Source organism: Lampris incognitus, chromosome 17, assembly GCF_029633865.1.
Source record: "Lampris incognitus isolate fLamInc1 chromosome 17, fLamInc1.hap2, whole genome shotgun sequence".
Lineage (NCBI taxonomy): Eukaryota > Metazoa > Chordata > Actinopteri > Lampriformes > Lampridae > Lampris > Lampris incognitus.
Genome location: NC_079227.1, coordinates 37,829,951 through 38,118,308, shown reverse-complemented (window position 1 = coordinate 38,118,308; position 288,358 = coordinate 37,829,951). Strand labels below are relative to the sequence as shown.

At 46.1% G+C, this 288,358-nt stretch overlaps 6 protein-coding genes across 7 annotated transcripts; 4 read left to right on the top strand and 2 right to left on the bottom strand.

Annotated features, from left to right (window-relative positions):
• The first annotated feature begins 20,321 nt into the window (after positions 1-20,321).
• Positions 20,322-67,767, top strand: rhobtb1 (Rho related BTB domain containing 1). The gene is made up of 13 exons (XM_056297406.1): positions 20,322-20,510; positions 31,844-31,947; positions 40,810-40,995; positions 42,546-42,732; positions 44,079-44,303; positions 46,718-46,861; positions 50,486-50,682; positions 51,168-51,376; positions 53,436-53,554; positions 57,139-57,289; positions 61,261-61,349; positions 64,054-64,159; positions 67,598-67,767. Exons 1-13 carry the CDS (start codon positions 20,331-20,333, stop codon positions 67,765-67,767), a joined length of 2,067 nt encoding a protein of 688 aa, XP_056153381.1. The 5' UTR covers positions 20,322-20,330.
• Positions 67,768-79,784: 12,017 nt separating this feature from the next.
• nrap (nebulin-related anchoring protein) lies at positions 79,785-140,753 on the bottom strand. Of its 2 annotated transcripts, none has more exons than XM_056297434.1 (43): positions 140,688-140,753; positions 139,744-139,838; positions 139,030-139,117; positions 136,350-136,454; positions 134,481-134,588; positions 133,109-133,216; positions 132,135-132,239; positions 131,750-131,857; positions 129,371-129,478; positions 129,162-129,269; positions 128,584-128,700; positions 127,793-127,897; positions 126,518-126,625; positions 125,317-125,430; positions 125,066-125,164; positions 121,334-121,438; positions 121,087-121,194; positions 118,043-118,150; positions 117,245-117,442; positions 117,045-117,149; positions 116,825-116,923; positions 116,638-116,742; positions 116,033-116,140; positions 115,527-115,684; positions 113,873-114,026; positions 111,907-112,011; positions 106,419-106,517; positions 105,519-105,623; positions 104,676-104,783; positions 103,543-103,656; positions 103,223-103,420; positions 93,310-93,414; positions 90,365-90,463; positions 89,900-90,004; positions 89,670-89,777; positions 88,324-88,635; positions 87,506-87,610; positions 86,029-86,127; positions 85,801-85,905; positions 85,579-85,686; positions 82,716-83,027; positions 81,026-81,181; positions 79,785-80,102 (listed from the first exon to the last, which is right to left on the bottom strand). In XM_056297434.1, the coding sequence occupies exons 1-43, from the start codon at positions 140,751-140,753 to the stop codon at positions 79,785-79,787; spliced, it is 5,451 nt and encodes a 1,816-aa protein (XP_056153409.1). The 2 variants fall into 2 exon arrangements, with proteins under 2 accessions (XP_056153409.1, XP_056153410.1); XM_056297435.1 differs by having other exon boundaries at positions 79,785-80,039.
• A 2,439-nt stretch (positions 140,754-143,192) lies between these two features.
• Positions 143,193-167,604, top strand: casp7 (caspase 7, apoptosis-related cysteine peptidase). The gene is made up of 7 exons (XM_056297771.1): positions 143,193-143,485; positions 143,690-143,842; positions 154,245-154,396; positions 154,561-154,689; positions 161,099-161,274; positions 163,007-163,145; positions 163,480-167,604. The coding sequence occupies exons 2-7, from the start codon at positions 143,727-143,729 to the stop codon at positions 163,704-163,706; spliced, it is 939 nt and encodes a 312-aa protein (XP_056153746.1). The 5' UTR covers positions 143,193-143,485; positions 143,690-143,726; the 3' UTR covers positions 163,707-167,604.
• Positions 167,605-182,694: 15,090 nt separating this feature from the next.
• On the top strand, positions 182,695-208,696 carry LOC130127207 (pleckstrin homology domain-containing family S member 1-like). The gene is made up of 11 exons (XM_056296777.1): positions 182,695-182,719; positions 185,215-185,312; positions 185,799-185,917; positions 186,370-186,504; positions 188,303-188,378; positions 193,194-193,262; positions 193,870-193,940; positions 201,061-201,189; positions 203,914-204,009; positions 208,356-208,491; positions 208,613-208,696. The coding sequence occupies exons 1-11, from the start codon at positions 182,695-182,697 to the stop codon at positions 208,694-208,696; spliced, it is 1,038 nt and encodes a 345-aa protein (XP_056152752.1).
• A 5,583-nt stretch (positions 208,697-214,279) lies between these two features.
• Positions 214,280-238,200, bottom strand: dclre1a (DNA cross-link repair 1A (PSO2 homolog, S. cerevisiae)). The gene is made up of 9 exons (XM_056297515.1): positions 237,642-238,200; positions 235,646-237,043; positions 234,562-234,695; positions 227,541-227,659; positions 226,293-226,436; positions 225,363-225,508; positions 221,056-221,210; positions 218,759-218,900; positions 214,280-215,441 (listed from the first exon to the last, which is right to left on the bottom strand). The coding sequence occupies exons 1-9, from the start codon at positions 238,066-238,068 to the stop codon at positions 215,269-215,271; spliced, it is 2,838 nt and encodes a 945-aa protein (XP_056153490.1). The 5' UTR covers positions 238,069-238,200; the 3' UTR covers positions 214,280-215,268.
• A 336-nt stretch (positions 238,201-238,536) lies between these two features.
• Positions 238,537-276,753, top strand: nhlrc2 (NHL repeat containing 2). The gene is made up of 12 exons (XM_056297267.1): positions 238,537-238,699; positions 239,316-239,468; positions 249,086-249,135; positions 249,287-249,692; positions 251,639-251,760; positions 254,341-254,470; positions 258,645-258,738; positions 259,678-259,909; positions 263,492-263,614; positions 264,331-264,540; positions 267,226-267,442; positions 274,277-276,753. Exons 1-12 carry the CDS (start codon positions 238,537-238,539, stop codon positions 274,537-274,539), a joined length of 2,163 nt encoding a protein of 720 aa, XP_056153242.1. The 3' UTR covers positions 274,540-276,753.
• Positions 276,754-288,358: the final 11,605 nt, after the last annotated feature.

Below are 288,358 nucleotides of genomic sequence, written 5' to 3'. Positions count from 1 at the left end.
CAAGACGAGTCCATGGGATAAACAGAGAGCAGGTAACCAGGAAGTGAGATCATTTGAATAGCAGCGCTGGAACACACCCGGAAAAGACAAAAGGTATATAAATGCACACACAAAGGGGACTGATGACAAATATGGAACAGCTAGTGAGGTGCGGGTGGAGAGAGGGCAGCTGGGTAGTGGATTAACCAGATGTGGATCTGGAATACCTTGCAGGCTTCCTGACACATAGGGGAGAGTGGGGTAAGTTGAGTCAATTTTTACGTATGTTGCCCCCGAGGTAAGGAAAAATGAAATTATGAGAATGCATCTATGACTAAGCTGCCTGAAAAAAATGACTTCTCAAGTCCTGTGGCTCAACTTGCCCCAGGTTAGGGGTAAGCAGAACCTAGTCAGTGGGTAAGTTGACCCATCTGGGGGTAAACTAGCACGGAATGAAATGTGTTCTTAGACATTTTCCTGAAAATGTCCTTCATTGTGGAAAGGTTCTCGGGCAGAAAGTACCGGAAGGGTTTCACGCTGATCTCTCTATGATACTCAGTGGTACAACTGAAAGCCAGGATTAAGGCTAATACTGAACCCTAATCACACTGAGGCCAGAGTCGTTATAAAACAATACTCGTGCCATTGGAAAAAAAAGGCCCTGGAATTAATGCGGCAGGTGCTGAAGTCTGCAACAATCTGTGTATGACTCTACTACAGGTCACGACAACACACACACACACACACACACACATACACACACACACTGAACGATTCAGAAATTACATGAACGGATGCACTTACCCAATACACACAAACACATGCAAACGACTTACATGTGGTGTGCACATACATTTAGCAGTACTTAACACCCCAAGATTGTACAGAAACGTGGTCATGCATGCCTGCACACACTCAAACACACACACACACACACACACACACACACACACACACACAGATACATGTGTCGATGTGCATACAATCAAATCAATCAATCAATCAAATCTTACCTTATTAAGACACATTGGTCCATATTAAAAAACAACAAAAATACGACACAGGACAACAGCACAAAAATACAGCTAAAAACAGCAACTCACAAGTCCACAATGATGAAAACCTATACGGACATTTGTTCCAGTGTTTCCAGAAACAAGAGGAGCACCTTGTGCCACTTTGTGTGGGCTCAGTTAAGAGCGTTATAATTACATTCTTTGAATCAATTAATCCACCCATCCACCCATCCATCCATTATCCAAACTGCTTATCCTGCTCTCAGGGTCGCAGGGATGCAGGAGCCTATCCCAGCAGTCACTGGGCGGCAGGCGGCGAGATACCTTGGACAGACCGCCAGGCCATCACAGGGCCCACACACACACACACACACACACACACACATATACGTAGGGACAATTTAGTACAGCTGATTCACCTGACCTACGTGTCTTTGGACTGTGGGAAGAAACCGGAGCCCCCGGAGGAAACCCACGAGAACATGCAAACTCCACACAGAGGACGACCTGGGACGACCCCCAAGGTTGGACAACCCTGGGGTTCGAACCCGGGACCTTCTAGCTGTGAAGCATCCACGCTAACCACCGTGCCGCCCTGAATCAATTAATCAACAGGTCACATTTGTACATAAAATTCCTCAACGCAGCATGAAAAGTGGGAACACTACTAGTCACAAACCCGTGACCTGCACTTGTCCATCTTGGAAGCTTGAGCAAGATTCTGAATGCTTCACTATATGCTACCTGCAGCTTTTTCCACTTTTGCTCGGCTATAGTTGCACCACAAGTGGGCAGTACAGAGTGGAGTACGGTAGGCCCTAAAAAGAGCAGTTTTAACATCACCTGTACACATGTGACATTTACGTGCCAGCATACTGGCTTGTGCATACGGTCTGCAACACTGGCGCTGCACATCATCGTCATCATCGTCATCATTCCTGATCATGTGACCCGGATATCTCATTTTGTTCACCACATTTAGTGCTTGGTCTGCCAAGACGAATGAGGGAATACGTTGCTTCTGATCCTCCTTGGTTTTAGCACTCATGACAACGCTCATTTTAGAGTTAAATGTGATGTCATGCTGCACACCATAACTTGAGCAGACTCTGAGCGGCTGCTGTAAGCCAGCACTGTAAGCACACAGGAGGACTAAGTCATCAGCGCACATCAGATGGTTAATAAGACTACCCCCACCATACAGCCAGTCTTACGCTCTTTTAACCTTTTGGGGAGATCCCCCATATACACATTGACGAGAACAGGCGACAGCATTCCACCTTGTCGGTCCCCATTGGTCGCCGGGAAGGGTGCAGATATACTCTTACCCCACCTGACTTGCATGGTTTGATATGAATACCAAAAGTGCAAGATCCTGATCAAATAAGAGGGGACCCCTCGCTCTTGTAGTTTAACAAATAATCTACCATGATTAACTCGGGCAAAAACTTTTGACACATCCAGAAAACACGCAAATGGGAAGTAGTAAGCAATGACTCATATACAACATGTGTTTATGTACGCCGTACAGCCAGATAGAAAAACAAGCACACGAGAACACAAAATCAGCAGTAGTCAGCAAAACCTGACACTAGATGTTGAGCGTGGCCACTGTGTGAGTGAAGTTGTATTTGCTGCCTTACAGAGAGTTTCGTTTATTGTTTCATTTGAGGTCAGAGTGGCGAAACGCTGAAGGTTTTTTCAAATGTATTTGTAACGTACACAACACGAGGGCATTAACGTTACTCGACGTAAAAGCCGTACGATTTAGAAACATAATGGGCCCATCAGAGCTGGCCCAAGGCGCTACGTAATCCATTCCATCAGCCACACACGTTTGACTTGGTGATCTACAAAACCTGCCTCTGTTTGCTTCTCCTCACATCCACATGATGACTTTCATATTCCCTCTCACCCTGAATTGGATTTGGGTATTGATCATGAATTGATGGGCTGATGCTGAAAACTGGGAAATAGAGGACATTCTCAGCGCTCACTAGCCGCCATGTGCAGCGTTCTTCTTAGACCTCTGATGCCTCGACTGTCACCAGGCTCGGTAGCTCGGGCCGTTAATCTGATATGAAGGTCCTTCTGCCCTCTCACATGTTGAAGATTAAACAGATGCTTTTTACGTAATATCTACGTGCACTAGACGTCACGTGGCGTTAAGAGTTATCTTTGTGCTGCCACCAGTTTGTAGGAAACCTTCACTTTTCAGCCAAATATTGCCCGTGTTACATGGCCTGGCCCCTTTTTCACCAGCACTTCACCCAAAACTTGAATATGAGCTCTTTAAAACCATTCTATGTTTTTATGGCCCTTCTGCAAAAAACACTGAGTAGGTAGATAGACCTATACAATAGGGAAAAGGAGGAATTTGTTCATATCCTCCCTTCAGATAGCCACAAAACCAGAGTCAAATTCCATGTGTTTGCAAACCTACATGTCAAATAAACATGATTCTGATTGTGATGTACTGCATCATTACAAAGCTGGGCTGCAGCAGGCACATCCAGGTTATCAATAATAATAATAATAATAATAATTTTAAAAAACCTGGGAGGACAAAGCAATGCACGGGAAGTACCCAAAAAGAATGAGAGATGCAGATGTGGACCAACAAAAGACACACCAGTGGCTGAGGAGCACCAGACTGAAAGCAGAGACGGAGGGCCTGATAATCGCTACACAAGACCAGAGCCTGGCAACCAGATCCTGTCCTCATCCCATCATCAAAGATGGAACAGACCCAAATGCAGAATCTGTGGAATGTACGAAGAAACTATGGACCACACTGTCTCAGGCTGCTCGGACCCGGCAAAGACCGAGTACATGTACAGGCACAACAAGGCAGCAGCATACCTGCACTGGAAGATCTGCAGGAGTTACAAGATCAAGACGACTGAGAAGTGGTACGAACATCAGCCGAAAACGGTCACTGAGAACAATGACGTCACCATCCTCTGGGACAAGGGTGGGCAATCTTATCCAGAAAGTGCCGGTGTGGGTGCAGGTTTTTGTTCCAACCAAGCAGTTACACACCTGATCCCATGAATCAACCAGAAGAGTCTTTGCTGAGGAACTTGACTAGGAGACACAGGTGTGTAACTGCTTGGTTGGAACAAAACCTGCATCCACACCGGCACTTTCTGGATAAGATTGCCCACCCCTGCTCTGGGACACGCCCATCCACACTGACAGAGCGATAAAAGCCAACAAGCCCGACATCGTTATCAAGGACAGGAAGCAAAAGAGGTGCCTGCTCATCGACATGGCAATACCATCCGAAAAACCCACCTCAGTGAAGGTCCCAGAGAAGCTGACCAAGTACAAAGACCTGGAGACTGAAGTCAGCAGGATGTGGGGTATGAAGACCGGAACAACACCAGTGGTCATCGGAGCTCTAGGACTCATGAAGAAGGGAATGGGAAAGTTCACCAACCGTATCCCAGGCAACATCAACATCCATGCTATCCAGAAGACCACCCTACTCGGAACAGCCCACATATTACCACGAGTACTGTCAATCAAGTGACATCTGCCCTGTAGTACCTCAGGTCCATAGTTTGGACCCGGCTCTACAGGATGTAAAACAGGAAATAATAATAATAATGATAATAATGGAGTAGAATACTGTCTGTGTCTATTCTATGCCATTCTGTTCTGTTCTGTTGACTGAAGAAATAACTAGCAGTAGATAAATTGTAAGAATGTAAGATAGTAAGTACATTTTTTTGTGCTTACAAATAAATTCGCTCACTGGGATGTGAGCGAACATGTACACACACACACACACACATCAGCGTAAACACAACCTTGCCCACATTGTCACGGAGCCTGACTCTCCCTCACCCCCCTCCCTCTCTCCTCCCCCCTCCCTCCCCACCTCGTTTTCCTGAATGAAACTGTATGCCGCGCTATAAATAGAACGGGACCGCTGACGTCACAATGGTCGCCGCAGCGCATCCACGTCGTCCGAAGCGCGGCGTGCTTGCAGATGATCTCTCTCTCTCTCTCTCTCTCTCTCCCTCTCTCTCTCTCTCTCTCTCTCTCTCTCTCTCTCTCTCTCTCTCTCTCTCTACCTAAAGAGCACTCTGCCTCGGATGGGTAAGGGCAGTCTCATTGCCCAAGCAGCCAAACTCTACGTCGGACAGCAATCATACATTTTAGAGAAGGGTCAGAGACGGATTAATTTCCCACAACCAGGACTCCGTAATACCCGATTACCAAATGTTCCTCGGCTCTTGCCCAGCCGGTGTGTTTCTGTACAGTAGTCTGCAATAACGAGCTCCCGTCTGCCGACCAGCTTTGCATCTACCGTCACACTCACTCACTCTGAAGTGTTGGCTGCAGTTCTGTTCCTGTGGCTCAGGTGGAGCTCCCTCTCCTCGGCCCCGGAGGAACGGTAGGAGCGTTTTCGCTTTCCTTCTTGATTCTTTCGCACCCGGAACAAAGGGAACCAAAAGGACGGGGTGGTGTCCAGCACGCAATGGGTTTCATTCATGCTCTCGTCTTACTGTTTGTTTTTGTTTTGTTTTGTCCCCCCCCCCCCCCTCACCCCCCATAAAAGTCACTGACAGTAGTCATTCAGCGTGTGTAGACTGTGACTTCGGAGCAGGTTGACTAGGAAATGTATGCATTTTAAAAATGAACAGTTTATCTGACGGATTATGAATTATTATAACGGCTATTTGATACGTGCAATTTGCAAAGGGATGCTGTTAAACAGCAGCGGGATGCAGTGCGCTGCTGTTTTGTTCCAGGGAACCTATAGATCCAGTGTGGGGTTAAAGGGAAAAGTTTGGACCGAGAGATTATCTTTACATCGCTCCACCGTGACGTCGATGACGGGTCATGGGTAGTCACGTGATTAAAACAACAGCTGGAAACGGCGTCCTGTTAAGAAATATTGCGTAACCGCGACTGGCCGCATGGTTACGAGTGACCCGCCGTCCGTCGTGCGCGTGCTTTGAACTACAAGGGCACCTGACGTCACAGAAGCGCACTCGCATAAATGATTCCGCCTTTGGTGAGACACAAATACAACGTGTTGTTATTATTATAAAGAGAATAAAGGCCGCGTGGCTGGTGATGTTAACGATGCAACGTGAAAAGCGGGGTTGTGTTGCCAGGTCTGTTCGGGATTTTTAAAGACACACCAGTATACCGTGCGACCAAATTCCCCTAAAATTGTATGTGGAATCTTAAGATAAAATGTTATCTGTTCATTTATTTCCATCGTTTTAATTGCCAACCCTGATACAGTCCACAAATAAACTGAGGGGGCTGCCTCGTCGGGATGGGTTGGTATAGGGAGAGTGCTGATAGACACCAGTCCACGTGTCAGTCCCAGGTGGGATCCTCGTCGTCATTACCATGTGTGCGTCTATACTACTAAGCACTGTGTCCCGTTCAGGTGTTGTTGAGCAAGGCACTGAACCATTGGGCTATTGTTGCTCCGCGTAAATAATTCGGTTCACTGACACATTAACGCACAGCGCGAAATCTCATCGGTCCGAGTTCACATCCTTATCATGACCTTCATTCTGTCACGTCACGTCACGTCTCTCTCTCTCTCTCTCTCTCTCTCTCTCTCTCTCTCTCTCTCTCTCTCTCTCTCTCTCTCTCTCTCTCTCGCTCGTTCGCTCTCTCTCTCTCTCTCTCTCTATGTCTGTCTGTCTGTCTGTCTCTCTCTCTCTCTCTCTCTGCCTCTCTCTATCTGTCTCTGTCTCTCTCTATCTGTCTCTGTCTCTCTCTGTCTGTCTCTGGCTCTCTCGCTCCAATGCCCTATCAAAATAAATGAATAGTGAAATGTTTGTTAGATGCCTGGCACATGTCTTTTTTTTTAATAAGTGGAATACTACAGTGGTGCTTGAAAGTTTGTGAGCCCTTTAGAATTGTCTATATTTCTGCATAAATATGATCTAAAACATCATCAGATTTTCACACAAGTCCTAAAAGTAGATAAAGAGAACCCAACTAAACAAATGAGACAAAAATATTACACTTGGCCATTTATTAATTGAGGAAAATTATCCAATATTATATATCTGAACAATGGGAACAATGAATTCTGAATTATACCAACGAATTCTTAAGAGAAATGTCAGGACATCTGTCCGTGAACTAAGTCTCAAGAGAACGTGAGTCATGCAGCTAGACAACGACCCCCAAGCACTCAAGTCGTTCTACCAGAGAATGTGGTCATTTGTCATGTCGTGGATAAGCAGTGATGCAGTGGAAAGGGATCAAATGTCAATAAAGCAAATATTTAAAGTAACATTTTGCAAAGTGGCAGGGGACGGAAAAACGGAGGGCTTAATTTGGCTGATGTTATTCTGATTTCGAGAGTTGTAGCTCTTATATTTAAAATTATGACAAGATACGACTACAGTTGTGGAGGAAATGGGGATTTTCTGGGACTTGGCAGCTGTCATTAGAAGTCTTATCATTTGAATTAGTAAAAACGCCATGAGCCAGCAGGACCCTCTCTATCAAGAGTGGCTGTATTGTGAATTTACTTTCCATATTGAGAAAATAATTTAGTAAAGGGTTTTATTAAAATTACATGATGTATATTTATCACTGAATTTCATTTTTCTGCAAGCCAAATCTATATGAGTACAACTTCAGTTTTCTTAACACAGTTGTGCTTAAAAGTTTGTGAACCCCTTAGAATTTTCTATATGTCTGCATAGATATGAACTAAAACATCATCAGATTTTCACACAAGTCCTAAAAGTAGATAAAAAGAACCCAATTAAACAAATGAGACAAAAATATTATACTTGGTCATTTATTTATTGAGGAAAATGATCCAATATTACATATCTGTGAGTGGCAAAAGCATGTGAACCTTTGCTTTCAGTATCTGGTATGACCCCCCCCCCCCCCCCCCCCCGTGCAGAAATAACTGCAACTAAACGTTTCTGGTAACTGCTGATCAGTCCTGCACATCGCCTTTGCATGAATTTTAGCCCATTCCTCCGTGCAGAACAGCTTCAACTCTGGGATGTTGGTGGGTTTCCTCACATAAACTGTTCGCTTCAGGTCCTTCCACAACATTTCAATTGGATTAAGGTCAGGACTTTGACTTGGCCATTCCAAAACCTGGCATGCGTGAAGGAGCATCCTTGGGCCAGGTGTGCTCTGAGGCCATTTTTCAGTGACTGGTGAAAGCGTTCAACGCTGCCGTTGGCCTGGGGATGATAATACACAGTGCGTATGTGACGGATGCCCTTGCTTTCAAGGTAAGCAGTGAACTGTGCAGAGACCAGTGAGGACCGTTGTCAGTGGTGATGGTCTTTGGGAGGCCTCAGCAAGAGAAGAGAGAGTCCAGGAAGTCGATGATGACCTGAGAGGTCACAGAGCCAGTAGTGGTGAGCTCAGGCCATTTTGAGTGTAGGTCGTAGGCAACCACCAAAAAGCGTTGGTGGTGGGGAACCCCATGGATCTCTCCGCAGATGTCCAGCTGCAGGTGTTCCCAGGGCTGAGAGGGCTAGTCAAGAGGTTGCAGGGGTGGAGGAACCTGGTGGTCAGTCTTGCCACTCACGAGGCAGGCAGGGCCTCAATGTCTCTGTCTATCCCTGGTCACCACACCATGTCTCGGCAGCGCTGTTTTAGCTTCACAATGTCCAGGTGGCCCTCATGCGCCATGGTCAACACACACGCACGCAGAGCACCTGGGACCACTGTGCAAAGCCTGCATGTCACACAGAGGTCATTCCAGCAGGAGAGCTCCTGTTTGACTCGAGAGAACGCAGCCAGCTCCTCTGAGACCTTGTGAGGCCAGCCATTCTGGATGTAGGTGCAGAGCTGAGAGAGGACAGGGTCCTCTTTGGAGGCTTCCTTCAGCTCCTGCAGAGAGACAGTGGCCTGGAGGGGTGTGTGTAGCATTTGAATAATGTCCTGTTCCACACAGCCAGTGCCCGTGTGTAGGGCTGGGACAGAGACAGAGCAAGAGAGCAGGTCAGCCACAAAATTGTCTCTGCCTGGGGTGAACTACAGGTTAAAGTTGTACTGGCGGAGGTGGTCAGACCAGCGGTGTAGCCTCAGGGGTCTGTGGCCTGTTCCAGATGTGGACAGCAGCACACTGTCAGTGCCTGGTGATCCGTCCTTAGGGTGAAGGAGCGGCCATAGATGTACAGGTGCCACCTTTCACGGGCCCAGATGCAGGCTAATGCCTCACGCTCACCCACAGAGTACCGCTCGCTGCTTGGTCTAGTTAAGGGCACGGGAGGTGAAAGCAACGGGCTTCTCCACACCATTCTGGGTCTGCAACAGCACAGCCCCTATTGCTGTGGCCGACGTGTCACAGGTCATGAGGGTGGGGCTGGGGATGTCAAAGTGAACCAACACTGGTGGTGAAGTCAGTTGCATTTTGCATTCACGCACAGTGTCACTGCATGCCTGAGACCACACCCAAGGCTCGTCCCCACGCAGCAGCTGGCGCAGGGGGGCTGTGGTGGCAGAGTACTGAGGGAGGAACTTCAGGTAGTATCCTGTCATACCCATGAAGGAGGCGACCTGGGCGGCTGAGCTGGGCTCGGGTATGGCCTGAATGGCATCCACTTTAGACTGCAGTGGGGCTATGCCACTTTCTGACAGCCGGAACCCCACAAATTCAATAGTCGGCACAGTGAGGACACATTTTTTAGCACCGAGAGTCAGCTTGTGCTTGGCTAGGGCTGCAAAAACCCTGTTGAGTCGCTCATCGTTGATTTCAGTGGTGGTCCTGTGTACGACTATATCGTCCAGATATGGCCACGCCTGGTATGCCAGCCAGCACAGAGACCATGACTTTCTGGAAGAAGCTAGGGGCAGAGCTGAGGCCAAAAGGCATCCGGGTGTAGCGAAACACTCCTGGTCTGTGAGGTTTCTGCTGCCAGGGCGGAGAGGCACCTGTAAGTATTCCTGTCTGAGGTTGAGCTTGAAGAACACCGTAGAGCCACAGAACTGAGCTGTGAGCTCTTCCAAGGTGGGTAGTGGACACTTGTTAGGGATCACCGCCTTATTCACTGCACATAGATCTTAGCCACCACGAGGTTTGAGACCAAGGGTGAAGCCTCCACTGGCTCAATGATGCCAGCTTCCAGCAGTTGTTGCAGCTCGGCCGAGACCCCATCATGGAGAGCCAGCAGGATGCAGCGTAGTGGCTGGATGATGGGTTTCAAAGAAGGATCGAGGAGAGGTTGATGGGCGACGCCAGAGAGGCAGCCCAGACCCTCAAACAGTGATGGCCATTTTGCTGCCATGGCGTGGCGACAGTCAGGATTACGCCCCCCCCCCCCCCGCTCGTGTCAAAGAGGGAGAACCCCAGAGCAGAGAACAGGTCCAGGCCCATCAGGTTGTCCCCACGAAAGTCAGCGTGAAAGGCAACACTGGGCACAAGCTTGGTTCCATAGCAGACAGTCACTCGGAGAAAGCCGACCAGATTGATTCTGGAGTCACCATAGCCGCAGAGGGCAACTGAGGGTGCGGACAGCGATAGTGAACTGAAAAATTGTCTGTCAGTATCAACATTCAGAAGAGACACGCTGGCACCGGTGTCCAACAGCAGAGGAATGCACACATCATTGAGGTTGACTGTGCATGATTTGAATGGCACTGGCCCAGAGGTCACATTGTGAATAATGGTGGATGCAGACTGGGAGGCGTGGCTCTCTGACCCAGCTGGGGAGGAGGGACAGATGTTAGCAAAACGATTTTGTTTACCGCAGCTACGGCATGTCTGGCCACGGGCTGGACAGTTCTGGGCCCTTGAGGCGTGAGACCGAGATCCACAGTTACCGCAGGGCTCTTGTGGGCGGGACCGAGAACGCTGTCGTTGCCCAGTTGCATGACAATCGAGGAGTCGCTCCGTCTGGGACGCGTCTCGGGGGGAAGCATCGAATACAGAGAGCAATCTGAGGAGGCAACTTGACAGGGGGTGGCCACTTGCTATGTAGTTAGCATAGCTGCACACTCAGCTGTACTCTCCACTTGCAATGCAATGGTAATTGCTCTAGACAGCAATAGATCATCGGGTTCAAGTCAAAGTGTCTCGCGCACCTTCGCGCTGCTGGTGTGTTCAATCAGCTGGTCGCGAACCATCTCGTCCTGAAGCGCGCCAAACTTGCACGAGCTAGCCAGCCCTCGCACAATAGCTACATACTGCTGCACAGACTCACTAGGCAGTTGGTGTCGCTGGCGGAATAAAAATCGCCGAAGGAGGGCAGTTTGTGGAGCAGCGAAATGGGTGTTCAGAAGCTCAACAGCTGCGTCATAGTCAGTGATGGTCCCTAGCACACGCTGACCCTCAGCTCCCAAGCAGTGCTGTGACAGAGGCGTCTTCCGAGCCGCGCTCACTTCGCTCAGCCCCGAGGCTACGAGGTAAGTTTCGAAGGACTGTAACCAGCGAGTCCAGGGTATTGGAGGCTCGCCAGGCAATGCCAGAAAGGGGGCAGGTGGTGGAAGAGAAATATCAGCCATCTTCGTTGCCAATATTATGTTTGAAGGATCACACCATGACACAGTATCAGCATCAACGCAACGCTCGTTTACCCTCCATTTCAAATCCCCATACAGCAGACTCAACCAATCAATTCAAGAACAACCATAAAGGCATCACATAACGATGCAGCACAATAGAACAGTGCTAACCCAAACGCAGCACTGATGGCCCAGTGTGCAGACATAACATATACCTTTTGTAGTGTATGGAGATACACATGAAAGCAAACGTTTTTATCTGCAGTAATATGTATTTTATGTTTGACCTCTGACCCTCGATGTCTATTGGTTGTGTATGTTGTATAAATGTACGCGCGCCGCTCTGGTGCGCGCCCTTGGAAGAAGACAGAGCAAGAGGGTCACTCATGTGTTGTCGTGCCTGCTTAACGCAGTCGTTTTGTAATGTTACTACGGTCCAGCAAATAAAAGAGGAAGACCAAGATACACCTTGATCGTTGTATAATTCAGTTATCCTGTAGATACACGACAAGTTTTGGCGACGAGGATGGGATTTTCCCCTTTATTTTTATGGGCAACGGGTTGCTCCCCTCTTGACCGGTAATTTTTGAACGATGCTAGCAGCTTAGCAGCTAACATACGTGATGGCACTGTATAGTACAGACAGGGTCCGAAATTAACTTTCTGGCTTGCCGGCCAAGGGGACTGGTAGATGAAAAAAATCTACCGGCCAAGCATATTTTTTACCGGCCAAAATAATTAGTTTTCAGTACATATCAATGAGAGAATAAGGCATTGTGTTGAATAAGAGCTTTTAAAAATGTGCAGATTTGAAGCAGAAATATTTTTATGTAAAATCAGTCAATGGTTAAATGATAAAATGTTACAAGTATGAGTTCATGTTTTATTTGCAGTATTATTGCAACTACTCGAGTGCTCCACATGCCCGTCCCTAGTCCCAGACTACTTCTCACTCTACAGCAGCCACTCTCTTTGCACCGTCCATGAAGTCTGGCCTCCTGATCCTGACAGAGTCTTGGTGCCACAGATTAACAGCACTAGTTGGGTCACACTCAGTGGTGGATCTAGAGCTTTTTTCCTGGGGTGGCAAAGGGGTGGCAAGACTCCCCAGGTCCCCAGTGGGCAACTGCATCGACACAAGGCCGATGCTTAGACCGCTAACACCACCGCGGACACCCCCATCAGTTTTAACCTGTTTCATGGTGTTGAAGCTAGCGCAAGCTAGGTGTCACATGCTAGCGCTAGCTGGCTAACGTTAGCTACAGCTAGCACGTTGTTTACGCTGCATAAGGATATTTTGAGATGACAACTAAATTCACTTACTCGCACAGCCATTCAAAGTCGGAGAGATTATCCTGCTGGTCTGCTCGGACATGGCTATTAGCGCCTTTATGGAGGATGCTGCGAGGACAGGCTCCGACTGAGCCCGAGAGGCCTTCATACAGGTGATGTGACCTCTGGAGGTCTCATGGTCCCTGATGGTTTCTACCTTCATTATCTTGTTACTGATGACTAATGAACTGCTGCGGGTTTTGGCCTCCTGGCGACAGACGGAGCAACTCCTCATCACGGCCTGTGCGTTATCCTCCAGCCAGCCTCTCGCACCTCCTTTATCGCCATACCTCCACTTTTCACTAAACTTTCTTTGTTCCGGTTTGGTGGTGATGGTGGCTTCTTCCTCCTCTCCGGGGCATGGTTGTCTTTTTGATGGTGGTTTTCCGCCTTCTAAATGTCGCCACGTAACTGGTGTTGCTAGCTAACGCTAGCTAAAAGAATAGAGTAGGCCAGTACCGAGTCTGACGGTGCTGCTGTCGTAGTTCCTCTCGAGTGTGTGCGTCATGTTACCCGCCAGCAGCGCCTAGCAACACTCTAATGCACTCTGATTGGTTAATTTCTGTTATTGTTGTTGCTATGTTATTGTTCTAATCCACTTTGGTTGGTTAATTTCTGTTATTGCTGTCGCTGTGTTATTGTTCGAATGCACTTTGATTGGTTAGTTTCTGTTATTGCTGTTGCTATGTTATTGTTCTAATGCACTTTGGTTGGTTAATTTCTGTTATTGTTGTTGCTGTGTTATTGTTCTAATGCACTTTGGTTGGTTAATTTCTGTTATTGTTGTTGCTATGTTATTGTTCTAATGCACTTTGGTTGGTTAATTTCTGTTATTGCTGTTGCTATGTTATTGTTCTAATGCACTTTGGTTGGTTAATTTCTGTTATTGTTGTTGCTATGTTATTGTTCTAATGCACTTTGGTTGGTTAATTTCTGTTATTGCTGTTGCTATGTTATTGCTGTTGCTAAGGAGCGAGAGAGAATGGGGGGGGGGGATTAAGTGGTTGGATTTCACTGTTTTTGTTACTCGCCGTTTGGCGGGTAGGCTTCTGAGATTTACTCGCCAATCAGCAAATCTACTCGCCTTTGGCGGGTGGCGAGTGTTAATGTCGGACCCTGAGTACAGATATAGGACTGCAGTTCGACCAAACGGCAGAAACCTTCGACCATTATGAAGAAAGGCTTACGCAATTCTTGTCTGTTAACGAAATTGAGCAAGACAGGAGAAGAGCCGTATTTTTGTCCGTGGTTGGACCGAAGAACTTAGCCTTGCTAAAGGACTTGATATCACCGCAACAGTTCCGTGAAGTTGCCTTTTGCAACCTTGCAGAGTCTGTCCTTTTAGTCTTGCGGTTAGCGATGCCTCCTGCGGTGCGGGGTACACAGGTTCGCTTCCCGGTCGCGGCGGTTCCTGTGGTTGCGTTGTCCCCCGAATTCGCTACAATATACCTTTTGTAGTGTATGGAGATACACACGAAAGCAAACGTTTTTATCTGCAGTAATATGTATTTTATATTTGACCTCTGACCCTCGAGTCTATTGGTTGTGTATGTTGTATAAATGTAAGCGCGCCCACTCTGGTTGCGCGCCCTTGGAAGAAGACAGAGCACGAGGGTGACTCGTTTGTTTCCGGGCCCGCTTAACGCAGCGGTTTTGTATGGTCTAGCACAGTGTTTCTCAACCGGGGGTCCGCGGACCCCTAGTGGTCCGTGGTGTAATTGCGAGGGGTCCGTGAAAATAAAATATCTTTAAAAAAAAGATCCTATGACATTTATAGAAATAGGATTATTTTACTCAAATGTGACTGAGACCTTTATCTACCTAAACTATAAAGGGTAACAGGACTTTTTTTCTCTAATTACATCTGTTTCACAAGTGTAATTTATTGTATTTTAATAAGAGATGTTAAAAGTTACTGCATAAAAATGCTGTTGTTACATATATCTGAAAGTTACTGCATACATATTCTGTTTTGTTACATATATCTGAAAGTTACTGCATAAGAATTCTGTTTTGTTACATATATCTGAAAGTTACTGAATACATATTCTGTGTTGTTACATATATCTGAAAGTTACTGCATAATAATTCTGTTTTGTTACATATATCTAAGTTACAACTGAAAGCTCTTATTTTTGCCCCAAAGAGTGAATAAATGCTATAATGCAATTTAAAATGCAGTTTCTACTGTTTCTATCAAATTGCAACCCCCCTCCCCCAAGATCAGGTGGAGGGGTCCTCAGGGTAGATCAAAAATACGCAGGGGGTCCAGGACCCCAAAAAGGTTGAGAACCACTGGACTAGCAGATAACAGAGGAAGACCAAGATACACCTTGATCGCTGTATAATTCAGTTATCCTGCAGATACACGACACCGTCCAAGGCAAGCGTATTGGCATCAACTTACTCTTTTCTTCTGACGACTGCGTCAGCATTTTCCTTCACTTGCCTCTCGACAGCTTGGATGTGCTCACCCTGGGTATCAAATTGCGAGTGAGAGTCAGAAGGGCATCGAAGAGGACACTGTTGGAGACTCGTTCCTCGTCACTGCCGCTCACACGTCACTTCCGCTCACTGCGGTGACGTGTCAGCGGCGCTCCCAGCTTTTCAAGGCAGCGGCGGTGAATCCCGCTCTGTCCACCGTGGCTCACGGGTTTGTAAATTCCCTCTCGAACAAAGTGTGCTTACCCGTTTTTATAGGATAAACATGTCACAATGACGAAACCCGAGCTTGAAACATATGTACTGAATTAAGTAAATGTATTTTGCTAGCTCCTGCCAGTGCTAGTCAATGAGCGGGAAGACTAACTCTAGCTAGCAGAGACGCTGTGAGGGGTCACACTCACATACATTCTAGAGTAGTGTTTCTCAACCGGGGGTCCGCGGACCCCTAGTGGTCCGTGGTGTAATTGCAAGGGGTCCGTGAAAATAAAATATCTTTTAAAAAAAAGATCCTATGACATTTATAGAAATAGGATTATTTTACTAGAGGTTCTAGAGGTTATAACGTTAATACGGAACGGCTTACTTTAACCTTACTGAGTGTTTTATATAGCCTTTACATCCATTTCAGAGTACTGTGTTTTATATAGCCTTTACATCCATTTCAAAGTACTGTGTTTTATATAGCCTTTACATCCATTTCAGAGTACTGTGTTTTATATAGCCTTTACATCCATTTCAGAGTACTGTGTTTTATATAGCCTTTACATCCATTTCAGAGTACTGTGTTTTATATAGCCTTTACATCCATTTCAGAGTACTGTGTTTTATATAGCCCTTGCATTCATTTCAGAGTACTGTGTTTTATATAGCCCTTACATTCATTGTAGAGTACTGTGTTTTATATAGCCCTTACATTCATTTCAGAGTACTGTGTTTTATATAGCCCTTACATTCATTTCAGAGTACTGTGTTTTATATAGCCCTTACATTCATTGTAGAGTACTGTGTTTTATATAGCCCTTACATTCATTTCAGAGTACTGTGTTTTATATAGCCCTTACATTCATTTCAGAGTACTGTGTTTTATATAGCCCTTACATTCATTGTAGAGTACTGTGTTTTATATAGCCCTTACATTCATTTCAGAGTACTGTGTTTTATATGGCCTTTACATCCATTTCAGAGTACTGTGTTTTATATAGCCTTCACATCCATTTCAGAGCACGGTGTTTTATATAGCCTTTACATCCATTTCAGAGTACTGTGTTTTATATAGCCCTTGCATTCATTTCAGAGTACTGTGTTTTATATAGCCCTTACATTCATTGTAGAGTACTGTGTTTTATATAGCCCTTACATTCATTTCAGAGTACTGTGTTTTATATAGCCCTTACATTCATTTCAGAGTACTGTGTTTTATATAGCCCTTACATTCATTGTAGAGTACTGTGTTTTATATAGCCCTTACATTCATTTCAGAGTACTGTGTTTTATATAGCCCTTACATTCATTTCAGAGTACTGTGTTTTATATAGCCCTTACATTCATTGTAGAGTACTGTGTTTTATATAGCCCTTACATTCATTTCAGAGTACTGTGTTTTATATGGCCTTTACATCCATTTCAGAGTACTGTGTTTTATATAGCCTTCACATCCATTTCAGAGCACGGTGTTTTATATAGCCTTTACATCCATTTCAGAGTACTGTGTTTTATATAGCCCTTGCATTCATTTCAGAGTACTGTGTTTTATATAGCCCTTACATTCATTGTAGAGTACTGTGTTTTATATAGCCCTTACATTCATTTCAGAGTACTGTGTTTTATATAGCCCTTACATTCATTTCAGAGTACTGTGTTTTATATAGCCCTTACATTCATTGTAGAGTACTGTGTTTTATATAGCCCTTACATTCATTTCAGAGTACTGTGTTTTATATAGCCCTTACATTCATTTCAGAGTACTGTGTTTTATATAGCCTTTACATCCATTTCAGAGTACTGTGTTTTATATAGCCTTCACATCCATTTCAGAGCACGGTGTTTTACATAGCCTTTACATCCATTTCAGAGTACTGTGTTTTATATAGCCTTTACATCCATTTTAGAGTACTGTGTTCTATATAACCTTTACATCCATTTTAGAGTACTGTGTTCTATATAACCTTTACATCCATTTCAGAGTACTGTGTTTTATATAGCCTTTACATCCATTTTAGAGTACTGTGTTCTATATAATCTTTACATCCATTTCAGAGTACTGTGTTTTATATAGCCTTTACATTCATTTCAGAGTACTGTGTTTTATATAGCCTTTACATTCATTTCAGAGTACTGTGTTTTATATAGCCTTTACATCCATTTCAGAGTACTGTGTTTTATATAGCCTTTACATTCATTGTAGAGTACTGTGTTTTATATAGCCTTTACATCCATTTCAGAGTACTGTGTTTTATATAGCCTTCACATCCATTTCAGAGTACTGTGTTTTATATAGCCTTTACATCCATTTCAGAGTACTGTGTTTTATATAACCTTTACATCCATTTCAGAGTACTGTGTTTTATATAGCCTTTACATCCATTTCAGAGTACTGTGTTTTATATAGCCTTTACATCCATTTCAGAGTACTGTGTTTTATATAGCCTTCACATCCATTTCAGAGTACTGTGTTTTATATAGCCTTTACATCCATTTCAGAGTACTTAGTTTTGGTAGTTTGGTAACGTCATAATGTGTTAACCAACCACCATGATTTGTCTCAATGATGTACAGATGTCTAGGCTTTATGTTTTTGTCTCAGATAGCTTAAAAATGGTTAATTTCGCTACCGAACATAAAAATGATAATCTTCCGGGGGAGGCCTTATCATATGCCCATGAAACGTGGTTTTCTTTGCTGAAAACTGTTGTGAAATGGCAGTTTGAAACCGTTTTTTGCCCACGGACCCCCCCCTACAGGGTTTGGACCCCCCAATATAAAACGCTCTCCTACGCCTTTGTTTGGGGGTATTGTTTAGATACTACTGCAGGTAGATCATGTTTTGTAATTAGAATGCAATCCAATCCCAAGTATGAATCCAGTTATGAGTTTCATTTAAGGGGATCTCATCGTTTTGCAGAGGGCCGCAAAGACGAGCTCCAGACTGAAGAGCAGCAGCAGCAGCCGAGTCAGAAGGAGGCTGGAAACTGGTAACAACAATTTGGTGTGACTTTGTGTGTTTGTGTCAAGAGAGTCAAAGAGTGAAGCAGTTTTGATTAGCTAAAATGCTAATGCTACTCATGCCTGTACATTGGAATGAATTTGGTCTATTGAAAATGTCGGTATAAACAGGTCAATGTCACGGTGTACCTTTTAAAGTTACACTGGAATAACAGATGTTCTCATTTTAGCTTATTTTATCATGCCATACACCATTTTGACAATTTGTTAAAAAAGTTTTAAAAAATAAATAAATATTCAAATCGCATTATTTTGACCTCCTGAAAAATATATATAAAAATATAACGCTTGTGGTGATTTAATTGTAATGTGTATCACAAGGTACATGAAAATCCCTGCCAGAGTAGGAGTAAACAACAGTTTTTGGGGTATACATTTCAATTTTTCAATGATTACGACATGTACTTTGAATGTACATAACCAGACTGCATAAAAAAAGCATTATCCAAAAAAATCCATTATCCAAACCGTTTATCCTGCTCCTCAGGGTCACAAGGATGCTGGAGCCTACCTATCCCAGCAGTCATTGGGTGGCAGGCGGGGAGACACCCTGGACAGGCCGCCAGGCCGTCACAGGGCCGCTTCTTCCTTCTCCTCATTCTTCTTCTTTCTTAGACCTAAGAAGGCAAAATAGAGCTTGTTTATCAAAAAACATTTCTGGGGGAGGATCCCCCTGGACTCCCCTACAGAAGTCCCGGATAAGCCCCAAATGTCCTCAAATCCTGGAAACATGCCTGCTAGTCACGGGCCTTCCGAAGTTAGTCGTGCAGCAACTACAGTTCATATAAAATGCAGCAAGCACGGCACGTGTTCTCACCGAAACTAAAAAGTATGAACGCATCACATCTGTTCTTAGAGCTCTGCATTGGCTTCCCGTCCAAACTAGAGTCAATTTCAAAATTCTGTTGCTTGTAGTATACAAAGCTCTGAAGAGGAGGTTTATGGATGTGGTGAGAGAAGACATGCAGGTGGCTGGTGTGAAAGGACGATGCAGTAGGAAGAGATGGAAACGGCTGATCTGCTGTGGCGACCCCTAACGGGAGCAGCCGAAAGTAGTAGTAGTAGTAGTAGTAGTAGTAGTAGTAGTAGTAGTAGTAGAAGTATACAAAGCCTTGCACCTCAGTATATAAAAGACATGCTAATTAGATACAAACCAGCAAGAACGCTCAGAGATCTGATGGCAGTGGTCTTTTAATCCTCCCTAGTACTAACTCTAAAGCAGGGCAAGCTGGCTTTGTATTTATGCCCCAAGTAGATGGAACGCCCTGCCTGAGGACCAGAGAGAGGCCCCCACACTCGACAGTTTTAAAAGCAGGTTAAAAACCTTGCTTTTCACAACAGCCTATGGCTAAGTGCCATAAGAGTGTGTGTTTTGTATATTTTGATGTTTGTATATTCTGCTCCGATTCCTGTATTACTGCACCAACACCTGTTGATATGAATATTTATTTTCCATATTTACACTTCTATGATTGTGTTTCGATTGTAGTCACACTTTCATGTAAAGCACATTGTGTTGCCTGTGTTATGAAATGTGCTATATAAGTAAAGTTTGACTTGACTTGACTACCCTATATGTCTTTTGTGTTTTCTTCTTCATTTTGTGAAAGTACTTAGTTCCATATCTGGCTCGTTTGAAATCTTGGTATGGTTTTTAGTAGTGATTATATTGCTCAAAACATTTTTGGATTGTCATAAATAAGAAAAAAAACAAACATTGGGAGACATTGCATTTTCGTAGTGGGTTCGTTTCATATCTCTAGCAGCAGTCATCTTTTTGCTATGGCGAAACACACCATTGTATTAAAATAGAGAACGTTGCTTTACTCTTTCCAATGTCCTAAATAGGCACATCTGGACTGTGGCATGGACTACGAGCGGCCTAACGTGGAGACCATTAAGTGTGTAGTGGTTGGGGACAACGCTGTGGGGAAGACCAGACTGATCTGTGCCAGGGCTTGCAACACTACCCTCACCCAGTACCAACTTCTGGCTACACATGTACCCACCGTCTGGGCCATAGACCAGTACCGAGTCTGTCAGGAGGTAAGAATGGAACACAGACATATGAACAGACGGAAGAGGAGTACAGGGGAGTGGAGGATAGATGGAAGAGGAGTACAGGGGAGTGGAGAATAGGAGAATAGATGGAAGAGGAGTACAGGGGAGTGGAGAATAGATGGAAGAGGAGTACAGGGGAGTGGAGAATACACAGAAGAGGAGTACAGGGGAGTGGAGAATACACAGAAGAGGAGTACAGGGGAGTGGAGAATACACAGAAGAGGAGTACAGGGGAGTGGAGAATACACAGAAGAGGAGTACAGGGGAGTGGAGAATAGGAGAATCGATGGAAGAGGAGTACAGGGGAGTGGAGAATAGACGGAAGAGGAGTACAGGAGAGTGGAGAATAGGAGAATCGATGGAAGAGGAGTACAGGGGAGTGGAGAATAGACGGAAGAGGAGTACAGGGGAGTGGAGAATAGACGGAAGAGGAGTACAGGGGAGTGGAGAATAGACGGAAGAGGAGTACTGGGGGTTGGAGAATAGACAGAAGAGGAGTACAGGGGAGTGGGGAATAGGAGAATTAGTCCATGGGCCAGAGCCCAAAATTTCCTATTTCGGTACACTCAAGGTGGCAAAACTTACTTATAATTTTTGAAAGGATCCATGTCTGTAGATGATATTTTGGTATGATAACCATTCCTGAGTGGCAGCTGTATCACAGTTATCAGCTCATGAAGTTAACCACCCGCGAAACTAAATTGCATTTTAGACGCTGGTGCATATCCTGGTTTAGCCTGATGGTCAGGACATTTTTCAATGTTCTATAATATTGTCTTTGGTATCATTTTAAAGGGGACCTTCTTAGCTTTCATTCAAGCCCTGTTGTGGATATTTCTCACAAATATAGAGGTCACTTGAGCTCTTCAACCCGTCAATAACACACATCTTTCTGCAATTATCGCCTAAACTATATACTTTCTTTTAGCCCTGTGGCATCTAGGAATATCAGGGACACAAAACACAAAAACTGGAATACTCACAGGACTGTAAAGATTCAGGAAATGTATAATATACCCATACTATTTCATTGTGTGAGGTGATTGTGAACCTTAAATTACAAGGGCATTATTACTAAGAAACTAACTAGACCAAAGCCAGTTAGTCCATGGGTCAGACCAGATATCGATATCACCCAAGGTGACACAACTTCACTGGTGCCATTTTATTTGGTACACTAACAGAAGTAAAATAATACATGATAACCTTTCCAAATGAGCAGCTATTTCATTTTTCTTTCAGGAAACCTGTTTCTGTGCCTCTCACGATTGTGTATTTGCCCAGATTTTTACAAATATAGCATTTCAACACCCCTGGTACTGATTAGCCTAGCTTAAACTCTGGGACAGTTCTTAGTTGGCCAACAACCAAGGATAACCAGTACTGTGTACTTCCATTCATTGTGCTAAGCTAGGCTAACGTGCAGCCAGATAGCTTTCTACTAAACACATATAGAGGAAACTGGTATCTATCTTCTTGTCTCACTCTGGAGAAGATTGTAAGCTAATTTCCCATAATGTTAGCATGTTCTTTTAATGTATATGTTAATATGATTAGTTAAAGTGGCTACGAGGAACTTTCATCTTGTGTTGATTTTAGCGGCCTCATGTGGACAAAATACAGCTGTTGCATAGCAACTAGGTAATGTATCTATTTGTGGCTATGTAAGATAAATAATGGTAATATGACGCTGGTGAAGCAAAGTAAACTTTGTTTTAGTAGTGTTCATACACCTAAGTTACATGTATTTGTTTGTATGTGGCAGGTGAAAACTGACTGAATATGGCCACTGGTGAACAAGCAAGTTTTTACCCAATACCAAAGCGCCCACGGGTGGAGTGCATTATCCACTGTTCTGATGATACAGATAAGCTGGTTTCACTACAAAGTGTCGACTCATGGAGAACTCTGCTCAGGGCAGCTCAGATACGAAATCATGCACCAGTTTTGAAACTGGCAAAATACATTCCTGAGGGACAGATTCCAGCAATCTACTACCACAGAAAGTGTCGCAGTATCTTCACTATGAAGCAAATTCTTGATGGCCTCCTTGCAAAAGAAAAGAAAAGTTGTGTCTCTGCTGAAGAGAAACAATCTAAGAGAGTAGCTCGACATGCTCCAAGTACATCTAGGACTTATGATGCAGAGTGCATATTTTGTCAGAAAAACAGCAAATATTCCAAGAGACAGAATACGAGAGAAGTACTGGTGCAGTGTCGAGAACTGCGAGCTGATGCAAAGATCAGGAGTGCAGCCACAAAGAAAAGGGACAGCAGAATCCTTGCCATTGTGAGTAGAGACCTTGTAGCAGCTGAAGGGCACTACCACAGGTCATGCTATAGACTTTACACCAAAGAAGAGGTTTCCAAAGGAGAGGTTGCCAGCAATGAAGATGATGATGCTGCAGCCCAGTATGAAGCTGCTGTGAATAAGGCATACAATGAGCTGTTCCTCTTCATCAGGATGGAGCTTTTTGGCAATCCTCAAGTGATGACAATGACTGATCTCTCTTCTAGACTGGTAGCTTCAATGAACTCCCAAGGCATTGCCCAAGTCAAGGAATCAACCAAGAAGCACATAAGGCGAAACCTGGAGAGTGAGTTTGCTGGAGCCTTGCAGATATTCCCTGATGAGAAAGGAAAATTCCTCCTCTATCCCGATAACTTATCCATGAGGGAACTTGCCAAAGAAAATCAGTCTCTCAAAAGGGAGCTGCAGACCCTGAAAAGTGTCAGTGAACAAGATGTTATAGCCAAAGCAGCCATCAAATTGAGAGCAGACATTAAAAGTCAAGATGTTCCTCAAACCTGGCCACCTGAAGTCAAACCAGAAGCAGAATGTCCTACCATTCCAGAGTCGCTCATTATCTTCCTGTACTCTCTATTCACAGGCTCAAATGATCCTGATCATGCATCCCAGAGAGTGCAGTGCCTTCTGCAGTCATTTGGCCATGACATAGTATATGCAGTGACATGTGGAAATACCAAGCCTTCCAAGCACATTGTTCTGCCATTCAGTGTCAAATCGTTGACACGAAATGTAGAGTTGATAAACATCCTCAACCGACTTGGTCACAGTGTGTCCTATTCACAGATGGAAGAGATCAACACTGCCCTGTGTCTCCAGAAACTCTCATCATCAGGGAGTGGCATTGCCCTTCCAGCTAACATCCATCCTGCATATTCACAACTTTAGCCTGGGACAATATCGACCGTCTTGAAGAAACTGTCAGTGGTGAGGGAACATCTCACAGAGTCAATGGGATTGCTGTGCAAGCAAAGCCAGTCAACCCACTTCCTGTCCAACCCATGCCCACTGTTCCCAAAACAAAGAAGAGAAGCATTGATGGACCCCCACCAATGTTACCAACTTACAATGCTGGACAACGGGTAGGGCCACCACAAAGCAAAAAGTCAGATGCCGATACTGCAGCCAATACTAAGCTTGCCAGAGAGAAAAACCTTCTTTGGGTCCTAGCACGCATGTCACAACAAGAAGAACAGTCAGTCAGCAGCTGGACAGGCTTCAACATCGTGACTCGAGGAGAGATGACGGTCATCCCCGACAATATAGGCTATCTGCCTACCATCAATGCTCCAGCGACACAAATGTCTACTGTCAACGAGGTGCTTAACCAGTCACTGAGCATCATGCAGTGCTTAGGCCTGAGGAAGATTGTCTGTGTCTTTGACCAAGCCCTGTATGCGAAGGCTGTCGAGATCACATGGAAACACCATGACAAGTTCCATGATATCATCGTTAGGCTTGGGGTATTCCACACCATCTGCACACTGCTGGCAATAATAGGAAAGCGTTTCCAAGATGCTGGACTCAAAGACCTCTGCATTGAGTCTGGCATGATTGCAGAAGGCTCAATTGCTGGTGTTATGGATGGCCGCAAGTACAACAGGGCAGTGCGACTACACAAGCTCCTGTATGAGGCTCTCATGCGACTGACCTTGAATGGTTTCCTGTCCTGGTTGGAAGAAACTCACAGGAATGACATGGTTCACCTGAATGAGACACTGAAGACCATTGACAGCCTTGGGAAAGAAGTCTTACAACATGCTTTGAAGGAGGTCCTCGAGAACAGCTCTTGTACACGCATCATGGATCTATTTGAAGTCTACCGTGAGTTCCTTAGAGGTGGAAACGGCAGCCTCTCGAACTTCTGGATGTCCTATTTGGACATGGTTGAAATCTTGTTGGGGCTCATCCGAGCATCCAGAGAGCATTCGAGCAATGATCCCATGGTGCTTTGCTTATGACAGGATGAATTATGCACGCTACCTCCCCTACTACTACGCCCAGATGTCTGAGCTGCCCATCACACACCCAGATGTGTACACAGAATTCATGGAAGGAGGCTTCTCAGTCCAACTGGGCTCCACCAATCCCTTTGGCCGAATCCCTGTTGACCAAGCTATAGAAGAAACGGTGAACAAAGACACCCAAACAGCTGGAGGGACAAAGGGATTCAGCTTGAAGCCAGGAGCTGTGACCAAATATTATCTCACAGCTGAGTATAGAAGCATGTACCTCAGACAGCTGAGAGACCTGACAGGTCAAGGCAGGTGCAAATGGTCTCATCCAGATCTACAGAGTCCAAGGATCAAGAGAGATGAAGCAGATGTCCAGTCTCTCATGGACCTTATGGAGAATAACTTGCTCAATCCTATGTCCCCTGATGAGATTGATTTGGTTAGCCTCTCCACTGGCAACAGGGCTCCACCTGATGTGACCATAGATCTCTTGAGAGCTCTTGAGAAAGGAGAAGAGGCCTACCAAGCATTCCAGCAAACAAGGTTAGATGCAGACCCACCACCTGTGAAATTCCACGACAAGATGACCAAGCAAAGTCTGAAAACATTCTCCAATGTCAGCACAAAACAAGCTCATGGAAAGAAAGCACAGGATGTGGTTCTGAAGGCAGATAGAAACCTTTTCAGTCACATGATCCTGGTGGCTGAAAGCAGGAAGGTGAATCTGAAGGATGTCCTTGCCTACCCATTGGGCCCACTACCATGGGCACTGGCAAATGCTGATGGGTCCTTACGAAAAACAAACAAGGCTGCACTTGCCAGAGAGCTTGAAAAGAATGTATCTCCTGCAGAAGACATCCCAATCCCATCTACTTCCGTCATTGATGGGATGAGCCTGGTCCAAAAAATGAATGGCAACAACACAACCTTTGCACAGGTGGCAGAGTCAGCCTTGACCCAGGTCCTCCATGAGGGAGCACAGAGTGGGAGGATTGATGTTGTTTTTGATGTCTATCACCAGACTTTGATCAAAGATGCTGAACGACTGAACCGGGGTGGAGACATCACTCTCCAGTACAAGAATCTTGCAGGGGGACACCACGTCCAGCAGTGGAGAAAATTTCTGTGCAGTTCCTCCAACAAGACCAGTCTCATCAAGTTTCTGGTGGAAGAGTGGAAACTCCCACGATACAGAGCTATGCTGCATGCCAAGGTGTTGTACATGACCTGTGAGGAAACCTGCTACAAGTTGACAGAAGATGGGTGTGAGGAAGCAGCAGAACTGCACTCCACACATAAAGAAGCTGACACCCGTCTGCTCCTGCATGCATTGCATGCAGCAAATGCGGGCTCAAAGTCAGTTATCATCACAGCTGAGGACACTGATGTCATGGTGCTTTGTCTTGGCTTCCAGAAGGACATCACCTGTCCCATCTACCAGAAGTGTGGGACTCAGAACCGCACACGGTTTGTCGACATCACCAAACTGGCAAGTTCACTTGGAGACAGCATCTGTGACAGCCTAATTGGCTTACATGCCTTCACAGGCTGCGACACTGTCAGTGCATTCGCTGGTCGAGGGAAGCTGAATGCCCTGAAGATAGTGAGAAAGCACACTTCCTGCCAAGAGACTTTTAGTCAACTGGGACAGACATGGAATGTGAGTGATGAGCTGTTCCAGAAAATTGAGCAGTTCACCTGTCGGATGTATGTTGCTAATAGCAGCACTGCTGAGGTGAACAAACTGCGTTACCAGCTCTTCTGCACCAAAAGGGGAGAGGTTGAGTCCAGCCAGCTGCCACCATGTAGAGACTGTCTCTTTATGCATGTTCAACGAGCCAACTATCAGGCAGCAATATGGAAGTGCTGTCTGCAGGCTAACCCTGTGGTGCCAAGCCCTACTGAGTATGGATGGACAGACGATGAAGGCAAGCTGGCCATTTACTGGATGCGCTCCCCACCTGCACCAGATGTGGTCTTGGAAATGCTAACATGCAAGTGTGTGCATTCATGCAAAATGCCAAGCTGCATGTGCCTGTCAAATGGACTTCCATGCACAGACATGTGCAGGTTACAGACATGCAGTAACCAAAAACAGCAGGATGGTCCAGAACTAGACTTTGAACTTGGGGAGTCAGATGATGAGAGAAACGAGCAGTTTGATGAATGACAGTGTGATGATTCTGATGGAATTACTGTGGTAGTAGTCTATTGATGCACAGGATGTTGATTCTGGACTTGGTTACCCAGAGCTTGATAACAATAATGTAACCATATTCACATATACCCATTACCCTACCCATTACCATTACATATACCCACTAATGATATGGGATTACATGTATCATTGACTAAGTATATGTAAATGTCAATGTTGTTTAAAATATTAAAATAGTTCATTACCTCACTATGGTATTCCTTTTTATCATGTATTTTGATTGTGTATTTAAACAAATGTATAGAGACCAGTTTGTGACCTAACTGGCTTTGGTCTAGTTCTCATTTAAGGCTCACAATCACCTCACACAATGAAATAGTATGGGTATATTATACATTTCCTGAATCTTTACAGTCCTGTGAGTATTCCAGTTTTTGTGTTTTGTGTCCCTGATATTCCTAGATGCCACAGGGCTAAAAGAAAGTATATAGTTTAGGCGAAAATTGCAGAAAGATGTGTGTTATTGACGGGTTGAAGAGCTCAAGTGACCTCTATATTTGTGAGAAATATCCACAACAGGGCTTGAATGAAAGCTAAGAAGGTCCCCTTTAAAATTATACCAAAGACAATATTATAGAACATTGAAAAATGTCCTGACCATGAGGCTAAACCAGGATATGCACCAGCGTCTAAAATGCAATTTAGTTTAGCGGGTGGTTAACTTCATGAGCTGATAACTGTGATACAGCTGCCACTCAGGAATGGTTATCATACCAAAATATCATCTACAGACATGGATCCTTTCAAAAATTATAAGTAAGTTTTGCCACCTTGAGTGTACCGAAATATCGTCTGGCCCATGGACTAAATAGATGGAAGAGGAGTACAGGGCAGTGGAGAATAGATGGAAGAGGAGTACTGGGGGTTGGAGAATAGACAGAAGAGGAGTACAGGGGAGTGGAGAATAGGAGAATAGATGGAAGAGGAGTACAGGGGAGTGGAGAATAGACAGAAGAGGAGTACAGGGGAGTGGAGAATACACGGAAGGGGAGTACAGGGGAGTGGGGAATAGAGTGTAACGATCACAGATGACTAGACTCACTAGCCGGTTGGCTAACGGGTCGGACCCTTTAGTCGACTGGTTAATGTAGTCGCCCGTGGTGCCGCAGCCAGGATGCGAACCCGGGTCTCCCGCACTACAGGCAACTACGTTAACCAGTCGACTAAAGGCTCTGACCTGTTAGCCAACCGGCTAGTGAGTCTAGTCATCTGTGATCGTTACAGGAGTTTACAACATAGAACTCCAGGGTGGACCTTCATAAATATGCTTGCTACTAGCCACACACAGCCAAAATCTGGACCATAAACACAAGAGTTGTGCATATGTTCTGTGGTATAAACAGAGGTTGGGCCTAGTCATTGTTTCCCAAGTCACAAGGTAGTCTCAAGTCTTGGCACTTAAGTCCCAAGTCAAGTCCCAAGTCCTAAACTTTGACGGCTCTATCTGGCGGGTCATAGCGCAGATGAAGGCGCCGACACTAGTTACCAGCACAAGTCCATCTAAGGTGTGGCCAATGCTTTTTTGCTAGTTCTGGAACATGCTGCGCCGACGGTAACCGGGCACAATGGAGGCGCAGTTGTAAAAGGGTTGGATTAGAAGGAACACATTATCAGTAGGGGTGGTGGGGGCTGTCTTTGGCCACAGCCATTCAAAGCAGCTCCTTTCGTTCCCTTTAAAAGCAGCGCGCTCTCTGTCATGACGAGCTACCAGTTTCGTAATGGACGGCAGAAATCCAACCCAGCTGAGGCAGAAGAGCTTCTCCCTAGGAGGGAACTGATGTCCTTGTTCAGGAGGTGCAGAATCGCCAAGTGTGCATACAACAGACATTAACACCAGTTCCACTGTGATATGAGACAACACCCAAACATGATTATGTGACAGGCCCACCGTGTAACATGTCTTCGTCCTCACCAGCATCGTTCTCTCTCTCTCCTGCAGGAGACCTTAAACAGTTGTGGTCACGGATCAGTTAGCCGAGGCAATCAGCTTGTTCCTTCAGATTGAATGAGGTGAACGGAAATATGAAGATTGCCGTCACCATGTCGCTTTCCATGCGTAATGACGCACGTTGACTCTTTTACGTTGGTAGGGTCCGTACGTTTACTTGACCGAAAAAGTAGATTTGTTTTGTTAATCCCGACTAAAACTGAACTCTTTAACGTAAACGTGTTAGTCCGATTGAAATCGTACTAAACTGAATGTCTGGAAGTCGGACTAACGCACCTAGATAACGCGGTTGGGGATGGATTTACTCTGGCATGTACACGCTTCACTTGGCCCCGAACTGGCCTGGGTGCTCTGCGCATCCTCCACAGTTCCCACGGTGGTCTTTCACTCAATAGCAACCAGCTGAAAGGGGGCATATCGCCACCTACCGTACCGGGATCGGAGATACTTCCGTCAATAAATCGATTCTCCCCCGGTTCTTGTATACTGGGACAACGACAGCAGTCCAGTTATGCGGCCTAATCCAGCTATAACCGTAGCGCCACCTAACTGCGCACGTAAACGCAGTCAATGATGCACGTGCAGATATTTTGGTGATTAAAAAGGTTTAGGACAGTAGTCATTAGTTACATTTTTCATGAAATAGGCCGGCATAACAAACACCAAAAGTGGTGTGCATGATTTTGGATAAGTCTACGATTAGTGCAGCTTCACCTAAAGCCCGGAAACTCCTGCACGACGCCTGTGTCTGCGCTAAGACATGATCGGACCAGGCGGGGATGCAGGCCTGATATTTGGTTTCATTTGATACCAAACCAGCACTGCACTGCCTGGTTTTGACTGGCACACCCTGTGCTGCGCCCCCACGCCCACTTCGGTGCATGTCACGGTGAGGCCGGAAATTAGAAAACGCGCCCGGGCGAGAGAAAAACCACCTCGCGCCCGAAGAAATCATCAGTCCGTCTGTGTTAGTGCTGCCGCCAGCTTTGCGCTGTCCAGAAACTAGAACCCTCTACTCCCATTTACTGGCATTTACTACATTTTAAAAGAGTACCAGTTGATACACTAAATTTACGCATGTCATGAATGCTTTTTAAAATTCGTATTCAAAGATGCTGTGTAATAAAGAGCATTTCAAAGCTTTTTATCTTTGGGCTTGGGGAAGGAAACACGTCTCAGGTGTAAAGGCTCAAGTACAAATGACGTCACGAGTCACTGGTGTTAAAAGTCGAGGTTGTGTTACGAGTCTTCCAGTTTTGTCACATCAAATCAAAAGCCATAAAATGTGACTTGAGTCTGACTCGAGTCCAAGTCACGTGACTTGAGTCCACACCGCTGAGTGGCTGAGTGACAAATCCGAGTCCGAGTAGAATTCAGTAGAAAGGACATGAACGTGTGGGTGAATAGAAAGTGTCCAGTTTCTTGGAAAGAAAGGAGTACACGGAGGGATGGACGCAGTAAAAAGCTGGCAGTTTAACAGAGCAGTCTGGTCAGACTGACATGAAGTGCTCCGCTATCTTGCTGTTCAGGTGATCCGGCTTGATTTCATTTCAAAACCTTTTTAATCATCTCACTGTTGTACCGTCTTACTAACAACTACAATGACTCTGCTGTGTATGTTGTGTTTGTGTAAGTATGTATGGACTGGTTTGAGTATGTTGAGAGTACATGTGATGTAGGGCTGTGTACTGGCGAGAATCTGACGATACAATACATATCACGATACAGGGTTACGATTCGATATATCGCGATATATTGTGATACTGTAAGCAAGGTGATACATTGTGATACTGTAAGAAAGGTGATATATTGTGATACTGTAAGAAAGGTGATACATTGTGATACTGCAAGAAAGGTGATACATTGTGATACTGTAAGAAAGGTGATATATTGTGATACTGTAAGAAAGGCGATACATTGTGATACTGTAAGCAAGGTGATATATTGTGATACTGTAAGAAAGCTGATATATTGTGATACTGTAAGAAAGGTGATATATTGTGATACTGTAAGCAAGGTGATATATTGTGATACTGTAAGAAAGGTGATAGATTGTGATACTGTAAGCAAGGTGATATATTGTGATACTGTAAGAAAGGTGATACATTGTGATACTGTAAGCAAGGTGATATATTGTGATACTGTAAGAAAGGTGATACATTGTGATACTGTTAGAAAGGTGATATATTGTGATACTGTAAGAAAGGTGATACATTGTGATACTGTAAGAAAGGTGATATATTGTGATACTGTAAGAAAGGTGATACATTGTGATACTGTAAGAAAGGTGATATATTGTGATACTGTAAGAAATGTGATATGCTGTGATACTGTAAGCAAGGTGATATATTGTGATACTGCAAGAAAGGTGATATATTGTGATACTGTAAGCAAGGTGATATATTGTGATTTCATAGGCCTGTTGTTCTTTGTGCTTATGCTACTTCCTGTCTCAGTTTACGTTGTTGGGATGGAGTGGAAGAGTCAAATGGCTGAAGACAGATTACAAAACTGTTATCTAGCGGTTGTGGGGTTACACACAACACAACATGTTTGTCACCAACCTTTACATGTAAACAATTAAAAACCCATATAGTGTTTTTTTTAAAAACCGATACAGTATCACAAAAGATAATATCGTGATAGTCCAGTGTATCGATATTTTCTTATACCCCTATGTGATGGCCTGGTGGCCTGTCCAGGGTGTCTCCCTGCCTGCCGCCCAGTGACTGCTGGGATAGGCTCCAGCATCCCCGCGACCCTGAGAGCAGGATAAGCGGTTTGGATAATGGATGGATGAATGGATGGATGCAGAGTACATGTGCTGTCCTGCGTTTGTATTTATGTGTGCATCTGTGCTTACTTGTATTTGTGTTTTTGTGCACCGTAGGTACTAGAACGTTCAAGGGATGTGGTCGATGATGTCAGCGTTTCTCTGCGCCTATGGGACACATTCGGAGACCACCATAAAGACAGACGCTTTGCCTATGGCAGGTAGGCTACATGCCGTTTTGTCTGCGTGGCCGTGTTGTAGCAGTGATAATTTAATCAAACTAACCACACAACAGGGGTGTCCGGGTGGCATGGCGGTCTAGTCCATTGCCTACCAACATGGGGATCGCCGATTCGATTTCCCGGGCAGCCCTACAGACACAATTGACCGTGTCTGTGGGTGGGAGGCCGGATGTGGGTATGTGTCCTGGTCACTGCACTAGCACCTCCTCTCGTCGGTCGGAGTGCCTGTTCAGGGGGGGGGGGGGACTGGGGAGAATAGAGTGATCCTCCCACGTGCTAAATCCCCCTGGTGAAACTCCTCACTGTCAGGTGAAAAGAAGCGGCTGGTGACCCCACCTGTATCGGAGGAGGCATGTGGTAGTCTGCAGCCCTCCCTGGATCGCCGGAGGGGGTGCAGCAACGACCAGGGGAGCTTGGAAAGTAGGGTAATTGGTCAAGTACAATTGGGGGGAAAATGGGGGAAAAAGACACAAAAAAAGAAACATGCGACATCAAACATGTACATCTTCAAAAAGAGAAAAGGTTTTTAGCTTTTAAACTTGAATGAGCGTTTGCATATTCATGTGTTGAGCATTTAAGTTTTGAAAACAGTCTCTTTGAAGCATTTTGTTGCGTCGTTTTTTTTCTCCTATATTTTTGATTACAGGTATTGAATAATTCTGCTCTCCCACTAGACATCAGCCTCTTTCTTTGCCAGCAGCCCACTGAAACTAAAGTGAAGTTGTTAGACGCTGGCACGAACCGATGTGATGGACTGTACTATACGTATCAGCACAGGTTACTTGTCTTTTGACGGTAATCCAAAGAGAATTCCCACTCAGGCCGCAGTACATCTTTTCCTCCAGTATCAGCATTATATTATGCAGCTCCCAGACCCTCTAATGCATTTTGGCAGAGGCTTGTTCAACCAAAGAAAATCATGTTTTTTCTTTTTTCTGTCTGAAAATGCAACAGCCAGTATTAAGAGGCTTCATAACGATATCCAATGTGTTATTGATGACTAATTTTGAGTCCAGCTCATAGCCTTTGGGGACTGATGTCCCCCCCCACTGAGGTATAGACTTGAGTAATTATGACTTGACTGCCTGGCCTCTCTTGAAGCAGCACCAGGTAACTTTTTTGCTTTAAGATGTCATCATTAAATTCATTTTTGTTGCATTGTGTAATGGCCATGGGAGAATGACATGATCAGTTCAGATCAGTTCCATAGAAGCCTTGTTTTCTCCATGCATTTTGGCTGCTATCACTTATGGAACCTCCTGGGAATATAGGCATTTCCTTACGGTGCACATGTACGTACAGTGATTTTACTTTGACTCGTCCGTGAACATAGGTCCTCTTCTTCAACAATGGTCTTTTGAGCTTCAGCTTGCATGTGTTTTGTTGCTTTACTACGGAGAAAAAAAACCCCAAAGTCTCTCAGTTGTCTGCGAGAGTGATATACAAGACATTGCTGAAATCCAAAAAGTAACCTAGTGCCAAAAAATGTTTGGGTATGAACGCTCCCTACACTCAAATAGTTTATTTGAGGTGCTCTTTGGATGGATATATGTAGACATAAAAATTATAAGACTCCAAGGCACTCTATTTTAAAAAAAATTAAATGTCTTTAATGTTATGGTGCCCTGTGATGGCCTGGCAGCCTGTCCTGGGTGTCTCTCTGCCCACCGCCCAGTGACTGCTGGGATAAGCTCCAGCATCCCCGTGACACTAAGAACAGGATAAGTGGTTCGGCTAATGGATGGATGGATGGATGAATATCATGGCATGGTCATATAAGACCTATGAAAACAAACTCCGATGCATTTCGGCATCAAGCCTTCGTCAGGGAGTATAACCTGTTGCCATTTTAAAGCATAGATAGGTTTGGCCCCCATTCTTTAACTTTGACATTTTGACCATTCATGAGTGGGAGTGTAAGTTAAGTTCATGGGGCCAAGGCATTCTAGTCTTTCCTAAATTTAGATTTAGACTTCACTATTAGGGAACCTATTTCTACACTTTGCAAAGCCACCCACCCCACGCCATCCTCATTTTTACGTGGATGAGTTTATACCTGGCCTGCATTGCATCCTACTTCAATGCTCATCCCCATCAATGCTCATGTGGGCAATGATGGAGAAACCTGGAGGGGCGTGATTGGGAGGAACGGCCTCCCCGATCGGAAACCAAGCGGTGCCTTGTTATTGGACTTCTGTGCGAGTCATGGATTGGCCATAACAAACACCATGTTCGAACATAAGGTAGTTCATAAGTGTACTTGGTACCAGAACACCTTAGGCTGAAGATCGATGATAGACTTTGTGGTTGTATCATCAGATCTGCGGCCGTATGTTTTGGACACTTGGGTGAAGAGAGGAGCAGAGCTGTCAACTGATCACCACCTGGTGGTGAGTTGGATCAGATGGTGGGGAAGGCCGCCAGACAGACCTGGCAAACCCAAACGTATAGTGAGGGTGAACTGGGAACGTCTGGCGGAGGCCCCTGTCCGTGAGGTCTTCAACTCCCACCTCCGGAAGAAGTTATTGTGTGTCCCGGGGGAGGCTGGGGACATGGAGTCTGAGTTGGCCATGCTCAAAGCATCTATTGCAGATGCGGCAGGTAGGAGCTGTGATCATAAGGTCATCGGTGCCTGTTGAGGTGGCAACCTAAGAACCCACTGGTGGATACAGGCGGTAAGGGAAGCTGTCAGGCTGAAGAAGGAGGCCTTTTCGGCTTGGTGGGCCCAGGGATCCCCTGAAGCAGCAGACAGGTACCTGGAGACCAGAAGGGCTGCAGCTCCGGTGGTCGTGGAAGCAAAAACTCGGGTGTAGGAGGAGTTCAGTGAGGCTATGGAAGATGACTTTTAGTTGGCCTCAAGGAAGTTCTGGCAAACCATCCGGTTACTCAGGGAGGGGAAGCAGGGCTTGACTCAGGCGGTGTTCAGCCGGGGAGGGGAACTGCTGACCCAGACTGGGGATGTTGTTGGGTGGTGGAAAGAACACTTTGAGGAGCTCCAGAACCTGGCTAACACGTCCTGAGTGGAGGAGGTAGTCTGAAGACTTGGGGGAAGCCCCACCCATATCCCTGGCAGATGTCTCTGAGGTAGTTAAGAAGCTCGTTGTTGGCAAGGCACGGGGTGTGGATGATATTTCCCCTGAGATGCTGAAGGCTGTGGACATATGTTGGGCTATCGTGGCTGGCATGCCTCTTCAGCATCGCGTGGAGGTCGGGGGCAGTACCTGTGGAGTGGCAGACTGGGGTGGTGGTTCCAATTTTAAAAAAGGGAACCGGAGGATGTGCTCCAATTATCGGGGCATCACACTACTCGTTCTTCCAGGGAAAATCTACTTTCTATGGTGCTGGAAAGCAGGCTCCGATCGATTGTCGAACTTCGGATCCAGGAGGAACAATGTGGATTCCGTCCTGGCCGTGGAACAATGGACCAACTCTTTACCCTTGCGGAAGTGCTGAGGGAGGCATGGGAGTTTGACCAGCCAGTCTACATGTTTTGTGGACTTGGAGAAGGCTTACAACCGTGTACCCCAGGGCACTCTGTGGGGGGTACTGTGGGAGTATGGGGTACCAGGGCAGTTGCTACAAGCCATCCGGTCCTTGTATAACCAAAGTGAGAGCTGTGTCCACATTCTCGGCACAAAGTCAAACACGTTTTCAGTGGATGTCAGACTCCTCCAAGGTTGTCCCTTGTCTCCGATTCTGTTTGTGATATTCATGGACAGAATCTCAAGGCGCAGCCAAGGTGAGGAGTTTGTCTGTTTTGGGAACCTCAGAATTGCATCTCTGCTCTTCGCAGATGATGTGGTTTTGTTGGCTTCATCACAACGCAACCTCCAGTGCGCACTGGAGCAGTTTGCAGCTTAGTGTGAAATGGCCGGGATGAAAGTCAGCACCTCCAAGTCTGAGGCCATGGTTCTCTACCGGAAAATGGTGGATTGCTCCCTCCGGGTTGGGGATGAGGTGTTGCCTCAAGTGAAGGAGTTCGAGTATCTCGGGGTCTTGTTCACGAGTGAGGGTAGGATGGAGCAAGAGATTGACAGGCTGATTGGTGCAGCATCAGAAGTAATGCGGACGTTGTACCAGATCGTTGTGGTTAAGAGGGAGCTGAGCCGGAAGGCAAAGCTCACAATTTACCAGTCAATCTTCGTTCCAACCCTCACCTATGGTCATGAGCTTTGGGTAGTGACCGAAAAGGTGAGATGGCGCATACAAGTAGCTGAAATGAGTTTCCTCTGTAGGGTGTATGGGCTCAGCCTTTGAGATAGGGTGAGGAGCTCAGACATCCGGAGGGAGCTCGGAGTAGAGCCGCTACTCCTTCGCACCAAAAGGAGCCAGTTGAGTTGGTTCCGACATCTGATTAGGATGCCTCCTGGGCGCCTTCCTTTGGAGGTTTACCGGGCATGTCCAACTGGGAGGAGACCCTGGGGTAGATCCAAAACTCGCTGGAGGGACTACATGTCCAGTCTGGCCTGGGACCGCCGTGGGATCCCCCATGAGGAGTTGGAGGGCGTTGCTGGGGAGAGGGGCATCTGAAATGCCCTACTTAGCTTGCTGCCACCGCGACCCGACCCTGGATAAGCAGCTGATGATGGTGATGATATTATACCCATCTTCTGTATTACTAATTGTTGTTATAATGGACACTGGAATTTAGATCGATAGATAGGTAGACAGACAGACAGACAGACAGACACAGACAGACAGACAGATAGACAGATGGATAAATATTAGTCCTTTTGGAAATTCATGGTGTGCCATACAGCAATCATCAGACAGACAACTACAATACCAATGACACCGACGAAAGCACCAACAGCAAACAACAGAACACCTCAGTATTATCACATATACGTACCTATGCAAAACATATCACCAAGGTGTTTTACATATCATAAGTCAGAGAAGACCTCTTCAGTGACCTCTTCAGGTCACTTAGTTGAATGATGAAACGTATCTGTCAATAAACGTTGTATCCAGATGAACTGATTCAACCTTCTTTGATTTTCTTACCTGGATTACTGAGCATGCATAAAGACACATATTATAAGGTGCAGCATCCTCACACACAGGTTGAGTTGATGTTTTGGTTCACGGTTTGTTAAGCAATGCAATACTGGTAGGCACAAATGATCAGCAAGCTCAGTTGGTTATGAGGGATGACATTCTGTACTGTCTGCCTTGTCATATATATGTATGACTTATCTACGTATGTTGCTAGTATATTTGTAATTAGTAATAGTTATGTCTAGTGGCATATTGGTTTGGTATTTATTATTTGGCAGCATAACCCCTAATTCCTAACCCCCGCCCCCCCCATACCCCCCCTGCAATCCACATCCCACCTGTCAAACTACCCAGATCAGAATTCATGTACAATCCAATCCCTTACAGTAATAACTAACAATGATCTACTACTACTACTACTTTTACCTGCTCCTGTTAGGGGTCGCCACAGCAGATCATCCATTTCCATCTCTTCCTGTCCTCTGCATCTTCCTCTGTCACACCAGCCGCCTGCATGTCCTCCCTCATCACATCCATAAACCTCCTCTTTGGGCTTTCTCTTTTCCTCTTCTCTGGCAGCTCCATCTTCAGCATCCTTCCCCCAATATACCCAGCATCTCTCCTCCACGCATGTCCAAACCATCTCAATCTTGCCTGTCTTGTTTTGTCTCCAAACTGTCCAACCTGAGCGGCCCCTCTAATATAATTGTTCCTAATCCTGTCCTTCTTCGTCACACCCAATGAAAATGTTAGCCACTTCATCTCTGCCAGCCCCAGCTCCACCTCCTGTCTTTTCATCGGTGCCACCGTCTCCAAACCATACAACATAGCTGGTCTCAGAACCACCTTGTAAACTGTTAACTCTTGCTGGTACCCTTCTGTCACAAATCACTCCTGACACTCTTCTCCACCCACTCCACCCTGCCTGAACTCTCTTCCTCATATCTCTTCTGCACTCCCCGTTACTTTGAACAGTTGACCCCAAGTATTTAAACTCATCCACCTTCACCACCTCTATTCCTTGCATCCTCACCATTTCGCTGTCCTCCATCTCATTCACGCATATGTATGTATATCCTGCACCACTCCTACATACTTCTCTGCAACTCCCGACTTCCTCATACAGTACCATACCTCCTCTCTCAGCACCCTGTCATATGGTTTATTTAAATCCAAAAAGACACAATGTAACTCATTCTGACCTTCTCTATACTTCTCCATCAACATTCTCAAAGCAAACATTGCATATGTAGTGCCCTTTTGTGGCATGAACCATACTGCTGCTTGCTTGCTAATTGTCACCTCTCCTCTTAACCTAGCTTCTATTACTCTTTCTCATATCTTGATTGTATGGCTGATCACCTTTATACCTCTGTAGTTGCTACAGTTCTGCACATCCCCCTTGTTCTTGAAGAATCGGTACCAGTATGCTTCTTCTCCGCTCCTCAGGCATCCTCTCACTTTCCAAGTTTGTGTTAAACAATCTAGTTAAAAACTCCACTGCCGTCTCTCAGTTGGGGCAGTTGGTACTCCATGCCTCCTAAGGATGGCATGGAGCACCAACTGTCTTTCCACTCTTCATCCTCTTCATAGCGGCCCTCACGTCCTCCTTGCTAATCCACCGCACTTCATGATTCACTATCCCCACATCATCCAACCTTCTCTCTCTCATTTTCTTCATTCATCAGCCCCTCAAAGTACTCCTTCCACCTTCTCATCACACTCTCCTCCCTTGTCAGCACATTTCCATCTCTATCCTTGATCGCCCTAACCTGCTGCACATCCTTCTCACCTCGGCCGCTCTGTCTTGCGAATCGGTACAAGTCCTTTTCTCCTTCCTTAGTGTCTAACCTGTCATACAACTCACCATACGCCTTTTCCTTTGCCTTTTCCATCTCTCGCTTCGCTTTACACTGCATCTCCTTGTACTCCTGTTTACTTTCTTCATCTCTGTGACTATCCCACTTCTTTGCCAGCCTCATTCTCTGTATACTTTGCGGTACTTCCTTATTCCACCACCAAGTCGTCTTCTCTTTCTTCCTCTGTCCAGATGACACAACAAGTACCTTCCTAGCTGTCTCCATCACTATTTCTGCAGTGGTTGTCCAGCCATCCGGCAACTCTTCACTACCACCCAGTGCCTGTCTTAACTCCTGCCTGAACTCCACACAACAGTCTTCCTTCTTCAACTTCCACTATGTGATCCTTGGCTCTGCCTTCACTCTCCTCCTCTTCTTTGTCTCCAAAGTCATCCTACAGACCAACATCTGATACTGCCTAGCTACGTTCTCCCCTGTCACCACCTTGCAGTCTCCAACCCCTTTCAGATCTCGCCTCCTACATAAGATATAGTCCACCTGTGTGCACTTTCCTCCACTCTTGTACGTCGCCCTGTGTTCCTCCCTCTTCTTGAAATATGTATTCACCACAGCCATTTCCATCCTTTTCACAAAATCCACCTCCATCTGTCCTTCCACATTCCTCTCCTTGACACCATACCTACCCATCACCTCCTCATCACCTCCGTTCCCTTCACCAACATGTCCATTGAAGTCCGCTCCAATCACCACTCTCTCCTTGGGTACACTCTCCATCACGTCATCCAACTCACTCCAGAATTCTTCTTTCTCTTCTATCTCACACCAAACTTGGGGGTCATATGCGCTGATAACATTCATCAATACACCTTCACTGTCCAGCTTCATACTCATCACGCTGTCCGACACTTTCTTCACCTCCAGCACACTCTTGACATATTCTTCCTTGAGAATTACCCCTAACCTAGGGTGTCTGGGTAGCGTAGCGGTCTATTCCATTGCCTACCAACATGGAGATCACCGGTTCGAGACGCAGTGTTACCTCTGCCTTGATCGGGTATCCCTACAGACACAATTGGTCATATCTGCGGAAGGGAAGCCGAATGTGGGCATGTGTGCTGGTCGCTGCACTAGTGCCTCCTCTGGTTTCGGGGGGAGGGGGAACTGGGGGGAATAGCATGATCTTCCCATGCGATACTTCCCCCAGGCAAACCTCCTCACTATCAGGTGAAAAGAAGCAGCTGGTGACTCCACATGTCGGAGGAGGCATGTGGTGGTCTGCAGCCCTCCGCAGATTAGCAGGGGGTTGGAGCAGCGACCGGAACAGGTCAGAAGAGTGGGGAAATTGGCCAAGTACAATTGGGGAGAAAAAAGGGGAAAAAAATCTCCAAAAAAAGAATTACACCAACCCCACTTCTCCTCCCATTTGCATGGTGGTAGAAGAGTTTGACCCCTCCTTTGATGCTCCTGGCTTACTCCCCTTCCACACGGTCTCTTGCACACACAGTATATACTAACTTTCTTCTCTCCATCATATCGGCCAGCTCTATCCCTTTGCCAGTCATAGTGCCAACATTCAAAGTTCCAGCTCTCACCTCCACACTCTTACGCTTCCTCCTGTCCCGATGCCTCCGCATACGCCTTCCCCCTCTCCTTCTCCTTCGCCCAACAGTAGCATAGTTTCCACCGGCACCCTGCTGGCTAACAGTACCGGTGGCGGTCATTGGTGACCCGGGCCTCAACTGATCCGGTATGGAAGTCTGATTTGTGATCTACGTGTTATCCTTACTATCAATAACTAACAATGATAATACTGATAATAACAATGAGAAAATGGAAGAGAGAAAAACAATGGTGGCACCGTGTTTTTATGAATTGCATATTTCTAACCCTACAGAAAGTCTGGTTGCATAATCACTCGCTGTTGTACATGTTTATAGACAAAAGTACTTTTTTCCTCTCGGTCTCACCACCCCCTCCCCTTCCATCCCTATGTCACCCCTCCCTCCCTCCTCACCTCCAGGTCAGACGTGGTGGTTTTATGTTTCTCAATTGCAAACCCCAACTCTTTGTACCATGTCAAGACCATGTGGTATCTCGAGATAAAGCATTTCTGCCCACGCACTCCCGTCATCCTGGTGGGCTGCCAGCTGGATCTGAGATATGCTGACCTGGAGGCTGTTAACAGAGCTAGAAGGCCTCTGGCAAGGTAGGTTCCACATACAGGTAACCACAAAAATATCCAACTCAAAAACATTAGAGATGAAATCAAAGAAGGTTGAATCAGTTCACCTGGTGTTACATCTGTCCCTCCTTCCACAGCCTCCACCTCAAAGGCTGCTTCACCTGAGCCACTCCCCGAGTGTCAGTCGCTCTGTGTTTGTGTTTGTGTGTGTGAGTGGATACAGGTGAGCAGAGCCTCACCACCTGCAAACCATTCCTTCATCAAACCAACCTGCTATAAAAGACCAGCACTGCCACTTCCACCCTGCCAGATCATAGCCTCTGATCTGTTAGTGTACTGCGTCTAGCCCCTTGCTCACTAAGTCTGTTTTTGTCAGTATTTTTGAATCCGCTGTTTGACTAACATCCTCCTTTTCACTGCAGTCATACAGGGGGCAGTACTATAGGCAGAGGCATGGGTGTGCTATAGGTTCCACAGTCTCACCTGTAGTGGCCAACTTGTATATGGAGGAGGTGGAAAAGAGGGCTCTGATGTCCTATCCAGGGACACCACCTATCCATTGGTTCAGATTTGTAGATGACACCTGGGTTAAAATTAAATCTCAGGATGTACCACATTTCACCGGTCACATAAACTCTGTGGACAACCACATCAAGTTCAACAGGGAGGATGTGAAAAATGACAGGTTAGCCTTCTTACACTGTGAAATTGCAGTTTGTGATGGGGGACATCTGATTGTTGATGTTTACCGTTAACCAACACATACTGTCAGTTGTCATTATCATTAAGATCAGTACTTAAGGTTTGACTCTCATCATCCACTGGAGCACAAACTAGGAGTCATCAGGACGCTGGACCACTGAGCTGACAACGTCCCTACTGACACACTGATAGGGAGGAACGCTGGTTTGAATGGGGAGTCAAAGAGGCCATCTATGTGAAGAGGGAACGACCATCCCTGAACCGGGGGGGGGGGGGGGGCTAAGAGTACATCTGTCACCATCTTACAATTTTGTGATTGCAAACATTCCCCAATCCTCTGTGAATAGTACACATGGCCATTGTAACTCTAGCTAATGGTCACACCATAGTTGATAATGAAACTGATCGTTGGTTTGAGTCGTCATGCCACTGTATTGTTTATAAGGGTGGGATAGCTGCAGTCAGCTGAGACTGAAGAGGTCACTTAGATGATGATGAAACGTTTCTGGCAATAAGCGTTGTGTCCAGATGAACTGATTCAACCTTCTTTGATTTTCTTACCTGGATTATTGAGCATGCATCAAGACAGTAGTGATGAAAGAACTGAACACACGGTAGGAAATTAAGCCTGCACTAGCAAAAACAAAAAAAAACAAACATCAGAAGTACCATCATTGGAGAAGCACCATCATTGGGACAACACATGATTTACATATCTCCTGTTTACCTACATTTGTCTAAGTCAATATCATTTTTTCTGCATTATCAATATCATAAACAGAAATCGCTGTTACGATAGGAACAAAAAAAACAAATGAAATATTAAATTTCTTTTACGTTTGATGTCTTTCTATCCCAATATCTTTGAATAGGCCTATAAAACCAGGAGACATCCTGCCACCAGAAAGTGGAAGAGAGGTTGCTAAGGAGCTGGGCATCCCTTACTACGAGACCAGTGTCTTCGACCAGTTTGGCGTTAAAGACATCTTTGACAATGCTATCCGTGCTGCGCTCATCTCACGACGACACCTGCAGTTTTGGAAGTCCCATCTCCGCAAGGTGCCCTAAAAACAGATTTTGCTACTTTTAATAATAATAATAATAATCATCATTGCATTTATATAGCGCCTTTCTAGACACCCAAAGCACTTCACAGTGAAGAGGATAACTCACCTCAACCACCACCAATGTGTAGCACCACCTGGGTGATGCACAGCAGCCATTTTGCACCAGAACACTCACCACACATCAGCTTGAGGGGGAGGACTCATGATTAGGTGGCCAGATGTAGAGAGTCGGGTTGGGGATTTTGCCTGGACACCAGGGAACCCCCTACTCTTTGTGATAAGTGCCATGGGATCTGTAATGACCACAGTGAGTCAGGACCTCAGTTTAATGTCTCATCCAAACGACGGCCTCTCCTGCAGCACAGTGTCCCCGTCACTGCCCTGGGGCATTGGGATTTGATAGAAAATGCAACTTGATTGATTATTAGGACCAGAGGGAAGACTGCCCCCTACTGGCTCACCAACACCAACACCACTTCCGACAGCAACTCAGTTTTCCCAGGAGGTTTCCCATCCAAGTACTAGCCAGGCCCACACCTAGCTTAGCTTCTGTCCTGTGGCAGAGCCATGGTACATGTTGGTATGGCTGCTAACTTCTCCCTCTTTCTTTAAGACTTGGGCCTTGCAACATTTGTCTTTGGAGAACTCAGAGTTCTGAGAACTTTACAACTGATGAGACTTTTTACGTTGTCTATCACATTTCATTTTCTTTTCTTTTAAAGCCCCCACTCCAGTTCAATGTGTCATTGATATGGCATATTCCTCACAAGAGACAAAAACTATGAACATTTTTTTGCCCCCTTATGCCTCTATTTGTGCATATTTGTCACACTGAATGTTTTCAGATATTCATGCAAAATGTAATATAAGACATGGAGAACCTGGGTAACCACACCGGGCCATGAGAAAGATCACTAGTAGTGTCATACATGCGCCGCTGGCAGACCTAACAACTGCTTGTGTAAGGATAAATAGCCTCGCTAACCCTTGGCTAACGGGTCAGACCCTTTAGTGGACTGGTTAACATTGTCGCCCGTAGTGCGGGCGACCCAGGTTCGCGTCTCAGCTGCGGCGGATTCCCGGCTGCTCCCTGAATTCGCTACATTTGCAGTTTCTTAATGCAGCTTGAAAACTGATCTAAATCCATCTCAAACAAATGTATAAAAGAACAGTCCTCAAAAACGAACAGTCAGTTTAAGCGCTGGGCAAAGTTAAAGGCAGTTTTTACAACCTTATGCATGTTCACATTGGACAGGCAGAGGGATCCAGACTCTCATCTAGGAAGGAAATGTATGTCACGCTCTAGAGGTGTGTTATGAGGTTCTCTTGTTGTTTCAGGTTCAGAAACCCCTCCTCCAGGCGCCGTTCCTTCCTCCCAAAGTGCCCCCGCCTCTCATCAAGATCCCCGAGGTCGTCCCCAGAGACCGTTCTAAGGGAGCCCGCCTGCTGTTGGAGAGCCCGCTCTGTGCCGATGTTCTGTTCATCCTCCAAGACCACATCCATGTCTTTGCACACAAGATATACCTTTCAACGTCATCGTCAAAGTTTTATGACCTCTTTCAGGTGTGTGTATATTTGTGATCTGTCTTCTTATTGCCTTGCAAGACCCAAACGTCCCCACGGATAGAGGACATGGCTGCAAGGTAGAGCTCCCTTCACAAGAATTTATATTTGCGGTGTGTATGTTTAAAGATTTATCTGGTCAAACTGGATGAAGACTTTTGGGCTCAGGCTTTGTTCACATGAGTAGTCCCATCCATCCATTCATTATCCAAACCACTTATCCTGCTCTCAGGGTCACAGGAGCCTATCCCAGCAGTCACTGGGGAGACACCCTGGACAGGCCGCCAGGTCATCTCTCTCTCACACACACACACAGGGACAAGTTAGTATGGCTGATTCACCTGACCTACATGTCTTTGGACTGTGGGAGAAAACCCAAACAGACACGGGGAGAACAAGCAAACGCCACACAGAATGACCCCCAAGGTTGGACTACCCCCGGGGCTCGAACCCAGGACCTTCTTGCTGTGGGGCGACCGCACTAACCACTGCGCCACCATGCCACCCCTAGTCCTAACCAACTGGTTAAAAAGTTGTTGAATTTTGCATTTGGTCTGCTAAGAATTAACATTGTCTCTTTTGCAAATGAACCAAAGTCAAAAGGACTATGAGGCAGTGTGTCTTTACGATGGCTTGGATAAATTTACCTTCTTCTTCTTCTTTCGGCTTGTTCCCTGTTTCCCAGGGGTCACCACAGCAGATTTGATAGTTTCTATCGGTACCTGTTAGGGCACAGCACCAATGGTGGTCATTGTTAACCCGCGCCTTGACCGACCCGGTATGGTCTTGTCATCCACATAATGACTTGGCATAATGCTACGTCGGATGTCCTTCCTGACACAACCACTGACCCTATGGACAGGGGCACAGGTAAAGCGCTGGATGCCATCCCAGTATTCATGGACTTGTGCCCATGCCTGTCACCAAGAAGAAGAAGATACGTTTACCTGATGCATGTTAGGGAGGAGAACCACAGTCCTGCCCATGATGTGTTTGTTTCACATCAGGATGATGTCTCCTCCTTCCCCTAGCAGACCTTAGGTTCCAATGAGGGATTAATAAGTCCAGCTGCGGTCTGTGTATTCTCATGTGCTCTTGGTGGTGAGACACCAGAGAAAAATAAAGATGATGAGGGTAGGCACAGCCACCATTTCATAAGGCCTATGTGAATCAGATACCCCAAGGATAAAATCTACACCTACACATCTAGAATCCTATGGTCAGCTTTTTAAAAAAAATCACGCAGTCAGTTTCGCATCCTGTCCTGAGTTTGGTGCTGATGGTGGTCACGCCACAAGTGGCTGCGCCTCAATTCAGCTAGAAGAAGACAGAGCCCCACCTTTTCAGGCTGCGTCGGTGCAGCTATTCGATGCGCATCAGAGTTCAAATGGCATCACACCAGCTCAAATGAACCAGACTAAATGCAGCCACTCCCCCATACACATCAATGGGGTGGAAGTGGAGCGTGTCTCCAGCTTTCCATTCCTTGGCGTTCACATCAGCGAGGACCTCTCCCAGACATCAAACACCCAGGCCTTTGTGAAAAAGGCCCAACAATGCCTGCATTTCCTGAGGAGGCTGAGGAGCGCCCGTCTATCCCCCAGAATTCTCACCAACTTCAACCACTGCACCATAGAGAGCATCCTGACCATCTGCATCTCAGTGTGGTACAGCAGCTGCACCTCAGTAGACCAGAAAGCTCTGCAGCGGGTCATCAAGGCGGCCCAGCATATCACCGGTACCCAGCTACCAGCCAGAAAAGACATTTATCACAAACGCTGCCTTCGAATGAGTCCCAGCATCAGAAGCGATCCCACCCACCCCAACCATGGACTGTTCTCCCCCCTGCGCTCTGGGAGGCGCTACAGGAGCCTCAGAGCCCACACTACCAGGCTCAAAATCAGCTTCTTTCCCCAAGCTGTTGCCCACCTGAACCTGGCTACCCACTGAATGTCTGTAAAGATGTTTATGCTCCAGCTCTTTTTTAACTTATTTTTAGCTTTTGGTCTTCATGTGTGTATACCTTATGCGCAAACCTACCAGATTTTGTCTGAACTGCGCCGAACATGTTAGGTGTGAACACAACCTTACACATTCTGCTTTTTTCTTCTCTTCTCGTCCTAGTTAAGTTTGAACAGCAAAGTGTGATAATGAAGGGGAACCAATCTTTTTGCCTAAACCTTGGCCTACACATGATAATCTGTCACTCTCAATGTTTGCCAATGAGCAGCAGTGTCTGAATACAATACAACTGCTACAGTCAAGAAAATCCATGAAAAGCAGATGGTGGACTTAATAGTCCTGTTATCCACCATCAGCATTTGGTTAGCGGCTGGATTTGATTTCCCCGTGTACGTCCACCCTTTATCAGCCAGTGCTTTTAGCAGCCCTCCATTCTTTCTCTGCTGTTTCAGATGGATTTCTCAGATGAGTCTCAGTGTTTGGTGGTGACGGAGCGACATGGTAGGGATCACCTGATGAGGACCCTCAGTCTCGATACAGAGGAGGAGGTGGCAGTGATACCTGACTTGTCTCCATGTTCACTGAGAGCATCCAAGGTAAGATATTGTATTTAAGGTGGGAAAAGTGGCAGTGGTGTCCACAGACCACAGTGAATCTAAAATCAGGAATCGGGAACAATGTATTGACATTTCTTTCATGTACTTGTGTACACAAAAGAAACGAAATTCCGTTTCCCCCCAGCCCGCAGCAGTGCAACACCAAAGACAAAAACACATCCCAAATTTCCCCAAAAACGACACCACCAAAAACATACAGAAACAGATAGAATAAAGCCAAACAATAAATAAAAAAACACACACAAAGAGTTAACGACACAGTCCACTCAGAACAACACACTCCAAAAATTCCACTGTCCAGAGAACGAACGCCAGCCAGGATGACTGTCGGAACTGCCAGTCTGCATGGGCTAGCGCTTAGCTTAGCCTGCCCTGCTTCCGCGTCCTGTCAGACCACCTTTGGTGTTCCACCTCGGGTGCAGCTCCGGAGTACCATGGTCTCTGGGCCCACCGGACACAGCAGACCAGGCTCCCCCAGCCGATCCAACACCAGCTCTCCCAGCCAGACACCTTCAACATACCTCCTTGCACGCCACACGATGACACCAAGGCACAGTCAATGCTAGGCGAAGCCCCCCAGACCGCCCTCGTCGGGACTGCCGGTCTGCATGGGCTAGCAGCTAGCTTAGCCTGCCCTGCTTCCGCGTCCTGTCAGACCGCCTTTGGTGTTCCACCTCGGGTGCAGCTCCGGAGTACCATGGTCTCTGGGCCCACCGGACACAGCAGACCAGGCTCCCCCAGCCGATCCAACACCAGCTCTCCCAGCCAGACACCTTCAACATACCTCCTTGCCCGCCACACGATGACACCAAAGCACAGTCAATGCTAGGCGAAGCCCCCCAGACCGCCCTCGTCGGAACTGCCGGTCTGCATGGGCTAGCAGTTGGCTTAACCTGCCCACTCCCACGTCCTGTCAGACCACCCTTTGTGTTACCTCTTCGGGCGCAGCTCGGGTCAGGGCCGTGGTCCGTGGACCCACAGGACGCAGCTGACTAAGCTCTCCGGGGCTAATCCAGCACCAGCTCTCCCAGCCATCAAACGAAGACGAAACAAACTTAGACGTGGACAAAGACACTGCATGGACGGTGCTGGATGAGGCCACCGCAAACATAAGTTTGTGCTGCCATCTTCCCACACCGGTACTGGGTGAGGCCGCTGCAAACGGGAATTCGTGTCGCCGTCTTTCCACGTTCCACATCCACATGGGAATACAACATTCCCATTCGTTTTCATTTCTTTACTGTGAACAGAAGCGAGGGAACTCAACTTGAAAAATGGCAGAGCAGATGCCATTTCAAGAGACTCTCCATTCACATTAACGTTTAAACACATTTTCTGCCTCGTCTAACTGAAGTTTGTCCTAGTTTTTTTCTCTATATATTGACAATAAGTCTTACTCTTATTTTTGCCTTGTTTGGTTTTATTTCTTTGTAAAGCACTTTGTAACAGTGTTTTAGAAAAGTTTTACATAAATAGTTATTATTATGTTTATGGATGTTACATGTTTATGTATCTGTATGTGTATCTTTATGTTGTGGTATGGCTATCTGTATGTTTTTGTGGGTGTATTGGCTGTGAAAACAAATTTCCTGCAGGAAAATAAAGAATATATGTGTTGATATCTATCCCTCTCACCTAGCAACTCGCCTGGTGATGTGTTGTTTTTTATAACCTACATACCTTCCCAATAACGGCTATAGTTGTGTGAACATTCCAGCTATAGTTGGTTGATAGTTGACTTGCTGATTTGATTGACCATGTGTTTATGTTACCACGTGTCAGCGCACTAGCCACAGTTCTGCTAGCTTTCTCTTTAACCACTCTTCTCTCCCAATATAATAGCCCGACTCATTAAACTATGAAATCCAACACATTTTTGGTAATATACATATATATATATATATATATATATATATATATATATATATATATATATGTGTGTGTGTGTGTGTGTGTGTGTGTGTGTGTGTGTGTGTATGTATGTGTGTATATATATATACACACACGCCTAATGGTGTGTGTGTAACCAGAAACCACCTACCTTGGGCCATTTTATGGGGCCCCACATGTAAAAGGGTCTATTTTAGGGTTAGGACTTGGTTTTAGGGTTATGGTTAGGGTTAGGTTAGGGTTAGGTTAAGTGTAGGGTAAGGGTTAGGGTTAGGTATGTAGTTTGCATGGTTAAGCTTAGGGTTGAGGGCTAGGAAATTAATGTAGTCAGTTAATGAGGGGGCCCCACAAGTATAGATTTGCAAGTGTGTGTGTGTGTGTGCACACGTGCTTCATAACTAGTAACTAGCGTGCACTAGGGCCTATCATTTTAGCATGCACTGGGACCTGTTGTAACTACCTTATGTCACTGGGTGATCTATCTGGTCTCCCCCCACCCCTTCCCCCCCCCCAATTGTATCCGGCCAATTACCCCACTCTTCCGAGCCGTCCCGGTCGCTGCTCCATGCCCTCTGCCAATCCAGGGAGGCCTGCAGACTACAACATGCCTCCTCTGATACATGTGGAGTCACCAGCCGCTTCTTTTCACCTGACAGTGAGGAGTTTCACCAGGGGGACGTAGTGCGTGGGAGGATCACGCTATTCCCCCCAGTTCAGGCGCCTCTACTGGCCAGAGGAGGCGCTAGTGCAGCGACCGGGACACATACCCACATCCGGCTTACCACCCGCAGACACGGCCAATTGTGTCTGTAGTGACGCCCAACCAAGCCGGAGGTAACACGGGGATTTGAACCGGCATTCCCCGTGTTGGTAGGCAACAGAATAGACCACCATGCTATCCGGATGCCCGTCTACCTAGTCTTTTAAAACGTTAACCCACTTTGTTGCAAGTTATTTTGACAGAGAACTTGACATTCTCCACTGAGAAAGCCTGTTCTGCATTGCCTACATCTATAAGTATGCATTTTGTGAGAGTTTCTTCCCAGCCGTCCCTCTGGGCTGGAGCCAGCAACAGAATATAACAAAAAACTGTCCATGGGGAAACTCATTGCAACACAGTAACTCTGTTTCCATAGCCTCTGCCTCTTTGTGGTGGATTTCTTCTGCATTGTATACTGCCTCTAACAACTAAGGCTGAATGTTAGACTTGACCAAAACATTAAAAAACATAAAGTCCCCCATAATGTCCTTTGTGTTGACACTCTGGGAGGTAATTTTTGCGTTACATAATGCTTCAGGTATGATAGTCATGTAACATTACTGATGTAAACAAAGAAGTTGCCCTGTCCACTCCCTGGGGGTGGAGATTGGAAAACAAACATCTAAGCAAATCAGACTTGTAGTTCTTCCGTCATTGCTGATGTCAGTGGGTGATGGAAGTAGTTTGCTTTTAGCGGGCTATGGTGATACAGACAACATTGACAAGTATTGTGTACATTATAGAAATGACAACCCCTACCATTAGTTTATGGAAACGAGGTTGAAAAGTGATGAGGTAGAGGTAAAAAGGGTTAAGAGTCAGCAAGACTTTCTTCGCTGAACTTGCTTTGCCTTTGGTTCAAGTGATAATAATGAGTAATATTTCATTTGTTATTTTGCTTGCATCAGCCCTTATATTCAATCTCTCCCCCCCTCACCCCCTCTCTCTCTCAGAGTGACGGTACCCTGCGGATGATGAGTTTCAGCGGAAAACACCGTCGCACCAAGCTATCACTGGCCTCATGGAGTAAAGCCTTTTACAGCATCCATAAAGAAAGTGTGCCAAATCCTGTCACCGGCATCCCAGCACCCATGACTGTGGTCAAGATGGACTATTCCATCCAGCTGGGCCCTTTCAGTGCTGTGCTCAGGTCTGCTGCTAAGTGAACTTAGTTGACTGATTTCTTTGATTGGTTTTGTAAAATGGGTTATCAATTGATGCCTTTTTACTGAAGAGTCAGATAAAAAAAAATGTGATTACCGAACAGGTCTGCTTACACTGGCCAAAATTCACAAAGTATATTTGGGCGTTTCGATGCATGTATAACCAACAAAAGATTTTGGTAGCAATGGCATGATATGTCAGTGAAAAGCGAGAAGGTCTCAAGACTAACTGGTCCTTGGATGTTGAGAAGGATGAATCTCATTTTTCGTCAGGTCCGTATCTTTTTATCCTGCAATTTATAGAGTGCTGTCTTCCTCAGCTTTGAGAGGGCTGCATTTGGTATTTTATGTTCTGCTCCAGTAGCCAAGTATCACCAAACTCTTACATGCGCCATAATTTCAGTTCTTCCTAGAAGACAGAGAAGAGTCAAGTAAATGCCTAAGATGTGTTTACTCTATTTTTTATCTTTAGGTTTCTGTACACAGGAGAGCTGGATGAGAAGGAGAAAGATCTAATGAAGATTGCTCAGATTGCTGAGATCCTGGAGGTGTTTGACCTGAGGATGATGGTGGAGAACATTATGAACAAAGAGGGCTTCATGAATCAGGAAATCACTAAGGCCTTCCACGTCCGCAAGGCCAATCGCATCAAGGAGTGTTTAGCCAAAAATACATTCACAGGTAACTTGTTAGGTTCTGGAACTTTTTTCTTTATATTTTCTTTATTAGAAAGGTAAATAAGAGCCACAAGGCATGTAAACTAAAGCATTTTGTCTCTAAATAGTCAACTGCATAAAGACGTTTCTGCTTAAAAACACTGTCACATATTTTATGTAGTTTTATCAAGTCATATTATTTGAAAATCGTGCCCCGTTCAAGTGTTTTAAGGTAAATATTGTACAGAATTCTTATTTATCAATTCAAATATGTATTACCAAATGCAAATTTAAAGTTCAAACATTACAACTGACACAAATCATTTGCTGTAAAAGATGTAGCCTACACAAAGAAATATGGTTCTGATCATTGAAATAATGTTTTTCTCACTATAGCAATGGATCGGAATAAATCATTGAAATAGAATGTCAAACATTTTACACATGACTACCATGTTAAAGACTTGGACTGCTGTCCTGGTTTATTAATCCTGAGAAAGTCTTACCAGAGAGAAACTGTTTTAATCAGCAACTACAGAAGCATTCATAGTTTGGATATTCATGGATAAGCTTTACCAACTTTTTACCCTTGCGGAAGTGCTGAGGGGGGCATGGTGTTTTGTGGACTTGGAAAGGGCTTACGACCGTGTACCCCGGGGCACTCTGTGGGGGGTACTGCGGGAGTATGGGGTACTGGGGCAGTTGCTACAAGCCATCCGATCCATGTATAACCAAAGTGAGAGCTGTGTCCGCATTCTCGGCACAAAGTCAAACACGTTTTCGGTGGGTATCGGACTCTGCCAAGGTTGTCCCTTGTCTCCGATTCTGTTTGTGATATTCATGGACAGGATCTCAAGGCACAGCCAAGGTGAGGAGTGTGTTCATTTTGGGAACCTCAGAATTGCATCTCTGCTCTTCGCAGATGATGTGGTTTTGTTGGCTTCATCAGAACATGACCTCCAGTGTGCACTGGAGTGGTTTGCAGCTGAATGTGAAATGGCCAGCATGAGAATCAGCACCTCCGATTCTGAGGCCATGGTTCTCTACCGGAAAATGGTGGATTGCTCCCTCTGGGTTGGGGATGAGTTGTTGCCTCGAGTGAAGGAGTTCAAGTACCTCGGGGTCTTGTTTACGAGTGAGGGTAGGTTGGAGTGGGAGATTGACGGGCAGATTGGTGCAGCATCAGCTGTAATGTGGACGTTGTACCGGACCATTGAGGTGAAGAGGGAGCTGAGCCAGAAGGCAACGCTCTCAATTTACTAGTCAATCTTTGTTCCAACCCTCACCTATGGTCATGAGCTTTGGGTAGTGACCGAAAGGGTGAGATCACGGATACAAGTGGCTGAAATGAGTTTCCTCCGTAGGGTGTCTGGGCTCAGCCTTAGAGATAGGGTGAGGAGCTCGGACATCTGGAGGGAGCTCAGAGTAGAGCCGCTGCTCCTTCACATCGAAAGGAGCCAGTTGAGGTGGTTCGGGCATCTGATTAGGATGCCTCCTGGGTGCCTTCCTTTGGAAGTTTACCGGGCACAGCCAACTGGGAGGAGACCTCGGGGTAGACCCAGAACGCGCTGGAGGGACTACATGTCCAATCTGGCTGGGGAATGCCTTGGGATCCCCCAGGAAGAGCTGGAGGGTGTTGCTGGGGAGAGGGACGTCTGGAATGCCCTGCTTAGCTTGCTGCCACCGCGACCCGACCCCGGAGAAGCGGCTGAAGATGAATGAATTACTGGATAAGCTTTTATCTCAAATACACTAATGGGTATTACAAAAGAAATTTGTTTCAATGTTAATCTTCTTGACTATAGCTTTAAGCAAGCTATCAACAAATATCCATTCTGCCAATGTCACACTGACAGAGAATGTGAACACCCTACTGAACCGTTAAATACATTCAGAGGGATTAAGTAGCACAATGCCAAAAGATGTGAAAACTTGAAAGTTTGATCCATTCTGATTCTGATTTAGATGTCCAGACATCTGATTCCCAAAAACAATCAGTTCATCTACCCCAAAACACAAATGGCAAGCCCTCTTCACTTCCTGCTTTATCTAGCACTTTATTGTTTTGTGACACTCCCTTTCAGACGTGACATTTCGAATGGATGACGGCACCATCAATGCTCACAAGCCTTTGCTGATCTCCAGCTGTGATTGGATGGCTGCTTTGTTTGGAGGATCCTTCATGGAGAGTGCCAACAATGAGGTATGAATGTTCTCTTTCCATCCATCCATCCATCCATTATTCAAGCTGCGTATCCTACTTAGGGTTGCAGGATGCTGGAGCCTATCCCAGCAATCATTGGGCAGCAGGCGGGGAGACACCCTGGACAGGCTGCCAGTCTATCACAGGGCATGCTTTCTTTCATATTCCCAAATTTTTCTGTCCAGTGATTGGAAAATAATCCTTTATTTATCACTGTTTTACTTTTGTGTTCAGTAGCACTCTGACAATACTACTGACTACTATGACTATGACTACTGACTACTATGATTTAGACTTCTAGATCCCATTTTCTAATCACTCTTTTCTTGAAATATGTTGAATAATTTAAGTAGTGATGACACACGGCACACTCATTACATGTTTTACTGAATTACTACATTTTGAAAAATATCATGCTAGCAGGCCTTGGTGCTGATCCATTCTGGAACATCCATTCTGATGATCTGGCCTACAAAAAGAAAAACTAAATTCTTTTTCACCTTTAAAAAGATATGTGATAGGACTTCCAGGAGCAGCCTGCAATGGAGTCGACCGAAGTCCCATAGCGCCTGACTGTTTTTCTTAAATATCAACACATAATAGCATTTTAATCGTGATTCCATGACCTACGTCAAAACCATAATCAGCATTGAATGAGAAGGCACAACATAAAGCCGTATTCCATACGAGAGTGAACATTAAAAAGCAAAAGAGTGCAGAAAAATCTCAATGGCAAGAAGTCACAAGATGGTGGAGGAGACACTGCTCACTCTACAAATACTAAGATGTGAACTAGAGCTGTCTCGCCAAGCCTCCCTGGAAGATATGAAAGCTGAAGTTGCCACCCTCCATCAAGATTTGAGCAGAGACATAGAAGCTCTTCAGACAGGGAAAATATCTGACACAAAAAAGCTACACCATGCTTTAGAGAACAAGACCATGAAGAAGTGATTTTGGAACGAATTACCACGGCACATAGCCTCAGGTGAATGCCATAGCATCCCAGACAGCAAAATGAAACTGGGGCAGATCCGGGCCGGGTGTATCACAGCAACTGACGCGGAGCCGCAAAATGGATCCACCCCAGTGTCTTTTTGCCCCCAGTGTCTTTTTGATTTTAGGAGGCCACTCTCTGGCCAGAGGCGGGGGGTGGTCTATGGGCGGATGGGATTCCTATGCGGATCTGCTGGGCTGTGGGTGGATCTGGCCCAGTGTCAGGTGCTATGAGCGATTTGCCTCGCTCTTGGCCTGGAGAATTATTCTTCTGCAGTGGAAGTCAAATAAACCCCCTTCATTCGAACAGTGAGTTAAGGAAGTGCTTTCCATGCTACCATTGGAAAAACTCAGGTATAATTAAATTAGATCTCAGGAAACATTTACCAGGCCTTGGTCCCCTTTTATAGAATTTGTTGAGAGTCTGTCTTTTGCTTAACAACAGTGTTTTTTATCAATATTACTGTAGGGTTGGGAACTGGTCAGTTGGATCTGATGATGCACAAAATGTCCCTGTGTTTGTTTTATTGCGTACTATCAAACATGCTTTGTATTCTATGTCTGCTTTTTTTCTCTAGTATTATTTTTCTTTCTTTTTGTCTGTCTGTCTGTTTTTGTCTTCTATGTTTGGAGGGCCTTGGATAAATGGGGATTGTGAATGTTCTATTGACTATAATTCCGTCCATTATCCAAACCGCTTGTCCTGCTCTCAGGGTTGCGGAGATCCTATCCCAGCAGTCACTGGGTGGCAGGCGGGGAGACACCCTGGACAGGCTGCCAGGCCATCACAGTATTGTATCGTATTGTATTGACTATCATTCAAAAACTATAAATAAAGTAAAAAAAAAACTTGGTCTCCTCCTCTCCCCATGTGCTACCATGGCTCATTTGTCCAGTTCTGATGATGGCCTGCCTGAACTTCCTGTAATTGGTCAGAAAGTCTGAACCATCCAAAAAATGTTTCCACACTAGAAACAAACCGAACCATGGTTCAGTTTGATCCAGACTGAGACTGACTCTCTTCATCGGACCAAGGTTTGGCTGTTTGATCCAGACTGTGGTCCGGCAGCAGTTTCAAATCTGTAATTTTGGTTTGTATCAAACTGAAAAGTCCGAAAGTCCAGACCAAATGAGGTAGGTGTGAAAGCACCCTTAGGTTTCCAGTGGTAATATCAAACATTTTCGATATTATCGGGGTGCCCATGGCTGCCTGCGAATTGATCAGGAGGCTAAAGGTGAAATCTTAAATACCTCACACGTCACCATCATCTGGGAAAGTAGTGGGTTTGGAACAGCTTTAGATCAGGACCGCTCCACCCCCGATTCTCAAATTGGGCAAATAAGGCCTAAAATCAGACCGGTTATCCTGTGGTGTGTACCCCAGTCTGTGTGCATTTTCATACAGCTGTGTTTGTGTTTGTTGGGGTGCAGCGTGCATGTGGGCTCATGTGCACAGATTGGGGCAGGATAACAATGCAGCCGTAAATAACAAGAGAATCAAGGATTCGGTGAAAAGGTTATGTCCAACCAGCTGGGTTCCCATTTTCTGCCACAGTTACATACTGAGTAGCACTGTTTCCTCACAGCGAGGTGGTCTGGGGTTCAATCACTGCCGTGTTCTCCGTACATCCGCTCCGGGTTTCTTCTTTACTTCACATGTTGGTACTGGTTTTCTCCCGTAGTCCCGAGGCATGCAAGAAGATTCTGAATTGGATTTCATTAACAAACGTATAGAGGCTGAAAGAGCACTGTGTTATCAAAGATTAGAACTGAAAGGGACAGGCGTCCAGGTAGCATAGCGAATCCCCGTGTTACCTCCGGCTTGGTCGGGCGTCCCTACAGACACAATTGGCCATGTCTATGGGTGGGAAGCTGGATGTGGGTACGTGTCCTGGTCGCTGCACTAGCACCTCCTCTGGTCAGTTGGGGTGCCTGTTCAGAGGGGAGGGGGAACTGGGGGGAATAGCGTGATCCTCCTACGTGTTATGTCCCTCTGGTGAAACTCCTCACTGTCAGGTGAAAAGAAGCGGCTGGTGACTCCACATGTATCTGATTCACCTGACCTACATGTCTTTGGGCTGTGGGAGGAAACCGGAGCCCCCGGAGGACACGGGGAGAACATGCAAACTCCACACAGAGGACGACCTGGGACGACCCCCAAGGTTTGGACTACCCCGGGGCTTGTATGAGTGTGTGTGTGTGCGTGTCGGCCCTGTGATGGACTGGCGGCCTGTCCAGGGTGGCTCCCTGCCTGCTGCCCAATGACTGCTGGGATAGGCTCCAGCATCCCTATGACCCTGAGAGCAGGATAAGTGGTTCAGATAATGGATGGATGGATGTGGTAGTCTGCAGCACTCCCCAGATCGAAAGAGGGGGTGGAGCAGCGACCGGAGCGGCTCGGAAGAGTGGGGTGATTGGCCAAGTACAATTGGGGGGGGGAGATTCCAAAAAAAAAAGAATTGAAAGGGATTTGATCCTGTCCCACATGGACACTTACTTCTGTGTACATGTTTCAAGTGGGACATCACAGTCAGCACTGTTAAAGTGATCGCTGCGTTGAGCTTTGTGTTTGTCTTTGTGTGTCTCTTCAGGTGGCGTTTCCCAACACCAGCCATGTGTGCCTGCAGGCCGTATTAGAGTACCTGTACACCAACACACTTGCCCCAACACATGACCTCGACCCCATGGAGCTCAGCGCCCTTGCCAACAGACTGTGCCTTCCTCGACTTATAGCACTCACAGGTAGGAGGAATGAATGGGAGAGAGAGAGCGAGAAAGAGAGAGAAGGAAGAGTTACATGTGGAACTGACTGCTGAGAGAACTGAGAGAAATTATTTTCATGTGTAGAAGAGAGAGCAAAGACACTGAATGTGTGTAGTGTTACGGACTAGTCAGGTCTAGGGGTCAAGGGTTAAGCCTGCAATACCAGTCCTAACCTGGAGTGTGTGGAAAAGGTGAAAAATGAGGGGGGGAAACAGAAAGAAGGACTGGTTTCCAAGACTAGAGAAATAGCTGGGAGGTGGGCTAGCTTACCGAGTTAGCAGGCTAGCTGTTAGCAGGTCCTGCCGACAAGGCCTCGGCTGTGTGGGTCTCAGCTCCCGTAAGCAGGGGACTCCGTCTTGGGAGGTTAGTTCAGTTTAGGTTGATGGTGTTGAGATGGAAAGGTGTGAACCTGTAGAGTCCTGGACAGCGTGTTCAAAATGGCATATCCTGAGGCGTAATTATACAAATTGCCGCCATTAGCTAACTCCAGGGGCTGCACGTGGGCACCTCACAGTGACGTCCTCTTATAAACATTATTTAACCACACCTCCAATAATTTGTCAATGAAAACTAGTCCAAGTATGCAAGAAAAGAAAGAAGGGAAAGAGGTAAATATAACCCCCATCTCTTCTAACAGGAGATGTGACTTTGTTTACACACTGTTGTGTCTGTGTAGACACATGTACATGGGTACAAGCACAGACATTCAACACTAACTAGATGTTTCAGAGAGCAGGCGAATACTTCAGCATCTGGTTTGCTGTGAAGCAGACTGTCATCGTTGCTTGAATGACTGGTTTTCTGTGGGACGAGGTAACGTCTGGTTAAAACACATCTTATTTCTTGCTGTCTACGTTGGGCTTAGTTGGTTCCCTCCCTGATCAATAAGTGCAATTATTTCTAAACGATATTCAAACTATTGTGAATTTCAGCTCAAAGCATGACGTGAGACTTAAGAGCATGCACAGTTGAAGGGTCCCCTTCGAAAGCCAACCAGCCCACCCTGGCAGTCGCACATGAAAAGCTATCAGGGTTGCTCGGTGTGCACGGGACAGAAACACTACTAGCTGCTGCATGCAGAAGAGGTAACACTGTGTATTTAGTTGGTTAGCATAGCAGAAGCAAGTCAGTTGCAGCTGTTTTTGACCGCTTGCTGCAGCCATAGCCTCGTGTCAGCTACCAGAGCAGCCAAACGTGCTGTTAACAGCACCACTGTGATTGACAGTACACCAATGGTGAGTCTTCAGTTGGTTGCATGAAGCATTGCCTCCTCCCCCAGTCGCTAACCAGATGTGCAGAATGAATTGGTGGGGTTTAACAGAGCATGAAACCTCTTCCTGTAGTATCTAGTCTGTTTGGTACAGGTATGGAGAGGTGCATGGTGTTTGTTCAGTCAACAGTATCGCAGTCATAGGCAGGCAGTGCCGCGGTCCCTGGGCCCACAGGATGCAGCAGACCAAGCTCTCCCAGACGTCAAACGAAGACACAAACTTTGGATGCGGACATGGACAAAGACACTGCATGAACGGTACTGGGTGACGCCGCTGCAAACGTGAATTTGCGCCGCCATCTTCTCACACCGGAAGCGGAATATGACCTATAATAATGTGACCTATAATAATATAACCTATAATAATGATATCGGGCCCTGTGATGGCCTGGCAGCCTGTCCAGAGTGTCTCCCCACCTGCCGCCCAATGACTGCTGGGATAGACTCCAGCATCCGCACAACCCTGAGAGCAGGATAAGCGGATAATGGATGAATGGGTGGATGACACTGCTGCAGGAAAGCTACTTCTCTCTCTCTTGCTCACACATGCACACACAGACTCAGAAAAAGAGAAGGGAAAGTGGATGTGAGAAAGGGACTCAGTGCACTAGATGGAGAGATTTACACACAGGGACAATGGAAAAGAGACATGGGGAGATTTTTTTTTTTTTTAAACTTGTGCTGTCGGCAGGCTTGGCATCGAGCATAGGCAGCTTGCATGCTGCTGTGTCCTAGACAGGTTAATGTGGAGCGAAGATTCTCCGCCTGCGAAGGCAATCTTAATGATCAAGAACTGCTGAAAATAACTACGTTTGTTGGCTGATCTGTGGGATGTGAAGAGCACAGGGTTTTTGTTATACAATCGTAGTCGCCACTGATCCCCCTGTACCACATGTTTGATCAGCTAAACAGCCAATCGGCATCGCTTCTCAGAGAGGGGGACACTCACCCCAAGTAAAACAAGATGAGGTTAAAGCGTAGAACCTGGCTGGACCGCGACAGTGTTTATTAAACGCTGTATTTGTGTAACCATGTTTAGAAAGCAGCTGTTCTCACATCAGTTCCATGAACAGCTGATGAAACAATGGCATAAAAAACTTTTTCCACCGATTCAGTTTGAAAGAGCCAATAGGCATGAATACCGGGATGGCATCCAGCGCTTTACCTGTGCCCCTGCCCATAGGGTTAGTGGTTTACCTGTACCCCCGTCCATAGGGCTAGTGGTTTACCTGTACCCCCATCCATAGGGTGAGTGGTTTACCTGTACCCCCGTCCATAGGGCTAGTGGTTTACCTGTACCCCCCTCCATAGGGCTAGTGGTTTACCTGTACCCCCGTCCATAGGGCTAGTGGTTTACCTGTATCCCTGTCCATAGGGCTAGTGGTTTATCTGTATCCCTGTCCATAGGGCTAGTGGTTTACCTGTACCCCCGTCCATAGGGCTAGTGGTTTACCTGTATCCCTGTCCATAGGGCTAGTGGTTTATCTGTACCCCCGTCCATAGGGTCAGTGGCTTACCTGTACCCCCGTCCATAGGGTCAGTGGTTTACCTGGACCCCCGTCCATAGGATTAGTGGTTTACATGTGTCCTCGTCCATACGGTTACTGGTTTACCTGGATCCCCGTCAATAGGGTTAGTGGTTTACCTGGATCCCCATCAATAGGATTGGTGGTTTACCTGGACCCCTGTCCATAAGGTTAGTGGTTTACCTGTACCCCCATCCATAGTGGTTTACTTGTACCCCCGTCCATAGTGTTAGGGGTTTACCTTTACTCCCGTCCATAGTGTTAGTGGTTTACCTGTGCCCCGGTCCATAGTGTTAGTGGTTTACCTGTGCCCCCATCCATAGGGTTAGTGGTTTACCTGTGTCCCCATCCATAGGGTTAGTGGTTTACCTGTGTCCCCATTCATAGGGTTAGTGGTTTACCTGTGCCCCTGTCCGTAGGGTTAGTGGTTGTGTCAGGAAGGGCATCCGATGTAACGTTTTGCCAAATCAGTGTGTGGATTGACAAGACCATACCGGATCAGTTGAGGCTCCATACTGAATCAGTCAAGGCCCGGGTTAACAACAGCTGCCATTGGCGCTGTGCCCTCACAGGGTACCGATGGAAACTGTAAAATCCACTGTGGGACCCCTGACAACAAGCCGAAAGAAGAAGAGGACTATGTGCAGTATATTCTAGAATGAAGACATACATTCATTACATCACTAAACACCCTTAACGTTCATGAGTTCCCCATGGGGCTTAATAAAGTATGTCAAAACCAACTAAAATTACTGTGGAACTGTAGAACAGGATGTGGAGCTGGTCCCAGGCACATGTCAAAAGTGTGCGTGTGTGTGTGTGTGTGTGTGTGTGTGTGTGTGTGTGTGTGTGTGTGTGTGTGTGTGTGTGTGTGTGTGTGTGTGTGTGGCGTCTTAGGATACAAACTTCTTGATGATTATGGTATGAGAGATACCTGTGTCATTTGTTTCTCTTGTTGGTCTCCCCCACTCTTTTTCCTTCTCTCTCTCTTTTTGCATCCGTCTGCCCTCCTCCTGTCACTCACACACCCCCACCATATGTCTCTTACTCTATACCTCTGTCTCCTCACTCCCACTGCCATCCTGCCCCCCTCCCCCTTTTCTATCCCTCGTACCGGTCTCGGTCTGCCTCTGTCTCTGCTGCTCTCCCTGCAGAGCAGTATGCTGTCAACGAACTGGTCAGAGCCTCTAAAGAGGGCCAGGACATCGATGGAGAAGTGCTGAACTATCTAGAGCTGTCTCAGGTGAGGTTGAATCAACTATCTAGAGCTGTCTCGGGTGAGGTTGAATTAACTATCTAGAGCTGTCTCAGGTGAGGTTGAATTAACTATCTAGAGCTGTCTCAGGTGAGGTTGAATCAACTATCTAGAGCTGTCTCAGGTGAGGTTGAATCAACTATCTAGAGCTGTCTCGGGTGAGGTTGAATTAACTATCTAGAGCTGTCTCGGGTGAGGTTGAATTAACTATCTAGAGCTGTCTCAGGTGAGGTTGAATCAACTATCTAGAGCTGTCTCAGGTGAGGTTGAATCAACTATCTAGAGCTGTCTCAGGTGAGGTTGAATCAACTATCTAGAGCTGTCTCAGGTGAGGTTGAATCAACTATCTGGAGCTGTCTCAGGTGAGGTTGAATTAACTATCTAGAGCCGTCTCAGGTGAGGTTGAATCAACTATCTAGAGCTGTCTCGGGTGAGGTTGAATCAACTATCTAGAGCTGTCTCGGGTGAGGTTGAATCAACTATCTAGAGCTGTCTCGGGTGAGGTTGAATTAACTATCTAGAGCTGTCTCAGGTGAGGTTGAATCAACTATCTAGAGCTGTCTCAGGTGAGGTTGAATTAACTATCTAGAGCCGTCTCAGGTGAGGTTGAATCAACTATCTAGAGCTGTCTCGGGTGAGGTTGAATCAGCTATCTAGAGCTGTCTCGGGTGAGGTTGAATCAACTATCTAGAGCTGTCTCGGGTGAGGTTGAATTAACTATCTAGAGCTGTCTCGGGTGAGGTTGAATCAGCTATCTAGAGCTGTCTCGGGTGAGGTTGAATCAACTATCTAGAGCTGTCTCAGGTGAGGTTGAATCAACTATCTGGAGCTGTCTCAGGTGAGGTTGAATTAACTATCTAGAGCCGTCTCAGGTGAGGTTGAATCAACTATCTAGAGCTGTCTCGGGTGAGGTTGAATCAACTATCTAGAGCTGTCTCGGGTGAGGTTGAATCAACTATCTAGAGCTGTCTCGGGTGAGGTTGAATCAGCTATCTAGAGCTGTCTCGGGTGAGGTTGAATCAGCTATCTAGAGCGGTCTCGGGTGAGGTTGAATCAGCTATCTAGAGCTGTCTCGGGTGAGGTTGAATCAACTATCTAGAGCTGTCTCGGGTGAGGTTGAATTAACTATCTAGAGCTGTCTCGGGTGAGGTTGAATTAACTATCTAGAGCTGTCTTGGGTGAGGTTGAATGCCCGGGCAATTGGCTCTGTGCATATCTGTAGTCCACTGACTTCCGGTATCTACTTCTACCATGGATAAATGTCAAAACATGCACAGAACTGTCCACAAACTTTCACCTGCACCTACCAGCAAACGGGTGAAAAGTTTCAAGTTGTACATATCAATATGAAAAGAAGCGGCTGGTGACTCCACATGTATGGGAGGAGGAATGTGGTAGTCTGCAGCCCTCCCCGGATCGGCAGAGGGGGTGGAGCAGCGACCGGGACGGCTCAGAAGAGTGGGGTGATTGGCCGGATACAATTGGGGAGAAAAAGAGGGAACCCCCCCCCCAAAAAAAACCAACTACCACTTAGACTTTTGAATGTAGACTGTTAAAGCCCTGTGTACTTTGAAACGTATGAATTTTAAAAAAAGGAAGCAGAACATGGTAAAACATGGTGAAACATGGTAAAATATGGTAAATACGGTTTAAACATGGTAAATATGGTTTGAACATGGTAAAATATGGTAAAATATGGTAAATATTGTTTAAACATGGTAAAATATGGTAAAATATGGTAAATACGGTGTAAACATGGTAAATATGGTTTAAACATGGTAAAACATGGTAAAATTGGTAAAATATGCTAAAATATGGTGAATAGTGTTTAAACATGGTAAAATATGGTAAAAAAAGGTAAACACGGTTTAAACATGGTAAATATGGTTTAAACATGGTAAAATATGGCAAAATATGGTAAATATTGTTTAAACATGGTAAAATATGGTAAATATGGTAAATACGGTTTAAACATGGTAAATATGGTTTAAACATGGTAAAATATGGTAAAATTGGTAAAATATGGTAAAATATGGTAAATATGGTTTAAACATGGTAAAATATGGTAAATATTGTTTAAACATGGTAAAATATGGTAAAATATGGTAAATATGGTTTAAACATGGTAAAATATGGTAAATATTGTTTAAACATGGTAAAATATGGTAAAATATGGTAAATATGGTTTAAACATGGTAAAATATGGTAAATATTGTTTAAACATGGTAAAATATGGTAAAATATGGTAAATATGGTTTAAACATGGTAAAATATGGTAAATATTGTTTAAACATGGTAAAATATGGTAAAATATGGTAAATATGGTTTAAACATGGTAAAATATGGTAAAATTGGTAAAATATGGTAAATATGGGTTAAACATGGTAAAATATGGTAAATATGGTTTAAACATGGTAAAATATGGTAAAATATGGTAAATATGGTTTAAACATGGTAAAATATAGTAAATATGGTTTAAAACATGGTAAAATATGGTGAGACATGGGAAAATGACGTTGGCTTCAAAAAAGCAGCAGTTTGTCCAACTCCAGGTAAAACTCTGGACAGATCGTGTTATGGATAATGTTAGCTACCAGGAGTCTCGAGGCGTGTTTCTTGTCGAGTCCAGTGGTGCTCTCGTCCGGTTAACATTTTTGACGTCATTTTATTTGTCTGTCCCTCTCCTGTCCAGTTCCACAATGCCAGCCAGCTGGCGGCTTGGTGCTTACATCACATCTGCACGCATTACAACAGTGTGTGCGCTAACTACCGCAAAGAGATCAAGTCCAAATCGCCAGGTAAACTACACACCCACCTCTGCTCCAGCGAGAGCCTGATTATTTGCTACCAGAACTAGCGAATGCTTTTCTTCAAACCCAAATGAGCTTTATCACAGAAGACTGAATCCAGTTCACCTGGACACCACGTTTACTGACAGAAACGTTCAATCATCATCTAAATGACCTCTTCAGTCTCATCTGACTGCAGGTGACCCCACCCTTATAAACAATACATTGACTGCAGGTACCCCCACCCTTATAAACAATACAGTGACTGCAGGTACCCCCACCCTTATAAACAATGCAGTGACTGCAGGTGCCCCCACCCTTATAAACAATACAGTGACTGCAGGTACCCCACCCTTATAAACAATGCAGTGACTGCAGGTACCCCACCCTTCTAAACAATACAGTGACTGCAGGTGTCCCCACCCTTCTAAACAATACAGTGGCATAACGACCCAAACCAACGACCGGTTTCATATGCAATTAGGTGACCTATACTAGAGTTACAATGGTCATGTGTACTATTCACAGAGGACTGGGAATGTCTGCAACCACAGCATTGTAAGATGGTGACAGATGTACTCTTAGCCCCCCCCCCCCCCCAGTTCAGGGATGGTTGTTCCCTCTTCACATAGATGGCCTCTTTGACTCCCCCGTTCAAACCAGCGTTCCTCCCTATAAAGGATGTGCACATCCTCATCCTTGAAAGGTGGCCACTGGCCTGTAGATGGGGACTGTGGAGTCCTGGGCTGACGTGTTAGCTCTCCTGTGTTGCACCATCCTCTTGGCCAGCGTCTGGTGTCCCGGATGTACAAGTAACGGCAATCCTCCCGGCACTTAACAGTTGTTACGGATATGTTTTGTGGTCTTTCTTCCCCCTTTGTTTTATCTATTGTGCAGAGCTGATTGTAAACATGCGATGCCGCAGCTATGCTTATTATTATGTGTTGTATGCTGTGTGACGCCTGGGAGATTAAAAAAAAAAAGAAAGGAAAGAAACTACCGGCTCGCGGCTGCAGTGACGGTAAGCATAGCTGCCAGTTTATTCACCTCTGTTTTCATATCAGCTCTGTATTTGGGTTTTCTCTCTTCATTTCACGTTGTGCTACCGCAGTGGCAGGCTCCGGTTGTGTGCTTGTCGCAGCTGTACCATAACACAGTGTACACCAGTGTTTCTCAACCGGGGGTCCGCGGACCCCCTAGTGGTCCGTGGTGTAATTGCAAGGGGTCCGTGAAAATAAAATATCTTTAAAAAAAAGATCCTATGACATTTATAGAAACAGGATTATTTTACTCAAATGTGACGGAGACCTTTATCTACCTAAACTATAAAGGGTAACAGGACTTTTTTCTCTAATTACATCTGTTTCACAAGTGTCATTTATTGTATTTTAATAAGAGATCTCGCTCCCGTTTGCATTGTTAAAAGTTACTACATAAAAATGCTGTTGTTACATATATCTGAAAGTTACTGAATACATATTCTGTTTCGTTACATATATCTGAAAGTTACTGAATACATATTCTGTGTTGTTACATATATCTGAAAGTTACTGAATACATATTCTGTTTTGTTACATATATCTGAAAGTTACTGAATACATATTCTGTTTTGTTACATATATCTGAAAGTTACTGAATACATATTCTGTTTTGTTACATATATCTGAAAGTTACTGAATACATATTCTGTTTTGTTACATATATCTGAAAGTTACTGAATACATTTTCTGTTTTGTTACATATATCTGAAAGTTACTGAATACATATTCTGTTTTGCTACATATATCTGAAAGTTACTGCATAAAAATTCTGTTTTGTTAACTATATCTAAGTTACAACTGAAAGCTCTTATTTTTGCCCCAAAGAGTGAATAAATGCTATAATGCAATTTAAAATGCAGTTCCTACTGTTTCTATCAAATTGCAACCCCCCTCCCCCAAGATCAGGTGGAGGGGTCCTCAGGGTAGATCAAAAATACGCAGGGGGTCCAGGACCCCAAAAAGGTTGAGAACCACTGACCTAGTCCGCTTCATCAGCTGTAATAACCGGTTAAGTTTTCCTGCAAGACGCACAGGTTTTACAGAAAGAGAAGGCGCCCGGATCCCTTTTCATTTCTCAGAGGTCGATGCAATTATAACTTTAACTCCTTCGGCATCATCAGACTACCGGAGCATTGTGGATCTTTTCAGCCGACGGGCTGTGAAGAAAAAGAGACTTTTTGTTCCCATGGAGCTGTGCTCCGACGCCGGATCCAACACAGGACACCGCTGATCGCCGTGGACGAGCGATCTCAAATAAGACTGGTAATTGTGCATGGTGCATCCCCCTCCATAATGATGCCCCTCACCTCATCCACAAAGTCCAGTGTTATGTGATTGCAACTATTCCCCAATCCTCTGTGAATAGTACACATGGCCATGGTAACTAGTTACACAGCACCACCCGAAACGAGTAAAACACAAGTTAATACAAAGATAGCATATAATGATTCCCTATCTCCATATTCAAATTTGAGGCTGCACCCTAGATGGCGACACTATTTGGTGCTCTATAGTGTCCCTTGGCAAGATTCTCTGTTGTTCGGTGGCACAGCGTAGCTGAGATGGCCGCAGAAGAATCCTGTTGCTTTTTGCCAGAACTGCTGCCGAGTTGAGAGAGTTGCCGGAACCGCTGCCGAGTTGACTGAGCGGAGCCGCCATGGTTTATTTACCCTTTCCGGGTACTGACGGCTGGGTAGACTGTGCCAGGGGATTTGAATTCAGACTTACCTTCTCCTAGCCTCTGCCTAAAGAGGCATCAACCCATAAGGCAACAGGTGGATTTGAAATCAGAGTTCCCTTCTCCTATCCCAATGTGCTGGCTGGACTGGACACCATGGGAAGTACCATACAGGCATCCAGGAGGACCAGATCTATCAGCAGGGATGTCAAAGGGCCCTTGCTGAGGTAAGGTGCTACCCCTCTACAGCCTGCGGTTGCAGTTTAACGTCTTACCCAGGACGTAAACTCACTAACTCGTAACTCTAGTTAATGGTCGCAGTAATTTGCATATGAAACCGGTTGTTGGTTTGGGTCATTATGCCACTGTATTGTTCATAAGGGTGGGGACATCTGCAGTCAGTTGAGACTGAAGAGGTCACTTAGATGATGATGAAACATATCTGTCAATAAACATTGTGTCCAGATGAACTGATTCAACCTTGTGGGATTTCCTTACCTGAATTACTGAGCATGCGTCAAGACGAATGAGCATTATGTGATTCTTCATAGAAAAGCGCATTGCATGCCCTGTTTTATGTGCTTCATGAAATGTGCTTCCACTCAAGTCAAGGCTGGTATTATGAAAGCAGTGTTTTCAGAGCCAGAATTCAGAACTGGTAGTGCTATCAAATGCTGGTATTACTTTCAAAAACTTTACAAGCCCCTCAAACCTCTTTCCGTATCTTAGAGAACCAGGATTATTTCGAGAAGCATCGCTGGCCCCCAGTGTGGTATCTGAAAGAGGAGGACCACTACCAACGGGCCAAGAAGGAGCGGGAGAAAGAGGACGTAGTCATGAACAAGCATCAGTCACGCCGCCGATGGTGCTTCTGGAGCTCCTCCCCAACTGTAGCTTAAGACACAGGAGGATTTGGAGGTTCAGCGTGAAAAGTCAAAAGATCATGTTCAGAGGCTCAAACCGGGCACACATATTAATTATTAGTATATATCTACAGAGTTCCTCTTTCTCCCATGTCTCACGCCTCTCCTTTAATCTCGCCTCTGCACACTACTTCACCCACCTGAATTCCCCCCATTCAGAGTCCATAGATTATCAGGGCAAAGCAATCAAGTTGACTTCATGCATTGTTCCCAGTAGTGGGATAAGAATTATACATAGTCCATACAAACAGGCTATTAGCCCATTACATAATAGATGATTCATTTAAATTCAGCAAGCAGTATTCTGCCCTTTTCTCCTCTCTCACCCCCCCCCCGTCTCCTCCCACTTAATATTAATCAGTACTTACACTCTCTTAATATGACATTACTATCAAAACTACCTGGGTTTCATATCTTATCAAGAAACAAGGTTTTTGTAATATAATGATAATAATAATAATAATCATTACATTTATATGGCGCTTTTCTAGACACCCAAAGCCCTGTTTCCTCCACCTGTCACGTCCCATCACCGCTGGCCAATTTCCTCTTCCTCCTCATGGTTTAAAGCACAATCAGTATGTCTAAAACACACAAACAAGAGCCATTGCTGTTCTTTGAATTCTTCACCTCATCAGTTTTAAGTAGCTTCTTTGACAGCTAAACAGAAGCCTGCTGCAGATTGTATTTAGTCGCTGATTGTCATATTGTTTGGTCATTGCTAAGGTGTGCTCGGCAAGCTAAACCTAGGTCTGTCTCATTTCTAAGGTCTCTGTTAAGTCTTTTAAGGGATATGACAAGGAGGCAGTTGTGCATTTTGAGTGCTGGTATTGCATTTTTAGACTGTATTTCTGGCCAAGGTTTGGCTCACTGCACCCAAAACTTATAAGCAACTAACTTTACTTTCTCTCATCAGATTGATTTTAAATATGTAGCTGCTCCCTTTCATTTCTGCGAAGTATCTTAGCTGTTCTTAGGACTACACTCTTCTGGACAGAGGCCTCATATTTGTTCCTGGAATCTGCTGGAGCCACTCACCTAGTTTGGGGGTCACAGCTCCTAGAGCTCCTATTACCACTGGGACTACTGTGGATTTCACCTTCCACATCTGATCTAGTTCTTCCCTCAGCCCTTGGTATTTCTCTAGCTTTCATGCTCTTTTGTCCTGATGTCGCCATCCCTCGGGATTGCTACATCGATCACTACTGCTGTCTTCTGTTCCTTGCTGACCACCACAACGTCTGGTTGGTTAGCCAGCACCTGCTTGTCAGTTTGGAACTTGAAGTCCCACAGGAACTTAGCTCTGCCATTCTCAACCACCTTTGGCGGTGTCTCCCATTTGGACTTGGGGACGTCAAGTCTGTATTCAGTACAGACATTCCTGTACATTATCTCAGCCACTTGGTTATGCCATTCAGTCTACGCTTTCCCAGCTAGCATTTTGCACCCTGCTACTAAGTGCTGGACTGTCTCAGGGGCATCTTTGCACAGCCTGCATCTTGGGTCTTGTCTGGTGTGGTAGACCCCTGCCTCAGTCGGTCTGGCCCTGAGTGTCTGTTCTTGTGCTGCTATGATCAGAGCCTCTGTGCTGTCCTTCAATCCAGCCTCTTCTAGCCACTGGATTTCTCGCCATCAGCTACGTTTTCTATTTGTCAATGGTACAGCCCATGGAGGGGCTTGATCTCTCATGATACCATCTCCTCTTCTTCCTCTGCACTCTGTCTTCTGCTGCCTGAGGTACTCAGCAGTTCATCCTGGGGTGCTGTGTTTCTGATGTACTCATGTTCCTTGTTTCATCCTGGATAGTGGCCCTGACACTCACTAACCCCCGGCCCTCATCTTCTCGCTTATCACTCACTTACTCACCATTCTCCTTGTGTCGGAGCACACTGATGTAGCTGTCTGGGCCAATCCAGCACTGTGTATTTATGATTAGAAGGGCTTAGCACCAATAAGGATTAGTTCTTCAGGGTTTAACTTAGCATGGACCTAACCGACATTAACAACCTCTACAAATAACATCCAGTGGTAGCAACCCTGGAGGTCACCGCACAAACCTGGGCAAAACAAAGATGGTGGGGGGGAAACAAGATCTCAGATATAGACGCACTAAATTTATCTTCCCCTGGGCACTTAACGCACAAGATGGAAAAATCCACTAAGCTCAAAAAACAAAACAAAAAAAGCTCTTGACGGGGCGTCCGGGTAGCATAGCGGTCTATTCCGTTGCTTATCAACACGGGGATCGCTGGTTCGAATCCCCGTGTTATCTCCGGCTTAGTCGGACGTCCCTACAGACACAACTGATTGTGTCTGCGGGTGGGCAGCCGGATCTGGGTATGTGTCCTGGTATCCTGCACTAGCACCTCCTCTGGTCAGTGGGGGCACCTGTTCAGGGCGGGGGGGACTTGGGGGAATAGGGTGATCCTCCCACGTGCTACGTCCCCCCTGGTGAAACTCCTCACTGTCAGGTGAAAAGAAGCGGCTGGTGACTCCACATGTATGGGAGGAGGCATGTGGTAGTCTGTAGCCCTCCCCGGATCAGCAGAGGGGGTGGAGCAGCGACCGGGACGACCCGGAAGAGTGGGGTAATTGGCCAAGTACAATTGGGGAGAAAAAAAGGGGGGGGGGAGCTGTTGACATTTTCCAGTACACATACTGTGTTCGATATCTAGCGTGCAGTATTTGACACCTTGTGCAAATACTCATCAAGCTCTTCTTTTGCCCCGGTGTGTACCGTCGACTCTTAATCACTGCTTAGTGTATTATAACGTTTGATGAGTGTAATAATCTCTTGTACTGTGTTTAGTTACATGCTGCAGATTGTAACAACTTTATCCATCACTGATGACTGTCATGGACAAAAAGGAAACGGTACCCAGATTGTAATGCAGTATTCTGTATATAATGAGTTGCTCTTTTCAACTTTTGGATGAAGGACATTACACTGTTTTGTGGGTATCTGTGTGCTGTGGCGCACATACCGATTCAGTCCCTTAGTGTTGCTTTAAATGAGGGCAGCTCAGGCGGCTTCACACCTGTAGTGGACCAGCTTAGTGCTACACAATCAAACTGTAGTGGTTTGTAGCTGAGGTTGGAGAAATACCCTAACATATCACCAAATATGTATCATGTCCCACACGTACATCTGTCAAATTTGAGACAAAAGGGGGCGTCCGGGTAGCGTAGTGGTCTATTCCGTTGCCTGCCAATATGGGGGTCGCCAGTTGGAATCCCTGTGTTACCGCCGGCTTGGTCGGGCGTCCCTACAGAGACAGTTGGCCATGTCTGCGGGTGGGAAGCCGGATGTGAAGAGTAGGGTAATTGACCAAGTACAATTGGGAGGAGGAGGAGGGGGGGGGGAGAAAATCACAACCTTCCCCAAAAGGATGTAATAATGACCAGAATCCCCCTGTGATGAAATGGTTAGGGACTATTTGGCCAGTTGGTTTTGCATTTCATATTCTCGTTTTGAAACGACTGGCTTGGAAGTGAGTTCATCCCAACCAACCGTTGGGATTGTTGTGAACCATGGAAGTCACGTCAGTTTTGTGTGTACAGCCCGGTATCACACATTACATGTTTGTCTCCGTGACGTCATGGAGGCCGAAGCCTGTTACATCATCTGACCTGCCGAGAGTCGTGGTGCTCATCCAGGACGTCTCGGTAATCTGTTTCACCACACACACACACACACACACACACACACACACACACACACACACACACACTGACATCCACAAACTGACCTCCATGGTACTTTCCACATGGTTGTGGTGTTTGGTAGTTTGGGTGTTTCTCCAGGCTGTCCAGGGAGCGGTGGCCGGTGTTTCTCCAGGCTGTCCTGGGAGCGGTGGCCGGTGTTTCTCCAGGCTGTCCAGGGAGCGGTGGCCGGTGTTTCTCCAGGCTGTCCTGGGAGCGGTGGCTGGTGTTTCTCCAGGCTGTCCTGGGATCAGTGGCCGGTGTTTCTCCAGGCTGTCCTGGGAGCAGTGGCCGGTGTTTCTCCAGGCTGTCCTGGGATCAGTGGCCGGTGTTTCTCCAGCTGTCCTGGGAGCGGTGGCCGGTGTTTCTCCAGGCTGTCCTGGGAGCGGTGGCCGGTGTTTCTCCAGGCTGTCCTGGGAGCGGTGGCTGGTGTTTCTCCAGGCTGTCCTGGGAGCGGTGGCCGGTGTTTCTCCAGGCTGTCCTGGGAGCGGTGGCCGGTGTTTCTCCAGGCTGTCCTGGGAGCGGTGGCCGGTGTTTCTCCAGGCTGTCCTGGGAGCGGTGGCTGGTGTTTCTCCAGGCTGTCCTGGGAGCGGTGGCCGGTGTTTCTCCAGGCTGTCCTGGGAGCGGTGGCCGGTGTTTCTCCAGGCTGTCCTGGGAGCGGTGGCCGGTGTTTCTCTAGGCTGTCCTGGGAATGGTGGCCGGTGTTTCTCCAGGCTGTCCTGGGAGCAGTGGCCGGTGTTTCTCCAGGCTATCCTGGGATCAGTGGCCGGTGTTTCTCCAGGCTGTCCTGGGATCAGTGGCCGGTGTTTCTCCAGGCTGTCCTGGGATCGGTGGCCGGTGTTTCCCCAGGCTGTCCTGGGAGCGGTGGCCGGTGTTTCTCCAGGCTGTCCTGGGAGCGGTGGCCGGTGTTTCTCCAGGCTGTCCTGGGAGCGGTGTCCGGTGTTTCTCCAGGCTGTCCTGGGAGTGGTGGCTGTGCATCTGCAGACATGTTCTCAGCTGCTGCTCTGAAGACCAAGTGGCTGGTCTCCATTTGGTTCTTGCTGTTTAAAATGCCTTTGATCTTGCTGGTCATTATCCTAATCGATGTTATTTATGTATGTATCTATGTATTTATCAACTTGTTTTTTAAAAAATAAAAATGGAGAAGCTACTGTTGAATAAATTATCGATATTGCTTAGGAAGGTGCTGCTTGTGTTCTTTGTGGGGAGCATGATTAGCACGGCGTTAACGCAGAAGCACAATCTGGACATTTCAGTGTCATCATAAGAACTCCACAAGCACATGTCATAAAAAGTCCGAAACAGAAATCAGTTTGGTCACAAAACGATGAGATCGATATTTGGATTTTGGAAACCCAACGGCTGTTCTGGCCAAAGCGGAAAAATCACAATCAGAACACATTTTATTTGTCGTTTCATTTCATCGAGACACCATTCCCCCAGCCCGCAGCAGTGCAACACAAAGAAACACACATCCAAAAAACTACAAGAACACATCCAAACTAACATACATCTAAACTACACAAAAACCACTGTCCAGGAGAACGAAGGCCAGCCAGGAGGACCGCATGGGCTAGCAGCTAGCTTAGCCTGCCCCGCTTCCTCGTCCTGTCAGACCGCCCTCGGTGTTTCCTCCTCGGGCACAGCTCCAGGCAGGGCCGCGGTCCCTGGGCCCACAGGACGCGGCAGACCAGAAGACGAACTTAGAAGCAGGCGTGGACAAAGACCCTGCATGGACGGTGCTGGGCGAGGCCGCTGCAAACGTGAATTTGCGCCGCCTTCTTCAGAAAAAAATCAAAGAATACAACCATCTTTCATGGGGATGTCGTATGACGTGAGTCTCTAAAAGGTGTCAGGACTCTTAACAGGAAGTTGTAGAACCTTTGTTGACATTTCGAGAAGCCCTCATCTCCACGTGCTACTGCCTTCAACCCTACGGACGTATTTCACTTACACATGCCCCTTAGAATTTACAGGACGCCGCCAACAAGTTATTTCTGCTGCCGCCGCCGTCCCTGCAAGAGTCAAGGTACTGCTATTTCTAGTTATCTTTATTAAACCTGTGCAGATGTTTACAAAGAGAATACTGTCTCACTGATGTTATCCTGAGGCACAGAGATGTGACGTGGAAACACTAAGAATAGTATTACTGTGACTCCAGCGGGAGTCATGTGCACTGCAGGGACAACACGCCCAAAACGAACAAATAACAATAATAATGCCATGTGCCTATACGACAGGCAAGGGAGTCGCGATTAATACCGTGCTTTATTCAGCCATCTGCTTCCAGGTCAGAGTAGAACAATCCCAGAATGCCCCAGTACAGAACCGCGCTAGAACATATTGTTGCGTGCCCCTCCTCTTACGTACACAGCATGCTGGGCACAGTAGTTCTCATCACAAATAACAAACAACAATAATAACAATAATAATAGTAATATAGCGAATCGGGGGACGACGCAACCACAGGAACTGCCGCGGCCGGGAAGCGAACCCGTATCGCCCGCACCGCAGGGGACATCGCTAACCGCTCGACTAAAGGATCAGACCCGGGAACCAGCGGCCAGCGTGTCTTCTTATCCATGCACGTTACAATAATATACTGAATAAATCCAGTCCCAAACTAATGTACAAGATTTTGTTTTACGAATCAAGCTCTCCTGTCTAATTCCACCCGTCAGGACAGTGCGTGTGTGTGTGTGTGTGTGAGAGAGAGAGAGAGAGAGAGAGAGAGAGAGAGAGAGAGAGAGAGAGAGAGAGAGAGAGAGAGAGAGAGAGAGAGAGAGAGAGAGACATAGAGAGAGAGGGGGGGGCAGAGGGAGCGATACACAAAGAACAAGAAGCAGAGACGGTAAGAGAGAGAGGTCAAACTAAATCCCGTTGCATAAGCTGACTAGTAGAGCATTAGCTGGCAGCACCGTTGTGCACGTGTGTGTGTGTGTGTGTGTGTGTGTGTGTGTGTGTGTGTGTGTGTGTGTGTGTGTGTGTGTGCACGTAGCCCTCACGACGTTGTGTGGTGTGTAGTCCAAAGTAATTTACTGCCCTCCAGCTGCACAAGAGCACATTACATTCAACATGTTTGCTTTTGCATGTTGGACGCTGGGTAGAAGAAGTAATACTACTACTGATAATAACAATCACTAGCAGACATTATATGGCACATACATTTAATATATCAGAATCACAAACACTTTATTCGTCGTTTCATTTCATGCACTTGTGCACATGAAACATCGTTTCCCCCAGCCCACAGCAGTGCAACACAAAGACAAAAACACATCCAAAAACTACAAGAACTACTGTTTCCTCTTCGGGCGCGGCTGCAGGTAGGGCCATGGTCACTGGGCCCACAGGACGCAGCAGACCAGGCTCTCCCAGCCGATCCAATAGCAGCTCTCCTAGCCAGACACTTTCGACACACCTCCCCACACTCCACACGGCGACACTAAAAACACAGGCAAGGCTAGATGAGGCCTCTGCCAGACCGCCCTCGGTCTTATCGGAACTGCCGGTCTGCATGGGCTAGCAGTTAGCTTAGCTTGCCCTGCTTCCGCATCCCGTCAGACCGCCCTCGGTGTTACCTCTTCGGGCACAGCTCCAGGCAGGGCCGTCCCTGGGCCCACAGGACGCAGCAGACCGAGCTCTCCCAGCCGATCCAGCGCCAGCTCTCCCAGCCATCTTTGCAAGAATTTGCTGCAGACTCTCCATTGCTTCCACTTGAGTCACGGGGAAGTCACATTGCAGGAATGGCTATTGCCTTCAGGGTATGATGCCATACTGGAAGCACCACACCTTAAACCTTCCAAGCAGCTGGTTGTTGCCAATTAAGTTGAGTCAGAGATTTAGTTGAGCCACGGTGTCTTTGAGGTTGCCACTCTCCTTCAGGGTGGTGTCATAATTCTTTCCAAGGCATTGGATCCTTTGTTATTGAATTGTTGGAATCTCAGCCCCTTGAATAATGAAGATGTTTTTTGTCAACTTTCCTTTCAGGATACTTGGGCTCCTAGATTCTCCTGGGGTGAATTGCATCCGAGACCATGTAGCCATCTTCTCCAGCGAGCTTAGGATCCACCATGTTCCTCAGATCGATGGAGTCCATCCATCCATCATTATCTGAACCGCTTATCCTGCTCTCAGGGTCGCAGGGATGCTGGAGCCTATCCCAGCAGCCATTGGGCAGCAGATGGGGAGACACCCTGGACAGGCCGCCAGGCCATCGATGAAATGCTCTGCGGGTTGGATGTCTTATTCCATCATCCACTTTTGGCCCTCTACATTGTATTCCTCCTGCCTTTAGTAGTAGGTTCGTGGCAGCCACAAACAGGACCACCGATATTGTGCATCCTGCCATGATGCCCTTCTCAAGCCTCATCAATTTTGTGGTGAAATGCCCACGGTTGGACCTCATTTTCAGCGAATCCATGTGTCATAGCACAAGCTTGACTACTTGAATGAAAGAACTTCACTACCAAGTACTTTTGATGGTACTTGGTAGTGCTCCAATGCATTTTGGATCAGCTGGTGAGGTACGCTTGGGTAGGCTTTGGCAAGATCTAACCATACGACAGAGTGTGTTGTTGTTGCTCTTTGCTTCCTTGATGACCTGGCTTATTACCGATGTATGCTCCTGATATCCTGAGTACCTCGGGACTCCTCTTTTCTGGACACTTGTGTCAAAGTACTAATTAGTTAGTAGATAAGATGTTAAGTGTTTTAGCAATGATGGACCAGAATAATTTCCCTTCAACATCTAGCAGGGAGCCCTCTCAAAACTGGTCAAGTCCTAATGAATTCAGCCAGGGTTCCTGCTTTTTCTCCCAGTGTCCACAAAACCTTCGATAGCCTCCTCAGTAGCCGTGGGTGGGTTTTGCAGATCTTTTAAGTGGTACCTGATGGTCCTGGAGCAGATCTTGCTCAACCTTTCTCCACTACTGCCCTTACTTCATCAATCGTGAAGTCTGCCATGTTGAAAGGAGTGCGTGGCTTGAGTGTTGGCGGCTGGAAAGGACAGTCTCCCAGTGGAATGTCTCTGCTGGTGTCACCATGTACTGCTGCTACACTATTCTCCACTTCTTCCTTCTTCTTGGGAAAGCCTAAAAGCGGGAGACCTAAGCTCTAACATATTTCTCCCGCTTTTAGGCTTTCCGAGGAGGTCTGCTGTTAACCAGGAGTTGGTAAAAAAGGCTTTCCTGTTGACGCTTCTCTCCCTGCTTTTGTTGGATTGTCTCTGTTTTGCAAAGCCGGAGTAGGTTTTTTTGCAGCTCTGAGCTTAGTTGGTTGATGGCTTTCCCCCCAGCATCTGCTTTCCACCACCTTTTCTTGAGCATCCTTAGTTCCTTACACAATTCTATGATCTGGCGCTGCCTCCTACTGGGACCTGCTGGTGGCTTGAAAGTTTTGCCTCCCTTCACACCAAAAGCATCTTGGCATGCCTGTGCCTGATACACAACTTGTACCATAGTCCTTATCATCTCTTCTTAGGGTGTTGTCCAGGAGGATGCTCAGCTCTTCAACCAATTATAAGGTATTTGATTACTTTCTTTCTATAAATCTATTTCTAGTTTTTCCCCTTGTCCCACCCGATTAACCCAGTGGCATATGGCAGGAACTCTTGTGGAATAACGCCCCTGGCTCACGTTTCCACAGGAAGGAGATAGGCGTAACACCAGCTTCCTTCAAACTCGTGTTGGCTGCTCTCGCTAGTTTACACGCTGAAGCCTCCTCGCATGGATTGCATTACCTTCAGGCCGTGAAGGAGGCATAGGGAGAATGCTTTCGGTTGCTTGGCTGCAGGCGCCCGGATGGGCCAGAGGGGTCGCTGGAGAACGACGAGTCCCCGAACATTACACCGATCTACACCCACTATCCCTCGGGTAAGGGTGGCCTAATGCAGGCCTTACCCCGTGGACGCTCTGGCCGTGACCGGTTACGGCGAGTCTGGGATCGAACCTCCCAGCCACATGACGAGCGGACTGCAAGAACGGCGGTTTAGTCCGCTCGGCCATCAGAGCGGCCTTTGATTACTTTCTTGATGAACTGCTCTTAGTTTCAGAAATGTTGAAAAGTCAATGTTTATTTTCTTCTTCTCTTCCCCAATTCAATTAATTGTGCAGACATTCCCATTCAGTTTAATTCTTAATATCATTCTTCACCCAGATTATCTTTAAAATTCTGAGTCTTATTCCCATCCGTTTCCAACAGGGAAGTCAGGCAGTCAGCTGTTGAATGCTGAGGTTCTTCTGATCTGCCAAGAGCCCAATTCTTGCAAGGTGTGTATGAACCAGCCCCCCCATAAAAGGACATGCTTGTAACTCGGGTTACAACACTGCAAATGTATACCAGCTGAGTCCAGCTCAAGTTGGTTGCGGTTGATGAGAGCCTGCAGTTGGAACCCTTCTGCAGGTGAAGGCTAATTTGGTCTTTGCTGCCCCACTCAGGTGGGGCTTACAGGCTAAGGGGTGAAATGCTTGTGGCCCTGAGAGACCTGCTGAAGACGCAGAAGGGTTCACCTCAATGCGAATAATGTGAACGCCCTGACCACCCTGTCACGAAGGAATACCATCAAGAGGAGTAACTTGCAACATCCTGCGTAGCTCATGCAGTTTCTGCTTGTAGCCAAGCATCTCTTTATTTCACATGCTCCTGCCGCAGAGCCAGTAAATATTAAACACACATCATAATTTTATTTCATTGTGGGCGAAATGTACCAGTGAACACTAGAAACAGTTTTCTAGACTTTGTTTCACTGTCAGCAAAGAAGACCATGAGCGTGTGTTTGTAAGTGGGTTTATCGGTCTTGTTTTTACTGTATGTCCCTCTCTGGAAAATATAGTAATCCAAATGACCTTCTCCCTCCAGCGTGATTCATGTGGTCCTTTAGTATGCGAGCAGAATGGAACCTACTACATTACTGGTGTGGTGAGCTGGGGTGATGGCTGTGGCAGGAAGTACAAGCCTGGTGTCTACGGCGATATCCTCAAAGTTACTAGCTGGATCAACTGAAAGATTTCCCGCTTTGTGTGGGTACAGAATGTGAGAGTGCACATGTGCGCTTGCATGCACCTTTATGTGGGTGTCCGTGGGTGTCTGTGTGGACACAGTGTCAAAATGGTTCTTGTAGAGCTCAAAGGTTCCATTGAACTGAATCTTTCAGCTTTTTTTTCCCTCAAGGACAGCAAGAGATGGAAATGGATGATCCGCTGTGGTGACCCCTAACGGGAGCAGCTGAAAGAAGAAGTAGTAGTAGTGGCAAACAACAACTAGGTTCATTTGGGGGCTGTATCAGTCTGAGTCCACATTCTTAATTAGTTTGAAAATACAACATAGTTTGGTTTGCTTCGACAAAAATGTTTAATTATTTTAGTGCCAAAATGAAGCGTTTACCCCAGTCCAGCTTTGAGTTTAAAGATGCACTATAACACAATGACAAAACTGAACCTGCCAGACATACATTACGGGTTAAAGGTCATCTCTGTGTAGATCTCGGTCTAGTAGTTCTGAGTCTAGCTCAAGAACCAATCAAAACAATCAAAGAACCAATCAAGGTCTGCCAATGGCAGACCTCTTGAGCTGGTCTTGATGGTCTTGAGCAATGCTCGGTTACAATGCATAGTTACAAATTCTCTGTCCATGCCTTATTCACTTGAACCAGCAACACTGGTTCCTTTGTGAAAGACCTAAAACAAATGAATGAGTCCACTTCATAGTCGTCGCTCGTCCAACTCTCATCTTTTCCATCAATGCAACTCTTGGAACAACAAAGTTCAGACTTTCTGTTAGCTCCCTACGTACGATAACACATCTGTCATGTGACTTCAGTTCTCCTCCTGGCCAATAAAATACATTCACAAGTCATGAAAAACATTCCAAAAACACATTAAAACCAATCTAAAACAAGTCATTTTTCATCTAAACTGCTTCAACGGAAGATCAAAGATTTCCGTTTGACAAAAGCACTAAACTTCTTGGACATGAAATTCATGGATAAACCGTTTGACAAACTTTAACGAATCTTCCCCCAATCTCACTTGCCCAGTTCCTTTCATTTTTAGCTCAATCTACATTATGACTGTGGCACCTGGATTATTTTGCAAAAATGATCCAAATAAAATCCTATAAATGGGGCTTTGGACTTCTGTTTGCTGTACCTGATAAGGGTGAGGCATCACATGTGATTATCGAAGTAGATACCCCAATGCCACTTGTAAAGTAAACCACTCGGAAAAAGATTACTACACCACCTGAACGCGTGACACTGAGAATCTTTCTATACACAATCAAGATGTCTCTATCTATGCTTCTTCTATCGCCGCAGCTTTGTTTGACAAGGACGATTGGACTGTGTTCTCAAGGGCAGCGGATGAGGACGAGGTGGTGGTCGTGGACTGTTTAGTGGATGCGGTCCTCTTCTCCATGGACTTAAATGAACTTGTCATACTGGTGGACTTCTTCTGGACGGTCTGGATGGTCTTCTTCCTCTTGACATGTAGGACTTCCATGGCATCCATGTTGACACCTTCTTGAATCTCCTCGCTGTTCTCCACATGCTCTGAGGACTGCTGCTGCTGCTGCTCCATCTGCTGCTGCTCCATCTGCTGCTGGTACTGAAGCTGAAGGTAGGGAAGTGGAGATTTACTTAATGGAGATGGTTTTGAAAAAAAAAATCCGAAACGTTTCAGTCAGACATTCAGAAATATTTCTTGTTCACGTTTATGTCATTGAGAAATAAAAAAAACAGGTTTCCTGTTGGCATTTGTAGGGGATTCTGGAACTAGATTGTTCTGAACAAAGAGGAGGCTTTAATAGTGATCATCCATCCATCTGTTATCCAAACCGCTTATCCAGTCAGAGCCGCAGGGATGGTGGAGCCTATCCCAGCAGTCATTGTGCGGCAGGCGGGGGGACACCCTGGACAGGTTGCAAGTCCATCACAGGGCCGACACACACACACACACACACACACACACACCTAGGGGCAATTTAGTACGGCCGATTCACCTGACCTACATGTCTTTGGACTGTGGGAGGAAACTGGAGCCCCCGGAGGAAACCCACGCAGACACCGGGAGAACATGCAAACTCCACACAGAGGACGACCCGGAATGACCCCCAAGGTTGGACTACCCCGGGGCTCGAACCCAGGACCTTCTTGCTGTCAGGCAACCGCACTAACTACTGCGCCACCGAGCTATCCACTGGTAAATATACACAAGTAAATTTATGACGCTCCTGATCAGAAATTAATGAACATAGGATTAACCTTCAGGCCTTCTTCATCAACCCAACTTGAAAAGAATAGTGATCAACTATCCTAGATCTGCTGTTTAAGATTCAACAAAAAGTGGTGTGCTGAACTATGGCACTACACCGTCTCTTCTGTGTAGAAGTGGTCAGGACTATTCACTCCAAGCTCTCCGGGGGAAATGCTGGAACAGCAAAGCTCATACATGACGGCTGTGAACCATGACGAGTTCATTTAAATGATATACATCAATACATTCAATCAGCCCCTCCACCCTGCGTATCATCTCACCATCACCATCTGTTGGTACTGTGCGATAGCCTCATCAGTGCTGACCCCTTCAGCCAGCCCCAGTTCTGCAGCCCGTCGGGCTAGTTCGGCCTTGTGGGAGCCAGGTGGGGTCCAGCCCACTCCCCTGATCCAGTTCAGGTCTGACTTATACTTCACCTGCAATCACATTTACAACAGCAGTCATTTAGAGCAGCAATGCGTCGGTCCGGCAAAAGAAAAGCATTGTAATTTTACTTTTTTTGTTTCAGTGGGGAATGAATAATATTAGCAGTAGCATGGGCATATTAAAACTGAAACGCTAAAAAAGCTCAAAGAAATGATTTTGCTCTGATGTTTCCACCTTTCAGCCACATTTAAAACTCTCCCAAAGAATTAAATACAGAATATGTTGATTAATTTGATACATCATTTTTCTTGTCAACACATTTAAAGTGGCAGCCTCAAAGATGTCCACTGTCTGTTATATTACCATCTTTCACTATGTTTTAATGCTTCTTTTTGGTTGGTCCACCAGAGCAGTCCTACCTCATCGCGTCAGCTCCTATCATGGTTCACATACGCAGTTTGAAGGGTTTTTTTGCAGGAAGTGTCGTACCCACACTGTTTTTCAAATTCAAATGCTTTCAGAAGCAATGGCTTTCATGCAATGAGAGTCTACTACTACTACTACTACTACTACTAAAACTACTACTACTACTACTAGTTTCGGCTGCTCCCGTTAGGGGGCGCCACAGCAGATCATCCATTTCCATCTCTTCCTGTCCTCTGCATCTTCCTCTGTCACACCAGCCACCTGCATGTCCTCCCTCATCACATCCATAAACCTCCTCTTTGGCCTTCCTCTTCTCCTCTTCCCTGGCAGCTCCATATTCAGCATCCTTCTCCCAGTATACCCAGCATCTCTCCTCCACACATGTCCAAACCATCTCAATCTTGCCTCTCTTGCTTTGTCTCCAAACCGTCCAACCTGAGCGGCCCCTCTAATATAATCGTTCCTAATCCTGTCCTTCTTCGTTACTCCCAGTGAAAATCTTAGCATCTTCAACTCTGCCACCTCCAGCTCCTCCTCCTGTCTTTTCGTCAGTGCCGCTGTCTCCAAACCATATAACATAGCTGGTCTCACAACCATCTTGTAAACCTTCCCTTTAACTCTTGCTGATACCCTTCTGTCACACATCACTCCTGACACACTTCTCCACCCACTCCACCCTGCCTGCACTCTCTTCTTCACCTCTCTTCTGCACTCCCCGTTACTTTGGACAGTTGACCCCAAGTATTTAAACTCATCCACCTTCATCACCACTACTCCTTGCATCCTGACCATTCCACTGTCCTCCCTCTCATTCACGCATAGGTATCCCGTCTTGCTCCTACTGACTTTCATTCCTCTTCTCTCCAGTGCATACCTCCACCTCTCCAGGCTCTCCTCCACCTGCGCCCTACTCTCGCTGCAGATCACAATGTCATCCACAAACATTTCATGCAGTGACAGGGAGCTGGATAATTATGATTATATCGTAGTCAGTGATAGGTAGTAATGAAACAGACATTCATTTATACAAAAAAGTTTGAGATTATTACTTTAACTTAAGATTCGATTCAAGTTTTTGTGGTGACATGTGTTGAAAACCTTCACGTTGGTGAATTAGGTACCAACACACACACACACACACACACACGTATCCCTTACATCACTCTGCAGCTTGTAGGCCTGTTTGGCATGCTTGACATCAAGCTGCTCGGGATCACAGGTGTAGTTGTGCAGCTTCTGACGGTAGGCCAGGTCGCTAGCTTGGGTCTGGTGCTTCTTGGCCAGCAGGAACTCAGGCTGGTCGGCATGAATCTTGTAGTTTGAGCGTTCCTCCTTGGACTGGCGTTTGTATTCCAAGTTGCTTTGGAGCTTGCTGGCGGCCAGCGAGTGCATCATCTTGGGGTCATCCTGTACGCACAGCAGGCCTACCTGCTGGCCCTTCTCCTTTAGATGTGACTCCTTGTAGCGGAACTGATGGAGGGAAAAAGACACAACCATATTTGAGTGAATGGAGAGTTTTTTTATCTCCCTTTTCCTTCCCAGTTGTACTTGGCTAATTACCCCACTCTTCCGAGCCATCCCGGTTGCTGCTCCACCCCCTGTACCGATCCGGGGAGGGCTGCAGACTACCACATGCCTCCTCCGATACATGTGGAGTCGCCAGCTGCTTCTTTTCACCTGACAGTGAGGAGTTTCACCAGGGGGATGTAGCATGTGGGAGGATCACCCTAGTTCCCCCTCCCCCCCAAACAGACGCCCCGACCAATCAGAGGAGGTGCTAGTGCAGCGACCAGGACACATACCCACATCTGGCTTCCCACCCACAGACATGGCCAATTGTGTCTGTAGGGATGCCCAATCAAGCTGGAGGTAACACGGGGATTCGAACCGGCGATCCCTGTGTTGGTAGGCAACGGAATAGACCACTACGCCACCTGGTCGCTGAGTCAATGTAGATTTTACAGTGTTGTTCACAAGACTGCTCTGGATCGTATTGGTATTCTCACCAGGGGACTGTTGACGTGAACATTAACTACCTCAACACCCAAGAAATGTTGTGTCACCTGGAAAAAAGATGATTCTGTGACTTCCTGTTTATACTATGGTAAAAATGACCTACAGGATTTTGAGTTAACGCCAAATTCCCCAAGGGCAATTGCAGTTAATCGCTGTGTTCAAATCAGATGTTTCATACAACTGTTGTCGGGTTTACCATCTCGATTTAAAAGGTAACCAGAAGTGGGAAGATGGCGGCGCGGACTCACGTTTGCAGCGGCCTCACCCAGTACCGACTATGCAGCGTCTTGTCCACGTCTAAGTTTGTGTCATCATGTGAAGTTTTTATTTGGATCGTCCATTTTTTTCATTTGACGGCTGGGAGAGCTTGGTCTGCTGCATCCGGTGGGCCCAGGGACCACGGCCCTGCCTGGAGCTGTGCCCGAAGAGGAAGCACTGAGGGCGGTCTGACAGGGCGTGGAAGCGGGGCAGGCTAAGCTAACTGCTAGCCCATGCAGACCGGCAGCTCCGACAGTCATCCTGGCTGGCCTTCGTTCTCTGGACAGTGGAGGTTTTGGACAGTGTTGCACTGAGTGGACTGTGTTGTTAGTCGTTTTGGGAAAGTTTGGATGTGTGTTTTCATCTTTTGTGTTGCACTGCTGTGGGCTGGGGGAACAACATTCTGCTTCTTTTGTGTACGCAAGTATACGTGGTAGAAATGACAATAACTTGTTCATGATTCCTGAAGTGCAGAACTTCCTACAACAACACAGTGTGACTGTTCTGCTGTTTTCTTAGAAACTGCCCTTCGGCAGCATTAGCATTTGAAAAGATACGTTACACTTTTACGACGTCATCTGGATATCTAATAAGACTCAGCGATTTACGTGGACGAAGATGAACCGCTGACCTTGCCTGGGTGCATTAACGCCATCCATGGTGGGCTTCAGCGTTACACATGTACATGTCGTTCACAGCTGGAAGTTGCATAAAACTTCCCCACAATGCCGCGTTGTTGACAGGGTGAGACAAAAACCTTTTCTGCTTCCATCGTTAAAATCCCGAAGACATTAAATCACTTTTCCACTGTCTCTCTACTAAGCTATCTGTGAACATGCTCCGTCTCTCAAAGAAAGACTCTTCATGAGTGTACATGAAAGTATGCCAACAGATCCTGAGCTGTGCTTCTGAGATGTCGCACCAGCACGACCGGGATGTCGCTCCTACCCGAAACCACCGTGGGAGGTCGGAGGACCGCCGCGGTGTTTAAACTCTATATTGTGTCACGATAAATACCCAGTTGATATATTAATGCATTACATATGTTAGTGTGTCTGTTATGAAACTAACTGACACAAAAAATTAACATTTTAACAACTTTAATACTATTTTTAAACAATTTAAAATGGCCGCTGTCCAACTCCTGTAAATGCTGCAGCGCCTCGGTGGTAGTCATGGTGCGTCTGTAACCAGACATGTTGGGACATAATCACACATCAAGTTTAGACTATTTCTCTCCACTGGAGGGCGCTAGTGTGTTTCTAGGACAGAGCAACGAACTTCACGAAGGAAATGACGCCACCGACACACGTCATAAATACTGACATGACGCACACGATGACGCGCAAATTATGAGCGGTCTTTTTGACCGCTCGTGGTCGTTTTAGGTAGATCTTATCATAACTTTTTCTGTGCAATTGATCTAAAACTAATTTTAATGCAAATATATACTATTTTAGGAGCATTTGGGGAGCGGCAGGTCTGTAACTTTTTCCTCCCACAAAGTTATTAAACTTAGTAAATCCAGAACTGACAAAATGACCGCCTTGGTCGTTGTACCTTTGAACTTTGTGAGAACACATAGCTGACACCGCATCGTATTCCAAATCCAAAGCCAAACGAACAGATAGGATTTATCCAGTATAGATCCATCTCAAAATGCTTCTGAGATGGATTGAAGGGACTTTTCAGTCTGACTGAACCTCAAAATGTGCCGCTCGGTGTTGGGTTGAGCACACTGACTCACATCACTGGCAATCTCTCTGGAGGCCTTGGCTGTCTGGAAGGGAATGGCGTCCAGCTTCAGATCATAACCGGCTGTCTTCACCTGGTCTCCAGACGCTCTGTAGACTTTCTAGATGGGCAGGGAGAGAGAGAGTTAGAGGACAGGGGAAGAAATCCTTCATGGGACTGGCATTTTGGAGCTGGATTTAATGTTCAGAATGAAGAGACTAGAGGAGTGTCTCACATCACTGATCTGCTGGGCGTTGATCTTGGCTCTGATGAAGTCTGGGTCGTCGGCATGTAAGGTGTAATTGTGCATGTCTTCGTTTTTTCCAGATTTGTACAACCTCTAAAGCAAAGAGGCATCGGAAGTGGCGTCAGTGTTGCCCTCAGCAGCACACGAGATTTACACAATCAAGATGTTACAATTAAACTATAAGCTGAGACCCAAAACATCTTGTTTTTTGCCCACCTCGCTGCACTGCTGATAGCTGTTTCTGGCATGGAGGATGTCTGGAGAGTCAGCCACAGAGGTGAACTTCAGACTGTCAGGCTGCTGACGGTACTTCTTCTGCATGGACCGAGACCAGAAGAACATGAGCCAAGCACACGTCACACAGGCCGACAGTAGATAAAACATTTATGGGCTGTCTTTCAGCCTTTTTTTGTTGGATCCCCCCCCCCCTTTTTTTCTCCCCAATTGTATCCGGCCAATTACCCCACTCTTCTGAGCTGTCCCGGTCTCTGCTCCACCCCCTCTGCTGATCCGGGGAGGGCTGCAGACTACCACATGCCTCCTCCCATACATGTGGAGTCACCAGCCGCTTCTTTTCACCTGACAGTGAGGAGTTTCACCAGGGGGATGTAGCGTGTGGGAGGATCACGCCATTCCCCCCAGTTCCCCATCACCCCCGAACAGGCGCCCCGACCGACCAGAGGAGGCGCTAGTGCGGCGACCAGGACACATACCCACATCCGGCTTCCCACCCACAGACACGGCCAGTTGTGTCTGTAGGGACGCCCGACCAAACCGGAGGTAACACGGGGATTCGAACCAGCGATCCCCGTGTTGGTAGGCAACAGAGTAGATCCACGCCTCCCGGACACCCCTGTCTTTGAGCCTTTTAAAGGAACAATCCAACACAGACTCAAAGAAAAGTCATTCAAGTAAGACAAATGTCTGTGAACATGCTACAACTACTGCACTTGTAGATTCAGCTGCACTGTCACGTTAAATCTTCATGTTTAGACTTAAATTTAGACTTAAATATGCATCTTCAGAAGTCAAAACTTACATTTGTAAAATGTTGGAGATAGATACTAGCAGAGACAGGACTTGTGCTTTGACCTCACTGACTGTTTCTTTGCAGTAACACAATTCTTTAATGGTTTCTAAGGGACCAATATACTGGGCAAAGTAAATCTGACTTGGCAGCCATGTAACACACACACACACACACACACACACACAAAGGATGAAGGACCAGGTAAATGTCTTCAACTTTGCTTTCTTTCTTCTGAACTAGATCGAGTTGTGTCACAAACTAGCCATGTAGCATGCCCATGTCCATGTGCAGATGTATGTGTAGCATTAGCATGTCCATGTGCAGATGTATGTGCAGCATGTAGTATGTCCATGTGCAGATGTATGTGTAGCATGTAGCATGCCCATGTCCATGTGCAGATGTATGTGTAGCATGTAGCATGTCCATGTGCAGATGCATGTGTAGCATTAGCATGTCCATGTGCAGATGTATGTGTAGCATGTCCATGTGCAGATGTATGTGTAGCATGTAGCATGCCCATGTCCAGATGTATGTGTAGCATGTAGCATGTCCATGTGCAGATGTATGTGTAGCATGTAGCATGTCCATGTGCAGCTGTATGTGGCTCATCTGCAGACTGTTTGTGCTGTGCCACTTGTTAGAACGTCTGTTTTGTGTACTCACGTTGCTGATGAGTGCCCCAGCCTTCATGGCAGACTCTAGTTGAGGTGCCCCCACACCGTCCCAGGCTACACCCTTCATGAAAGTCAAGTCTGACTTGTAGAGTTTCTAGACACAAGACAGGGTTTCCATCAGCAGACCGCATCAGAGAATGAGGAGCGCCAGGGACAGTGTTTCGAGGATGGCAACCTTCCCTACTCTTCTCTGGGGCTGAAGTGCTCCAGTATGGACTCGGGTCAGCATTTTGAAGGTTTTGATCTTGTCTCAAACTTCACAGTATAATGACTCGGACTATATTTGGTCTTGGTCTGCAGACTTGATAGTTTTTCAGCTTTTTATTTTTGAAATGAATATCAAACTGCCACTGAGATCAGTGACGTGCACTCTTATCTAACTTGTTTCCTTTTTATCTTTAATTTATGTTTCTACAACACTGCAAACTGTGATCTGAAATAAAGATTACTGTAGCGAAACTTTGACTTTTACTATGATGGTAGACTTCTACAGTTAAAGTCCTGGTGTTTAATTGGACTTGCACTGTTCTGATGTCAGTCTTTACACAGGTTTTGGTCCCACTTGGTCTTGAGTTGGACTCGCCACCTTAAAAACTTGGTCTCAATACAATAGTCTGTCTCAACACGCTTTGGTCTAAGACTCATCTCAGACGCTCCTGCCCTCAAGACTCGCTAGTCTTAGCAACTCTTCTCTCCTGCTGGTCTTCAAACTGTTGTCCTCTCTTCTTTTCACCACCTCCCACCCTTCCTCCTTTCCTCCTACACTTTCATCATTCTAGCATCGCCTGCCCCAGAGCCCCATCTCACCTCACTCTGAAGGTCGTACGCCTTCTTGGCCCACTTGACCTTCATGTCGTCAGGAAGCACGGTGTACTCGTGCAGCCTTGTCTTGTAGTCCTGATCACTGGCCAGGGCCTGGGCGTTCTTCGCTGCCACCAGATGCACCATGTCGGGGGTGAGGTGGTACTGACTGCTGGACATCAGCGCGTCCTTGCGGTACTCCTGGTCGCTGGCCAGTCGCCCAGCCTGAAGGCAGTGTCGTAGATGAGGGTCATCAAGGATGCTCTTGGCACCGATGTGCTTCCCTTTCTCCAGCAGGTGGTTGTGTTTGTACTGGTGCTGTAGGAAGGATGAAGTACCACTTGTTGTAGTTTATTTCAGTAATTAAAACATACTCAGGCAAGTGTCTCCATGTAATGCATTCCAAGCAATGAGCGACTAGCACCCCTACAATGTTTGACAGCTGTCAGATTAAAAGAAGAGAATTCAATTCGTCTGTGTCATGGTCAGATCGGGTCATCAAAGATGCTAATGTACATGCCGAGTCACGTCAAAAGCTTGAAACAAATGGACTGATTTATGTATGTACGTATGTATGTCTGTATGAATGAATGATTTTTGCCCCTTTTTCTCCTCAATTGTACCTGGCCAATTACCCCACTCTTCCGAGCCGTCCCGGTCGCTGCTCCAACCCCTCTACTGATCCGAGGAGGGCTGCAGACTACCACGTCTCCTCCGATACGTGCGTAGTCACCAGCCGCTTCTTTTCACCCGACAGTGAGGAGTTTCACCAGGGGGACGTAGCGTGTGGGAGGATCACGCTATTACCCCCAGTTCCCCCGAACAGGCGCCCCGACCGACCAGAGGAGGCGCTAGTGCAGCGACCACGACACATACCCACATCTGGCTTCCCACCCGCAGACATGGCCAACACTCGACCAAGCCGCAGGTAATACGGGGATTCGAACCACCAATCCCCATGTTGGTAGGCAGCGGAATAGACCGCCGCGCTACCCGGACCCCACAAATGAATGTATTTACCAAAAATATGTTTGTAGGAAAATGAAAGACAGTAAACAGGGCGCAGCATCAATTTAAAAAACAGTGCCTCTTATGTACCTGTCAAATTTCACTTTTCTGGGCGTCCGGGTGGCATGGCAGGTTTTTATCAACACCGCTGAGGGTTTCCGAAAGAAAACGCGCTCTATATATATATATATCATCCTATCATCCAAGCAGTCATTTAATATATATATATATATATATATATATATATATATATATATATATATATCAATCATCCTATCATCCAAGCAGTCATTTTATAACAAGCCCTTTTCATGAGGACAAGCATAGCCAAGCATCTTCCTTACGTCACTGGCGATGCCTGTAGAGCTCTTGGCGGCCTGGAAGGGGATGTCCTGCATGGTCAGTTTGTAGCCCTGGGCCCTCAAGGTGTTCCATGACTCTTTGTACCTGATCTGGAACGAAGTAACATCAGGATTTGTTGGTTGAATAACTAGACACAAACCGGACGCTGGATTATTATGGAAGAGCTAAATCTAATAAGTTTACATCATATATACTGCTGACATGTACAAACCTCGCTAAAGTTGGCTGCATTAATCTTTGCTTGGGTAATCTCTGGTCTCTCTGCTGTAATAGTGTAGTTGTGTCTGTCATTCATTCCTTTCTCCTTGTACAGACGCTGGACAACAAAACAACAACAGCCACATTACTTATGTCTTTTAAAAACAGCAGAACAAAATTAAGTGCTTGTGTCAGGAATGTTAAATTATGCCATCCCCAAAGAGACTTTCATTTAGTCAATAAAATAATTATTGGTCCATGCAATGTTCTGTATCCTGCATAATAGTGTAACAAAAAAGTGTGCTTAAATACTCCTATGCTTAAAGCATGCAAGGTTTTGCTGCAACCAAGAAAATCAAAAGCCCAACCCTGGAGTTAGAGGGGTTTGTAGAGAATAAAAGTGGAGTGGCAATATTTGAACTTGAACAAAGGTTAAAAAGCTAGCACTTGATGGATGATCAAGTGTATTTTGTCTCACCTCATTTGTTATCTGTCCACTGAGTTTGGCATGGACAATATCCGGAGAGTCTGCCACAGAGGTGTACTTCAAGTCATATGGCTGCTGGCGGTACTTTTTCTGTCATGATGGAAGAAAGACCTTGGTTAGTAACTCTGAAATCTAAGTAGACGTTGGTACAAATCAAGTTAATCTTCATCATTTCTAATGCAGAAATTCTGCCAAACAGTCTCAACATGTGGAGAAGATTACTGCACCTTCAAAACCCTTAAAAAAATGTCAATATTACAAAAAGCAAGGCGTATTATAAAGCAACCATTCAGAATGTAATTCTTTGTTCCCTTGATCCAGTCATTTCTAAGGTCCTGGATTTCTGCAAGAATGTCCAAAAGGAGATTAAACAGGTTTTGGGTATAAATGTTATCTATCTAGATCCAGCACTTTTTATACTGGATAAATCAAGATCCAGCACTTTTTAATACTGGACTAATCAAGATCCAGCACTTTTTATACTGGACAAATCCAGATCCAGCACTTTTTATACTGGATAAACCAAGATCCAGCACTTTTTATACTGGATAAACCAAGATCCAGCACTTTTAATACTGGACAAATCAAGATCCAGCATTTTTTATACTGGACAAATCAAGATCCAGCACTTTTTATACTGGACAAATCAAGATCCAGCACTTTTTATACTGGACAAATCAAGATCCAGCACTTTTCATACTGGACAAATCCAGATCCAGCACTTTTTATACTGGATAAACCAAGATCCAGCACTTTTTATACTGGATAAACCAAGATCCAGCACTTTTTATACTGGATAAACCAAGATCCCGCACTTTTTATACTGGACAAATCAAGATCCAGCACTTTTTATACTGGATAAACCAAGATCCAGCACTTTTTATACTGGATAAATCTATACTTAGCACAAAAAGTAAGGAAATGTGTGTTTGGTAGATGATGTCTTTGTTGTAACAATGCTTCTTGGCAATAAATCTTATACCGTTGGAAAGCCTGTTTATCTCCCTTTTAAATGGGGCCACATTTGTAAGGAACATGCATTTGTGGGATGAGCAGCAGAGCTGAGTATGTGGGTTGCGCCCATAAAAAATTTGCCAAATCTTCTCTGTCAATGCCAAACAGCTTATTTTGCTGCTGCTATTGACTCTTGTTTTGAGCTTCTGGTACCCCAGGTGCTGACAATCAGCTGCCTGATATAAGATTTATTGCCAAGAAGCATTGTTACAACAAAGACATAATCTACCAAACACACATTTCCTTACTTTTTGTGCTAAGTTTAGATCCAGCCCTTTTCATACTGGATAAATCAAGAGGCAGCACTTTTTATACTGTATAAATCTAGACGCAGCACTTTTCATAATGGACAAATCTAGATCCAGCACTTTTTAAACTGGACAAATTTTGATCTAGCACTTTTCATACCGGATAAATCTAGATCCAGCACTTTTAAATACTGGATAAATCTAGATCCAGCACTTTTTAAACTGGACAAATCTCGATCTAGCACTTTTCATACCGGATAAATCTAGATCCAGCACTTTTAAATACTGGATAAATCTAGATCCAGCACTTTTTATACTGGGTAAATCAAGATCCAGCATTTTTTATACTGGGTATACTTCCTGATAATATGACAGATAGTGTCTTAAATTCTTTATTGAGATTTCTGCTTTTAATAGCAAAAAAAAAAAAAAGAAAAAAGATAACAGTTTCCTGGTTGAAGCCGCAGCCCCCCAGCATAACACAATGGAGAGACAGGGTAAGAAATGTCTTCATCATGGAGAAAACCACAGCAAGACTACAGCTGAGGACAGACAGGTTTGCTGAAAGATGGTCACCATTAATACAGGCAGTGCCAGAACTTTAGTCACCTCTTTTTTTTCTTTTTTTTCCATTGTATTTATTTTATTTATATTTTTAGTCCTATTGCACTTGTTTCTTTTTTCTTGTTTCTTGTTTTTTTTTCAGGTGTAAGCATGTGCTGTAGATGTGTATGTACTATGTAAATCATTGTTAAAATGAGTGTAATGGTACACACACCTCCTTCAAGTTGTAAATTCTTTGTACTGTGTTGAATAAATGTGTTGAATAAAAAAAAATCAGTTAAGAAAATGTAATTCCTGTAACATACCTAAAAAGATGAAAAAGGTGACTTTGCCACAACCCCTGCTTATTTCCCTGGACCAGGGAAACCCCATTCATTTTTTATCCACAAAGACAAAGACAGAGGAACCCCTGGCAGGCTAATTTCAGGGGTAATGTCCAAAAAAATCATTCCTGAGCTACTCTGTTGTGTTTTATCTGGCTGTGGGGGAAAGCTGTGTATGTATTTACAGCTGAATATACCCCATGTGTTGTCCTCACATTGTCCACTGTCCACACATACTGCCCTTGTCTTAAGCGTCATTTATGACCCGCCTTCATTAAAACTCTAAATTAAAGCAACTTAATTTAATTTTAAACCTCAAATCTATTGTGCAGGAAGAAACAAGCTGCCATTCATCACAAACTGTGTGACTATCTGGGTTTTCCCTCTTCACCGTGCAGAAAGACTGCATTTAATCAGTGGACACCTCTAGCTTTTATAGGGTCACATGACCCTGAGACAATCTTAGTACCCCAGTGGTGGACAGCTTTCATGGAAATATGAACAGAAACAACGTCTCACTTTTTCTAATGTTGGGGTCAGTGTAGGAAAAGTCACCACATTTCATGTTGAAACAAGATCCTGCTCTGCTGTTAAACACCGTCATGGGTCGTTTTGACCCGTAGACAACAGAAGGTAGACGTATAAAACTATGTAGCATATAGGACTCCTACCGTCCCTTTAAGGAACAAACTGGAGAGAGCTGTGTTGTGAAGACAAATGAGAATGAGGGAGATAAGACGAAGGACAGATGCTTTGATCCTAGCAATGAGTTTAAAATCTGTCTCACATCACTGATGAGGTCTGTGGCCTTCTTGGACCCTTCAATCTGCAGTGCCCCAGTAGCGATCCATGCTGCACCCCGCAGGTAGTTGAGGTCAGAACGGTACACTTTCTGCAGAGAAAACATAAATACACAAAGTTTGAGGTTTACTATAGGTATCCCTGTCAGCACAATACTAAACTAACTAAAGTTTAAAAGTGCAAACTCTCTGGTTTGCTCCAAAAACCCACCCCTAGGGAAGACTGAGTTACATCTTTACATTGCTGTTAAATTCCTCTTAGCATCTTGTATCAAATTACAAAAAGGTGCTCAGCATGTTCAGAGGCTTTACTACTTAGCTATTTTCATTCCTATTCAATTTTTGACAGCTGATAACTGTCTCAGAGGTTGTTGAACTTTATTTTCTTTACAGACATCCAGTAAATCCTTAGTTCTGAGGAATCATTTTAAATTTAGTTCGCCGAAACTCGTTTCTTTCAACATTAAGGGAATCTGTGACAATGCCAAAAGAAAACCTGTGTTTATTTATAGTAGAAGTAATGCACACATCATTTTATTTTAAGAGACTCATTCATTTGACAGTGATGTTAAATTCTGGAAGGCTCAATGGGGGGGGGGGGGTGTCAGATCAGTCATGCCTCTCACCACTCAGCAGGGACCGCCATTTTACTTGGTAGATCTGAAGGAGATTTAATTGAAACTATCACTTCAGAGGACGGTAGGTGGGTTATTATTGTTCTCAACATGGACAACTTCCTCCTTAGTGTTTGCAGTGTATGTAGACACAATATTCCTGCTCGGGCAAGACAAATGTTCACACAATTCTCCTCGAAGCTGCAAAATATTCAAGCCAAACACAAAGTTGCTCATCTCATCATTGGAGGGGATTATGATGACACACCGGATGACCTCATAGACCGCATTCCGGTCCGAACAGGATCACAGTGGGGATTTAAGGCTTCCGTTTTTACTTGTGATCTGTTCTTAATGGTAGATGCATGCAGACTCTTACATCCGGATGGTAAACGGTATAGCTGGAGTAATGATGATAGATCTCTGGGTTCCAGGATTGATTTCACCCCGCTGTATGCAATATGTTAGAGACTCTTCCTACAGCCGTGCTGCTCTCTCTAATTACACACTATTAAAAGATGATTTATTCGGCAAAGCAGTTAAAGCTATTGCTGGAGACATAGTATTTAAGAATGAAAGATGGGAGTTTTTAAATTTAAGGTAAGACAATAATAATTAAACAAACTAAAGATGTAAAAATAGACAGTAAAGAGAATCTGATATTGGGGAATTGAGTAATCTGCTCAAGAGACTGTCCTGGGGGCGTCCGGGTGGCGTGGCGGTCCATTCTGTTGCCTACCAACATGGGGATCGGCGGTTCAAATCCCCGTGTTGCCTCCGGCTTGGTCGGGTGTCCCTACAGACACAATTTGCCGTGTCTGCAGGTGGGAAAACTAAAGCAGCCCAGTAGGCCTACATCACAGTCATGACTAAAGAAGCCCAGTAGGTCTACAGCACGGTCATGACTAAAGCAGCCCAGCAGGGCTACAGCACGGTCATGACTAAAGCAGCCCAGCAGGTCTACATCACGGTCATGACTAAAGCAGCCCAGCAGGTCTACAGCATGGTCATGACTAAAGCAGCCCAGTAGGTCTACAGCATGGTCATGACTAAAGGAGCCCAGTAGTACTACATCATGGTCATGACTAAAGCAGCCCAGTAGACCTACAGCATGGTCATGACTAAAGCAGCCCAGCAGGCCTACATCACGGTCATGACTAAAGCAGCCCAGCAGGCCTACATCACGGTCATGACTAAAGCAGCCCAGTAGGTCTACATCACGGTCATGACTAAAGCAGCCCAGCAGGCCTACATCACGGTCATGACTAAAGCAGCCCAGTAGGTCTACATCACGGTCATGACTAAAGCAGCCCAGTAGGTCTACATCACGGTCATGACTAAAGCAGCCCAGTAGGTCTACAGCACGGTCATGACTAAAGCAGCCCAGTAGGCCTACAGCATGGTCATGACTAAAGCAGCCCAGTAGGTCTACATCACGGTCATGACTAAAGCAGCCCAGCAGGCCTACATCACGGTCATGACTAAAGCAGCCCAGCAGGTCTACATCACGGTCATGACTAAAGCAGCCCAGCAGGCCTACAGCACGGTCATGACTAAAGCAGCCCAGCAGGCCTACATCACGGTCATGACTAAAGCAGCCCAGTAGGTCTACATCACGGTCATGACTAAAGCAGCCCAGTAGGTCTACATCACGGTCATGACTAAAGCAGCCCAGTAGGTCTACAGCACAGTCATGACTAAAGCAGCCCAGTAGGCCTACAGCATGGTCATGACTAAAGCAGCCCAGTAGGTCTACATCACGGTCATGACTAAAGCAGCCCAGCAGGCCTACATCACGGTCATGACTAAAGCAGCCCAGCAGGTCTACAGCACGGTCATGACTAAAGCAGCCCAGTAGACCTACAGCACGGTCATGACTAAAGCAGCCCAGTAGGTCTACAGCATGGTCATGACTAAAGGAGCCCAGTAGTACTACATCATGGTCATGACTAAAGCAGCCCAGTAGGTCTACATCATGGTCATGACTAAAGGAGCCCAGTAGTACTACATCATGGTCATGACTAAAGCAGCCCAGCAGGTCTACATCACGGTCATGACTAAAGCAGCCCAGTAGGTCTACAGCATGGTCATGACTAAAGGAGCCCAGTAGTACTACATCATGGTCATGACTAAAGCAGCCCAGCAGGCCTACATCACGGTCATGACTAAAGCAGCCCAGCAGGCCTACATCACGGTCATGACTAAAGCAGCCCAGCAGGCCTACATCACGGTCATGACTAAAGCAGCCCAGTAGGTCTACATCACGGTCATGACTAAAGCAGCCCAGCAGGCCTACAGCATGGTCATGACTAAAGCAGCCCAGTAGGTCTACATCACGGTCATGACTAAAGCAGCCCAGTAGGTCTACATCACGGTCATGACTAAAGCAGCCCAGTAGGTCTACAGCACGGTCATGACTAAAGCAGCCCAGTAGGCCTACAGCATGGTCATGACTAAAGCAGCCCAGTAGGTCTACATCACGGTCATGACTAAAGCAGCCCAGCAGGCCTACATCACGGTCATGACTAAAGCAGCCCAGCAGGTCTACATCACGGTCATGACTAAAGCAGCCCAGCAGGCCTACAGCACGGTCATGACTAAAGCAGCCCAGCAGGCCTACATCACGGTCATGACTAAAGCAGCCCAGTAGGTCTACATCACGGTCATGACTAAAGCAGCCCAGTAGGTCTACATCACGGTCATGACTAAAGCAGCCCAGTAGGTCTACAGCACAGTCATGACTAAAGCAGCCCAGTAGGCCTACAGCATGGTCATGACTAAAGCAGCCCAGTAGGTCTACATCACGGTCATGACTAAAGCAGCCCAGCAGGCCTACATCACGGTCATGACTAAAGCAGCCCAGCAGGTCTACAGCACGGTCATGACTAAAGCAGCCCAGTAGATCTACAGCACGGTCATGACTAAAGCAGCCCAGTAGGTCTACAGCATGGTCATGACTAAAGGAGCCCAGTAGTACTACATCATGGTCATGACTAAAGCAGCCCAGTAGGTCTACATCATGGTCATGACTAAAGGAGCCCAGTAGTACTACATCATGGTCATGACTAAAGCAGCCCAGCAGGTCTACATCACGGTCATGACTAAAGCAGCCCAGTAGGTCTACAGCATGGTCATGACTAAAGGAGCCCAGTAGTACTACATCATGGTCATGACTAAAGCAGCCCAGTAGGTCTACATCATGGTCATGACTAAAGGAGCCCAGTAGTACTACATCATGGTCATGACTAAAGGAGCCCAGTAGTACTACATCATGGTCATGACTAAAGCAGCCCAGTAGACCTACAGCATGGTCATGACTAAAGCAGCCCAGCAGGCCTACATCACGGTCATGACTAAAGCAGCCCAGCAGGCCTACATCACGGTCATGACTAAAGCAGCCCAGTAGGTCTACATCACGGTCATGACTAAAGCAGCCCAGCAGGCCTACATCACGGTCATGACTAAAGCAGCCCAGTAGGTCTACATCACGGTCATGACTAAAGCAGCCCAGTAGGTCTACATCACGGTCATGACTAAAGCAGCCCAGTAGGTCTACAGCACAGTCATGACTAAAGCAGCCCAGTAGGCCTACAGCATGGTCATGACTAAAGCAGCCCAGTAGGTCTACATCACGGTCATGACTAAAGCAGCCCAGCAGGCCTACATCACGGTCATGACTAAAGCAGCCCAGCAGGTCTACAGCACGGTCATGACTAAAGCAGCCCAGTAGACCTACAGCACGGTCATGACTAAAGCAGCCCAGCAGGTCTACAGCACAGTCATGACTAAAGCAGCCCAGTAGACCTACAGCACGGTCATGACTAAAGCAGCCCAGTAGACCTACAGCACGGTCATGACTAAAGCAGCCCAGTAGGCCTACAGCACGGTCATGACTAAAGCAGCCCAGCAGGTCTACAGCATGGTCATGACTAAAGCAGCCCAGTAGGCCTACATCACGGTCATGACTAAAGCAGCCCAGCAGGTCTACAGCACGGTCATGACTAAAGCAGCCGAGTAGACCTACATCACGGTCATGACTAAAGCAGCCCAGCAGAACTACATCACGGTCATGACTAAAGCAGCCCAGTAGGCCTACAGCACGGTCATGACTAAAGCAGCCAAGTAGGCCTACATCATGGTCATGACTAAAGCAGCCAAGTAGGCCCACATCATGGTCATGACTAAAGCAGCCCAGCAGACTTACATCATGGTCATGACTAAAGCAGCCCAGTAGGCCTACAGCACGGTCATGACTAAAGCAGCCCAGCAGAACTACATCACGGTCATGACTAAAGCAGCCCAGTAGTACTACATCATGGTCATGACTAAAGCAGCCCAGCAGGCCTACATCACGGTCATGACTAAAGCAGCCCAGCAGGCCTACATCACGGTCATGACTAAAGCAGCCCAGCAGGCCTACATCACGGTCATGACTAAAGCAGCCCAGTAGGTCTACATCACGGTCATGACTAAAGCAGCCCAGCAGGCCTACATCACGGTCATGACTAAAGCAGCCCAGTAGGTCTACATCACGGTCATGACTAAAGCAGCCCAGTAGGTCTACATCACGGTCATGACTAAAGCAGCCCAGTAGGTCTACAGCACGGTCATGACTAAAGCAGCCCAGTAGGCCTACAGCATGGTCATGACTAAAGCAGCCCAGTAGGTCTACATCACGGTCATGACTAAAGCAGCCCAGCAGGCCTACATCACGGTCATGACTAAAGCAGCCCAGCAGGTCTACATCACGGTCATGACTAAAGCAGCCCAGCAGGCCTACAGCACGGTCATGACTAAAGCAGCCCAGCAGGCCTACATCACGGTCATGACTAAAGCAGCCCAGTAGGTCTACATCACGGTCATGACTAAAGCAGCCCAGTAGGTCTACATCACGGTCATGACTAAAGCAGCCCAGTAGGTCTACAGCACAGTCATGACTAAAGCAGCCCAGTAGGCCTACAGCATGGTCATGACTAAAGCAGCCCAGTAGGTCTACATCACGGTCATGACTAAAGCAGCCCAGCAGGCCTACATCACGGTCATGACTAAAGCAGCCCAGCAGGTCTACAGCACGGTCATGACTAAAGCAGCCCAGTAGACCTACAGCACGGTCATGACTAAAGCAGCCCAGTAGGTCTACAGCATGGTCATGACTAAAGGAGCCCAGTAGTACTACATCATGGTCATGACTAAAGCAGCCCAGTAGGTCTACATCATGGTCATGACTAAAGGAGCCCAGTAGTACTACATCATGGTCATGACTAAAGCAGCCCAGCAGGTCTACATCACGGTCATGACTAAAGCAGCCCAGTAGGTCTACAGCATGGTCATGACTAAAGGAGCCCAGTAGTACTACATCATGGTCATGACTAAAGCAGCCCAGTAGGTCTACATCATGGTCATGACTAAAGGAGCCCAGTAGTACTACATCATGGTCATGACTAAAGGAGCCCAGTAGTACTACATCATGGTCATGACTAAAGCAGCCCAGTAGACCTACAGCATGGTCATGACTAAAGCAGCCCAGCAGGCCTACATCACGGTCATGACTAAAGCAGCCCAGCAGGCCTACATCACGGTCATGACTAAAGCAGCCCAGTAGACCTACAGCATGGTCATGACTAAAGCAGCCCAGCAGGCCTACATCACGGTCATGACTAAAGCAGCCCAGCAGGCCTACATCACGGTCATGACTAAAGCAGCCCAGTAGGTCTACATCACGGTCATGACTAAAGCAGCCCAGTAGGTCTACAGCACAGTCATGACTAAAGCAGCCCAGTAGGCCTACAGCATGGTCATGACTAAAGCAGCCCAGTAGGTCTACATCACGGTCATGACTAAAGCAGCCCAGCAGGCCTACATCACGGTCATGACTAAAGCAGCCCAGCAGGTCTACAGCACGGTCATGACTAAAGCAGCCCAGTAGACCTACAGCACGGTCATGACTAAAGCAGCCCAGCAGGTCTACAGCACAGTCATGACTAAAGCAGCCCAGTAGACCTACAGCACGGTCATGACTAAAGCAGCCCAGCAGGCCTACAGCACGGTCATGACTAAAGCAGCCCAGTAGGCCTACAGCACGGTCATGACTAAAGCAGCCCAGCAGGTCTACAGCATGGTCATGACTAAAGCAGCCCAGTAGGCCTACATCACGGTCATGACTAAAGCAGCCCAGCAGGTCTACAGCACGGTCATGACTAAAGCAGCCGAGTAGACCTACATCACGGTCATGACTAAAGCAGCCCAGCAGAACTACATCACGGTCATGACTAAAGCAGCCCAGTAGGCCTACAGCACGGTCATGACTAAAGCAGCCAAGTAGGCCTACATCATGGTCATGACTAAAGCAGCCAAGTAGGCCTACATCATGGTCATGACTAAAGCAGCCCAGCAGACTTACATCATGGTCATGACTAAAGCAGCCCAGTAGGCCTACAGCACGGTCATGACTAAAGCAGCCCAGCAGAACTACATCACGGTCATGACTAAAGCAGCCCAGTAGGCCTACATCATGGTCATGACTAAAGCAGCCCAGCAGAACTACATCACGGTCATGACTAAAGCAGCCCAGTAGGCCTACAGCACGGTCATGACTAAAGCAGCCAAGTAGGCCTACAGCACGGTCATGACTAAAGCAGCCCAGCAGAACTACATCATGGTCATGACTAAAGCAGCCCAGCAGACTTACATCATGGTCATGACTAAAGCAGCCAAGTAGGCCTACATCATGGTCATGACTAAAGCAGGCGCCATAAGGGTGATTTTGTGACAGTCGTCACCTTGGTAGTGTTCACTTAACGTGGGCACTCAAGGGAATAAATATAAATTGGTGCTGACGCGCCCCGCCTACGTGACGCGCCGAGTCGGTTCCTGGTCAACGGTTTGCGTTGCGTGCGCATAATTAAAGCGTCCTCTTTTCGGCCTGTCATATCAGCACTTCAAAACGCTGCCAGTATTTCATTTTAAAGCTTTTATCAGCCGACACCAATGACATGCTGATACTGCCGCAAAGCCCTTGTGTGTAGATAGTTTCACCAGGGCTGGGGGGGGGGGGTGTTTCCGACAATGAAAATGTAATAAAAACATTCCCTCGTGCAGCTTTAACAACAGAGTTAGAGGGGCGGTTTCATGTAGAGGTGAGGGGCGGTTTCATGTAGAGGTGAGGGGCGGTTTCATGTAGAGGTGAGGGGCGGTTTCATGTAGAGGTGAGGGGCGGTTTCATGTAGAGGTGAGGGGCGGTTTCATGTAGAGGTGAGGGGCGGTTTCATGTAGAGGTGAGGGGCGGTTTCATGTAGAGGTGAGGGGCGGTTTCATGTAGAGGTGAGGGAAGGTTTCATGTAGAGGTGAGGGGAGGTTTCATGTAGAGGTGAGGGGCGGTTTCATGTTGAGGTAAGGGCAGTTTCATGTTGAGGTAAGGGCGGTTTCATGTAGAGGTGAGGGGCGGTTTCATGTAGAGGTGAGGGGCGGTTTCATGTAGAGGTGAGGGGCGGTTTCATGTTGAGGTAAGGGCAGTTTCATGTTGAGGTAAGGGCGGTTTCATGTTGAGGTAAGGGCAGTTTCATGTAGAGGTGAGGGGCGGTTTCATGTAGAGGTGAGGGGCGGTTTCATGTAGAGGTGAGGGGCGGTTTCATGTAGAGGTGAGGGGCGGTTTAATGTAGAGGTGAGGGGCGGTTTCATGTAGAGGTGAGGGGCGGTTTCATGTAGAGGTGAGGGGCGGTTTCATGTAGAGAGGTAAGGGCAGTTTCATGTAGAGGTGAGGGGCGGTTTAATGTAGAGGTAAGGGGCGGTTTCATGTAGAGGTGAGGGGCGGTTTCATGTAGAGAGGTAAGGGCAGTTTCATGTAGAGGTGAGGGGCGGTTTCATGTAGAGGTGAGGGGCGGTTTCATGTAGAGGTGAGGGGCGGTTTCATGTAGAGGTGAGGGGTGGTTTCATGTAGAGGTGAGGGGCGGTTTAATGTAGAGGTAAGGGGCGGTTTCATGTAGAGGTGAGGGGGGGTTTCATGTAGAGGTGGGGGCTGTTTCATGTAGAGGTGAGGGGCGGTTTAATGTAGAGGTGAGGGGCGGTTTAATGTAGAGGTAAGGGGCGGTTTCATGTAGAGGTGAGGGGGGGTTTCATGTAGAGGTGAGGGGCTGTTTCATGTAGAGGTGAGGGGCAGTTTCATGTAGAGAGGTAAGGGCAGTTTCATGTAGAGGTTAGGGGCGGTTTCATGTAGAGGTGAGGGGCGGTTTCATGTAGAGGTGAGGGGCGGTTTCATGTAGAGGTGAGGGGTGGTTTCATGTAGAGGTGAGGGGTGGTTTCATGTAGAGGTGAGGGGCGGTTTCATGTAGAGGTGAGGGGTGGTTTCATGTAGAGGTGAGGGGTGGTTTAATGTAGAGGTAAGGGGCGGTTTCATGTAGAGGTGAGGGGCGGTTTCATGTAGAGAGGTAAGGGCAGTTTCATGTAGAGGTGAGGGGCAGTTTCATGTAGAGGTGAGGGGCGGTTTCATGTAGAGGTGAGGGAAGGTTTCATGTAGAGGTGAGGGGCGGTTTCATGTAGAGGTGAGGGGTGGTTTCATGTAGAGGTGAGGGGCGGTTTCATGTAGAGGTGAGGGGCGGTTTCATGTAGAGAGGTAAGGGCAGTTTCATGTAGAGGTGAGGGGCGGTTTCATGTAGAGGTGAGGGGCGGTTTCATGTAGAGGTGAGGGGCGGTTTCATGTAGAGGTGAGGGGCGGTTTCATGTAGAGAGGTAAGGGCAGTTTCATGTAGAGGTGAGGGGCGGTTTCATGTAGAGGTGAGGGGCGGTTTCATGTAGAGGTGAGGGGCGGTTTCATGTAGAGGTGAGGGGTGGTTTCATGTAGAGGTGAGGGGCGGTTTCATGTAGAGGTGAGGGGCGGTTTCATGTAGAGGTGAGGGGCGGTTTCATGTAGAGGTGAGGGAAGGTTTCATGTAGAGGTGAGGGGAGGTTTCATGTAGAGGTGAGGGGCGGTTTCATGTTGAGGTAAGGGCAGTTTCATGTTGAGGTAAGGGCGGTTTCATGTAGAGGTGAGGGGCGGTTTCATGTAGAGGTGAGGGGCGGTTTCATGTAGAGGTGAGGGGCGGTTTCATGTTGAGGTAAGGGCAGTTTCATGTTGAGGTAAGGGCAGTTTCATGTAGAGGTGAGGGGCGGTTTCATGTAGAGGTGAGGGGCGGTTTCATGTAGAGGCGAGCCCCCCCCCAGCTTCAACAGAGTATGTTCTGCAACCCTCCATAACACGTGATGTTAGCCAACACAACACACCATGGCTACAGCACTGTGTCGTGCCTCTCACCTCACTCTGCAGGGCGTACGCCCGCTTGGCAGCCTGCACTTTGAGGTCATCGGGCAGGGCGGTGTAGTCATGCAGGGTGAGCCTGTAGTCCTGATCGCTGACCAGCGCCTGAGCCTTCCGGGCGTGGGCCACCTCCAGCATATCCATGGGCAGATGAAACCGGGACAGCTCGTTTGCCGACTTCTGCTTATACTTGATCTGAAGAGCAATACGGGAAAGGGATACGGGGACAAAAATTGAATATATGTGAACATACTGCTACAGTGAAGTATTCCTACAAGTATTCTGATCCTCGCACCATGAGCTGGAGACGTACTCACATCACTCTGTAATTTACTAGCACGGACTGAGTGAGCGATGTTCAAGTCGTCCTGCAGTCCTTTGAGTGTGATCATCTTCCCCTTGGTCTTCTCAAACTCCTCCTTGTATTTTTGCTGCAGTGTGAAACCATGCATTAGCAGGACATTCCCTGAAGACAGCCGTCAGTGACTGCAGAAATATTGTGAGTTGTGCCTTAAAAGTATGTCTGTCTGTCTGTTGCCTGGCTCTGTGAGGCCTCACTGTAGTGTAGACGGTACAGCCAGTGAGCACATATACTGCAGGCCCAACCTTATTTACATCAACCACTGCATTGGTGGGTATAATCCAGGGAGACAGCATGTGCTGGATTTCCCCAGAACTTCTATTGGACTGCATTCATCTGAGCTACTAGATTAAGGTACGGTTGTTGGATGAATTACATGCTGTGTATGGGTTTGTTGGCTGCACCAGAAAATGTCCATCTCTATAGACTATGAAGCATCTGAATCCATAGCGCACTCAAAATAATGAGTATGCATCCCCACACTTTGTTGTGTGAAACATTGTTGTTAAGTATACCAGAAAAATGTGTTATTATCATTATTATTATTATCATCCACACAGAGGACGACCCGGGATGACCCACCAAGGTTGGACTACCCCGGGGCTCGAATCCAGAACCTTCTTGCTGTGAGGCGACCTCGTTAACTACTGCGCCACTGTGCTGCCCCACTGTCGTCACTGCACATTCATTATGTGTCATAATGTTGTTGTTAAATGCTGCATGAGCTAATTATTATTATTACTATTATTATTATCATCATCCATGTGGACTGCCACATTCTCTTCTTAACAGCCCATTCAGTGGACTAGGTATCAGAAATAGTATGACCAAAGATCATGATCCATGTAGTCGTGACCACATGGTACATCTCAGAATACTGACATAAAAATGCTGGTGTCATTCTTCTGACCCACAACCAAGCCTTTGAATGGGACCGTCAAGTTAAGTTAGAATGAATAACGCTGTGTTCATATTAGTTTTTCATGCTTCACACACCATCGTCAGTTGAAAAGAAAACAACTGTAGAGTAACATCAGTAGAGTCATTGCTAATACTAATACTAATATTAATACTAGAATAGAGACTCACATCGCTGAGGATGTCTGCTGATGCTTTGGCCGACTGGAAAGGGATGGCATCCAGACTCAGTATGTAACCGCCATCACGAAGCTTAGTCCATGACTCCTTGTACCGGCTCTACAAATACACAGGACATCGTATAAACTCAGACACGCTAGCTCCCTGGTGTATCACACACAAAGAGGAGTGACTTCAACCAAAGACGGGACCAAGTCATTGTATTCCAAGTCACAAGGAAGTCTCAAGTCTTGGCATTCAAGTCCCAAATCAAGGCTAACAAGTCCTTGGTAATGTTCTGAGTCCTAAACTTTGAGTTTCAAGGTCCAAACAAGTCATTATGTGCTCATAATCAAACGTAATGCCACTTTAACAGAACAACAGTTAACATAGTAAATGTACGCACATCATGAATGCTTTTAAAATGTGCTTTAGTTATGTGGTGATTCAAAGTGGATCTGTAATGACGGAGGTGAAGAGTTTTAAGAGACTCTATACCTTTGGGCTTGGAGAAGGAATCAAGTCTTTCAAGCCAAAAGGCTCATGTCCAGGTGAAGTCATGAGTCACTGGTGTTACCAAGCTGCAAGTCTTTTTCAGTTCTGTCCAGTCGAGTCTAACGTCAACAAATTTGTGACTCGTCTCTGACTGAGTCCAAATCACGAAGCTCGAGTCCACACCTCTGCTTGAAACCCGATACACTCAACAAGTGTAAGTGAAACATGAATGTGAAGTGATTGATGGAATGACCAGAGAGACTGGATGGTTGGGTGGAAATATGCCGCATGGATCATTCACTGATGACTTGGTGCCCTTTTGTGAGCAAATGTCTGCTTGTGTTAAAGATGTTCTCCCACCTCGCTGAGGTTCATGGCATTCAGCTTGGCCTGTACGTGTTCGGGCAGGTCTCCGCTGAGTGTGTAGTTGTGCTTCATGCTCTCTCCCTTTTCCCTGTACAGCCGCTGGTAAGAAGGAAACACACCGGTTCATCCACTTTGCCTCAGACAACAAGAAACCAGGTCTTACAAACTAACTAGGTTCCTCGAGTAAGTATATAGTCCACATCACTTTATCACGAGTCCTCTCAGTCTTTTAGTCAGGAACACTACTTGTCATTTCATTTCATGTACTATTCATGTTACTGTTCTAAAGCGGTAATAAGTCTAAGACGGCAGGGCTGTGGGTTGACAAGTATTTGTTCTTCATTCATGTTGTGACCAGCCACATGAAGATGGTCACTATAGACAATCCTTCATTAACATGGCTGGCGTGCATGGATTCAGATGTGCACAGCTGTGCAGGGATAATAAAGAAACAGCGTTGTTCTCATGTTTTGTGTCTCTCCTCACTGAATTATCAAAAAGAGGACACCTTGGATGTCAGTAAATCATTATCAAAAAGAGGACACCTTGGATGTCAGTAAATCATTATCAAAAAGAGGACACCTTGGATGTCAGTAAATTAAAGTCTTGTGCTACGCTAGCATTTTGCATCCCTTCCCTGTTTACGCCCCACTCCTGAGATTATGTATTTTGTTCCACCCTTTATTGTCACGTGATGACAGTTATACAAAACTTTTATAAAAGCCGCTTTATAATCTGTATTTTTTCCTCTGGTTTTATTCTTTTTTCACCCGGGTTATAAAATAATGTATGATATATATATTCATATCACATTAACTGTAAAGACATATTTCAACATACTGTTTGTCTCTGGTACCAACAGCAGCTAAACCTCAGGACGTGAGCTGAACTTACGTCGACGGCCAGCTTGTTGCTGAGCTTGGCCTGGACCATCTCTGGAGTGTCCTCGACGCTGGTGAACTTCAGACCGCTCACGTCCTGACGGTAATTCCTCTGCAACAACACCACGGACGAGTTCAGACGAGAGAGAGAGGGAGCTGCTGTGAAACGAGGTGATACAGTCTGGTGCACTTGCACCACATGTGCAGGAAAAGGCACAACCAAACCACGGAGCACGACCCACCCAGGAAAAAGGCAGCAAGATGCCAGGATTCAACAGCGGCAAATACACAAAAAATAAGCGACGTACCGTGTCCAACAGTGCTAATATTACAGGTACTATGATAAACTTTGAACTAGTACCATAATAAAAACAAATATGAATAATAAAAGAAAATAATAAATGGATGAAAATAATAAAAGAAATAAATAATAAAATAAAATAAAGCAAGCAAAAAAAAAGATAGACAAACAGGTGGACAGGTAGTCACATGGGTATATGCATATGTAATGCTACAAAAATACACGTTTGAAATATGAAATAATGTTCTTACAACAACAACAACAAAAATCATGGTTAGACGCTTAGACGTTCAGACATGTTTCTCATCCCGTGCTTCTGAGGAGCTGCTGCCGGGGTCCTGTGTTCAGCCCGCGTTAGGCTGGAGGAGAGAAACTCTAGACCGTGTCCGTTTCATCCTCTTTTTTTAGGGCTGTCTCCTTTAATCGAGGTCTAATAATGGCAACCCTGACACGGCTGCTTGTTAGAACGTCACTTCAGATAAGAGGCTGCACATGAAGCGGTTATGAACAGCATCTGGCCAGCTCCACAGCCATGGACGGATGTGCCCCAGCCTAAATATCATCCGTTTACCACATCAGCCTAAACATGAAACCCACGGACAGGTAAGCGAATAACATTATCTTGTTACCATGGCACCTGTCGTTTTTTTTTTCTCTTTCATTATGATAAAAACATGCATCTTTCTTTTTTCCCCATATGTACACAAACATATGCATAATCATTAGAACAGGAAGAAAACACAAGATACAAGACATTCAACTAAAGCTCAAAACACAGGTAGACAAGACAGGCACAACAGTGAGGTAACCTGTAGGCTGTCACACGGCCTACAGGCTCCCCACCAAATCAAAGGCCCCTGTCAAGGGGTGGGATATATCGGGCAGCAGGTGAACAGTCAGTTCTTGAAGTTGATGTGTTGGAAGCAGGAAAAATAGGCAAGTGTAAGGATCTGAGCGACTTTGACAAGGGCCAAGCTGTGACGTCTACAAGACTGGGTCAGAGCACCTCCAGAACAGCAAGTCTTGTGGGGTGTTCCTGGTATGCAGTGGTCAGTTCCTACCAAAAGGAGTCCAAGGAAGGACAACCAGTGAACTGGTGATAGGGTCATGAGCGCCCAAGGCTCATCGATGTGTGTGGGGAGTGAAGGCTAGCCCGTCTGGTCTGATCCCACAGAAGAGCTACTGTAGCTCAAACTGCTGAATAAGTTCATGCTGGCTATGAGAGCCAGGTGTCAGAACATACAGTACATCACAACTTGCTGTGTATGGGGCTGCATAGCAGCAGACCAGTCAGAGTGCCCATGATGACCCCTGTTGACCACCAAAAGCTACAATGGGCACATGAGCGTCAGAACTGGACCATGGAGCAATGGAAGAAAGTGGCCTGGTCTGATGAATTATGTTTTCTTTTACATCATGTGGACGGCCAAGTGCGTATGTGTCGTTTACCTGGGGAAGAGATGGCACCAGGATGCACCATGGGAACAAGGCAAGCCGGTGGAGGCAGTGTGATGCTCTGGGCAGTGTTCTTTCTGCTGGGAAACTCTGGGTCCTGGCATTCACGGATGTTACTTTGACATGTACCACCTACCTAAACACTGTTGCAGACCAGGTACACCCCTTCATTACAACAGTATTCCCTGATGGCAGTGGCCTCTTGCAGCAGGATAATGCTCCCTGCCATGCTGCACACATAGTTCAGGGATAGTTTGAGGCACATGACAAAGAGTTCAAGGTGTTGCCTTGGCGTCCAAATTCCCCAGATCTCAACCTGATCGAGCATCTGAGGGATGTGCTGGAAAAACAAGTCTGATCCATGGAGGCCCCACCTCACAACTTACAGGACTTAAGGGATCTGCTGCTAACATCTTGGTACCAGATACCAGAGGACACCTTCAGGGGTCTTCTGGAGTCCATGCCTCAACAGGTCAGAGCTGTTTTGGCAGCACGAGGGGGACATACACAATATTAGGCAGGTGGTTTTAATGTTTTGGCTGATTGGTGTGTAACAAAAACCTACACAGAAACATTTTGTTATGTGTGGTACAAACGAGAGTTTCATTTTAAAATAACCAAAGAAACGACAAGATCAGCGCATTCGGATTAAGTTGGCAAGAAAATCAAATAGAAAGAAAGAAAAATACGCCCCAGAACAACTGCTGAAGAATTATTTAAGGGCTTGACAGGAGGAGCTGGAGTGTCTGGGAATGTGGTTCCAGATTCTAGAAAGCACGTAATAAGCAAAAAATATTTTCAGCTTTGCTCTTTCCGTTTGCTTTTAACTGAACTGACATGATCGTTGTACCAGAAAGCTTTTAGGAAGCTGAGCAGTAGGAGTTAAGAAAGAGGTTACAGAACCTTTCACCTTTCACAAGCCTCAAAATACAAGCCGCTCAAGTCCACCCTGCCTGTGTGCACCGACAGCACCGCTCTAAAGCAATGTGATGTAAGAGGGCCACAAGAGAGCCTTGAATATGATGAGGCCCAATTCCAGCAGGAGGAAAAGTCTGAAATGCAATAGAGTGTACTGCTCACTCCAGTTCAGTTGGTGCAATCAGTCTGGCGGCTACTAGTCTCTTGTTACCATAGTGTCTGTTCCTAACCCAGTTTCAAGAGAACAGTGACGGTAAACGGCTCTTAAAATACATTCGGCCTTCAGCCAGGAACCCAAATATGCAACAGCCTCATCTAGTGACACAGAGGCCTCATCTAGTGATACGGAGGCCTCATCTAGTGACACAGAGGCCTCATCTAGTGACACAGAGGCCTCATCTAGTGATACAGAGGCCTCATCTAGTGACACAGAGGCCTCATCTAGTGATACAGAGGCCTCATCTAGTGACACAGAGGCCTCATCTAGTGACACAGAGGCCTCATCTAGTGATACAGAGGCCTCATCTAGTGACACAGAGGCCTCATCTAGTGATACAGAGGCCTCATCTAGTGATACAGAGGCCTCGTCTAGTGACACAGAGGCCTCGTCTAGTGATAAAGAGCAGAGGCCTCATCTAGTGATACAGAGGCCTCATCTAGTGATACAGAGGCCTCATCTAGTGACACAGAGGCCTCATCTAGTGATACAGAGGCCTCATCTAGTGACACAGAGGTCTCATCTAGTGATACGGAGGCCTCATCTAGTGATACAGAGGCCTCATCTAGTGACACAGAGGTCTCATCTAGTGATACAGAGGCCTCATCTAGTGACACAGAGCAGAGGCCTCATCTAGTGATACAGAGCAGAGGCCTCATCTAGTGACACAGAGCAGAGGCCAAATCTAGTGATACAGAGGCCTCATCTAGTGACACAGAAGTCTCATCTAGTGATACGGAGGCCTCATCTAGTGATACAGAGGCCTCATCTAGTGACACAGAGCAGAGGCCAAATCTAGTGATACGGAGCAGAGGCCTCATCTAGTGACACAGAGGCCTCATCTAGTGACACAGAGGCCTTGTCTAGTGACACAGAGGCCTCATCTAGTGACACAGAGGCCTCATCTAGTGACACAGAGGCCTCATCTAGTGACACAGAGGCCTCGTCTAGTGACACAGAGGCCTCATCTAGTGACACAGAGGCCTTGTCTAGTGACACAGAGGCCTCATCTAGTGATACAGAGGCCTCATCTAGTGATACAGAGGCCTCATCTAGTGACACAGAGCAGAGGCCAAATCTAGTGATACGGAGCAGAGGCCTCATCTAGTGACACAGAGGCCTCATCTAGTGACACAGAGGCCTCATCTAGTGACACAGAGGCCCTGTCTAGTGACACAGAGGCCTCATCTAGTGACACAGAGGCCTCATCTAGTGACACAGAGGCCTCATCTAGTGATACAGAGACCTTGTCTAGTGACACAGAGGCCTCATCTAGTGATACAGAGGCCTCGTCTAGTGACACAGAGGCCTCATCTAGTGACACAGAGGCCTCATCTAGTGACACAGAGGCCTTGTCTAGTGACACAGAGGCCTCATCTAGTGATACAGAGGCCTTGTCTAGTGACACAGAGGCCTCGTCTAGTGACACAGAGGCCTCATCTAGTGACACAGAGGCCTCGTCTAGTGATACAGAGGCCTCATCTAGTGATACAGAGGCCTCGTCTAGTGACACAGAGGCCTCATCTAGTGATACAGAGGCCTCGTCTAGTGACACAGAGGCCTCATCTAGTGATACAGAGGCCTCATCTAGTGATACAGAGGCCTCATCTAGTCATACAGAGGCCTCATCTAGTGACACAGAGGCCTCATCTAGTGATACAGAGGCCTCATCTAGTGATACAGAGGCCTCATCTAGTGACACAGAGGCCTCATCTAGTGATACAGAGGCCTCATCTAGTGACACAAAGGCCTCATCTAGTGATACAGAGGCCTCATCTAGTGATACAGAGGCCTCATCTAGTGATACAGAGGCCTCATCTAGTGACACAAAGGCCTCATCTAGTGATACAGAGGCCTCATCTAGTGACACAGAGGCCTCATCTAGTGACACAGCGGCCTCATCTAGTGACACAAAGGCCTCATCTAGTGATACAGAGGCCTCATCTAGTGATACAGAGGCCTCATCTATTGATACAGAGGCCTCATCTAGTGACACAAAGGCCTCATCTAGTGATACAGAGGCCTCATCTAGTGACACAGAGGCCTCATCTAGTGACACAGCGGCCTCATCTAGTGACACAAAGGCCTCATCTAGTGATACAGAGGCCTCATCTAGTGACACAGAGCAGAGGCCTCATCTAGTGACACAGAGGCCTCATCTAGTGACACAAAGGCCTCATCTAGTGATACAGAGGCCTCATCTAGTGACACAGAGGCCTCATCTAGTGACAGAGCTGCATAACCTGTGCTCACACCGTCTCATGCTCCTGTTCTAGCTAGCCTGCAAAGTCCTCGAGTCAGTACCCATACTTCCTGTCAGTAATCGTGCAGTGCATTTTAACTGGATTGGGTTGAATGTTAATGCTATCATAATTACTAATTAGTCGTCATATCTGAAAAAACATATCCTCAAAAACTGGGAAAAAATGTAAAAAGATTGTGGCAAAAAGTGCACATCACAATTAATATCAGTGGCATGAGATGTTCCAGATGTTTCATTCCTCAGATTGTGTAAATACAGTTAGTGCCAGCGATGTATTGCAGAGTAAGAGTTTAATGATAATAATAATAATAATAATAATAATAATAATAATAATGGATTACGTATACCTCACTGGCAAGGTCTCGAGCCTTCTTTGCTTGCTGGACATCCAGAGAACGTGACGCCTCCCATCCCACACCCTTCATCCAGTTCAGATCTGACTTGTACTGTTTCTACACACACACACACACACACACACACACACACACACACACACACACACACACACACACACACACACACACACACACACACACACAGAGATATAGACACATTTAAGTTTAAAATGTCAATAAATAAATAAAGTTTGATGAAACTCTACAAGTGGTTTTGTCGCAACATGTAGTAGAAATCATGATGTCAAACAGGAATGGAGGCGTAACTGTGAAATCTACCAAACAACTCAGTCAGTGAGTTACAATGTTCCTCCTTTTTGCCATACACAATGCTATGTCATATATATATATTACTATACTACTACTATAAAATATCTACTACTACTACTTTCGGTATATCTCAGTGCTGTTTCCAGCTTCTGGCTTCCACCTTCATGAGAATCGGCTTCATGAGATCGATAACTGCTGTTTATTCTTTTCTTTGGGGGGGGGGGGTTTACCCCTTTTTCTCCCCAATTGTATCCGGCCAATTACCCCACTCTTCCGAGCCATCCCGGTCACTGCTCCACCCCCTCTGTCGATCCGGGGACGGTTGCAGACTACCACGTCTCTTCCCATACATGTGGAGTCACCAGCCCTCCCTGGATCGGCAGAGGGGGTGGAGCAGAGACCGGGATGGCTCGGAAGAGTGGGGTAATTGGCCACATACAATTGGGGAGAAAAGGGGGGGGGGGTAAAAAAGGAAAAAAAGTTTAGACATATGTGTTAGTTTGGATATACTGCATGTTCTTGTAGTTTGGATATTGTGTGTTTGTGTGTTTGTGTTGCACTGCTGTGTGCTGGGGGAAACGATGTGTCGTTTCATTTCATGTGCGCAAGTGCATGAAATGAAACGACAAATGAAGTGTTTGTGATGCTGATTCTTTCAGCTAGGATTGCGTTAGATGTGACGGGCCCTCCAGATAGCCTTAGCCCCGGGCCCGACAGCAGGCCTGCTATGGTTAGCACTAGCTCAGCCTCGTCGCCACATGCGGCGGAGTTTGTCTCTGTTTGCCGGCGTGGGAAGGCTCGCAAGAGCAAGCCACCGGTCATGTGGCCTGGTCTGCAGTCAACTCTCCCGACTGCAAACCGGTTTTCGCCCCTCACCAGCCCTGTTGGTAGTCCTCCAGGCCAGAGTGCCTCTCCCGCTCTTGTCGACAGAGTAAAGCAACACAGGCTAGTGGATTCAGAACTGAGGGAGTCCACCCCGACAGCCTGGGTAGCCGAATGCTAGTGGCCAACCTGCAGCACGCCGTGCCGTCTTTTCCACGTGACTGTTTACATCCCATACTTCCCTCCCGGAACCTCCATTTCTGCCTACGGCGGCACCCCACAGTACTGTTCTGCCCGCTAGCTCCCCCCACTGGCCTCATCTGTCACTAACCCTCTCAACCGGGATTTTTCCCCACACAAACTATTTATTAGGCAACTGGCCTCTGATCCACATGACATATTACGACGTGACCGGCATGTCGACCACAGTGTGTTTAGTCCACGTGTTAAATCAGCTGTTTATACGCGCATGACCTGTCATAGGTTTGCCTTCTACAATATCCGATGTATCGCCAACAAAGCCCCTCTGGTCACCGACTTCACCACAGAGCACAACTGGACTATTTATGTGTCACAGAAACTGGGCAGTCACGGAGTGACTTTCTACAGCTAAATTCAGCAACTCCACCAGGATTTGTTTACATATGCAAACCTCGGTCTTCGGGCAGAGGAGGCGGCCTCCACCTGGATTATTGAACATGCATTAAAAAAAAAAAACGTATTCAGAAAAACTCTGAAGCAAATGCTCTAAATAGAATGATTTTTTTTGACACAGTGGTTTGATCCCTTGTGTGGAAATGCAGCTCAAACCGTGAGGCAGGCGTACATCACTCTGCAGTCCATAGGCCTTCTTGGCCCAAGCGGTATTCATGTCTGTGGGCAGAGACGTGTATTCATGGAGGACGGTCCTGTAGTTCGTGTCAGTCGCCAGGTCCTGGGCTTTCTTGGCATGGCTGATGTTCAGCATATCCAGAGAAACACTGCGAACCGGATTCACGTCATGAAATGAAAAACCTCACTTCTGATCAAGTTGCAGTAACATTTATGCAGCACAGAAGACCTACAAACTGCTCCGTGGGAAGCTCTTTAATGAGTTATGTGGTTCAAGTTCCAAAACAAAAGAAATACTAGATTTCAAGTGTCAGCCAGTTTTAAAATACTGAATGGTCTTACTTAAAAAGTAATAATACATACAATAGTTCTGAATATCATTTTAGCTTTTCACTTAAAACTTAAGTGAATGCTAAGTAAATATCTAAAACTTGCTTCCAAAGTAGGCATAGTAATACACACGTTGTCACTTCAAAACAAGCTTTGGTAACACTTTAGTATGGGGAACGTAGTCACCATTAATTAGGTGCTTATTAGCATGCAAATTAGCAACATATTGGCCCTTAATTGGTCATTATTACGTACTCATTAATGCCGTATTCTGCATGGCCTTATTATACAACCAGTAAGCCATTAACTATGAGTTTTCCCTCTATAACCTCAGAAGTATTGCTTATTAGTAGTACCATCTCAATATGCTTTGCTTAGTATGGCCTTTATAAGGTGGTAGTACCACAAGAAGAGGTATTCTCCCTTACTAACACTTCATGAATATGGTCTGTTCTTACATAACAACACACAAAACTACAAGTGTTCATAGTGTTACATTACTCTAAATTAAATTTTTGTTACTTAGAATATGTTCCCCATACTAAAGTGACATCTTGATCATTACTAATTCACTAGTAATTAAGTTTTTTTATGTTCCCCATACTAAAGTGTTACCCAAGCTTTAAATACTAAAAAAGGGATAAAATATAAACTGAATGGTCTCCCTAACCATTAGGCCCCCTGATGGCTTTTTTTTGGAGGGTTCCCCCCCCCCCTCCTTTTTCTCCCCAATTGTACTTGGCCAATTACCCCACTCTTCCGAGCCGTCCCGGTCTCTGCTCCACCCCCTCTGCTGATCCGGGGAGGGCTGCAGACTACCACATGCCTCCTCCCATACATGTGGAGTCGCCAGCCGCTTCTTTTCACCTGACAGTGAGGAGTTTCACCAGGGGGACGTGGCGTGTGGGAGGATCACGCTATTCCCCCCCCAGTTCCCCCTCCCCCTCAAACAGGCACCCCAACCGACCAGAGGAGGCGCTAGTGCAGCAACCAGGACAAACACCCATATCCGGCTTCCCACCCGCAGACACGGCCAATTGTGTCTGTAGGGACGCCAGACCAAGCTGGTGGTAACACAGGGATTCGAACCAAGATCCCCATGTTGGCAGGCAACGTAATAGACCGCTACGCCACCCTGATGCCCCCCGACAGCTTTTTAGCATTCGTGTGATCAACATACTTTAGTTCGGGGTAAAATGTCTTGACAACTGGTGTGAAAAAGTGGCTGATAGAAAGCTGGAGAGAACTTGGGACAGTAGTGCTGCCCTTAAAAAAAAGACTACAAGCCAAAAGGAAACAATACATTTCAAGGGCCACACCTGTATTTGCTCTTGGTGTCCTCATAGTCCTTCTTGTAGCGGCGGTCGCTCTGCAGTTTGGTGGCCAGAGCAGAATGGGCCATCTGAGAGTCATCAGTAACCGACTTAATGCCGGCGGCCTTGCCCTTGGTTTTCTCGTACTGCTCCTTGTACTTGACCTAAGCGGGGACGAGATGCCGCGTGAAGGGACACATCCCATTTGCTAACATTTAGGGGGAATTTGCTCTATACTGTGTGAAATTATAAAGTTAACCTTCGCAAAGTGTAGATAGTCAAAGACAAATGTAAAGCGTATGTACCTCAGAAAGTGCTGTACCACAGTAGATTTACTGAGTTTGCTCGTTATGCTAGCCTTGAAGTTCCATATATTCTTTTATGGTCATTATAGTTATGGAGAACTCATGCAGGTGGCTGGTGTGACAGAAGAAGGTGGAGATGGAAACAGATGAGCCGCTGTGGCGCCCCCTAACGGGAGCAGCCGACAGTGGTAGTCGTAGATAACTCACATTGCTGGCCAGATCCCTCTTGGCCTTGGCGGTGAGTATGGAGAGGGAGTCTAGTCGCAGCTCAAAGCCCTTGTCCTTCTGCTTCTCCCAGCTGCTCTTGTACGCTTTCTGGAAAGGGAGACATTCTCACAGCATTACATTCAGGTACCAAGCCAGAATAAACACCAGTAGCCTACTCTATTCTGGGAGGAAGCCCCTGGTGAGAAAATATCATGAATACTGCGTCAGTGGCTTCCCTGGTAATAAAGGGATACTATGCAATCAAGGCTAGCATCCCCACTTTAATACGCTTCATTGTAAGTACTTAGTTTGGGGTCTTGTGCCATTCAGAACACCTGACTGCAAGAAGTTAGCAGTAAATGTTGAAGCCCGTTTAAGCTCATTTAGCTCATTTCACAAACGAGTCAACAAAATCAAAATCTGTTTGTCAAGCATAAACGTAAGTACGCTTATACAAAGTAGAGCACTTGTCTGAGAAGTCCCGTAAGTCCGAGGCACGAGTTAACACAGCGCTGGCTAGCATGGGAAAAAGCGTCGTCATTTTAAAAACTGCCACATTTTAAGGATGTAATAAAAATGTGATCAAGTAATCCTGGGAAGTGTACCTCGCTGAGGAGGTCCGCGTTGGCCTTTGCCTGTTTGAAAAGAGGCTCGTCCTTTGTCATGGTGTACTGGTGCATCATCTGCTCCGTTTCTGCTTTGTAAGCCATCTGAAAGGCAGGAGACAGACAGACAACGTGATGTCCGAGGTCTTCGCCTGTCTAATGTGGGGGATGAAAGAGAAGGCCTTACGCTGCTCTGCAGCTCCTGGCTTTTCTTGGCGTGTTTGATAGCGAGGTCATCAGCCACTTGGGTAAACTTGATGCCGTCTACCTTCTGACGGTACTTCATCTGAGAGCCAGAGACACAAGTACACGCTTAAGTGCGACACTACAGTGCACCGTAAGAATAAATTCCGTGTCCGTAGCGTACACACATGTACACATGTACACAAACACACACATTTACTGACATCACTAAGTAGCTCTCCAGCTTTCTTGGCCTGGGTTATGTTCAGACTCCCATCAGCCTCCCAGCCAACTCCCTTCATCCAGTTCAAGTCCGAACGATACTTGTTCTAATGGGTAGAGAACCGACACAGTATCAGGAAAAGTACAAATTCCTTCCTTCCGTCCGTCATCCCTTCCTTCTCCTCATTTCCTGTCCACTCACCTCACTTTGTAGGGCATAGGCCTTTTTGGCCTGCTGGACATTAATATCATCGGGCATGACGGTGTAATCGTGGAGCGTCTTGCGGTAGTCCACATCACTAGCCAGGGCCTGAGCTTTCTTGGCGTGACTCAGAGTGACCATGTCCAAAGGCAGGCTGTACTGGTCCTGGGTCTCCTTTGAGCCCTTCTTGTACTCAATCTGAAATAAGTAGGGGGTTCAAATGTGAGTTTAGGGCAAACATTTTCTGAACTTAGTTGGAGAACCAAAATGTGTGTGTGTGTACCTATATTTTTACCCAAATACATGTACACATATGAATACAGAGGGCACTGATTTATGCTTGGCCCACTGTTCATGCAGTGTGACTGCTGTGTTTCATCCAGTAGCACAGGGGTCCCCAATAGGCGGCCCGCGGGCCACGTCCGGCCCGTGGCGGATGGATTTATGGTCCGTGAGAATTTTTGGAGAAATGCCAGAAGGAAGAATTTTTTTGTATTTCCCTACCAAAAACATTTTTTTTTCTTAGTAAAAGTAAGACTAGTAATATATAGAAAAATAGATGAAAAATCTCTGTTTAAATTATAATACCTGCAACGTATCGACACCAAAACAAACTAACGAACAACATGCTGCTGGAGGTTGAGTGGCCCGTGGTTTTAAAAGTGGCCCTAAAAGTGGCCCGCCATGAAAAGTAATTGGGGACCCCTGCAGTAGCATCACAAAACAAGAACACACCACTCATGTACAATATGAATTACAGTAAGTGACGTCATAAGTGAAAAATGAATTTGTCCTCACATTGCTGGACATCTTGGCCACCTGAAGAGAGTGCAGGGTCTTGGAGTCACTCATGTTGACCCCCACCGCCTTTTCCTTGTTCTTCATGAAGGACTCTTTGTATTTGATCTGAAACACACAAATTTCATCAGCCAACAGCAGCTGTCTTGTCGACCCAGCCACTGGGGACGCACAAACCAGTGCATTGTCAGTGCCGGTCCCAAGCCCAGATAGATGGAGGAGGGTTGCGTCAGGAAGGGCATCCGGCGCAAAACCTTTGCCGAATCAAATATGCGAATCCTAAATCGGATCGGTCCGGATCGGTCGAGGCCCGGGTTACCAACGACCGACACCGGTAATCTTGGCGAGGAGGTTGCCGGTAGAAACTACGCTACTGTTGGGCGAAGGAGAAGGAGAGGTGGAAGGCGTGTCCAGCGGCAGCGGGAGAGGAGGAAGGTAGGTATACAGTGTGTGCAAGAGACCAGCTGGAAGGGGAGTAAGGCCAGGAGCAACGCAGGCGGATTCAAACTATTCTACCATGGTGGGGGTGGGGGGGGGGTCATGGATACGTTTTTTGCTTCTCTCTCTAGCCCCCGCCCCCCTGCACACTTGTAATTGGACCAAAATAGTGCTACCAGCCAGGTAACGGGCCAAGGCGCTGGACATTTGTGGACATGCACATCATTACTGGTCCACGTGCCCCACCATGTGACCATTACGAACTGCACGACGCATTATTTTTAACCCCATATACTGCTGGGTTTTTAACTGACCAGTACGTACAAGCAGGTTTTGAAACACAATGGAAACAACGACTTAGTTTCTCTCGCTGTAATTACATACACCTCAAGTTCAAAACACACAATATGTATCTTCTTTATTTTTATAAATGTATTTCTAGTTTTCCCCTTATCCCACCCGATTAACCCAATGGCCTATGGCCGGAACTCTTGTGGAATAACTCCCCTGGCTCACGTTTCCACAGGAAGGAGATAGTCGTAACACCAGCTTCCTTCAAACTCATGTCGGCTGCTTTCTCTAGTTTACACGCTGAAGCCTCCTCGCATGGATTGCATCACCTTCAGGCCGCGAAGGAGACGTAGGGCGAATGCTTCCGGTTGCTTGGCTGCAGGCGCCCGGATGGGCCAGAGGGGTCGCTGGAGAACGATGAGTCCCCGAACACTACACCGATCTACACCCACTATCCCTCGGTAAGGGTGGCCTAATGAATGCCTTACTCTGAGGACGCTCTGGCTGTGACGGGTTACGGCGAGTCTGGGATACGAACCTCCCAGCCACGTGACGAGCGGACTGCAAGAACGGCGGTTTAGTCCGCTCGGCCACCAGAGCGTCATGTTTATGTGCTTTATACAAATGAAATCATATTTTCAGGGGTGCTACATATATAAAGCTTGAAATCGAAGGTGTGATGATGAATGTTGTCAGCACATATCCCCCACAAGTTGGGCGTGAGGTGGAAGAGAGAAGTGTTCTTTTCTTTGGGGGGGGGATTTTTTTCTCTCCTTCTCTCCCCAATTGTATCCTACCAATTACCCCACTCTTCTGAGCCGTCTACCATATGCCTCCTCCAATACATGTGGAGTCACCAGTCGCTTCTTTTCACCTGACATTTAGCAGTTTCACCAGGGGGATGCAGCACGTGGGAGGATCACACTATCCCCCCCCCCCCCCCGAACAGGCGCCCCGACTGACCAGAAGAGGTGCCAGTGCAGCGACCACAACACATACCCACATCCGGCTTCCCACCCGCAGACATGGCCAACTGTGTCTGTAAGGACACCCGACCAAGCTGGAGGTAACACCTGGATTTGAACCGACGAGCCCCTTGTTGGTAGGCAACAGAATAGACCGCTACGCTACCTGGACACCCAGAGGAAGAATTCTGGAGTGAGTTGGATGACGTGGTGGAGAAGGTACCCAAGGAGGAGAGAGTGGTGATTGGGGTGGACTTCAGTGGGCAGGTTGGTAAAGGGAACAGTGGTGATGGGGAGGTGATGGGTAGGTATGGTGTCAAGGAGAGGAATTCGGTAGGACAGATGGAGGTGGATTTTGTGAAAAGGATGGAAGTGGCTGTGGTGAACACATATTTCAAGAAGAGGGAGGAACACAGGGTGACATAATAGAATGGAGGAAAGTGCACACAGGTGGACTATATCTTGTGCAGGAGCCATGATCTGAAAGGGGTTGGAGACTGCAAGGTGGTGACAGGGGAGAATGTAGCTAGGCAGCATCGGATGGTGGTCTGTAGGATGACTTTGGAGACCGAGAAGAGGAAGAGAGTGAAGGCAGAGCCAAGGATCAAATGGTGGAAGTTGAAGAAGGAAGACTGTTATGTGGAGTTCAGGGAGGAGTTAAGACAGCTACTGGGTGGTAGTGAAGAGTTGCCGGGTGGCTGGGCAACCACTGCAGAAATAGTGAGGGAGACAGCTAGGAAGGTACTTGGTGTGTCATCTGAACAGAGGGAGGAAGACAAGGAGACTTGGTGCTGGAATGAGGAAGTACAGGGAGTACATGTGTGGAAGAGAGATGCTGGGTATATTGGAAGGAGGATGTTGAAAATAAAGCTCTCAGGCAAGAGGAGAAGAGGAAGGGCAAAGAGGAGGTTTATGGATGTGGTGAGGGAGGACATGCAGGTGGCTGGTGTGACAGAGGAAGATGCAGAGGACAGGAAGAGATGGAAACGGATGATCTGCTGTGGCGCCCCCTAACGAGAGTGTTAAAGTGTGTTGTTTCCTTCTACTAATGAGACGTTACAACTCGTTTCAACCCCACTGGGCTATAAACTTTAATAATAACTTCGGCACATAAGGTTATGCATCATGCTCGGTCCGTTATTCCAGGTGCAACAACATAAACGACCCCTGTGTAAACAAGGAACTAAACAATGGTTCCTAACAATAGTTCCTATTGTTACAGGGAGCAGCGAAAGAGGAAGATTATCAGTTGTCTGTCCCTAACAGGTTTTGTCTTTGCACAGATTGTTGGCTCTCTCACACTTCATCTCTCTCCACTGGGGCACAGAAGGTTGGCTTGTGGTTACTTACATCACTGGCTAGGTCCCGGGATGCTTTAGCCGCTTTGACTGTCAGGGTGTCTACGCCTATATCGCAGGCCTTGGATTTGGTCTTCTCCCACTCCTCCTTGTATTTGATCTGAAATAACAACAAAGTATTACCATTTGCAACAACAACAGCAACAAAATGACAGTGTGTGATCACAAACGTGTTGACAAAAACCAGCAAATACAAGTGTGTGATGACCATTTGTTATTCTGGCCATGTGATAACTCACGTCACTGCACAGAGCGGCATTGGCCTTCGCTTTTTGAATCTGGGGCATGTCCTGGGACAGGGTGTACTGATGCTTTGTCTTCTCGTAGTCTGCTTTGTAGTTGAGCTGAAGGACACACAAACAACGAACGCTTACACTACATTTCAGTGCTCATTACTAAGAGCAAAACAACTCACAGTGCTGTGCAAGATGGCGGCGCGCTGGACGCTCCATGTTCAGTGTTGCGTTTTCTTTGTTATCGTAGCGCATTCGGGGGGCAACCACAGGAACTGCCGCGGCCGGGACGCGAACCCGTATCACCCGCACCGCGGGAGACATCGCTAACCGCTTGACTAAATGGTCCGATGTCGCCCGCGGTGCGAGAGGTACGGGTTCGCGTCCCGGCTGCGGCAGTTCCTGTGGTTGCCCCCCCCCCCCGAATTCGCTACATTATTTATACGTTAGTTTTAAGTGTATTTACAAGTGTAGGTCATGCTCTCTTCTACAGCCGTCAGGAAGTGTTAAACCTCAGAACGGATTACTCACTTCCCTCCACCATCACGGACAATTTCCCCCTGGAAACGCTGCCCCCTGTCGGCAACATAAACAGAAGAGGGGGAAACGAGGCGGGCTACATGCTAAGCTAAGTAGCACTCTCTTCAAAGTTTCCCTCCCCAGCATCTTCATGGCTAATGTCCGGTCGTTAGCTAACAAGATGGAAGAGATAAGACTCAGGCTGTCCTCTCAGAAAAGGCTGCAGAGCTGCTGTCTGCTGATGTTTACGGAGACTTGGCTCAACAGCAACATAGCGACTCAGCAGTCGAGCTAGCGGGCCGCACAGCCTTCCGTGCCGACAGGACAGCGGACTCCGGCAAGATCCGCGGAGGAGGTTTGAGTATTTATGTCAGTAACTCTTGGTGCAACAATATAAAGATGGTTGAAAGGCATTGCTCTGCTGATCTCGAGCTGCTTATGATTCAGTGTAGGCCTTTTTACCTGCCCAGGGAGCTAACGGCCATTACCATTGCCGCTGTATACATCCCCCCACATGCTAATGCTAAGGTAGCACTTAAGCAGCTACAATGTGCCATCAGCAGACAACAGACCGAACACCCGGACAATGCCTTTATCATAGGTGGTGACTTTAATCAGGCTAACCTCAGGGCTGTATTGCCCAAATTCCATCAGCATGTCTCCTGCCCCACTAGGGGACAAAACACCCTGGACCATCTCTATACAAACATCAAGGACTCATGCAAAGCTACTCCCTGCCCTCATCTGGGGCACTCTGACCACCTCTGCCTGTTCCTGGTCCCAGCCTACAAACCCCTAATAAAACGGATCAAGCCAGCAGTAAAGACAATCACTGTCCGGCCAGAAGGAGCAGTCTCTGAACTCCAGGACTGTTTTGACAACACAGACCGGAGTATTTTTGCACATTCAGCTACCTATGGCTCCTGTATAGACATTAATGAACAGACATCTGCCATACTAGCCTACATTAACTTTTGCACTGAGAGTGTCACAACAAAAGAATCAGTCCGCACCTTTCCAAACCAGAAACCCTGGATGACCAGTGAGGTCCGGCAGCTGCTGAAAGTCCGGGATGCAGCATTCAAGTCAGGTAACTGTGAGGCCTACAGCGCAGCCAGATGAAACCTCAAAAAGGGCATCAGAACAGCCAAACATAAATATTCTCTACGAATACAGGACCACTTTCACAATAACTCTGATCCCCGGCGAATGTGACAAGGCATTCGGTCTATCACAGACTACAAAAGCTCCAATAGCGGTCCCACTGTCCATGATGCCTCCCTGCCAGACAAGCTAAATCATTTCTATGCCCGCTTCGACAAGGACAACACTGACCCGGCCACAAAAATCCCCAGCCACCCAGAAAACCAGGTGCTCACTCTATTAGTCGCAGAGGTCAGAGAATCACTGCGCAGAGTGAACACACGGAAGGCTGCCGGACCAGACGGCATACCGGGTTGGGTCTACCGGGAATGTGCCGACCAGCTGGCTGAGGTCTTCACACCTGTATTTAACCTCTCACTGTCCCAATCCATAGTCCCAGCATGCTTTAAGACCACCTCTATCATTCCTGTCCCAAAGAAACCAACATCCACATGTCTGAATGACTACCGACCCATAGCACTCACCCCTATTGCCATGAAGTGCTTTGAAAGACTGGTTCTGGCTCACATCAAAAACATTATCCCCCCACATTCGACCCACATTAGTTCGCCTACCGTCCCAAAAGTTCTACTGAGGATGCCATTGCCACTGCCCTGCACGTTGCTCTGACCCACCTTGAACTTAACAACACATACATCCGGATGCTGTTTATAGATTACAGCTCTGGCTTCAACACTATCATCCCCGCCAAACTAACCACCAAACCACCAAAACTCCTCTCCCTTGGCCTCAGCCCTTCCCTCTGTAACTGGATCCTGGACTTCCTGACCAACAGACCTCAGTCTGTTAGGTTAGGTGACCACACCTCCTCCACCCTGACCCTCAGCACAGGTGCCCCTCAAGGCTGTGTTCTGAGCCCCCTCCTTTTCTCCCTCTTCACCCATGACTGCCTGCCAACTCACCCTTCAAATGTTATAGTTAAGTTTGCAGATGACACCACGGTCATTGGCCGTATCACCAACAATGACGAGACGGCCTACAGGGACGAGATTCAGCACCTCACATCATGGTGTACTACCAGCAATATTGTCCTCAATATGCAGAAGACGAAGGAGCTGATTGTGGACTTCAGGAGGTCTAGAAGCTGCAGCCACTCCCCCATACACATGAATGGGGTGGAAGTGGAGCGTGTTTCCAGCTTTAAATTCCTTGGAGTCCACATCAGCGAGGACCTCTCCTGGACATTAAACACCCAGGCCCTTGTGAAAAAGGCCCAACAATGCCTGCATTTCCTGAGTAGGCTGAGGAGCGCCTGTCTATCCCCCAAAATTCTCACCAACTTCTACCACTGCACCATAGAGAGCATCCTGACCAGCTGCATCTCATGTGGTATGGCAGCTGCACCTCAGTAGACCAGAAAGCTCTGCAGCAGGTCGTCAAGGTGGGCCAGCATATCACCGGCACCCAGCTCCCAGCCATAAAAGATATCACAAACGCTGCCTTCGAAGGGGTCTGAGCATCAGCAGAGATCCCACCCACCCCAACCATGGACTGTTCTCCCCCCTGCGCTCTGGGAGGCACTACAGGGGCCTCAGAGCCCGCACTACCAGGCTCAAACACAGCTTCTTTCCACAAGCTGTTGCCCACCTGAACCTGGCTACCCACTGAATGTCTGTAGATATTTTTAAATATTTTGTACTCCAGCTCTTTTTTAACTTATTTTAGCTTTTGGTCTTCATGTGTGTATACCTTATACTGTGTTTACTGTGTTTGTCTGTGTCTGTCTTGCACTGTTTGGTGAAGCCACAGCCTTCATTTCATTTTTAACATGTGCCTGCACATTGTTTTTACTGACAATAAACTGAATTGAATTGAATTGAATTGAATTGAATTGAATTGAATTGAATTGAATTGAATTGAATTGCATATGAGGTGTGTGTTCCTAGTTGTGCTCTGAACCCAGGTGTTCATGTTGGGATCACCCTAGCTAACAACTGACTCATCTGTGTGCACAAGGGGTAAGACATACTTACACCTGTGTGCACAAGGGGTAAGACAGACTTATATTGCTGACAACTGACTCACTTGTGTGCACAAAGGGTAAGACCGACTTACATTGCTGACAAGCTGGGCGTTCTTTCTGGCCTGGACGATCTCAGGTGTGTCTGTCACTGTGCTGTATTTGACCTGTTCAATGTGTTGTCTGTAGTTCTTCTGCATGAAGAGGAAGATTGATGGATGTTAACGAATCATTTTGCCAAATAATAATGACTCCCCTTCTGTGCCTCATTATATCCTCATCTGTAAAGTTTCCACAGACTAAAAGTTGTAATGAAAACATGCTACCACTTTGAGCTAAGACTCACGTCCTTCAGCGGGTCCAGTTTCCTCTGGCTTTGGTAGCCTGGGGTGATGGTGGCGGGGTAGTTGTATTCCCCTTGCTCCATCTTCTCCTGGTCGTAGCCCTGTTTGTAAGCGATCTGGAACACACGACAAGACTACGTCTGCCACACAACTGACAAGTTGCAATTCCCCCCCCACCCCTTTTCTCCCCAGTTGTACTTGGCCAATCACCCCACTCTTCCGAGCCGTCCCGGTCTCTGCTCCACCCCCTCTGCCCATCCGGGGAGGGCTGCAAACTATCACATGCCTCCTTCCATACATGTGGAGTCACCAGCTGCTTCTTTTCACCTGACAGTGAGGAGTTTCACCAGGAGGACGTAGCGCGTGGGAGGATCACACTATTTCCCCCAGTTCCCCCTCCCCCCTGAACAGGTGCCCCGACTGACCAGAGGAGGCGCTAGTGCAGCAACCAGGACACATACCCAAATCCGGCTTCCCACTCGCAGACACGGTGTCTGTAGGGACGCCCGACCAAGTCAGAGGTAACACGGGGATTCGAACAGGTGATCCCCATGTTGGTAGGCAACGGAATACCGCCATGTCACCCGGACGCCCACGTGTCTCGTTTTCATGAAAAATGCTAACATTCATCCATCCATCCATTATTCGACCCACTTATGCTGCTCTCAGGGTCACGGGGATGCTGCAGCCTATCCCAGCAGTCATTGGGCGGCAGGCGGGGAGACACCCTGGACAGGCCGCCAGGCCATTACACAGGGCCAACACATATACACACACACACATTCACACCTAGGGACAATTTAGTATGGCTGATTCACCTGACCCACATGTCTTTGGACTGTGGGAGGAAACCGGAGCCCCCGGAGGAAACCCAAACAGACACGGGGAGAACATGCAAACTCCACACAGAGGACGACCCGAGACGACCCCCAAGGTTGGACTACCCCGGGGCTCGAACCCAGGACCTTCTTGCTGTGAGGTGACCATGCTAACCACAGCGCTACTGTACTGCCCATGCTAACACAGGTTACAGAAAATCAAATATAGGTTTAATTTTGGAAAATGTTGCTCACGCGTGTCAGCTCAAGAAACAGGAAATACAACATGCCCAAGTGTCTTTAGAAAGGAAGACTCAGTCCCAGTACAGTCTGTAACCTTCACTCTCTAAACAGTGCTTATAAGACATGTGTGGATTAGGCTCACATTGCTGGCCAGCTTCCTGACTTGCATGGCATGCATGGTCTTCTTGTCCATCCCCGAGTCATCGTAGTGGCCCTTCATGTGGTTGGTGTACTTCTCCTTGTATTTATTCTGTTCAATATACAGCATGCAGAATTAGTTGTAACCAGTCGAAACATTTAGATAGGAAATGTTTTCATATTCATTCATATTTGCATACTGAAGTTTTCATGCAGTGCCTCGATGTCAGTAGTGAGACATGTCAGTAGTGAGATATGTCAGTAGTGAGACATGTCAGTAGTGAGATATGTCAGTAGTGAGATATGTCAGTAGTGAGACATGTCAGTAGTGAGATATGTCAGTAGTGAGATATGTCAGTAGTGAGACATGTCAGTAGTGAGATATGTCAGTAGTGAGATATGTCAGTAGTGAGACATGTCAGTAGTGAGATATGTCAGTAGTGAGATATGTCAGTAGTGAGACATGTCAGTAGTGAGATATGTCAGTAGTGAGATATGTCAGTAGTGAGACATGTCAGTAGTGAGATATGTCAGTAGTGAGATATGTCAGTAGTGAGACATGTCAGTAGTGAGATATGTCAGTAGTGAGATATGTCAGTAGTGAGATATGTCAGTAGTGAGACATGTCAGTAGTGAGATATGTCAGTAGTGAGATATTCATTTGGGAGATTTGAAAGAGTCCCTACCCCTATTTTAGTTCTGACAATGGTGTATCTTTTTCTCTTTTTTTTGTATTTTCCCCTCTTTTTGTACCTGGCCAATGACCCCACTCCTCCGAGCCGTCTCAGTCGCTGCTCCACCCCCTCTGCTGGTCCGGGAAGGGCTGCAGAGTACCACATGTCTCCTCCCATACATGTGGAGTCGCCAGCCGCTTCTTTTCACCTGACAGTGAGGAGTTTCACCAGGGGGACGTAGCTCGTGGGAGGATCACGCTATTCCCCTCCTCCCTGAACAGATGCCCCGACCGACCAGAGGAGGCGCTAGTGCAGCGACCAGGACACATACCCACATCTGGCTTCCCACCCACAGACACGGCCAATTGTGTCTGTAGGGACGCCCGACCAAGCCGGAGGTCACCACTACGCTACCCGGATGCCCTGACAATGACATATCTTTATGTCTGGCCTCATCTATAAGCTCACGACCTTTGTTATTATCTGTTCTTTTGTTATCAACCCCTACGTATGCTCTATGTCGTGACATATTTCTGACAGCATTATGCTGTTATTGAATATTGTCATTTTTATTGAATATTGTCATTGTGCAGTGGGGCGCTTACATCGCTGGTGAACTTGGCAACCTTCACAGCATTCTTAAACTGTGGCGTCTCACAGAAATTGATGCTGTGACCTTTTGTATTCTCCAAGTCTTTCTTATACTCCACCTGTTAGAGGTCAGGACAAAGAAAAGCATAAAACACATATTTTGGGACTCATCTTTCCGTGTTTCTTTCTTCTAAAACTGACGTGCTGTCATAAGTAGTCTGTGCGGTGACAGAATATTGGCGTTGCTGGATGTCCCATGAGCAAACCGCCAGAGGCATGCCTGAAATGCTGGGAATGCAGGTCAGGCAGCTGCATGTTTGGCAGGTGATGAGACGGCCTGCTCGATATTCCAGACCTGTGTGATAGTAGTAATGTGCGTAGTAAATAACACACACACACACCAACAGTGTAGATTTTCGATAATCTCGTCACTTCAAAAAAAAAATTGAAAAAAAGTTGCTTGTGTTTTTTTGTTTTTGTTTTGTTTGTACTGTATTGTTGGTGTTTCGGAAGAAAAAATATTAAGGACAAAAAAAATCTCGTCCCATACTTCTGACAAACTTCCAACACAAATGAAAGCACATCAACCATATTAATTCTTAATAAATTACACCAGAGAATTCAGAAATAAACACTTGACTATAAAACCCCCATGACACTTTAGTCAGGTCATCATTGCACCAGTATAATACGATACAATACAATACAGATCAGTGAAGGTGTAGAAGAAATCAAAGTTAAGGCGAACCAAAGCTCTTGTGTTAATGCACCCTTATCTCAAGCTTACTCCATCTGACCACTTTACCTCACTGACAATCTTGTTAATTTTGCAGGCGTTCTTCAGTGCTAGGTTGTCCTCTGATGTCAGGCTGTGGAAATGCGACGTCCCCTTCATCTTGTTCAAGTCCTTCTTGTATTTCAGCTGGACAAGGACAGATGAGGAAAGGGGGGCGCTTAGATGGATGATTCATTGGCCGCAGAAGCAGCACAGAATCCCTGCGTGTGGCCCCCTAGATATATTGCCAAATGTATATACATCATGCACAAGTCTAATTTAGTCAGAGTAGGGAGTTTGGGGGGTGACAACATGGAATTGCAGTTCATCATTGTCTCCCTGGCCTCCTATTCTACCCTTCGATGACAGGGATCTGCATGATGGACGAGGCTGATGGATTTTACACCCTTGAGTCCACAATGCTTGTAATGTTTCTGACAAAAGCGTCTGTGACGAATATACACTGATGCACAGCTAAACTACTATATCCGCTTGCACGGGCTTACCTAAGCGAATGCAGAAAGAGCGGGGTCACAGTATGAAACTTCATGTTTCACAGATTCACCTAGAAATAGGAGGACATCGCCCAGATGCAGTCCTATACTCACAGTACTGGCATGCTCCTGAGCCTTCTTAGCCAGCTGGTAGCCAGGGGTGATCATGGCAGGGAAACTCCCTTTCCCTCTCTGCTGCTCGTACTGCTCGGTGTAGGCAATCTGCGAACGGGACGACACTTACTGCGGAGTTCGTCTCTAGAGGGATGCTTACAGTGAACACCCAGTGGCTTTCCTGCAAATGCAAACGCGAATTTCCTCACCTGGCTGAAGTTCTCTGCATTTTCTTTGGCATGTGCTGCCTCCGCGGCTCCAGCCTCAGCACTGACTTTACCCTTCATCTCCTGTTCATATGTCTGGCGATACTTCACCTGATTGGGCAATGACATGGTCAACAACCAATTTACAAATGTTTTGTGGCAGAGGTGTGTGTGTGTGTGTGTGTGTGTGTGTAAGTAAGTAAGTAAGTAGTTTATTTAGTATAGAAGCTTTCACAGTACAAGGTCACAAAGTGCTCGAAAAGAGTAAGATTGCCAAAAATAAAAACCATAACACAGTAAAAAAGAAGCAAACAATAAAACATAAGCAACAAAAGACCTTACAAACAAAAAAAACTACAAACACTAGACAGCATGAGGCAAAGTTGAATAAATGGGTCTTCGGCTGCTTTTTAAGGCATCAACAGAGGCCGCAGATTGTACATCTAAAGGTAAAGTATTCCACAGGATCAGAGCCACAACTTCAAATGCACGATAACCTTTTGTTTTCAAACAAGTGCGAGGGACAACCAATAAGCCCTGGTTAGAAGACCTGAGTAACCTACTGCTGGTGGAGCAGGTCGCAGATGTACGCAGGTGCCTGATCATACAGGGCTCTCTATGTGAAAACAAGAACCTTAAAATTAATCCTAAACTTGATGGGAAGCCAATGTAAAGAAGATAAAATGGGTGTAATGTGAGTCGTCCTGCTAGACCTGGTCAATAGCCTTGCAGCAGCATTCTGGACCATCTGTTGATGGTCCAGAACACTGGACCATCCCTGGACTATCCTCTCCCTGGACCCCAGGGAGGACTTGGTGAGGCAGGTGAAGCGGGAATTGCAGTAGTCTAGCTGGGACGATAGCATGAATAGTAATTTCTAGCCCAGGTTGTGACACAACAAACCTGAGTTTAGCAATGTTTCTTAAATGGGAAAAAAAAACATATCAACAATTTAATGTTGATCGAAGTACATAGCATGATCAAAAATAATGTCAAGATTTCTAAGATTAGTTTGTACAGCTGAAGGAAGAGACCCATTACACTGAGCAACTTTTGAAACTACACTATCTGAAGCAATGATAAGGACCTCAGTCCTATCTGCGTTTAGCTGTAAAAAAGTTGTTGGCCATCCAGTCCTTAATGGCAATCTGACAATTGTACAAAACAGACAGTTTGTCAGTCTTATCAGGCTTAAAAGAGACATACAGCTGAATATCATCAGCAGTGATATGAGATACCTTTAAATTTTCTAATAATGTGACCAAAGGGAATCATATACAAAGCAAATAATATAGGACCCAAAACCGAACCCTGAGGCACACCACAGGAAAGAGTTACAATTTCAGACATGTAGGGACCAAGTGACTCAGAAAATCTCCTATCCGAGAGACAGGAGAGCCAGTCCAGGGCGCTCCCAGAGACACCCACTCACTGCCTAAGCCTTTCAGTCAGGATGCTGTGATCTAAAGTATCAACGGTTGTGCTAAGATCTAGCACCACCAAAACAATGCATTCGGCCACATCAGAAGACATCAATATGTCATTGGAGAGATTTTAGTGGAACGCTTCTGACAGAAGCCAGATTGGACGTTATCTAAAATGCTGTGTGCAGTCAAGACAGCAGTGAACTGTTTGGCAACAACTATCTCTAACACTTTTGAGCTAAAAGGCAGCTTAGATATAGACATATATAGTTTTTGGATCAAGGTTAGTTTTTTCAAAAAAGGCTGAACAGCTGCATGTTTGAAATAAACTGGGACACAACCAGATAGCAAGGAGCTATTTATAATAGAGACCAGGCATGGATCAATAGGCCCAAGTACATTCTTAAGCAGGGAAGTTGGTAAAATACAGGGCTTGAGGAAAGATTCATACTGCCTACCACATCAATGAGGACTTGCAGAGAAACAGGAGAGAAACAGTGTCTGTGAATGTTCTCATTCATCCAGGTCATGGTTATCCAAAGGAGTTGAATCAAGTGCGACTGGACTTGGTATATATCCGTGAAGACGTTTCGCCTCTCATCCAAGAGGCTTCCTCAGTTCGTGCCTTTCTGGCTAGACCAAACTAGTCTGACTGGCTGGTGATGAGACTCAGCATTTATCCTCTAGGAGTCGTTATCAGAGCTCTTTGTGATCCGATGTTTACCAACGCCTGTCGCTAACAGAGCCATAGATATGAGTGGGGAGAAACAATCCAAAGTTGATGATGGCCGAGTTGGGTAAGTAGAAAAGGGAGTAGAAGAGGGGATGATAATAGCTCTAACATCTCTAATCTTGTGTGTGTGTGTGTGTGTGTGTGTGTGTGTGTGTGTGTGTGTGTGTGTGTGTGTGTGTGTGTGTGTGTGTGTGTGTGTGTGTATGTGTGTGTTTCACTACTCACATCACTAGCCAGCTCAGTGGCCTTCTTGGTCACCTTGTACCCAGGAGTGAGGTGTGCAGGGAAACTGCCCTTGCCTCTCTGCTGCTCATACTCTTCAGTGTAGGCATACTAGAGGAGTGATACGATCTAATGTTAAACCACAAAAATCAACTTTTACTTCGTTTTAACTTTTCCATGAATGACAAATAAATCTGTAAAAGGGCAAATCAAACGAGTGTCAGTATGCACTCTCGCTTGCCAAGGCGGAGTTACCCTGGAACATATCGTGGAACCAGCAGCATTCCCTCTAACAGTGCATTTCTGGAGGTAAGTGTTGGAGTGGTGTGTTGTGTTATTTGTTGTTCTGCTGGTACAATCTGACATCTTCCCATAAGGAAAAACATACATTGCTCGTGAGTTGTCCTTGACTCTTGGCCAGAAGCACTTCGGGTGGGTCTGCAAACGTAGTGTACTTTGACACTCTCTCCTCGTGTCCCTTTTTATAATTCAGCTGCAAAGAAAAGGACCACACTCGGTGTTATCATCTTCTCATGGGTCATCCGGCAACAGTGACATGCAGAAATACCTGGTGACAGCTATTACTTGCCGTATATGCTTCAAAATTATGCCAGCCCAAACTAACAGCATTAAAGCCTCGTCGACACCATATGCTGCACAAATGTCATGTGTGAATCACATGAACCTGTTAACCTGGCCAATTACCCCACTCTTCCGAGCCGTCCCGGTCTCTGCTCCACCCCCTCTGCCGATCCGGGGAGGGCTGCAGACTACCACATGCCTCCTCCCATACATGTGGAGTCACCAGCCGCTTCTTTTCACCTGACAGTGAGGAGTTTCACCAGGAGGACGTTGGGAGGATCACGCTATTCCCCCTCCCCACCCAAACAGGCGCCCCGACCGACCAGAGGAGGTGCTAGTGCAGCGGCCAGGACACTTCCCACCCACAGACATGGCCATTTGTGTTTGTAGGGATGCCCGACCAAGCCGGGCGATGACACATTTTCAGTTCAAGCATTTTAAAAGAATGCAAAATCTTGAGTATGATTTTCCCTATTCTTGGGAATCTTTTAAAATACCAATATTCCCATTTCCTTAGCACTACCAATGTATGCAAGAAGATTCCAGCCTTTATGTCTGTGGTTATAACTCAGATTCTGCCAACGCTCAAACCTGTGTGCTGCAAATGAACGGTCAGAATACTACCAGAGCTTCCAGAGCTTTGCGGCATATGCCCGGCATATGTAGACACGCTCATCATCACTATCACATGAACATTACACACACACACACATACACACACACAGACACACACACACACACACACACATATACCGCTCCAGGTTGACAGAGTCCACTTACATTACTGGCTAAGGTGTTGGCATTCTTAGCCACTAGATATCCAGGTGTGATCATAGCAGGAAAACTGCCTTTTCCTTTAGACTGCTCATATTCTTCCGTGTACTTCACCTGTCAAGGAAGCAGAAAGCAGCTTTGTACATCATATAGCAGCCCCGTCACCCTCTGTAGCAGTATTAGTCCCACTCTCTGCTATGTGTAAAATGGTACCTTTCCAAAACAAGACGACCACCACTGGAGACACCAGGCATTCATGATATTAACTTTTGGAACTAGGAATAGAAGGGCACTTGAGTCCTTGGCTGACAACTCATGCTACACTAAAGTCTTTACGGTATCACGACTAAAATGTAAAAACTAAGAGCTTGGCTGGGGAGGTGGCACTGGTAAGAACTTGATGTTGTTGTAAAAAGCTCTTTCAACAGAACTCTCAGGTACATACCTACAATAGCAGACATGCTGAAAATGTTAGTCTCCCTACCCTTCTTCTACTCTTCTTTTACCCTTCTACTCTTCTTCTACCCTTCTTCTACTTTTTATCTACTCTTCTTCTACCCTTCTTCTACTCTTCTACTCTTCTTCTACTCTTCTTTTACCTTTCTATTCTTCTTCTACCCTTCTTCTACCCTTCTTCTACTGTTCTTCTCTTCTTCTACTCTTCTTTTACCCTTCTACTCTTCTTCTACTCTTCTTTTACCCTTCTACTCTTCTTCTACCCTTCTTCTACCCTTCTTCTACTCTTCTACTTTTCTTCTACTTTTCTTTTACCCTTCTACTCTTCTTCTACCCTTCTTCTACTCTTCTACTCTTCTTCTACTCTTCTTCTACTCTTCTATTACCCTTCTACTCTTCTACTCTTCTTTTACCCTTCTACTCTTCTTCTACTCTTCTTCTACTCTTCTTCTACCCTTCTTCTACTCTGTCAGCTTGCAATCAGGTCCAGAAAATCTCACATCTGAACCCACATCCCTACTTAACCTAAAACTGTTTTTAGTAATAAAAGTAACTTGAGTGCACATACACACACACACACACACATTCATGTTGGCTATTGTCCTATATTTCACTTTAGTTTGCTTCTCTCTCCCCTTTTTACATTTGTATTTTAATTCAGTCTTCGACGTTGTCTTCTTCTTCATGATTATTTTCCCCCTCCTTTTTATTGTTGCGTGTTTGAGTTTGTCTTCATTTTCTGTGTTGTCTGGTTAGCTGGTGCGTCGCCTCTTCTCCTGGGAAGGGCTTCTTATAAGCCCAACAGAGTTTTTATCCTCTCCTCAACAATTCATTTGTTTCACTGTTATTTCACACGTCCCCTGCTTTGTTATTTTGTGCAAATAAAGTAAATAAAGATATGTAAATGAGATGAGGTACTCACATCACTGATGGTGTTCTGGGCTTGGGACACCCTCACTATCTCCTGGTTGGTCACCATGCCGGAGTACCAGGTCTGCTGCGCTGCATACTCAGACTGAGACTGGTAGGCCTGCAGGAGACCAAGTGCCAGTTACCACAGGAACCAGCATCCTCTGCTCCAGTCTTCCTGGTCACGTTGCCTTCAGAGGCTCCGTGAAATCACATGACACTGACAGAACCACTACTCTCAATTTAACCTCACACTAGACCCAACATGACGCCGCCCTTTACACTCTATATTGTGTCAAGATAAACAGCCAGCTGAGATATTCATGCATCACATATGTTGGTGTGTCTGTTAGGAAACTAGCTGACACCAAAATCAACATTTTAACAACTATAATACTATTTTCAAACAATTTAAACTTCCGAGAGACATGGTCGAACTTGAATAGCGAAACTGAAAAAGTGAAAATATTTCCTGAAAAACAAAACGGAAAACACATATTGCTAATCTAACAAACGTAACAAGGCCTATAAAACCTGACATGTAGAAAGAAAAAAAGAACTGAAAATAAATATTGAAACAGCCCCAAACGACGACCGGAATTTAAAAACTATTAGAACGACCATGGGCGGTCAAAATGACCGTCGGTTTTTAAACTCTATATTCTGTCAGGATAAATTCCCAGTTGAGGTATTAATGCATTACACATGTTAGTGTGTTTGTTATGAAACTAGCTGACACCAAAATTAACATTTTAACAACTTTAATACTATTTTTCAAACAATTCAAAATGGCCGCTGTCCAACGCCTGTAAATCCTGCAGCGCCTCGGTGGTAGTCACGGTGCGTCTGTAACCAGACATGTTGGGACATAATCACACACCAAGTGTAGACTATTTCTCTCCACTGGAGGGCGCTAGTGTGGTTCTAGGCCAGAGCAACGAACTTCGCGAAGGAAATGACGCCACCGACACACGTCATAAATACTGACATGACGCACACGATGACGCGCAAATTACGCGCCGTCATTTTGACCGCTCGTGGTCGTTTTAGGTAGATCTTATCATCACTTTTTTTCGTGCAATTGATCTAAAACTCATTTTAATGCAAATATATACTACTTTAGGGTCATTTGGGGAGCGGCAGGTCTGTATCTTTTCTCTCTCTCACAAAGTTATTAAACTTTGAAAATCCAAAACGGTCAAAATGACCGCCTTGGTCGTTGTACCTTTGAACTTTGTGAGAACACATAGCACACATCCAAATCCAAACGAACAGATAGGAGGTGAGGTTTGTTGTGTAGCTACAAGTCCATTCTCCAACATTTGTACATATATGAGACCTATAATGAGACCATGCTCCTCTACCCTGACTGTCCTCCTTGACCATTAACATCAAATATATTCTAACACCACTCACGTCTAAGTACTGGCCACCTGGTGTCATATCTGGGGTTGCCAACTCCTTGCAATGGAAATAAGGAACAGGGGACAGGGATGGGGGTTGGATGGATGGGGCAGCGCGGGCATAACAAATATAATGTGCCTTACACTATACACACACACACACACACACACACACACATATAGATATATAATAAGGAACGATTCCTTATTTTAAAGAACGGTTGGCAACCCTACTCATATCTGTGGTTTCACCAAGCTCCAATTTTGCTTCATACAGGGAGGTGCTTTTTTTTTTTTTTTTTTTTACAACCCCCTCATGTCAGGGGTAATGAGGAAATACAGGATAGAGAGGTGGCATGGTATATGACTGAAAGGCCTTCCACCCAGAATATGGCAGCCTGTGTTTTTGTCCTTTTCTGGGGAGAGCAAACAGATGGACAGGGCCAGTTTCGCTGCCTACGAAGAGGGCTGAGGCTCACCTGGCTGGCCATCTCACGGGACAGACGAGCCTTCTCCAGCTCCATGGATCGCATGTCATAGTGGAAGGTGGACATAAAGCGCTCACCATCTTCACGATACTTCAGCTACGGGTGCACATAGACGACAAGCATTAAGCCAAGGCCAGAGCGAGTTCTGCATGATCCTCTACATAGTAAGCACATGCAAATACAAATGTGCACACACACACACACACACACACACACACACACACACACACATGTCCATGACTGTAGAAAAGAAATGCTCAATGCATCATGACACCAACAAGAAATTTGTGCGAAGGAAAGAAAAGGAAAAACAAGCTCCAGGTGTTTCACTGGCTTGACATGCACTATGTCAAAGCTGTGACTAGTACACAGAGAACAATTAGTGTTAAGTCCTGAATATTTCACTAAACTCTTACATTTTCAGCTTCGAACAAGACAATCAGAGCTCGTGTGTGTATGCTGGATGACACTAGTGAGCTGGTATTAATAACTATGTGTAGCCAAGTTAATAACTATGTGTGGCCAAATTAATAACTGTGTATGGCCAAATTAATAACTGTGTGGCCAAATTAATAACTATGTGTGGCCAAATTAATAACTATGTGTAGCCAAATTAATAACTATGTGTAGCCAAATTAATAACTATGTGTGGCCAAATTAATAACTATGTGTAGCCAAATTAATAACTATGTGTGGCCAAATTAATAACTATGTGTGGCCAAATTAATAACTATGTGTAGCCAAATTAATAACTATGTGTGGCCAAATTAATAACTATGTGTAGCCAAATTAATAACTATGTGTGGCCAAATTAATAACTATGTGTGGCCAAATTAATAACTATGTGTAGCCAAATTAATAACTATGTGTGGCCAAATTAATAACCATGTGTAGCCAAATTAATAACTGTGTGTAGCCAAATTAATAATTATGTGTAGCCAAATGAATAACTATGTGTGGCCAAATTAATAACTATGTGTAGCCAAATTAATAACTATGTGTGGCCAAATTAATAACTGTGTGTAGCCAAATTAATAACTATGTGTAGCCAAATTAATAACTATGTGTGGCCAAATTAATAACTATGTGTAGCCAAATTAATAACTATGTGTGGCCAAATTAATAACCATGTGTAGCCAAATTAATAACTGTGTGTAGCCAAATTAATAATTATGTGTAGCCAAATTAATAACTATGTGTGGCCAAATTAATAACTATGTGTAGCCAAATTAATAACTATGTGTGGCCAAATTAATAACTATGTGTGGCCAAATTAATAACTATGTGTGGCCAAATTAATAACTGTGTAGCCAAATTAATAACTATGTGTGGCCAAATTAATAACTATGTGTGGCCAAATTAATAACTGTGTGTAGCCAAATTAATAACTATGTGTAGCCAAATTAATAACTATGTGTGGCCAAATTAATAACTATGTGTGGCCAAAGGCAAATCAGATGCCGCGACAGACAGGGCCAGAATTTAGTGCTAATTTCACAATATAAATATTTATATTTATATTTATTCTGGAATGATGCTGAGGCTGAAAAAAAACAATTTCTGAACAACCATTAAAACACCGGTAGGTATAGGAAGAGCTAAAAGGGAATCTTGTGACGAATAATTTGTCGGAGCACTGGAGCTTGACATTTTGAAAGGAAGTAGTTGGGTATCAGGAACAGGTGGATAGATAACGTGGATGGAACAAAGTCCCAAAATCTGACGTTTGACCTGATCCCAACTGGTGACTAACTCTAAAGCTGTCTGGCTGCTTTTCAGTATGCTAGCAGTAGCCAATGTGCCTGCTACCAGTCCATTGCCAACATGAGCAAAAAGCATTGCATGGCCTCGGCATTACATACACACACCAACACGGACACGCCGGTGGACGGACAGGAACAGCTGGCGAGGCAGAGGAGAGGAAGGGAGGTGAAGCTGTTTTTCTAGGGGCATAATTTTAGTACCCTAAAGCGTGGACAAGCACGGGGGGGGGGTCGAGGCTGTGTCACAAGCACAGAAATAACCCCTGATCTACTCTCCATTCCAAACCTCTGTGGTCACCATGTATCCAGAAGGTCCAGACAACCTTCTGTCGCTCCTCCGCTCCCTCATAAAGAGCGATATCGAGGCCCCTCGGCCTTTACAAGCAGCCTGGCCGTCACAGATATGGCTGTGAAACCCTGGCAAGCTGCTGATTTCTTACCGTGCATGCATGCATGTAGGTCAATTGACCTTATCATCTCCACTCCCGTCAGGGTAACCTGCGTTGGTTTCGTTTTGACCGATCCTTTAAAAGCTAACTACACCAAAGGAAATGAAAGCACCATCTGCCTGACTTTAAAGACTAACCCGTGTACTGGTATTTCACTTTAAAGTATTTGTAGGTTTAACAGGTGCGGCATCTCAACTATACACGCGTATTTCCTCAACCACCTCCATAAAACATCACAATCTCCATCGGCTAGCCTGAATTACAACAACTAATACAGGAATCATACTATGTAATGAATGCCATATCCACACAGCATGGTTGGAAGCCATGATGCCAGCCACGGCTGGGCCGGTGACCTCGACGTGTGGCAACCAGAGACCTCCGCTTGACTTGGCCGACACATTTTTGTCTGCTGTTGTCAGTGTTGTGTTTTCACATGTGACATTGCCGTCGACATACCTCGCTGCTCGCCTTGCTTTGCTTCTTTGCGTTGATGTTGATGGGCGTCTCGTAGACACTTGTGAAGGTGTTGTTCCTCGGATTGTGTCTGGAGGGTGGAGTTGTAGAAATACAATCGTTAACACTTTAGTATGGGGAACGTAGTCACCATTAATTAGGTGCTTATGAGCATGCAAATTAGCAACATATTGGCTCTTAATTGGTCATTATTACATACTCATTAATGCCTTATTCTGCATGGCCTTATTATACAACCAGTAAGCCATTAGCTATGAGTTTTCCCTCTATAACCTCAGAAGTATTGCTTATTAGTAGTACCATCTCAATATGCTTTGCTTAGTATGGCCTTTATAAGGTGGTAGTACCACAAGAAGAGTTATTCTCCCTTACTAACACTTAATGAATATGGTCTGTTCTTACATAACACACAAAACTACAAGTGTTCATAGTGTTAAATTACTCTAAATTAAGTTTTTGTTACTTAGAATATGTTCCCCATACTAAAGTGACATCTTGATCATTACTAATTCACTAGTAATTAAGTTTTTTTATGTTCCCCATACTAAAGTGTTACCATATAATCATTTTGGATGAGGTTGCTTCGAAAGGTGAGCTGAGAAAAAACATCCCAAGCAAACGATAAACAGGTTATGTAGAAACCAGGAGGCCCGATCGTCTGCTGGTGAGGTCTGAGAAGGGGAGGGTGGTACTCACACGGAGCAGTAGGGTCTCTTCTTGTGGCTGACAAAGTTGTTGGCGGTCAGGACCATCTTACAGACGTCACAGTGAAAACATGCTTTGTGCCAGTTCTGATAGGGGGGGGGGGGGATGAGAAAAGTACAGCGCTCATCATCGTCTCACAGTCATAACTGAATTCAGATGACTAACTGAGGAAATGTGACTCTGGTAGCTGCTGATGTGATGCATTATGTGGATGGGCTGACAGAGGGAATGGGCTTTATACATGCGGCTTTCAATGAGAAAAGTCAAGGTAATGGCAGCGTTGATAGTCTGTCATTGGCATGAGTGCACAAATGTGTTCTTACATCTGTAGAATTGGTGATTCACTGTATCGAACGCCAAACTTTACCGCGGTTTAGCCTCTAAAATAACACGTTTTATACCGTGGTGGTCCTATACTGCATCTGAGAAACAATTCCTTTCACATGTGTGTTGGTCAAATTAGACAGATACACCCTAATGAGATACTGATGAACTTGACTTACTTGTATTTTCTGCCTGTCTCTCATATTTCATAACCACGATCTACTGGGTATGACCATTCTGTTTGATTATATCATTATTAGATTGCTAAATATTGTCAAAGTTAAGTTTGTGGGCTTTTTTTTAGTTTCATTGGTTTTTTTCCCCCCATTTAAATTACTTTTCTTATGCAAATCATAACGAATCTAAACTGCCTGGTGCCCACGTTGTTTAAACCTGCCCCATTTTGTTGTATATTTCAAGATACAACACAAGCTGATCGCGGACATAAACCATTATATAAAATCATGAACATTAGAAGCGACATTCCAAAATGTCTGTTTATTTTAAGAACTTCATGCAACTTCTGTGTTGCTTTTAATAGTATTTTGGACCAGAGGTTGGGAAACTAGACTCCCCGCTGACGGATCAACACAAAGTTCCTGCTGTCTTACCTGGTCGATACAGTTGATTTTCTCGGCCGGGTAGACCACAAACCCACACCTGGCACAGGACTGCATGTCGAAGGCTTGTGAAAAGTCAAAGGAAGGAAGCCTGGGCCGAGGAACGATGATAAAGTTGGCCAAAAAGCACAGGGTCAAGCCGGGCAGGGCAGGCGGTGGACTCCCAGAGGGCTGTGTAGGTGTCTGTGTAGTGGTGTTAAAGTTAGCTCTGCACTAGAACTGTCTCTTACTTGATACCACGTCTCAGGGACCAGCCCGTTTCACATACCAAACTGCATGACTGGCTGAGTCCTGCTGAAAATAGTGGTGTGCATGAGGATGTTGGGGGATCATACGTTTGACACACAGGGAAAGAAACTGACATAAGAGAGAGAGATGGGGGGGGCTGTTGGTTTACATGTCACTGCATATGTGTAATGATGCTGAGATTGGAAGCTGCTTGTGCTTTTAGGCGCTTTGGTGATTGTGGCCTTGGGCTAGTAGACATAAGGAATGAGCAGAGACGTTGCTAAGCAAGAACAATGCAATGAAAATTCCTGTTCCTGACAAACGTCGTAGACTTCTCATCAGCCGTCAGTACCGTACAGCCTCACCTGCTAGTGCAGAAGCTTGTGGAACGTTTTGGGTTGGGATGGATTTTGGACTTCCTCACCAACAGATTTCAGAGAGCGAGAGTTGAATGGACGCTTTCCTGGCTCGACTTCCACATCAACCAGCTCCCCTCGGAGCCGTGTCCTCTCTCCTCTCCTATACATCCTGTACAGTAATGACTGCCGCGGTGAGTTCAAAAATCATCACATTGTGAAATTTGCAGATGACACGGTGATAGTGAGTCTGCTGAAGGAGAATGAAATGTCCCATGGTCCTGTCATAGACTATTTCTCCGAATAGTGTCAGGGAGCCATTTTGGAATTAAATGTGAGTAAGACCAAAGACATGTGTATTGACTTTAGACGTAATCCCTCCAACCCGGTCAACACTAAGATTAATGGTCCATCCATCCATCCATCGTCCAAACTGCTTATCCTGCTGTCAGGGTCGCGGGGATGCTTGAGCCTATCCCAGCAGTTATTGGGCGGCAGGCGGGGAGACACTTTGGACAGGCTGCCAGGCCATCACAGGACAGATTAATGGTCATGAGGTTGAAATTGTTGAGTCATACAAGTACGTGGGCACTATACTTGATAACAAGCTAAACTTTGATTATGATATCAATGCAAAAAAAGCCAACGGTGCCTTTTTTTTGTCTGCGGAAGTTGGCTACGTTCGGTGTTGAAAGGTCTCTGTGGACTTTGCTCTACAGATCTTTTATTGAGCCGGTTATTACTTTTTCGTTTATTAGTTGGTATGCCTCTCTCAATCTTGAACAGAAAAATGCACAAACAAAGGTGATAAAGGACTGCGGCAGCATCACAGGTACCCAACAGAAGAGTCTGTCTGATTTATGTAACAAGCGGATGTTAAGGAAAGCAGAACCCATCCTGTCTGACAGCACCCACCCCCTGCACCTAGAGGTTCAGACCTAGAGGTTCAGACCCAGAGGTTCAGAACTAGAGGTTCAGACCTAGAGGTTCAGAACTAGAGGTTCAGACCCAGAGGTTCAGACCTAGAGGTTCAGAACTAGAGGTTCAGACCTAGAGGTTCAGACCCAGAGGTTCAGAACTAGAGGTTCAGAACTAGAGGTTCAGACCCAGAGGTTCAGACCCAGAGGTTCAGAACTAGAGGTTCAGACCTAGAGGTTCAGACCCAGAGGTTCAGACCCAGAGGTTCAGACCTAGAGGTTCAGAACTAGAAGTTCAGACCCAGAGGTTCAAACCCAGAGGTTCAGAACTAGAGGTTCAGACCTAGAGGTTCAGACCCAGAGGTTCAGAACTAGAGGTTCAGACCTAGAGGTTCAGACCCAGAGGTTCAAACCTAGAGGTTCACAACTAGAGGTTCAGACCTAGAGGTTCAGACCCAGAGGTTCAGACCCAGAGGTTCAGACCTTGCCTTGTGGTTCCCGCTTCAAACACCCAGTAGTCAAAACTAATAGATACAAACACTCCTTCAGTCCCTCAGCCAACAGTAAGAGGTAGCACCAGCTCCACCTGGGTCAACACTGTGCACTGCTGCATTGCTTTTTGTTGGCTCTGTTCTCCTCACTACATGTTGTATTTGCCTCATGTGTTCCGTGGAGCGTTTGTGCGTCGAAATGTTGCGGCTGCTGCACAGCAGTTGCCCCTCTGGGGGACAAATAAAACCTGCTTGCCTTGACTTAAACCGTGCTATAAACCGTCCCCCTGCACTGACGCACTCGTTTTGTCTGGCGCTGTCGTCCGTTGCACCGCACGGCTCGCCGGCCAGCAACATGAGCGTGTCCCGCGCTTGCCGGCAGTAAACGTCAATCATTATTCCACAGCGTTTCGTTACCGCGACCGGAAAGCTCTGACGTCACACGGCCGACCTCGACGTCGAATCGGGCTGTTTGTGTCACGTGGTCTTTCGTGCGGACGCGCGCCGGGCAAGGGAACGCGACCAAGTGAGAGCGGCGTGCCGACTTCCGCTTTCTCCCCCGAGCTGCGAGCGCCGCACTCAGCCCTCCTGCCCCTCCAGAGGGGAAGAGAAGATCCGCGACTCCCAGTAAAGCCGCAGCGCAGCGAGCGAGCGTGTACCGAGTGTACGTTAGCGGCGTTGTCGCTCTGCTTCAGACGTGCGTGCGGGCGTTTCTGATTCGCTGCTAACTAGCTAGCTAGCACTGGAGCCGGCTCAGAGGGGGGACGCCTGACCAGGCAGCGAAAAGCTCGCTCAAGGTGAATATGCCCACACATATCTCCTCATTCAGGGCGCACCGGCGACGCGGTGTTTGCGCGTAAAAGCGTCGACAAAGTCGGTTACGTCAGTTAACTTGCCCGTGGAGACTGGCGACGTAACCAAGGCGACGCTGGGGGGGGACGGCGGAGTGACGCTGATGCATAACAGGAATACGTGCGTGTCGTTGTCTTTTCACGATACAGTTCGCTTGGAGAGCGTGATCCCCCGTGCGCGCTCGACATGGCAGAGGAAGCTGCCGAGACTCCTCAGCTCGGGAGGCGAGACGAGGAGCAGCACCTCGTCGACACCCCGGACGCCAAGCCGGACCGCACCGGCAGACTCCTTCTGTTCGGCAGGTGAGTTCTCGTCTCTTTCTCTCCCGTGCTTAGCGAACGTCCCCCCCCCCCCGGCGGCACTTGCGGCAAGTGCCCCCCCGGTGAAAGGTTCGCCCCCCCCCCCCGTGTGATCCCACTTTGCTCAATACATATGTGGATGAACTTTATAATGTAAATAATCGTATCAATAACACGATTCAACACATTATGAAATAGTTTAACAATACCCATCTCCTCGCAGGCATTATCTATAGGGGAGGGGGGGGAGTGAAAACCTACGCCCTCTAGTGGTTGTATTCCTACCAGAGAATATCAGAGAAGGTTGAATCAGTTCATCTGGCTACGTTTATTCTGCCAGAGAATAATCTCCATTCATTCTCTAATGACCAGTTTTCAAATGGTGATTACAAATCCCTACCCTGACCATGTTTACTGGAATTGCAGGCCTTTTTGGGGGCCGCAATGACTTATTAGAGAAACATCAGAAGTTGTTGGGGAAAGAGTTAACCGTGTGTAACTGCAGTACGATAGTACAGATCATTAAGGGATGACTCAAACCTACTCTGGCGTGAGAAACTCTTATAGGCAAGGCAAGTTCATCTGTATAGCGCCTTGTCATCGCAGAGGTCGCTCAAAGTGCTTTATAGGCAAAAGATAAGAAAAAAAACATTATAAAAGCATAAAATAAGATAGATAAAAGTACAGACACGTTTTAAACTGAGTTAGTAAAAGGAATAAAAGTGCTATAAAAATGATTCATTAAAAGTAACAACATCGGAGCAGAATATATGAAAATGGCAAAATATACAACAACTGATTTTTGGGAGGCTGGCGAATAGTCCACTGCAGTAGTCTAGTCTACTTATTATAAATGTATGGATTAATTTCTCACGGTCTGATTTTGATAGCAAGCCCCTTAGTTTTGAAATGTTTTTAAGATGGAAGAAGGCTGATCTTGTGAGATGATTGGTGTGGCTCTTAAAATATAGTTCACCGTCTATGATTACACCCAGATTTCTAGCTTTGCTTTTGCACTCCAGAGACGGAGAGCTGAGATGAGCTGCGATTCTCTGTGAGTCTTTGCACCAAAAAGAAGTATTTCCGTCTTGTCTTTGTTCAGTTGTAAAAAGTTCTCCAACACCCATCACCCATAGATTAATATCGTCAATACACGGAGTTGGTGAACGTATGGGATCTAGGTCATTGGGAGATACTGCCCTGATGGGTACCAACCAAATCTGGTCCGATATATTATACCTTTTCCCCTCCTAGCCATCATGTTACAGATTTCAACGCCCCCCTAACAATGCTAGAAGTTTTTCACTATGACAGTAAAGATTAATCGGGCTCTCTTCGAGGCAAGCTTCACTCACTCAGTCAGCAACAGCAAAGATTTGCGAAGACTGTGATTTTAAACACTTACTTCTGAACCGTGATGTCCTTTGACTATTTGCCAACTTTGAGCCTTCGTCTGCAGGGGGGTTGGTGTTAGCAACTCTCTCATTGCTAGCTTTAATGGGCCCGGTCAGTTATTCTAAATCTATAGTAAATCTATTTTGTGGCAACAATAAATAGATTGCGCTTGTTTCTCTCAACTTTGCTATAGCGGGAACCTGCAAAATCAATAAAAGTTGACGTTTTTTGATGGGGTATTGTCCAGAGACTTCTCCGGCGCGCACGTCTCCAAAATCAACATTTAACTCATGAGTGCAACATAAAGAATTTGCGTCTCAATGCTATTTTTTTTCTCTCGCTGTGAGGTAGGGTCTTGCTAGTGAGACTAATGCTGAGTTCATGCTGCACAATTCGAGGCCTGATTTTCCACTCCCCGACAAGTTTTTGAGCTCCCCGACAAGGCGAATCACCTTTGGCTCAGCGTTTGCCAATCGGCGCTCGATCGCTATGTGTGAACTGTTCAAAGACATGCACCGTGAGGCTCGCCGATGCATCACAGATGCATCCAGATATCTGGCAGGTAAAATGTCCGGACCTGTCAGGGAGTCCAAATCCTGTAGCGTGAGACGTGTTGTGACTGGCAATGAGGGCGGCGACGAGCTACAGCCAATGATCAGAATGAAAGCCAGGGAGAAGCTAAGGATAATGAGTTAATCTGTTTTATTTACATTATCAGTATTTGATTTACTTTTTTATATAGTTGGGTTGTTGTTGTTTTTTTTTTACATTTTTTCCATTGTAGTGAAATTGCTACACTTTTGCTTTTTTTGATTGTGTCACACAAGTTGATACTTAATTTACTAATGTTGACTGTTACATTGCCATTAAATGTTTGCAACAAAGTTTACAAAAAGTAGCCTCTCTGAACATGCAGTTGAAACCGTTACATCACAAAGTAAATGCACGTTGCATATACTGTATCTTGAAGATATACAAGGCATTCTCTACTACAGGTGTTGAATTTAGTTCTGGTGATTCACCTGACCTACATGTCTTTGGACTGTGGGAGGAAACCGGAGCCCCCGGAGGAAACCCACGCAGACACGGGGAGAACATGCAAACTCCACACAGAGGATGACTCCCAAGGTTGGACTACCCCGGGGCTCGAACCCAGGACCTTCTTGCTGTGAGACGACCGCACTAACCACTGTGCCACCATGCCACCACCCTGAGATATTTTTCAGTGAAATTCCCCTATGGAGATTTCGAGCCATACCTTGCGAGGTAGGAATGCTACCACCAGAGGGTGATGCTATCACATACCCTCTCTGTACCCACTTAATCCCATTCAGTGTCAAGGGGGCCATGGAGTCTCTCCCAGCATGCATTGGGTAGAAGGCTGTGAGACACCTTAGACAGGTCACCCAGTCAATCACAGGGCTCCCACACACACTCACTCACATATATTTCACACCTGTTTGGAACTTCGAGACTATCAACCTCACATGCACGTCTTTGGCTTTTGGGAGGAAGCCCACACAAATACAGGAAGAACACGCTAACTCCACACTGATTGGCTGTGTGGACATCAAACCCACACTAAACCAGCGTACTGCAATACTCAGCTCATTATAATAAAATGTTTATGTCACATGGTCATTTTCCCCAAATCAGTGTGATGTGTAATTTTATTTTTATTTCATAATACCAAAACACATTTCCTAATAGGGGCAGCATGGTGGCACAGTGGGTAGCGCGGTCGCCTCACAGCAAGGTCCTGGGTTCGAGCCCCGGGGTAGTCCAACCTTGGGGGGGTCGTCCTCTGTGTGGAGCCTGCATGTTCTCCCCGTGTCTGCGTGGGTTTCCTCCGGGGGCTCCGGTTTCCTCCCACAGTCCAAAGACACGTAGGTCAGGTGAATCAGCCGTACCAAATTGTCCCTAGGTATGAATCTGTGTGTGTGTGTGTGTGTGTGTGTGGGCCCTGTGTGATGGTCTAGCGGCCTGTGCAGGGTGTCTCCCCGCCTGCCGCTCAATGACTGCTGGGGTAGGTTCCAGCATCCCCGCCATCTTGAAAGCAGGATAAGCGGTTCGGTTAATGGATGGATGGGTTTCCTAAGAGCCGTTTTCCTTTTTTATTTAATGGCAGCACTTTTCATTGCACATTGACTCCTTGATATCTTATGACACTTTGACTTCATGGTGTGGTCCGTTGCCACAGTACCACTGGGACTGGCTGAACCTTGTCCTTGATTAACCGGTTCTCTGCTTGTAACCAGTGGTGCTTTCCCTAGCACAAGATTTTACCTGCCAGGAAGCTTGTATAGCGGGGAAATCCGCCGGGGACCAACTCCAGTTCGTCTTGCCACGCCTTGCTCAGGGGCAAAGACAGGCGTATCAACCCTAACACGCATGTCGTTTTGATGGTGGGGGAAACCGGAGCACCCGGAGGAAACCCACCGCAGACACGGGGAGAACATGCACACTCCACACAGAGGACGACCTGAGATGACCCCCCCAAGGTTAGACAACCCCGGGGCTCGAACCCAGGACCTTCTTGCTAGCCACTGGGCCAGCGTGCTGCCCTTATCAGCTGAGCAATGTTACGCTTACTAACTTTCAGACGGTATCGGGGGGTTCGTGGCCACATGTTGCATAGTCCTGCTGCAGGTATGGGAAAGATGTGCCTGCTCCTCATCTTCACAGCTCCTTCCTGCTTAGACGCTTAAGCCAAACCTTTGACATATCGCAAGCACGTATGTGCAGGTCTTGCCCAGACCTGAGGCGGAAATGAAATCACATATTTTTGCCGTGAGCCAGCTGAGCTAGTGTTGGCCAAAGGTTAGGTATTGTCATGAGGGCTTGAGCCTGTGCCAGACAGCATCTCCCTGACGTCACCTTGGAAACGTCACAGGCTATCTCATGATCGGCATTCGGTGTGCTTTTGCTTTCGTCTGAATGTTTGGGTAACCAGTGGTCATGGAACTGACCCCATCTTAACCCATGTTAACCGACAGATGACCACACACCACAAAGCGCTGTTGAGTTATAAAAGTGTCATTAAGAAAAGAGTCGTTAAGAATGAAGTGTTGCCGTGAAATGAAAAGGTAAATGGGGGGGGGGTGGGGGGGGACCAGCTTTTCAGAAATGTGTTGCTTACACTACCATCATGAAGTGAAAGTAGTGTTTTGAAAAAAGGCATGATTTAATAAAATCATCATTCATTGGCTCGTTTAAGTAAATTCCTGCAGGTATTTATATAGTAATGTATATCATGAAGGCATATTTATTTACTTTTGACAAAATGGGATTCTGCTCAAGTCCCCCCCCCCCCCCCCCCCCCCCCGTTTTCTCCCCAATTGTATCCAGCCAATTACCCCGCTCTTCCAAGCCGTCCTGGTCGCTGCACCACCCCCTCTGCCGATCCGGGGAGGGCTGCAGACTACCACATGCCTCCTCCCATACATGTGGAGTCGCCAGCCGCTTCTTTTCACCTGACAGTGAGGAGTTTCACCAGGGGGCGGTAGTGCGTGGGAGGATCATGCTATTTCCCCGCTATCCCCCCCCCCCCCCGAGCAGACACCCCGACCGATCAGGACACATACCCACATCCAGCTTCCCACCCACAGACACGTCCAATTGTGTCTGTAGGGGCACCTGACCAAGCTGGAGGTAACACAGGGATTTGAACTGGCGATCCCCATGTTGGTAGCCAACAGAATAGACCACTACACTACCCGGACACCCTCTCTTGTGATTTTTAAATCGTCTCTCTGTTGGGGGTTATTGCAACTTTTTGGTGGAAATGGAAATGGATGATCGGCTGTAGCGACCCCTAACGGGAGCAGCTAGAAGTAGTAGTAGTAGTAGAATGTATTCCAGGTTACATATGCTCAGAGCAGTTTCCTCCCAATACCCCAAAGTTGAAATATTTTGAAAATATGAGGATGACCTTTTTGGTCTTATCCATTTTTTGTTTTCACATTTTCTCTAGTAATAGTGGTGATATTTTTGCAGCGGTGGTGCACCACTGGTCGTGCACATGCACTCCCATCAATTAATAAATATATAGGCCAAATAAAGCAACAGATAAAGAGAATGGGATTTTAAACGGTAACTAAACCCTAGACCCATTTCAGTAAGTTCGCTCACATCTCCAGGTTAAAAACTATGAAGATGAAATACACGGCAGGATGGTTTTTGCACTCCGCTGTCGGCACAGCACGCTAAACGCGGCTGGACCGCCATCGACGGTACCATTTACAGTTACAATTTTGTTATTTACTGCAGCTATGTTTATCCTGCTATGCCGACATCACAGAGTACCAAGACCAGCCTGCCTTGTTTTTAACCTTTACTTGGTTTTAACCTGTACCAAACTCACTCAAATGATCTAGGGTTTAATTACTCTGTAAAAAGGCAATAAAAAAAAGTTTTATTCCAAATTAATCATGAACCGCAAACACATTTGACTAGCTGATGTTCAACATATTACTTTTGCTAATTGCATTGATTTCGGTGATGAAGAGCTATCAACAGAGAGTAGTTGATTGATTGAGACCTTTTTTTACTGTTCATCGGGGAATGTTGTTTTTGTCAGACCACGGTCACACGTAGTGGTGCGGCCGATGAGGCTGAAAGTGCCTTTCTGAATGACTGACTGACACCCCACAGCTGAAACTTGCAGCAGGCCAGAATTACATCAATCTAGAAGTCGACATCAGAAGTTGACAATATGTTTGTGAGTACTTTACCTTTTGACAACACACTTCCTTGCTAATATAGTCTTGTTGTAACTTAGGGATTTGCTGAAAAAAATAACAGTTTTGGTGCGTAGATTGCTGAATTTAATCACTGTAAGTTTCATATCCTGGTTGTCAAGATGACAATAGACCAATGGCCAATAGTGAACAGTTTATTTATAAACAAAGAACTGTTCTACTACTACTACTACTACTACTACTACTAGTACTACTAGTTCTACTACTTTTGCCGTACTTTTTTTCCTGTTAGGGGTCGCCACAGCAGATCATCCGTTTCCATCTCTTCCTGTCCTCTGCATCGTCCTCTGTCACACCAGCCACCTGCATGTCCTCCCTCACCACATCCATAAACCTCCTCTTTGGCCTTCTTCTTCTCCTCTTCCCTGGCAGCTCCATATTCAGCATCCTTCTCCCAATATACCCAGCATCTCTCCTCCACACATGTCCAAACCATCTCAATCTTGCCTCTCTTGCTTTGTCTCCAAACCGTCCAACCTGAGCTGTCCCTCTAATATAATCGCTCCTAATCCTGTCCTTCTTCATCACTCCCAGTGAATATCTTATCATCTTCAACTCTGCCACCTCCACCTCCACCTCCTGTCTTTTCATCAGTGCCACTGTCTCCACACCATATAACGTAGCTGGTCTCACAGCCATCTTGTAAACCTTCCCTTTAACTCTTGCTGGTACCCTTCTGTCACACATTACTCCTGACACTCTTCTCCACAAACTCCACCCTGCCTGCACCCTCTTCTTCACCTCTCTTCCACACTCCCCATTACTTTGGACAGTTGACTCCAAGTATTTAAACTCATACGCCTTCGTCACCTCTACTCCTTGCATCCTGACCATTCCACTGTCCTCTCTCTCATTCACGCATAGGTATTCCGTCTTGCTCCTACTGACTTTCATTCCTCTTCTCTCCAGTGCATACCTCCACCTCTCCAGGCTCTCCTCAACCTTCTCCCTACTCTCGCTACAGATCACAATGTCATCCGCAAACCTCATAGTCCACGGAGACTCCTGCCTGATCTCGTCCGTCAACCTGTCCATCACCACTGCAAACAAGAAAGGGCTCAGAGCCGATCCTTGATGTAATCCCACCTCCACCTTGAACCCATCTGTCATTCCAACCGCACACCTCCCCACTGTCACACTGCCCTCATACATATCCTGCACCACCCCTACATACTTCTCTGCACCTCTCGACTTCCTCATACAAAAGTTGAGTCGACAGTTCTCATTCAGATTTTACTGAACAGTTTTAAAATTTATATGTACCATTAACGATATTTATCTTGCAGTGCAAGTCCAGGTGTGCACTCTGGAAGTTTCTAGATGCGGCATGCAGTGTAGCTCAACTAGGCTTGTCTAGTTCTTCTTGTTATTATGCATTATAATTAATTGCAGGACACTATTTTTTGTTATGTTGAGATGTAATTTATTTAAAATGTCTGCAACAGGAAAGGCATAAGATTTGAACAGACTTACATTGAGCTAATTTCAGACAGAAAATCCCTCGAGATGACCTTCCTCACCCACACGTTTTCTCCCACGGCAACAGAGAGGCATCAAATCGTGGCACGTTGTGGAAGAAACATCTTGTCTACCACCTGTAGACAAGATATTTGTCTACAGATGGTAGAGAAGATATTTCTTCTTCTAAGTCCGTCTGTAAAGTCTGTTTTATTATTAATTTCACTAATTATGGAATTAATAATAAAAAAAACTGAGAAAGATCCCTTGGGCTCTACCAAAATGTCTTTGTTGAACAAACTCATATCAACTTGCATGTACTCATATTTGTGAGTTTATAAGATTAAAAATTGTGAAACTCTTTAAAAAAAATATATATATATATATATATAAGTTTTAACTGGGATATATTACTGTTGGGTACAAGCAACGATGCATGGGAACTGTGTTGTGAAAGATAATAGTTCCTGTCCTGGTCACAAGATGGCACTGCGTGTCTTTGAAGGATTATATTTATACCAAACATTGATGCTCAAACCCGCACTCTGTGGTCTTGCCTAGCCTTTCCCCCTCAAAATGTGAGATTAAGAGTGAGTGGACGGTTCACAAGCAAAAGGCAACGCTTTTAATTTTTAAGACTCTACCACTGAGTAAACATGACTCAGATTAGTGTATGGCTCAGTGCTGCAACACACTACCAAGAAATAAGCCTCCTCTAAACAAGTCTAATCTGCTTCCTGAACGAGCTAAAAGATCTAGGCGCTGATCCACACATTGGTTTAGAATTTGTTCTATGGACTCAAGATAGGTTGTACCCACAACCACAGACACCTGCCCAAGTGAGAATATAGCCATTCTACTGTGTTCTATTCTGTTCTACCCTTTAAAGTAGAAGAGGAGCCTGATCGGATGGTAATACCGGGAACTGTTAATACTTGCAGTGGGTTCTTCTCCAGGTGAAGGGACCTTACGTTAAGTGATATTGTAACGGGGCACCCCTCGTCATCCTCGGCCAATCCTCGGAGGACTGGTTAATGGGAGAGTATAATGAAAATTGCGTTACTTCTGCAGAAAAATTGGAAGTATGTGGCTGCATCTTAAAACGGGTTGTGTTAAAGCTTCGTCCTGAACCGAGTAATAAATAGCTAAGAAGGTGTCGGCCATTTGCAACTTTTTCAAGAGCCGGTTGGCGATTGGCTCAAAATTAAATGCAATCTCAGTGTACAGTATTCTTTCTCAATGTAAATCATCCTAATGGTTGAGGCTCCTGTCCTCACGCATGGTGCGGGTATCGATATGGGTGGATTCTGTGCCTGTCAGCAGAGGAGCAATATGTTGCCCTGTCTGACCTCAGCAGGGAGCGGAGTGCAGGGGCCATGTTTGAATAGGTCTTTAGAAAGCTCTGGTGTAGTGGCGTGGATGCTGACTCAGGGGCCTCACAGTGCGCCGCCCCTGTCCTCTGTGCACGCTCGGCCCAGTCTAGTCTCCATCCAGTACAGAGAGCATGTCAGGATCCTAGCACACAGCCAAAAAATAAGCCGCCAGGAGTCTGGAGAACGTTAACTCTTTCAGGGAAAGAAAAAACGAACGAGACGAGCAACGCATTTCAGATGCAGAGTGGCGTAGCGCTTAATGACGAACCCAGGTAAGAGAGATGCCAGCGCCTCGTGGTCCTCCTCACCCCCCTCCCACCCGCTTCTCTTCAGCCATGCCCAACCCACAGTATCACAGAGTTTGGGCTTTTTGCCCACCCTCACTCAATTGTTTGGTACGGTAGTACAATTAAGAGGGGTGGCGGATGGGGGGCGTCGAAAAGTTCTGGATCACATGTTTATTAGAAAACGGCTAGGTTGAATCTGTCTGAGCATTTGTGTGTCGGTTGGTATGGCATCCTCATTGTTTCAGCCCTTGAGCAACCTGATGACTAGGCTCTTCTGGAACAAGCATGGATATTGTGAGTTCCCAATAGGCCACTCTGGCTTAGTTATCTGGATGGATCGTTTAAAGAATGGAAATATGACAGGTCTGTGAGAATTGCCACTGATGTGAAAGATTCCCTCTGTTGCTGAATATACTTTTATTTGCTTATGATTTCGATATCTGCGTTTACCAAACATGTTATAGCTTCACCTTCGACCTGACAGTGGATTACTGCAACCTATTTGGCCATGACATTAATGCCTCATTTGAAAATGTATGTACTCCTTGTTTTCTACGTAAGTGATTCAAGGCATTTTCATGTTTATGTGCATTTTCTGTGACTTCTCTTGTGAGTGTTGACGTTGCCTGAAGTTAAGTCATTTGTATCCGGAAGTTCAAGGCGCACGCGGCATTATGGAGTCTTGTACTTTTGATAGAGAAGGATTTTACCTAATTTTGCCTGCCAGTCTACAAAAAACAATTGGGCTTCTTAAACTCGCCTATAGAGGGTGACGGATTTGCTTTAAAAATGTATATTAATCGCCTTAAATCGTACGTTTTTATGCAGCTCTTGTGCGTTGTCTATGAAGTATCAAGTCTGATATAACAGTTTCTTCTCGTGCCTTATGTTGATCCATTTGAAGTGTCTGTAAACAGAGGTTTAATGTGCCATTACTTCCTTAATGTTGCCCGGCTTTCATTTGTTTACAAAAATGCTTCTTTAACAATGAACTTTTTACTTTCATGAAAAAGTTGACTTGCATTAGGTGGTCTACAGGATCAGCGTCCTCCTGTGGAAATTTGTTTTGGAAGCATTTTTGTCCTTAAAATGTGGTGTTGTTTTTTGTGCAATCTCCTTTTGACATTCCCAGCAAGAAGAATAAGGATGGCCAAACGCGGGAGCAGGACTACTCTTCTGAAAGCCATTACAGAATTGTTTCACCAACATTCCAGTATAAGATGAGCCACCGGCGAGTGGGCAAGTGCATCATCATCAACAACAAAAACTTTGATGAAAAGACAGGTACAGCAGCTGTGTTGTAAACGCAAGGCCTTTTACACGCCACCGTTAGATTCTGATCTTCTGTACATCTCAACTTCACCTCCACAGCTCGGCTAGACCTGCTGTGTGTCCTGTTCTTAGTTTTAGGAAGAGTCCTGCTTACTTTGGACAAATGGTCTTTACAGGGATGAATGTACGCAACGGCACCGATAGAGACGCAGGCGAGTTGTTCAAGTGCTTCAAGAGCCTGGGCTTCGACGTCTGCATCTATAATGACCAGACATGTGAGAAAATGGAGCGTCTTCTGAAGGAGGGTGAGTCGACGGGGTTCTCCCGTTTCCCCTTCTTTGTGCATTACCAGTTATACACACTCACTGCACTACTGTACCTCGGGGACAGGGACTTGAAGGTTGTGTTGTGATTTGACGCCAACAGCTATCCCGATGATTGCTGTCCTCACAATCACGGAAAACCTGGAAACATCATTTAAAAATGATGCTTTCCAGGACTGGGAAAGTAATGCAAAATGCAGTAACTCCACCGTGTTTTGAAATGCCATGAGAATATGTTCATTATACTTTCTAAAGTCATATAGAAAAGTCTTGGCTGGTGGCAGATCATTACCGTTGAACAACCAAGACGGTAATTATGGCTGTTTTGGATTTTCAAAGTGTAATACCGTTGTGGGGAAAAAAGATACAGACCTGCCGCTCGCTGAATTCTCCTAGAATTGCTTATATTTATATTAAAATTAGTTTTAGACCAAAGTTCTGATAAGATCTACCTAAAACGACCATGAGCGGTCAACATGACCGTCTCATAATTTGCGCGTCATCGTGTGTGTCATGTCAGTATTTATGACGTGGGTTGGTTGCGTCATTTCCTTCGTGAAGTTTGTTGCTCTGTCCTAGAAACACACTAGTGTTCTCCAGTGCAGAGAAATAGTCTAAACTTGATTTGTGATGATGCCCAACATGTCTGGTTACAGACGCACCATGACTACCACCGAGGCGCTGCAGTATTTACAGGCGTTGGACAGCGGCCATTTTAAATTGTTTGAAAAATAGTATTAAAGTTGTTAAAATATTAATTTTGGTGTCAGTTAGTTTCTTAACAGACATACTAACATATGTAATGTGTTAACATCTCAACTGGGTATTTATCTTGACAGAATATAGAGTTTAAAAACCGTGGCTGTCATTTTGACCGCCCATGGTTGTTCTAGTAGTTTTTAAGTTCGGGTCGTTGTTTGGGACTGTTTCAACATTTATTTTTAGTTCTTTTTTTACATTTCACCTTTTATAGGCCTTGTTACGTTTGTTAGATTAGCAATACGTGGTTTCTGTTTTGTTTTTCAGGTAATATTTCCACTTTTTCAATTTTGCTATTCAAGTTCTCTCTGAAGTTTAAATTGTTAAAAAATAGTATTATAGTTGTTAAAATGTTAATTTTGGTGTCAGTTAGTTTCATAACAGACATACTAACATATGTAATGCATTAATATCTCAGTTGGGTATTTATCTTGACACAATATAGAGTTTAAAAACCGGAGGTCATTTTGGCCGCTTATGGTGGTTTTAGGTAGGGGTGAAGTCCCGGTCGTTCTAGTGTTAATAGCATATGTGTGGGTGTAAGTCCCAACGTTTTCCCAGAGCAAAACAAAACCCTGTCCAAAAGCATTAGATACTTAAGAAAAAAATAAACATTTCAACTTCAATTTTGATGAATATTGTCGATAAAAATTGTCATTTTTTTGAATAGTTGTGACATCTAAGCATCAAACACATGCAGCAAATCTAAAAATTGTGGGAAAAAAAGATTTAAATACACGATGCAGTGTGGAACTGGCCAGAACAACTAATGATGTTTACTCAGGAGGATGCTGTTTTCATGGCAGTGGTCGGTTACTCTGAAACACAGTCAACATCATTCAGCATGAGGAATTAACTTAAGATGACCGTTGTGCTTCTAATAACAAAGTTTAAAAAAAAAGGCTGGTTAATGCAAACCAATTTAATTGCATTTTTGATTTGGAGGCAGGGTGCATCTTACTATTTCTGAACTTTATAAATTATTTGTTTTTTGTTAAGTTGCCTCAAAAGCAATCTGAAAACTGTCTTTTAGAATATATATGTAGGTCTTGATAATTTACATGTCTAGGTGGCGAGAACAACCAATTTTCACTCCTGGGCAACCAAACCTTGGCCAAAACCACTAAACTGGCTGTCGCCTTCCAGAAATGGGAATTATTATGGCCTCGCTCAGTTATGATTTTCTGTCTGGCACACATGATACATATGTCACATTCCCTCTTAACTTATGTCAACTTATGTCTGTTGTGTAAAGTAACCCAGGATGTGGAACGTGAGCCCCTCCTTTTCATGTTACAAAAACACAACGCTACATCATCCATCCATCCATTACCCGAGCCGCTTATCCTGATCAGGGTCGCGAGGATGCTGGAGCCTATCCCAGCAGTCATTGGGCGGCAGGCAGGGAGACGCCCTGGACGCCGCCAGTCCATCACAGCGCCAACACATTCACACCTAGGAACAATTTAGTACGGCCGATTCACCTGACTTACATGTCTTTGGACTGTGGGACGAAACCGGAGCACCCGGAGGAAACCCACGCAGACATGGGGAGAACATGCAAACTCCACACAGAGGACAATCTGGGACAACCCCCAAGGTTGGACAACCCTGGGGCTTGAACCCAGAACCTTCTTGCTGTGAGGCGACGGCACTAACCACTGCGCCACTGTGCTGCCCATGCTTGCTAAATTAGTCAAAAAGGTTAGTTGACAAGGTGACTGAATTTTTGCAGGAATTGGCATTGGTGGTTACTTGGCGCTACCGAGAGTTAGCTGACTAACTAGTTCTGTAGGATAGCAAGTCCAACTGCTATCCAGCTGTATGTATGGGAGTAATGGTTGGATTGCATGCTCAAGAGATTGTTCCAAGGGTCTAATTTGCATTGTGTTCAAATCAAGTCGTTTATTTGTTTAGCTCAAAATCACAAATTTAGGAGTCCGCGGTGGTGTAGCGGTCTAAGCATCGGCTTTGTGTCGATGCAGTTGCCCACTGGGGACCGGGGTTCGCGCCCCGGTCTCGTCAGATCCGACTATGGCCGGACTCGATGAAGCAGCGATAATTGGCGACGCTGTCTTCGGGAGGGGGGCGGAGTCGGCTTGTGTTCGTCACGTGAATGTGTCTCTGTGTGTGTCGGAAAAAGCAGTGGTTCGGCCTGGAGTCGCCTTGTCCCGGAAGTGGGGAGGCGACTCCTTCCAGACTGCTGGCCGGAGAGACGCAGTTGGCGCACGCATGCAGTACGAGGGTGGGTGTTTGAATTAAAATAGGGATCGATTGGCCACTAAATTGGGAGAAAAAAGGGAAAAATCAGAAATACATTTTTAAAAAAAATCACAAATTTAGTCCCAAAGGGCTTTTACGACGACCCCTATCCTTAGAGCCTCGACTTGGATGAGGAAAAGTTCTGCGAGAAAAAAACCTCATCAGTGGAAAAAAAAAGCGTGAGAAACTTCAGGAAGCGCGACGGAGGATGGCTCCCTCTTCCAGGATGGACAGACATACAACGGGTGTCATGAATGCACAGAGTAGTCAAGAGTTACAGGATTATGTTCTTATGCCTCAACAGTAGTAACGCTGTTACAATGGCAATCACAGAAGAAACTTGGACAGACAAATTTTGAAAGTTTGTTGCCCGGAATTTAAAAATATAAAATGAAACAAAAGATATTTATTTTTCTAGTAATTTTGCTACTGTTTATTTGTGTGCACCGAACAATTATGGAATGGATTAGGAAGTAAATCGGAAGGTCCTATGCACCAAAATATGATTTTACTTGGCAATCAAAAAAAAAATTATAAAACAAGATTTGTATGTTTAACTATTCCTTTGTAATTTAATATGCTTTAATAATTTGAAAATTATATTTTAATAATTATTTAAGGCTTAACTCTTTAATAACCATTAATAATAATAATAATAATAATAATAATAATGATAATCATTCAGGGTATAATTTTATTTACAAACAGGTTCTTGTTCAAGGAGTAGTACGGAATCGTATTTTGGTTAGAATAAAAAAAAAGAATCTGGCTTTATGATATAAATAACGATATGAAACAATGTAGCAATACAGATAAGTCATTTAATTGAAATAATTTAAAAACAATCAACTCATTACTATAAAATGTTTCATCTTATCTTTAAATCTTCCTATATTTAATTTCATAATATCAGGTTTTATTTCAAAATTGCTTTTTCACACTTGTTTTTTCATTTGTAAACAGTGTATTTTGTAGCGCCTCGTTTTTTTTTTTTATCCATTTCCTTTTTTATTTCATAGCAACACTTCATTTCATAATGGCAGTGTTATTTCATAGTGTGGTCATCTGTCAGTCTACACAATCAGGATTTAAGCTATTGATTGACTAATCCTTTACTATCGATTACTTTGCTTAAAAACAGACTTTTTCTAGAGCCATATTTACATGCCTGCAAACTTCTGTGGCAAAGTCCTGCTTATCTTCAGGCAGCAACGGGTGTTTCTGGGCCACCTTTTATCTGCCCCAGGTCTGGGCAAGGCATCTCCGTAACAGCTGGGAGTGTTCTGTTCGACAACCACCTCTCACCGTTTCTCCTTACCGAAAAGTGAGGGTTCACTCCCAAAATGAAAATTCTGTCATTGTCTACTCACCCTTATGCCCCTAGAAACCCAGGTTAGTCTTCTGTTTCCAGCGCCGAAGGAGTTAGTCAACAAAATACCAGAGCAGCTTTCATCTGAATGGTCACAACGGATGGTGGCCACTTAATTTCAGCTCCGAATGTGGCAGAAGAAACCCCAGAAACATTCTGTTTCATGCAAGAACGTCTATGTTTGAACGTCTCCGTACTTGAACGTGTCCTCAAGAGATTTGTTTTGAAAGCAAGAAAGGGAAGATTTGCAGTAAATAATGGCATAAATGTCGGTCTTCTCGACTCACAGATCTGTAATATGGCTTCAGAAGACTTGAATCGAGCTGCATGAGCCATTTGGAATACTTTGTCATTTTTGCCATTTTTGGAACATAAATGAACTTGCCACCATCCACAGCAGTTGCTTGGAGGAAAGCATCTCTGGTATTTTGTTGGATAACTGCTTCGTTGTTGTATGGGAACAGAACACTAATCTGGTTTCTACCGGCATGAGTGTGGGTAGATAATGACAGGAATTTTATTTTGGGGGTGAAGTTTTTCTTCAAATGTGATGCCTTAACTTAACCTTCGACCAACCAAAAGCACTCGTGGACTCAAGTTCAAATCACGCTTCTTACAGATTTCGGAGTGACAAGCTGGTGTTCCAGTTGTGTTTCACGCCGAGTCAAAGGCATGTTGTCCAAACATTTTGCAGTCTTTTTGACTGTTCAGAAATAGACTTCTGGCCTTCAGCCGTTACATCAAGTGACACACTTGTTTGCAGGATTCAGTCTGAAAGATTGCAGGCCATCTCTAGGATAGGTGTTGGGCATGCTGTTGCTTTGACCTTAATGTCCTGATCCCATCCTTCTCTTGACTGATAGATGAGCCCACTATGACATAAAATATGACATAAAAAATAAAGGCATCTTTATGAAATAAACACAAAAAAGCAAATGAAAAAAGGGAAGAGGTAGAAAAGAGCTATTCCCACACCGGAAGATGGTGGCGCAAATTCACGTTTGCAGTGGCCTCACCTAGTACTGATGTGAGAAGGTGGCGGTGTGAATTCACATTTGCGGCAGCCTCACCCAGTACCGATGTGAGAAGATGGCGGCGTGAATTCACGTTTGCGGCAGCCTCACCCAGTACCGTCCATGCAGTGTCTTTGTCCATGTCTGCATCTAAGTTTGTCTTCATTTGACGGCTGGGAAAGCTTGGTCTGCTGCATCCTGTGGGCCCAGGGACCACATCCCTGTCTGGAACTTTGCCTGAAGAGGAAACACAGAGGGCGGTCTGAAAGGATGCAGAAGCAAGGTGCTAAGCTAACTGTTAACCCATGCAGACAAGCAGTTCCGATAACACTGAAGGTGGTCTGGCGGCGGCCTTGCCTAACGTTGACTGTGTTTTTGGCATCGTCTTGTGGAGTGTGGGGAGGTGTGTCGAAGGTGTCTGGCTGGGAGAGCTGGCATTGGATCGGCTAGGGGAGCCTGGTCTGATGCTGACTGGAGCTGTGCCCGAGGAGGAAACACCGAGGGTGGTCTGACAGGACATGGAAGTGGGGCAGGCTAAGCTATATGCTAGACCATGCAGACCGGCAGTTCTGACAATCAACTTTGCGTCCCCTCTCTTGGACAGGGATTTTTTATTTTTTTTGGTGATATGTTGGATATATATGTTTTTGTAGTTTGGATATGTGTGTTCTTGTAGTTTGGATGTGTTTTGTCATTGTGTTGCACTACTGTGGGCTGGGGGAAATGATATTTTGTTTCATTTCATGTGCGCAGATGCATGGAATGAAATGACAAATAAATGTTCCTGACCCTGATTCCTGACAGTGGAACAAAGAGGAGCCTATAACTCCTGCTTTAATTATCACACATTTAACCAGGGGTCACTGCATCATTTGTAGAGGACGACATCTCTCTGTCATTTTAACACTTGTTTGGTTATTACGTAGAGTGACCGAGTGTGTGTGTGTGTGTGTCTGTGTGTGTGTGTGTGTGTGTGTTTATGGGTTAGCCTCGGAGGAAGACCACAGTGACAGCTCGTGTTTTGCCTGTATCCTGCTGAGCCACGGTGAGGAGGGCATGATCTACGGCACAGATGGAGCCATGCCCATCAAGACCATGACCTCCCTCTTCAGGGGTGACATGTGCAAGAGCTTGGTTGGCAAGCCCAAACTCTTCTTTATCCAGGTAAACACGTGTGGGACTTTGTTTTCTGAAAGACTGGTAGTTCAAAATGGATGGCACGATTCAGTTCAGTTTATTGTCATTAAAAACAATGTGCAGGCACATGTTAAAAATGAAATGAGGGCTGTGGCTTCACCAAACAGGGCAAGACAGACACAGACAAACACAGCAAACACAATATAAGATATACACACATGGAGACCAAAAGCTAAGATAAGTTAAAAAAGAGCACAAGTACAAAATGTTTAAAAATATCCACATACATTCAGTGGGTAGGCCAGGTTCAGGTGGACAACAGCTTGTGGAAAGAAGCTGTTTTTGAGCCTGGCTCAAGGCTCTGAGGCTCCTGTAGCGCCTCCCAGAGTGCAGGGGGGAGAACAGTCCATGGTTGGGGTGGGTGGGATCTCTGCTGAGGCTGAGACTCCTTTGAAGACAGTGTTTGTGATAAATGGCTGGGAGCTGGGTACCGGCGATATGCTGGGCCACCTTGACGACCCACTGCAGAGCTTTCTGGTCTTCTGAGGTGCAGGTGCACAATAGGAACAAAGTTATCATTTTAGAATTATTTAGCAGGTTCTGGGATGACTCACGGTTTCACTTTTTCAACCAAAGGGTTGCCTTGAAAACTAGGTTGCTGAATAAAAGCTTCAGCCCCCAAGGAGCAAAATAGATTTTGATCTGCTGTTACTGTCAAGAAAATAATTTCAATTTTAAAACACTTAGGAGTTTCACAAGGTTATATAATAATAACATTGAATATCCACATTACAACTTTTGCAATATTGATAAGTCACTCATTTTTATTTCAGTATCAACACAATTTCAGTTGTCCATCCCTGCATGTAACCCTTCTGTTGTCTTACGGGTCAAAATGAGCCATAACAGTGTTTAACAGCAGAGAGAAGACTCTAAATGGGTTTTTTTTTCAACCTGACATTTGATGGCTTTTCCTAGAGTGACCCCAACATTAGAAACAGTTAAACATGGATTTTGTTCATATTTCCATGAAAGCTGTACACCACTAGGGTACTAAGATGGTCTCAAGGTCATGTTTGACCCTAGGCCGCAGTGTTTCTCAACCCAGTCCTCAAGGAACCCCTATCCTGCAGATTTTCATTGTAACCCTGCATAGGTAGCCCTGCTTGTACTTACTCGACCAATCATCTCGCAGCACTTAATTATGCAAGGTGTGCAACGTCTGACAAAATTCATTGCTGATTGGTTGAATAACTACAAACAGGTACCTATTCAGGGTTGCAAAGAAAATATGCAGGATAGGGGGTCTTTGAGGACAGGGTTGAGAAACACTGCCCTAGAGCATGTGTGGATCATGTGTGACCCTAAGACATATGTGGGTCATGTGTGACCCTAAGACATGTTTGGGTCATGTGTGACCCTAAGACGTGTGGGTCATGTGACCATATAAAAACGAGTAGTGTCCACTGATTAAATGCAGTCTTTCTGCTGTGAAGAGGGAAAACCCAGCTAGTCACACAGTTTGTGATGAATGACAGGTTGTTTCCTCATGCAAAATAGATTTGGGGTTTAAAATTAAATTAAGTTTCTTTAATTTAGAGGTTTAATGAAGGTGGGTCATAAATGACCCTTGAGACAAGGGCAGTATACACAATGTGTGGACAACACAAGGGGTATAATACAGTTTTAATTGCCTCACCAGGTTATCATTGAGAAAGCTAAAGAACTCAATGAAATGTCATTTCATTTACTCCACCAGGCTTGTCGGGGTTCAGAGTTTGATGATGGTATACAGACAGATTCAGGACCGCCGAATGACACCCTTGAGACGGATGCTAATCCGAGACACAAGATTCCCGTAGAGGCAGATTTCCTTTTTGCCTATTCAACTGTGCCAGGTAACCTGGAAATCCCTGCGTTGATTTTTTCCACAGCTCTGAAGCGCATGGAGCAAAACAACACTGTTCTGATCTGGTCTTTATCACGTTATCACATGCCTGCAGAGTTCCTGGAACCATACACCCTCTGCTCCATGCATAGCACTTCATGAATGCATACCAGTCACTGAGCCAGGACTCACTCCAGGAAGTTTTACAAAGAGGAAGTTAAAACACTTGTAACTTGTAAAAACGTTCTGGGTGTTTTGTTTTTTTCCCCATTGTAGTCACATGGAATACACTATATATGCCTGTGATTTGTCAGTTTGTACCTTTTATGTGTGTGCTCTTCCAGGGTACTACTCATGGAGGAATCCCGGCCGCGGCTCCTGGTTCGTCCAGGCACTCTGCAACGTCCTCAACGAGTTTGGAAAGCAGCTGGAGATCATGCAGATCCTCACAAGAGTCAACTACATGGTGGCCACAAGCTTTGAGTCTTGGTCCGAAGACCCCCGCTTCAGCGAGAAGAAGCAGATCCCCTGCGTGGTCTCCATGCTGACGAAAGAACTGTATTTCAACTGACCATTGATCTGACTGACTGCGACGCTGACTGACTGACTGCACAACTGACTGACTAGACCGACCATTTCAGGTTCCGACTTAAGTAGTCAAAACATTCAGGGATGATCCAGGCCTAGCGCGACACTGCACCTTTTGGGCATGTATGCCATTTTGCACGTCTAACTGGGCCCAAAACAAGCTCTCCGCAAGGAAAAAATATTTACAGTGGCACTCCACGTTCATGTGTTGATGGTGATACTTGCCTCTTCTTCAGTTATTCCTCAGAACAATGACGTCACATTTGATCTGATCTTTGTCGACAGGCAATGTGAAATATCCATGTTATTCTACCAACCCGGAAAACTTGCTGCCTTTTTTTTGTGGGTTTGGGGAATCATATCTGAATACGTCTGTTTCTATTTTCCAGCACTGACAGTACATCTTAATAGAAATTGTAACGAGTAGACTCATTTCTTAAGGGCTAAGCCAGGCTCTTAGTGCATCCGTGGCATGGCTAACCACAGTGATGCTCATTTTGTTCTCTGAGAGAAATTCCTCCGGAAACAAATTCAGATTATCTAGTAAAAGAACATTTGTCTACAATGTACTTCACCTTAGCTATTATGTGACTAATATTCAGTCACTTTTATACTGTAAAACAAAAATGGAAGCCAGGTGGCAGCACACTGCTAACGTTGTAAGAGCACTGAGAATGACTGCTGTCCCTAGAAGTCACTAAATTGATTTGTGCGACTTAATTTTGCAAATAGCCATTCGTAATGGCTTTTTTTTTTTTTTTAGATTCACTAGTCATATAAAGCACTTTCCCTAGGAAGACTAGATGGAGAATGACCATAAGCCCTGTTGAATGCATTATAGGAAATAAATAAAAGCAGCAAAATCAATGTTTAAACATTGTTTAACTGTCATTGGTCAATAAACAGCAGCAACAACAACAAAAAATAACCAAAATATACTGAAGTGAAATCAACATCAGAGATGCTTTGCTTCAAGCAGAAACTGCAGGAGCTACTTAAGATGTTGTAAGTTCCTCCTCTTGATGGTGTTCCTTGGTGGCAGGGTGGTCAGAGCATTCGCATTGCGGTGAACACTTCTGCATCTTCAGCAAGTATCTCAGGGTCACAGGCATTTCGCCCCTTAGCCTGTACGCCTCGCCTGAGTGGGGCAGCAAAGACCAAATTAGCCTTCACCTGCAGAAGGGTTCCAACTGCGGGCTCTCATCAACCACAACCATTTTGAGCTGGTCTCAGCTGCCATGGCTATCTCCCCAGTGGCTTGCCTCGGTTGTCTGGGTTCCAAACCCATCTTCTGTAGGAAGCAGCGCACTGATGTTGCTGGGAAACCACAGCTGCCGACTTCGATGGGAAACAAGGTTGTATACCATCCTTTGATGAGTGCCTCATCGATCAAATCCTGGTACTTGGCTTTCTTCTGTTGCTGAGAGATTGCTAGTCTGTCCTCCCAGGGCACTGCGAGTTCGGCTACTAAGATAGTTTTTGTGCTCCTGGATAGAAGAACCATGTCTGTTTGGAGTGAGGTTTACTGCCACCTCTTCCGGAAAGACAAGTCTCTTCTTCGGGTCCACTTGCATCTCCCAGTCGGAAGCCTGGTGCAAAGTGGAGTTCAAGTATCTCGGGTCTTGTTCACGAGTGAGGGTAGGATGGAGCGGGAGATTGACAGGCAGATAACAGGAGTAGAACCGCTTCTCCTTCGCGTCAAAAGGAGCCAGTTGAGGTGGTTCGGGCATCTGATTAGGATGCCTTCCTTTGGAGGTTTTCCGGGCATGTCCAACTGGGAGGAGGGGTAGACCCAGAACTCGCTGGAGGGACTGCATGTCCAATGTGGCCTGGGAACACCTTGGGATCCCCCAGAAGGAGCTGGAGGGTGTTGCTGGGGAGAGGGACGTCTGGAGTGCCCTACTTAGCTTGCTGCCACCACGACCCAACCTCGGAGAAGCGGCTGAAGATGAATGAATGAATGAATTATCTTACATGTCACTATGCTCAGACCCTAGGTTTAACATGTCATTTCTCCTAGCTGGTAATGTTTTAGTAGCAGCAACCCACCAGTGGGTTATATGTATTGTGATAGAACTTTATTAATGGCTAGGAAGCAATGATCACTTGCTGTGTAACAAATAGTGAAACGAGACTTTGGTCATCAGCATAGAGAATATTCCACCCATATAAAGAGAGTCTTGAAATTTGCCAGTTCTCTCAAAGTTTTTACATTAATCGTGTGCACTGAAGATTTCAAGGCTGGTACTGGAAACTTGCTTGTCATTCAAGCTTTAACAAGTGAACTTGTTTGGTGTATTTTCATTTCATAAAAGTAATGGACTTGTCCTCTTGTTAATGGTTGGGGTCCAACATATCAGTCATGCTATTTCCCTTACCAAACATTAGATTTAGGCATTTCCTTAAACGTGCACCAAAGAACTTTACCAAAGATAGTGAACATGGCATGCCTAAACAGAAATGTGGGGAATGTCATTTGATGGGTAAACTGGATTGTGGCTCGAGCACAAAAACAGCCACACTGTTTTACTGTATATCAGCGTGGTGAACTTAGTCGCAACATCACTACCGCAAAAGTTACCAGCAATCTCTTCACATTACGTAACGCTGTTCTGAAAAGAAAAAAAGTTTTGCCTTGATAATCAGAATGAGTTTTTTTTTTAAGATGAGATTTCCAAAAAAAAAAAAAAGTGAAAAAAAAATCAACCAAACATTTTTAGGAAATTATTTTTATATTTGATTTGTTCCTGTTTTGGCACAGTGTGGACATTGACTAACAAATTTGTTTTAAGAATATATTGCCGGTCAGGGGTGCAGCCGGTGATTCTGGGGCTCCCTGACCAAATGTGATGCTGGGCCCCCCCCAACTGTGAGACATAAAACCCTGTACTCTTTTCCACGATTCTTATCTTAGGGCCCTTCTGGCTTTGGGTCCCATGAGAGCACTCCTCCCCTGACCTACGTACTTCCTGGAGTCACTATTACCGGATTTCCAAGTAACCCCAAACTTTTTTTTCCTTCTTTTTTTATTGAACAAACTGTTTATCGTCGCTGTGCTATTTGAGCAGAGAAAAATCCTAAAAGCTTGGTATTCAGATGGTAGACGTTTGTTGCGTGTAACGCCAAAAGCACAGTTTGTTTCTGCAGACACACCTTGTATTCGTCGCAAAGTCAGAACTTTTCTGTCCGTCAATAACAGAGGCAGCTATGACTGGTGGTGATGAGTCTAAACCATTCACAATCCACATGTCCGACATGCACGCTCCCCAATGTTGCCGCAGAGTTTCCACATTGACCCACGCAAACGGCACGTGTCAGTCATTTTGGGGGCCAACGTTCGGTGAAAAGCTTGAAGTTCTTTTTTTTGATATTTTTTTTTTCAGTCTTTGTATTTTTTGCATCAGTCATATTTTTTTTTTAAAACCTTTTATCACTATTGCACAATATTTCTACATGCCAGGAAAAAGCTTCCAGTAGTCCGGCTTAAGGAAGAGACTTTACCCATTTTACACACACTTGTACCTGTCCAACACAGACACGCACACTCTTGAATCCTCTCGACACATGGATCAGTGATCGGTGATGTGGTGCCCAACCTGTGCTGAATGAAAGGAGTTTTTTGCTCCACTTGTTTTGGAATGGAATTTAACGGTGGGGGTGGGGGGGGTTCTTCTTAGGGGTACATTTTAAAATGCTTTACGGTGTTAAATGCTATTGTCCTTACAATTATATTTGAAAAGATTTGGATAAATGAATGGGTGCAATAAATATAAATTGTAACTTTGCCCCATTTTTTTTTTTCAATCTGGGGCAACAATGTTTAAAAAAAAAATACTTCAAATCAGAGGAATGCTCATGTAATTTATTATTTTATTGTATTAAACATCACAAATATATGATGTAACGAGTGGTGTGGTTGTTTTTTGTCGCCTTATCTTTCTGGGTGTGAGGAGACGTGCATTGATCACTTGCAGACATGGTGCGTCACAAGAGTCCCAACTACTCTGCATGCATCTGAAGGTTCAACCAACTCAGACACACCCAAGCTGTAAAATCTTCAAAGCACCGCTGCCATGTGAAGACATCCCAGCAAGCGGCAGATGCGCATGCCTGGAAGCAGAGCGCATTCCCAGCCCCGTCTCCCGCCTCAGGATGGAGACGGAATAGTATGCCGACTATTAGCTTTATTCCATTCACATTTGCTGGTGTCATAAGGAAAATCCTCCACTGGGTGCATTTAAGTTCCACCTGACTTCACAAAAACAAAACAATTAAGAGTGGCCGTTTCTGTTTTTAAGATTTTATGAACTATGACTGATACATACATACCTATGGTCATGAGCTTTGGGTAGTGACCGAAAGGGTGAGACGGCGGATACAAAGCGGCTGAAATGAGTTTCCTCCGTAGGGTGTCTGGGCTCAGCCTTAGAGATAGGGTGAGGAGCTCGGACATCCGGAGGGAGCTCGGAGTAGAGCCGCTGCTCCTTCGCATCGAAAGGAGCCAGTTGAGGTGGTTCGGGCACCTGATCAGGATGCCTCCTGGGCGCCTTCCTTTGGAGGTTTTCCGGGGACGTCCAACTGGGAGGAGACCCCGGGGTAGACCCAGAACTCGCTGGAGGGACTACATGTCCAATCTGGCCTGGGAATGCCTTGGGATCCCCCAGGAGAAGCTGGAGGGACTACATGTCCAATCTGGCCTGGGAACGCCTTGGGATCCCCCAGGAGAAGCTGGAGGGACTACATGTCCAATCTGGCCTGGGAACGCCTTGGGATCCCCCAGGAGAAGCTGGAGGGACTACATGTCCAATCTGGCCTGGGAACGCCTTGGGATCCCCCAGGAGGAGCTGGAGGGCGTTGCTGGGGAGAGGGACGTCTGGAGTGCCCTAGTTAGCTTGCTGCCACCGCGACCCCACCCCGGAGAAGCAGCTGATGATGAGATGACTGACATACAGTTGAAAGAAGACAAAACACTTGTCTACGTACATGAACATACGTGTTATCCGTTTCAGCATGCTGTGAAGGGATAAAATGCATAGTTACACATCTATGTCACTTAAGGATGAAACGGCGACATACATCAAAATGGCAGTATATCCTCTGGAAATTATTCAAAAGTCTTTAAAATGTGAGACTTCATATGTAAAACTAATGATTTCAGCCTCACAGCCTTTCACAGTACCTGAATGTATGTTTGTTATGTGTCTCCATCCTGACTTCCAATGTCGGCCAGTTCCATGGCCAGTTGCTTTCTGAGCTCATAGCAGCTCGTAGTGCTCCATCCTCTTCCCCACCATCCGCTCCACGGCCTCCTACTCCACGTCCAGCCGGGTCGGCGTGATTCAGACGTCCTCATCCAGAAGCCGCTTCACGTCCTCATACTTCTTCCTGATCTTCTGTTAGTGCCTGCGTATGTTGCTGAAGTCGGAGAGCTGAGGGATCTTCAATATTAAGACCCATTTAATGTGACATTTCATCTTATTAACTCACTGTTATTTCCACTTGTTTGGCTTCCAGTTTCCCCATCCTGTAAGAAGAAGTGCTTACTTGAGTTTGGCCTTTCAAGCCCCGTTTGATCAAATGGTCAGTGGCTTCACCTTTCTGTTCAGGGTAGAAAGATTAAATTCAACCTTTTTTTTAAGCAATATATTTATTGAATTTTGTTTGCAAATTACATCCAAACAAGTAATAGCACAGTACAGCAAACATTTTCACCCTACCCCCCCCCCCATAACCCCGTCCCTATAACAAGTAATACAATTCAGAAGATAATAAAGATAAAAATTGAATTAATAAAAATAATAAAATAAAGTAATAATAATTTCTTTCACAGACTGATTAGAGGGTGTGGTTTTTTTCAGTTGCTTTTACGCATATAAACAATCAGATAGAGTTGTTCTACTCCCCCAGAGCTTGTTCTTGCTGAAGCAAGTTACCAACATTAGTATTACGTCTTAAGAAGTACAGAAACAATCCCCAGATTTGATCAAAAACACTTTGTTTACGTCTAACAATATACATTATCTTTTCCATTGACATGTTTGAAGCCATTTCTTTAACCCACATACCAATTCTTGGTCCATCAACACGTTTCCAATTAAGAGCAATTACACGTTTTGCTTGTAATATACACATATCTATAAATCTGAACTCATTGCTATGTAAATGTGGGGTGGTAGGATACAAACCAAGAATAAAAAGCTTTGGACTCAATGGTAATTTCTTCGACAAAATTTGATCAATCATATCAACAACATCTTGCCAGAAGGTTTTCACTTCCACACATTCCCATATACAGTGAAACAGCGTCCCCCTTGCCTCACTACACTTAATACAGGTATCAGGAATATTGTCATTAAACTTGTGCAATTTAACAGGAGTTATATATGTGTGCATCAGCCATTTATACTGTAGAAGCTTTAGCTTGCTGCTAACTGTCTGTCTCTGAGCCTCTTTACATGCCTCACTCCATTCTGATTAAATTCAACTTACTGCTGAGGGCTAGGAGCACCAGCTTGTATAGCCCTCCTATCCTCAAATGCCAAGGCACTGTATTTAGGGAGGAATGCGACAGGGTACCCACGGTATATCTTCATGCCCCCGACCCTCAGTTTCCACTGTCCTGGTGCTCGGTGAGTAAGGTGTCTTGTTCCATTTGTGGAGTAGAAACTGTAAATGTCCACTCTAGAGACAAGTGGAATGGGAATGTGGAGAAGAGTCGCAGCCTGTCGCGTGGGACTGCAGGGCAGACAAACAGTCTGTGAGACTGAGAGCTGCACCATGAGCTACAAAGCAAGGTTATTTAAACACTGACCTCGCCTTTAATTCTACCCCTGACATGCTTATTTGTATGCAGATTTCTTGCATACATTGGCGCTATGTTGAGCAATGCACTGATGTGTTTTGTGTGCACGGATGGTGCACAGGTTTTCTTTTTTTTTTTATCGTTGTGTGTCAAATAGTTGGAGTGCTTTAAAAATCTCTGGCATCTTCAGGCACACTGAATACAGCATTTAAGGCATAGGTGCCTATACTTTTATCAAATGCTGTCCACGACTCTGGCCGACCTTTCACACATGACTTGCAAATGGCCAGTGCACATGTATACATGTATAAATGTAAAAGGTGTGGCATGTGCCCAAGGCTGGATTGGTACCCCCAGGGGCCCCTGAGCACTGAAGCTCATACCTCCACCCTACACACACGCGCGCGTGCGTGCGCACACCATGCCCCAGCCATTAAACACCACCTTAGTTACTTTGAGCTTCCAATCAAGCTGGCTTTTCAATCCACCAGACTATAATCACACAACTATTAGTAAAAGGCTGAATAACCAGTCCAGCTGAGCAGGTATGCCTAGACAGCTCAATCATCCCAAGGCAGTGTATGACTATGGCAATATTTGTGTTAGTTGAAAATCCCCCTAGGAGTCAGCAGACAGCACACCGGTTATTACTGGTGACTAGGCTTACAACAATGCCATCCTAAGGTACTCACACAGCACAGCTGAATGCAGGTTTCAAAACAAGGCTCACTAGGTGAGCTAGGTAACTTCCCACAAAACTGCAAAAACCAACATATAATGAACACGACAAACTGACACCAATAAAATATTGCATCACACCACAGTGATGCAACACACATCATGCAAACAGCCTATCAAAAAAACTCATCCACAAAACATACAGCAACACACAATCACAGCACATAACACTGCTCAATGCACAGACAACATCATCAGATGGTTCTTACCTTTAGACGTTCTTCTTTCTTTACCATTTCTTTGCAAACTCTGTGATCGAGTTCTCAAAATCCTGCCACAGCAGATGAGCTTGAAGTGGCGTTACTTTCCACTGTTTCTTCTCCCGTTTTTTCACCGGTTTCCCTGTCTTGTTGTGCCCCTAGCAGAGTCAAGTGTGTCGCTGCTGGAGCTAAAGACTTCCGGGCTAACGTTTTCGGTGCTAGCTAGCAGAGTCAGTGTGTCGCTGCTGGAGCTAAAGACTTCTGGGCTGACGTTTTCGGTGCTAGCTAGCAGAGTCAGTGTGTCGCTGCTGGAGCTAAAGATTTCTGGGCTAACATTTCCGGTGCTAGCTAGCAGAGTCAAGTGTGTCGCTGCTGGAGCTAAAGACTTCCGGGCTAACGTTTTCGGTGCTAGCTAGCAGAGTCAGCGTGTCGCTGCTGGAGCTAAAGACTTCCGGGCTAACGTTTTCGGTGCTAGCTAGCAGAGTCAGTGTGTCGCTGCTGGAGCTAAAGATTTCTGGGCTAACATTTCCGGTGCTAGCTAGCAGAGTCAAGTGTGTCGCTGCTGGAGCTAAAGACTTCCGGGCTAACGTTTTCGGTGCTAGCTAGCAGAGTCAGTGTGTCGCTGCTGGAGCTAAAGACTTCTGGGCTGACGTTTTCGGTGCTAGCTAGCAGAGTCAGTGTGTCGCTGCTGGAGCTAAAGATTTCTGGGCTAACATTTCCGGTGCTAGCTAGCAGAGTCAAGTGTGTCGCTGCTGGAGCTAAAGACTTCCGGGCTAACGTTTTCGGTGCTAGCTAGCAGAGTCAGCGTGTCGCTGCTGGAGCTAAAGACTTCCGGGCTAACGTTTTCGGTGCTAGCTAGCAGAGTCAGTGTGTCGCTGCTGGAGCTAAAGATTTCTGGGCTAACATTTCCGGTGCTAGCTAGCAGAGTCAAGTGTGTCGCTGCTGGAGCTAAAGACTTCCGGGCTAACGTTTTCGGTGCTAGCTAGCAGAGTCAGTGTGTCGCTGCTGGCGCTAAAGACTTCCGGGCTAACGTTTTCGGTGCTAGCTAGCAGAGTCAGTGTGTCGCTGCTGGAGCTAAGGACTTCCGGGCTAACGTTTCCGGTGCTAGCTAGCAGAGTCAGTGTGTCGCTGCTGGAGCTAAAGACTTCCGGGCTAACTTTTTCGGTGCTAGCTAGCAGAGTCAGTGTGTCGTTGCTGGAGCTAAAGACTTCCGGGCTAACATTTTCGGTGCTAGTGTAACCGGTTATTTTCTTGTCCGGTGCGGGATTCGATACGAGGTGTACTGCACCACAAGGCGACATCACTAACCGCTCGGCTAAAGGGTCAGACCCGTTTGCTAGGGACTAACGTGTCTTATTAGTAGTTTACACTAGCTAGCAGAGTCAGTGTGTCGCTGCTGGAGCTAAAGACTTCCGGGTTAACGTTTCCGGTGCTAGCTAGCAGAGTCAGTGTGTCGCTGCTGGAGCTAAAGACTTCCGGGCTAACGTTCCCGGTGCTAGCTAGCAGAGTCAGTGTGTCGCTGCTGGAGCTAAAGACTTCCGAGCTAACGTTATCGGTGCTAGCTAGCAGAGTCAAGTGTGTCGCTGCTGGAGCTAAAGACTTCCGGGCTAACGTTTTCTGTGCTAGCTAGCAGAATCAAGTGTGTCGCTGCTGGAGCTAAAGACTTCCGGGCTAACGTTTTCGGTGCTAGCTAGCTGAGTCAGTGTGTCGCTGCTGGCGTTAAAGACTTCCGAGCTAACGTTTTCGGTGCTAGCTAGCTGAGTCAGTGTGTCGCTGCTGGCGCTAAAGACTTCCGGGCTAACGTTTTCGGTGCTAGCTAGCAGAGTCAGTGTGTCGCTGCTGGAGCTAAAGAGTTCCGGGCTAACGTTTTCGGTGCTAGCTAGCAGAGTTAGTGTGTCGCTGCTGGAGCTAAAGACTTCCGGGCTAACGTTTTCGGTGCTAGGTAGCAGAGTCAGTGTGTCGCTGCTGGAGCTAAAGACTTCCGGGCTAACGTTTTCGGTGCTAGCTAGCAGAGTCAGTGTGTCGCTGCTGTAGCTAAAGACTTCCAGGCTAACGTTTTCGGTGCTAGCTAACAGAGTCAGTCTGTCGCTGTTGGAGCTAAAGACGTCCGGGCTGACGTTTTCGGTGCTAGCTAGCAGAGTCAGTGTGTCGCTGCTGGAGCTAAAGACTTCCGGGCTAACGTTTTCGGTGCTAGCTAACAGAGTCAGTTTGTCGCTGTTGGAGCTAAAGACTTCCGGGCTAACGTTTTCGGTGCTAGCTAGCAGAGTCAGTGTGTCGCTGCTGGAGCTAAAGACGTCCGGGCTAACGTTTTCGGTGCTAGCTAGCTGAGTCAAGTATGTCGCTGCTGGAGCTGAAGACTTCCGGGCTAACGTTTTCGGTGCTAGCTAGCAGAGTCAGTGTGTCGCTGCTGGAGCTAAAGACTTCCGGGCTAACATTTTCGGTGCTAGTGTAACCGGTTATTTTCTTGTCCGGTGCGGGATTCGATACGAGGTGTACTGCACCACAAGGCGACATCACTAACCGCTCGGCTAAAGGGTCAGACCCGTTTGCTAGGGACTAACGTGTCTTATTAGTAGTTTACACTAGCTAGCAGAGTCAGTGTGTCGCTGCTGGAGCTAAAGACTTCCGGGTTAACGTTTCCGGTGCTAGCTAGCAGAGTCAGTGTGTCACTGCTGGAGCTAAAGACTTCCGGGCTAACGTTCCCGGTGCTAGCTAGCAGAGTCAGTGTGTCGCTGCTGGAGCTAAAGACTTCCGGGCTAACGTTATCGGTGCTAGCTAGCAGAGTCAAGTGTGTCGCTGCTGGTGCTAAAGACTTCCGGGCTAACGTTTTCTGTGCTAGCTAGCAGAATCAAGTGTGTCGCTGCTGGAGCTAAAGACTTCCGGGCTAACGTTTTCGGTGCTAGCTAGCTGAGTCAGTGTGTCGCTGCTGGCGTTAAAGACTTCCGAGCTAACGTTTTCGGTGCTAGCTAGCTGAGTCAGTGTGTCGCTGCTGGCGCTAAAGACTTCCGGGCTAACGTTTTCGGTGCTAGCTAGCAGAGTCAGTGTGTCGCTGCTGGAGCTAAAGAGTTCCGGGCTAACGTTTTCGGTGCTAGCTAGCAGAGTTAGTGTGTCGCTGCTGGAGCTAAAGACTTCCGGGCTAACGTTTTCGGTGCTAGGTAGCAGAGTCAGTGTGTCGCTGCTGGAGCTAAAGACTTCCGGGCTAACGTTTTCGGTGCTAGCTAGCAGAGTCAGTGTGTCGCTGCTGTAGCTAAAGACTTCCAGGCTAACGTTTTCGGTGCTAGCTAACAGAGTCAGTCTGTCGCTGTTGGAGCTAAAGACGTCCGGGCTGACGTTTTCGGTGCTAGCTAGCAGAGTCAGTGTGTCGCTGCTGGAGCTAAAGACTTCCGGGCTAACGTTTTCGGTGCTAGCTAACAGAGTCAGTTTGTCGCTGTTGGAGCTAAAGACTTCCGGGCTAACGTTTTCGGTGCTAGCTAGCAGAGTCAGTGTGTCGCTGCTGGAGCTAAAGACGTCCGGGCTAACGTTTTCGGTGCTAGCTAGCTGAGTCAAGTGTGTCGCTGCTGGAGCTGAAGACTTCCGGGCTAACGTTTTCGGTGCTAGCTAGCAGAGTCAGTGTGTCGCTGCTGGAGCTAAAGACGTCCGGGCTAACGTTTTCGGTGCTAGCTAGCTGAGTCAAGTGTGTCGCTGCTGGAGCTGAAGACTTCCGGGCTAACGTTTTCGGTGCTAGCTAGCAGAGTCAGTGTGTCGCTGCTGGAGCTAAAGACTTCCGGGCTAACGTTTTCGGTGCTAGCTAGCTGAGTCAAGTGTGTCGCTGCTGGAGCTAAAGACTTCCGGGCTAACGTTTTCGTTGCTAGCTAGCAGAGTCAGTGTGTCGCTGCTGGAGCTAAAGACTTCCGGGCTAACGTTTTCGTTGCTAGCTAGCAGAGTCAGTGTGTCGCTGCTGGAGCTAAAGACTTCCGGGCTAACGTTATCGGTGCTGGCTAGCAGAGTCAGTGTGTCGCTGCTGGAGCTAAAGACTTCCGGGCTAACGTTTTCGGTGCTAGCTAGCAGAGTCAGTGTGTCGCTGCTGGAGCTAAAGACTTCCGGGCTAAAGTTTTCGGTGCTAGCTAGCTGAGTCAAGTGTGTCGCTGCTGGAGCTAAATACTTCCGGGCTAACGTTTTCGGTGCTAGCTAGCTGAGTCAGTGTGTCGCTGCTGGAGCTGAAGACTTCCGGGCTAACGTTTTCGGTGCTAGCTAGCAGAGTCAGTGTGTCGCTGCTGGAGCTAAAGACTTCCGGGCTAACGTTTTCGTTGCTAGCTAGCAGAGTCAGTGTGTCGCTGCTGGAGCTAAAGACTTCCGGTTAACGTTTTCGGCGCTAGCTAGCAGAGTCAGTGTGTCGCCGCTGGAGCTAAAGACTTCCGGGCTAACGTTTTCGGTGCTAGCTAGCAGAGTCAGTGTGTCGCTGCTGGAGCTAAAGACTTCCGGGCTAACGTTATCTGTGCTAGCTAGCAGAGTCAGTGTGTCGCAGCTGGAGCTAAAGACTTCCGGGCTATCGTTTTCGGTGCTAGCTAGCAGAGTCAGTGTGTCGCTGCTGGAGCTAAAGACTTCCGGGCTAACGTTTTCGGTGCTAGCTAGCAGAGTCAGTGTGTCGCTGCTGGAGCTAAAGACTTCCGGGCTAACGTTTTCGGTGCTAGCTAGCTGAGTCAAGTGTGTCGCTGCTGGAGCTAAAGACTTCCGGGCTAACGTTTTCGGTGCTAGCTAGCTGAGTCAGTGTGTCGCTGCTGGAGCTGAAGACTTCCGGGCTAACGTTTTCGGTGCTAGCTAGCAGAGTCAGTGTGTCGCTGCTGGAGCTAAAGACGTCCGGGCTAAAGTTTTCGGTGCTAGCTAGCAGAGTCAGTGTGTCGCTGCTGGAGCTAAAGACTTCCGGTTAACGTTTTCGGTGCTAGCTAGCAGAGTCAGTGTGTTGCTGCTGGAGCTAAAGACTTCCGGGCTAAAGTTTTCGGTGCTAGCTAGCAGAGTCAGTGTGTCGCTGCTGGAGCTAAAGACGTCCGGGCTAAAGTTTTCAGTGCTAGCTAGCAGAGTCAGTGTGTCGCTGCTGGAGCTAAAGACTTCCGGTTAACGTTTTCGGCGCTAGCTAGCAGAGTCAGTGTGTTGCTGCTGGAGCTAAAGACTTCCGGGCTAACGTTTCCTTCTTTTTTCTTTTAGCAGCCCCGCCGGGCGTTCGGTTGACGCCGTCCATTTTCTGCTGCTTGGCAATTTCCCCCGCCCACTTCTCGCTGATCCAACCTAACTGATAGCGGGTCAGGTAAAAATGTATTCCACTGTTTTTAACGTTGACTTGGCTTAAGAAAAACTGATCTTGAGTCTGTGCAGTGTAACCCGCCCGCTCTCTATGCCAAACCCATCTTGACCGTTAGCCAGTCTATACAGTGTCTTGCCGCTTGCTCACCGGTCACCACTCGCCCAGCCAGCTCGCCAATATGATAACCAGTCACGACACCTAATTTTCTTGGAAACGACTTTTATTTCATTCTGATTGGACAATTATCAGGAGAATGGGTCAAGCTTTGTGTCACGTATCTGTGCTTTTTGTCCCTCCCATTGCGGAGGGCCCTTTTACACTTGGGGGCCCCTGGGCCGAGGTTGCCCGTATGGTAGATCCGGCATAGCCTGTTCCAGTAACAGCTGCTACCTTAACTCGTCTCTGTTAAATGACTAACGTCCCCAAAGCCAAGTTGATTTAGAGGACCTGTAAAAGGCAGGTGGACGAGGAGCCAGGGACCCAACAGGCCAACCAACAATTCTGCTGGGGTGATTTTCTCCCGATAATGAAGTCAAATGGGACATGTAGTTTTCGTGGTAAATGACTGCCGTGGGTGGGGGGAAGACAGTCTATGCGTCTGACTCCGCTTTCAAATCAACCCTTTGTTATTCTAAAAGCTGCACCTGTTCCTAACCTCCACAAACGCTTCTGTAGCTTCTCCCCTTGCTAACCCTCTCCACATACTCATCCCTGCCCCGGGGCCGCACGGTGGCCCAGTGGTTAGCGCTGTTCCTCACAGCAAGAAGGCCCCGGGTTCAAACCCCAGGCCATCCCAGGTCTTTCTGTGTGGAGTTTGCATGTTCTCCCTGTGTCTGCATGGCTTTCCTCCCACCATCAAGAATACATGCATGTTAGGGTTAATGCTCTTGTCTGTGCCCCTGAGCAAGGCAGTGGAAAGAAGAACTGAAGTTGGTCCCCGGGTGCTGCAGCTGCCCACTGCTCCTATACAATAGGATGGGTTACATGCAGAGAACACGTTCATTGTAACCAAGCAACTGTGCAATGACAACACTAAAGTGGCTTTCTTTCTTTCTTCTCTCTTGCTACTGCGAAGACATGGTCATACACATTAAATGGCTCCTCCGCTGTCCTTAGTGATGCTGCAGTTGGCTGTCATCCCCCGTCTCAACATCTCAACACCTCCATCCCCCCTGAGTTTCCTAAAGATGAAACAATACTGCCACTTTGGTCATAACAGGAGTCCCCACCCTATCCTCTCCTAGTCAGCTGAAACCCATTTGCATGTCACATTACCTACTCCCCACCAAGCCGTATACGTTTTCCTCCACTGGAACAAAACCCACCCCTGCTATTTTCCTCAGCTTATAATGTATACTATTTTTCAGCATTTCACCCTTATCATGACACATGTATAGGAAAGGACTAGCACATGCACTCCTTTCGATTGGCCGCCTCAAGTTTTGAAGATCATTGCTTAACAATATTCAGCATTGCCGTTGCAAAAACGAAAACCAAAGTTATGAGGGGTGGAACTTCAGGTGTCCATACCAGTAACACATTGTATAAACAATAACAGCAATTGAAGCCAGGAACCAGAAAATCGGCATTGCAATAGAGGTCTCCTTTGATGTGTGCAGATGAAAAGCCTTTAGCTTCCTGATGTGGCTTCACTTCATCCCAGGGGACGAGCTGAGCAGGGTCTCTTCACAAGTACTGCCCAGGTAAGCTGACCTGCCAACAAGACCCACTGTCACATTATTGTTACATTATCGTTACATTATTGTTACATTATCGTTACATTATTTTTACGATATTTTTACAATATTGTTGTACTGCTGTTGCATTGTTTTTACATTATTGTTACATTATCGTTACATTATTGTTACATTATCGTTACATTATTGTTACATTGTTTTTACAACATTGTTGTACTGCTGTTGCGTTGTTTTTACATTATTGTTACATTATCGTTACATCATTGTTACACTATTGTTACATTATCGTTACATTATTGTTACATTATTTTTACAATATTGCTGTACTGCTGTTGCGTTGTTTTTACATTATTGTTACATTATTGTTACATTATCGTTACAGTATTGTTGTACTGCTGTTGCGTTGTTTTTACATTATTGTTAAATTATTGCATCGATGTGAGTATTCATTTTGAATGTCTGCTTTAGCTTTACGTTCCGTCGTGCTGTGGAACACGGTTTGATTTTCATTCATTGGACAAGCCATGCCGACTTGTATCTGGCCATAAAAGACAGTAGTCGACGTTCTTGTTCCAAAAACTGGTCCGTCTTGTGATGACATAAAGTGAAGGCAGGTAATTTGGGACGCTTTTCGGTAGATCACCAAGAAACCCACTCGGAATACTGAAAACTATCTTAAATGTTACTTTTAGAACCTGTTATGGATCTCTGCTACATTTCTACGAAGAAAATATGTTGCCAAATAAGATACTTTAGAAACTTTGGACCTCCACATACGTCAAGAACCCCTACCTCACTCCCAACGACATGTTCAGGTAAAATGGGACAGTCACTGATGCTTACAAAAAGGACACCAAGCAATTCAGCTTAATTGAAGAACAATTGTATTTCATGATTATTTTTTTTAATGGTTAAATCCATTTATCGGTTAGATCATTAACGTAAGCTAAATATTCATTAAAAAAGATTAAAAATCCTAGGCTAATTAGTACTGTAAGGGATTTACAGGCCTAATTAGCCTACAATTTTCCATCAGCCAATTATGAACTAACTTAAACTGAATAATATATTGTTCTAAATCTATACCTCCCTGAACACGCTCGGCAAACGTAGCCCGCTTCACCCAGGGTCCTGGTGTCTTCAGCACAGCTGGAGCCACGCCCCCATTCTGCCCAGCATTATCCACTCCTCTGTGGCCTGGGGCTCGCTTTCCTCTCCGTAAGATAAGACTTGTTTAGGAATTGCAGGGATGCCTATTTGTTTGTTTGGTTTCCAGTGTGTGTGTGTGTGTGTACATGTTTGGCTATCCTTGTGTGGACCAAATGTCCACACAAGGATAGCTAAACCTGACAGCACCCACCTTGTTCGGACATTTCAGAGGTCTGTACAAGGAAAGGGGTCTACTATAGGGTCAGGGCTTGGTTTTAGGAGTACGGTTAGAATTAGGGTTAGGGTTAGGGTTAGGGTTAGCCATGTAGTTTGCGTGGTTAAGGTTAGGGTTAAGGGCTAGGAAATGAATGTAGTCAATGAGGAGTCCACACAAGGATAGTGAGACACGACTGTGTGTGTGTGTGTGCGTAACAATGATGGCTAATTCTGGACTATTTGTGCTAACATGGACCCACTGCATCAGCCTTACTATTTTTTAAGTGACATAAATACTATAAATGTCTGTAGCATGATGGCGTGGCACACAATAGCATAGTAACACCCGGTAGCCTAGAAACATGCCGGTTTCACGTCAGAGAAATGTCAAATTTTTGTTTTTTTTGTCGTTTCAGGAACAAGGAACACTTTATTTGCCATTTCAAAAACGTTTCCTCCTCCATTCAGATAAGATGGGACAGTCAGTTAAAACCCTTTTCCTTGAAAAGTAAGGTGTGATCATAAAACTAAGTTGTGTTGTTGCTGTTGTTGATGATGAAATGCAGCGTTCTGCAACCACGTTCGGCGCTGTAGCCTTATTGTTTAAGCTGCAGTAGTGTTATTTCCAAAAAGCCAAAGTCAACATGCCGCAGGGCCTTACCTTGCAATTTCTGGGACCAGTGTTTTTTTTAGTTTTTTTTTTTTATCTTGGCTCCGCCCATCCGAGTTATCTCAGACCAATCAAAACGATTGTTTCATGTAAAGAACGTCGTGGCAACAATGCAATAACACGTTTGTGATTGGCTGCTAACAATTAAAGTGCCCACAATGTAAAACCTTACTCGTCCCATTTAACCTGACACCCCAAATTACCTGACCTGACCCTAAAGTGGAGGGTAAACTCCAGCTAGCTTGTTCTCAAGTGAGTTAGAGTGCCGAGATGTGTGTACTCGTTCATCGAAGCAAGACTATTTTATCAATTCAGACATAATACCGTACAGTCGTTGTTGGTCCCATTTTGAAGCTTGGAGCTCACAGGGGCCCTGACCGTGGTGCACCACATGCAGCAGCTTACAGGATTATTACAGTGTGAATAGAACGGGAAGTTAGGCCCTTTTTCCCCAATAAGTCATGGCATCTATTTTTAACCTTATGCTGCGCTTCTGAGATGTTATTTTACTTTATGCACGCTCAACACTCCAGGTAAGGAAGCCACAGAAAGTTGAATCAGTTCATCTGGGCACAATGTTTATTGACAGATACGTTTCATCATCATCTAAGCAACCTCGCCAGCCTCACCTGACTGCAGGTACCCCCACCCTTATAAACAATACAGTGACTGCAGGTGTCCCCACCCTTATAAACACTACAGTGACTCTACTGACTCTAACTCTAGTTAATGGCCACGCCATATTTGCATATGAAACTGGTCATTGGTTTGGGTGGTTATGCCACTGTACTGTTTATAAGGGTGGGGTACCTGCAGTCACTGTATTGTTTATAAGGGTGGGGTACCTGCAGTCACTGTATTGTTTATAAGGGTGGGGGTACCTGCAGTCACTGTATGGTTTATAAGGGTGGGGGTACCTGCAGTCACTGTATTGTTTATAAGGGTGGGGGTACCTGCAGTCACTGTATGGTTTATAAGGGTGGAGGTACCTGCAGTCACTGTATTGTTTATAAGGGTGGGGACACCTGCAGTCACTGTATTGTTTATAAGGGTGGGGACACCTGCAGTCACTGAATGGTTTATAAGGGTGGGTACACCTGCAGTCACTGTATTCTTTATAAGGGTGGGGGTACCTGCAGTCACTGTATTGTTTATAAGGGTGGGGGTACCTGCAGCCACTGTATTATTTATAAGGGTGGGGGTACCTGCAGTCACTGTATTGTTTATAAGGGTGGGGTACCTGCAGTCACTGTATTGTTTATAAGGGTGGGGTACCTGCAGGCTCTGTATGGTTTATAAGGGTGGGGTACCTGCAATCACTGTATTGTTTATAAGGGTGGGGACACCTGCAGTCACTGAATGGTTTATAAGGGTGGGGTACCTGCAGTCACTGTATTGTTTATAAGGGTGGGGTACCTGCAGTCACTGTATTGTTTATAAGGGTGGGGGTACCTGCAGCCACTGTATTATTTATAAGGGTGGGGGTACCTGCAGTCACTGTATTGTTTATAAGGGTGGGGTACCTGCAGTCACTGTATTGTTTATAAGGGTGGGGTACCTGCAGGCTCTGTATGGTTTATAAGGGTGGGGTACCTGCAATCACTGTATTGTTTATAAGGGTGGGGATACCTGCAGTCACTGTATTGTTTATAAGGGTGGGGGTACCTGCAGTCAGGTGAGACTGGCGAGGTCACTTAGAGGATGATGAAACGTGTCTCTCAGTAAACGTCGTGTCCACATGAAGTGATTCCAGCTCATGTGAACAACATGTTGTGTTTCCTTGGGGGGGGGAAACTGGCAGGTGAGAACCCAAACGCAGGACTCACAGACAGCAGAGTACGACTGAGGTAATGGGCTGACTTACCGAGGCTATGGCAGTCAGTCTTCTTCTTTCAGCTCGTTCCCTGTTTCTCAGGGGGGTCGCCACAGTGGATGTTATAGTTTCCATCAGCACCCTGTGAGAGAGCAGCACCAATGACAGCTTGGCCTTGACCCATCCAGTATGGTCTTATCAATCTGCATACTGGTTTGGCAAAATGTTACGTCCCGATCACCTTCCTGACACAACCACCACCCCTGTGGACTATGGGAGACAATGACTGCCGAAAGTGACTGACTGAACTAAACAGGGGGACACATTGACACGATATCGATTCTCCCATAACCTAATTTTACTTAAAGGAGTGCACTTTGTTTGTTTTTGTTTTGCAGGGGTGTCACAATGCAGAAGATCCAGAAACTCCCAGGTAAGCATACCAACTGTTAATGTGGCAATGGAATGATGAGGAATTCGGAGTCGTCGCTGAGTCACACGTGTGCGTCTCCGTTTTCAGCATTTTTTGTTTGTTAGTTGTCTGACCACATTGTGCTTTCTAAAGCTATTTCCTCTCTCCTCCATATCTCATTGATGCTGCCTTCATGGAGATCCTGCACTTGTTTCCTTACGTGCAGTGGTTAGCGCTGTCGCCTCACAGCGAGAAGGTCCTGGGTTCGAATCCCGGGGTCGTCCAACCTTGGGGGTCATCCCAGGTCGTCCTCTGTGTGGAGTTTGCATGTTCTCCCCGTGTCTGCGGTGGGGTTTCTCCGGGTGCTCCGGTTTCCCCCACCATCAAAAAGACATGCGTGTTAGGGTTAGTGCTCCTGTGTGTGCCCCTGAGCAAGGCATGGCAAAATGTAATGCCGGGCGCTGCACGGCGGCTGCCCACTGCTGCTAGCTACACAGCTAGGATGGGTTAACTGCAGAGAGGAATTTCCCTACGGGGATCGTTAAAGTATATCCAATCATATTATAGGTGCCATCACCAGTGTAAAAGTGGCATTGCCAAACGTTCTCACCAAACATAAAGGACTCATACAAGCGACCTGTTTCTGTACTGTGTAGTTATTGTATGTTTAGATGTGACATATTTGAACAGTGTAATTATAGATCATCTCAATGCAGATTATTTTACTATGGTTGGTGAACCCAAAACCCTATGTGGTGGTCAAGACGCACGAACCCTAATTAACACAATTACATCTAAATAGGGGGAATACAGGTAAAGTGGGACACTTTCTAATAATTTACATTGTGCATCTTTTTGAGTTGTTATCCAAATGGCTTAAACGTCAGAGCTACGGACGCTTGTAATGAACGAAGGGTTGATTTTTAGCAATGGAGGTAAAGATAACGGTGATGACACGTTACTGGTTGTCCCACTTGACCTGTATTCGCCATACTGTTTACATCATGAGTTGAGTTCCGGCAGCAGCTGACAGCTACACGGCTGAGTCAGGTAACTTGTCTGGACCACTTAACGTTAGAACCCGAGCAGCACATGCAACAACGCTTCAGTGAGAAGCACGACAACTGTTGCACAATACTGATAATGACACCAAATATGCTTGTTTTTATGTACACATCCCACCTAGCACCAGAAGGACCGGGATTTCCGTCCTACCTAAAACGACCATTGGCGGTCAAGATGACCGCCGGTTTTTAAACTCTATATTCTGTCAGGATAAATACCCAATTGAGATACTCATGCATTGCATATGTTAGTATGTCTGTTAGGAAACGACTGACACCAAAATTTTACATTTTAACAACTTTAATACTATTTTTAAACAATTTAAACTTCAGAGAGACATGGTCGAACTTGAAAAGCAAAATTGAAAAAGTGACAATATTTCGTGAAAAACAAAACGGAAAACACATATTGTTAATCTAACAACCCTAACAAGGCCTATAAAACGTGACATGTTAAAAAAAAAGAACTGAAAATTAGCATTGAAACAGTCCCAAAAAGACCCGAACTTAAAAACTATTAGAACGACCACGGGCGGTCAAAATGACCGCCACGGTTTTTAAACTCTATATTCTGTCAAGATAAATACCCAGTTGAGATATTAATGCATTACATATGTCAGTATGTCTGTTAAGAAACTAGCTGACACCAACATTAATATTTTAACAACTTTAATACTATTTTTCAAACAATTTAAAATGGCCGCTGTCCAACGCCTGTAAACCCTGCAGCGCCTCGGTGGTAGTCACGGTGCGTCTGTAACCAGACATGTTGGACATCGTCACACATCAAGTGTAGACTATTTCTCTCCACTGGAGGGCGCTAGTGTGTTTCTAGGACAGAGCAACGAGCTTAAAGAAGGAAATGACGCGACCAACCCACGTCATAAATACTGACATGACGCACACGATGACGCGCAAATTACGAGCGGCCATTTTTTGTTTTATTTTTATAGTGTAACGTGCATGGATAAGTAGACACGTCGGTCCTTGACTAACGGGTCGGACCCTTTAGCCGAGCGGTTAGTGACGTCGCCTTGTGGTGCAGTACATCTCATATCGAATCCCGCACCGGGCAAGAACATAACCGGTTACATTGGTGGCAGCGGTGGGATCCGGGAGTGTGCAGATCCTCAGAAGTCTCTTCGGAGCGCGGGAAGAACAAAGCGCGAGGGCGCGCTTCCGGGAGAGGGTGACGACTGTAAATTACTAATAAGACACGTTAGCCCCTAGCTAACGGGTCTGACCCTTTAGCCGAGCGGTTAGTGATGTCGTCTTGTGGTGCAGTACACCTCGTATCGAATCCCGCACCGGGCAAGAAAATAACCGGTTACAGTAGTATTGCCAGGCAATACTCGTTTGAGAACTAGCTAGTATTACGATGCTACTGACGGCGGCCATGCCCCAACAAGATCCCACAGAAAGAAAAGGCCCTTCTTTCCTTTCTTTCACCAGTGGGTACTGCCGTCTTCTATAAGTCAGTGGAGGCTGTGAAGGAGGTGAGAGCTGGATACCTGTACAAGTCTCCGCCACCTAAAGTGCTGTCCACAGAGGTGGGTATCAAAACAAGCCACAGCAGCATATACCCCAAGATAGGACTACAGACATATGCCATTACTGCTTGTTTTTCTTAATTTCCTCACTCATCTGCTCATTCGCTTACTAAAGTAAACACTACCCTCCCACGGTTGCTGTTCAAAAATTCGTGAGAAGTTATTGATTCTGTATTTCTATTTTGGGGGTTCCTCCAGTCGCAGTGTTTCTCAACCCTGTCCTCAAGGACCCCCTATCCTGCATATTTTCTTTGCAACCCTGAATAGGTACCAGTTTGTAGTTATTCAGCCAATCAGCAATGAATTTTGTCAGATGTTGCACACCTTGCATAATTAAGTGCTGCGAGATGATTGGTCGAGTAAGTACAAGCAGGGCTACCTGTGCAGGGTTACAGTGAAAATCTGCAGGATAGGGGGTCCTTGAGGACTGGGTTGAGAAACACTGCGTCCAGTGGCTTTCAACTCAACATTTCTCTCTTTCTGCAGAAATCGTGGAAGAGGCGTTTTTTTGTTCTGTTCAAAGTAAACGAGCAGGACCACCAGCTCAAGTACTTCAAGAGTGCAGAGGAGCGGGACAAGGCCATCGGCGAGATAGATTTAACACGGTGAGTTCTCACCTGCCAAGGCGGTTTATTGATGAAACCTCTAACTCAGTTTCGACCCATCTTTTGGCACAGTAAATGTCTTAAGACAGAATTTCATATGGTGTTCAATTAGATCTTTGCATGTTTGTGCTTTGAGTGTTTGAAATGTCCTAATCAGCCCAGACAACTGATATGTTTACCAAGGTGACTTTTCTTCTTTTGAATTATTATTTTTATCTATTTCATCATTACACTGGGCTGTATTTAATGCAATATGAACTGGGACATACTTTGTCTCTGTTGATCAATAGCTGTCAAACTCATTTTCTTGTTTCCATTTTGAGTATATCGGATATGCAACCTGAACCGCAGAAGTGTCACACTTTACAGCCGGGATTCTGAGCGAAAACGATTGTGACTCCGGTCCTTTTCCTCACTTTGTCTTTGGTGTTTATCTTCTTTTCCCCTATCAGGATCTCACTGTTGTCTATAAGCCCCCAACACCACCCAAAGTGGGGATGGGTCAGCAAGAACGTCAAGTGTTCACCGTCCTGCGTGCTCTATGTCAAGGCTGGCGAGCGAGAATACTTCCTTGTGGGAGAGGACAGGTCAGCTGGGGTTTTATGTGTTTGATATAGCATTGCACACAGGCTTACAATGGCACGCATGGCTATCATATTTGTTTTCTACACGCTGTTATGCTTTCGACATGCTCTGTTTTTCTTTTCACATGCTGTTACGTTGCAAAACTGTGAATAGCCCTGCTATACTACACAGGAGCCAGAAATATACTGGAACCACTTATGTCAGCTAAGAAAGACTATATTGAATCAAATAACTCTCACCCCCCTCCTGAGCGACACTTTTGAAAATAACAGGACTAGGAATTAGCCCCGCCTTTTCACAGATATTAGATCTTGTGAAAATTAATGGTAAAATGCGCACACACACACTTGCTTGCTGGTTGTCCATGGTGCCCGATGATGACCATCTTCTTCTATCTGTGGGTCCTTTGAGGACTCAGATAGCAGAAGATACCTGCGCAGCAGAGATGGGTTTTAAAGTGGCATGGGGGGTGCGCTTCTCCCAACGCCACATGACCTGATTGTAGAGGAGATGGTTCCGATGGCAAGGGGGGTCCCTAGACGACCGGCACCTCCACACAACTGCGGGGGGCTGCCGGAAATTCAGTTTTTCGGAAACCGCCTCGAAGCGTGCCGCCACAGCTTGCTTTTCTGTTGGGGTGAGCTCCCTTAGCCTTATGTCTTCCCAGACTCACCCACAAGGCAGCGGGGCAGTGGTTGATAGGTGCCAGGGCGTGTCCACCAGGGTGGGCCTGCACACCATATCTCTGGGGCCCACTGCTGCTCCGAGATCCCCTGCCCAGTTAGCCTGGGACCGCAAGACCCCAGTTACCACGTGTGGCCACGGGGAGGCCTGGCAAGAGTCTTGGTGAAGGAGAGGCTGTGTACTGGCAAGGGAAGGCTTACACGCTAGCATGCTGCCCTATTCGCCACAAAGGCTAGCCAGCGGCAGCAAGCTAAGGGCAGGAAGGACACAAGCGGGTTGGAAGAACACATGCATCTTCCCTCCAACTACACACTGCTGCACTAGACGCATCACAACACCCTGTGTGTATGTACACACACATACACACTGTGGGACAGCACAGAGTGCTTGCATTTGGTAGGAGGTCAAGATGGGACTGGGGCTTGGTTTGATGTGACCACCGTTGGTGTCATTTTTTTGGTAGTCTTTTCCCCCCCTTTTTCTCTCCAGTTGTACTTGACCAATTACCCCACTCTTCCGAGCCGTCCTGGTTGCTGCTCCGCCCCCTCTGCTGATCCACATGCCTCCTGTGATACATGTGGAGTCGCCAGCCGCTTCTTTTCACCTGACAGTGAGGAGTTTCTCCAGGGGGACGTAGCGCGTGGGAGGATCACGCTATTCCTCCCAGTCCCCCTTCCCCCTTGAACAGCCGCGCCCAACCGACCAGAGGAGGCGCTAGTGCAGCGACCAGGACACATACCCACATCTGGCTTCCCACCCGCAGACTCAGCCAATTGTGTCTGTAGGGACGTCCGAACAAGCCGGAGGTAACACGGGGATTTGAACCGGTGATCCCCGTGTTGGTAGGCAACGGAAAAGACCATGACACTACCCGGAGATTTTTTGGTAGTCTAACAATCATTACTTCCCTATTCAGCATCAAGCTGGTAGTGGACTTCTGCATAAATTGTGTTCCCCCCCCCCATTTTTAAAATTGTTGTTGAATGTCCCTATTTCCACCATTTTTGTATAATGGCGTTTTTCATTTAAATTTGAACTGCAGCGATGAAAAGATTACGGAGTCTATGAATGATGTTTGAAGCGTTTTGACTTATTTTCCCTCATCCATGCTTTCAGCCAGGAAGTAGATGACTGGTTCTTGGACCTATTTGATGCCCTGAAAAAACATCCTCATGGAATCCCAAGTGATGAGGTGGGTTTAATTCATGTAAAAGAATTTGGCACGCAGACAAACTGGTAACACGGCAAGAGATGTCGCAACATTGAGATGCTTATTCTATTTCAAAAACATAGGTGTTCATTTTGATATCCATTTATGATTCAAAATATTTTGTGTACTAGGGAAGTAAAAACCCATCCAGCATTGCATGCCAAGAATCAGAGATCAGTCATTTAGATTTATAAAATCTCTCTTGCATGCACTCTTTCTCTCCTGAGTTGTTGTATAAGGAAAAGCCTCAGGAGCAGTCATTGAACTTCCTTTCCAGCAACCCTGCTTTTCTATTATTACTACACTACGCTAACCTTTGTAACGGCACACTCTGAACTAAGCTAAAGTACTACTGTAAGTTGCACAACATTTTGAAGGTAGGGATAATTTGATTTCCCCCTACGTATTCCTATGTCAGCATGGCTACTCAAATTAGTAATATCTGATTATTCACAAACAGAGTTGGGAAGGTTTTAAGAATGTTGAAGGAGAAGTATAGAGAATTCCAGAGAAGTTACATTGTGTCTTCGTGGATTTAGAGAAAGCACATGACAGGGTGCCGAGAGAGGAGGTGTGGTATTGTTGTATGGAATCAAATTTCCAACAAACATCTGGAACAATAAACGTTAACATAATCTCACCACTGATTATTCATTCACTTACATTCCTGAAAAGGAAATGGTCCCCCCCCCCACCTTTTTCTCCCCAATTGTATCTGGCCAATTACCCAACTCTTCCAAGCCATCCTGGTCACTGCGCCACCTCCTCTGCTGATCCGGGGAGGGCAGCAGACTACCACATCCCTCCTCCGATACATGTGGAGTCACCAGCCGATTCTTTTCACCTGACAGTGAGGAGTTTCACCAGTTTTTGTGTGACTTTTATTTCCAAATAATTTAATCCTGCAGGGGCCCAGCGAAATGGCTTAACAAAATCAGGCTCAGTGTGTCCACAGCTCACCAAGGGCATTATTTCAGATTTTTTCGAAATTAACTTTGTTCCCAGATATCAGTCCAAAGTCTTTAACACATTCTATCAGAGCTGGTACTGAATTAGTTGGGTCTGTTAAGGTCAAGAGGACATCATCCGCGTATAATATAATTGTATATTGTTTTGTCCCCGTTATTGTTCCTTTAATATTTTGATTTTGTTGAATAGCTATTGCTCACGGCTCTATAGCCAGGGCAAACAGGAGTGGGGACATTGGGTTTCCTTGGGCCGTGCCTCTTGTTAGTTTAAAGGGTGCTTACACAAGACCATTTGTCAAGACAGAGACTGTAAGTGTCTTATACAAAAGTCTAACCCAACCTAAAAAATTGTATTGGAAGCCAAATCTCTTCAAACATAAATTCCCACTCAATCCGATCAAATGCTTTTTCAGCGTCCATAGATACAATGGCTCAAGGGATTTGACAATGATCGAGATAACGAATAATGTTAAAGAGACGTCTTGTATTGTAATAGGACATTCGACCGTTTATAAATCCAGTCTGATCTGCGTCCACAATGAAAGTAATCATACGTTCTATCCTATGAGCCAATAGTTTGGATAATATTTCATGTTCACTTCAAGCGGAAGTTCATGCATTTTTATAAACCTTCTTATTACAAACTGCTGAGTCAAGGTCTCGATAACCTCCCCCACCCAAACACAATTCAAAAGCTTGCTGGTGTAAGTTTTTCTGGAGTCTAATGCAAGTTAGGCTATATAAGCATGTTCACCGAAACTGTCTCCCTCTGTTGGCACCAGGAAAGCCCAGTAAATCACAGTGGTAAATGGCAGCATGGGCAAATTGTCAAAAAGGGGCCGTCAGAGGGTCTGTAAATTGATATTTGCATTTTATAGTAAGTCTTACAGATTAGAATAATCTAAAGGTAAACATGGCACTGACTTGTGTGTATATGCCAGGGGTGGGCAATCTTGCCCAGGAAGGCCAGTGTGGGTGAAGGTTTTTGTTCCAACCAAGCAGTTACACACCTGATCCCACTAAGCAACCAGTAGAGTCTTTGCTGAGGAACTTGATTAGGAGACCCAGGCGTGTAATTACTGGTTGGAACAAAAACCTTCACCCAAACTGGCCCTTTCTGGATAAGATTGCCCACCCCTGATATATGCTAACCACCGGCAGCACAGTAGTCCAGTGGTTATCACTGTTGCCTCACAGCAAGAAGCTCCTGGGTTCAAACCCCAGGACATCCCAGGTCCTTTCTGTTTGGCATAAATTGCATGTTCTCCCCGTGTCTGTGTTGGTTTCCTGCCGGTGCTCCGGTTTCCTCCCACCATAAAAACTACTACTACTACTACTTTCGGCTGCTCCCATTAGGGGTCGCCACAGCAGATCATTCGTTTTAATTTCTTTCCTCCCACCATAAAAAAAACATGCATGTTAGGGTTAATACTCCTGTCTGTGCCCCCAAGCAAGGCAATGGAAAGAAGAACTGGAGTTGGTCCCCGGGTGCTGCAGCGGCCCACTGCTGCTATACAATAGGATGGGTTACATGCAGAGAACAAATTTAATTGTAACCATACAGTTTCATTGTAACCTACAATGACAAAATAAAGTGGCTTTCTTCTTTCTTCTAAAGGAAATTGACAAATATAGAGGTCAAAACTCCTAAGTTCTTATGTGTTTTATTGACGCTTCCAAATTTTTTGATTGTGTTAATCATAGAAAATTGTTTGTTAAATTGAGTCAAAGAGGGGTTCCCAAATACATTGTGAGAATTCTGGCTTACTGGTATGCCCACCAGACTATGCAGGTAAAATGGGGCAATAGTGTCTCAGCCCCATTTGGGGCCAGCAATGGTGTCAGACAAGGGGGACTTTTGTCCCCAGTTCTCTTTCATCTATATATTGATGATCTAGCAATAGAAAGCCTGTAACACTGGTAATGCTCTAGTAAACCATATTATGAACGCAAATGATCTGGTGGTCCTTAGTCCATGTAGCACTGGCTCCTGGTAGGGTCACCCAAGGTGGCTAGGTCAAGGGGGAGGTTCCAGGCGAAGCGCGATCCAACAAAGACCTCAACGGCATAACTGATGAAGATGTCTCCAGGTCACAACGGCAGTGAAGGCGGATGAAGGCTGCAACAGAGGGTGGTCCCCAATCGTCTTGGTTCTCCATGCCATTGGACTCTGGCTACCCCCTGCCAAGGACCGTGTGGTGGCTGCAGGCACATCACCTACTCCATGTAAAATGCTGTCACGCGCAGGTGTCCTCCCATTATGCAGCTCCAGGATCAGCCTCTGTGCCCACCTGAGGACCCAGAGGAACCCAAAGGGAGGACGGTCATACTCGATCGACCCTGAGTGACCGCTGATAATGATGAAGTAATTGCTGATAAACTACAATGGGTTATGCTTAACTACTTTTATCTTGTATATGGACATGCTCAAACTGATACACACTTTGAAAGGAATCAAGCCAGAATTCATAGAAAAGAAACCTTCAGTAATTAACAAACAGCAGCTAAACAAGTGAATGTGACTGAAGCAGATTTGTTTTGCACTGGAAAATATGTGAGTTAAGAGTTGTTGCCTTCTCACTATCCTATTAATTCATCACAAAATTGTGTAAGAGCTCTTTGTTTCATGCATACTGACATCGGAGAATAATTCATCATAACATGGCATGCTGATGTGAATATGTGCAACAAACATCTTCCCATTCCACTTCTGGTGTGGGAAGATGGCCGCACGAATTCGCGTTTGCAGCGGCCTCACCCAGTACTGTCCATGCAGTGTCTTTGTCGATGTCTGTGTCTAAGTTTTGTCTTCGTTTGATGGCTGGGAGAGCTGGCGCTGGATCGGCTGGGAGAGCTTGGTCTGCTCCCTACAGAGGAAACTCATTTCGGTTGCTTGGTGATGTTGAGTTGACGTTTTGATTTTAATTTCACCTTTGAATAATGTCATCCAAAAGAAAGTTGTTTCAGCTACTTTAAAATCTCAACAATTGCCAAATTGAGAAACAGAATAGAAGAAAAGCATTGTTATATTGTTTAGCATACTTACTTATTTAGCACCATGAGCACCAATTCTTAGACCTTGAATCTGAGCAAAGATGCAGTTCAATATATGATGAACTATTAGGGCAAAAACATACCAAACCAACTAGCGGCGATGAAGACCGACTGTTGTGTCGCCTCACGTCGCGTGCCATCTGGGCCAAAAAGTAGCACTTGAACCCACTGCAAAAACTACAGCTGATGGCCCTGATTCGCTAGCTTAGGTGAGGCCGTACACTGGTACTGGGTGAGGCCATTGCGAATGTGCATTCGCGCCACCATCTTCCCGCACTGGAAGCGTAAGGATAGGGTAAGGGTAGTGTAAGGATCGAGAGAGGGTGAGGAGCTCAGACATCCGGAGGGAGCTCGGAGTAGAGCCGCTGCTCCTTCACGTCGAAAGGAGCCAGTTGAGGTGGTTCGGGCATCTGATTAGGATGCCTCCTGAGCGCCTTCCTTTGGCAGTTTACTGGGCACGGCCAACTTGCTGGAGGGACTACATGTCCAATTTGGCCTCGGAATGTCTTGGGATCCCCCAGGAGGAGCCGGAGGGCGTTGCTGGGGAGAGGGACGTCTGGAGTGCCCTACTTAGCTTGCTGCCACTGCGACCCGACCCCGGAGAAGCGGCTGATGATGAATGACTGAATTAATGAACCTCAACTCTCAATGACCATCAAGCTAAATCAGTTATGACTGTTTACAGCTCTATGTAATGTGTCAGGGACAGTAAATCAGCTTACTTTGAATTTTGTGAATGTAATGTTAGTCTTACATGCCCTGTTTTCTTTTTCAGGCACGGGACGTGAGAATACGATCCAGGTCTGACCCCGCTAATATGCGGTCAAAGTCTGAGATGGAAAAGGTACAAATTCTCACATTGTTGCAAATTTCTTGTTAGCAGGTGGTTTTTCTTTAACCTTGTCTTTCATTGTCCACACCTTTTGTTCGCATAAACAAAACAGTTAAAATGAGGATGTTTTTATTGCTACTGGCACATTTCTGCAGCTTTGTCTGTCACTGATATCTCTGCTTTTACAATTCTTATCTTGCCTTCTGACCGGTAAGCAGGCTGCGGTTTGCCAAAGGAGACCCTTATCAGAGCCCTTAAATCCAATCTATGACTACCCAAAGTCTTATCTAATGAGTCTGCAGGTAAACAACTTTGTTTATTTAAACGTATATTTGGGAAGGGAGGATGTGCATTAACATTTGAAATAAACTTAAATGTACCCGAGTTAGCCAAGAGGCTAGTTTCCATTGGCAGTCCCTTTGCCTGATGTTCTTAGGCATCCTAGGATGCCTAACAGTGACACACCAATGTGTAAAAGTCGTGATTTAACCTGAGGGCATTTCAATAAAAAAAAAATCAAAAGATTTGCCCTCTAACAACCAATGGACTTGGATCATGAGAAAGTGAATGTTTGTTTAATCACTGTAAATTGTGATTATTATTCATATTCTACATGCAGAGAGCTGGAGCTCATAATGAACCGAGATATGATGATGACGACTACAATACCTACATGACCATGGGGAAAGTGTGAGTGCAAATTCTCTTGTATTTTTTCGGGGGGGGGGGTTCCGCCCCTTTTCTCCCAATTGTACTTGGCCAATTACCCCACTCTTCCGAGCCATCTCGTTTGCTGCTCCACCCACCCTGCTCCTCCGATACATGTGGAGTGGCCAGCCACTTCTTTTCACCTGACTGAGGAGTTTCACCAGGGGAACGTAGCATGTGGGATGATGACGCTATTCCCCCAAGCCCCCCCCCCCCCCGAACAGACGGCCCAACCGACCAGAGGAGGCGCTAGTGCAGCGACTAGGACACATACCCACATCCGGCTTCCCACCCGCAGACACGGCCAATTGTGTCTGTAGAGACGCCCGACCAAGCCGGAGGTAACGCGGGGATTCGAAGTGGCGATCCTTGTGTTGGTAGGCAACAAAAATAGACCGCCATGCCACCCGGACGCCCCATTCTTATGTATTCTATATAGATACGACTTATTTCACATAACATTGATTACTAAAAAAAAAAGGGGGGGGAAATCCTAACAGTTTTTATTAGAAGTCTTTAGTTTTGAAAAGAAGCCGTTTTTTGAAATTGTGACATTTACACTAAATTCCGGAACAACTTTGCAGTGTCTTTGATAGTTTTGCCTGGGAGTCTATGTGCCTTTTTGTACGTTAGTACTTATTATAATTGAACCAGATGCTAAAGAATGAATCACAACACTCCAGTATTGTATATGCTTGTATTTTATATGGAGTCTCACATAAACAGATCATAAAATTGATCACTGCAATGACAACAGTGAATCAGGTTTGAAAATCTCAGTATTTTGGGGGGAAAAAAAAGTTTTGTTAATTGGCCATTTTGTCCAATACTTTTAGAAGCAGTTCATTTTGCTGATTTTTTTTTTTCCAGAGAAAGGGTGGTTGAAGACTCTGAGGGCGACAGCCTCATGAAATCGGTCACTCAAGTCTTTAACAAACTGAAGACACAGATATCCCCACAACCCTGTTTTGATGAGGAGAACACAACTGAAAACAGGTAGACTTCAGATGACGGGTCCTTTCATCATTTATTCAATTGAAAAGGCACTGGTCACTAAAAATCAAACTAGTACTTATTTTTAAGCACTAGTTATTGTAAAGTCACTAGTGTAAGGGTCTCTATTTGGGGTTGGACTGATGGCAGAAAACAGCAGATGGAAACCAGGCTTTAAACAATGATTCAGTTTTTACTTATCTCATCATCAGCCGCTTCTCCATGGTCGGGTTGCGTTGGCAGCAAGCTAAGTAGGGCACTCCAGATGTCCCTCTCCCCAGCAACACCCTCCAGCACCTCCTGGGGGATCCCAAGGCATTCCCAGGCCTGATTGGACATGTAGTCCCTACAGCGAGTTTTGGTTCTACCCCGGGGTCTCTCCCCAGTTGGACATGCCTGCAAAATCTCCAAAGGAAGGTGCCCAGGAGGTATCCAATAAGATGCCCGAAACCACCTCAACAGGCTCCTTTCGACACGAGGGAGCAGCGGCTCTACCCCGAACTCCCTGGGAAGGGGAATGAAATGCGCAGTTTTGGAAAAACGGTCCACAACCATCAGAATAGCGGTGAAACTGTCTGATGGCGGGAGGCCCGACACGAAGTCTATGGTGAGGTGGGACCAGGGACGTTTGGGAATGGGCAGAGGGTGAAGTATGCCAGATGGTGATTGATGGGGAATTTTGCTCTTGATGCAGTCTGCGCAAGCAGTGACGAAGGACCGTGTGTCCGCCTCCACTGTGGGCCACCATAGTCTCCTCCACAGAAACTCCAGCGTTCTGGTGGCCTTGGGGTTGCTTGTGAGTTCTGATGCATGGGCCCATTGTAGACGCCGGGAACCCATGGTCTTCGGCTCATAGAGGCGATTGAGGGGGGGTCCTCCTCTGGGATTGGGCTCACAATGTAAAGCTGTTCTTACTGCCCCCTCAATACCCAATGTCACTGGAGCTGCGATGAGAGAACTGAGAATTATGGCCTCAGGTGCGTGTTCTACATCGGTAACTGCCGGCAGAGTACATCTGGCTTAAAATTCTTGGCTCCAGGATGGTAGGAGATGGTGAAATCAGAGCATGTAAGGAAGCGCCTATCTGGTCAGGTGGGGGTTGAGGCGCTTGGCTGTCCTGATGTAGGCCAGACTAAAGGGGTGGACAGCTCCCCCAGCCAGTATAATATAGTATAAAGGGGTGGACTGCTCCCTCCAGCCAGTGCCTCCTCTCATCAAGGGCAAACTTTATGGCCAGCAGTTCCCTGTTCCCCACATCGATATTCTGTTTGGCTGGGGATACACATCAGGAAAAGAATGCGCAGAAATGCTACCAGGTGCTGCGGAACAGTTGACCAACACAGACAGAGACCAGAATTGGGTAAAAAGATATTTATTTGTAAGGCGTGGGGAAGAAGGGGGGCCAGGCTAAGGAAAGCTCAGGCTGCTAGCTGAGCCATGAACTGAGGCAGAGCAGTTTGGGACTGAGATAGCAGATCTAATGTGGGATCTGAAGTTCCTAAGCAAATCAGGGCTCCAGAGCAGAGAAGCAGGCTCACCAGACAAGTGGCAGTGGCTGAGCAAAGCAGGGCTCCAGAGCAAACAAGCAGGCTGACCAGCCAAATGGCAGGATATGGGCTGGAGACAGAGTAAACGGGACTGTAAGGGAAAACTGAGAACAGGATAAGCACTAGGGAAATAGGTAATAATAGCTAAAGGCTGAATAGCAAAAATTGGTTTCTTTCAAGAAGGCTCGAAGTGTAAGATACTGAAAGGTAGCAGAGTCTACAATCTGGCGAAGACTGGGTGGAAAGCCAGAGCAGATATGCTGCTTCACTGATGAAGACATGGATGGCAAGTGTATTGGCTGGGCTGGTGAAAGTAGGTCAAGGGAGAGTGAAAGTAGGTAAGAAGAGAGAGAGAGAGAAGGACTTGCTGCAGGCTAGGTGGACATGGAGGGCGTGACAGACGATGTATCAGGGGCATATTTAACAGTAACCTCATTGTACGGACTCCACCGGGGCATCTGCAGGTGCGGATGCCAACTGGGGTTCTGGCAGGGCATCGACAGGTGCTGCCGACAGCTGGGGTCTGGCAGAGCATCGGCAATTCCGGTCGATGGACCGGAAACAGGCTGGACATTGACAAGGGCCCCCAGTGGCACAGGATCAGGCTGGGCGTTGACAAGTGCGGCCAACGGATCAGGAACAGGTTGGGTGTTGGCAGGGACAGTCGACGGCTCGGGAACAGGAACAGGCTGGGCGTCGGCAGAGATATGGCTGACAACTTGGAACCTGGTCAGGCGTGGGCAAGGGTGGCCAACGGCTCAGGAAGAGGCTAGAGAAGAAGGGGGGCAGGCTAGGGAAAGCTCAAGCTGGCAGTTGAGCCACAAATTGAGGCTGGGGCAGGGCAGTTCCGGGCCGAGATCACAGGTCCAACATGTGATTTGAAGTGACTGAGCAAAACAGGGCTCCAGAGCAGAGGAGAAGGCTGACCAGCCGAATGGCAGGAGACAGGCCGGAGACAGAGCAAACAGGACTGCAGGGGAAAACCGAGAACAGGATATAAGCACTGGGGAAATAGGTAATAATAGCTAAAGGCTGAATAGCAAAAATTGGTTTCTTTCAAGAAGGCTCAAAGCGTAGGAAACTAAAAGGTAGCAGAGTCTAGAATCTAGCAAAGACTGGGTGGTAATCTGGAGGAGATGGACGGCAGGTGTGTTGGCTGGGCCAGTGACAGTAAGTCAACCAGTAAAAGTAGGTCAAGGAGAGTGAAAGTAGGTCAGGAAAGAGAGAGCGAGAGAGACTGGCTGCAGACTAGGTTGACGTGGAGGACGTGACAAACGATGTGCCGGGAGCAGATGTAACAAGTGGCGTGTCTTTTGGTGGGGGAAAATGCGTTGGTACAGCAACGCCCCGATGGCACGGTTGGAGGCATCCACCTTGACTACAAAGGGTATAGAGGGATAACGATGACTTAGGACCAGTGCGGAGGTGAAGTTTTAATTTATTGAAGATGCCCTCCGCCTCCGGTGGCCAGGAGAACGGAGACACCCGCTCTCAGGTGTGAGCAGTCAGGGGAGCAGCTCGAGCCCTAAAGTTCCTTATAAAGCGCCTATATAAATTGGTGAAGCCTAAAAACCATTCCACCTGTTTAGCCGAGGTGGGTTGAGGCCAGACACTGCTTGCGCTGTCGCTGGATCCATCTCAAATCCACATGATAAACTCCTGGAAGGAGATGGCGTCCACATCGATTTGTAATTCTTCCGCCTTCAAAAATAGTCGAGTCAATTTTATTTGTATAGCCAAATATCACAGATTACCAGTTTGTCTCAAGGGGCTTTACAGCAACACAACATCCTGTCCTTACACCCTCGCATCGGATAAGGAACAACTCCCTAAAAAAATAGGTGGTGGTCAAGGAGGCTTTAGAGAACCTGGTGGATGTGTTGTTCGTGCTCGATCGACTTGTGTTTAGAAAATAAATACTAGTATGTAGAGTTCGGTGACTACTGCCTTTCAGTGGAAAAAACTGATGACACCGCTTGCCATACTTTAGCTTTTTATTTTTACTTCTGTCATCAGCCTGTTGTAGTCTTTTTTCTTTTCGTTTTTCAAAAGACTCCTCCGTCTGTGAAGCTTGCATCTAACACAGTAGGGTACTGTTTGTTGTGTGTTTGATGCGGGTGCCCTGTGCTTTGTGTATTGTGTTTTGCCACTGCCCTAAATACCGAAATGATCACTCACCTGATGCATTTGATGGCAACCGCATGACTCCAGTACATGGACAGGCAACAATGACGGCGTTGTTTATGCTGGAAAGGTCGATACTGGGACCAGTGAAGGCGTCTAGGGTGTGTCCTGCAAGCCGACACCTTCTAACTGGGGTACATGTTTACCTACCTGACATCTACACAATGCAGTTGTGTTGTGTAGATGTCAGATAAATGGTAACAATGGCTTCACAAATTCAATGTTTCTCCCGAGACTAAAACATTAAAGATATTTCTTCCCCCTCCCCCCCCCCCTTTTTCTGCCCAATTGTACTTGGCCAATTACCCCACTCTTCCGAGCCGTCCCGGTCTCTGCTCCACCCCCCTCTGCCGATCCGGGGAGGGCTGCAGACTACCACATGCCTCCTCCCATACATGTGGAGTCGCCAGCCGCTTCTTTTCACCTGACAGTGAGGAGTTTCACCAGGGGGACGTAGCGCGTGGGAGGATCACGCTATTCCCACCAGTCCCCCCCCCCCGAACAGGTGCCCCAACCAACCAGAGGAGGCGCTAGTGCAGCGACCAGGACACATACCCACATCCGGCTTCCCACCCACAGACACAGCCAGTTATTTCTGTAGGGACGCCCGACCAAGCTGGAGGTAACACGGGGATTCGAACCGGCGATCCCTGTGTTGGTAGGCAACGGAGTAGACTGCTATGCTACCCGGACGCTCTGACAATACTGGATTTTGATTCTGAATCAACTTCAGTTCCGATGTAAGTAAAGTTGAGCTTCCTGAAGTCATTTAATGTGCCCTAAAGCCATCCATCCATTATCCAAACCGCTTATCCTGCTGTCAGGGTTGCGGGGATGCTGGAGCCTGTCCCAGCAGTCGATGGTCGGCAGGCGGGGAGACACCCTGAACAGGTGGCCAGACACACACACACACACACACATACACACATTCACACCTAGGGACAATTTAGTGCAGCCGATTCACCTGACCTACATGTGTTTGGACTGTGGGAGGAAACCCACGCAGACACGGGGAGAACACGCAAACTCCACACAGAGGACGACCCGGGACGACCCCCAAGGTTGGACTACCCCGGGGCTCGAACCCAGGACCTTCTTGCTGTGAGGCGACCGTGCTAACCACTGCGCCACCGCGCCACAAACAACACGTGTTCCTAAGCCATACCCCTGCAGCTGAGGACAGAAGCCCATGCTGGCTCCTTGTGTGTTAGCGTGAGTGTTGTGCCTCGCTCCTCTTCCCCTTAGACGGTTTTGGGAATGTCAGATTTTCTGGTGAGGTTATTAAAGGAGGGATGGGAAGTGTATTTTTTCTTGGAGAAACGCGTTATCTAAGTGAGAGGCGGCCAAAGCACACGAGGACAAAATGCTGTTGGTGAACACGTCTTGCTGTCTTTAAAACGTGTAGACATTTTTAAAAAAGAAAGAAGGGTTCGTCCCGAGGCCGATTGGGCCGTGGTCCGTTGCGCTGCTTGACCTGGCACTTTGGCAGGGGGCCAGTTTGTGTGCCCAGAGAAAAAACAACCAACGTTTTACAGGGCATGTGTCCTGGTGGCTGCACTGGTGCCTCCTCGGGTCGGTCGGGGTGCCTGTTCAGGGGGGGGGGGGGATAGCGTGATCCTCCCACATGCTACGTCCCCCTGGTGAAACTCCTCACTGTCAGGTGAAAAGAAGCGGCTGGTGACTCCACATGTATGGGAGGAGGCATGTGGTAGTCTGTAGCCCTCCCCGGATCAGCAGGGTGGAGCTGTGACCGGGATGGTTTGGAAGAGTGGGGTAATTGACTGGAGAAAAAGGGGGGAGAAATTAAAAAAAAAATTTAAAAATAGTTTTTTAATTGTAAAACTCAATTTTTCCCTGCTGAGACTGCATATTTTTAGCATGGTTGTTAGCCGGGGTGGCACGTATTAACTCTACTCTAGCTCCTGAGGTTGCACGTCAGTGCTTGACGTTCGACCCACATGAACCTACCCCAAGTTCAACACCCTCATTTCCCACTTGGTGATAAATACCACATTATAAATGGGATCACATGATACCTGCTTGGGGAATGGTGTGTGTGCGTGTCTAGGGGTTGTATTGAGGCTTCCACCGATAGTTAAGACTGAATGACGTAACCTTCCACGGGTAAAGGCTGTCAGTTACATCCAAGCAAAAGTTGGGGAACATTACTTCCTGTGAAGAGTGGGAAGCCTGATTTTACAATGTCAGTGTTAAGCATCCAGTCAAGATACGATGTAAACGATATGTTACGTTAACTACTCAAGTAAAAAAAGGCCATTTACAAACTTAACACGATGATCCCGCGTCATTGTTCACAACAAAGTCACACAACAGTGGTGTGTTACATCTATGAGACTGTGTGTGCTTGTATTGTACAGAGTGGAGCTGGTGGGGCGGGCGTGTCCGGAGCCCCTGACAGGCTGCAGGAGTGAGAATGGAGCTGACTCCCCTGTAGAGGAGCTGAAACCACAGACCCTTCCCAAGCCGAGAAAGAGAAGCTCCCTCAGGTGGTGAGAGTTTCTTCTTTTTTAGAAGTTTTATCAAACAACAACAACAACAACAACTCAGTTTTGTATAGCGCCTTTCAAGGAACCCAAGGGCGCTTTACACTGGATAAGAAAAAAAAAAGATTAAAACAAAGACTACAGACCATAGGCCTTAGTAGATAGGCAGGTTCTCAGTAGTCTTGTAGAATTGTCCAGAGAAGCAGCGTTGTGGATCTCTGCTAGAATAGAGTTCCAGAGGGCGGGGCTGCCACACTAAAGGCTGTATACCCACAAGTCTGCAGGCTGGTGTGGGGGATGGAAAGCAGGCCCGTGTCTGTGAACCGAAGATTCCGGGATGGAATATCGGGGTTGAGGAGGTCTGATGGGTACTGGGGGGTAAGGGCATGGAGGGATTTAGAGGTGAGGAGGAGGATTTTATAAGAAATGTGGGATTTGACCGGGAGCCAGTGAAGGTGGACAAGGGTGGGAGTGATGTGTTGCCAGGGCTTGGTGAGGGTGAGCACCCTGGCAGCTGAATTCTGCACATACTGAAGCCTGTCTAGGGCTCTCTAAGCAGGCTCTCTTGTTTAGATTTTAAGAACCCCTTTCGTTTAAAACAAACTGAATGTCACTGAAATCTGCTTTAAAGTCGACATTAGATTTGAAGTAACTAAGTTACAGTTACAAGTAGGTGCATCTACTACTACTACTACTACTATCAGCTGCTGCCGTTAGGGGGCGCCACAGCGGATCATCAGTTTCCATGTCTTCCTGTCCTCTGCATCTTCCTCTGTCACACCAGCCACCTGCATGTCCTCCCTCACCACATCCATAAACCTCCTCTTTAGCCTTCCTCTTCTCCTCTTCCCTGGCAGCTCCATATTCAGCATCCTCCTCCCAGTATACCCAGCATCTCTCCTCCACACATGTCCAAACCATCTCAATCTTGTCTCTCTTGCTTTGTCTCCAAACCGTCCAACCTGAGCTGTCCCTCTAATATGCTCCTTCCTAATCCTGTCCTTCTTCATCACTCCCAATGAAAATCTTAGCATCTTCATCTCTGCCACCTCCAGCTCCACCTCCTGTCTTTTCATCAGTGCCACTGTCTCCAAACCATACAACATAGCTGGTCTCACTACCATCTTGTAAACCTTCCCTTTAACTCTTGCTGGTACCCTTCTGTCACACATCACTCCTGACACTCTTCTCCACCTACTCCACCCTGCCTGCACTCTCTTCTTCACCTCTCTTCTGCACTCCCCGTTACTTTGGACGGTTGACCCCAAGTATTTAAACTCCTCCACCTTCATCACCTCTACTCCTTACATCCTCACCATTCCACTGTCCTCCCTCTCATTCACACATAGGTATTCTGTCTTGCTCCTACTGACTTTCATTCCTCTTCTCTCCAGTGCATACCTCCACCTCTCCAGGCTCTCCTCCACCTGCTCCCTACTCTCGCTACAGATCACAATGTCATCTGCAAACATCATAGTCGACGGAGACTCCTGCCTGATCTTGTCTGTCAACCTGTCCATCACCACTGCAAACAAGAAAGGGCTCAGAGCCGATCCTTGATGTAATCCCACTTCCACCTTGAACCCATCTGTCATTCCAACCCCACACCTCACCATTGTCACACTTCCCTCATACGTATCCTGCACCACCCCTACATACTTCTCTGCAACTCCCGACTTCCTCATACACATGGCTCAGCATTTTCGTTTTTTATTTTTCAAAGCCATCCAGCATGCCGAATTTTGCCACAAGAGGACATTGTTACATAAGCTCACACGAAGAGGAACAACTTTTGGATCTGTGGAAACATAAAATCCGGATGAAAATCAGTTTAGACCAATCTGCTCCTTTTCCCTTCATAAATCCCAAGGGGATTAATGAAGGAATCCCCCCCCCCCATTTTTCTCCTCAATTGTACTTGGCCAATCACCCTGCTCTCTGAGCTGTCCCAGTCGCTGCTCCACTCCCTCTGCCGATCCGGGGAGGGCTACAGACTACCACATGCCTCCTCCCATACATGTGGAGTCACCAGCCGCTTCTTTTCACCTGACAGTTAGGAGTTTCACCAGGGGGACGTAGCACGTGGGAGGATCACGCTATTCTCCCCAGTTTCCCCCTCCCCTCTGCACAGGCGCCCCGACCGACCAGAGGAGGCGCTAGTGCAGCGACCAGGACACATACCCACATCCGGCTTCCCGATGCCCGACCAAGCCGGAGGTAACACGGGGATTCGAACCGCCAATCCCTGTGTTGGTAGGCAACGGAATAGCCTGCCACGCCACCCAGACACGCTTATGAAGGAATCTTAATCTTAGTTTTCAGCAAGAAAAATGTCAGAAATAGTGCGCTGCAGCAAACGTTACACACTTTAGGATAGCTGAGCAATACTGTTTTCCACAGCAACATGTAGAACATAATGGATTATAACTATAGGTATATGTATATAGGTATACACACATTAAATTGCACTGCCTCTACAGCTTTGGGCCATAAAATGTCTTGACTTGTAAAAATGCTTCATCTGCATGACTGTGGACCTTTGCATGGTGGCTGTTTCAGTGGGGTCAGAAGACGGCTGGTCCTTTTTATAAGGCTGTAACGGTTAAAATGTTCTGTCGATAGCATGGCCAGTTTGATTTTAACCCATTACAATTTATATTATCATTAATTTGCCAGTTTGTAATCATGCTAATATATCATTGAACGCTTTCAATCTTTTTCTTCAAGCCCTGAGGACATGACCCCAGAAGAAAAAGACATCGAGGTCAACAGGGCAGATTTGAAAAAACACCTGACACTAACACGCGTGGATGGGAAACCATGGTATGTACATGATTCGTTTTAAAATTTTATAAGTGTTTTTACACCTATAACGTGCCTACATCAGTCAGCTGTCACATACATTATTTTTCCCGTTGTTTTCCCAGTTTTCATGTTGTTTTTCAAATTGTCCTGTTATTTCCCCAGTTTTTCCTGTTATTTTTCCTGTTGTTTTGCCCAAATTTTCCTGTTGTTTTTCCATTTTCCTGTTATTTTCCCAATTTTTCCTGTTATTTCTCCTGTTGTTTTGCCCAAATTTTCCTGTTGTTTTTCCATTTTCCTGTTATTTCCCCCATTTTTCCTGTTATTTTCCTGTAGTTTTGCCCAAATTTTCCTGTCGTTTTTCCCTTTTCCTGTTATTTCCCCAATTTTTCCTGTTATTTCTCCTGTTGTTTTGCCCAAATTTTCCTGTTGTTTTTCCATTTTCCTGTTATTTTTCCTGTTTTGCCCAAATTTTCCTGTTGTTTTTCCATTTTCCTGTTATTTTCCCAATTTTTCCTGTTATTTCTCCTGTTGTTTCTGCAAAACCGGCCAGTGAAATTCAGAGAGGTAGCGTATACTGTCAGTGATACTCAGCCGTGTGCCATGGAGGGCCATGTACATACATACATGCATACATGCACATACATGCATGGTGTAAGCATGCCAACACCACATCAGCTGATCTCACTGATTAACACACCTGCAACCAGAGAGTGTAAGGCTAATCAATAAAGTCAGATAGCGTTGGTCTGGGATGTAAACCTGCGCACGCATGGCCCTCCGTGGCACACGGCTGAGTCCCACTTCTGTAGACGACAAGGAACAGTGTGGAGACTCGTGGCTAGTCACAGTTCTTGAATTGGGCTTTTATACAGCGTTGAGCGGGTGTTACATCCTGGAGATGTGGTTAATGCTGAATGTACGTTATGTGCACATCCACATACACAGTTTACACATAAACAACAGACGTAGAGTGTGCCTGACCCCATTAAGCTTAGTTAGGGAAATATGAGGTAGAATTTGTACAATATTATATATAGTCATATATAGATGTAGGAAAAAAAGAACAAAGAAACTGTTCTACAGCTGTTCTAAAGCTGTTCGAGGCAGTAAATGGTATGTTCTTTCACAGTAGCTTTATTGACAGCCGATGATGGCTTATGGCATGAAACAGGCTCGTACTGTCTCATAAAGAATTTACTTGACTCCCTGGATTATTTTGCTCCTTATTTGTTGAGCATTTTCCCTACCGTTGAGTGTTTCTTTTAACAAATATATACACTACCGTTCAAAAGTTTGGGATCACCCAAACAATTTTGTGTTTTCCATGAAAAGTCACACTTATTCACCACCATATGTTGTGAAATGAATAGAAAATAGAGTCAAGACATTGACAAGGTTAGAAATAATGATTTGTATTTGAAATAAGATTTTTTTTACATCAAACTTTGCTTTCGTCAAAGAATCCTCCATTTGCAGCAATTACAGCATTGCAGACCTTTGGCATTCTAGCTGTTAATTTGTTGAGGTAATCTGGAGAAATTGCACCCCACGCTTCCAGAAGCAGCTCCCACAAGTTGGATTGGTTGGATGGGCACTTCTTTGAGCAGATTGAGTTTCTGGAGCATCACATTTGTGGGGTCAATTAAACGCTCAAAATGGCCAGAAAAAGAGAACTTTCATCTGAAACTCGACAGTCTATTCTTGTTCTTAGAAATGAAGGCTATTCCATGCGAGAAATTGCTAAGAAATTGAAGATTTCCTACACCGGTGTGTACTACTCCCTTCAGAGGACAGCACAAACGGGCTCTAACCAGAGTAGAAAAAGAAGTGGGAGGCCGCGTTGCACAACTGAGCAAGAAGATAAGTACATTAGAGTCTCTAGTTTGAGAAACAGACGCCTCACAGGTCCCCAACTGGCATCTTCATTAAATAGTACCTGTTAGAGCCTGTTTGTGCTGTCCTCTGAAGGGAGTAGTACACACCGGTGTAGGAAATCTTCAATTTCTTAGCAATTTCTCGCATGGAATAGCCTTCATTTCTAAGAACAAGAATAGACTGTCGAGTTTCAGATGAAAGTTCTCTTTTTCTGGCCATTTTGAGCGTTTAATTGACCCCACAAATGTGATGCTCCAGAAACTCAATCTGCTCAAAGAAGTGCCCATCCAACCAATCCAACTTGTGGGAGCTGCTTCTGGAAGCGTGGGGTGCAATTTCTCCAGATTACCTCAACAAATTAACAGCTAGAATGCCAAAGGTCTGCAATGCTGTAATTGCTGCAAATGGAGGATTCTTTGACGAAAGCAAAGTTTGATGTAAAAAAAATCTTATTTCAAATACAAATCATTATTTCTAACCTTGTCAATGTCTTGACTCTATTTTCTATTCATTTCACAACATATGGTGGTGAATAAGTGTGACTTTTCATGGAAAACACGAAATTGTTTGGGTGATCCCAAACTTTTGAACGGTAGTGTATATATATATATATATATATATATCAACACAGATACAGGGAAGAAAAGCAGCTGATGAGTGTGCAACGCACGAAACAGGCCTGTAGTGCAGTGTATTAAAACTTCTTTGTTTTCCTGTATCTGTGTTGATGTTCCACTCCTCATTAGTTGAAAAAAACGTTACATATATATCCAAAGGAGTTGAATCAAGTGCAACAGGACTTGGTATATATCCGTGAAGACGTTTCACCTCTCATCCAAGAGGCTTCCTCAGTTCGTGCCTTTCTGACTAGACCAAGCTAGTCTGACTGGCTGCTGATGAGACTCAGAATTTATCCTCGAGGAGTCGTTGTCAGAGCTATTGATGTCCATGGCTCTTTGTGTCCCGATGTTTACCAACGCCCGTCGCTAACAGAGCTATTGATATGCGTGGCTCTTTGGTGTACCGATGTTTGGCCGCGCCCGTCGCCATCGGAGCTATTGATTTGCATTTGTTTAGCAGCGACGGTCGTTGGGGGTGTTAGTTTGGACTTCATTATTCAGTGGTCATGAGAGTCGTTGAAGCCGTTAGTGACCGACTGTTGTTCTTGGAGGCTAGGCTTCTTGAGTCTCCTGGGTAGAGATGAAAGGATTGTAAGTGGGCGATAGGCGGTGTCGCAGACCTCCTCCTCTGTTGAGGGATGGTTTTTCCAGTTTCGCATAGATGGCTTCCTTCACCCCTCTTTCAAACCATCTATCTTCTCTGTCCAAAATGTGTACGTTGCTGTCCTGGAAGGAGTGTGTCTTCTCCTTTAGGTGTAGATAGACTGCTGAGTCTTGTCCTGAGGAGTTTGGCCTTCTGTGTTGGGCCATCCGTTTGTGTAGTAGTTGATTGGTTTCTCCTATGTACAGGTCAGTGCAATCCTCATTGCATTGTACGGCATACACCAGATTGCTTTTGCGGGTGTGTGGTACACGGTCTTTGGGATGAACCGGTCTTTGTCGGAGTGTGTTGCTGGGTTTGAAGTATACCGGGATATGGTGTTTGTTGAAAATTCTCCTGAGTTTCTCGGAGACCCCAGAAACATACGGGATGACTGTGCTATTCCTTCTGTTCCTTTTCTCCTCGTCGCTCACCCGGTTGGTCTTTTTGGACCGTGTTGCAGTTTTCACAAAGGTCCAACTGGGGTAGCCGCAGGTTTTTAAAGCTCCGCTTAGGTGTTTACATCTATAGCTCTGACAACAACTCCTAGAGGATAAATTCTGGGTCTCATCAGCAGCCAGTCAGACTAGCTTGGTCTAGTCAGAAAGGCAGAACTGAGGAAGCCTCTTGGATGAGAGGCGAAATGTCTTCACGGATATATACCAAGTCCAGCTGCACTTGATTCAACTCCTTTGGATAACCATGACCTGGATGAATGAGAACATTCACAGACACATTATATATATATATATATATATATGAATTTAGAGGCACAGTTTCCAAATACTTTTGGACTGATTTAATGGCGGCATGGTGGCGCAGTGGTTAGCATGGTCGCCTCACAGCAAGAAGGTCCTGGGTTCGAGTCCTGGGGCAGTCCAACCTTGGGGGTGGTCCCGGGTCATCCTCTGTGTGGAGTTTGAATGTTCTCCCCGTGTCTGTGTGGGTTTCCTGCGGGTGCTCAGGTTTCTTCCCACAATCCAAAGACATGTAGGTCAGGTGAATCGGCCGTACTAAATTGTCCCTAGGTGTGTGTGTGTGTGTGTGTTTCGGGGGGGTTGGTCCTGTGATGGCCTGGCGGCCTGTCCAGGGTGTCTCCCGGCCTGCTGCCCAATGACTGCTGGGATAGGCTCCAGCATCCCCATGACTCTTGAGAGCAGGATAAGGGGTTTGGATAATGGATGGATGGATCACTGACAGACTGAATTGTGTGTATTTGTCTCTCACAGTGTGTTGGGCTGGACAGGCCAGCCACAGATGATTTGCCTGTTCCACAAAGGAGACCAGATTCTGGCCATTAATGACTTGCACACCAGCAATGTGGAGGAGTTCCATATGTACCTCAGCAAGCTGCTCAAGAACAAGGTACCGTCACACGAGACATACATCAGCAGACAGTAACACACACACATCACGTGGCCGTCACACCTTCGTGTTGCATGCACGTCCGTCGTTCTGACAGACCGAACGTTTCTTCATTTTCCAGGTGAAGCTGACCATCCTGCGCCAGCCGGGGAGCCAGCCTCTGCACTCGCCCAGCTGCCTCTGCAGCGACCTGCCAGGAGTGTAATTCTATTATCTTGCAAGAGTCCTTGTACACCTGACAGTAACTGGAGCACAAAGGTACCTCTGCTGTACGTTGTGGTGTTTCCAGTGACTTTGCAGACTTTGTTACTTCCTGCCTGAAGAGGACGGGTGGACCCTGCGAAAGCCACTCTGGACAGCAGACGGTGCCTTACCCGCTCATAACACCTGGTAGAGAGGTTTGTTCTTAACTTCCTGCAAGTTGTTGTTGAAGGAGTGAAAATGGAAAAAAACCACGCCATCTATTCTTAGCTAAAGAGACTTCCTCATATTTTCACTGTGACATCATGGAAACAACTAGACTGTCGTTTCCCAGATGATAAGACTCCAGGTAAACAACCACAAAAGGCGTACATGCTTCAATACGGAGACTGCTAAAGTCATGCACCATCCATAAAATGGCCTTCCTGTCCTAAAGACAACCCAGAGCCACAACGTGTCACACCGTGTTTGTCAAGTACAAATCCTGTGAGAATGCTGTTTGTACTGCTAACCATCGCTGCTGCTGCTGCAAGGGCTGTTTTACTGTCATGATGAAGAGTTTCTAACACTAACTGTTAATATGAAAACACAACATTAAACATTAAACAGGACTTTGGACGCTTCAACCTGTAATCAAAAATCAGAATTAGGTGTAAGGCTTATTGGTTGTTTTCAGTCACGTGACTTTTTCATCGACAACGAACAGTTGGAGGACAGCTCCCAGACAGCATCCGGATGTGGGCCACTTCAGGCAATGATGCGGTACTGATGGTCTTCTTCTGGCCCTGACAACATGGATGTAAGCCTGAAGTGGCCCACATGTATAATAGCAAATATGGCCCAAATATGCCAAATTAAATGTGGGCCTTTTTTGGCAAAGACGCGGTGCTCTGGGCAACATGTAATCTGGATGTGACCCTGAAGTGGCCCCGTGTGGTAAATGGTGAATATGGCCCAAATATCACAACACAAATATGGGCCACCACTGGCAAATATGTGGCACATGCGGCATTGCTATGGCTTGGTTCTGACCCAGATCTGGCAAACAGGAGCGGACCACCCAAGTGCCATCATTCCACGCAGTATGTGGGCCGGATGAAAGAAAGATGAAAGTCCGGTGTGGGACGGGTCCGGGCCACAGCAGTTTTGCTATCAGGGCTAGACCTTAGCAACCACTTTTTACACTGAAGTGTTTATAAGAACGAGATTTTAAGTGAAAATTGGACAAATGTACGGAAATAAAACACCGCAGTTGTGATCCGCTCTTCGTAAAACAGTTTGCAGAATACATTTTACAAAGTCCTGGCCTAACGGCACAAAGGACCAGATTGGAGCCACAGAAACAGTGCAGAAATGAACCATTGTGAAATATGAACCACGAGAGCTGTTCTGTAAGAATCAAACCCTGAACCAGATTCTGTCACTCTGACTGTTTACAACACGTTTAGCATCGCAGTGACTGGAGCCGCCGTCCTCCAACACGGCGGATGCGTTGCCGTCACGTGATACGTGATGTAATGTGAGACTAACCCACAGTGGATTTTTTTCTTCCAGTGTAAACACAGAAGGGATGAGGCCTTTGTGCGCGGGCTGTGTGTAAAAAGTGAAAGGAAGGAAGGCCTAACCTGACATCCCACCATGGTGAAGAGTAGTGCTGATCTTCAGCTGGAGCCGGATCACTTTCCAGACAACAGATCCATCCATCGGTCAGTCACCGCCTCAGGACGCCAGTATTACAATCTAAAATAGGATCCTAGCATGAGTATTCCTGGTAGTCGGCTTCACTCCAGGATAAAAAAAAACCCAGTGCCACTGAGACTAGACTGTTGAGATGGCCGTGGCCGACATGTCTGCCAGTCACCATTTAACATCCATTACCTTGAAAACATGTCTGAGGCTGTTTTCCACTGTCAGCTGGTATCTCAAAGTCTCGTCTATCAAGGATTGGCGTTGATTTTTCTGCTTAGGGAGGATACACATCTGTACCTGTTCTGTCCAAAATATAACTTACTCTTATTATTATTATTCATCCCAGGACAACTGAGTGACAGAACAACATGGCTAGCAATAAAAGGAATTATGTCAGCTTGAGCAGTACACTGCACGGCCTGAAATTACATGGTAACTTGTGCCAGGCTAGTGGCTCCCCCTTGAGGGCACATATGGTATATCCAGCCCACTTATCCTGCTCTCAGGGTCGCGGGATGCTGGAGCCTATCCCAGCAGTCCCTGTCATATGGTATCTGGTATGGCATATCTGTATGCTGTTATAAGGATGTCTGTGCAGAGGAAACACCGTTGTTATCAGACACGTGGAGAGCCCCGGGTGTTCTGAATGACGCCTTTTCTTATTTATTCATTTATTTTTAGATTCCCCTCCCCCCCTTTTTTTTCTTCCCCACTGTACTTGGCCAATTATCCCGCTCTCCGAGCCGTCCCGGTCTCTGCTCCACCCCCCTCTGCCGATCCGGGGAGGGCTGCAGACTACCACACGCCTCCTCCCATACATGCGGAGTCACCCGCCGCTTCTTTTCACCTGACAGTGAGGAGTTTCACCAGGGGGGGCGTAGCGCGTGGGAGGATCACGCTATTCCCCCCCCCCCCAGTTCCCCCTCCTCCCTGAACAGGTGCCCCGACCGACCAGAGGAGGCGCTAGTGCAGCGACCAGGACACATACCCCCATCCGGCTTCCCACCCACAGACACGGCCAATTGTGTCTGTAGGGACGCCCCACCAAGCCGGAGGTAACACGGGGATTCGAACCGGTGATCCCCGTGTCGGTAGGCAACAGAATAGACCGCCGCGTTACCAGGACGCCTACTCTTTTTAAATGTTGCATTTCACGTCAAAATACAGGGTATAATAAGCCGAGTCAAGACACCAGACTCCACGTTGGTGCGTCCGCGTCTCAGGAGTAGTGAGTTAGAATGCAGGCAGGTACGCTGCACCTGCGGCGGGGCGTTACCCCGTCTCACTGCTCTGAAGCAGAATGGTGTCTCGGCGGTCACCTTGATGTCAGATGAACACAGGTCAAGAAAAGAAGGCCGACGCTGAAAAACTGGAAAAGTTCCCGATTTGAGTAGCGTGTTTAAGAATCGAGCGGCCGTTGCGTTCATGTCACCTTGCACGGGGTTGAGGCTGAGCGTGGTATTTCAAATGCTCGTTTTGCAAAGGACCATTTCTGAAGGTGTCCTGCACCATAAGTAATGAATACACGGACGTGTGTGTAGGATGCATGGGGATGTTAACGTGTACCGACTGCTGGTGATTTAGTGTCGTTGTGAATCGAGCCAGGGTCGGTGGTGAAGGCTGACCGTTGTAGTTTCTGTAGTCAGTAGACACATTAAACGACTGTATGCACAGGCAGAACATGATCACCACACCTGCTGATCACCGCTGCAGAGGACGCTCCCTACAGACAGACAGCAAGACTGACAGACAGGAAGGTCAGCAGCGTCATCCCTCTGGATCCATTTCTGAAAAGTCAGCAGTGGGATTACATAATCTCCTCCACGTGGCACAGAATGTGAAGTGCTGTGTCCATGTCCATGGGACGAGATGGACACAGCAGAATACAAGCCAGGCCCACAGTAAAATGCAAGTCTTTCGTTTCTGAAATGTACATGTTGAATAAAATTTGCTTCATAAATGTGTGAACTTTGTTAGTAATGGCATGGTGTTGGGAGGTTAAGAGAAAAAAAATGGAGAAAAAACTCAAGGCGGGTGAATACTTGGTCAAGTTGCGAAAATCTTTGCACCTTCAATTCAATTCCTGATTTTTGATACTTCAGAAATCAGGGATCAGGGACATTTATCTGAAACAAAAGGTTGTTTCCCCCAGCCCACAGCAGTGCAACACAGACAAAAACACATCCAAGCTACAAAAAAACAACTACAAGAACACAGATATCCAACATATCGGTAAAAAAGATGTCACTGTTCGAGAGTGAACACCAGGATGACTGTGGGAACTGCCGGTCTGCATGGGCTAGCAGTTAGCTTAGCCTGCCCCGCTTCCGCGTCCTGTCACACCACCCTCGATGTTTCCTCCTTGGACACGGCTCCAGGCAGGGCCGTGGTCCCTAGGCCCACAGGATGCAGCAGACCAGGCTCTCCCAGCCAATCCAGCGCCAGCTCTCCCAGCCAGACACCTTCGACACACCTCCCCCCACTCCACACCACGACACTAAAAACACAGACAACGCCAGGAGAGGCCGCCGCCAGACCACCCTCGGTGTTATCAGAACTGCCGGTCTGCATTGGCTAGCAGTTAGCTTAGCCTGCCCCGCTTCCGCGTCCTATCAGACCGCCTCCGGTGTTTCCTTTTCTTTTTTTCCATCTCATCTTCAGCCACTTTTCTGGGGTCAGGTCGCAGTGGCAGCAAACTATGTATTTCTAGTTTTCCCCCTTATCCCACCCGATTAACCCAATGGCATATGGCCGGAACTCTTGTGGAATAACTCCCCTGGCTCACGTTTCCACAGGAAGGAGATAGTCGTTACACCAGCTTCCTTCAAACTCGTGTCTGCTGCTCTCGCTCTTTTACACGCTGAAGCCTCCTGGCATGGATTGCATCACCTTCAGGCCGCGAAGGAGGCGTAGGGTGAATGCTTTCAGTTGCTTGGCTGCAGGCGCCCAGATGGGCCAGAGGGGTCGCTGGAGAACTACAAGTCCCCGAACACTACACCGTTCTACACCCACTATCCCTCAGGTAAGGGTGGCCTAATGAAGGCCTTACCCCGTGGACGCTCTGGCCGTGACCGGTTACGGCGAGTCTGGGATACGAACCTCCCAGCCACGTGACGAGCGGACTGCAAGAACGGCGGTTTAGTCCGCTCGGCCATCAGAGCGGCCCGGTGTTTCCTTTTCGGGCGCTATTCCAGGCAGGGCCGTGGTCCCTGGGCCCACAGGACGCAGCAGACCAAGCTTGCTCATCCGATCCAGCGCCAGCTCTCCCAGCCATCAAACGAAGACCAGCTTATACGCAGACGTGGACAAAGCCACTGCATGGACGGTACTGGGTGAGGCCGCCGCAAATGTAAGTTCGTGTGACCATCTTCCCACACCGGAAGCACGTGTTTTGACATCATGTGGAGGACAGCTCGTCTTTCCCTACACGGTATTTCTGAAATCATCTAGAAACCATCGTCTACCTCTCCATAGGTCACGTCCTCTCTTGTCCGAACAGACTTTTCAGATTTCAGCAGGTATGACAGCGTGCGCTGCAGTGGCCCTCAATCTTTTGCACCATTTAAAGAAATATGCTACTTTCAATGCTTTAAATACAAAAATGGAGGAACCAGTTTGGAAGAATATCCTTTCTACAAACTGACATTGGTCATTTGTACATAACAGTCACCCTTGTGTTTGCTTTAAGGCATCTTCTTTATAAAAAAAAAAAACCCTTTCTTTACGAGCTAAAATGTTAAAATCAAGAAAATCAACTGAGATGATTTCACTGAAAATGATTTGAACAAGACGTGACTGTAATGTACCGGGTCAACTGCACAAAGTGGTTCTGAATCTAATCGGATTTTATTTGCTCCATATTCTGAACAAACAGAAGACAAATGTCGAGTGTCCCGTTTATAAAAAAGATTTAATGGTTTATGAAGATTTGGACACAAATGCAAAGACAATACTGATCATTACCGGGACAAAGACAGTACTGATCATTACCGGGACAAAGACAGTACTGATCGTTACCAGGACAAAGACAATACTGATCGTTACCAGGACAAAGACAGTACTGATCGTTACCAGGACAAAGACAGTACTGATCGTTACCAGGACAAAGACAGTACTGATCGTTACCAGGACAAAGACAATACTGATTACCAGGACAAAGACGGTACTGATCGTTATCAGGACAAAATAATGGGAAACTGTTGGAATCACATACAAACATACTTATTATTAAATACTTGACTTTCTTATAAATTTCAGCCAGAATAAAATGAAACATGTAAACCAGCACTTAAAAGTGTACTGGCAGGAAAGAAAGAACGGTAAAAAGAGGTAGGAACGTAGAAAAAGGGTGCACCAAATGCCAGAATACAACCACGCTGGAAGAAAATGGATGTGAAGCTGTTCCTTATCCGATGTGAGGGTGTAAAGACAGGATGTTGTGTTGCTGTAAAGCCCCTTGAGGCACATGTTTAATTGGTGATGTTGGGCTATACAAATAAAAGTGGCTTGACTTGAAGGTGTCTGATCCCAGCTGGTTCATTCCTGTTCCTCCCAGCCCGGGAAAAAGGCCCAAAGCTAACTGGATTAGTCGTGAGGACCTTTCTTCCCAAGGACTGATGAAGAAAGGCATGTTTACTTGGTGGAGCAGAATTTTTTTGTGTATTTTACAACAGTGTCGTGTTCAGAGAAAAGTCGTCTTGATTAATAATCGGTTCCAGTAGAAGCAGTTAAAACCATTAGTTTGAATAATCACGTTCAACACGTTCCATACAGCTCAACAATGGGATGATTCTTGACTGGCCATTTTCCTCTTTGCTACTGAATGAGGATTTTATCTTGCTAGGCTAACCCATGTGTGTAGAATGGCGCCTCCGTCCCATCATGTCCTTACGGTTTAAGACTACATTTGGCTTCCATGAGCCAGTCTTTCAAGCATCTGTCCATAGACTTCCTGCTGGACCAACTGCCGACGTTGACTGTTGGAATGATCTTGAGAGGCTGAAGCCACTGGACGAAGCGCTTCATCTCCAGGAAGCTGCTGTGTTCGCTGTAGGGGATTCCTTTAAAAGAGACAGGAAAGCATTTCAGGGCTGAAGACTTGAGCCACGTTCGATACTTCAGATGTCTTTAATGTCATGCATCCATGCCAAAACCCGTCTGCTCGAGCCCACGTTGGGCTTGGCACACATTTTCAGATGTTTTACTGTTAAAAGAATGGTGTCATGTGTTTGCCACACTGCACAGCCATTCTTGTCTCACAAGTTAGAACCCGGGCGCCCCAAATTAAGGAGCATCTACTTAACACACATTTCTACTCCAGTAAATGGGATTAATTTTCTTGATGAAAGGTGTTGAAAAAAACTCACTCGGTCTGTTCTAACAAGCGATTTATACCCTGCTTGGTCTTACAGAAATGATATTTTAAACGTTTTTGACCAACCGACAGCATCCAAATTGAGAACCTAATTCTTCAAATACCCTGTTCCACCCAAATCAAAAGAAATTCACTACAAAATAATGAATAATTTCTACCCTTCCAGTGAACTTTTAAGATTAAGATTTGGCTTTGAGAATAATATATTTCTATTATAATTATAATAATTAATAATAATACTCATTAATAATTAATTATAATTCTGTAATGGTGATACTGAAAGAGCAGAGCATCTCTTTGTTTCAGGCCGTCATACCCAGTTGTTCTGGAAACAATTTATGGAATGGTTCAGTAGAAAAACCACAACAATGCATATTATAGATCATAATAGTGTTATTTTTGCTGTGTTATTAGAAGATCAATAAATTGGATCTGCTGATCAATGTTTTACTTATTCTAGCCACATTTTCTATTCACAGGGCTAAATTTATTAAGACCAAACCCATCTTCATGTGCTACTGTAATGAAACTCAACTCTATATGAAGTCCCTGAAATTAATGAAATCAAAATGTGCCAAAGATCTGTCGAATACTAGAAAATGATCAGACCAACGTAATACCTTAAAAACTAGCAATTGTTAGTCAATCTTATTTATAATTTTGTTAATTTTACGTTTTATTCTACTTAATTGATTGATTTTATGGTTATTTTACGTTTTATTCTGCTTAATTGATTTATTTTATGGTTATTTTACGTTTTATTCTGCTTAATTGATTTATTTTACGGTTATTTTACATTTTATTCTGCTTAATTGATTTATTTTATGCCTTTTTTGTTTGGTTTGTATACATTTTACATTTCTTGTGGTGTCTGCTCATTGTTTTCATTATAGAGGATGAAAAGTTTTCAATTGTAATGTTTGCCTTATTGCTGTAAATTTATTTTTTAATTAATAAGTTAAATTTAAAAAAAAGTCTACTCCAGTGAGCAAGCCACCAGCTCTACTTCAAGTTGTGATTGGAAAATAGAAATCAGGGTCCCTGCAATGCGCAGCAGCAGCCTGGGATGAGGGAGACCAGGGCGCAGGACGTAGACACATCTACCTGACTAGATAAACAATGGAGGATTAAACACGAGCACAAAAAAGAAAGAATGCAAAAAAATTAAAATAGTTATGTGCAATTCAAAATTTAGCACGCCCCCACTAATGCTGCCACATCCACAACTTAAGATTATCAAGATGTCGCAGATATCTGCTTGGCACGTCAAGTGAACTACATGCAGCAGGATTACTTCAAGGAATGCAAGGAATGTCTGCGTGAAGAGTAACCCACAATGCCCTGCATAGTCTAGCCAAGTTGGAAAATGTAATTTCTTCCAAATTTGATGTTTGACCGAGTACATTTCTACCTAAAGCATCTAAAATATTATCTAGAAAAGGAGAGAAAAAAAAAACCGAGGTGAATATACCTTGAATTAACTGTATTGCAAACACAGAAAGTGAACAGAGCCCGTAGAGCTGAACACAAAGCTACTGAAGGCAGGGGTACAGCTGAAGGCAGGGGTACGGCTAAAACTTAGCCTTTAGTGTGAAACAGGACAGTTGATGAGCTGCACTCAGCAATGAGTCAACACTGATTTCAGTTTCTGATTCATGGCGGAGAGAAGCCACGAGGGAAAAGAGGCAGGGGGAGGCTTGGAACTGGGCTGAGGGGATTCGACACACGACTCAATTATTAATACCCATTTCAGTTTAATTGCTAAGACAATCATTTCCCTAATTTCTCCCATTAAGAGTCATCACACCCAATCAATACAGTAGAGTGAATTTTTTTTTTTTTGGTTGGTGGTTAAAACCTGTCAAGGAGCCAGATATCTACTGCATATCCAAACACACGGGACAAGAAAAGCCAATAAAAGTCAAGCCATGGGGCAGCGTGTGGGTGTCAGGTGCAGTGGTTCCCATGCTCAGATCATCTCCCTCAAGGTAGCGGAAAGCTTGGAGGATGCCGGGTCGGAGAGATGTGGTTACGCCAGTAAGGACAACTGTCGGTGAGGATAGGGTGGGTCATGGATTTACACTGCCAAACTCCACCCCCCAGCTAGTGCTGTGAATTTAACTGGTGAAGGAACAAAGTCAACACAGGAAGAAAAGGAAAAACGGGCTGAATCAATAACAGCAAATTATAAATCATGACCGACTTAAACACTGAGGTTTAATTACCCGTGCCAGGAATTATAATGATAGGCAGATGGTTATCAGAACGATAGATAATAAAAATGAGCTATACTGCAAGAACTAGGGCATGAAATTCTCACAGCTCTCTCAAACAAAACCAAATATGGCCATATGTTGAACCCCAGACATGCCAGTGTGAAGTGCTCCTGACAGTCCCAGTCCAAAGCCTCAACGCCTGCCCATCCCAGATAAGCACATTGGACTCTCAACATGCCACAGCCCCAGACGTCAGCCATAGAAGGTCTTGTGTAGACCCATAGTCCTGCATTATAGCAGCCTGGTTGGACGCAGCTCAGTAAATAAAAAAGACTGATCTGACTGGGCATGATGCAGAAATATTGGCCTCTACTTTGGCCTGCAGAACTATTTGTTTATTGATCACGTTCAGCATGGTTGAAGAGAGTGACAGGTTTCCTCCTTGCATGTTAGAAAAATTCTGATTGCTAAGGGGTAGCAAACCATGGAGAGCACAGACCAGATTTACAGTTTACATTTAAGGACAACGGTAAAAATAGACATGGACGGGCTGACTGCAACACAAGCAATTACCTTTCATGCATGAAAATCATAAATTTCCAAAGCACACGCTGAGCTAGTTAAAATTCAGCTGTGACAACACCCGAGTCCCTACTGACTGGTCTGTTTCCTTGAAAAGTTCTGAGGCACCTTGCTAACTTGTTGACAAAGGATGAGGTGGACTTTGTCGGTGACAAAGAGGATGGCAGAGCATAACAAAGCAAAAAAAGTTGGGGTAATTCCATACCATAGAGGGATATATTGCCACTGGTCTGGGGCTGAATGTCCATCACAGACTCCACCTGCTGGCTGAAGGTCCAGCCTGTAGGCTTGAAGGCCACCAGCCGGTCATATTGCCCTAAGAACCTGCTCAGATGAGCATGGAGATTCTGGAAAAAGGAATTTAAAGACAATTACTCAAATGTATGAGGATGCCGTTCATAGCTTTGGACATGCCAATTTACCATTAACTACATTACAGCAGCATCAAGATTCATATCAATCTTTTCCAAAATTGTGTAGACAATCATGTAACTCATGGCTAGATGGCTGAAATCAATTAGTTGCCTGCAACATTGCATGCATATTATGTTCATTTAATATCCAGAAATGTGCATATGTATGATGTAGGAGTAGAGGTGATGAAGGCATATGCAGAAGAGAGGTGAAGAAGAGAGTGCAGGCAGGGTGGAGTGGGTGGAGAGGAGTGCCAGGAGTGATGTGTGACAGAAGGGTACCAGCAAGAGTTAAAGGGAGGTTTACAAGATGGTAGTGAGACCAGCTATTTTATATGGTTTGGAGACAGTGGCACTGATGAAAAGACAGGAGGTGGAGCTGGAGGTGGCAGAGTTGAAGATGATAAGATTTTCATTGGGAGTGATGAAGAAGGACAGGATTAGGAATGAGTATATTAGAGGGACAGCTCAGGTTGGACGGTTTGGAGACAAAGCAAGAGAGGCAAGATGGAGATGGTTTGGACATGTGTGGAGGAGAGATGCTGGGTATATTGGGAGAAGGATTCTGAATATGGAGCTGCCAGGAAAGAGGAGAAGAGGAAGGCCAAAGAGGAGGTTTATGGATGTGGTGAGGGAAGACATGCAGGTGGCTGGTGTGACAGAGGAAGATGCAGAAGACAGGAAGAAATGGAAACGGATGATCCACTGTGGTGACCCCTAACGGGAGCAGCCAAAAGTAGTAGTAGTAGTAGTACTAGTAGTAGTAGTAGTAGTGCATATGTATGACGTGATGACCTCACTCGCAAAATAAGAGCATACAGCTCAATTTTCTAAAAATCTAAGTCGTATTTCAGTTTAATAAATGTCCATGTAGCATGGACACAGTCTTTATAGAAATGAACAAATATAGAAAGATCATTTGCCTGTAACTGTGATGGTTTGTAGTTGTGCGAAATTCACGTATTGACCCCCCTTCATTTTCCACTTAGTTCGTGTCGAGCCTAGTGGCATGCTTGTCATTCAGGCTAAAGTACCTTTGACATCAATACATTTTTTTTTCTTTTTTCCGTAATTTTCCCTTTTTCTCCCCAACTGTACTTGGCCATTACCCCACTCTTCCGAGCCGTCCTGGTCACTGCTCCACCCCCTCTGCTGATCGGGGAGGGCTGCAGACTGCCACATGCCTCCCATACATGTGGAGTCGCCAGCCGCTTCTTTTCACCTGACAGTGAGGAGTTTTAACAGGGGGACGTAGCGCGTGGGAGAATCACGCTATCCCCCCCCGAATAGACACCCCGACTGACCAGAGGAGGCACTAGTGCAGCGACCAGAACACATACACACATTCGGCTTCCCACTCGCAGACACGGCCAATTGGGTCTGTAGAGATGCCCAGTCAAGCCGGAGGTAATACGGGGATTCGAACCGCCGATCCCCGTGTTGGTAGGCAACAGAATAGACCGCCACGCCACCCGGACGCCCCAACATCAGTACATTTTTAGACCTGGCAGAGCAGGTGAACATTAATGAGCTACCTGGCAGAATAGACTAGAAAACCAGCAGCCCCCAAGGACCAAACTGTAAACAACGCCTCAAAACAATGTTTTACTGTATTAGTTCAATAATACCTTCTTTAATGTGCTCAGTTTAGAGCAAACATTCTCATCTACAAATATTTCTTTATCATCTTTATATTTATCTACATATTCCTGCTAACATCTATTTCCGCATCTCTGATATATTCTCTGCACCACTGCACTTTATCACTTCTTATTTCACCTGTACAAGTCAGTCCTTGTGTACATACGTGAAGATTGTTGTGTTGTGGTGTTGTTATTCTATGTTAAGTACACTGAGAGACACGAAACCAGAGTCACATTCCATGTATGTGCAAACCTACATGGCCAATAAACATCCATCCATCCATTATCCAAACCGCTTATTCTGCTTAGGGTTGCGGAATGCTGGAGCCTATCCCATGATTCTGATATTTTTCCTTCTTCCACAAGATGATGCTTGAAGCTCCCAAAACATGTAGAAACACGTGTTCTCTTCAGATAGAGGGGTGAATGTGACGGGGTAGACCTACTTTGAAGGTGAGTTGCATCATGGGCAGTACGTGGACCCGAGCGGCCTTCCAGTCCGTGGTGATGAGCCGTTGGATGTGCTCCGACTCCAGACAGCACATGGTGTTGTATTTGTCCCTTGAAAGGCAGACTTTGGAACCGAGGATGTCTGCCAGTGCTGCAAGTGCAACAGACCAAAGACAATGTCAGATTCAATGGGTGGGGGCTTCTTAAACCTGCCTTGGCTGGACTTAAAAGTTCTTTAATCAGGAATCCAGAACACTTGGTCATTTCACCTCATGTACTTGTGCACATGAAATGAAAGGAAATGCCGTTTCCCCCAGCCCACAGCAGTACAACACAGAGACAAAAACACATCCAGAAACTACAAGAACACACATATTCAAACTAACACATATCCAAACTAAAAGAAAAATCACTGTCCAAGGGAATGAATGTCAGCCAGGATGATTGTTGGAACCACTGGTCTGCACGGGCTAACAGTTAGCCTAGCCTGCCCCGTTTCCTGTCAGACCGCCCTCAGTGTTTCCTCCTTGGGCGCAGCTCCAGGCAGGGGCCGTGGTCCCTGTGGCAACCGGATGAAGCAGATCAAGCCCTCCCAGCCAGACACCCTCGACACACCTCCCCGCATTCCACATGATGACATCAAAGACACCACAGTCAATGCCAGGTGAAGCTGCCGCCAGACCGCCCTCGGTGTCATTGGAACTGCCGGTCTGCATGGGCTAGCAGTTAGCTTAGCCTGCCCCGCTTCTGCGTCCTTTCAGACCGGCATTGGTGTTACCGCCTCGGGCGCAGCTCCAGGCAAGGCCGTGGTCCCTGGGCCCACTCTGCAGCAGACCAAGCTCTCCCACCCATCAAACAAAGACAAAACCTAGACACAGACGTGGACAAAGACGCTACATGGACGGTACTGGGCGAAGCCTCTGCAAATGTCAATTCGTGCCACCATCTTCCCACATTTTTAACATAATTGCAGAGGGGGACCCTAGTTAAAGCACTTTCAACCCGCTACAGAAAGGAAAACAATGCCATTATTCATGTCAGTGTTTCCCAACCCAGTCCTCAAGGACCTCCTATCCTGCAGATTTTCATTGTAACCCTGCACAGGTAGCCCTGCTTGTACTTACTCAACCAATCATCTCACAGCACTTAATTATGCAAGGTGTGCAACATCTGACATAATTCATTGCTGATTGGTTGAATAACTACAAACAGGTACCTATTCAGGGCTGCAAAGAAAATCTGCAGGATAGGGGTTCCTTGAGGACTGGGTTGGGAAACACTGATTTATGTCACTTGATTTTAGGGCCATAAGATTATGTGACCGACTTGATGTACAGTTGTGTACAGTTTACTAAGCAAATATTCCGTTTTTTGCCTTTGGAAAATGTTTAGCCCAACAAGACAAAAAGGGACATAATGTATTTGATTTAATGTCCTATTTAATGTCCTATACACAAACTTTCTATATATAGCTTGGCAAGAGAGCAAGTAGTGGTGACCAAACCATCCATCCAGAAATAACTAATCACTGTTGTTTCACCACCCCCCCCCCAAAAAAAGATAATTTCCGATCACCAGGAATCCAGCTAGAATTCTGTGATGGCAAGCCTCCTTCTCCTGAGTTTTCCCCTACCACCGCAGAGCTGACCTTTATGTGGGGCTTTAGAGAACTGTGGGTTATATTAAAAAAGGAAGGTCATTCCAACAGAGGGCATTTCATATAGACTGACTCCTCTCTCAAAGCGGACTAATCGAATTCTCCACACTGCTTCCATTTCAACACAACATGTCCTCTTTGAAAAATCTCCAAGAGAGGGAAAGGTCAGATGATGATATGAGTCTACAAAAACAGCCCACTCACTTCACTATTTTCTCCCACCAACAAAACATTCAAGTCCCGTCCATTTTAGATGTACAAAGCGCCCCCAATTTTCAATGGAAAACAGGCTATATAGCATTTTCCTGTATTCTGAAGAGAGTGGTTCTGATCACATCATTGAGATCTGTTGTAGTGCCAGTGTTGTTTCCCACAATCTGAAGGCGCTGGAAAATTCTTCAACTTTTCCAGCACCTTCAATACAATCCAGACTAGACTGCTGAAGGATAAACTGGAGGATACACATGCCGATGCTCCCATGGTCTCGTGGATCAAGGACTACCTGACGAGCAGACCACAGTTTGTGAGGCTACAGAGCTGTGTGTCTGTGCATCTAGTGAGTAACATAGCCCCCCCCCCCCCCAGGGAACTATGCCATACCCCTTCCTGTTCACCATCTACACGTTGGACTTCAAGTACAACTCCGAATCCTGTCATCTGCAGAAATTCTCGGTTGACACTTCCACTGTGGGGTGTGTGGAGCGTGGCCAGTAGGAGTATAGGGGCCTGGTGGACCACTTTGTGAAGTGGCGTGGGGAAAACCACCTGCAGCTGAACATGGTCAAGACAAAAGAGCTCGTGGTGGATTTCAGGAAGAAGGCCCCACCTTCTCCAGTCTGCATCAGTGGGAATGACGTGGAGATCTTCAAGTCCTACAAGTACCTGGGCATTCAACTGGACATCAAGCTGGAATGGTCCACCAACATCATGGTCATCTACAAGAAGAGCACGAGCGGGCTCTATTTCTTGAGAAGTCTCAGGGTCTTCAATGTATGCAACAAGATGCTTCACGTGTTCAATCAGTCTGTTGTTGTGAGCACCATCTCCTATGCTGTAGTGTGCTGGGGGGAAGGTATCAAAGCAAAAGACGCCAACAGACATAAACTCATAAAGAAGGCTGGGATCACTGGATCCAAGATGGCCACACTGGAGGGGGTGGTGGAGGCTAAACTGCTTGCAATCCTGGGCAATGGCTCCCACCCCCTACTCAACATGTTAGCCAAGCTAAAGAGCACCTTTAGCAACAGACTCATTCAACCCCGGTGTGTTAAGGAGCGATACAGGAGGTCATTTCTGCTGGGTGCTATCAGACTCTACAGTTCATCTGCCTTTGCCAGGCCTGCTGACATTGAACTGCTCATCGACTAAACTTGCCTTTATCTTTGCACATCTGGACTACAAGAACACCTGAATATATCTGAACACTTCCTTTGCATATCAGGACTACCAAAAACTTGAATATATCTGGTCAGCTTTTAACTGGGCCTTACTTTTTTTTTTCATTTATTAGTCTTATTCGTTCTTTCTGCTTTATATACCTGTTGTCATTTGTATTTTAATGTATCAGGCTGCTATGATGTTTTCATTTCCCTCCAGGGATTAATAACGTCATCTATCTATCTATCTATCTATCTATCTATCTATCTATCTATCTATCTATCTATCTATCTATCTATCTATCTATCTAACCTGCAAACATTTCTTTCAGCATCTCTGATATATTCTGAGTGGCACTGTGGCCCAGTGGTTAGCACTGTCGCCTCACAGCAAGAAGGTTCTGAGTTTGAACCCCGGGGTTTGTCCCACCTTGGGGGTCATCCCAGGTCATCCTCTGTGTGGAGTTTGCATGTTCTCCCCGTGTGTGTGGTGGGTTTTCTCCAGGTACTCCGGTTTCCCCCACCACCAAAAGAAACATGCATGTTAGGGTTAATACTCCTGTCTGTGCCCCTGAGCAAGGCAATGGAAAAAAGAACTGGAGTTGGTCCCCGGGCGCTGCACTAGTGGCTGCCCAATGCTCCTAGCTACACAGCGAGGATGGGTTACATGCCGAAAAAGAATTGCCCCACAGGGGATTAATAAAAAAAAGTTAAAAAAAGAAAATAAATTTATATATATATATATATATATATATATATATATATATATATATATATATTCTCTGCACCATTGCACTTAATTACCTCTTATTTCACCTGTATAAGTCAGTCGTGTTGCTATTCTATGTTAAGTACACTGAGAGAGCCACGAAACCAGAGTCACATTCCATGTAGTGCAAACCTACATGGTCAATAAACACCATTCTGATTCTGATCTACACTCAGAAGTCATCCATTTTCTTTGATTAAGTGATCTTGTTGCTGGTGGGGGCTCTGTCCCTTCATACCTTCGGCAGAAAACAGGTGGTTTACGAGAACACACAAACACAAAAAAGCCTCGGGGACCCTCTCGTTGTAAGCAATGCCACTAGCCACTAAATCGGCATGCCAATCCCAAGGATACACACAGGTTGCATTATTAAAACATGACAGCCAATTGATTTGCTGTGCCACAAGAGGTTCAAGCCCCCTTTTAGCTTCACTTGATGGAATATCCTCATTACAACCAGACACATGGTGTGAAAATGAATTAACATTTTGCAACACTTACCTAAAAAGACCTTCTCTTTACCCACAGAATAGGATCCACACACCACAAGGGTCCGAGGGTGAAGCGTCACCAATTCAAAGGCAGTGCTGGCTGCAAAATGGATGACGTCTTGCTGACTGGGAAAGGTGTACTCAGGGCTACAATAGCTGGAGAGACAAGAGCAAAAAAGAGGAATTGAGACACCTGATTCTGCAAGTGTCCACCCATATCTTTATGGACGAATGAGCACACAGTCATGTCAATCACTGTAGAGTGATGGAAGATATTAGACAACGTCTTTACAGGTAGGCGATGTACAAAAGAGGAGCTTCTTCAAAGAAAAATTGGCTATGAACACATGCATCTTTTTTTATACTGTATCCGGCCAATTACCCCACTCTTCCAAGCCATCCTGGTCACTGCTCCACCCCCTCTGCCAATCCGGGGAGGGCTGCAGACTACCACATGCCTCCTCCGATACATGTGGAGTCGCCAGCCACTTCTTTTCACCTGACAGTGAGGAGTTTCCCCAGGGGGACGTAGCGCGTGGGAGGATCACGCTATTCCCCCCAGTTCCCCCTCCCCCCCGAAAAGTCACCCCGACCGACCAGAGGAGACGCTAGTGCAGCGACCAGGACACATACCCACATCTGGCTTCCCACCCGCAACCACGGCCAATTGTGTCTGTAGGGACGCCCGACCAAGCCGGAGGTAACACGGGGATTCGAACTGGCGAGCCCTGTGTTGGTAGGCAACGGAATAGACCGCTACGCTACCCGGACACCCATCACTAACACAAGTCCAATATGGAGGGGAGGGGGCATATTTTACATACACCTGGATATAGCCCACTGCATTCATATTGCTCTGCTGATGGACACTCAGTATCTACACTTTCCCAAAACTACCATGTGTAGGCGTGTAAAAGGCATGTTCAGGGCAGGTGCTCACGTGGTGTCCAGATAAAGCGTCTGCACCCTGCAGCTGAGTAACTCAGGGTAGGTCTCCATTGAGGTATCGGCTCGGAAATCTCCAGTGTGGAGGACCGTCTGCCCGTCAGGCAGGAAGAAGAGCAGCATGGCAGCTCCTGGACAACTATGGCAGAGCAGACAGCCAGTACAGGTGGAAGGTGGAGATGAGTAAGAAAAGAGAGCAGAAAGAGATACCTTACGTTAAAACTGAAGACACAAAATGCAGGCAGGAACATCACACTGTGGGCCTCGTTTAAACTATGATATAAACTATATATTTTGTGATATTTTGCGGATGACATTGTGATCTGTAGCGAGAGTAGGGTGCAGGTTGAGGAGAGCCTGGAGAGGTGGAGGTATGCACCTAGAGAGAAGAGGAATGAAAGTCAGTAGGAGCAAGACGGAATACCTATGCGTGAATGAGAGGGAGGACAGCGGAATGGTGAGGATGCAAGGTAGGAGTAGAGGTGACGAAGGTGGATGAGTTTAAATACTTGGGGTCAACTGTTCAAAGTAGCAGGGAGTGCAGAAGAGAGTGCAGGCAGGGTGGAGTGGATGGAGAAGAGTGTCAGGAGTGATGTGTGACAGAAGGGTACCAGCAAGAGTTAAAGGGAAGGTTTACAAGATGGTAGTGAGACCAGCTATGTTATATGGTTTGGAGACAGTGGCACTTTTGAAAAGACAGGAGTTGGAGCTGGAGGTGGCAGAGTTGAAGATGATAAGATTTTCATTGGGAGTGATGAAGAAGGACAGGATTAGGAAGGAGTATATTAGAGGGACAGCTGAAGTTGGACGGTTTGGAGACAACGCAAGAGAGGCAAGATTGAGATGGTGTGGACCTGTGTGGAGGAGAGATGCTGGGTATATTGGGAGAAGGATGCTGAATATGGAGCTGCCAGGGAAGAGGAGAAGAGGAAGGCCAAAGAGGAGGATTATGGCTGTGGTGAGGGAGGACATACAGGTGGCTGGTGTGACAGAGGAAGATGCAGAGGACAGGAAGAGATGGAAAGGGAAGATCCGCTGTGGCGACCCCTAATGGGAGCAGCCGAAAGTAGTAGTAGTAGTAGTAGTAATAGTAGTAGTAGTGGTAGTAGTAGTGATACAAGGGTGGCTTTTACATGTTTGTCAAAAACGAATGACATTTATACAAAAATACTTAAAACAAGCATCAACCTTGACTGCTGAAATTATTAGCCCAGTATAAAACCATTGAATGAAGGCGACTTACTGGTTGGCATCCAGGAGGATGACCCCAACCCCATCCACCGTGACACGAGTATTCATTGGTAGGATGTGGATGTACTGCTCAGTCACCCTCAGTTTGTTCTTCAGCAGGTTCCCTGTGATCTGTTCAAGAGAGGCAGTGGTCAGGTATATCACACCTGTCTTATTCAGACCAAAATAGAAATAATCTATATCCAAATGTATTAATATTTTGCAGATCTAATTTCGTCGCCTAAAAGGAAACCAGTCTCATGACAGATTTGGAGAACCCAATTTGCTTTTATAGAGTAAATGTGACCTTAAAACATTTATGGGCTGTGACCCAGCTACTGCTGAAGTTGGTATTCTCTGACCCACCAAATAAAATCCCATTGGGTCTACATAACCGTTTTTAGTCCAGACCTTCTGAGAATGACGCCTGGTCCTAGACTACACGGTTTGTACCGTGGCCTATTTGATAGAAGCTCATCTACAGCTCTGTCCTGCTGACGAGGTTATAGAGTATTGATTATTGCAATCTGTCCTCTTCTCTCTCACGTCTTTCGGTCTCTGAATAATGTCTCTTCCTGTCTTCTCCCATATATGTGAATGGTGTGATGTGAGTCTCCCCTGTGTGTATGGGCAGTCTGTCCTCCTCCCAGGTCTCCATGGTGACGGTGTTCGCCACCTGGACACTGCTTGGCATCCTCCTTATCATTTATGAATATACATCTTTTACTGAACATACGACAGATAGAAAGCAAAAATAAAAGTTCACACGGGGTGTCCGGGTAGGATGCGGTCTATTCCGTCGCCTACCAACACAGGGATTGCTGGTTTGAATCTCCATGTTACCTCCGGCTTGGTCGGGCGTCCCTACAGACACAATTGGCTGTGTCTGCGGGTGGGAAGCTGGATGTGGGTATTTATCCTGGTCGCTGCACTAGTGCCTCCTCTGGTCGGTCGGGGCGCCTGTTCGGAGGAGGCATGTGGTAGTCTGCAACCCTCCCCGGAGTGGCAGAGGGGGTGGAGCAGAGACCGGGACGGCTCAGAAGAGTGGGGTAATTGGCCAAGTACAATTGGGGAGAAATGGGGGGGGGGGTCACAGGGAAAGGTTTTTCCTCTCACATGTGATGATTTACGGAAGCTAACGAGTTCAAACTGTCCTGTAGTTACCAGCAGCACAAAACTGACTGTTCAAGATAATTTCACACTCAGTCTTTGTCCAACTAACACCACTATTATAACTATTTTGTCCACTAAAATGATATCTGACTACTCCAGCAAGAGTGTCCAGAATTATCAGAGGTAGTTATGCTGCTGTATGGACATTTCCCATACAGCAGCTGACACTGGGCCGGATCCGCCCACAGTCTGGCAGAGCCGCATGGGAATTACATCCGCCCCTAGACCGCCCCCCCGCCTCTGGCCAGAGTGTGGCCTCCTTACGAAAGCCGGAACCCATTTTTAAATTAGGCCTTGTGGCTCTAAAACGAGTCATGAGTCAGCACCTGAATTCCCTATTCCCGGCATCGTTTTTTTTTTAATTTAGAAACAGATTTTAGTGGACTTTTTAAGAGAAAGAACGTTGACGATCCTTGAATCTTTGAATATGCCGCTGTGCATTTTCGTACCACCGGATCCGCGCCAGATGCTTGGGATACATCCGGCCCGGATCTGGCCCAGTTTAATTTTGCTGTCTGGGAATACTCAAAACAACCGTTTTCCCCATGAAGGGCAGGGCGTGATCGTGGGTTAGGTGTAGAGAGCCAGGAGCAGCCTCTCATAACACGGTGCATTACGGAAAATTTGAACACACAAACACACACACACACACACACTTCAGTTGATGCCAAGGAGCCACAGAACTGACTGGGTTAAAGTTACCTTAAAAGAGATTTTTTTTTTTTCTCCCCAGCTGTACCCGGCTAATTCCCCACTCTCTGAGCCGTCCCGGTCTCTGCTCCACCCCCTCTACTGATCCGGGGAGGGCTGCAGACTACCACATCTCCTCCTATACATGTGGAGTCACCAGCCGCTTCTTTTCACCTGACAGTGAGGAGTTTCACCAGGGGGATGTGGCGCGCGGGAGGATCACGCTATTCCCCCCAGTTTCCCGTCCCCCCCGAACAGGTGCCCCCACCGACCAGAGGAGGCGCTAGTGCAGCGACTAGGACACATACCCACATCCGGCTTCCCATCCGCAGACTGTAGGGACGCCCGACCAAGCCGGAGGTAACACGGGGATTCAAACCGGCGATCCCCTTGTTGGTAGGCAACGGAATAGACCGCTACGTCACCCGGACGCCCTTAAAAGAGAATTTTAAGATCCATTTCCATCTAAATATGGAACAATGAGCACAAGTGGATCACGGTTAAAGCAAACGACCAACTGAACCCAAAGACCAAACCCCCTGAGTATGTTTGTGCCTTAAAAAAAAAAAAAACAGTAAAAAGCTGGGGGTTTCTGCAGAAAACCTAAAAACGGAAAGTACAATTCTTAAAAGCTTATCCACGTGAGTCAAGTGAGGGCATGAATATGCTACCGTTGAGCCGCCCAGTGACAGTCTGAAGTGCATTTTGAATGGAATGGTTAAAATAACGCCGCCCCAGTGCCGTCGGAGAGCCACCTGCGTGGTGGCGTTCATAGCGGCAAATGGTGAGCGGTCTTTAGACTGGGTGATGCAGCGTGGCCAGATAAATAAACCAGCTTTTCTTCACACACACTTCATGGAGGCGGGGAGCAGAAAGGATGCTTTTTATAGGTGCAGCAGGGTTTCTGATGAAGAAAATAAACAGTTCCATCTTCCACAAAGGCAGCCATGAAACTATTTCCCACAGCTGTAGGCGTCGTAAAAGTCTGCCAGGTACTTTGAGAGGAAGTTGCTTTTTTTAAATAGCAAATAAATGTCACTATCACTTGGATCTATGGCACATCTTGCAGGCCACATGATGATGGTGGAGGTGATGACATGATGCGCGGATGCAGTGGCGGATTTCTGCAGACAAAATATGTTCTCGCATGCAAATACCAGGATGTGGTCTGGTGGATGGTGTGGCGTCAAATTCTTCTACAATGTGAGACTACGGGGTGTCCAGGTAGCGTGGTGGTCTATTCCGTTGCCTACCAACATGGGGATCGGTGGATGAGCCCCTGTGTTGCCTCCGGCTTGGTCGGGCGTCCCTACAGACACAACTGGCCGTGTCTGCGGGTGGGAAGCCGGCTGTGGGCATGTGTCCTGATCGCTGCACTAGCGCCTCCTCTGGTCGGTCGGGGCGCCTGTTCGGGGGGGATCCTCCCACACGCTACGTCCCCCTGGTGAAACTCCTCACTGTCAGGTGAAAAGAAGCGGCTGGTGACTCCACACGTATGGGAGGAGGCGTGTGGTAGTCTGCAGCCCTCCTCGGATCGGCAGAGGGGGTGGAGCAGCGACCGGGATGGCTCAGAGTGGAGTAATTGGCTAAGTACAACTGGGGCGAAAAAGGGGAAAAAAAAATATGTGGGACTACTTTGAAATGATGCAACGATTACAGCGTTCTGTAATATGTGCAAAGCTGAACTCTGAGCAGGGGCGCGAGGATGATGAACCAGCACCTGAACAGGAGACGCACTGGAGCGGCGGTGTCTGGCAGCGAGCCCAGTGCAATACAGAGGAAGAGGAGTATGTCTTAATGGCATGCGTTACATTATTTCTTCATCCAAACTGCCCTGTTGAATCAAGCAGTGACAACAGTGTTACTGCAGTGAGCGTAACACACACTGCCAACCTGATGGGCTGCCAGTTAAACAGTAAAAAAAACAGAAGTGGCAGCATGTACCCCCCCCCCCACACACAAACAGAAGAGGGAAAGACAAGTGGCTCTGGTTTTTGCCCCTCAGCTCTTGTCTCTCGTTCTCTGCTTGCTGATGCTGGGCCGTATTTAGTGTCGTACAAGTGTCTTTTCAGGCATGACTGTCACTCCAGGAGCAGGAATCGAGGACCCAGATGCAGACAGCCGAGACAGGCTGATCTACAACAATAAAGCAAACAGACTTACAAAAAACAGGTACCTAGATATAGGCGGCAAGGTAGGCTCGAGACAAGGCGTGAAGCATCCGGCTACCAAAAGTCAACATGCAACAACCCGACAAAGAGTCGGGGCAACAGAAATGCATATCAGGGAATGGGGAACAGGGTGAGCCTTGATGACCCAGACCACACCGCCATGACAATGACGGTGTGGGCAATGGAGCCTATGCAGATGCTTTCTGATTTTGTTAACGTTCAGAATGAAATACGTTAATGCTAAAAATTGGCTTTCACTTTATTAAACCAACCAATTTGATCAACTGAAGAAACAATTGCCAGATAAATTAAGATTATCACAATAGGTGCAGCCCAGACGGAGACACTTCCATAAATAAGTGGCCGACAGCTGCAGGACGGGACTGAGGACTGATAACTAGAGGTTTAGACACAAATAGACACCAGCTGAAATGTAGGCCAAGCCGCTGCCCTGGAGGGTTTGCTCTGCTGTCAAAAACGGCACTATCGCAGATCACATACAGAAGGCTCACACTATAAATTGAGAACTAGGCCTGTCGCAATTATTACATCATTTGAGCTGACCGCATTTTGCATAACAATTATGCAAAAGAGCGCAGTCACATGTTTCTTTCCAAATGTGAAAGGAATTCAAAGCACTCCGATAAGTGGAGAATTCCCCCTTCGGGTGCAGCAGTATGCTGGAGATAATTAACAGACGGCCCTTTGCTGCTTAATTTCAGCCTGTTTAAACCCAGTTTAGAACTGCAACTGGACCGAACAGCTGATCTGTCACGTAATATTCAATGCACCATTATTTATTCAACAAACGCCTTTCTATCGCCTACTTGTTGCATAAAACTATCGACAACATGGAAGAAGCCCTCCTCGAGCAAGTGTAAAACCTTCACAGAGCTTCTGTAGAAGCTTTTCCATAACTACATCCACACCCTCATGGAGACACACTGACGGAGCCGCAGCGGCCTCCCAAACATGGCTTCTTTTAATGTAGCCTCGCCGTTTCAGCGCTGGTGTTTTTATTCATGGTCTTTAGGAAATGGGTATTGAACTCTTTTAACATCATTGTCATCCATTGGGCAGCACGGTGGCGCAGTGGTTAGTGCTGTCGCCTCACAGCAAGAAGGTCATGGGTTCGAACCCCGGGGTTGTCCAACCATGGGGGTCATCCTCTGTGTGGAGTTTGCATGTTCTCCCCATGTCCGTGGTGGGTTTCCTCCGGGTGCTCTGGTTTTCCCCACCATCAAAAAAGACATGCACGTTAGGGTTAATACTCCTGTCTGTGGGCGTCCGGGTAGCGTGGTGGTCTATTCCGTTGCCTACCAACACGGGGATCGCTGGATCGAATCCCCGTGTTACCTCTGGCTTGGTCAGGCATCCCTACAGACACAATTGGCCGTGTCTGCGTGTGGGAAGCCGGATGTGGGTGTGTGTCCTGGTTGCTGCACTAGCGCCTCCTCTTTTCGGTCGGGGCACCTGTTCAGGGGAGGAGGAGGAACTGGGGGGTATAGTGTGATCCTCCCGTGCGCTATTTCCCCCTGGTGAAACTCCTCACTGTCAGGTGAAAAGAAGCGGCTGGCGACACCACATGTATGGGAGGAGGCATGTGGTAGTCTGCAGCCCTCCCCGGATCAGCAGAGGGGGTGGAGCAGAGACTGGGACATCTTGGAAGAGTGGGGAGTACAACTGGGGCGAAAAAAAGGGGGGGGGGAAATCCCCCCCCCAAAAAATAATCCCGTCTGTGCCCCTGACCAAGGCATGGCAAGCGAACTGGAGTTGGTCCCTGGGTGCTGCACGGCGGCTGCCCACTGCTCCTAGCTACACAGCTAGGATGGGTTAAATGCAGAGAAGAATTTCAAATTTCTCTATGGTGATAAATGAAATATCTCAAAATAATTTTTTTTTTTTTTTTAAATCCATGTCTCTGTGTCAGAGAACCCCGGTGGGTCCAAAAACAAGTACTAAAGGCACCGTGTGAACCTACCTAATGTAACAATAAAGTTGTTCAAGACGGTTAATCAATACAGGATGCTTGATTTTATTTTCAAAAGTTAGGCCCAATACGCAACAGTGAAACAAAACCATGTTTCCATGCAAAAAAAAATGTTAAGTGCACCATTAATTAACATGTTCCGAGTCAGTTAGACTGACTGGAGACACAAAATCATCTAAAATAAATAAGTTCAGCAGAGCGAGGGGGGAAACATTACTTCCAACTATCTGAACTTTCATCGACAGTCCTCTGCCCAGAACCAGTAAGCAGCCAATGAAAATACCATGAATCCAGGCCTACTTGTAGGGACACACCACACCACAACACCACAACCCTGCTGACATTTTGGTTTTAAGCCAAATAATAAATGGAGAGCCCAACAACTTGGAGGAGGCGATTTGTAATTTATTTGTCTTGTTCAGTAATAAGCTCTGTTTACATAAAGTTTTTTACAAACCCTTAAAGCATAACAAAAAATGTATTTATTTCCATGTTCGAATGTTTAATGCCAATAAATGGTTCTTCATAAGCAGTGTGTGTATTAGTGAATTGTACAAAAAACAGACAATAGTCCTATTGAGAACTTGGCTTGCCAGTTTATTCAAATGTAGGACCTTTGCCTTTATACATGCTGCTATAACAGCTTAGGTTTGACTCTCGATCCTAGCAATGTGCAGCAATGCTCTAATACCATTCACTCTTTTGTGGAAAATGTTTGAAAATGGTATATGCTCAATAAATAAAAACACAACTACTATCTGTCTAAAATAGATACTAAACGACAGATGCTTAATTATGATACAGAAAATTACTCCAGCGGACACGATCCAACATCTCCAAGGGAACTCCCAATCAGTTACCAAGCAAACAGGTCCAGGTGAACCGGGCCAAAATAACAGCAAGCCCTAGTGGCATAAAAGCTGAAGTAGTGCACTGCTGATGCAATGGAAAGCAAACTGGAAGACATTCAAATTTCAAAATGGAACTGAACTCGAGGACATGAGCCTTACTTTGTTACAGTAGATGGGGAATGTAGAGGTCTTCTTCAGCCCTCCGTAGTGGTCCGAATGGAAATGGGTTAGGAAGTAGGCAGCGATGCCATCAATCTCTCCATAACGAAATGCGTCAACAACAAACTTGGTGCCTGAAAAAAAAATATTGCAGTGCCATACTGTTTACATACTGTTTACTGTTTTGATGTCTGTGGATGACATTGTGATCTGTAGCAAGAGTAGGGTGAAGGTTGAGGAGAACCTGGAGAGGTGGAGGTAAGCACTGGAGAGAAGAGGAATGAAAGTCAGTAGGAGCAACATGGAATACCTATGTGTGAATGAGAGGGAGGACAGTGGAATGGTGAGGATGCAAGGAGTAGAGGTGACGAAGGTGGATGAGTTTAAATACTTGGGGTCAACTGTCCGAAGTAATGGGGAGTGCAGAAGAGAGGTGAAGAAGAGGGTGCAGGCAGGGTGGAGTGGGTGGAGAAGAGTGTCAGGAATGATGTGTGACAGAAGAGTACCAGCAAGAGTTAAAGGGAAGGTTTACAAGATGGTAGTGAGTGAGACCAGCTATGTTATATGGTTTGGAGACAGTGGCACTGATGAAAAGACAGGAGGAGGAGCTGGAGGTGGCAGAGTTGAAGATGATAAGATTTTCACTGGGAGTGATGAAGAAGGACAGGATTAGGAAGGAGTATATTAGAGGGACAGCTCAGGTTGGACGGTTTGGAGACAATGCAAGAGAGGCAAGATTGAGATGGTTTGGACATGTGTGGAGGAGAGATGCTGGGTATATTGGGAGAAGGATGCTGAATATGGAGCTGCCAGGGAAGAGGAGAAGAGGGAGGCCAAAGAGGAGGATTATGGTTGTGGTGAAGGAGGACATGCAGGTGGCTGGTGTGACAGAGGAAGATGCAGAGGACAGGAAGAGATGGAAACGGATGATCCGCTGTGGCGACCCCTAACGGGAGCAGCCGAAAGTAGTAGTAGTAGTAGTGCCATACTGTTTACACAATCAAAAAGAGTTCGATATCAAACACAGCTATTAGGACGATACCTGCCATTGGCGAGCTAAGATACAGACACATCATTCACTGACCTGGAATCTTTTTGTAGAATGGACAGCGCATCAGTTCTCCCCCTCCTCCAGCCATTCTCCTACTGTAGTAGCCTCTTCTCTTCCCTGCTCTCCCTCCTTCTCCTTGAACTACCTCCACTTGACTGGTATCCATCACCCCAATGTCTGAGGTGTCCGTGGTTGTGACAGCCCCACTTTTTCTTTGCCTGTCCCTCCTCTCTCCTCTCTTTCTTAAGTTCTCTCCAGACGTAGGGCTGCTTGTGGTACCATGTTCACATGCTCCATCCACAGCCTCAACCTCCTTCTCCTTGAGGGGCTTGAGCCCAAAAAACACCCCAATGTCCAGCTGCTTGAGACAAGCTGAACCTGCCTTGTTCTGGCCCTTAGAAGGTGCCATGGTTTCAGACAGTTGGTTAACAGAGGATCTAGGAGAAAGCATCCGATGAGGAGGTGTGGATGGCTGCTCTGTTGGACCATTTGTATCATTCAAGCTTTTGTAGTGAAAGTGGTTTGAACTAGAAAGGCTATCTCGGAGATGCTCTAGCACAACACTCTGTGGAGACGGAGTACTAGCCTTACAAGTAGCAGTTGTATTGGTAGAGTTTCCAAGTGCATCCTTTTCACCTGTAAAATCAGGTGTGTTTTCAGCAGCAATACTTGCAGCTTGCCGATTGCTGGGGACTATTGAGGTAGCTAACTCCAGCTTGGTGGGGAAGGAAGCTGAGGCACATTCTCTCATGCTGATGTCTTCAAGTTGATCAGTAAAGTTCTTGAAAAGTTCATCTTCACTTGACAAAGCGTCGCTGAACAGTATCGCCAAGTCCTTGTCCTCATTTTCACGAGCGCTGCTGGGAAGCAGATCTTTTCTAGATTCACCCTCTTTTACCTCTAACTCTGGAGGGAACTCCGAGAGAGGGGAGTAAGATATTGCATCATCATTGTAAGGGGAAGGCTCCATTTTGAAAAAACCACCTTCACAGGCTTGGTCTCTGCAGTCTTTTTTAACAGGGGTTGATTCCAGCTTTGTTTTACTCTTTTGGGATTTGCTGATAGATTTTTTGACTTTTGAAGAGGCCAACCTACCTTTTTTTTTCTTAAAATCCCCAGGGCCAGGCGAGCGTAATAAAAGTAAGCCATTTGTAAGCTTAGTAGGAGTTGTTTTGCCGGGATTGACAGGGGAGGCACTATGGCCGGAGAAAGCAGCGAGACTGACGATACTCTCCTGTGAGCTTTCTAAATTGGAGCTGACCGCCTCATTGTTTGTTGGCTGTGAGAGAGAGCCAAAATTTGCCTCTACTTCTTGGGACAGACAGGCAAAGACGGTGTCTGTGGTTGCTCGACTGTGAGCCAGCAACGTGTGGTTGAATCTCTTGTAGTGGTTGGGAATGGTGGAGGAACACCGGAGACCATCTGGACATTCTGTATAAACAAAGGAACGTGTTATTTTCATGCATATGAATATGTAACCTGAGAATACTTCTCTGACAGACTATATAATGAGATCAAACAAAAAAAATTTCCACTTTTACTGGTTGATCATTTTCCATCCATCCGTCCATCCATTATCCAAAAGCACTTATCCTGCTCTTAGGGTCATGGGGATGCTGGAGCCTATCCCAGCAGTCATTGGGCGGCAGGCGGGGGGGAAACACCCTGGACAGACTGCCAGGCCATCATAGGGCCCACACACACACACACATTCATACCTAGGGACAATTTAGTATGGCCGAGTCACCTGACCTACATGTCTTTGGACTGTGGGGGGGAATCATTTTCATCCGCATAATACAACGTCAGCAGTCAGTGACTGCTGGGATGGGCTCCAGCATCCCCGCGACCCTAAAAGCAGGATAAGCGTGTGGATATTGGATGGATGGATGGATAATACAATATACTATACAATTCAGTGTGAGGTTGTTTTTTTTCTTTCTTTTTGTGACGATTTGAAGTTGTCTAGTCATGAATCCATCCTTGGATGACGTAAATATGGAAAAAAATACTAATCTTTTCCTTTTACCTTTGATATTATCCCGTGGGGTGTCGAGACATTCACTGACGTGCCACCTTTGAGACTGCACCACCAAAATGGAGAACGGCATCTGACACACGGGACAAAAGTCCCCCGAGGATTGTTCCTCCGGTGCATTACGTGTGTCGAGTCCCTTGGAATGAGGGCCTACCGGCGGCGGGGCGGTCTGCGACTGTGAGCCATCGCTGGTGTCTCCGTGCGGACCGGGACCACCCACAGGCGCGTCGCTTGAGCGGCGAATGGAAACCGTTTCGCTGGGCGCCACATTGCTGACAGGGGGCACGACTGAGTAACGCGTCCCTTTCTTGGCACCTTTTCTGGGAGTGGATCCCCGGTGTGTCCCAGATCCGTTCCTCCTTTTCTTCTTCAGTGGCTTATAGTCCCAAATGTCGTTTTCAGAGTCTGGCTGTGACATCTGAAGCAGGAAGATTTGCTGCCTAACGCTCCGACAAATCACAGACACACAGGGACAACGTGTCGCGTCTGATAACATGCCGCTGAAGTAGCGGTGCCCCGGTCACATATCCCATACGAATGACACGTTAATGACCCCGGCCAAAAAAATATATATATATATACATGTTTTCACCGATAAACCGACGTTCAGCGTAGCCATGTTAGCATGATTTTCCCGCACAGACTTAACGTCGATCAAGTAAACGATAAATTGTGAACACGTCAGCACTTTCCAAGTATTTCGTAAGAGAAATTTCACGAAATAAAAAAATATATATTGCGCAGGAAATAGTTAATTTGTACTTAGTACAGAGGTACTAAGAAAATGTATTAAGGGAGAAAAAAAACGAAATTTTATTTATTATTTCCAGTATCGAATCCGCCGGTGTCAATCTTCAGGATAGCTCTGCGTAGTCGCTGTAAAACCATGGCTTCCGCGGGCAGCCTCCCTGCCTTATTCGCCGTACAGAGTCGACTAGATGACGCTTTAGATGACGCCGCTTCGCGGCAAGAGCAAGAAAAACTTGTGTACGAGTATTTGCTTAAAGTAGACGACAGAGAGGATCTGAAAATACCCGATTTCCAAACAGGTAAGACCAGTTCGCAGCCACGCCAAGCCCGCTTGGTTTGCTAGCATGGGCTAGCCGTGCGGCTGGCGTTGTGCTGCCAGTGCCCAGCACTTCCTGGACACAGCCCGTCCATATCGGATAGCGGTTCTGTGCAGGGTTAATGAACGTGGACTGCCAGCTACTTTAATTTAATGACTTTTTTTTCCTGGCACAGGGTATAAATCCTCTACACTAGACTCGACAAATCAAAACAAACAACCGTACCACAGTATAGTTATTAAAATCACAAACACAAATCACATAAACACAATGCTCTCACAAATACATTAGTCTAACAAATAATCACAGTCACACAATACTCACAACAATCACAACTCGGCTTTAGAACTGCTTAAAAAGTCCTTTGTTGACAAATGTATCTAATCTGTTTTTAAAAGAATGAACTACTTGGTGTGCCTTTCTTGGTTACGAGCATTGACTGCAAGCCCCGTTGCTCTCTAACCCCACAAGGCTCTTATTCGTGGATAATGGGTACTGTAGGGAACATCAAAGAAGGGCACGACTGTTGGATCATGTGACGCGTTGATTTAATATATTTAATAAAACATATGCCTTTTTAACTTGGACAAACTTGCAGGTTTGGAATGGCTGAATACAGAGGGCCCACTGTCTTTTGCTAAGGAACTGGATGGTAAAGTGGTGCTACTGGATTTCTTCACTTATTGCTGCATCAACTGCATGCACATCCTGCCTGACCTACACCAGCTAGAGAAGAGGCATTCTGTCAAAGGTATGCACAAATCACGCCATAAAGCAGCAGTTGTCCATCACAGGAGCTGTAACCTAAATAAGTTCTGAAATCAGTTTTAGAGTAGGGGTAACAATGTCCATCCATTATCCAAACCACTTATCCTGCTCTCAGGGTCGCAGGGATGCTGGAGCCTATCCCAGCAGTCATTGGGCGGCAGGCGGGGAGACACCCCGGATAGGCCGCCAGGCCATCACAGGGCCCACACACACACTCACACCTAGGGACAATTTAGTATGTCAGTTAACATCAGAAAGCAGTCACTTTACAGGTATGTGTTGGACAAATGCTTTGTTTTCCACAAGATGGGTTATACCAGTTGGTGGAAAAAAAATACACATATCACAATCTGCTTGTTTAGTATTACATAACCTCCCTTTTCATTACTGCGGTCCCGATGCCCTGCACCTTTTTCTTCAATCTGTATGTGCTGAACTCTACCCAGCCCTCATTCCCAGAGGCTCTGGACAAATGTTTTGTTTCTCTAAGAAATATATTTAGATATACCTCTAAGGGGCGTCTGGGTAGTATAGTGGTCTATTCCGTTGTCTACCAATACAGGGATCACCGGTTCGAATCCCCGTGTTACCTCTGGCTTGGTTGGGCGTCCCTCCAGACACAGTTGGCTGTGTCTGCGGGTGGGAAGCCGGATGTGGGTATGTGTCGTTGTCACTGCACTAGTGCCTCCCCTGGTCGGCTGGGGGGCCTATTTGGGGGGGGGGGACTGGGAAAAATTGTGTGATCCTCCTATGCGCTACATCCCACTGGTGAAACTCCTCACTGTCAGGTGAAAAGAGGCAGCTGGTGACTCCACATGTATCAGAGGAGGCATGTGGTAGTCTGCAGCCCTCCCCGGATTGGCAGAGGGGATGGAGCAGCGACCGGGATGGCTCAGAATAGTGGGGTAATTGGGCAGGTACAACTGAGGAGAAAAGGGGGGGAAATATAAAAAAAAAACCTCTAAGAGCTAATATTACTGTTGTTTTTTTTTTTATCTCCTAACATAATTGTAGAAAGATATGATAGATAGAGGTAGATAAAGTGTTTTCCCCTTTATTTTAACGGGTGAGTTGAGCCATATCATGTAGACTCCTGAACTCAAATAACTGGCCAGCGGGCCAGGTGCGGCCCGCGAGAGCCAAATGTCGGGCCCACGCCGACGCATTGGCACTAACACGCCTGTCATAACATGTGAAATAAAGTGTGCAACTTGTGAAATAAAGTGTGCAACATGTGAAATAAAGTTCACGCCGCTCTCCTCTCTTTTGACCTCATCCCACACCGTACACTTGACCTATGCCATAGAGCGCGTGTAAGACGTACTCGGCGCTCTCTACAGAACTACTCACCAGCTAAGTCACAGATAATCAATAATTGTCCTAAACCAAGAACATGGTCTGTGCAAAGTTGACTAGGAAAACCGTCAGTTCAAATCTGACTCGACTGGTCAATTTTGTTTTATTTTGCCGTGCCACGCCAATGCCAAACCGACAATCTTGATATGCATGCAGACCGCAGCTGTCTGCAAAGTAGATAATCTCAAGCAGCACTTCAACACTATGCATGCTGCCAGTTTTAATGCCAACTACCCTACAAAATCAGATCACCGCAAACAAAATATAGCAAATATGATAACATCCTGCAAGCGCTTCGTTTCTACTATCTGTAAATCAACATGGGCACAAGAGAGAACAGCTGCATCATTGCATGTTTTATGCAACCTTGTTAAAGCCTAAGAAGCCAGACTTTGATGATGATTCAAAATCAAAATGTTGCATTTAACTGATCACACGCCATAATTGGGGTGTCGGTATCGATGTAGATGTACGTGGTGTTTCAGCATTGTCATGCAGTTTTTTTTTTTTTTTTAAGTAACTTCACAATTTGGTTTACTTTGGCAAAATTAAAATTACTTGGAAAATCTTTTTAGGTTAGCGGGATGTTATCTTGACCCTACCCTTGGCAAAAAATTTCTCTCTGAGAAATGTATAGAAAGGGTGTCTTAAAACTGTCAATTAAAATAGCCTGCATAAAAATATCAAAATTCAAATTCAATTCAAATTTTGTCATGTACACAATCATACACAGTACAATGCACAGTGAAATGCCTTAGTGACCCATTCCGGCTCAGATCACTGAATACAATCAGAAATTTAAAAGAGTGATTTTAAATTGGAGACATACACTAGATCTAAGTTGTAAGTTACAATTAAATAAATGAAATAAGAGTAAAAATGTAGACTATATACACATGTACTGTACACAGACTTGTGCAAATAGTGCAAACTGGTGGGGGGGTGGTTATCTAGGCACAGTTCTCGTTTAGCGGTTGGATGGCCTGAGGGAAGAAGCTCCTCTTAATCCTCTCTGTGTCAACCCTTCAGGCAGCGGTAGCGCCTCCTGATGGCAGCGGAGAGAACAGTCTGTTATCGGGGTGACTGGGCTCCCTTACGATCTTTTTGGCATTTGGTTTGCATCGCCTGTTCTAAATGTCCTGGAGGCCAGGGAGGGTGGTTCTGATGGTTCGCTCAGCCGAGTGGACCACCCTCCTAATAGCCAAGTAGTCCTGTTTGGTGCTGCTACCCATCCAGGTGGTGATGCTGCCAGACAAGATCAATAATATATCTTACTTCATAGTATTAAACAATCAAGACCTAGAATAAGGCAGCATGGTGGTGCAGTGGTTAGCGCAGTAGCCTCACAGCAAGAAGGTCCTGGGTTCAAGCCCCGGGGTAGTCCAACCTTGGGGGTCGTCCCAGGTCGTCCTCTGTGTGGAGTTTGCATGTTCTCCCCGTGTCTGCGTGGGTTTCCTCCGGGGGCTCCGGTTTCCTCCCACAGTCCAAAGACATGTAGGTCAGGTGAATCGTCCGTACTAAATTGCCCCTAGGTGTGTGTGTGTGTGTGTGTGTGTGTGTGTGTGTGTGTGTGTGTGTGTGTGTGTGTGTGTGTGTTGGCCCTGTGATGGTCTGGCAGCCTGTCCAGGGTGTCTCCCCGCCTGCCGCCCAATGACTGCTGGGATAGGCTCCAGCATCCCCGCGACCCTGAGGGCAGGATAAGCAGTTTGGATAATGGATGGATGGATGGACCTAGAATAGAAATTAATATAAAGCATAAATCAACAGTGTGAAATAAAAAAGAATAGAATGAGAAGCAGTAGCATCAACACTCTAAATTACAAGTTAAAACACTTACCAATATAGATTGTGAAATATCACATATGATAGTAGACTTTAATGACAGCAATAAGACAAAAAAACTGCTGTTCAAATGAGGGTAAGGTTACGCTAAAAGACAAAAGAAAAACATAATTAAGGCGTCAAACTTTTTTTTTTCTGTAAGTTTATTTCTAGTTTTTCCCCTTATCCCACCCGATTAACCCAATGGCATATGGCAGGAACTCTTGTCGAATACGCTCTGGCCGTGACCGGTTATGGCGAGTCTGGGATACGAACCTCCCAGCCACATGACGAGCGGACTGCAAGAACGGCGGTTTAGTCCGCTCGGCCATCAGAGCGGCCCTAGGCATCGAACATTTTAACAGTGAAAATTAAAGCTGAATTGCAAATGTCAAATCCCAACAATTTCATTTGTTACAGAAGGCGTGATGACCAGGCTGGTCTAATCCAGACATTTTGCTTGCAAGTCAAAAATGGAAACTTGAGAAGAAGAAAGTTAAGAAACGTGTGTTTATCTCACCACCTGCGTTTCTAATTACAGTAAGATCAAGACATTTGTCCATGATGCATTTTCGCTAAACCAAATCCAGAGGCCAGCTCTCTCTCAGAGCCTGACGGATGTGCGAGCCGAGGGGCGGGGCCAGCTCTCTGCCTCTCGCTCTCTGCCTCTCGCTCTCTCTCTCTCACACACACACACACACACATAGAGGCTGCTCTTGGAGACAGTGGCGGAAGAGCGGACTAAACGGTCAGCAGTCTGGTTGTACTTCACTAGAGTCGATGCTGACAGTGCTCGTTGCCACAAGTGCAACAAGTCTTTTGCATGTAAGAGCGGGAACATAGGCAGTATTTCGAAACATCCGGTGAAAGTGCATCAAATACAGGTGGAGAAATGCACAGTTTTCGACTGCCTACCTCGTAATTCATCTCTCGTTGTACATCCAGCTCAGGTATGTTATGTATGCAGCAGCCTGGAGCCCACACGGAGTTAACTACATTATACAGACATGGCTTAGTGACTAAAAGTAACGCTCTGTCCTGACATGAGGAAATAAAGCAATGTTAATTCTGTTTTGGCGGCACGGTGGCACAGTGGTTAGCACAGTGGTTAGCACGGTTGCCTCACAGCAAGAAAGTTCTGGGTTTGAGCCCCGGGGTAGTCCAACCTTGCGGATCGTCCCGAGTCGTCCTCCGTGTGGAGTTTGCATGTTCTCCCCGTGTCTGCGTGGGTTCCCTCCGGGGGCTCCGGTTTTCTCCCAAAGTCCAAAGACATGTAGTTCAAGTTTATCGGCCGTACTAAATTGTCACTAGGTGTGAATTTGTGTTTGTGTGTGTGTGTGTGTGTGTGTGTGTGTGTGTGTGTGTGTGTGTGTGTGTGTGTGTCGGCCCTGTGATGGCCTGGCAGCTTGTCCAGGGTGTCTCCCTGCCTGCCGCCCAATGACTGCTGGGATAGGCTCCAACATCCTTGTGACCCTGAGAACAGGATAAGTGGTTTGGATAATGGATGGATAATTCTGTTCTTAATTTTTTGTTTTTTTCTCTTAAAAAACAACAACAGAAAGAACCGATAAGAGTATCGTTAAAAGTACCAGATCAATAATCAGTTTTGGTAAGAGCTGTAGTCCCCTATCTTAACGATACCCATCCCTAGTAAATTTTGCCTTTTTTTCTAATCTCATTCCTTTCTTTCTTTTTTTTATACAGTGGAAATAATGTTTTGGTTGTGTGGTTCTGTTGCTGCTCATGCAGGAAGTATCACTACTATTTTTATGTTGCCTGTGGACATGTACAGTCACGTGATGAAGCTTAACACTGCAGATACCTCACCTTCCTGTGTCATGCAAAGTCACAGGAACGTGTAGAGTTCACTAGGGCAGAGAATCTTTAGTACATGGAGTTGACTGACCCTCCTCTTTTTCAAGTGCATAAAGCCTCTTATCTCAAAAGTGAGGTGACAGTAACTAAAAATATATGTACATTGTCAATGAGTAGAGGGCCTGCAAATGCACCCTGTTGGACTCCACAATCAGTGCTTATTATAGCCTGTCCATGTTAAGTATAAATAGTGCCACGGAGTTATTGCTAGCCCTTTGAAGTGATCGTCTAGGAAAGCTGAGTGGCTCTGAGCTCTATTGCAGGCCCGGCAATGCATCAGGTAACCCCCTCAAGTGCACACACAGCCTCCACACATTATCTTGCTGGCCTTATCTTTGGCATGGCTATGGGTACATTCTGTTTCATGCTGTAGCAGTTGAAGTGTGGGAGCCATGTCCAGTCACTCCCTACACCCAGCTCCCCCTCACACCACAGTCTGTGCTGGTTCTACACTGGCTGGCCCCAGGCCCTGGCTGATGGAAGAGGCTGCAGATTTGGATAACGGACCATTGGCGTTTGTTACTCCAGCTGATTCTTGTTGACTGTTTTTAGATTGTGTTAGAATGGCTCTTGTACGCTTCAGTTATCGTGGACAGGCCGGATTGTAATTTATTGTGATCTGTACCACTGTGTGCCAAAAAAAGATGAGACAGAAGTCAGTACTTGAGAGCTGGGGTATACATGCTCAGATCGGCAGTACAAATGAAAGGGAAAATAAAATGGAAAATCTAGGCTTATGACAGCAAAGCGTTAAATATAAATCTTTTAAAAGGGAGTGATGACTCATGAACTAAAAATTCAAATTAAAATGTCCTTATTGCGAACATGCAAAATAAAAGAAAAATAACCAAGCATAAATAAAACAAAAAAAAAAACAACAAATGATAAGAATAAAACCAGAAGAATTCAACAAGAATTCTCAGTGGAGAATCCAACAAAAATTATGTGTACGAAAAGGAGCAGGAGGAAGTTGCTACTTATAATTTCCTGCCCCCTCTCTAATGCTCAATTTATAAACCTAAATAATAAACTTAATTTTCTTTTAAAAATTTTCTCCGAATTGTACTTGGCCAATTATCCCACTCTTCTGAGTCATCCCGGTCACTGCTCAACCCCCTCTGCCGATCCAAGAAGGGCTGCAGACTACCACATGCCTCCTCCCATACATGTGGAGTCACCAGCCGCTTTTCACCTGACAGTGAGGATTTTCACCAGTAGTAGCGCATGGGAGGATCACACTATTTCCTCCAGTTCCCTCTCCCCCCGAACAGGCGCTCTGACTGACCAGAGGAGGTGCTAGTGCAGCGACCAGGTCACATACCCACGTCCAGCTTCCCACCCGCAGACACGGCCAATTGTGTCTGTAGGACGCCCAACCAAACTGGAGGTAACATGGGGATTCGAGCCGACAATCCCCGTGTTGGTATGCAACGGAATAGACTGCTACGCTACCCGGACGCCCTTTTAAATATTTCAATACTGCAACATTATGCGTCAAAAGAGTTATTTAAGGCACCTCTATGGTTACAGCACATACCACATGGTTGCAATCGTCACCGGTTCGATTCCAGCCGGCGACCTTTGTTGCATGTCATACCCCTCTCGCTCCCCCCCATTTCCTATCTGCCTCTTCACTGTCACTGTCTAATAAAAAATGCCCAAAAAGGTAATAAAAGAGCTGTTTAAGAGAGCATATGAATCAAGAGAACAAGGACCCATTTCCTTCAGGCTTGGTAGTTCAGTTGCTCAAGATTTGAACAATCGTAGGCTTCATCCAAAGTTGTATGTAACAATCAGCTGGTCTCCGTGTCCAAACAAAAATTATTCCAACGTTCAAAGATACTCAGATCTCATTTGATTAATAGCCTTGGAAGCTCACTGAAAAAAGAAGAGTGGCCATCATCACGTTCAAGAGTTACTGATATAAACCTTTTCTCCATCATCGTGCTGAGGCTGTGTGAGGCCACTGCATGCTGTCCCATAAGAAAAACTACAATGGTGACAACACACGAAAAAACACCAAAAGACTGAGACTCATGAAGTTCTCACCTCAAAGTTTCATCTCCATCTCTTGTTGATGATAATTTAGGATCATTTCGGTCCACAGAATTGTGACCTTTACAAGGATATTCAGTCAATAGTGTTGATGGAGATAAGTCTCACCTGTTGTTGAGCGCTCTCTGTGCCCGTGTGAGTCCACAGGCTGACCGCGACAAATGACCACATCCTCGCCACTCACACTGTGTATATGTTGGAACTTGGTCAACAAGTTTCAGGGGAGGATTTACAGACCAGGAACAGGCCAAAACATGGCCCTTCACAAGCCGCTAGCAGGATTTCCCTGTGATTTTGATGATCCCATGGTGCTCCTGTTGCTTAAGCTTTGTCTTGTAATGGACCTGTTTTTTTTGTTCCTTTATTTTAGACTTTTCCTCATTAAAAGTATCAAAAGATTTAGAGAAAGCATATGACGGGGTGCCGAGAGAGGAGGTGTGATATTGTATGAGGAAGTCGGGAGTGGCAGAGAAGTATGTAGGAGTGGTGCAGGATATGTATGAGGGCAGTGTGACAGTGGTGAGGTGTGGGGTTGGAATGACAGATGGGTTCAAGGTGGAGGTGGGATTACATCAAGGATCGGCTCTGAGCCCTTTCTTGTTTGCAATGGTGATGGACAGGTTGATGGACAAGATCAGGCAGGAGTCTCTGTGGACTATGATGTTTGCGGATGACATTGTGATCTGTAGTGAGAGTAGGGTGCAGGTGGAGGAGAGCCTGGAGAGGTGGAGGTATGCCCTGGAGAGAAGAGGAATGAAAGTCAGTAGGAGCAAGACGGAATACCTATGCGTGAATCAGAGGGAGGACAGTGGAATGGTCAGGATGCAAGGAGTGGAGGTGACGAAGGTGGATGAGTTTAAATACTTGGGGTCAACTGCTCAAAGTAACTGGGAGTGCAGTAGAGAGGTGAAGAAGAGAGTGCAGGCAGGGTGGAGAAGAGTGTCGGGAGTGATTTGTGCCAGAAGGGTACCAGCAAGAGTTAAAGGGAAGGTTTACAAGATGGTAGTGAGACCAGCTATGTTGTATAGTTTGGAGACAGTGGCACTGATGAAAAGACAGGAGGTGCAGCTGGAGGTGGCAGAGTTGAAGATGATAAGATTTTCATTGGGAGTGATGAAGAAGGACAGGATTAGGAACGATTATATTAGAGGGACTGCTCAGGTTGGACGGTTTGGAGACAAAGCAAGAGAGGCAAGATGGAGATGGTTTGGACATGTGTGGAGGAGAGATGCTGGGTGTATTGGGAGAAGGATGCTGAATATGGAGCTGCCAGGGAAGAGGAGAAGAGGAAGGCCAAAGAGGAGGTTTATGGATGTGGTGAGGGAGGACATGCAGGTGGCTGGTGTGACAGAGGAAGATGCAGAGGACAGGAAGAGATGGAAACGGATGATCCGCTGTGGCGCCCCCTAACGGGAGCAGCCGAAAGTAGTAATAGTTGTATAGTAACATATTATTTGGAGAACAAAGGCAGGCACCTGCACTTCCAGTTTAATTAGTTGAAGTGAAACTCCATAACTATTGTTACACATCCCCTGTTTTCTCTTGCCACAGAAATGTTTAAAATGTGTAAGGTAATTATAGATTTTCAAGGTGAATGTGTACAATTCAAATAACATAAAAAGGTTATGGATGGATTTAATTTAATTGTGTTTTAACTTTGGCTTGAATACAGGGATGTGTTACACATAAGTGTCATACAATCCTCTGAGGTATTCTTTTTATTTTTGCCTAATTGTTGTTCCTTTTAACTACTGAGCAGTTATCCGAGTAGGGCTGGGTATCGCCACCGATTTTTCGAATTGATTCGATCCCGATTCTCAAGGTCCCAGATCGATGTGATATCTATTCAGTTGGGGATATTTCAGTTACAGAAACTACGAAAAAGATTCTCTGAGAAGTAATGTTGTAAATTGTACAAGGAACCCTCTAACCTGGTGCATTATTATAAATATTAATGTTTACATTAAGAATTGACCCCAAGGGCATCTGGGTGGCGTAGCGGTCTATTCCGTTGCCTACCAACACAGGGATCAGCGGTTCAAATCCCCGTGTTACCTCCGGCTTGGTCGGGCGTCCCTGCAGACACAATTGGCCGTGTCTGTGCGTGGGAAGCCGGATGTGGGTATGTGTCCTGGTCGCTGCACTAGCGCCTCCTCTGGTCGGTCGGGGCGCCTGTTTGGGGGGGAATAGCGTGATCCTCCCACACGCTACAGCCCCCTGGTGAAACTTCTCACTGTCAGGTGAAAAGAAGCGGCTGGCGACTCCACGTGTATGGGAGGAGGCGTGTGGTAGTCTGCAGCCCTCCCCGGATCAGCAGAGGGGGCGGAGCAGCGACCGGGACGGCTCGGGGCAGTGGGGTAATTAGCCAAATACAATTGGGGAGAAAAAAAAGTACCAATTTTCCAGTACCTGGAAAATTAAAGCATATTTAAATTCTGACACTTTCCCTGAGTGAGTGTGTTGATGTTTCTTTACTTGTCGTCTTTCTCCCAGATGGACTGGTTATTGTAGGTGTGCACTCTGCAAAGTTCCCCAATGAAAAAGTAAGTGTTGAGTCTTTATAATTGTTTATTTTTTTCTTTTTACTTACCCTTAACAATAGCTCGAGCCAGTTTTTAAGAATCATTTTGACGCTGACCAACAAATCCGTGGTCCTGTACTAAGCAGATCGTGTTTGTCGCCAACCCTGCACAGGTCCTGGAGAACGTACGCAGTGCTGTGCTCCGCTATGACATCCGCCACCCAGTGGTAAACGATAGTGAGGCGCTCCTCTGGCATCAGCTGGAGGTAGCCTGCTGGCCTACACTGGTCGTGCTGGGACCACGTGGCAAGCTGCTGTTCTCCTTGGTGGGGGAAGGCCACCGCGACAGGCTGACACTTTTCGCTGACACAGCGATGCGATACTACAGGGAGCGGGACCTGCTGAAGACACACAGTGTAGGGATCAAGCTGTACCGGGACTCCCTGCCATCCAGCTGCCTCTCCTTCCCTGGAAAGCTGGCTGTGGACCACAGCACCAAAAGGTTGGCTATAGCAGACACGGGCCATCACCGAATCCTAGTGGTGTCCTTTACCGGGCAGATGTTGCACGCAGTAGGAGGTAAGAACGGGGGTGTGGGTTGGAGGCACGAATGGGGTTGGAAGTTTTATGCACCACTTGTTTAATTGTTGGATCTTGGTTTGTCCGGACATTGTTCTGGATGACCCGTAGGCTCTTGAGAGAAATAACCGATGCATTCTTTTTCTCTTAGTTCATTTACCAGATTACAGAGAGACCTGTATTTAGTTGGCATTAAGTCTCCATGGTGGATAGTAAATGTGGCAACATGGGGTGTCCGGGTAGCGTAGCGGTCTATTCTGTTGCCTACCAACACGGGGATCGCTGGTTTGAATCCCCCGTATTACCTCCGGCTTGGTCGGATGTCCCTACAGACACAATTGGCCGTGTCTGCGGGTGGGAAGCTGGATGTGGGTATGTGTCCTGGTCACTGCACTAGCGCCTCCTCTGGTCGGTCAGGGCGCTTGTTCACGGCGGGGGAGAACTGGGGGGAATCGTGTGATCCTCCCACGCGCTACGTCCCCATGGTGAAACTCATCACTGTCAGGTGAAAAGAAGCGACTGGCGACTCCACATGTATGGGAGGAGGCATGTGGTAGTCTGCAGCCCTCCCCGGGTCAGCAGAGGGGGCGGAGCAGCGACCGGGACGGCTTGGAAGAGTGGGCTAATTGGCCAGATGCCAATGGGGAGAGAAGGGGGGGAAATAAAAAAGAAAGTAAATGTGGCAACATCACACAGCAGCACTTGAACCTTAGAATTCTCACCTGTGTTAGAAGACAGCAACACCAGGCTCAGTCACTAGACCACCAGTCACAGAAGATGATTTGTTTTACCAAACTTACCCCATGTACATAGACTAAATCGATCTCTGTTAGCACCACCATCAAGGATAACGCGTCAAATGGTGTGGCAAACTTGGGAAGTAAGAAGTTAGGAGACTACAGGAGAGAAAGAGAGAGTATGCGGGCATATCAGAAGCATTATGGCTGTAGTGGCCTGTCAGGAGGTCCTCACACAATGCTTGCTGGTACATGTAGTAATTGCAGGACAGACTCTGTCAGACTCTCTCTTTCACTCATTATCACAAAAATTAAATCTATCCAAATATGTTTTCATGTAAATAACAACAAAAAAGTCAATATAACTAAACTATAAGTGTATAAATATCATAGTCAGATGAAGCTGTGTCCTTACAGTGTTAGGAGTCACTAACTCAGTGTGGATAGAAAGTGAAACTTATTAAAATTATATTAGAAAGAGGAGAATGGGGTCCGTACAGTGGGTGTGGGCCAGCTACAAAGAACCACTAGTAAGTTCTATGCAGTCAGGGTGCTGGTTATAAGAGACGCTGGTGTCCAGTGAGCTGACGGGGACATGTCTCGGGCAGGCGACTGTGTGAGCAATTTGATCTGTATCACATAGTCACAAAACTCCCCTCATGGCGCCACCCGGGACCACCGTCTGCCATACTTGGTTTTTTCTATTTACCGAAATGAATTTGCCACAGCTGTATTTGTAACAGATCTGAAACTGTTCGGGAGAGACACTGAAAAACAGAAAAAATTCTTTAACAAGATACAGCATATCTGGCTAAAGGATAGGGAGTGAAGAAATTGTGGTTGTCCTCCACAAGATAGGAAAGGGTCTCATTTCTCTTGTTAATGAGAGTGCACAGTTCACTCATGTTTTAGTTCTGTGTCGTAAAAGTGAAGAGATAAAAGCACTGATAGTAGGACTGTGCAATTTATGCAATGAACCTTCATCTTTTCACATTTGTTAACTGCTGTAAGATTTGGTCCAATATTTGGGTGGGTCTACCAGAAACCCAATCTGTCAACCAAACGCTAACATCACATCTAAACAAATAATGTTGAGTATGTTGACGTGGATTTCGTTAGTAGTCGGGAAAACTCCTAACACTACCACTTAGAAGGGAACTGTGGTGACGAGTATGTGTTTTGTAATGACTTTTCCCAATGATCTAACAGGGCCCGAGAGCGGCAGACAAGATGGTGATCTGTCAGAAGCTTCCTTCTTCTCCCCTCAAGGCGTGGCCATCAAAGGTGACACGGTGTACGTGGCCGACACAGAAAACCATCTCATCCGAAAGGTACAGATCGACCTTCACGTTAACTTAAAAACCACCTGTGTTGATTAAATGTACAACCCGGTATCACGCTTTTTCAGTAGTCACGAAAATTAAGTCTGTTGAATCGTGTCCCAGAGCGCAATTGTCCGGCTTTTTCGTGCTACATGGAACAAAATGTAAACCCATGCATTTTAAATGGGAGCATTTCTCAGACTTTTTTTGGGCTTGACTGAAAAACATTTAAACCAAAGCATCTTAATTGGGATATTTTCCTTAACTTTAGAAGGGGGGGGGGCAACCCAGTCGCCACAATAAAATGTCAGCATTTTACGTTTCTGCAAACCACCAATACATTAAAATCTCAGCAAACTTCTGCTGCTGAATGACGGCAACAAAAGGGGCTACAGACATTGGACCAACTGTTGTAAAGAGCTCTTGGCTTCAGCCCTATGACTATGCCCATATGGGTATCATCACCAAGTGGGGGCACTATCAAACATGGTCAAAATTAATTTTCACTCATTTAACAATTAGATATTTAAAATATGATCACACAAACGTGTTTCCCATCCCCTTAAAACCCCTCAGTGTCGTCTCAATTCAGTATTTACAGCTTCCACTTCTATTAAATACACTAACATTTTTGAAAAATACGATTCAATTCAAGTATCTCGGGTCTTGTTCACGAGTGAGGGTAGGATGGAGTGGGAGATTGACAGGCGGATTGGTGCAGCATGAGCAGTAATATGGACGTTGTACTGGACTGGTGTGATGAAGAGGGAGCTGAGCCGGAAGGCAAAGCTCTCAATTTAACAGTCAATCTTCATTCCAACCCTCACCTATGGTGATGAGCTTTGGGTAGTGACGGACATGGTGAGATCGCAGATACAAGCAGCTGAAATTAGTTTCCCCATAGGGTGTTTGGGCTCAGCCTTAGAGGTGAGGAGCTCGGACATCCGGAATGAGCTCGGAGTAGAGCCACCGCTCCTTCGCATCGAAAAGAGCCAGTTGAGGTGGTTCGGGCATCTGATTAGGACACCTCCTGGGCGCCTTCCTTTGGAGTTTTTCCAGGCACGTCCAACTTGGAGGAGACCTCGGGGTAGATCCAGAACTCACTGGATGGACTACATGTCCAGTCTGGCCTGGGAACGCCTTGGGATCCCCTAGGAGGAGCTGGGGGGGCGTTGCTGGGGAGAGGGACGTCTGGAGTGCCCTACTTAGCTTGCTGCCACTGCGACCCCACCCCGGAGAAGCGGCTGATGATGAATGAATGAAAGGAGTTGTAGTTCTTCTGGTTTGCAAAATACAGTTGTAAGTAGGATTGTAAAAAATATGTAGCTACAGAATATATCAAATCTTTGCTGTAGCTGAGATGGTTTATTGGAAAAAAGCAAACAACTTGATTTATTCAAGATGTTTTAACAAGTACTGTAGAAATGCGTTGTGGGGTTGCTTTCAATGTCGGAAATGTTGCATTCCAACAATTTTCTGGTGAGACCTGAAAGTATCTTCATAATAACTAACAAACTAAATAGCATATACAATCGCTGAACGAAGATTATGAAAACAAGATGCACATTTCTCGCAAGAAATTTGATCAAAACGCATTTTAATGCTGAAACGATTTTAAAATATTGCATTTGCACTGAGAATAACAGGAATGTCAGCCTCTTTCGTTTTTTTTCCGCAGACAGGAACTTGACACTCCCGTGTCATGGATGTGCGCTCCACCAACATGGACTCTAAGTTGAAGTGTTGATATGAAACGCATTTTTGGACCGGCGACGTGGAGATTTTAATGTATCCGTTGGTTTACAGAGGAATAAAATGCCGACATTTTATTCTGGCGACTGGGTCGTCCCCCCTTCTGAAGTCAAAGAAAAGCTCCCAAATTGATATGCATTGGCTTAAATGTCGTTCAGTCCAGCACAAAAATAGTGAAGGGGGTGCTTGGGTAGCGTGGCGATCTATTCTGTTGCCTTCCAACACAGGGATCGCTGGATCGAATCCCCGTGTTACCTCCGGCTTGGTCGAGCGCCCCTACAGACACAATTGGCTGTGTCTGTGGGTGGGAAGTCGGATGTGGGTATGTGTCCTGGTCGCTGCACTAGCGCCTCCTCTGGTCGGTCAAGACGCCTGTTCGGGGGGGAGGGGGAACTGGGGAGAATAGTGTGATCCTCCCACGCGCTATGTGCCCCTGGTGAAACTCCTCACTGTCAGGTGAAAAGAAGCAGCTGACGACTCCACATGTATCGGAGGAGGCATGTGGTAGTCTGCAGCCCTCCCCGGATCGGCAGAGGGGGCGGAGCAACGACTGTGACAGCTCGGAAGAGTGGGGTAATTGACCGGATACAATTGGGGAGGAAAAAAAAAGGGGGGGGGGGTCCACACCAAAAAAAAGTCTGAGAGATGCTCCCATTTAAAATGCAAGTCGGACAATTGTGCTCTGGGACATGATTCAGTAGATTAATTGTCGTGACTACGAGCATGAGAAAGTGTTATGCCGGGTCGAAACCCAGGGATGTGAAATGAGCTTCCTCTGATGTGTCTGTCTCTCTGTGCATGTGTGTGTGCACAATCATTTCCGGCTGTGTCTCTCAGATTGATTTGCTGGAAAGACGAGTCAGCACCTTAGCTGGAGTTGGGGCTCAGGGCACAGACAAAGAGGGCGGGGCTATGGGACCTCAGCAGCCAATCAGCTCCCCTTGGGATGTGTGCCTGGGTACTGCTGGTGAGTCTTGGAGATAGTCAAGTCATTTTTGTTTGTATAACCCATTATCACAAATTACAAATGTGCCTCAGGGGGCTTTACAGCACCACAACATCCTGTCCTTAGACCCTCTCATCGGATAAGGAACAACTCCCTAAAAAAGCCTTTAACAGGCAGAAAAAACAGGAAGAAACCTCAGGGAGAACAACAGAGGAGGATCTCTCTCCCAAGACGGACAACGTGCATTGGATGTTGTGTTTACACAATTTACACAATACAACATTGCAAGAGGATAACACAGTTATAATGGAATTATAACATTTATGAAGAATATGATGAGGAGGATGCCAAGCAGTGTCCAGACGCCACCAGAACAGCCCAGGACCCGATATGTGACTGAAGTGTGGACTTTCAGCTTTAATTTAAGGGGTTGGACAAAAATATTGCATTAACCGTTCAGGAATTACAGCCAGTTTTATATCTGGTCACCCCATTTTCAGAGGCTCAAAAGTAATTGGACACTTGACTAACAAGTGGTTTCATGGGCAAGTAAGACCTTTGCCATCGTTAGTCCATGACAAATTACGCAGATAAAAGGTCCGGAGTTCATTCCAAGTTTTTACATTTGCATTTGGTAGCTGTTCATGGGAACTCTCAACATGAAGTCCATAGAGGTGTCAATACAAGTGATGGATGCCGTCATTAGGCTGAAAAAGCAAAGGAGCTCTATCAGATGGATAGTAAACACTTCAGGAGTGGCCAAATCAACATTCTGGTACATTCTTAAAAAGAAAGGATGCGCTGGCAAGCTCAGCAGCACCAAAAGGCTTGGAAGACCACGGAGCATATCTACAGTGGATGATTGCAGAATTATTTCCCTAGTGACGACAAACACATTCACAACATCTAGTGAAGTCAAAAACACTCTTGAGAGGTAGGGGTATCATTGACCAAGTCTACAATCAAGACACGCCTGCATGAAAATAAATACAGAGGGTTTACGACACGGGTGAAAACCCCTGGCGTCACTTAAGAACAGGAAGGCCAGATTAGACTGTGTTTAAAAAGATCTACGTAAAAACCTACCCAGTTCTGGAACAAGGTTCTTTGGACAGATGAAGCAATGATTAACTTATACCAGAGGGATGGGAAGAGGGAAAGTGTGGAAAACAAAAGGAACAGCTCATGATTCTCAGCATACCGTATCATCTGTCAGACATGGTGGAGGTGGTGTTATGAAATGGGCATGTATGGTTGCCAGTGGAACTTGGTCAGTGGTGTTTATTGATGATGTGACTACTGACCGAAGTAGCAGGATGGATTGTGATGTTTGTAAGGACATACCAATTGCTCAGATTTAGCCAAATGTCACAAACCTGAGAGGACGGCGCTTCACACTGCAGATGGATAATGACACAAAACAAGCTGAGAAAGCAACCCAAGAGTCTCTCAAGGCAGAAAAGTGGAATATTCATCAGTGACCAAGTCAGTCACCTGACCTCAACCCAGTTGAGCATGCTTTTCATTTGCTGAAGATCAAGCTAACGGCCAAAAGACCCACAAACAACCAGCAACTGAAGGCAGCTGCCGTTGAGTCTTGGCAGAGCGTTTCAAAGGAGGAAACTCAGAATTTGAAGATGTTGATGGGTTCCAGACTTCAGACAGTCATTGACTGCAAAGGACTTTCCTCGCAACTTTAAATATAATTGTTATAATCATAGTTGTGTTTGTTTGTCCCGTTCCTTTTGAGCTTCTGAAAATGGGGTGACCCTGTATATCCATGGCTGTAATTCCTGAACAGTTAATGCCATATTTTTATCCAACCCCTTAAATTAAAGCTGAAAGTCTACTCTTCAATCACATCTCAACCACAAACCCCAATTCCACTGAAGTTGGGACGTTGTGTAAAACGTAAATAAAAACAGAATACAATGATTTGCAAATCCTTTTCGGCCTATATTCAATTGAATACACTACAAAGACAAGATATTTAATGTTCAAACTGATAAACTTTATTGGGTTTTTTTTTTGTTGCAAATATTCACTCATTTTGAATTTGATGCCTGCAACACATTCCAAAGAAGCTGGGACAGGGGCAGGTTCACCACTGTCTTACATCACCTTTCCTTTTAACAACACTCAATAAGCGTTTGGGAACTGAGGACACTAATTGTTGAAGCTTTGTAGGTGGAATTCTTTCCCATTCTTGCTTGATTTAAGACTTCAGTTGCTCAACAGTCCCGGGTCTCCGTTGTCAGATTTTGCGCTTCATAATGCACCACACATTTTCAATGGGGGACAGGTCTGGACTGCAGGCAGGCCAGTCTAGTACCCGCACTCTTTTACTATGAAGCCACGCTGTTGTAACATGTGCAGAATGTGGCTTGGCATTGTCTTGCTGAAATAAGCAGGGACGTCCCTGAAAAAGACGTCGCTTGGATGGCAGCATATGTTGCTCCAAAACCTGTATGTACCTTTCCGCATTAATGGTGCCTTCACAGATGTGCAAGTTACCCATGATGCCATGGGCACTAACACACCCCCCATACCATCACAGATGCTGGCTTTTGGACTTTGTGCTGATAACAATCTGGATGGTCCTTTTCCTCTTTAGCCCGGAGGACATGACGTCCATGATTCCCAAAAACAATGTGAAATGTGGACTCGTCAGACCACAGCACACTTGTCCACTTGGCGTCAGTCCATCTCAGATGAGCTCGGGCCCAGAGAAGCCGGTGGGCGGTGTTTCTGGGTGGTGTTGATATCTGGCTTTGGCTTTGCATGGGAGAGTTTTAACTTGCACTTGTAGATGTAGTGACGAACTGGGTTAACTGACGATGGTTTTCCCAAGTGCTCCTGAGCCCACGTGGTAATATCCTTTACACAATGATGTCGGTTTTTAATGTAGTGCCGCCTGAGGAGTCGAAGGTCACGGGCATTCAGTGTTGGTTTCCAGCCTTGCCGCTTAACGTGCAGAGATTTCTCCGGATTCTCTGAGTCTTGTGATGATATTATGGACTGGAGATGATGAAATCCCTAAATTCCTTGCAGTTGTACGTTGAGAAACGTTGTTCATAAACTGTTGGACTATTTGCTCACGCAGTTGTTCACAAAGTAGTGAACCTCACCCCATCCTTGCTTGTGAACGACTGAGCCTTTCGGGGATGCTCCTTTTATACCCAATCATGACACTAACCTGTTTCCACTTAACCTGTTCACCTGAGGAATGTTCCCAACAGGTGTTTTTTGAGCATTCCTCAACTTTCCCAGTCTTTTGTTGCCCCTGTCCCAGCTGCTTTGGAGCGTGTTGCAGGCATCAAATTCAAAATGAGTGAATATTTGCATAAAATAATAAAGTTTATCAGTTTGAACATTAAATATCTTGTCTTTGTAGTGTATTCAATTGAATATAGGTCGAAAAGGATTTGCAAATCATTGTATTCTGTTTTTATTCACGTTTTACACAACGTCCCAACTTCACTGGAATTGAGGTTTGTACTTCATGTCAAATCCACTGCGGTGGTGTACAGAGGCAAAATTACAAATATTGTGTAACTGTCCAAGTACTTATGGACCTAAATGTAGGTATGTGTTCGAACTCGATTACTTTCTACATTCAGTGTGCTGCAGCACATTAGCTCAGCGGTTAGTCAGCTGCTTTTCAATGAAGAGGTCGTTGGTTCGAACCTCTTCCGTATCATTTAAAATGATACGACTAACAATTTTGCGCTCAAGCAACATGCACATGCTGGAGAGTTCGAATCTTCCCTGCAGTCCCCCGTTTTAAACCGGCGGGATCTCTTCCTGTTTTGCTAAAAATCAATAAAGACAATAAAAATTGTCTTTTTTGAGTGGGTCTAAAGTGACATGTATAGACACTCTTTCCAGGTGAGCAGCTATCACCTGATAGCAGTTGGCAGGCCTGAATGTAGGCCGTATTAACGCATGCTTTTGAAAGTCACTGATATGCAAGGTGAATTTCACAAATATTCTGCCTACCAAAATAAGATTATTTTGATATGTTTTACAGAAAGAACCTTTCACGCTTGGTTCTAATATTGGCAACACTTCTCAACCAAGCATAATTAATTGAAAGACTGCCAAAAGCACAAAAAAAGCTTTCCCATTTGGTACAGAGTGTGTGTGTGTTTTTTGGGGGTTTTTTTCAGTGTTTTGTGTGTGTTTGCCTGTGTAGGTGGTGCCAAGGAGAATGTGCTGTGGATAGCGATGGCAGGGACCCACCAGATCTGGGCTTTGTTCCTAGCAGATGGAAAGCTTCCCAAAGGAAGGTGAGAGACTAGTACATCCTTACCATGTTCCCTTGGCGACTTCTGTAGCTCACAGTTGCTAATAATGCATTTTCCTAGTGCTTAAGGGGCAAGTTAGTGCTGGTGCTTTTTTTGTATATATAAATACTATATAACGTCAATGTTTTCTCTGGAGTAAATTTGGTTTACTTGCTCACATATATAGTTTTAACTAGATGCTTGGCCACCCATGTTAACACTGCACAAAAAGTATCTTGATAGTTTACCTTAGACCTTAATACTTTTCACTTACTGACTAGGTTTGAGAAGTGTCATTAGAGGGCATCTGTTGTCATGAGAAATGATTTAAGTCTCAACATCAGTAGAAATATCACATCGGGGGCGTCCGGGTGGCGTGGCGGTCTATTCCGTTGCCTACCAACACGGAGATCGCCGGTTTGAATCCCCGCGTTACCTGCGGCTTGGTCAGGCGTCCCTACAGACACAGTTGGCCGTGTCTGCGGTTGGGAAGCCGGATGTGGGTATGTGTCCTGGTCGCTGCACTAGTGCCTCCTCTGGTCGGTCGGGGCGTCTGTTCGGGGGGGAGGGGGAACTGGGGGGGAATAGTGTGATCCTCCCACGCGCTACGTCCGCCTGTCGAAAGTCCTCACTGTCAGGTGAAAAGAAGCAGCTGGTGACTCCATATCTATGAGAGGAGGCATGTGGTAGTGTGCAGCCCTCCCCGGATCGGCAGAGGGGGTGGAGCAGCGACCGGGACGGCTCGGAAGAGTGGGGTAATTGGCTGGATACAGTTGGGGAGAAAAGGGGAGAGGAAAAAAATCAGAAAAAAAAGAAATATCACATCACAGGACTCCTTCATACTCTACCTGGAGCCGAGGATCAATTGCACTGCTGAACCTGAACATCCAATAATGTATTGCAATGTGTTGTTATTATCGTCCATTTTTGCATCATGCACAGCGAGTCCAAAGCAGGGACGTGCATACGATGGGCAGGCAGCGGAAGCGAGGAGAACCGAAACAACGCCTACCCACACAAAGCCGGCTTCGCCCAGCCCTCAGGCTTGGCTCTGGCCCCAGAGGAATCCAATGGCTGCCTGTATGTCGCTGACAGCGAGAGCAGCACCATCCGCTCCCTGGCACTGAAGGACGGAGCTGTCAAGCTACTGGTTGGTGGAGAAAGAGACCCACTGGTGAGTCTCTGGAGGGGGTAAAAGTAAAGCAAGTGTTTGTTTTGTTTGCTCCTCGTCCAACATTCATCTAGACACACACACACGCCAACAGTTTATTTCTTGAGCCAAATAAGTCACGGTGATCCAGTATGTCATCACAACCAGGGAGACTGCAGACTCAACAAATGAGCTAAGCCGTGAACAAATTCTGCTATTCGAAAACAAGTTTTTCTCTTGGCCACAGGGTTGGTTTGAGATCAGTATTAAAGGATATGCACTGATGAGCCAAGATATTAAAACCCCCTGCCTAATAGGTCCCCCTCGTGCAGCTCTGACCTATCGAGGCATGGATTCCACAAGACCTCTGAAGGTGTCCTGTGGTATCTGGCACCAAGACGTTAGCAGCAGGTCCTTTAAGTCCTGTACGTTGTGAGGTGGGGCCTCCATGGATCAGACTTATTTTTCCAGCATGTGCCACAGATGCTCAATGTGATTGAGTGAATTTGGAGGCCAAGGCAACACCATGAACTCTTGTCATGTTCCTCAAACCATCCTGAATAAATTTTGCGGTGTGGCAGGGTGCATGATGCATGATGTATACCTTGTGCCCACGTGTCGGTGTTTTTACTGCTAGAAGCTCTGTCATAAATTAACACTTTTATCTAGTTTTTAGCCACAGTTGTATGCTACTTTTTAACTTTTAACGACTTTTAATTGATTTTATGGTTTGCCTGTACGGCAATTGATTCTGGATTCTGGATTTTATCCGACCATCGACTGTTGCGCGGACTTGATCGCACTGGAGTCTCTGACTCCGTAGTGCTTGCGCTGTATGTGGCGAGAACTGTATGGACTCAGCCCTCTACTGTGGCTGTAATTGGCGGTTTCATTTTTATTTATTTATACTTCCTCGCTGAGCTTTTTGTCTGAATTCTGGAAATACAGCCGTGTTCCCATTTTCAGTCTTCAGGCTTTGGGAAAAATGCCTCCCCTCTCTTCTCCCTCCAATGAATGCACCAGCTGTGCCACGCTCAGCCAGAAAGTCACAGAGCTTGAAACAAGAATCTCTTTGCTCTACCAAATACAAGAGGACGAAAAACATGACAGTTTGCTGCTTACCAAGCTGATGTCCCAGAAGCGGCTGACGATCAGAACCAGGGACATGAAATGCGTTGCGAATCGGCTCTCAGACAGAATGAGCCCTGCGCCAATGACTATGTGGACACTATTCCTTGGTCCGGCCCGAACCCGCTTTAGACCGACACCACATTGGACTTTGATATGTGCTATTGGTTAAAACAGGGAGCAAGACCAAAGAGCTGTTCTACCCCCGCAGTGTCAAACCCTGAGCTCTGGACAGATGTTGTCCAGGGTAAAAGAAGAGTCCGACACGACAAACACAGTTCCGCTAATGTCTCACCAGAGGTTCGGCTGGAGAACAGGTTTATTATTCTGGATGAGCTGCCTTTCAGTGAGCACAATGGTAATACCACAGCTAGCAATAGCACCGCTAGCTCAGAAGTTAACACCTTGCAATTGCAATTACTATTTCTACACTGCAAAAGATGTCAGTTCCTTCTTAGCGCTTGTAAAAAAGGCAAATTGGAGTTTTATTTCTCCAGCGATAACGTTTTGGCTGGACCGGGCCAACCATACAAACGCGAGTGTTGCTGACTGACTGACTGACTGACTGATCAGTTCGACATGATTGGGCCGCTGGATCAGATGACCCGTAATGTCATTGAAGATCGAGCTGGGCAGGAAGTCAGACACAGGAACGGCATAGAGCATCCTGTCAATTTTGCAAAATAAAACACAATTTGGAGACTCCCAATTGTCAGAAGTAGGAAAAAACAATAAACACAACTTAAACAGACAAAACAAAAAAAGAAACCATTTAACTATGTACCCTGCTTACCCATAGTAAAACCACAAAAATCAAGCAAAATTGACCAAATCAACAAGTCAACAAAACCTGGCATGTAAAATGCTTCATTTCTGAGGACAGAACAAACCCGCACACAGGAGACGTTTGCCCGCGTTGCAGATGCGATGTCCTAGAGCCAGACCCGGTGGGTTAGATGACTGAATGAACATGGAACACGATTGGCCCAGGTGATCAGGTGACCAAAAACGTCACCGAAGCCACGCGATTGTTCGGCCGACCAACGATATCACTGGTGAACGCGGAACTATCGTATGGAACGTAGCTTAACCGTGTCATGTGATATGCTACTTCATTTACTGGAACCGCTCCAGACATTTGCAGGTGAACATGTCATATCCAGGAATTCATATCATAGACACAGCCACTGACTAGCCCTCTAAACTGTTGGCCACAATTCTGAACACTGTCCATACGGTCCAGCCATATGCGAGGTTTTAACCTGGTCTTGTTTGTATGATATCGAAGCTTTTACTCCATAGTTAACATTTTAATCGCTTTCGTCCTTTTTTTGATTTCATTTCAACACATTCAGACTGCCCTCCGTGGGACCCGCTCTACTCTACTGAATGACTTTCCTTCACCTATTTTTGGCAGGGATTTTCTGAAGTTCAGCACTTCTGTTAATTAGTCCAATACAAAGAAGTCGTCCTTTTTCTGTTATTCCTTACAAGGACAGCGCAGTCACGCTTTTGTTCCTGTTCCTGTTGGAATGAATCCAGACCCCCGGAAGTCACTCGTCCCCCACCCTGTACTGTTGCCTCGCTGTTATTGTCTTAGCATTTTCAGTTGTCGTCATGCAGGTCATAGCCCAGCGAGGAGCTGACAGACTGTGTAGGACAGAAGCTTTAGGTAGATTTCCTGAGATGACAGTCACTGAGCTTGGTTTATCTCCTGGAGAGAGCAGGTGTCTTTGTATTATGTTCATGCATCTTCTTGATTTAGCGGCGCAGTGGTGCAGTGGTTAGCGCGGTCGCCTCACAGCAAGAAGGTCCTGGGTTCAAGCCCTGGGGTAGTCCAACCTCGGGGGTCGTCCCGGGTGGTCCTCTGTGTGGAGTTTGCATGTTCTCCTCGTGTCTGCGTGGGTTTCCTCCGGGTGCTCCGGTTTCCTCCCACAGTCCAAAGACGTGTAGGTCAGGTGAATCGGCCGTACTAAATTGTCCCTAGATTCAAGATTCAAGAGTTTTATTTGTCACGTACACACAAGTACAAGTCCCGAGTGCAGTGAAATGAAAATAAAGGTACGAGCTCCGAGATGTGCAAACAACACGTACACACGCGTTCCAATTTTCAATATACATTTTACAATGGTAAATTGTAAATTGTATATTTCCTAGGTGTGAATGTGTGTTGTTTGTGTATGTCGGCCCTGTGTGATGGCCTGGCGGCCTGTCCAGGGTGTCTCCCCGCCTGCCACCCAATGACTGCTGGGATAGGCTCCAGCATCTCTGTGACCCTGAGAGCAGGATAAGCGGTTTGGATAATGGAATAATGGGTCGTCTTGATTTCATTTGGTGAGAAAAAAATTCATCTGGGCAATTTGCACTTTAGCCCCAACAGGAAAAATGATGGGCAAGTGTTGGGATGCCCTGTGTTGATGTATTCTTTTTTGTGTAATTGTTGACCTGCTGACTGATGTGTTGTGTTGTCATGAACAGAACCTCTTTGCATTCGGGGACGTGGATGGGAAAGGTGTGGACGCCAAGCTGCAGCATCCTCTCGGTGTGGCCTGGGCTGCTGGTGGAAGCCTGCTGTACGTGGCTGATTCCTACAACCACAAGGTAGGGGAGGTGCTGCACAGGACAGCGCTGCAGTTGATGTTTAAGGCTTTAGTTCACCCAGTTACTGCCTCTGTTGCTGCAAAAGGTTTGCTTTCAGATACTTAGTGCATACACAAGCATCATCCCCCCACCCCCCTTTTTCTCCCCAATTGTATCCGGCCAGACACCCCACTCTTCCGAGCCGTCCCGGTCTCTGCTCCACCCCCTCTGCTGAGACGGGGAGGGCTGCAGACTACCACATGTCTCCTCCCATACATGTGGAGTCACCAGTCACTTCTTTTCACCTGACAGTGAGGAGTTTCACCAGGGGGACATAGCGCATGGGGGGATCACGCTACCCCCCCCCCTGCTGAACAGGTGCCCTGACTGACCAGAGGAGGCGCTAGTGCAGTGACGAGGACACGTACCCAAATCCGGCTTCCCACCCACAGACACGGTCAATTGTGTCTGTAGGGATGCCGACCAAGCCGGGGAGGCAACACGGGAACTCGAAATGGCGATCCCCATGTTGGTAGGCAACGGAATAGACCACCACGCCACCTGGACGCCCTAGTCTTTTTTTTCTAGTGGATTATGCACAGTGGCTCACGGTGGACACACTAGACCAGAATTCATACAATCGTTTCTTAACCAGCCTGTGTTTATTTATATTGTCTGTCTCTTGTGTGTGTGTGTGTGTGTGTGTGTGTGTGTGTGTGTGCGCGTGCATTATTCAGATCAAGGTGGTAGATCCAAAGACGAAGCAGTGTTGGACACTAGCTGGGACAGGAGAGGCTGGAGATGGTCTGGGGCCAGGATTTGCCGAGTCTGTCTTTAATGAGCCTGGGGGACTGTGTGTGGGCGAGGGGGACAGACTACTGTACGTGGCCGATACCAACAACCACCAAGTCAAAGTGCTGGACCTGGACACCAGGATGGTTTCACGGGTCAGACTTCCACATTTCATAAACCACTGCAAAGCAGCACTAGTGTTTGTGTGCTAAATGTCACCTTGTCCTGTTTAACAGCCACTTGCTGTTAGACGTGTTGTGGTCATTCTTTCTGCTTCACAGTGGTGAGAGACTAAATGACTCACACACGACTACATGAACTGCAGGGATGAGCACAAAGAGAGCTTCCTGTCAGAACTACATGGTATCACATATCAAAGTGGTTGGTAAACATGTAGTAGTAGTGGTGGTGGTGGTGGTGGTGGTGGTAGTAGTAGTGGTAGTAGTAGTATCGGCTATTTCTGGTCACATCTGTATCGTTTACTGAGTGCATCCCACAGCAAGACACCAGATGAAGCACACTTCCCTGACAAGAGCTGACCTGATGTTTTCAATACCTGCTACTGTGGTTAAGGTGGTCACTGTGGTCTGTGTATACAAGAGACCGAGACAGACAGAGAGAGACAGACAGACAGAAAGCAACAGACAGGGAGAGAGAGGCAGACAGAGAGAGAAGAGACAGGGAGAAGGGGGGAGAGACAGAGACAGACAGACAGACCTTTAACCAAGCCTTTAATGGTCCAATTTTTCATTCACATCAAGATAACGAGCGATAACGAGAGAGAGACAGACGGGGAGAGGGGGAGAGAAAGGGAGAGAGACAGACGGACAGAAGGAGAGGGAGAGAGACAGAAGACACGGCAAGGGAGAGAGAGACAGACAGACAGAAAAAGAGGCAGACAGACAGATAGAGATAGACCTTCAACGAAGTCTTTAATGGTCCAATTTTTCATTCACACCAAGATAACGAGAGATAATGAGAGAGAGACAGAGAGCGAGTGACATGGAGAGGTGGAGAGGGAGACAGAGACGGACAGACAGACAGAGGGAGAGATTTTTAAAAAGTAACTTTTATTTTTTTAAAAATGCAATCATATTCAAAACACAAGCAAATAAATAAATATTGAAAAATAAATGTAAATCACATAAATTCTCCAGAAAAACCAGCTGGTTGTGTTTTACTGAGCACAACACATTCCCATGAGCCCAGACAGCACTGAGCTGCTGGGTATCCTTCATTTCTCTGTAATAACTGAAGTCGATCATCATCCTGGCCTTTACCCTCCTAGTAAACAGCAGCTTTATATCAGTGTCCGCTGCGTTGTCCATCTTCCTCTTTCTGCTTACATATATGGCCATTTCTGCTTGTCCCGGGAGGACATTTTTCTTCTGCAGTTTGTTTATACTTAAACCCCAGAATGAACATGTGCTTGGAGAAAACCTCCTCTACCTTACCTTTCTCTCTCTCAGGAGAGAGAGAGAGGCAGACAGACGGAGTCAGGGAGAGAGAAAGGCAGACAGAGAGAGACAGACAGACAGAGAAAGAGAGAGAGACAGAGAGGGGGAGAGTGTGCGTTCATGCATGTGTGTGTGTGCGTAGTGAATCATTCCATAGACACAGTGCAGAGATGTGATTAAGTGCATGTGAGTGTGTTTTGTCAGTTAGTCAGGATGTGTGTGTCCAACAAGGCTTCGGAATGTCAAGTACAGGGGCTCTTTTCATGGGTTGCGTTAAGACAGCTGTCTTACGCCTCTCTAATTTCTCTACCGCCTGAAATGGGCGGCACGGTGGCCCAGTGGTTAGCACTGTTCCTCACAGCAAGAAGGTCCTGGGTTCAAACCCCGGGCCGTCCCAGGTCCTTTCTGTGTGGAGTTTGCATGTTCTCTCTCCCTGCGTCTGCGTGGGTTTCCTCCCACCATCAAAAGACATGCATGTTAGGGTTAATACTCCTGCCTGCGCCCCTGAGCAAGGCAGTGGAAAGAAGAACTGGAGTTGGTCCCCGGGTGCTGCACAGCGGCAGCCAACTGGTCCTATAGCTGCAGTGTGTGTTGAGATGGGTTAAATGCAGAGGGTGACTTTCCCCACGGGCATTATTACACTGCATCTCATCTTCTCTGCCTGTCTTAACTGGAGGTGGCCAACATGGAGGTAATGTTAGCAACAGTACTCCAAGTATTTTAAACAATATCCATTTTTATCACTGTATCTGCTTACATATGCCAAAATACCATGTGTAAGAGTCCAGTCTGGAGTTCATAATGTTGAACTCCATCCATTATCCAAGCCGCTTATCCCAATCGGGGTTGCGGGGATATTGGAGCCTATCCCAGCAGTCACTAGGCGGGAGGCGGGGAGACACCCTGGACAGGCCGCCAGTCCATCACAGGGCCCACACACACACACACATTCACACCGAGACAATTTAGTACGGGCGATTCACCTGACCTACATGTCTTTGGACTGTGGAAGGAAACCGGAGCCCCCGGAGGAAACCCACACAGACATGCAAACTCCACACAGAGGACGACCCGGGAAGACCTCCAAGGTTGGACTACCCCGGGACTTGAACCCAGGACCTTTTTGCTGTGAGGCGACCGTGCTAACCACTGCGCCACTGTCAAACAACATTTGGTTTTTAAATGACAATACCTTACATATTTCAAACCTCATGTTGTGAGAAATGTTGGGTAATAGATTCTCTTTGTCGTTAAACTTAGACGACAACATCGTTTAGTGTGATATGATGACATGTGAATTTCAGGTTGAAAAATGGTGAACAGAAATGTGAATTATCCTCCGGCCAGAATCTGAGCTGTGCTTTTTTTTCCTCTCGTGTCCAGTTCCCCATTTCATTTGACCACACAGACTCGGTCCCCACGAAGTCTTCGGTATCGTCTGCTCAAGTCCCCTCGCTGCCTAAATCTGCTCCCAGGGTGGAAATGCCGCCGCTGGCCGTGGCTCCGGGCCAGACGCTCACCATGGCCCTGACCCTGTCACTTCCAGAAGGAGCCAAGCTCACTGAAGAGGCCCCGAGCTCGTGGAGACTGTCCTCTGACGGTAAAGTAGCCGCCCTCTGTATCACTCAGTACGTTTACATGACACTTAAAAAATGGAATTATTGCGTTAGTTCGACTAAAACCGGACTTTTAAAATGCATGTCAACATGTTAGCTCGACTGAAGTCGAAGTTGTAATAGCCGGACTAACACACCCAGATAATGCGATTGGAAGTCGATTTACTTCTGCATGTATACACCTTAGTCGGACTGGAGCTGGTCGAGGCGATCTGCACACGCGCTAACTTTCCGCATGCCAAGTCTGACCCGGAAGGCGAACAGCGTAAACAGAAGACGAGGGGGACACAAGAAGAGGAAGCCAGTAACTGCAAACATAGCGAAAACATCGAGAGCTCATTTTTGGATGGATGAATAGATGGGAGTATATGCTTACTCAGTTGAAAGAGCTGAACATTTTAAAATACATGGACGGGGGGAAGACAAGAAATGGCGACTTATTCAAAAAAGTAGCCGAGCAGATGGTCGGGGCAGGGTTTAAAAGGACGCCGGAGCAGATCCGCATTCGGAGGGGTTGCTAATTTCCTAGTTCACTACGACGATTGTTGTGCTCTGCGTGTGTGACGTAATAGGTCAACCGGTAATGGCGCAATAAAAACAAGCTGAAAGAGTGCATGTCGCCGCCTATCGTAGCGGAGCCCACATGACTCCCTCAGTAAATCGATTTCCCTCCCGCGCATGTATATACTGGGACCAAAGTCAGTAGTCGGACTAATGAACTAATCGAGCTATAACCATAGCTCGACTAAACTGTGCATGTAAACGTACTGACTGCTGAGCAGTGCAGAGGAAGTGTTGTGCTGTCCATGACTAGTTTTATCTTCACTGCTGAGCAGTGCAGAGGAAGTGTTGTGCTGTCCATGACTAGTTTTATGTACATGTACTTCAAGTTGTAAAAACAGCAAGAAAGATTGATATGTATGTTATAATTAAAGATGACCTTTTTAGGCTGTTGCTCAGAATCAAATACCTTACCAGGTAGTATGAGTGACTGAAACTGACTACTCAGCAGTCAGAAACACTTTATTTGTCATTTCTCCAGCCCACAGCAGTGCAACACGAAAGACAAAAACACATCCAAAAACTACAAGAACACATATATCCAAACTAACACATCTATCCAAAGTAACACACATATCCAAACTAACACACATATCCAAACTAACACATATATCCAAAGTAACACACATATCCAAACTAACACACGTATCCAAACTAACACACGTAGCCAAACTAACACATATATCCAAAGTAACACACATATCCAAAGTAACACACATATCCAAACTAACACACGTATCCAAACTAACACATGTATAAACTAACGCATATATCCAAACTAACAAACATATCCACACTAACGCACATATCCAAACTAACGCACGTATCCACACTAACGCACGTATCCACACTAACGCACGTATCCACACTAACGCACGTATCCACACTAACGCACGTATCCACACTAACGCACATATCCACACTAACGCACGTATCCACACTAACGCACATATCCACACTAACACATATGCGTGGGCATGGGCTAGCAGTTAGCTTAGCCTGCCCCGCGTCCACATCCTTTCAGACCAGCCTTGGTGTTTCCTCTTCGGGTGCTGCTCCGATCAGGGTCGTGGTCCCTGGGCCCACAGGACGTAGCAGACCAAGCTCCCTCAGCTGATCCAAAACCAGCTCTCCCAGCCAGACACCCTCGACACACCTCCCCGCACTCCACACGATGGCACTAAAAACAGAGTCAAGGCTAGGCGAGGCCGCCGCCACACCGCCCTCGGTGTTATTGAAAGTGACGGTCTGCATGGGCTAGCAGTTAGCTTAGCCTGTCTCACTTCCCAATTGATGTTTGTGTTTTTTTTATCTTCACTCTTAAGCTTGTTTGAATATGGGAGAACGCTGAATTCCCCGCCTTGAAAGATAAAAATGTTTTGGTGGCATAATTGCAAGTTGGCAAAATTATTGTTGTTTCCCTGACTTGATGTGAGTCAGCCAGTTGTTGAACTTTCAACACCTTGCTTGTATGTCTATATTCTATGATGTGTATTGCTCAAACAACTATGAGGAAGCAACAGTGTAGAACCCTGGTGTCAATGTCGGCGTAAAGTGGGCAGAACAGTCGTGTCACTGTAGTAGGGAACGTCCATCACAGATGTTTAGACAAATTACACCCAGCTTTGTAAAGAGGGAACGACCATCCCTGAACTGAGGTGGGGGCTAAGAGTACATCTGTCACCATCTTACAATGCTGTGATTGTAACTATTCCCCAACCCTCTTCATAGTACACATGGCCATTGTAACTCTGGTTAATGGTCACGGTAATTTGCATATGAAACCAATCATCGGTTTCAGTCGTTAAGTAGCTATATTGTTTATAAGGGTGGGGATACCTACAGTCAGTTTAGGGCCCAGACACACCAAACCGACTAGCGGTGACGAAGGCCGACTGTTGCATCGCCTCACGTCGCCTGCCATCTGAGCCACAAAGTAGCACTTGAACACACTGCAAAGACTATAGCCGATGGCCAACTAGCATGTACATTCTGCTAAACTAAGCCAATCAGAGTGCTCTCTCTCACCGATGGGCTCCGCCGATTCAACATGCTGAATCGACCGAAAAGCTGCCAACAGGAGTCCAACCAGTGCCGACGGTGCAGGACACACCGCAAAAACTAGGGTCACCGACGGCCCGACATTGGCTGATGGCCGACCGTCGGCCTGGTGTGTCAGGGCCCTTAGACTGAAGAGGTCACTTAGATGAGTAATGAAATGTCTCCCACTAAACCTTGTTTTCAGATGAACTGATTGAACTTTTCTGGTACACCATATATACAACCCCAGAAGGCACCAAGTTCTGATTTTCCTGCAGCAGTCTCCTCCATACCTGCTCCCCCAAGCCTGATCAGACACTCGTTCATACACTTCCCTGCCATGGCTTGTCCATGTCCACTTCCTTGTCCACAACGTTTCACACTCTATAGTTTCCAACCAGTAATGTTCAGCATCTGTCCTCAAAAGCAATAGGCTGATAAGTTGATTAAATCATCAGGCTGGGGGGTGTCCGGGTAGCGTTGTGGTCTATTCCGTTGCCCACCATCACAGGGATCGCCAGTTTGAATCCCCGTGTTACCTCCGGCTTGGTCTGGTGTCCCTACAGACATAATTGGCCGTGTCTGCTGGTGGGAAGCCGGATGTGGGTGTGTCCTGGTTGCTGCACTAGCGCCTCCTCTGGTCGGTCGGGGCGCCTGTTCAGGCGGGAGGGGGAACTGGGGGGAATAGCGTGATCCCCCCACACGCTACGTCCCCCTGGTGAAACTTCTCACTGTCAGGTGAAAAGAAGCGGCTGGCGACTCCATCAGAGGAGGCATGTGGTAGTCTGCAGCCCTCCCCGGATCGGCAGAGGGGATGGAGCAGTGACCGGGACGGTTCGGAAGAGTGGAGTAATTGGCCAAGTACAACTGGGGGGGAAAAAATCCAAAGGAAAAAAAAACATCTGGCTAGGAAAGGCCTGCTTAGCAGATCACCTACCAACAACAGCAGCAAACGCAGGGTAAATGATATTGTATTCATGCCTTGTTTTAAAAAATTCAAATTAGTATCAATCGCTTAAACTCTCCAACAACTTTGTTTTAGCCGATGATGCACACTTGTGTCATGGCACAATAGAAGTGAATGATGCTTGGCGTTGAACTCACTAAACCCTACAGCTAAGCACATGAGCCTCATACAGAGCTCCACTTTGCACCAAAATAAAGCTCTTGTTGCCCTGCTAGCCCACGCCTGGAATTCAGCGCATGACAGAGATAGAAGAGCGTGAAATGTTCCATCCTTTCTCTAACAGCCAACTGAACTGTCTTTCAGAAACATAAGTTATGTTATATATCATATATGCTCTGATATACATCATGTATGTCGTTCCAAAGATGTTCTCAAAACAGCCAAGTGATTAAGGTAAGCGATGTCACTCTTCCAGTAAGCGGTGTGTAATTTAAGCCGTGATTGATGGTCAGTTCATCGGGTTGTAAACACGAGTATCTCGCATAATAAGTAAGGGAGGAAGTGTGCAAGAGCAGCAGCTTATTTTTAGAACATTTTGATAAGAGCAGATGCTTTGGCTTATATAATTAGCTGCCGCTGTATGTTACGTGATCCTTAGTGTTGAGATTAAACCCAGTCTAGACCTGTGTTAATCAGATCAGGGCAGAGAAGGGAATTGTGATGGATCAAGGTAGCAGCACACATCAGTCCTGAATTGGATCAAGGCCCAGCAGCATTTTTTTGGAATTGAGTTTCTGGGACCCATGGTCATCACATTGTCATAATGCACAGCTGATAGTGGGAATGGGTGGTCTCCAGTATTTCACAGATACATACTTTGGTTTTGTCATATTTGCATCTTTGTTCAAACATTGATGTGTCTTGTGTCTGTTTGTCAGAACACCCTCCTTCAATGCCAGGATGAACCTGCTCTGGGTGGTAGAGTAGCAAAATGTTCTGGTGAGGCCGGCCTTAAACAATGGCTGCGTTTACATGCACAGTTAAGTGGAGCTACGGTTACAGCTGGATTAGGCCATGTAATTGGACTACTGTCATTGTCCCAGTATACAAGAACCAGTATACAAGAACCAGAGGAGAATCAGTTTATTGACAGAAGTATGTCCGACCCTGGTACAGTAAGTGGCGATATGCCCCCTTTCAGCTGGTTGCTATTGGACCTTCTTCCGGTTGACCTATTGCGTCACATACCAAACAAGCGACAAACAATATTAGCAAGCGGCAAGTGGGTTCCATGTCGAGCGGTGAAAACTTCCACCGCTTTCTTAAATAGTTCGCCATTCCGCATTCTCCTTCCATCCATGTACTTCAGGATATTCAAATCCTTCAGCTGACACAACATAAAGTTTGTCTCCTTGTCTGTCCAGAAATGCGTGGTTCTCGCTCTAGCACTCGCCATGTTGATACCGTTGATACTATGCTGTTCCACTTCCGGGTGAAACACCACCGCGGGAACTATGGATCATGCGCAGAACGCCTAGGCCAGTTCAGGGCCGATTGACACGTATACATGCCAGAGTAAATCCATCCCCAACCGCATTATCTAGGTGTGTTAGTCCGACTTCCAGAAATTCAATTTGGTACGATTTCAGTCGGACTAAAACATTTACATGTATTTTAAAAGTCCAGTTTTAGTCGGACTAACACAATAAATCCACTTTTTCTAACATCATGTAAACGTCTTTGAGCAACATACTCAACCCTTACCTGTTCAAAGGGTGTCATGAACTTACAGGCAATCAGAGGGTGAATGGAGAAATTCCACAGGGGGAGTTAATAAAGCGACTCAAAATTAATTAAAATTCTTGATTTAACGTGGAGTCCAAGATTGCATACAAGTTACTTCCTAGTTTACTTGTGATGTACAATGCAAAAGCTTGGCCAACCCACCGTCACACAACTTCAACATTAATTTAGTCCTGTGAGACTGCAAATTCAGATGCCACAGTGGTAAGCTGGGAGAGTGGAGTGGGTGGAGAAAAGTGTCAGGAGTGATTTGTGACAGAAGGGTTCCAGCAAGAGTTAAAGGGAAGGTTTACAAGATGGTAGTGAGACCAGCTGTGTTGTATGGTTTGGAGACAGTGGCATTGATAAAAAGACAGGAGGTGGAGCTGGAGGTGGCAGAGTTGAAGATGTTAAGATTTTCATTGGGAGTGATGAAGAAGGACAGGATTAGGAGCGAGTATATAAGAGGGACAGCTCCGGTTGGACGGTTTGGAGACAAAGCAAGAGAGGCAAGATTGAGATGGTTTGGACATGTGTGGAGGAGAGATGCTGGGTATACTGGGAGAAGGATGCTGAATATGGAGCTGCCAGGGAAGAGGAAAAGAGGAAGTTCATGGATGTGGTGAGGGAGGACATGCAGGTGGCTGGTGTGACAGAGGAAGATGCAGAGGACAGGAAGAGATGGAAACGGATGATCCGCTGTGGCAACCCCTAATGGGAGCAGCCAAAGGTAGTAGCAGTAGTAGTAGTAGTAGTCTGCTGAGAGATATTCTTATATGGGTATATGACAATCAGAATCAGAAACACTTTATTTGTCATTTCATTTCATGCACTTGCACACATGAAATAAAACGAAACATCATTGCCCTCAGCAGTGCAACACAAAGACAAAAACTACAAGAACTTCAAGAACACATATATCCAAACTAACACATATCTCAATACTAAACAAACAAAAAAAATCACTGTCCAAGAGCGCAAACGCCAGCCAGGATGACTGTTGGAGCTGCCGGTCTGCATGGGCTAGCGGTTAGCTTAGCCTGCCCCACTTCCGCATCCTGTCAGACCACCCTTAGTGTTTCCTCTTTGGGTGCAGCGCTGGTCAGGGCCATGACCTCTGGTCCCACGGGACACAGCAGACCAGACAATATATGTTTGCTCATTGTGATTGTCCTGGATATAAAATACGTCCTTGGGTAGATTCCCCATAGGACAAGTGTGTCTTAATGAGCTTAAGTCAAGTCAATTTTATTTGTGTAGCCCAATATCACAAATTACAAATTTGCCTCAAGGGGCTTTACAGCGACACAACTTCCTGTCCTTAGACCCTCGCATTGGATAAGGAACAACTCCCTAAAAAAAACTCTTGAACATAGAGAAAAAACAGAGGAGTGATCTCTCTCGGGTGACTCTAATGGCCAACCACTTGATTTCATGAAACGTTAAAATTGGTCTTACTGTTAAAAGAACACATCTGTATAAATGTAGGTGCTGTGCTGTAAGTATCTGCTCTCTGTTTACTCCTTAGGTAATGAGTGGTTGCTAGAGAGCCAGGAAGTTACTGGCAACATCCTGGACCTGTCCAGTCCCCTCCACATCTCCACCAAACTCCCAGCCATTACGAAGACGAGAGACTCCACCCCAACCCTCACCTTGAGCGTCTGGGTGTTCTTCTGCCTGCCAGCGGACAGAGCATGCATGATGAGAGCGGTGTCCTTTGTCCAGCCTCTAGAGATGGACACTAACGCAGGAGGGGAAGAGGTCACTGTGGCATTGGCTCACGCCTTCTAAAACAACCTCCACCCTCTCTGTCCAGTGTTACATTGTCCACAGACAAACTTCACTTCACCGTTTCTTCAGTGTTGAAACTTCAGCTCTGCTCTATTTGAGCTCTTGCAATAGGATAATTTCTTCCTTCTTAGGGCGTTGTTGTTTCTTAAAGCTGTTACTTTTGTGAAAAATGCAGTTTAACCATAACAAACTTTTCATGGAATATCTAAATATAAACTGATAAGAAACCCCCTTAGTTAAAACTTATGTAACCAGTCTGCAGGGCAGTTGGCTGAATTGCTTGTTGTTTGATTACTGCTGATAAGACAGACCGAGCAGCATTCAGTTTGAAACCAGGGAAGTCCTTCAACAAGCCAAACTACAGATTAAAACATTTGGGAACACTTTGTGAAAAGTACAGCTTTTTTATAGGCTCCCATGAACTCTATGAAGACACTGTCCTGAAGTTTTGTTTTTGGAAGTGAAGGCTAAACCAAAAGGTTTTACCCTGCCAGCCAGTTTTTATCCTGACTCACGTTCCAACACCATGTACACTAGGAAACATGAAAGGGAAACATTCAATTTGTAAAGAAATATTGGGATGTTATCAACGTGTACTGTAACTTTAATAATAGAGAGCGAGTGTTGTGTGGCAGTCACAGAAATTCGTTCACCTAATATCTAATTATAAAAGAAAAGACCTTTTTAAAAATTGTCAAGCTCTTAAGTACTGTTTTAAAAAGGAAGTGGTGGCACCCTTCCATTTTGCATTTGTTACCAGTAGTATAGTTGGTGGTGGTGGGGTCAGAAACCATGTGGCCCAATCATATTGGAGACACTCCAAACTCCAGTAAGATGTAGAAGTTGGAGCGGTGCAGCAAAGTGTGCCATGAAGAGAAATGATGAGCTTTAAATAACAATTTGCCTGCACTACTGTCACAAGTAACAGACGAGTATGGCCGACTCCTCAAATGTTCTTTTGAGGTTTTTTCTACATCGTATGAGGGTGTTTTGTGATGAAGAGGATAGACTTCCAAATTGTCCAAAACCTTTCCTCTTGTTTTCCCTTAACTGGTTGATAAGAACAGAATGGAACTTGGTCTCTGTGCCTCTGAAAAGTGATCTATGTAAAATTGCCGTCACTGTTATCTATGCAGATAGTACATGTGTAAAATGTGCAGCCCTGCCGTATTCCCATACATCTTCTCTGTACGGCCCTGGATTAGGTCGTTCCATACAAGGACACAAGGTCACAATTTGGCGGCAGACTTTCAAAATATGTCTATCTCGTGTTTGTCTTTGTCATATTTATGTCGCCACTTTATGAATGTTCACAGAAGTGGGTTATGCACAGACGAGGAGGTGATAGTCCCAGCTACAAGCGTGCGTTGCTTCTGCGTCCCCTGACTGATTGATTATACTGCGTGTTTTAATGGCATCGGGAGCCTTTATGACTGATCAAATAAATTTGGCTGCTGTTCCAGTGGCAAAATAACAAACAAAGTGCCTATTTTAAATTCAAGTAGGCAGCTGCTTCCATGTGAATAGACCATACTTAGATGGCTGCTTCGTCCCAGTGCGTTGTATAAAATGTTATTTTTGGAAGATGAAGCCAGTGATGGTAATGACTGTAATCTGTCACGCATTTATACGCCTTGTCTTGACACAACAAACTCGGAGATGTTGTGATTGGGGGCTGTTGTGATTAAATTCAGTATAAAACTACGTTATTGATGTTCCAATGTTATAACCCAAAAAAGTTAGTCATCTTTCCCTGTTTGTCTCAGGAATGAGCTTCTATTGTCGTCATGATGGCCCATCATGATGGTGTCTGTAGGACTTTATTCATACGTGTTCTGACAGCTTCACCGAGGTGCCTTACCATGTATGTTGTGATTCGATCACGGTCTCCAAAGCAGCATCATATACTGAAGTGATGGGTAAGATGCTTGATTCCCTCAAGTTCACTCCGACTCCACTAGAAACATTTTACTGTTTAGCTCTGCTGTCTGTCATTGCTGATGAGCAGTAATGAGTTGGGAGGACTTCCCCTGTTTGTTCTCTCACCATCTAATGGTTTCTTCTGCCTCCCAAACGTAACTACATCTTTTAACTGTTTGGATTTTTGTTTTGTTTTTTCTATTCCTGTCGAGGGGACCTCTAAAGCGGTTAGCTTGTGAGCGCTGCTCTATGAATTGCAACAGAGTAATATAACGGAAAATAAAACCTATTTAACTTGCCTGCTATGTGTCTGTGCTTGTGTACATAAGGTGCACTGACCCTTAGTTGTTTGTTTTGTAAGTAAAAAACCACCACATCTGCATTTCAGCTCCATGTCTTTCCCCTAAAGAACTAACAACAATCTACAATTCTCAGACTTGGAGAGATAAATGCATCACTTAGCTTCAATTGTACAAATATTATACCTTATGTTCACTTATGCCTCGCGTTATTCCCACAACAGCCATTATGACCGGTCACAGGTGAAGTGTCCACCGTGTCCACCTTGCCAGGGTCTTAGGAGTGGAGCAGAGCGACGTAAAACCAGACCATGTCTGTGAATGTTCTCATTCATCCAGGTCATGGTTATCCAAAGGAGTTGAATCAAGTGCAACTGGACTTGGTATATATCCGTGAAGGCGTTTCGCCTCTCATCCAAGAGGCTTCCTCAGTTCGTGCCTTTCTGACTAGACCTAGACTAGCTTGGTCTAGACTAGACCAAGCTAGTCTAGACCAAGCTTGGTCTCATCCAAGAGGCTTCCTCAGTTCATGCCTTTCTGACTAGACCAAGCTAGGTCTAGACTAGCTTGGTCTAGTCTAGACCTAGCTAGTCTAGACCTAGCTTGGTCTAGTCAGAAAGGCACGAACTGGGGAAGCCTCTTGGATGAGAGGCGAAACGCCTTCACGGATATATCCAAAGTCCAGTTGCACTTGATTCAACTCCTTTGGATAAAACCAGACCACGATGTCGGGCGATGTTGTGAGGACGTGCCGTCTATATAAAATAAATGTGTCAATCAAGGGGGTCATACTAAATTCAGGAATACCAGGGGCCCCAAACGGGAAAGAGGCCATTAAGTGAACTTTTCTCCCATACTGACAACCGCTTGGCGGTGTTGGTCCCGCCCACGGCGCTGGTTGGCTAATCGTTAACCCTCCCGCGGCGCTCATTGGATAATCGCTTTTTCAACCGAGGAACCGCTGCGTCATGCCACGACGCCAGGCCTGAAGAATCAGTCAACTCGGTGGCGTGGGCGGACTCAAAGGTCTGGACCCAGGCGAGACCAAAGAGCCAACGCCAAAGATTGAAACGGTGGTGGGCCGGTCCGCAGAGCATTTCAAACAGGATGTAAATAAGTTGTCTTTGCACTCAGCGAGGTAAGCTTATTTGGTTTTAAACGATGTTTTGGTTTGGTTTTTTTTACTTTTACTGTAATGTTTCGTAAATTTAGCTTCCATGATGCCCTTGCCCGCCCATGCTCAGGCTGCGTAGCCGCAGACCGGTCAGAGCGCCCATGATGACCTTTGGTACCGGAACTGGGTGTTGGAGCAGTGGGGGGAGGTCACCTGGTCTGGTGAGTCCCATCTTCTTTTAGACGGATGGCCGTGTCCGTGTGCGCCGTCTGCCCGGGGAAGTGATGGCTCCAGGATGTACCGTTGGAAGACGGCAGAGGGAGTGCGAAGCTCTGGGCAATGTTCTGCTGGGAAACTGGGTACGGCCATTCATGTGGACGTCAACTTGACCGCCTACCTAAACCTCCTTGCAGACCAGGCACACCCTTTCTTGGCAACGGTATTCCCTGATGGTGGTGGTGGCCTCTTTCAGCAGCACCCTGCACACATTTTTCGGCAATGGTTTGAGGAACACGACAAAGTGTTAAAGGTGTTGCCCTGGCCTCCAAACTCTCCAGACCTCAGTCTGAGTGACCATCTGTGGGATGTGCAGGACCGACAAGTCCAGTCCACAGTGGCTCCACCTTGCAACTTACAGGACTCAAAGGATCTGCTGCTAATGTTTTGGTGCCAGATGCCACAGGACACCGTCAGAGGTCTTGTAGAGTGCATGCCTCGGGGGGTAGGCGCTATGTTGGCGGCACATGGAGGACTAACAGCATATTAGGCAGGTGGTCAAGATGTTTCGGCTCAACAGTGTGTAAATGAATATTAATGAAAAGGGGGAATTTTTTTCATGCACTGAAGGGTCTTATTCTTTTCATCCGTGAAGTTGACAATAGGATGTATGTGTATGTACAAACCCCAGATCCAGTGAAGTTGGGACGTTTTGTAAAACGTGAATAAAAACAGAATACAATGACTTGCAAATCCTTTTCGACCTATATTCAGTTGAATACACTACAAAGACAAGATATTTAATGTTCAAACTGATAAACTTTATTGTTTTTTGCAAATATTCACTCATTTTGAATTTGATGCCTGCAACACATTCCAAAGAAGCTGGGACAGGGGCAACAAAAGACTGGGAAAGTTGAGGAATGCTCAAAAACCACCTGTTGGGAACATTCCACAGGTGAACAGGTTAACTGGGAACAGGGGAGTGTCATGATTGGGTATAAAAGGAGCATCCCCGAAAGGCTCAGTCGTTCACAAGCAAGGATGGGGCGAGGTTCACCACTTTGTGAACAACTGCGTGAGCAAATAGTCCAACAGTTTAAGAACAACGTTTCTCAACGTACAGTTGCAAGGAATTTAGGGATTTCATCATCTACAGTCCATAATATCATCACAAGACTCAGAGAATCCGGAGAAATCTCTGCACGTAAGCGGCAAGGCCCAAAACCAACACTGAATGCCCGTGACCTTCGACCCCTCAGGCAGCACTGCATTAAAAACCGACATCATTGTGTAAAGGATATTACCACGTGGGCTCAGGAGCACTTGGGAAAACCATCGTCAGTTAACACAGTTGGTCGCTACATCTACAAGTGCAAGTTAAAACTCTACCATGCAAAGCCAAAGCCAGATATCAACACCACCCAGAAACGCCGCCGGCTTCTCTGGGCCTGAGCTCATCTGAGATGGACTGACGCAAAGTGGACAAGTGTGCTGTGGTCTGACGAGTCCACATTTCACATTGTTTTTGGGAATCATGGACGTCGTGTCCTCCGAGCTAAAGAGGAAAAGGACCATCCAGATTGTTATCAGCACAAAGTCCAAAAGCCAGCATCTGTGATGGTATTGGGGGTGTGTTAGTGCCCATGGCATCATGGGTAACTTGCACATCTGTGAAGGCACCATTAATGCTGGAAGGTACATACAGGTTTTGGAGCAACATATGCTGCCATCCAAGCGATGTCTTTTTCAGGGTCGTCCCTGCTTATTTCAGCAAGATGATGCCAAGCCACATCCTGCACGAGTTACTAGACTGGCCTGCCTGCAGTCCAGACCTGTCTCCCATTGAAAATGTGTGGTGCATCATGAAGCTCAAAATACGACAACGGAGACCCGACTGTCGAGCAACTGAAGTCTTAAATCAAGCAAGAATGGGAAAGAATTCCACCTACAAAGCTTCAACAAGTAGTGTCCTCAGTTCCCAAACGCTTATTGAGTGTTGTTAAAAGGAAAGGTGATGTAAGACAGTGGTCAACATGCCCCTGTCCCAGCTTCTCTGGAACGTGTTGCAGGCATCACATTCACAATGAGTGAATATTTGCAAAAACCAATAAAGTTTATCAGTTTAAACATTAAATATCTTGTCTTTGTAGTGTATTCAATTGAATATAGGTCGAAAAGGATTTGCAAATCATTGTATTCTGTTTTTATTTACGTTTTACACAACGTCCCAACTTCAGTGGAATTGGGGTTTGTAGAAGAAGAATCTGGTCGTCGTTTTCTTTCGGCCAGTTGAGTGAAATGCCATGTGACTCTGGGACGGTGTCCCAGCAGAGAGCGAACACTAAGGGACAGTGGGTGTCTGATAGCCATGGAGACCCTGATAGGCATGTTTCATTAGACTGCATTTTAGACTACCACCATTAACGGTTAATTGGGTATCTGGATGAGCTTTTGGCGAGTTTTAAGAGGTCCTTTAGATGAGTCTTTAAACTGCGTTGAAACTCAGACACCACACGCTCAAGCAGCTAACAATTTCAAAGACGTACTGTGGTGGACTGAGAGATTAGAATCAGAATCAGAAACACTTTGTCCTTTCATTTCATGCACTTGCAAACATGAAATGAAAAGACACATTGTTTCCCCCCAGCCCACAGCAGTGCAACACAAAGACAACAACACACATCCAAAAATACAAGAACTACAAGAACACACATATCTAAACTGCACCCCAAAAAAAATCACTGTCCAGGAGAACGAACGCCAGCCAGGATGACTGTCACAACTGCTGGTCTGCATGGGCTAGCAGTTAGCTTAGCCTGCCCCGCTTCTGCATCCTGTCAGACCACCCTAACCGTTTCCTCTTCGGGCGCAGCTCCAGTCAGGGCCGTGGTCCTTTGGCCCACAGGATGCAGCAGACCAAGCTTCCTCAGCCGATCCAACACCAGCTCTCCTAGCCAGACACCTTCGACACCCTTCCCCGCACTCCACACAACGACACTAAAAACACAGTCAAGGCTAGGTGAGGCCATCGCCAGACCGCCCTCGGTGTTATCGGGACTGCCGGTCTGCATGGGCTAGCAGTTAGCTTAGCCTGCCCCACTTCTGCATCCTGTCAGACCGGCCTTGGTGTTTTCTCTTCGGGCACAGCTCCAGACAGGGCCGTGGTCCCTGGGCCCACAGGATGCAGCAAACCAAGTGCTCCCAGCCGATCCAGCGCCAGCTCTCCCAGCCATCAAACAAAGACAAACTGAAACGCAGACGTGGACAAAGACACTGCATAGACGGTACTGGGTGAGGCTGCCGCAAACGTGAATTTGCGCCGCCATCTTCCGCGATGACCCTGGGTTATGATCACCATGTGAGGAATCATTCCTTATTCTCTCGTTTTGCTGGGACAACAAAAGACTCCTCTGTCGTCCGGCCTCGGCCTGACCCTCTCATCCCGTCAGGCGCTCGTCTCGCCGTTGTTGTGACAGGACAATTAGCCCCCAGACTCCGGCTGAGGCCTTTACTGTCAGAGGCCTGGCAAATTTTAATATTACATACACGAGTCTCGTGGGAGGGTTACTGTCGGCTGCACCCATGTGAATAAAAGTGCATGGTGGTAACACTGATACACAAACACACACATTCACCTAGACCAACACTCAAAGCTCAACAAATAAAACTCCATCCGCCCCGGACCTGCCAGTGGCTGTTTGGTGGTTGTTTAAAAGAATAAAGAAATATTTATTTGAAGAATCAGCAGATTCCTCGAGGAAACCATGCGGCTTCTATATCAGGAAAACTGGATGATCAACAACCTTGATAAACTTCCAGTGGCTGGAAGAAGAAAGATGCCCTGGCCTCCCTCATGACACTCATATCTGAATCCAATCAAGATTAAATCCCCGGAACCGCAGCAGAAACAGCCTCCCTATCCCTATCCCTAACCGTTCACACTGATCATCGTAAATATGTTTTACTGACTGATCTTCACACTGATCGTCATAAATATGTTTTACTGACTGATCTTCACACTGATCATCGTAAATATGTTTTACTGACTGATCTTCACACTGATCATCGTAAATATGTTTTACTGACTGATCTTCACACTGATCGTCATAAATATGTTTTACTGACTGATCTTCACACTGATCATCGTAAATATGTTTTACTGACTGATCTTCACACTGATCGTCATAAATATGTTTTACTGACTGATCTTCACACTGATCATCGTAAATATGTTTTACTGACTGATCTTCACACTGATCATCGTAAATATGTTTTACTGACTGATCTTCACACTGATCATCGTAAATATGTTTTACTTTATACTTTCTGAGTAAAAACACTGGCGTGACAGTTCGCAGGAAGGTTAGACGTCGCGGGTTGTATGAGGAACATGTGAGGTTACGCCAAGAGAAGACACCCTGTGATGGGTGACTAATGTGGCGTCGGGTCTGTTACACAATGTTACAATGTTACACAATGTTACAATGTTGCACAATGTTGCAACGTTACACAATATTACACTATGTTACAATGTTACACAGTGTTACGTTACACAATGTTACAATGTTGCACAATGTTGCAATGTTACACAATGTTGCAATGTTACACAATGTTACACAATGGAATGATGGATGGAGGATGAGAGAGAAACAGAGGCTAAAAACCACAAGTCAAATTAAAAGTGTGTGTGTGTGTGTGTGTGTGTGTTTGTGTGTTACATATTGACCTGTCTTCCAAGTCTTATTTGGAAGGCTGTTGTGTGTGTGGATGTGTGTGTGTGTGGGTGTGTGTGGGGGGGGGGGTACATACTGACCTGTCTTCCAAGTCTTATTTGGGAGGTTGGTCGGTGGTGGTGGGCGTCACTCTTCCATCATCCGTGGTGGGTCTGACAGCCATGCGGTTCATGTGACAAGAGGCAGGCACGTCCATAACGCTTCTGAGAGGATGGTTGGCATACCATTGCTGGAGGCTTGTCTTCATCTGATCGCCCCTGCCCTCCTCTTCTCCCTCCTCTCTCATCCTTTAGTATCTGCTCTGTGCATGAGCTCGAAAATGCAGGCAGAAGTTGAAATCAGAAAAACCTTTCGAACTGAGTCTGAGCCCAACCAGGCCCCAGATGAAATGGGAGGTGGAGTTGTCAAGTCGCACTGAACACACTCACTCCACTTGCCTGTTTTGCCTCTCCAATGGATATAACAGTCCACACCGTTCTGTAGGGAGCCCTTAACGCAGCTTGTTTGCAGGGAAAGAGGACATTTCAATCCTACCTAAAACGACCATGGGCGGTCAAAATGACCGCCGGGTTTTAAACTCTATATTGTGTACATATAAATACCATACCAGTTGAGATATTGATGCATTGCACGTGTTATTGTGTCTGTTAGGGAACTAACTGACACCAAAATTTAACATTTTAACAACTTTAACGCTATTTTTAAACAATTTAAACGTCAGAGAGACATGGTTGAACTTGAATAGCAAAACTGAAAAAGTGAAAATATTACCCGAAAAACCAAACGGAAAACACATATTGCTAATCTAACAAACGTAACAAGGCCTATGAAACCTGACATGTAAAAAAGAACTGAAAATAAATCTTGAAACAGCCCCAAACAACGACCGGAACTTAAAAAAAACCTCTAGAAGGACCGTGGGCCGTCAAAATGACCGCCACGGTTTTTAAACTCTATATTGTGTCAAGATAAATACCCAGTTGAGATATTAATGCATTACATATGTTAGTATGTCTGTTAAGAAACTAGCTGACACCAACGTTAATATTTTAACAACTTTAATACTATTTTTTTAAACAATTTAAAATGGCCGCTGTCCAACACATGTAAAACAACTCAGGGTGGTAGTCATGGTGCGTCTGTAACCAGACATGTTGGGACATAATCACACATCAAGTGTAGACTATTTCTCTCCACTGGAGGGCGCTAGCGTGTTTCTAGGACAGAGCAACGAACTTCACGAAGGAAATGACGCCACCGACAACGTCATAAATACTGACATGACGCACACGATGATGCGCAAAAATTATGAGCGGTCTTTTTGACCACTCATGGTTGTTTTAGGAGATCTTATCATCACTTTTCTGTGCAATTAAACTAAACTAATTTTAACGCAAAAATGTGCAATTTTAGGAGCATTCGGCAAGCCAGGCAACTGCTTGGAGCCCCAGACAGTAGGGGCCCCCCGAGGGCTGACAAAAGTTACTCCAAAGCAGTGACCGCAACCCCCTCCGCCTTAAACAACTAATGGACGATTTGCAATGACATCACACCGCACTAGAAAACCTCCCTTGTAGGGGCCCCATGTCATTCGCGTTGTACGTGCGCTGCCCTTCGCTCTTCGGAAGTGAAAGTTACTCCCAGCGTCCACACCAAGATATGGCAACGAAGGAAAATGAAGAGGAGTTGTCCCTCGGGAGCAGAAAATGTCCCAGGAGGGACTTTCAGGGCTGGCTCTTATTTCAATAGAGCGCAATGTGCGAAGGTCTTGGGATCTGGAAGACACAGCGACAGCCTAGCACTAGCCAAGGCCCGTACGCAGCATTTTTAGTCTCTTTACACTCAGCTCCTTAGCCCAGTGTTTCTCAACCGGGGGTCCGCGCTCCCCTAGTGGTCCGTGGTGTAATTGCAAGGGGTCCGTGAAAATAAAATATCTTTAAAAAAAAGATCCTATGACATTTATAGAAATAGGATTATTTTACTCAAATGTGACTGAGACCTTTATCTACCTAAACTATAAAGGGTAACAGGACTTTTTTCTCTAATTACATCTGTTTCACAAGTGTAATTTATTGTATTTTAATAGGAGATCTCGCTCCCGTTTGCATTGTTAAAAGTTACTGCATAAAAATTCTGTTGTTACATATATCTGAAAGTTACTGAATACATATTCTGTTTTGTTACATATATCTGAAAGTTACTGAATACATATTCTGTTTTGTTACATATATCTGAAAGTTACTGAATACATATTCTGTGCTGTTACATATATCTGAAAGTTAATGAATACATATTCTGTTTTGTTACATATATCTGAAAGTTACTGAATACATATTCTGTTTTGTTACATATATCTGAAAGTTACTGAATACATATTCTGTTTTGTTACATATATCTGAAAGTTACTGAATACATATTCTGTTTTGTTACATATATCTGAAAGTTACTGAATACATATTCTGTTTGGTTACATATATCTGAAAGTTACTGCATAAGAATTCTGTTTTGTTAACTATATCTAAGTTACAACTGAAAGCTCTTATTTTTGCCCCAAAGAGTGAATAAATGCTATAATGCAATTTAAAATGCAGTTTCTACTGTTTCTATCAAATTGCAACCCCCCTCCCCCAAGATCAGGTGGAGGGGTCCTCAGGGTAGATCAAAAATACGCAGGGGGTCCAGGACCCCAAAAAGGTTGAGAACCACTGCCTTAGAGGACAGAAATGTCCCTAAATGTCCCTATGAGGGTTAAAGGTGGTTGTTGAGCTTAGACTGCGGGTTTATATATTTTGGAGATATATATTTTGTCATATGTTTATATTGTTTCTATTTTAAGTTATTTACTGTGGTTTATTGTCCTATATATGTATATTGTCCCAACTTATTTCTTATTTTCCTTTGATGTGAGTGGCAGCATTTGCACTAGCCTTATAATTTATATATTTATAGTGTGACAATGTTCTGGCTTTTATTGTTCTTTATATTTTGAAAGTTACATTATGTGCACATTTGTAATTTTTAAAAAAAATTATATTTCGTATATTTTTTGTTGGTGTCAGATTATTTATAACATAATGGCGATGAACGCTGGTTGGGGGCCCCTCCTGAGAATTTTTGCCGAGGGCCCCAACAGACCCTAGCATCGCCACTGCATTCAGGGAGCAGCAGGTCTGTGTCTTTTTTTCTTTTTTTTCTTTTCACAAAGTTATTAAACTGTGAAAATCCAAAACTGTCAAAATGACCGTCTTGGTCGTTCTAGTGTTAGAAATATGCACAGGTATGTTTTGATACTACTGAAGTGTCGATGTTTCGGGCCCTCCAGATTACTTCCGGTTCCATTATTTTTCCCCCATGGCCAAAATGAATGAAATTTCTCCTTTAAATGTGTAAAACCAAGACACCACATGCTCCTCCCATACATGTGGAGTCACCAGCTGCTTCTTTTCACCTGACAGTGAGGAGTTTCACCAGGGGGACGTAGCACGTGGGGGGACATGCAGCGATAAAATGGCGGGCCTGGCTGCAGTACAGGCAGCTCTTCATGTTGAACTGCTGCTGATGTTCCTCTGGGAAGAGGCACGCCTAACCTAGCTGCATGGGTTCAAGGTCAAAGGGAGTCTGGGGAAAAGAGGCGACTGCTTGAGGAGAACAAGGTAAGGAGGGAGAAGATGGTGTGAAGGTGGAACGCTTACCCATCTTCTCCCTCTGACGCTCCCGAAGGCGGTTGTCAATCTAGATGGCTAATGCGATTAATTAATTAAGCCCGCTGGGCTCCTCCCAAGATACCAGCTCGTCCTTGATGTCCTCATTGAGTGTGTGTTGAAACGCCCCCTGGAGAGCTTCATCATTCCTGCTGCTTTCAGCAGCGAGGCTCCGGAACTCAATGGTCAGGAACTCCATGGCCATCTCAACCACACTACGGTGGTCTTGTTGAAGGGACACGAGTCTTTTTGTGGCATCTTTACCACCGACAGGATGGTCCAAAACTTTCTTCATTTCCAACATGAAGTTGGCATATGAGGAACAGGTGGCAAATTGATTCTCCCACGTCACCGTTGCCCAGGAAAGGGCCGGGCCTTGGAGAGAGCCGAGCAAGTAGGCAATCTTTCTGATCATTGGCACTGGAGTGTGGTTGTTTTTCAAAAACCATTGACCACTGTATCAGGAGCTCTAGGCAACCATTCGGTACTGGACGTGTGTGGGAGTCTGAGTGATGGTCCTGATTTTGCCCGTGATGGCGGTCAGGGTCTGGTCGTGCTGTCCGAGTAGCAAGCCATGATTGGTGAAGGCTTGCCCAGGAAAGGGCCGGGCCATGGAGAGAGCCGAGCAAGTAGGCAATCTTTCTGATCATTGGCATTGGAGTGTGGTTGTTTTTCAAAAACCATTGACCACTGTATCAGGAGCTCTAGGCAACCATTCGGTACTGGACGTGTGTGGGAGTCTGAGTGATGGTCCTGATTTTGCCCGTGATGGCGGTCAGGGTCTGGTCGTGCTGTCCGAGTAGCAAGCCATGATTGGTGAAGGCTTGCCCAGGAAAGGGCCGGGCCATGGAGAGAGCCGAGCAAGTAGGCAATCTTTCTGATCATTGGCATTGGAGTGTGGTTGTTTTTCAAAAACCATTGACCACTGTATCAGGAGCTCTAGGCAACCATTCGTTACTAGACATCTGTGAGAGTCTGAGTGATGGTCCTGATTTTGTCCACGATGGCGGTCAGGGTCTGGTTGTGCTGTCCGAGTAGCAAGCCATGATTGGTGAAGGCTTGCCCAGGAAAGGGCCGGGCCATGGAGAGAGCCGAGCAAGTAGGCAATCTTTCTGATCATTGACACTGGAGTGTGGTTGTTTTTCAAAAACCATTGACCACTGTATCAGGAGCTCTAGGCAACCATTCGGTACTGGACGTCTGTGAGAGTCTGAGTGATGGTCCTGATTTTGTCCATGATGGCGGTCAGGGTCTGGTCGTGCTGCCCGAGTAGCAAGCCATGATTGGTGAAGGCTCGTTGGAGTCTGTCTGTGTTGGCTGGGTCCATAAGGTGAGATCGTACTGTTAACCAGGGCAGTGAGGCTGAACCCAATATGTCGACACAGACAAACTCCAAGGCAGGGGTCAAGTAAAACAAGGCTTTTATTGCCAGGCTGAGGGGAAAGTAAGGGCTGAGGCCGTGCTCGCGGAGACCACACGGCAGCCTGGGCTAGTGGTGAACCAGGCTGGAGAAGGGGGGAAGACTGGGACGAAGCCAGGCAGACAGGACAAAACGGGGAACCAGGAAGACAAGAAGGGAATCCACAGAGACAGACAGAAGACCCGAGACAGGCTGGGCACAGCAGAGCAGGCGGAAAACATGGAGAGCAAGGGTTTGGGGCGGCATGGCCCAGGAGGTAGAGTGGGTTATCTAGTAATCAGGAGGTCACTGGTTCGATTCCTGGCACCACTAGAGCGCTTGTCGTAATGTCCTTGAGCAAGGCATTGAACTGCTTCTGATGAGCAGGTTGGCACCTGGCATGGCAGCCTCTGCCATCAGCGTATGAATGTGTG

What these genes read in the sequence shown, in the direction of transcription:
- LOC130127207 (XM_056296777.1), top strand. Translation starts at nt 182,695, where the DNA reads ATGCAGAAGATCCAGAAACTCCCAG. An exon ending in TTCCTTGTGGGAGAGGACAG is followed by an intron (nt 186,505 to 188,302) that starts GTCAGCTGGGGT and finishes CCATGCTTTCAG; the next exon opens with CCAGGAAGTAGATGACTGGT. An exon ending in TACATGACCATGGGGAAAGT is followed by an intron (nt 193,941 to 201,060) that starts GTGAGTGCAAAT and finishes TGTATTGTACAG; the next exon opens with AGTGGAGCTGGTGGGGCGGG.
- dclre1a (XM_056297515.1), bottom strand. Translation starts at nt 238,068, where the DNA reads ATGTCACAGCCAGACTCTGAAAACGACATTTGGGACTATAAGCCACTG. An exon ending in ACGCTTTATCTGGACACCAC is followed by an intron (nt 225,509 to 226,292) that starts GTGAGCACCTGC and finishes TTGTCTCTCCAG; the next exon opens with CTATTGTAGCCCTGAGTACA. An exon ending in TAAAGAGAAGGTCTTTTTAG is followed by an intron (nt 221,211 to 225,362) that starts GTAAGTGTTGCA and finishes TTGCACTTGCAG; the next exon opens with CACTGGCAGACATCCTCGGT.
- casp7 (XM_056297771.1), top strand. Translation starts at nt 143,727, where the DNA reads ATGGCAGAGGAAGCTGCCGAGACTCCTCAGCTCGGGAGGCGAGACGAG. An exon ending in AGACTCCTTCTGTTCGGCAG is followed by an intron (nt 143,843 to 154,244) that starts GTGAGTTCTCGT and finishes TGACATTCCCAG; the next exon opens with CAAGAAGAATAAGGATGGCC. An exon ending in GGAGCGTCTTCTGAAGGAGG is followed by an intron (nt 154,690 to 161,098) that starts GTGAGTCGACGG and finishes TTTATGGGTTAG; the next exon opens with CCTCGGAGGAAGACCACAGT.
- nrap (XM_056297434.1), bottom strand. Translation starts at nt 140,753, where the DNA reads ATGCAGTCCTGTGCCAGGTGTGGGTTTGTGGTCTACCCGGCCGAGAAA. An exon ending in AAAGCAAGGCGAGCAGCGAG is followed by an intron (nt 136,455 to 139,029) that starts GTATGTCGACGG and finishes GTGCACCCGTAG; the next exon opens with CTGAAGTATCGTGAAGATGG. An exon ending in ATGCCGCTCTGTGCAGTGAC is followed by an intron (nt 121,195 to 121,333) that starts GTGAGTTATCAC and finishes TTGTTATTTCAG; the next exon opens with ATCAAATACAAGGAGGAGTG.
- rhobtb1 (XM_056297406.1), top strand. Translation starts at nt 20,331, where the DNA reads ATGGACTACGAGCGGCCTAACGTGGAGACCATTAAGTGTGTAGTGGTT. An exon ending in TGGAGAGTGCCAACAATGAG is followed by an intron (nt 53,555 to 57,138) that starts GTATGAATGTTC and finishes GTGTCTCTTCAG; the next exon opens with GTGGCGTTTCCCAACACCAG. An exon ending in TCGACTTATAGCACTCACAG is followed by an intron (nt 57,290 to 61,260) that starts GTAGGAGGAATG and finishes CTCTCCCTGCAG; the next exon opens with AGCAGTATGCTGTCAACGAA.
- nhlrc2 (XM_056297267.1), top strand. Translation starts at nt 238,537, where the DNA reads ATGGCTTCCGCGGGCAGCCTCCCTGCCTTATTCGCCGTACAGAGTCGA. An exon ending in AATACCCGATTTCCAAACAG is followed by an intron (nt 238,700 to 239,315) that starts GTAAGACCAGTT and finishes ACAAACTTGCAG; the next exon opens with GTTTGGAATGGCTGAATACA. An exon ending in CTGATTCCTACAACCACAAG is followed by an intron (nt 263,615 to 264,330) that starts GTAGGGGAGGTG and finishes TGCATTATTCAG; the next exon opens with ATCAAGGTGGTAGATCCAAA.